Source organism: Artibeus jamaicensis, unplaced genomic scaffold (genome assembly GCF_021234435.1).
Source record: "Artibeus jamaicensis isolate MK-2021 breed Jamaican fruit bat unplaced genomic scaffold, CSHL_Jam_final contig_548, whole genome shotgun sequence".
In the NCBI taxonomy this organism is placed as follows: Eukaryota; Metazoa; Chordata; class Mammalia; order Chiroptera; family Phyllostomidae; genus Artibeus; species Artibeus jamaicensis.
Window position 1 is genome coordinate 16,648,099 of NW_026521883.1, and position 283,147 is coordinate 16,931,245.

Sequence of the window (283,147 nt, forward strand, 5' to 3'; positions counted from 1 at the left end):
CAGTCTGAGATGGCTGCTACTTGTGTGGGCTTGGAGATTCCTCGGTAAAACCAAGCTGTGAATCTAGGCTGGCTGCTGTTATTGCTGGGTCTGGGGCCCCTTAGCCAGAGGTACAAGGGCTAGAAGCTCACTGAGGCCAGTTGTTGCTTATTTGAGAGGATTTAGGAAGAGGTGAAACCTTGGCTGAGACCAACCATTCATATGGAAATGCCCCTGTTAACAGCTTGGATGTGCCTATAAATTGGATGGGATTGAGCCTCAGGAATTCCTCAGGGCAGAGTCAACCAAGTTACCCAGCTTGATGGAGTCTCAGATGTGGCCCCCACCTGCCAGCTCTGTGGCTCTGTGGGTGCGGTAGGCTCAGAAAAGGAACAATGGCCTCTGCCTGCTTTTCTGTATAGGAGAAAGCTGTCTCATAGCCCTTGACCTAATGCCAGACACTTCAGTTCCTCCCTGTATTCTACTTATATCTTTCAAGCTGCCACCCAGGTGCTGAAGGGAGGGAGTGTTAGTGTCAGAGGGAGAGAGTCTTAGTGAGTCTGTGTGCAGCCCCTTCAAGAGGAACTGCTTGGGGTTCTAATAGTTACTTTCATCGACACCAACCCCATTGGGCTTTACAGCCAGAAGTCCTGGGGGCTTATCTTCCTGGCACTGGAAACCTGGGCAGGAGGCCTGGGACTCCATGCTCCTGAGACATCCTTCCTGAATTTTTATCCCCCCAACATGGGTGTGGGACCAGCCTGTTCAGCATCTCTGCATCTCATGTTTCCCACCTGGATGGATGTGGTTTCTTTAGTTTCATAGTTGTTGGACTTCCATTCAACTCAACTTCTGACAATTCTGAGTGTCGACTGTTCTATAGTTTAGTTGTAATTTTTATGTGGTTGTGTGTTGAGGAGAGCAGTGTTTGGCCGCACCACCATCTGGACCAGAAGTCCCATAAATATCCCCAGGATATTATTTACAGATTTTTTTGTCCTTTTCTGTTCCCTGAATTACCTGTTTCCTCTGGAGTCAATTTTTCCTATTTGTTTGCTCTTTCACTGTAATTTCATGTTTCAGTTTAAACCAACTGTCTGGTCATCCTTGGATTTCTGTTCATGTTTAAGAATGAGGGAATGAGAAATTGTGTGAATTTCAGGGGCCTGAGCAGGAAACTAATTGTCCACCAGACAGTCCCTAAATGCTAAAAGCCAGACAACTCTACAACCGCTCAATTTCATTAGGAGAAAAGTTCTACTTTTAAAATTGTCTAAGTATTTTATTTTATTTTTCTGAGGGCATAGATCCTAGCTTCCAAGAGTTTTGTGTATAAGAGATGGAAAGATGCTAGGGAGCAGCTGCTCTGCTCACCTTCCTCCCTGCCTCACTTGGCACATGGGAAGCCCCCGCCTGGGTTCAAGCCCTGGACCCTTCCTGGGAAAGTTTGTATGAGTGACGGGAGCATCACAGGGCCCAGACTTCCACCAAATGCAAGTCCCACTAGGACCTCATCTCCAATCTCTGCAAAGTGAGCTGGTAAACGCAGTTGCCAAGAAGTGTTCTCTGCGCAACCATAAGCCTGTGGAGCAGGGCAAGCTCTATAAATAGCTGTGGTGATTACAGAGTAACACTCCTTTTAAATGCTTGGACTTTATAGCTTTCCATTCAAAACAGTCCTGGCCCAGTGTTTAGTCTCCCTGGGGGGGCAGTTGTAAAAGCCACCTTGTTTCACAGCTAAGGAGAGGTTACAAGGCAATTAAAATATTTTTGTCTCTTCTTTCTTTTGATGGTTATTACCACGCAGTGGCAGCCACCAGAGCTGGTCCTTCCTCCATTATCTACAGGGGAACCCGAGAACACGGTGGCAGCCCCAGCCCCGATGCCGAGCTAGAATTAGAGCTTCAGTCTTAACACTTCCACTGGTTTTCAGAGATTTAAGAGTAACAGTCAGAAATAGTGTTCTGTTTAATAGCTATTGCCAAGCAACTGTCGCTTACCTTAAAGGGGCGCTCTGGCCCTTTAGGAATGGAGTAAATGCTTCCTGTGCCAAAATAATTAGATGTGCTAAACTCTGCGTATTCTCCGTTCTGATAAATGTAGTGATTGTACAAATAAATGTGTGTTCTAACCACATACAGATATTTGGGTAAGGACCAAGTTTCCACATCTACTAGATCTGAATTATAATAAATAATGATAACAATCCTGGTCATAAAAATTATCATCATATGGGAAGAGTACCTATCAGAATTTTGAAATTGATCCTAACACCAACAGCCTCTTCACACTGTTCAAAAATCCTCGACTCGTCAGACTAACCTCACAGGGCAGGCTAAGCAGGTAGCATTCCCCATGCTCCTGCCCTCACTGTTACACAGATGGACACACACAGGCCTACAGAAGCCTGGACACTAGGCAGTAGCCAGTGCTGCATCGGGCTCCTCAGATGTCCATACTCTCTGTGTGGTCCCTCCCCCTGGAGCTGGGTGGCCAGTGGGCAACATCCCACACCCCAGCCCTCACCCCAGCTCCCAGTTCTCTTCCTGAGCACCAGGCAATGGAGGCCAGTGTCTGGGGGGTGCTTGTCCCTGCACTGGCCTGAGGAATGTTTGGCAAGGGGGAGGAGGAAAGAGATGACCTTGAATATTAAGAATTCTCCAACTCAGCAGGAACAGATTCTGCAATTATGAAAAGTAGTTCCAGGAAGGAATATATCAAAATGCAAATTAAATACAGTTGTTACCGTGAACCATTGAAGAAAAATGCCAGCCAGCACTGTTTTTGTAGTCCAAAGTGGGCATCAGGACTATTGGTGGTGATGCCAGTAGAGCTGACATCAGATACTAAAAGGACCACAGAGATAATTGGGTCCAGATCCCTCACTGTAATGATGAGAACACTGAGGCAGGGATGGCCAGTGAATTTTCCCAATGACTGGAGGTGGCAGTGGCACAGTCATGAGCACAGAGTCAGGTACAGAGCAGATGCATACATCAGTTAGGAAAGTGTTCAGCTGCAAGTAAGAGAGAGCTGGCTTTACAGGTGGGTTCTTCTCAAATAGCAAGTCAAGAGGTTGGCAGTCCTGGGCTTGGGGGTTCCTGAGCCTAAACAAGAGAAGTCCTGCTCCTCCACAGCCAATCTGCCCAGATGCCATCGAGTTCTGGGGACACAGTGCACTCAGAAAAGGTAGGCCTTCTGTAGACACTATGAAAGAAACCAAGGACATTTAACATGAAAGGAAGGAGCCAGGTGGAAACGCAATCACTATTATGTAGAAGGCAAAAGAGACAGGCTCTGTGTTGCCCAAGGGATCAATGTTAGGACCAGAAAGTATAGTTATTAAATGATAAATTAATTCAACAACAAGAATAATTTTAATGATAAGTACTTACTGAAAATTGGCCACCTCTGAAAACAGAGAGTTTCCTGGAGATAGTCAAGCTGAATAAAAACTGGAGAGCACGCCCTGGCCAGTGTGGCTTGGTTGGTTGGAGTGTCATCCTGTAAACCAAAAGGACTTGAGTTCAATTCCCGATCAGCGCATATGCCTGAGTTGCAGGTGCAGGTTCTGTCCCAGTCGGGGGGTGTGTGAGAGGCAACCGATTGATGTTTGTCTCTCACATCCACCTTTCTCCCTCTATCTCTCTCCCTCTGTGCTACTCTCTCTCCAAAGTAATTAAGCATGTCCTCTGGAGAGGATTAAAAAAGAGAGAAGAAATTTAGAGTAATTCATGTGTGAGGGGCTGGAGAGGAAGAAGAGTAAGAGGGAGAGAATCCAGGCTACAGCACTGCTTGGGGGGATGAGCTCCAAATTCCCCCGTGGAACAAGCCATTTAACAAGTATCTGTTGAATTGCTACTGAGCTTCACATAAGAACAATATTTCCCAAATAAGATTCTATTCTAACACCTATGAAAAAGCTCATGGAGAGAACAGGGTGCTGGTGAGTGTTATTTGTTGATTGACTTCTCAGGAACCACTGGCCTTCACAACATTTTATTCCACTGCTCCCAGGGGCCCCCTTACCCCAGCCCCACTTCCCAGAACGGGGCCTGTGTCCATTCAGGCTCTCAGTCCCAGTGAACAGACCAAGGTGGTTCATTCAGAGGCAGCATTTTTTCCAGATACACTGGAGCCTGGGCTTCATCTCTGTCCAGGAGTCCGAAACGTGGCTGGGAAGTACTGCACCAGAAAGGTAGTGAGGAGCTCAGTCATTTATCAGCTGTCACTTGAGCCTCTCTGGCTCTCACTTTGCTCACCTGGAAAATGGGAGAGAATAGTGTCTTCCTCATAGAGTTGTTATGGGGATGTCATGTGCTTTGCACACAGCTGAGCCCTTAGTAAGGGTTCAACAAATGTGGTTAATTTTGTCCCTAACTCAGCTCTGCTACTGATTTTATGTCACCGTTCCAGACCTTGGTTTCCTCTCCTTTGAAATGAGGGCGGTTGACTGGAACAAGCCCTGTGGTTTCTTCCAGCTCTGAACCTTCTGGTGCCCAAACAAAATGGATGCCATGTTTTTTCAGCTTTTGCCAGGAGGTCGTCTCTGCCAGGAGGTGGCACCACTAATACATGTTTCCAGCAAACACGAGGGCTGTCCACTTGTTAACCTCCGTTCGGCTTTGAAAAGCAGCCTAAAAACTCAGCTGCTTGACAGCTGCCTCGAAACTGACTTTTTAAATTGTGGTGGTGATACAGCCCCAGTGTGACTGCATTTTCCACTCTGTTGCCTGCTCCCAGCACAGCGAAACCGTCTTCCTTTGCACCGTCCTCAGTCGTTAGGAAAGGGAGAGAGAGAGAGAGAGGTGTGGCAGAGCCAGCTTCACTGTGGTCCGTCCCTTTGCTCAAAAGCAAAACTGCAGATCCCCAGGAGCATGTGCTGTTGAATTGCACCCACAATCAGCCATTTGCATGCTGTTCGTGGGATACAAATGGCCACTTGCACTGGCAATTGCCTAATTACCGAGTAGGGGATCACAGATACCATTTTGTGGTCTCAGCTCTCTGGCAGCAGCTAGGCTGGAGAGGCCTGGGAAATGTGGTTTCCTTGTTTTCTGGGGTGACTGTGAATAGAATCAGGGGAGCGTGAGCAGGACAGGAAAAGGACATAAGGCCAATAGGGCCAATTTCCTAATTTTACCTGAGGACAGTTCTGGACATGTAAAGTGGGTTTAGGGTGAAAATTCTCTAACTGTTCCACCCTCTAACTTTTCTCAAGAGTTAAAGAGAGAGGGAAGGAGGGAGGGAGGGAGGGAGGGAGGGAGGGAGGGAGGGAGGGAGGGAGGGGAATGAATGGGACGGAAGAGACAATGACAAAGGTAGATGGCTTTTCTGAAACAGTCAGGGTTCCAATAGATTATCCTGCCTTTTCCCTCTTAAGAAATAAATAATTTTAAGATTTAGGAAGTGGAAGATATAAACATATTATTTGCTGTTTGGTTCTAGTGCACCCCACCTCCTTTACACACATGAGCACTAAACACACATTTAGTTGGCAGGCTGGAAAACTAACGGGCTAAATGAAATTATCCTGTGGACTGATTCTGGCCTTTTGAACGTTAGAATGTCAAAAACTTTTCTTCTCTGGTACCAGCCTCAGTAGAACATTTAGAATGCATCCATTTTGTACAGGAAAAAATTATTTTTAGACCCTATGTGAGATTTTTTGGTCATCTGAAATAGAGATGATGTCCTTGTTTATGGCGAAGGAAGCAGGGAAGACAGAGCGGTTTTCTCTCTGGTCTCTTCTAGTAGAGCTAAACTGATTATTTTAGATTGCTAGATAAATCACATCACACACCGTCAGGTCCCATTGATGGCGGTGTAGATCTTGTTACGTAAAAGCATTTTTCTTCATTACTAACTAAACAAGTGCTTTGTCTGTGGCTTTGAAATTTATATTTTAAAACCCACCTCTTTTCCACTTTTCGAGACTAGAATGGGACCAGGGGGTTGTCAGAACGATAGTTCCGAGGAGTCGTGCAGACTTCACCAGAGGCTGGTTTTGCCAGTAGGTTGGGAAGACGGGGGAAGCTCCATCCCAGAATGTTTCCTCCTGCTCTTGCCCTGGCCATCTGCAGAATGGGAGCAGGTGGCGTGCGGGTGAGAGCATTATCACAGTTTCATCTGCTGCTGCTCTTGGAAGAGCATCCTGTGGAGGTTTTGGCTTTCTCCTAGTTTAATAAATGAGCCCTACCTGAAGGTCAGCCAGGCAACCTGTGACACCACCAACAGATGAGCGCCATTAGAGGGCTCCGGGTGGCTTTTTAAAAATTCATTCTTACTGGTGCTTGCAAATGGCAGCTTTTTCATCTTGCTTACCTTAAAGTCATACTTCTGGCATGTTCATGCCTTTTGTGACAGCATATGAAAGGTGGAGGTTTTTCTATCTTGAGAAGCAAACCCAGTCAGATTTCTGACTGACTAGAAGATGCTTCAGGTCGTTTCCGTCTTTGAGACCTTCCCACAGTGCGGAGTAAGGATTAGGAAACCAATCCTACAGGCTCTTTTGAGGGTAGGGATTTATTAAAATCTATTTGAGGTGGGAAGAAACCAACATCTATTGGAAATACACTATGAAGAAGGCATTTACCATGTAATGTGAATTATCTTATTTGATCCTCACTAAAGTGTATGAAGGTTTTGTTATCCCATATTTTAAATGAGCAAACAGGTTCAGAGAAAATGAGTAACTTGTTCTGAATCACACTGCTTCTAGGTACCAGAAAGGGAGCTGAAATCTAGGTTTGTCCGACCAACCCTGTACTTTTTTGATATTCCTTGCAGGCTGGTTGCTTTAGGAATGCAAAACGTTACTTGTCCATCCCTTCTACCTTCACTTCTGTCCATCACTTCTGTCCATCACTTCATATCTTCTAGTGCTAAGCACTTGTTTAAGTTAAAAGCCTAAACTGGGGTGCCTGGGGAGAAAGTGACTGCCTGAACCTAGAGGCATGGGCTGGGAAAATGGGTGCTGGGCACTCGCCAAAGGGATAATACCCAAGGTTGATTCAGTGCAGGGCCTGGGGCAGGGAGGGAGCCACCCAGGTCTACACCAGAACACTTTGCAGATGGACTCAGAGCAGCCTGAAGCGGTGGGGGTTGGGAGTATGAGCCCCACCCTCATGCTGCACTACTTAAAACTGTGAAAAGTCCAGGCAAACACCGGCCCAGAGGACTGCGCGACAATGCAGCGTAGGCCAGCTGAGGTGGGTTTTAGATTCAGTTGAACATCTTGACCACATTTCCTCAAAGCAGTGAAGTTCCTGTGAGCCTGACTTTTGCAGGCTTCACACCCCTGATTCCACCGACTTGCTCTGCGACCTTGCGCCTCAGTTTCCTCGTCTTTGATAATAACTGCCTTGTGGGGTTATTGCCAGGATCCAATGGAATCATTTCCCAGCACGGTGCTCAGCACGGTGCCTGTGTGATGTAAGCATTCTTAGGTACCTGCCGCCCCTTGGCATTGCCGTACTCTCCGTCAGTGTCTCTCTCAGCCTGGAACCACACTCTGGTCCCTCTCATCTTAACAGCACAACAAAGACAACCTTCCCTCAGTTACTCTGCACTGCTTCCCTGCTAGTTCTGTTCATGGCACTCCAACCTTCTTGAAAGAGGACTCACAGACTGCTAGTTCCAAAGAGTGGGAACACGTCTGTTTGGCATATTTCTGCGTCCCCAGCATCTGGCTGTGCACTGGCCATATAGTTGGTTGGCACTCAAATATGTGCTGAATAAATGACCGAATGTCTCCATTTCCTCATCATACATTCCCAACTTACATCCTTGCAGTCTAGCTTCTGCTCACAGCCTTCTAAAACTTCTCTTTCCAGAATTACTTCTGACTCGATTACCAAAGATAGGGGTCGTCTCCCCACCCTCATCCTTCCGAGCCCTCTGTCGTCAACAAGTCTTTGAAACAGAACTCCACTTTGCAGTAAGTACAAAAGTACTCCAAGGGCCACCAACAAGGCTAGGCTCTCCGGTTGCTCGGCTATCTACTTAGTTAGCAGTATCCTTTGAAGTCCTTGGAGGTCACCTCTCTTTGATGGGGGTGAGTGGCATAAGACAGTGAACATCCCAGAAGCCATCTTCCCTGATCTCAACAGCTGGGAACAATCTCTCCCTCCTGCGACACGCCGTACGAACCTTTATCTGTGCCTCTCTAATGGAAGGAATCCCTTCTATGTTGAGATATAGCTGCTGGTAATCACAGCTGTGTCTCCCGTTCTGTGTACACCCTCGGAGGACAGGAACCAGGCTTTTCCTCGTCCTCTGGTCCTGCTCAGCCTCTTTCCTGAGGTTCTACAAATGGCCCAATTGAAAGGACTAATGGTGGAAAGAAGAGGAAGGGGTCTTGGGTTAACTATGAGGGCCTGCCCATGGAGCATTTTATAATAAGCTTTTCCACTCGTGCTAGGCTTAGTAAAGCCCTGTCTTGAACTCCACCCTGGCCTGGCTGCAGCAGGAAGAATAAGATGGGCAATAACCCTGAGAGCAGAGACTTCACAATCTAGTTGGGGCAACCAGATATAAATGCAAAAAAAAAAAAAAGTTAAATAGCCCTGGCTTATTGGTTCTGTTGCTTGGAGTATCATCCTATACACCTGACTGAGGTTGTGGGTTCAATCCTCAGTCAGGGCACATACCTAGGTTGCGGGTTCCATCCCTGGTCAGGGTGCACACAGGAGGCGACTGATTGGTTTCTCTGACATGGATGTTTCACTCTCTCTCCCCCTTCCTCTGTCTCTAAAGTCAATAAACATATCCTTGGTTGGGGATTTCAAAAAAAAAGTTAAATAGCAATACAAAAATGCAAGAAAAGATACAATGAACGTGTAAGCGAAGAACACATATTCAAACAATATGTGTAAGTAGCAACTCTGTGCCCACTGTGTATCACAGGAGTGACTGAAAGGAGCTGAGAGGTTTGCCCCTGAAGTTGCAGTGGTGAGGGGTAGTTTCTAGAAGGGGGCAGGAATTACGCTGACCTCTTCTGATTTAATTTTCCACAGTCCAGAGTAGGTTTTTCCCGGCACTGATTCCAGGCTGCAGGCTGTCGGCACCGGGCTCTGCCCTCTTTACAGCCCATGGTTCCAGGGCAGTGGAATGGCTGAGTGAGAGCTCCAGGCCTGCAAGCTTGGGTTTGAGTTCTGACTCGATCCCTGTGGCTTTGGCAGGTCACTTCATCTCCTTCAACCTAAATTCTTCACTAGGAAAGAGAAATGATAATGCTGACCTTTCAGGTATTAGGCAAATATTTATTGAACAAGAAACTGTTCTGGGTGGATATCAGGGATCCAGGCAAAACAGCTGTGTTACTCGCCCTCATTGAACATGAAAAATGAAATATATGCAGACTGCTCGGCATAGTCCTTGGCACACAGCAGTCGCTCCATAAACAACCGTGGCTATTCCAAGCATCAAATGGGGCTGAGTTCCCACGGAGCTCAATTTGATTTCCACTTGCTTCCCGAAGCCTTCCCTGCCCTCTCTGCATCCTGTGCTATAGTCAGGGAACTATTCTCTATACCTGCAACTGGTGCCTGATCACAAGCTGCCTTTGATTTCATTGCCTCTCAGCTTGACTGGGCCTCAGTGAACCCAGGGAAGAGGAGCCTTTATGAAGGGGCTTGGGGAAGGAGAGTCTAGCTCAGCATCACCTAGGAAAGACCTGCCAGGAAAGGGAGACAGATCCCAGCTGACCTCAAGCCCAATGGGGTGCTGGGACTCTCGCCTGCCTAAACCCAGCCCCCAGGTCTCATTTAGCCTGGAACCACACTCAACAGCCACAGTAGCCATTTGACCCCACACCAGGCTTTGGGAGGGAGATGAAGGACACCCAGACATGTCTGTCTGTCGGCCCCTGGGCATGTGGTCTCTCTGATCTGGCAGCTGCTGTCCTGGAGTGAAATGAGAGGTTCAGTCCAGTCTCTAGTATTTTTTAAATGTGTAAGTGTAACGGTGCTGTTTACCACAGAAAACGTTTCCAAAACATTATCAGAACAAATGCTGAGTGTAATGACGTTAAAGCCTCTCCTAGCACAGCTGGGCTCAGGAGGAAGCAAGGCTGCCTCCGGCCTGCCACTTCCAGCTGCACTGAAGCCCTCCGTGCCCGTTGAGGGCGAGCTTGTACTGCTGGCTCTCTCCACTCTCGCCCACCGTCCGTCTGCTCTTCCTCTGCCCCTGCAGCGGAGCTGGGTAATCGGGAGAACAAGCCCGGACTGCTGTACTCGTCTGCAGCCTCATTTGTTTGGGGTCTACTCCAGGCTTGTCTGAGGCAAAGGTCTCACATATTCCAGTAAGGAGGCAACCTGACCTTTCACCCCACCATTTTCAAGTTAAGGGCACTTTATTCTATACACCATCATTTGAACCATTCAGCTCGGATCTCAGCCTGATTTTTCACAATAGACTATGTTTAGTTGTAGGCAAACAAAGCATCCTCAGTTGTATATTTTTTCCATTGATTAAATTTGGCCCATACCTGTCATTCCCATTGATTAAATTTGGCCCATACCTGTCATTCAGGGTGTCCAGGATGTCAGTGCAAACCTGTTGAGAAATGTCTTATATCAAGAATTTCACCACATGTCGTGAGATCTTAAACTTGTTACATCACCTCTCAAGACCTGTGTTTTCTTCTCTGTAAAATGAAGAGTTGGTGTCCTCCCTGTGATTCTAACTACTGTCTGTTTATCCTACGGAGCAGATCTGTGACCAGCCCCTGCCACTCTGTCGTACTGCCCCCACCCAGTCCTCACATCCCTACCTCAGGCCTTCATGCCATTACAGGGCAGACCCTCTTCTCTGGCCCTCAGACCTCAGCCTGCCCCTCCCACCCCCTCACTCTGGAAGCGACATTCAGACTCTTCTGTAAGAATGTAAGCTCCATGGGGGCAGGGAGCCCATCTGTTTAGTTCATTGCTATGGCCCTGGTGTCCAGAGCAAGTCTGGTGCCTCATGGGTGTGTACGTTGGTTGATTTTATGTATCAGCTTAGCTAGGTTATAGTGCCCAGTTGTTTGTTCAAACACCAGTCCAGATGTTGCTGTGAAAGTCTTTTGTTGTTGTTGTTTGTTTAATGAGATTAACATTAAATCAGTAGAATTTTAGTAAATTACCCTCCATATCAGGGGTGGGCCTCATCCAACCAGTTGAAGGCCTTAAGAGAAAAGACTGAGGTCCCCAGAAGAGAAAGAAATTTTGTCTTCAGACAGTCTTCAGACCCAAGACTTTAACAGGATTTTTTTTTCCTGGAATTTCTAGCCTACTGGCCAGTTCTGCAAATTTCACACTTGGCAACCACCAAAATTGTACAAGTTAATTTCTTAAATTGTCTCTCTCTCCCTCCCTCTAAATACACACACACACACACACATACACACACACACACACGTATACTCAAATCCTATTCTGCTTCTCTAGAAAACCCTGATATACTACTCAAAGATTTATTGAATCTTACAAAAATGCTTTTATCCTGTACAATAAAATACCATGTTTTATGCTAAACACAAGCAAACAGAACCTCTCTGAATATATTAGACTCTGAAAATCACGAAGTGAGAAAGACCTTTGTCTTCATCTAACCCAAGAATTCCGTCAGAGTGCTAGACCGCAGACCGCAGGGCCCCTTCAAACCGGGGTGTGCGCCAGGCCAGGGCACTGGGGCTCCTTTGGAAAGCGATGGAGACATGTAGACAGGCAAGGACCTTCACTGTCAGGCTCCCGAAAGCTTTTCTAACTTTTTTTTTAATGTTCTTTTCTTTTTAATATCACCATAATCTCTCTTTTTCTCCCTCTCTCCCTGAAATATCCATATTATAAGACTGGCATTCCTTAAAGGTACATTGCAATTTCCCCATCTGGCTTTGACTGATGCTTTTTCTTCTACCCTGCATGCCCTCCGTCTCCATCTACTCCCACACTTATATCCTGTCTCAGCCTAGTGAACAACTATTTATCTCTCAAGACCTAGCTCAGAGGTCCCTCCGGGAAGCCTTCCTGGAGGGCTCGGCCCCAACCCCTCTCCCAGGGCGAGCTCTCCATCCTGTGCTTGGGCAGCTCTTGGCACATTCCTCTGTCAGCACACTTGTCCAGCTGGTTTGCAGTTTGCTTATACACCTGTCCCCTCTACCAGTCTAAGAGGTCACACAAAGCAGGACTTCGCTTATGCACCATGGCGGCACCTGTGGCTGCCATTTTTTTAAATTATGAATAAGTGAATGGACATTCCTTAGTTTAAAAAATTCCAAAGGCATCCTAAGATTCAAGCCCACATTTAAACTTCTCTGACTTTGAAGACGCTCCATAAAATCATCCCCCAGCCCATCCAGCCCTCTTCCTCACTGCCCCCCACATGCCACGCCCACTCCCACCAGCATCCCAAGAAGAGCGCAGGATCACTCCCAGAGCCATCCACGTATTGGCACAAGTTTCCAAAAGGAAAACATGCTCCTGTCTTTTATTCATATTTTTTCAATCACAGGATTGCCTGGGAGAACCCCACAGAGTAAAGGTGAATGCTTTGCAGATATTATAAAATGCCAGACCCTGTTAGAGAATCCCACTGGGAAAGGGGCCTGTGGATTGGGTCCCCTTTGCAGCAAGACAGTCTGAGCCCGTGGGAGGAGAGCCCTCTGCCAGCCACCACTGCCTAAAGCTGCAGCCAGCCACCACACACCCGCCCTACAGCCCCACGCAACTCTCCCTCAGCACAGCGAGAGATCCCGCAACCGGCTGAACTCCTTCAGGTGCTCTTTTGCATCCGCAAGATCCTTTCTGGAAATTAGAAGCATATGTTAAGCCATTTGCCTTTTACATCTTAATGTTCCTTTTTGTTGCCTTTCTCTCAATATTCATGTATGAGGGGAGGGGATTTCTGAAGTGAGCTACTCAAGCTATTTGACTTTCTGACTTATAACAGCCTATAAAAAGAGGTGGGAACCAGCCTTTTCAAGCGTATGGGTATATTTATTTTTACTAAAAATTTCCTTGCTAGTTTAGCAATGTATCCAATGGAGCCTCTTGTAGCCTTCAAAATCGACCCTTAGGGAGGAGGCCCCCATTGGCTGCTATAGAACGATGACACTATGTAACCAAGGCCTGGGATTGGCAGACAGACTCCCAGAATCCTCATCCCAGCCCTGCCAATTACAGGCTGTTCGATCTCAGACAAGCCACATAAACTAAGTTTCATAATCTGTAAAATGGAGATGATAAGAATTAGGCTTACATCACAGTTGCGAGGTCTAGACAAGTAAATGAAAAGTGCTTATTAGAGTGCCTGGCACATGGTGAATGTTATGTACGTTAACATTTGTTCTCTTTGTTCTGCTTCAGAGCACCAGACACTAGAAAACCCTCTAGGAATGTTGAAAGAGTAAGGAGATGTTTTGGAACCATGGAGGGGATCTCCATGTTTTGGAGAGAGATCCGGATGGGACCCATGTATTCATTTCTCCATCACTTCAGCACTCAGCCAGATACTGCTGTACGCCCACCAGCAGGTCAGTCAGGTAGCCATGATCTGACCTCAAGATCCTCAGGTCTAAGGGAGACAAGTATGCAAACAGATCATCAGTCAGGCTGAGTGTAAGAAGGAATCAAGAGATTAAAGAAGGAAAGAAGAAAGAGAAGGGAGTAACTTCATGCAGGTGCTTCAGAGAGGAGGTTACTGCAAGCTGAGACCTGGGGGGTGAGAACAAGCTGGGGTGCTGAGAACACCGAGGTGTGGAAGAGCTGGGAGGAAGGAGAGGAGACAGGAAAATGAGTGCCAACACCGTACGTGCACACCCCCCGCTTTCCTGAGTGTGGCGCCTGTCTTTCTTGCCCAAAAGATTAAAAGCTGGTTCTTTTTTGCAGACCCATAAGGGGTCCCAAGAAGCCAGAGCTCACTGTCCTGTCTGCCCTGGGGAAACGAGAGGGGGTCACTAAAACTTCTCCATCTTCTCTGGGGACATCCCTTTGCCCACTACCAAGGGGCCCATCTCCCAAGCCAGGAAGCAGAAGCCAGAGTCAGACATACCACTTCCCCAGCTTCCCTCCCTCCTCCCTGCAGAGTCCTCTCCTGGGACTACTGGAGAGGGATGCCCTTCTCCTCACTCCCTCCCCCTCGCCTGCCAGGGGAGCTGGCGCCAGAAGGGAACCCACAGAGCCTGCAGAGGTTTTTCTAGGACAAAAGCCTGGAGACACCAGGGAATGTACCTCTGACCATTAGGGGCCTCTGGCAGGGAGTGCTGTCTGCAACTCATCAACCAGCCTTTTGTTACCTGCTGCTGGGGGATTATTGACCCAATTGGCTGTTCTGAGAAGGTTATCGGTTTAAAATTCCTACCTGGCCCGGGGCTGTGCTTTTCTCAGCTTCAGTCCTTGCACCAGACGTGAGATTTGCATGTGTGGATCCATTAGGGAACAGTGTTTATTCCTTCAATTTATGTGGGGCCTTCCCTTTGAAAAGATAAATCCGGGGCTTGCAAATCATGCCAGTAAGTAACTGTCATTGTCCTGACCACAAAGCCGATTGCTTTTTGCCAAGAAAAGGAAGATGAATTTTGAGAGCAGTCCCGTGGCTTCTGGCAACCAAACTGCTCCCTGCTCACCCCCACCTCTTACAATTATTCCCTGATGGATATACTCACATGTTGGATTTTCACGGACCTGCTAAGTACGCAGTTTCATGACTACTTGTTTCCGCTCTGCACCCCCACCTGCCACTGAGTCACAGCAAAGAAACAAAGAAGATGCTCTGGGGCTCAGAGGTGCTCCTCTCCTGGTGGAGGAGGTGGTCCCAGGCAGACAGGGGGCCACTGCCAGCTGCAGGGTGACAGGAACAGGATTCCCAGCGAGACATTGGCAAGATCCATGTCTGTCCCCAGAAAGAAAGTTGAACTGTTCTCAGGTGATGCTAACGTCGGGGACCACTGTCTCATCCATTTTCTGGTTTGCTCACTATTTTCGAACTGGTTTGTCTTAGCATTGCCTCCACCTGAGAGGGGCAAACCACCCCTCCTCCCCAGGAATCCTGGGGTGACAGTAGTCACACGCGACTGCAGAAGTCAGGGTGCACGGCAGTCCTATGTCAGGGTTGTTTCTAAAGCAGGGGGATGACCAGGAGGGTCCTCCCAGGGCAGGGGTGGGTAGGTGGTGCTGGGAACAAGCTTTGCAGACAGAGAAATCTGTTTATCTTCACACTCCAGAGAGGCAATCACTCTTCCTGTGACAGCAGAGAGTACTGTAGCGAGCACATTCCAGAAGCAGAGCTGTGTGGGCTCCCCGGCCAAGTGGCCTTCTCCTAATCAGCAGAGGGTCTCCATGAGATAAAATGGGGTGAGAGCAGCAGGAAGCCTGTTCCATCTTTTCCCCCAGGTCTTCAGAAGACACTCTGATCAAAGGAAAAGTGGTATTTGTGAAGAGCTGAGAAAACTTGAAAGAAAATCACAGTGGGCATGGATATTTGTTTAGATTTGTCTGGGTTTCTGGGGCATCTGGCCCACCGCCCTTCAGCAGCTCGGCCCTTCCCGCAGCCCTCTGCCCCTCACCCCATCAGTTCCCCCAAATGGGTAGCTTTCTAAAAGTTTTTTTTTAAGTATATGGAATTCTGTAATTTTTCCAAGCAGCTAATCCATTAACGATGTTATAGGCTAAGAAGGACCTGAGATAGTTTATTTGGATTTTATAAATTTTAGTATCTGTAAAAATAGAGGCCAACCGAAAGGAGAAGCTTGAAAGACTAGATGGAGAGAAACCAAATGCGTGTGCGCACGTGTGTTGGGGAGCGTTTTGTTTTTTTTTAGATCAAAGAGTTCATTTGGTGTCCTTCCTTCTCTCTTCTTTCCTCACCCTCCCCCTTCATCCCAGATCTGTTTGAAAAGAACTCAGATCTCTTTTCCCACACACAGACTGACCTGATAGCAGAGGAACGAGCGGGGGAGGGGTCTGTCCTGGTGTGGAGGGCGGCCGACTCTGCCCTCAGTTCCTGATCTAAAGGAGATCCTGGCGAAAGGAGACCGAGACTGCTGCACGGCGTAGAGGTGCAAAAAGTAAAAACACACGTGCCCCGCTTCGATTTTAAAGGCAAGACAGTAGTGGTGTTGCTTTTACTGCTTCACCTAAGACCACCAGTAATTGCTACGCATTGAGTGTTGGTGTTACAGGCACTGTGTTAAGCGCTGTGCGTGGATTAGCTCGTTTAGTCCTACTGACCATGCTCTGATAGATGTGATCCCTGATTTCCAGGCGGAGAAACTGAGGTTAGGGGACGTTAACTGGCCCGGGGCCGCAGAGCCAGTGTTCACATCTAGATCTGACTCACTTCAAAAACCAAGCTCTTTGTCACTGTGCAGTACATGTTCCTGCACGGCAATGAAGATCTAAATCCCGTGTAGACGTGTGTTAGGCAACACACTGTCCACTACGATGCAAACAAAATGAATAACACATGTTAGTAAACACGGAAGTCTTCGTGGCAGCAGCAGGACTGCGGCCCGGCTGACGGATGGAGACGTTATTGTATCCATCACTGACTGCGGCACATCTGGACACGCAGGACAGCCTTGAAATCAGATGTATTCCAGACATGCACAGGTCCCCCTGCCTCCCCCTTGGAAAAACCTTTGCTGGGTCCTGCTGTGCCCTCCAGCTACGATCCTGTTCTCTCTTCCCTTTCCCTGCCAAGCTTTCTGAATGAAAAATGGAGCCACTCATCATCCCATTTCCTCAACCCCACCCCCTGCACGCCAGCTTCCTCCCACTGCTCTCCTGAAACCTTTCAGAGGTCACCCGTGAACCACTCATTCCCGAATCCAGCGGTACTTTCTCCATCTTCCTTCTCTTCACCTTCCCCCAGCATCTGAGGCTGTCTGTCGCTGTCCCTGACTCTGTGATTCCGCGCAGTGTGAATCCACTTGTTCGTTCCGCAGTTTGTCTCTACCATGTCTTCGAAACATGGTCTTTGAGGATCCGGCTGTCCCTCTCTCTTCTTTCTCCACACCGTGCTCTTCTCACTCCCACTGCTTCAGGTGCTTTCTCTGTGAAGAAGACATGGAAGGGGAGTCGGTGGGAAGAGAGCAGGATAGAACCCTGGCCATGCCACTCCTCCCACACCAGCTGAGCGCTCCTGGGCAAGCCGCACACAGACATGCACTGTGAGGACCTTTTGGCCAATGACAGGCCGCGTATGAGAGGGTGGCACACCACAGAGCCTAGGTGTGCAGTGGGCTACACCATCTAGGTCTGCGTAAGTGCATCTATGATGTTCACGTAACACGTCATGTGATAATGCAGTTCTCACAAAGCATCCCCATCAGATGTCTGTACTTACCTATTGAGCCTGCCTTCCTGTTCAGTAAGTTAAGGATGGCCATAGATACTGCACAGGGTAAATCCTCTATAAACTGTAATGCACCGTGGAAGTATTATTGCTGTCATCACTGTCTTTCTTTTCTGATCTTCTCCTCTAAAAATAGCACTCAGTAACTTTTCCCTAGAACTTGGAGAAGGACTTTTCAAATCCCAATATGCTGTTCCCATCCTAGGGTATGTAAATATTATGAGTTATTAAAATATATCAATTGACATCTGATTACAGGGACCTGCCAAGAGAATTTTATTTCTTCCAGTTCAATTGAGCCCTGGCCACTTGCCAATAGCTTTCTTCTACTTCTCTAGCTCAGGGCCCATATTGGCTGCTGTTGCTTTTCTCTCTTGAACCTTCCATTTTCTCTTAACCAACCCTCAGCTCACAGAGCATCTCAGTGTTGAAGTTACACAGACATGGGTTGAAATCCTGATTCTAACCCTGACAAGTTGAAATCCTGATTCTAACCCATGGGCAATTCATTTAGCCTCTCTGAGCCTCAGTCTGCTGATCTATAAAATGGGAACTGTTATTGGTTGAATTATGTCCCCCACCCACCCAAATATGTTGACTCAGAATGTACCTGGTAACTCAGAATGTGACCTTATATGAAAATAGGGTAGTTGAAGGTGCAATTAATTAAGATGACATCTTACTAGAGCCGGGTAGACCCCTAATTCAAATTAATTGCTGTTCTTGTAAGAAAATACCCATGTGGTCCTGACTGATGTGGCTTAGTGGGTTGGGCATCATCCTGCAAACCAAGAGATTGCCAGTTTTATTTCCAGTCTGGGCACATGCCTGGGTTACAGGCCAGGTATCCAGGTTTGGGGGGATGTGTGCAAAAGGCAGCTGATAGATGGTTACATCGATCTTTCTCTCCTTTCCTTTCTCCCTCCCTTCTCCTCTTTCTGTAAATAAATAGTCTTTAAAAAAAAAAGAAAATGCTCATGTGAAAATAAAGGCAGAGAATGAAGTGATGCACCTACAAGCCAGGAACCCCAAAGACTGTGGGCAACAACCAGAAGCTGCAGAGAGAGGTATGGCACAGGTTTCCCCACAGTCCCCAGAAGGAACCAACCCTGCCAACACCTCGATTTCAGACTCCTAGACCTCAGAACTTCGAAGCAATAAATTTCTGTTGTTCAAGTCACCCAGTTTGTAATACCTGGTTATAGCAGCCTTAAGAAACTAATGCAGGAACAATACTCATCTTGAAAGTGATAAGGTAATAGATTAAAGCGTCAGGCTGCTGGTGTGCTATCAGTCCCACATCACCCTCCGGGCTCCATCTCGCCTGCCTCTGCAGCTGAACTCTTTGTCCTCTCTGTTCTCAGAGAGAGACAGATGTCCTCCGCCTGAGCACATAATAACCACCACCCAAGCTCTAGCCCTGATCCTTTCTTTACTCCTTGAAATCCTGCTAACAGCGGATCTGCTTTCACAAGCTGCCAAGACTGCCAGAGCTCTATGCCCAGCCCCCAAGGGTGCTCCCCTGCACCCCAGGCCCCACCCCTTTTTCCTTGACCCCCTCCTCCCATCCTCAATTTCCATCTCACCCTCACATTCTTACCGACATGTAAAGAGAGAAATCCCTGGAATTTACAGCCTCCTTCCACTGTCACCTTATTTTCTCTTTCCATTAACAGTTGATTCTTCAAATATATGGTCCAAATCAGCAGTGGGTTTGAAGTTGACTTCTTTGTTACGTATACTTTGCTCCTTCCTGCCTCCACCTCTCCAGTCTACAAAACACTATAGACTAAGTTACTAGGAGTAACAGTAATATTTTTTATTTTTAAAACAAAAACCTGTTTATATTCTTCAGCTTTTGGGGATTGGATAATAATAGCTCTTCTCTTATCCCACATTTGCCTCCTCTGGAGGTTAATTTATTCTTTCCCCTGCCCAGTTCCCTCTTCTGCCAAACTTTTCACACAGGGACCTCTAACTGTGAGGCACCTGCTTCTTGGGACTCTACACAGCCCTCGAAGACTCCTCCTCCCCAGAGGCCATGTCCGTCCGGTGTGGCCCGGGGACCTCGGTTGTTCTCATCCCCCCTGACTAATCCCCCCTCAGGTCCCTCCCTAGAATGTGAGGTATGAGGGGAGGGACAGGGGCCTGGGCACTGCAGACGCTAAATCACATCCGTAGAGGGGCTCCAGAGAGAAGGTCACCTTCCGCTGCACGAGGACCCACAACTGCCCCGGGTCCTTTCCAAGCCTGAGTCATCTGGTTCTTTCTCATTCCAAAACAGACCCCGCAGAGACCTCTGGTTTCCTGTCCACATGTAAGAAGTCTGAAGGTGGTCCCTCTCGTCCATACAAAAAAAATTGTTGAACAAATGGAAAATCAATAATGTAACTTATTGAGTGGAAATTTGGGAGCAGAAAGCTTCAGGGAAACCACTGCCAGATTCCTTTATCCAGTTCATCATGTCTGGTTTTCAACACAATAGACCCTACACATTCCCTTCCTTGGTTTAATGTAGACATGAGGACATAACGTGTGAGGGTGGCTCATATCACTCAACCCTGATGAACACAGCCCAGACACGCCTATATTCTTTCATATCTTCTTTGGCTACCAAGTGCCCGCTAAATGAAAGGTGGTGTACTTGGTCTCTGTGAGAAATATGAAAATGTGGGATTCTTACTTCCCTGGGGCTCAAAACCTATCGGAAGCAGGTTTACAAAAGTAACCGTAAGTACAAGTTTGCTTGTGATCTTCCACTTCAACAGAGGCACCAGGAAGTGCTGTGGGAAATTAAGTTTGACTATGGATATTTGGGAAAGCTTTATAAAAGTCACGACATTTGAACTGGGTCTAAAAGGTTTTGAACAGACCCAGATGGGGGTTGGATGGTTTTCCTGTACCATCCAAGGGATGGAAATGAGGATACAAAAAGTTGGGACTAGAACAGGAAGGATAAAGAATGGGAAGGGACTGGAGGTCAGAGGCCTTGGAGTTGTGGGACCAGACCTGTGATTTAAATAAAGCGGACAGCTTGGTGTAAGATGAACTGAACTAGAAAGAGGAGAGACTGTTAGGGAGGTCACTAGGAAAGGCAGTACAGTGAATGTGAGGTAGTACAGCCTCTCTGAAGGAATCCTGCAGAAGGTGTGTGATGGAGAGAACAGGGCGGTCCAGCCACGTCCTCTGTGAGAACGGAATGCATGGGCCGCTTCTGTGAAAGGCTGTGAGCCTTAATGCAGCCTTTTTCTTTAGCTCTGCTTTCAGAATGCATCTTTCTCCACCTTCTCAGTGCTGCCCTCCCCACCGTGCCATTATTTGTGCACATTGCATTTTAGTTGTATCCCTGACTATTAAGTTACAGATTTCCTAAGGATCCAGTGCCTTCCCTTTCAGAATGAGGAAGCTGGAGTCTAGAGGAACTGAGAAGCCTGCCCAAGGCTGAGCAACTGTTCTTAAGGTTGGCACCCAACCCAAGCAGGTCATTTGACCTCTCTAGTCCTCAGCGTCTTCATCTATAAATGGAAATAAAAATTGTTCTTATTTCATAGGATTGTAGTTCATATTAATAAGATTGTGAAGGTAAACTGCTTAGAATAGTATCTGGAACATAAGACGAATGTTTACAATTACTATTATTATTATTGATTGCTTAGATATCATTATTGTTTTGTCACCTAGAGCTTTGAATGTATATACAGGGTCTGGCAGAAGAAACACCTTCTTGAGTGTGGCTGGTAGGGTAATAATATGGGTGTAACAATTTATAGTTTTAATTTCAACATTTCACCTAAAATGTCATATGGTGTGGTTGAGTGTGATATTATTATGTTACAGAATTACTTGCTTATGATTTTGTAATGAAAGAATTTGTAATAAAGCGGGCATGTTATTTGTGCCAGACCCTGTATAATTCCCTCATTCAGCCAATAGGTATTTACTGAGAATCTACCTTGTGCCAAGCACAATGCTAGGTGCTGGGTATAGATTCTGGCCCTGACCTCAGATATTTCATAGGTCAGCGGGTGCTGGTGTAATGCAGGCCTGGCCTGGAGAGCTACAGGAAGATAACGCAGCAGGCTCAGGGAAACTTTAAAGAGAAGACATTTGATCTTCCTTAAGGATGAGTTTGGCAGCTGGGGAAGAGAAGAGAAAGAGCCTCCCAGGCATTCAAGCCTCAGCAAAGGCTGGAGAGAGAAGGCTGTGGTCAGGGGTGGTCAAGGAAGGCAGTGGTGAGAAAAGAGGCTGCAGAGGGAGCCTGGGGCCACACAGAGAAAGGTTCTTTACAAGTAAATTGCCAGCTTCCTGTCTGTCCCTTAGGGGTAATTAGCAGAGTGCTTAATTCAAAAAATGACTTGACTGATTTTTTTCCCCCCTTAGACATACATGGAAAAAAATGGACTCTCTCAGCTTTGGGTGGTAGCACCACTGTGTTGATTCCCAAATCTACATTGTTGGTTCTCTCTTCTCTGCGCTGAGCCCAAATGGCCAGATGCCTCTGTAGCTAAAACGTTAAGAGTCCCCCAGCCCAGTAGTTTCTCTTTCCCCTCCACACTGCCCTTCATTAGGCAGCTGGACCACAGGACAGTCAGTGCCTTACTAAGTGGAGGAAAAACTTCTGACAGTCAAAAGTCCAGGCCTTCTAGGGACCCTCAGGATGCTGGGGAAAAAATAAAATAAATAAATAAAATAAATAAAAATATTTTAGCAAAATAAAATCAAATCATTAGCAAGTAGCTTCTGAGGAAAGATGCCTGTGCCCTGCCTGCCTCTTCTAACTTGGCCTGGAGGGTGGCGGTGGGAATGGCAATAGAAACCACAGTTGGGTTTGGGAAGCTGGAGCAGAGAACCCTTATCCCCAGGTCTCTGGTGGACCCCAGAGGCAGCACAGCCGAGGTGCCAGAGTGGGCATGGCCGTGTGAGCGTCAGAGCAGCTGGGCCCACACAGCACCAGAAACAGGATTTGGGGTGAGGAATGAATTCCCTTCAGCCTAAGAAGCACAGAGAAGAATCAAGGAACAAGGGACCCCTCAGCCATGAGCTGTGTAGACCGAGTACAACAAGGCTCTGGATGAGCCTCCAGGACTTATATCTAGTCCTAGGGAAAAGCAGGAGACACTCCCTGACTGACTTACTGTGTTTTTCAGACTATAAGACACACTCCCCCCACCAAAAATTTGGGAGGAATAATGGTTGTTAATGCTGCTGTTGAGTTCTGTTTATATTTACATTGGGTGAAATATTATGTTATTAAATATTTTACCACAATTGTTTTGAAGCAAACAATTTTTTGCTTCAAAAATTGGTTTCCTATTTTCCTCCTCTAAAACCTAGGTGCGTCTTATGGTGTGAAAAACATGGCAAATTTCTGTCACCCTGAGAGAAGGGAATAGGACTTAAAGAAAAGTAAATTTGCTTTTTTATACATCTGAGGTTGAGGGCTATCCCCAACACCCACATTACAAATTCATCTACAGTAAACTTTAAACTCACTATGTGTCACATTTTATTTTAGTGAATGCTTCTTGGGTACCCATTAAATGCAAGGGACCCAGAAGAGTTCAATGGGGTAGACATATACACAGGGTTTGGATACTCAAAGTACATGCAGCGGGTGTTGAGTGCCCAGAGGAAACACTGATTGGTGGGAGAGAAAAGCCTTGAAGCAGGGGCTGGCACTGGCCCAGGCTTAGAGGGATGGGTAGAAAACTGATGGGGAAACAGAAGTGGTTTCCAACGGTCGGAGAAGTTGGTCAAGCTTAGAGCACAAGGCTGGAGGGGAGGGCCCGCCAGGGACTAGAGTGCCCAGATCCCCAGGTGTGGCTTTGGTGCACTGCACTTCATTCTCTAAATGCTCAAGGTCATATTTTGATGGTTTCCTCCTCTCTCTTCTCAAGGCCAAGTACTTTTCAAGTTTTTTTTTTGTACTTGGTGAAATTTCATATAACTTTAAGAGCAATAAACATAAAACATTTAAAAATAATAATAACAACTACCATTTAGGGATTTGGCCTACTATTAAGCTTTTTACCTAAATTATCTTCTTTACTCTTACAATCCTAAATATATATATATTTTTTTCCTAAATATATATAATCCTAAATATAATTATATATAATACATATAATTATATATAACATATATAATTATATATAAAATATATATATAGTCCTAAATATAATTATCCCATATAAGGAGAGTATTAACCCCCCCCTTTTCCCACCTCTACCCTAATCCTAATTATGTCTAAAATACTACAGAGGTTTTTCCAATGTGTTTTATATCATCCAAAGTGGTGTTTGCCATGTACTTATATTATTGTTTTCTTAAAAATAATTTTAAATTAAGCCTCCAAAGTGATCTTGTCTTTAAAGCTTCTTCTGCTCTCCATCCAGCTATTAATTATAATTTTACATTTCTCTTCCTCAATGTGATTTTTTAAGCTTAAATTTAATTGTTCAAAACCTACTCAATAATTCCTACCCATCTGCCTCTCATCATATGTTGCCCTTTCTAGGATTTTCTTCAAGTTGTTTTCCTGTTGTTGTTGTTTTTTTCCTCCCAGGAATATGCATCCCCCCCTCGGCAAAGTCCGAACATGAAATTATACCCATTCTTTAACGCCAGGCTAAAATGCTACCTCATACAGGAAGCCTTCTTGAAGTCTTCCCATCAGAATGACTTCTCTATTCTCATGAGCATTGCTTCCATGTCCACTAGATTGTAAACCCACACCTTATATTTCTTGCATATTATATGTACCCCCATGCTCACAGTAGAGTTTTACTCGTACAAATATTTGCTGAATTATGTTTAAAAAATTTTTTTTAACAGGCCAAAAAGGAGCCACTTATGCTAAGACTCACATCACCAAACTTAATTGCAGTCTTGGGCAGGACAGACCACTGCCATCCCCTAGGAAAGTGACCTTGCCACAACCAATCTGCTTTCTGCTAGTATAACTCCTTGTTCACGCTCCCTTCTGCCTATACAAGTCTTTCATTTTGTGTAACTCTCAGAGGTCCTTTCCGTCGTCTAGATGAGATACTGCCCAGTGCATGAGTCATTGAATAAAGCCAATAGGATCTTTAAAAGTTTTTCAGTTGAGTTTTTAAAAATTTAATCTTTATTATATTTTCCATTACTATTTAGTCCCCTTATACCCCCACCCGAGTTTTGCTTTTTAATAATTGAATCAGAGAGAAACAAATTTATACTTTACAATCAAGTTCTCAGAGTGTTCCCTCCCCAAGTTCTGTTCCTTCAGCATATACTCTAGATTTGGGTGGTGCCACAATCATTAACACAATCGTTTCCTCATTTCCCCTAGTTATTTGTCCCCTGAAACAGAGGCAGAAGGAGCTAGGTGAGCATCTGGCAGCCAGAACTGCCCATATGCCTGCCCCAAGCCCTCAGCAAGCAAACACACCCAGGTGTGTGCGGGTGTGTGCGGGTGTGCGGGTGGGGGCTGCTTTGGAACCTCCAGCCATTGGAGCGGCCTCCTCTGGGTGCCTGCTGATGCTGTGGCCGACTGTGGTTTTAGAGAGCTGGGATCACTGCAGCTGGAAACCTGGAAAATATTCAAAAATCAGACCCAGAATCCAGCAGATTTCCCAAAGAAAGGGAAAGAGGAAGTGTGGAAGTAGAGGGGAATTCAGTGAGGTCTTGATTTCCTTTTCAAACTGATGGAGAGAGGTTAATGAGGAAGATATGTCCCTGAATCATTTAAGACATACATGAACAAAACACTGAATGTCTCTATTTAAAAGATGCCCATTCAAATGTGCCTCAAAACGTTCAGAGAGGGGAAAGACAAAGTCCTTTTATTAAGAAATCATTGTCCAAAGTGTTGTTGCAAAGTAGAGAAGCTTACATAAGTAATAAACAGGTAAGCTGCCAGAGAAACCAAATACAACCATATGCTGAGCATATATCATGGGCAAAGTCTTAGAAGCTTATATTAAAGTTCTTAAGATGGAAGTAAAAGAAAACTGTACTTGAACAATAATTAAATTTTTAAAAATTGAAAAAAGGATAATAGCTAAAATAAAATATATTTAATACTTAAAAAAATAAAGTTCTTAAGATGAAGACAAAGGGTTAGTAGGTACACAAATGACTTACTCCACCTTCTAGAATACAGACAATTATGCATAGAGAATAGTTTGTAAGAACAAAAGTAATCTAGTGTCCTTGTTCCCACAGAGGTAACATAGACAACAGAATAAGATTTGTCTTTAATTTGTTACTAATCAAGGGGGAAAAAAAGCATACACATTTGAACTACCAGACTAAGCAAGACCATATCATGCCATCCAAATTTCTCACTTCGTTGATGAGAAAAATGATTCATAAACTATTTGATGACTTGCTCAAGATCATCAAAGATACCAGTTCAAATTCATATACTCAGAGAAACCAAAGGAAATAAAGCCAAGAACTGGAAGCCATATCATATTTAAACAATTCTTACAGATAGCATGAGGGATGGGAGATTCATGAAACCAGGCTTAATGGCTTTGGCCACTCTCCCAAACAGAAAGGTGTCTGGCCCCAGCATCTGGTTATCTATGTGCCCCTAGACTAGGAGGTCAACCAGCAAGTCAGTTTTAAAATCATGGTGGCTTTTAGAAAACAGACATTCAGGGAGAAACCAGAAAGAAGAGAGGGAGGGAAAGTTGAATCCTTTTAAAAGCTCCCTACAAAAGGCAAAGAGTTCTCCTCAACCAATCCTGACCCATCCTGACCTCATGCCCTTGTTACCTAAGGTCAGCTTAGCACTTTAGAAATGGTCCTGGCTGGCTCTGTAACCTCTGTCATTCACAACTAACAAATATGGCTTTACAGGGGTCACCTCTTGGCCAGAAACTGGCAGATTCTTTTCTTTCAATTCATGTATTACCCAAAAATCTCTCTGGTTTCTGTTAAGAAATTCAAGCTGTCTAGTTTAAAACCCTTTTCACTAACACAGGATGCCGCAATAATTTTCACTAATACCAAATTCTCTAGAGAGTCTAGATTAATACACAGTTTGGAAAACTCACAGAACAAACATAGCATATGCCCTCATAGACTTTCATGCTGCTATTCAAGAAGGAGAGAACCCAGGACGGCTAGAAACTGAAATATTAGGAATCTAAATAAGTCCTGTCTTTAGAAGAGTTGTCGGCAGTCTCTCTGGTGTGTAGAGATGCTTGGAGAGAAAGAATGGGGCCTACACAGGCAAATAATCATCCTCAGTTATTAGTTCTTATCATACTGTCCAAGGTTGACAGATCAAGAACAACTTGTTTAGAGGGAGAAGTCTCCCTGTGCAAATAGACAATTAGAACAACTGCAGACTTCCGGTCAAGATAGAGGCGTAGGTAGACACACTGTGCCTCCTCGCACAACCAAAATAAAGACAACAAAAATTTAGAAATGAAATAACAATCAGAACTGACAGAAAATTGAACTGTATGGAAGTCAGATAGCCAAGGATCTGAAATAGACACATTCATCTAGACAAGTAGGCAGGGCAGAGCTGGGCAGCTGAGCAGGGAGGGGTTGAAGCACAAGAAGCAGTGACACCAGGTACACAAGGCACCCTGGGCGCACAAGATGACAGTGGGCAGACCCTGGGTGCCCAGGCAGCGGTTGGAAGGCTCCGGGCATGGGGTGGCGATGGGCAGACCCAGCAAGGGGGCGAGTGTGAAGCAAGGCATGGTGCGCACGGTGGCTGGCTGACCGGGTGGTCCCACATTCGTATGCATATAACTGGGGAGCGAGACAGACCCCGCAACCCAGGGTCCCAGCATGGAGAAATAAAGCCTGAAAAGACCTGTGGGGGTTGAGGCACACGGAGAGACTCCCAGCCTCGCAGGAGAGTTCACTGGAGAGACCCACAGGGTCCTAGAATGCACACAAGCCCAACCACCCAGGAACCAGCACCAGAAGGGCCTAATTTGCTTGTGGATAGCAGGGGAGGTGACTGAAAACTGACAGAGAGCAAGCACCATTTTTCCCTCTCAGATACCCCCCCCATACAGTGTCACAACCCAGACATTGGATTGCCCCGCCCTGGTGAACACCTAAGGCACTGCCCTTCTGTATGTAACAGGTGCAACTAGACAAAAAAAAAAAAAAAAAAAAGCTGAAGGCTGAAAAGGAAGAACAGATCAAAGCTCCAGAAATAATACAACTAAGCTACAAAGAGATAGCCAACCTATCAGATGCACAATTCAAAGCACTGGTGATAAGGATGCTCACAGAATTGGTTGATTTTGGTCACAAATTAGATGAAAAAATGAAGGCTACACTAAATAAAATGAAGAAAAATGCACAGGAAACCAATAGTGATGGGCAGAAAACTGGGACTCAAATCAATGGAGTGGACCAGAAGAAAGAAAGAAACAACCAAACAGAAAAGAATGAAGAAACAAGAATTTAAAAAAAATGAGGAGAGGCTTAGGAACCTCCAGGACATCTTTAAATGTCCCAACATTGAATTATAGGGATACCAGTAGGGGAAGAGAAAGAGCAACAAGTGGAAAACTTATTTGGACAAATAATAAAGGAGAACTTCCCCAATCTGGCAAAGGAAATGGACTTCCAGGAAGTCCAGGAAGCTCCAAGGAGTCCCAAAGAAGTTGGACCCAAGGAAGCACACACCAAGGCACATCATAACTAAATTACCCAAGATTAAAGAGAAGGAGAGAATCTTAAAAGCAGCAAAAGAAAAGGAGACAGTTATCTATGAAGGAGTTCCCTCCCATAAGACTGTCAGCTGATTTCTCAAAAGAGACCTTACAGGCAAGAAGGGGCTGGAAAGAAGTATTCCAAGTCAAGAAAGGCAAGGACCGACATCCAAGATTGCTCTATCCAGCAAAGCTTTCATTTAGAATGGAAGGGCAGATAAAGTGCTTCCCAGATAAGGTCAAGTTAAAGAAGTTCCTCATCACCAAGCCCTTATTATATGAAATGTTAAAGGGACTTATCTAAGAAAAAGAAGTTAAAAAAACATGAACAGTGAAAGGACAGCAAACTCAGTTATTAACAACCACACCTAAAACAAAAGCAAACTAAGCAAACAAAAAAGGAACAGAAACACAGAAATGGAGATCACATGGAGGGTTAGCAACAGGGGAGTGGGCGGAGGAGACAGGGGAAAAAGGTACAGAGAATAAGTAGCATAGATGGTAGGTAGAAAATAGACAGGGGGAGGGCAAGAATAGTATGGGAAATATAAATGCCAAAGAACTTAAGACACATGAACTAAAGGGGGGAATGTGGGTGGGAGAGGTTGCACAGGGTAGAGGGGAATGAAGTGGGGGAAATGGGACAACTGTAATAGCATAATCAATAAAATACATTTAAAAAAAGAAAAAAAAGAACAACTGCAGGTAATTGGCATGGTTGCCAATTTGCAATTTTATTCAAGGCAGGAGAGCAATCATTATTATTGATTAAGAATTATTATACCCACTATGCAACTTTTAAGTTCCTTACATATACTGTAAAGATATCTTATTACTTAAGGTTTTGCCATCTCAAGATTGTCTCTAGCTAGTCTTCAAATGCCAATACAGCACCATCCAAATTCAGCAAGGCTCCCTTATAAGAGTGGAGTTCGCTTCCAAATTCTGTTCCTCAGACTTTCTTTCCCTAACTAAGTTTATATTCAACCACACTGTGCTGGATGTTAGGGATTCAGAACTAAGTAAAACATAACCCCTAACCACGATGAGCTCAAAATGATGGAAAGGGAAAATCACCTGTAAACCAATGAGCAAAACAAAGGGTAGTGTAAATCAGAATTGGGCAGAGGAAATGCACAGGAGCAGGGTGTGGCAGGGAAGTGGTGAGAAAGTGTTTCATACAAAGGGTGTGGCAGTGTGGTAGTCTGCCTCTAATAGGGCCCTGATTAGCCTCCCCTTCTGCTATTCACACCCTGTATGGTACCATACCCCCCCCACACACACACAGTGTGTCAGAGTTAGACTCTGTGACCTATGGGAGATGATGGGAGTGTTGGTCTGTGACTTGGGAAGCTAGATCATGAAAGACATTGCTTTGCTCTCTCGGATCACTCACTCTGGGGAAAGTCAATAGTTACTACATCTAGAGGACTTTCAAGGAGCAGAAGAGAGCCCCATGTTGGGGAAGAGGGAGTCTTTTCACCAAGAACCAGCATCGACTCGGTGAGTCACCTGGGAAGTGCATCTTCCAAGCCCAGCTGACACCTTGGCTGCAACCTCACGAGAGACCCTGAATTAAGACACCCTCGAAAGTTCTAATCCACTGCCATAGCCAGAATAATAACTCCCTCTCCAAGATGTCTATCTCCTGATCCCAAGAACCTGTGACTATGTTACATTACATAGCAAAGGGGATTCAGGGTAGCTGATGTAATTAAAGTTGTTCATCAGCTCTCCTTAGATTAAGGAGGTTATCCTGGATTATCCATGTGACTACAAGTATCCTTAAATGTGGAAGAGGAAGGCAGGACAGGTCAGATGGAGGGATGTGAGAACTCAACTGCCACTGCTGACTTTGAAGGTGGAGAGAGGGGCACCAGAAAAGGAATGTGGTGGCCTCTAGAAGCTGAAAAACATAAGAAACCAGAATCCCCCTAGAGCCTCCAGAAAGGAAGGCAGCCCTGCTGATTCTCTGAGGTTAACCCAGGGAGACTGTTCAGACTCCTGAGCTACCGAGCTACAAGTAATAAATCTGTGTTGTTTTAAGCCACCGTGATTGTGGTAATTTGTTATAGCAGCCATAGAAAAGTAACACACTGAAAGGATAACAAAATGTTAAGTTATTTTATTGATAGGATACTAAATTGGAGGGGGTGATTTGTTGTGTGTCAATAGACAATCAATTCAGATTTTGATGCCTAAATGTGGGCTGTTGCCAAAGTAAACCTTAGAATATGAGAGAAATTTTGAACCAAACAATGGGAAGAAACTAGAAGGACCTTGGGGAGAGTGTTAGGAAAAGTCTAAAGGGCTTTCACAAGAAGCCATGAAAGCCTGGTGGCCTGGGAGGAAGCTGACAGTGAGGTTTTACAGGAAAGTTGGGAAAGTTTTATTGGAAACTGGAGGAAAGGTGATCCTTGCTATGCAGTGGCAAAAATTTTAGCAACAGTGTTGCCTGTGGTAACCAAAAGTAGTAAATGTATTTAGTGAACTAAGCCATCTACCTAAATAGATTTCCAGACAGTGTGAAGTGCCCTGGCTAGTGTGGCTCAGTGGATTGTTCACTGGCCTAGTGAATCAACAGGTTGCCAGTTCAATTCCCAGTTAGGGCACATGCTTGGGTTGTGGGCCAGGTCCCTGGTAGGGAACATGTGACAGCTATCCAACTGATGTTTCTCTTTCACATGGATATTTCTCTCCTTCCCTTCCTGTCTCTCTGAAAATAAGTAAATAAAATCTTAAAAAAATAAACTATAACATTTTGTTTTAATTTCTGTCTTCTAAAACATTAGTTAATTTCCTCTCACGGATTACTACTTCTTTGTGGTTTTTTGTCTTTATTCTGTTTGGATTTTCAGTTTCCATCTCCAAATTACCTACCTCGTTTTTTTTACATTCTTCACCAGACAGCCTTTTTTCAATAACCTTCAATTTATCTAGAACAAAGAAAATGCTGTAATAATCCCTTAGAGAAAAAAATCACACATCTATTGTTTCTTCAAGAAATAGAAACAAGAAAAAGTCAAATACTTTTTATTCACTGTTTTTGTGGTGTATCTCTTTATAAATTACTCAAAATAGCTGGTAAATATAGTATGAGATCAAGTTTGTGAAAATACTTAGTAAACTATAAAAATTTATATAAATGGAAGGCATTGTTATAAGGTATTTGTTTTAATTTTTTAGAAAAGAACATTGCTTTTGAAATTTCTCTCACATTACGAAATTTTAAGTTGGGATAAGTTAGGTGAACAACTGAAAATGATTATTCAAAATGTAATTTTCTCTTTAACTCTTCTGAAGTCCTGACCACACAACCTTACAAGCCGATAGAAGTCAGTAAAACTGATACTCTCAAGAAATTTACAAAAAAATTACAACTCAGAAATTCTGAGCCCACTGGTTGTTGAAATGATGAATGGAAAATAACCCACACCAAAGCACATGATAAAATTCTAGAATACCTTGGATAAAGAGATAATCCTAAAACCTTCCAAAGAGTAAAAACAAGTCACATTCAAATAATTAAGACTCAGAATGGTTTCTAGAACTCTCCAATGAAAAAGGATGGCTGAAAACAGTGGATGTCTTCAAAATTTTGAAGGATGATGATTTTCAATCAAGAATTCTCTATCTTAACACACTTTATCAATCAAACATGAGAGTGGAGCAAAAGCATTTGAAGATAGTCAAAGACTCAAATGATAACTCCCAAGCACCCTTTCTTGGAGATCTACTACAGGGCATGCTTTAGCAAAATAAAGGAATAAGCAAGAGAGATGAAGACATGGAATTCAGGAGCCGTGGCCCCAGCCCTGGTGGGCCAGGAGAAAAGTCCCAGGACCAGAGCTATGCAGCCGCCCAGAGCTGGGGCGGCCGCCCAGACTGGACGAGGTGCTGGTCAGGAGCGAGGTGGACTGTGCACAGAGCTGCTCACTTCCATCATAACTTTTAACTCTATGTAGAATGATAAATGTTACTTTAATAACATTTAAATTAATATGTTAAATTACATCCTGTGTTGAATCGTCCTCTCCACCACTTAAACGCATTCCTACCCAGCCAGGCCCTCCCAGCTCTGTGTACACACTGCTGCTACAGCACGTATCACAGAACCTTGTCAGCATTTGTTTATATGTCTGTCTCCACAGTTATGTCGGGAGCTTTGTGCAGGCCAGGCCTGTGCCGTTTCATCTTGATTTCCCAGCATCCAGCAGAGTGCCTGAGTGGCCAGCACACGTTTGACTGACTAACCCAAATACTGATTAAGATAGCTGCCTGAAAGAAATTCCTAAGAAGGACTATTTTATATGGACATGTTAGAATTTCAAATCAGAGGAAGAGTCTATTTCAAATAACTAACATTTCAAGAATATTCTCTTGACATTAATGTTTAACTATCAACAGATGAAATGATGATGTCCACAAAATGCCTTAATTCATTCACTGAAGAGCTATTAAATGTCCATTTTATGCCAGGAAGTTTTCAGTTTGCTGTAAACTAGGTAAAGATTTCTAGGGGGAGAGGGAGGAAATAGATAGATTACAAATAAAGACATGAAAGTACGCTGTGCTGGGTAAGGGGACAGAGAATGACAGTGGGGGAGAATGAGGCGCTCTCTAGCCAGGGTGGCCAGGGCAGGCCTCCCTCACCTCCCTGTTCCTCCTCTGCTTCCCTCCACCGGATCAGAAAACTGGGCAGCCTTAGAAAACTCCCAGTGAGATTCTAGTCAGGACTTCCTTGGGCTAAGTATGACTTCTGAAGTTGAGGTGGAAGAAGAGAGAGAAGAGAAGGCAGCTCTACCCTCCTTCCCTGCCTTAGGGTGACAAAGCAGAACCAGCTCTCTGGGACTCAGAAAAGGATTCCTTGCCCTCCCAAAGGCTCTGAAGGGGGCCGCTGTGAGGTCTTTGAAGAAATTAACACTTCTTCACTAGAGCGAGAGCTTTGAACTGAAAGCAAGTACCCAGGGCACCCACCATTCCTCTTTAGCTGCTGCCATTCAGTGATGAATGGGATTTGCCTGAGATAAGTGGGAATATGATTGCTTAGTGGACATCAAACCCAAGGGAAACTTTAGGATCAATCTTTAAAGTAAAAATCTCATTAAATTCTTAAAACAATGTAATTAAGATGGACTAATTTTTGTCATACCTACCCATCCCAAATATGTAGTCATACATCTTTATCATGGAAAATGAAAACATATAAAACTACTCAGTGTTTGTTTACAGTTCTGTTATCACTAAAAACACTACAAAAGAAAGTTGCTCTCCATTATAAAAAAAAGTATTTATTGGTAGACAATTTTTTAAAAGAGAAGTTTCTTTTTAAAAAATATTTAATTTATTTATTTCTAGAGAGGGGAAGAGAGGAATAAAGAAAGGGAGAGAAACATCAATGTGTGGTTGCCCCTCACATGCCCCCCACTGGGGACCTGGCCCACAACCCAGGCATGTGCCCTAGACTGGGAATTGAACCAGTGACCCTTTGGTTCACAGGCTGACACTCAATCCACTGAGCCACGCAGGTCAGGGTAGTAGATAGTATTTTTTAATAATTATTGGACAACTACTAACCTGTTAAGCCATCAGTCTTCATTGTTAATAAAAATATGAACTTCCAAAATATAAATTTTCTGAACAATGCTTGCCAGAGCAAAGTTATTTTAATCTATTTATATGCTTATATAGCTCCCCACATTTGTTTACCTTTTCTTCTCTAACTCTTATAGCCAAGAAATCTAGAAAACACCTAGCAGTGATCAAAAAACCTTTTGTTATGTTACAGAAACTTCAAAAAATTATATTCTATAATTATAATGATTAAAGCTAACCTATTAACCCTAACCACCTTTACATGGTATCTATCCCTTGCCAATGAAAGCCATACAATCTACAAATTAGAGAAATGCGTATGTGTGTTTGTTGCTGGAAGCATGGGTACTTAGTGTCAACAATCTATAGGTGTATGAGCTCTTAGATAGAGATGGAGAACTATGTGGATATAGCCACCCAACAGAGAGTAAACCACAATTACTAAACACCACTAGTGCTATGATTTACTGTAGATAGGAGCAAGAGTAATAGTGAACCAATACATTGTAAAAACTTGAAATTTTCCACTGACATAAAGTGCATTTTCAATGAGACGTGAAGTACTTACCAACTTAGAGAGGTCTTTGAGCAGGTGATCAAGAAAAGTATTGGTTTATAAAACCTAACTCAGCAAGCAATGACTAGCAGTTGCCACTATTTGTGTATGTGTATGCCACCAACATTTTGTGTATGTGTATGCCACCAGCATTTCCCATGGCAGGGAGTGGAGAGCTTGGCATTCCTTGAAACCTGGTGTGCTGGCCAGGAGAGTTGGGAGTGGGGCAGATACCATTCAGAGGCCTCTAATTTTGACCTACATTTCTCACCCTACTCCTACATCAGCCCCACCACACACATACGGACCACGGACTATAAACTGTTAGCACACTTCATCCATCAGGACACAAAATGAAAGGCAGTTTCTTCCTTTGAAAATATGGGGACCTCCTGGTCCACTGTGTGCAAAGCACTTTGCTAGGTGCTATGCAAAGGTGTTGAGGCATGGTGCACTATTTGAGGACATTCATAAAAGATTTATGAATGTACTAAATAAAAGCTTAGCATGGATGTGTCTAAAAATGGAGTGCTGAGGTCCCTTTGGACCCCTGGAGTGCCTCTAATGAAGCATGAAAGTGTTGGGGACAATGTCTTCCTGCACAGCATCCCCCCCCCCAACCAGCTTTCTGTTTTTTCTCATCTACCAAACCCAACATGACTACCTTTTCGGTGGTCGGGAGATCTGCAGAAGGACCCTCTGGGAGATAGAAATTTCTAAATCCCACAGTAATGTTGTAAATTTATTCCAAAAATTCTATGCCTTTGTTCTAAACATTTTTTTCACCTGTTGGTCTCCTTTCCAGATTTTTCCCTACACTTCTCTTCAGTATCCTCAAATTTTTCATTTCCTTACTTTTTCTTAAATTATATCACATAGAGATGAAAATAGAATTCTTACGTGAAAATAATTCCATTGCTGAAGAAGAGAGAATGATTCACTTTCAGATGCCAGAAATTATATTTATGCATCCCATTCCCATGTTTCATGAATGTGTGTATTCTGCTTATTATTTCTTGGGTGCATTGTCATAGGATGCCTGAAAGAAAAGTTCAGTTGATATTAAATCCTGTTTCCTGTAGACTTTTGAACACAATCAAAGACAGATATGAATCAAATGATGAAGCCACTTTTGCTGTGGTTACAGAAACAAATACACACAAAGCGATAAAGCACAGGCCAGACAAGCCCAAATTTGAATCTGCATTATCATTTATTGGTTGTATGACCCTGAGAAAGTTTCTGAGCCTCGGCAAGTCCATGTCATCTTCTACAGAATGGATTAGCTGTTGCTGTTACTGATACTATTTTGCTTTCCAAACATTTCACCCTCTTGGTTATTGTCTGCATGCATTCTACACCTTGACCCTTACCATGTGGAATTCAGAGATGGATATAATATGCTAGACCTCGTATAACCAGAGCAGCAGATAGTGAGACTAAACCTTCCTTGTCTTGGACAGTACCTACAAACACAGCACAGGTTTGCATTAGCAGGACTGCAACCACACAGTGTTGGCTCAGTGTGATCAATATCTATAGGTCCTTTTCTCAAAACCTGCAGTGAATTCAGGTTCCAGCATGCCCAACCCTTAACTCCTGTCCATCAAACACAATTAAATCCATCAAACAACAAACAAACAAAATCCCCCAGGAGCTTATATTTACCTCAGTTTCCATGTCATTTGAAAAGTGAAGGAGCTGTGTCTCATTCATCATGTGGCCCAGCTGTACCAGTTGTCTGTGGTTTGCTGGTTCATGCAAAGCAGGAAAAAAAAGTGGCAACATCAGGTAGCCTGTGATAGGACAATGGAAAGTGTGCCAGCCAGCCCCAGTGAGTAGTGTCATTTCAGAGCATAAGAAATATAGGCACAACTCTTGGCTAGTAAAAATGGTCTTGTAAGAATCTGTCAGTAGTTCTATTTGTTCACCTCCAGCCATCACTCCTCTCTCTAGTCTACTTTTCACAGGACAGTGAGAGTTCTAAGCATAAGAACTCTGCTTTAAGTAGACTTGGGGGAGAATCATGCTTTTGTCACGAATCTGCTATATGAACCAGACTAAGCTTCATAGCCTCTCTGAGCCTCAACTCACTAGTAAAACAAGGATAGAAATACCTAGTTTATCTGGTTGTGAGAACTAAGGTAAATTTGCTAAAATACCTGGCACAGGACACATAGCAGAGAGTACACCACATGCAACCCATCCAAAGGGCAGCCTTTGGGAAATCATGGCCCCCAGGAAGAGTTCAAGCTCCTTAGCCTGGCATGAGGCCTCTTTTGGCATGCCCCCCACCTTGTCCCTCTACCCTTCAATGTAGCCTGTACTAGCAGTAATGACTTGTAGTTTCTTCAGTATGTCTTGATCTTTCATAGTTCAATGCCATAGCCATACTATTTATTCTCCCTGGAAGACTAACCCCAATCCAGTCCAATTACAAAACTTCCACACATCCACACAATTCACCACAGATAACAGCTCCACTGGGAAGCACGTGCTGGGAGATAGTTGTTTCTGGTTCTCTCACATTTCTGTACACCTTGCAAGAGAGGAACGAGCTGCACTTTGGTCTGGACTTCCTCTTCAAGGGTGTTTGCGTAGGGAATAGCCATGGAGTATAGAGATAGTGTCTCCCTCCAGAGCAAAGGGCAGGCCTACTCATGACCATTATAAAAGATTTAGGTTCCTTAAGCTTGGGCTTCCTTTCCTGTAGCACAACCCACTGTATGTGCAAGTGACATCTGGCCCTCACTGTGCTGGCCTGCGGGATGTGAGACATGGGGACAGATAAAAAATTGCTGGTACTCTGGTTACTACATTGCCATGAGTAATAACTGTCCTTCACCTCTGACACAGGAGTTTTGTGTTTTCTACCAGTACTCATAAAATAGCAGTAGGCTAACTTGATAGCATGCAAACAGGGTAAAAGCTGGGACTCTTCATACTTCTTGGGGGTGTGCTCCCTCCCTTCCCCTTTCATGTCACTGTAGGAGTGTAAATTGCTCTGTAAGCTGTATTCTCAATATATCCTGAACATTGCAGATTTTATCACAATATTCAGTGGCTACATAATTTTCTTATAACTCAATCTGCAACAGTGCCTGGAACACACTGAATGCTCAGTACTTTGTTGAATGAGTGAACATGTCTGCCCTTAGCAGGTCCTCTAAGACTCGCCCCACTGCTGGCGTGTATCCAAAGGGATAGCTAGGGCTCTTGCCTTTAGTTCTAAATGTCCTGTGCTCACTTCTGCTATAAACCCTTTAGCGCCTCCCCTTTCCTTCCCCAGAAGGACCCCCTCATTTCTGGTACTTGATGAATTACCACCGGTTCCTGTCCTTGACTCTCTTATTTTCTCCTGGAAATCATGTACTAGTAACAATCTCCACTTGAGGAGTCCCCGGGACCTCTCTTCTTAGTATGTGCCTTCCTAGACAACTACCAGGAGTGGAAGAATTTTACTTTCGTACATTAGTTCTGCATTGTGTTACATGTAAATTCAGATAAATATGTTCCCTGTAATTTCAATTCGAGCCAGTGATAATAAATATAGAATAGATAAAGTCAACTCCAAGTATAGGACTTTTTACTATTCTACCAGAGAACTTTCCCAGTTGCTTTCCATCTATTTAATCAGTATTTCAATATAGTAATTCATTATTTCTTCAGCTAACAAATATCTATTCAGTTCCTCTTCATTGCAAGGCAGTGTGTCATTACTGTAAGGAACACAAAGACGAATGATATATGATTTGTGGCCTCAAAATGCTAATGAAAAATATGCACCACAAAATACTGTAAGACTTCAGACGAAATGACATCTGTGATGTCCCTGAAAATATAGATAATATTTGGAAGGGTCTCACTCACAGTGTGGAGGTGAAAGGTGAGGGAAGTATCCTTTGGGGAAGAGCTCCTGCAAAGACTCAGAGTTAGGACAATTCACGTGCCATTCAGCTACCACCATGGGTTGTTCACTTTGGCCTGAGTGTTGAACACATAGAGAAAAAAAATGACTATACATTTTTAAATATTTTATTTATTTATTTCTAGACAGATGGGAATGGAGGGAGAAATGGAGAGAAACATCAGTGTGTGGTTGTCTCTTGCGTGCCCCCTACTGGGTACATGGCCCACAACCCAGGCATTTGCCCTGACTGGGAATCGAGCTGGCAACTCTTTGGTTTGCAGGCTGGCACTCAATCCACTGAGCCACATCAGCCAGGGCTGACTGACTATAAATTTGTAATGGTAAATTGGGGCCTGATTGGGGAGCCATTAGGATTAAAGAATTTGTTGTTTAATGAATACTTTGACACTTTACAGTCAACTGAAAGGGCAGTGAAAGTTTTTGATCAAAAGAAAAACTTGATCTCAGACAAATTAACCTAGTAGTAACAATAAAAATGAACTGGAGCATTGAAAGCTTGCAAGATTTTAGGAAAGTCTGTTGAGAGCCTATTCTAATGCAATGGAGAGGAACTGAGAACTGGCACATGGACAGCGACAGGAGAAAATGAGTGGAGGACAGATATTAAGAGATTTCAGAGAGAAACTTGGCAACATAGAGCCCTTGAGTAGAAGTGAGAAGATGCTTCAATCAAATGTTATTTTGCATAATCCTTTTAACACCCAATCAATAGCTCATGAAAATCATAAGTTGTGGGTAGTCAAATCTTTTCTTGAAATACAAATGTGTTTTGCTTTTCATTTCCTTGACCTACCCTGATTTATATATTCTTAGCTTCAGTCTTATCTTCACTCCTTTTCCAATGCATTTACAATCCTCTTTTTAAAATTTGTGGTAAAACAACACATAATATAAATTTACTCTTAACAATTTTAAGGGTGCAGTACAGTATTGTTAACTATATCAACATTATTGTACAACAGATTCGTAGAATTTTTTCCATCTTGCATAACTGAAACTCCGTACCCTTGAACCACAACTCCCCATTTTTTCTGCCCTCCAGTCCCTGGGCAACCACCATTCTACTTTCTGTTTCTGAGTTTGACTACTTCAGATGCCTTATATTAGTGGAATTATGCATTATTCTTTTTGTAATTGATTTATTTCACTTGACATAAGGTCTTCAAGCTTCATTCATGTTGTAGCATACAACAGGACTCCATTTCTTTTAGGGTCAAATGATATATGTATATATAATCCCCCAAACAGGATTATCTTCTGGAGGCCAGGCCCTTTGTAGTAGAGGCTTGCCGCACCAGGTGAATGTTCTAGGAACCCATCTGTATCAGTGTATCAGCTGGCATTGTTGTGAGAGGCTGTGTTAGTTAGGCTTCAGTTAATTTTTTTTTAAGACGCTTTCAACCTGTTTGCCCATTTCATGATGGGTGATTTATGAGTGAATCTGCCCACACCATGCTGAGTGTTCAGCAGTGTTTGACCAAAAACTAAGGGCCCCTGTGCCCCACCCTCTCTATTTACCTGATCTTGCCCCAAGCAACTTCTCTTTGTTTCCCAGGATGAAAAAGTTCTCACAGGGAAACATTTTACTGATGTGAAAGAGCTGAAAACAAAACACACATACACAAAAACAGAAGCACAAAAAGGCATCAAAATTGATGGGTTCAAAAATTGTTTTAAGCAGTAGAAAAAAACCTCTTGATAGGTGTATTGCATCAAAGGGAGAGTGCTTTGGAGGTGACTGAAGTTTAAACATGTAAGAATAAATGCACATTTAAAAAAATAAGTTCTGGTTTTTTTGAGATTATATATTTATATATATTCATTCTCATTCATCTGTTGATGAACATTTAGGTTGTTTCCACAATTTGGCTATGGCAAATAATGCTGTTATTAACATGGATTTGCTCATATCTCTTCAAGATTCTATTTTGCAATTCTTTTGAATATATACCCAGAAGTGAGATTTTAGTTCTACTTTTAATTTTTGAGGAAACTCCATACTGTTTTCCATAGCACCTGTATCATTTTACAATTCCATGAAGAATAACCACCCTTTTTAAAAATAATCAATTTTATGCCCTCACCCGTGTGGCTCAGTTGGTTGGACATCATCCAGCAAAGCGAAAGGTTGCACAGGCCTGGGCTGTAACTTTAGTCCCTAGTTAGGGCATGTCCAAGAGGCAACTAATTGATGTTTCTCTCTCACATGATGTTTTACTCCTCTTTCTCCACCCTTCCCCTCTCTCTAAAAATAAATAAATAAAGTAAAAAATAATCAATTTCAGAATGTTTCTGATGGCAACATTCTGAAAGCTCATCAATGAGTGATTCCTGGAATCGTGTGACGATCATAGCATGTGATCCTCATCCAAGCTGGCTTTGTAACCAATACAGTAGGATCTCAATAAATATTCGTTAAATGAAAGATTAAACAACTCCAGACTTTTGCTGCATTTCCTCATTCTCTGTGTATGTGAATAGTCCTATCATTCCATAGAACCAGATAATGTTTAGAAGTCAGAGGGCTTGGAGATCATTTGATACAGCTGTATAATTTGAAGAGTGAAATTATGTGACTTCCTTCCCTCCCCCAAAGTTGGGCCAGGAGATTTGAATTTACTTATCAAACCCAATTCCTCTTTTTAAAAAACCTACCTTCAGCATAGCTCAGTAGATTGAGTGCAAGCCTATAAAGGAAAAGGCTGCTGGTTCGATTCCCAGTCAGGGCACATGCCTGGGTTATAGGCCAGGTCCCCAGTAGGGGGGTATGTGAGAGGCAGCCATACATTTATGTTTCTCTCTCTCTCCATTCCCCTCTGTAAAATGAAACAAATAAAATCTTTTTTAAAAGATCTACCTTTAAGTTTCAGGGTTCTTTTTTTTTAACTATATAGGCTCTACTTTTTTCAGTCTGAAAATAATTGTCCTTGTTTTAGAACATCAAGGCAAAGTAGGGCTTAGTTAGTCATTTATCTCAATGAGATTTATCCTTCAAGGGGGAAAGTTTGGGAGCTTAAACACCTAAGCACTTCTACTTTCAGGACCAGTTTAGGAACTATTCAAAGAAGGCATCAGAGTTTCCATCAACATAATTACCAAACAAATTAATCAGATTTGACTCTTAAACACTTGAATATTTCAAAATTAAGCTAATTCTGAAAGGACCAACATTTGTCACTATTGGGAATATTTACCAACTAAATATGGATAATAATGGCCACTGTTTATAGAGCTATGCACCAAGTACTTTCCATGCATTATTTAGTATCACAGCAGCTATTGGTACTATATCTATTTACATTAAAAAGCTGACTTTTGATTGTGTAACTTACCTATGTCAAATTGAAATTTGAACTCTAGTCTGTGAGCCACCCAAAACCATGCTCTTAGCCACTGCAGTGCTTACCTGACTATATGCTGGAATCTATGGGGCATTTGAGAGCTGGGAAACAAGCCCTGAAGTAGCTTATGCAGCTAGTACATCATAGAAGGCAAGCATTATACATGAAAGAAAATGTAACTGTCCAAGAAGACATGTACTGTGTTATTTAAAGAAGTAGGCCATAAATTCTGAAGTCAGAATTTAGGAAGAGGTATTTAGAAAAAAAGAAAGGAAAGAAAAGAAGACAGAAGTTTACATTAAATTCTTTAAATTTAAAGAACAGAAAGGGTCACAGTAGAAGCAAAAAGCCAATCAGAAGGCATGGATTCTATTTTCCAGTTATCACATACTAATGAGTGATCTTGGGTATACAGCAAATTTTATATAATATGGTATAATCACATCATCAGAATAAGTTTTTTGCTGCTTAATATGGGACAGTAAATATACTAGAAACGTTTGATAGGACTGTTTACTCATTACATTATGTATATCATCATATGTATTATATTATTATGTATATTATCATATGTATTATATTATATTAGGTTTTTTCATATTAGATGCAATGCAATGTTCTTCCCTAGTGTGACTCAAGGCCCAAAGCCGTCTATAAGAACGAAAGTCTCCTGTGATTAACTGAAATATTAAAGAAAAGACAAAGTGGCAGTTAAAAAAAAAGTTCTTCCCTTGCTTTTAGCTTCTCTCTCCCCTCCCCCAGCCTTTATTCTCCTGACTTATTCAAGAAAGAGAGCACAGGAGCTCTGTTATCCAGGAAATATGAGCACTTTGGGTCAATTGAAGGGAACTGGGAGGAGAGGGAGTCAAGAGAGAGAAGAATGTCACAGAATTTTTTTTTAAAGCACCTAGTTTAGTGGCACACAGGAATATCATTTTGTATAAATTTATCAGGTAATTAAAATATTCTTGTAGAAGTTTCATTCTATTACTATCAAACATTTTCCCTTTCCATGAGCCTTTATTCTGATACTTTAGTTCAGAATTCATGTAAATTTTAAGTAAGGTTTTGGAGGTAACGTAGCCAAGGGTTTTACTGTCTTTCACGCATTGAGTAGAAACTGTCAAGTAGACTGATCCTTATTATACAGTAAAGCTTCCGGGGAGGGTTAGTGCTGCCCTCCCAGCAGATGTTCTAAAACTGCTGATCCCCCTCTTTTTTCATAAGGATTTGGGGAACATGCTAAAGAGAATATATTGATGTCTTAGTGACAAAAGCTAGCTTTCTGTCAGCACTTTTCATTAAGGTGGGCTTTTAGCCTGTACCCTCATCACGTGCCATAGATTTAGTTTGGGATTAGCAAATGGTAATCCACATGTAACGCTCTCTACGGTCAACACACATTTGGCCATCTGATTATATTTTTTATATGTACCTTTTAGCTCCTCTTGCTATGGTTAGTTTTAAGAGATGTGAACAAATTCACCAACTTGTGTCTTTCCTTGTTACTTTAATTTCTAACCAGGTAGTCTGTCAAAGCCTAGTCCCCTAGAGCAAGTTTAGAGAATCTAAAAATCTCCAGATCCTCAGTTCTTCGGACAGGGCCTTTTGTGAGCGCAGTTCTCACAACTCATAGAAGTTGACCAACTTGAGAGATAATAAAAACATCTCCTCCAAAAGTACTTGTTCATTTCAGGGCTCTTCAAAGATGTTTCTACGCACTGCTGCATCTGTTGGGGGCAGCGAGGAAGAGAACTGTCGGCAAATGTGGGGCTTATCACCCGGAGATGCCTCCAGTCGGTCTGACAAATCTCTGAAGTGGGGAACAGTCAGTTTCCCTTCGCAGGGCCTCAGCGTGTGAGAGAAGGAGGGGGATGGGCAGGGGCCATCAGGGGAGAAGTCTCCGGCCTTTCCACGTCTCTCAACACTATCCCTCCCCCACCTCGTCTCCTCCTTCCCCGAATTCTAAACAAGTCGGCGGTAAAGGGGCCCCGGGGGCGGGCTGGCGGGGAGGACCGGCCTTTGTGGCTCTGTCCTCGACGGTGGCGAGGAGGCAGAGGGGGCGGGGACGCTGGCCACAGACCCTCAGCCGGGGCTTGACCCCCAGGTGCATTGTCCGGCCTGGCCCGCCCCCTCCCCCCTACTCCCCCACTCCCAGTTCGCGACCCGGCCGCTACCGGACCCCCTCCCAGCGTCTCCCTCCGCCGGTCGCGCCGACCTCGCGGTGCCCAGACCAGGGGCCAGATGTAGAAAGTAGTCCCCAGTCCGGCGGCAGCGGTGCTGTCCACTCCGCCGCCCCCGCCCCCTCCAGCCACCGCCTCACTCCGCCCCCAGGCCGGACTCTCGGGTCCCCCGCCTCCTGCGAGCGGGTGTCCGTGCGCCGGCCTCGCCGGGACCACAGAGAGACCAGGGCTAGCCACGCCGCTCCGCGCCACACCGGTACCCGAGTGGAAAGTGCAAGCTGCGCTTCTAGCCGCGGCGCAGGGAGCTCGGAGGCCGGGACCCGGGGGTGGACAGCGGCTGCGGGGCGGCGGGGGAGCATGCCCGCGCAGCCCCGCTGAATGGCGCCTTCTCTGCTAACCCTTGCCCGGCCGCGGCCGCCAGGGATGCTGCTGCTCCGCGCGCTCCTACTGCTCCTCGGCTCAGTTCCAGGTGGGCGCGCTTTCTTCTGCGCTTCTGCGCCTGTAGGGTGTGAGACGGCACGAGTGGGCTGGGGAGAGAGAGAAAGGGGGTACTTGTTGGGGGGGGTGCGGCGAGAGCCCCCTTGGTGGCGCTGACCACCCGCCCCTGTCTCCTTCCTGCAGTCCGTCGGAGCTGCGGCTGGAGGGCTGCGGGAGCCTCTCCTAGCGCACGCCCCTCGCCGCTGCACTCCCACTGGCCACAAGCTGTGGGGCCTGGGCGCCCGCTGTCCACTCTCGTCCCTTCCTCCTCGCGCCATTGTCCGCGCTTCGGCTATGTCCTGGCCTCAGCAGCCAGCCCGGGCTCCGCGCCGCCCGCCCGCCGTGCCGCCACGGCCGCACGTGGCTTTATTTATATTGTTTTCTCAGTGGCAGACTCGCCACACAGGGGGCGCCGGGGTTCTGCGCGCTTTCCGGGTTTGCAGTGAGGACTCCCCCACGTTTTAGGGCGGGGGAGAGAGAGTAGGTGAACTCAGGGCCCAGGTCAGCACCCCTAGTGCCCCGACTTTCCTGGATCAGAATGGATCGAGGAGAAGACGGGAGAGGTGGAATTGGAAAGAGAATCGGGTTGGAAGTTGCATGGCCGATTTGTGTCTCGAGTGGATAAAATACCCAAAACTGAGAAGGAAGGCATCTAAATAGGAGTCATTTCTCGCAGCCAGGTATTTTGGGGCAGGGCCTGAGGTCTGTACGACTCTGAAGAATCCTCCCAACTCCAGGTTAACCGTGCGCAAAATTGGATGAATTAATTTTTCTTTTGCCTCCGTGTTGGTTTATCCTCAAAGAGATAAACGTATTAAGTGGATGTGGTGGTTGAGGGTGGGCGAGGTGTTCAGGCATGTGGGTTGTTTTATTTACAGGTTACAAACCCCGTATTTTGCTTTTTTTTTCTGGAGGAGTTAGTTTTCTGTTACCATGAGAAAAGGATCAAAGTTAGATTTGACTCGGAAACACAATGGGCGCCTTCCGGAGTGGCCCTCGCAGTGCAGGGCTATTAGGGTCGCTCGTGTCGCCCTGGGCATACATTAGAAGCCCGTCAATACGAGCGTTGGGAGCGTGACTAGTGTCTGAGGTTACCGAGACCAATACCGGGCATATATAATCATGGATTCAAAACAATCAGAAGGGCTATGAAACGTTCCCTCCAAACCCCTAATGCTCTATTCTGCCCCAATCAATATGCAAGACTTTAGCTGGCCTTTGCGCTAAGTGCAAAAAGTGATAGGGTATTATTAGGTGGCCGTCGGATCCTGGAGGGGGCCGGGGGCGATGTGTATACTTAGGATAAAGCCTTTCCTCTGCTCCGATAAAAAGTGTACTGGTTGATTAAGCAATCTCCTATCCCTATTAGACAGTAAGAACCAATTAGTCATGCATTTTTCCCCAACAGTTGGCAGTTCTAAAAAAAAAAAAAAATGAAATAAAAGTTTCCTAATCCGATCACCCACTGAGTACCAGCAGCAAGAGTTACCAGCTTTTCAAAGTCAACTCTTTGTCCTTTAAATATCTACCTGACTCTGCAGAAATTAAGTAAATGGATCTCTTTCGAGGAGAGGAGACAGGATCCTTGCTGTAAAAGGGCAGATGTAAAAATGCAACCTTAAGGGAAGGTATAAAAATGCAAACTTGTAATTTGTCACAAAAGATAAACTCTCTTCTCAAAGGAGTAGGTGCCAGGGTTCCAAAAACACTTCAAGGGACAAGGAAATAAACTTGCTTGTTCACAGAGTTGGGGTTTTGCTAATGATTTCTTGTAAAATTAGACTTTTACGACTTACTCTGTTCAAGATCTTTTTGACAAGCTTGTAAAAGTAGCAAACAGCTTGTGTTCATGAGTTCTCCTGATGATTTTGAAACTCTAGCAAGAAACTTGAGAACAGAATTCTTACAAGGCATAGAAGTTACTGAAATCTTCCCTGTGCTTTCAGTGCAGAAGTAAAAAGTGATATTTCTGATTTGTTGAAAAGGTTTGCTGAAATTCAGATTGGTTTATTAAACTTACGAGTTAACTAACGTGGTTTGTTAAACTTTGTCTCATTACTTCCTGAATATGTATTTTACAATTGTGTGTTACAAAATGATTTTATACCAATAATTCTGGATATACCTTTCCCCATTTTCCTTATAGGAGTGTGGTGCTTTAGCGAACTGTTTTTTATAAAAGAGCCACAGGATGTAACTGTCACAAGAAAGGACCCAGTCTTGTTAGATTGCCAGGCTCATGGAGAAATTCCTATTAAGGTCACATGGTTGAAAAATGGAGCAAAAGTGTCCGAAAATGAACGGATCCAGGTTCTATCTAATGACTCTTTATACATCAGTGAGGTGGAAGGCAAACGAGGAGAGCAGTCTGATGAAGGATTTTATCAGTGCTTGGCAATGAACAAATATGGAGCCATTCTTAGTCAAAAAGCTCATCTTACCTTATCAAGTAAGTGGTTAAATTCTTTTTTTAAAAACATTTTTCATTGTAACATTCTGATAATTTCTTGACTCATTTATATGCTGACCTTAAAATCATACAGACATTGAGAATTTTCCTGGAGATACTGATGGCAACAGAACAGCAGGCAGAAAAAGTCTAAGAAAAAATGTAAAATTGAAATGAGTTGTTGAGAACAAAGTCAAATTAGGTCTAGAACAACAAAACCTGTAGAGGTGGCTTTATATAAATTGAAGTGTTTCACACAATGAGAAGAGTTGAGTGCAAAAATTTGGCCAACACAACAGTTGTTCAAAGAAAAACTACTCTTTTGTACAAGAGTAATTACATTTTAAAATTACAAGCAAATCTTTCTGCTTTGTAAATGGCCCTTGAGTGCTAAATCTTTCTTATAGCTCAACCTTCCATTTCTCTGACTGCTTTAAGATCACCCATGTTGCTTTTAATTGTAAGAGAGGGCATTGGTCAGTAACTCTCAAGCCTTTGAAGTATTCCTAGTCTTTTCCTGCTGAGACAGAAAGAGATTAAGGCCATTTCCATATTATGCCTAATGGACTTAAACCAGATCTGCCCACACTTTTCCAGTTGTCATAAAGTTTGGTGTCTAATGATTTTCTTTGTATTAACAACCCATCACATCAACCGCTTGTCCAGGTGATCCATTGCTGGGAAGTTGAACTGATGACTGTTGAGTATAAAGATAGACCTAGGATAGATAGGTTACTCCCTTGTTCCCACTGGGCTTTTCACAGCTCCAGGTGAGCGCAGTACTCAGCATTATAATAGACAATTTAAATCTTAATGAAAAATCTACATTAGTGTATCTAAAAATAGTTTTATAAGCATCCTAGTTACATGCCTTTGTTAATCTGACAAAAATAGATTCTGCACTACAACTAACTACAAATTGACCATTGAAAAGATGAACAATAGGAAAAAGGAGCTCTTGAGATAAGGCATAATCTTTAGGAAGTAGTTTCTTCAGAGTCTACACAGTTGAAATTTAGGAGGCAGTTGGCAGTGGGTTCTTAGGTGATTTTATTATAATAGTTTATGGCCATGTTTATATCACCCTCATATTAGTAATTTATTTTATTTGTACAATAATCAACTGTAGAAAATAAATTGCATGCAAAGATATTTTTATATCGAAATATATCAGAAAAGTAGAAGTTTCCAATTCTAGCCCCCTCTGCACAAGAATAACCTAAACCCGAGAGAATTTCTGGTAAACTTTCTTTCTTGCTGTAACCATTGGCCAGTAATTAGTGTTGTTGTTGCCGAGTAGTGGTTTTTTCTGTGCAGTACTGTTTTCAAGAGAGTATGTTTTTATGTTATGTTCTGTTCATTTAATTTTTATCTATTATAGAGTATTTAGAGAGTTGTAATTTTTCTACATTTTCAAGTTTGAGAAATCTTGTATTTTCATACCCAGAAGCTGTAACTGGTATTACCTTGTTGGAGAGGAGAAGGGCAGGATGGAAAGGTGGAGAGGGGTGGATGGGCATTAAAAGGTGAAGCATTAGAAATGACCACAGGTTGTTTCCAGGACCTCCTTGGAAGCCCGACAGAATCCAGGGATACCCAGAAATACTTTGAAATCACACAGGCTTTCAGATTTCATAGTCTGAACAGTGGAACATGTGTTAGTAAAACAAAGTGAAACAAATGTTAGTATTGACTTTTTGAGTATCTTTATATTTTGAATCTTTATAAAAATTATTAATAAACATTTAATTAGATGGGAGTCATTTTTAAGGTTCCTATGAAGTAGTTTTCATATTATAAGTATTAACAAGTTTCCAGTGACACTATATAGAACATTGTTTTGCTATTAAATGTCATCTGTAGTCAGTTTTAGGGACCACACTTTTCATATGTATACATTAAAAGAAGAAATGCATAGTGGGTTTAAATTTTTTTTTTAGAAATAGGAGATTTCTTAGAGATTCTGAACTCACAAAAGTTCTGATATCTAAGAAGCAATGTCCAGTGACGTGGCCTCATATGACTTTATCCTGTGTTCAGGGTAAAGATATATATTAAACAGGAGGAGAATAGGCATTAACTGGACATTCTGGTTTGTTTGCTTTTTTAAAAGCTAGTTCTCTCCTAGTTATTGATAGCAGCAGGGTGCAAGTATGTCCTTTTTATATTCTGGTCAAAGATTTTGTCAGCAAGCATATATTTTGGTTCAGAAGTGTAATAATACAGTGTCTGAAAATCTAAAACTTTAATCTGGATAAGTTTTAGATTTTAAACACACAGACAATTAAGTCTTGGTTTCTAAATTTAGGAACTAGAAGCTGAAAGTTGCACTGTAGGCAAGAATTCCATTATTCATGTGTAAATTAGGAATTCACAGGGTTAAAAGGTTAGAAACTGGCCAGGATGAGGTTTACCCTTGTGATAAAGAGCAGATGACCCTCATTCATTGGCCAAAGCTTTCATGTAGCTCTTCTGCAAAGTTAGTTATTGCCACGAATTGTTCTTGAGGAATGCAGAAATTCGAATGTGAACAGGCCTTTCCTTAAGTGTCACTGTGGAGCCTTATCTCCCAAGCACATCAGAGCCTGCTTCGGGGACAAGGTTCCTCCCCACAGGCCTGGAGGCTTTACTTTCCTGTTGTTCATCCAAGCACAAAAGAATTTTTCTAGCTTAGGTTTTCTAAGGCATCCCATTTTTAAAGGAAAGTATAGGGTTAAAGTAACATTTGGTTTTTTTAAACAGGTAATCCTTTTAATTGATAGTCGTTTTAGCTGTTTTACATTTTCATGTAATTGGAATAGAAAGGAGAGTGATGTTGGAAGACTCTTTTCTAAGTTCTATAGTAAGAACAGAAGATTAAACCATTTCCTATAAATTTAAATATTTTAAACTTTTGGCAAATCAGATTTTAACTTTCATGGGTGCTATGTCTTCACTGTGTAAATACTTTAAATGCTTTAAGAGTAAGGAATAAACTAAGGACATCTTGACGTTTCTTGCATTCTTAATGTTGAAATAAGTAAGATAAATTTCATCGGAAAGCATTAGTGAGGTAAAGCAGTCTCGTATTTCAACAAGTTTAAATTAAGATAAGAGACATTTGAGAGAAGTAAAGGAGGAGGTGGGTTGTGTTCTGTGATGTGTAAAAGACTGGCTGTAAGCTAGTGATTGAACAGGAAGCTAGTTGTTTATTTCCTTTCTATAAAAGGTGGAAATTGAAGTCTTAGGGTAGAGGGAAAGAGAATATAAAGCTGACTTATATTTCATAGGTTTTTCACCACTGTTCACTTGGGTGAAAAATAATTTTTAATCGAGACTGTTACCCTACATTTTGAGTTTTGTTAATGATCTTGGACCCAAGATTTTGCTGTACTGTCACTGTTTATTGAGCTTTGTAGATGCTGTAAAGGACAAAGTCTTATCTGCATGCATGTTCATTTCAAATCATGCAGTTAACAGTTACCTGCCCTAATTTCAGAGTGCTAACACAAAAACTAAAGTCATTTGATTTTGAAAAAATAAGACAGAACTGAGGTATTTAGAGAGATCAATCTGATAATACTGTAGGTGAGGTTCAGATGATGCTTTCTGGGATCCAAGAAAAATTATCTTTAAAAGGAAGAGGTATGGTTCAAAAGGACATGTTTAACTTAAAAGTTGACCTTAAAATTCATCTTAAAAATGTGAAAGGGAAGTAAAAGCACCTACTGTTCTACAGTCTTACAATGACACTTGGTTCTTAGAGTCTGTCTACTTAAAAGGTTTATCAGGTACCTGGTAATTGCTGGGTAATGGAACCAGTTTTTCCCACTTCAGTTGATTAGTGAGAATCATTTCTCATCTTCAGAAATGTGTAACACTGTCTCACTGTTTTGCACAGTTGTTGGAAATTTTATTTTTTAATGAAGCAGGATCCACTGAGGAGTAAATTATAATTTACGTCAAGGTGTATATAAATGTGTTTGTTTACTTTGCTTCTGTCCAGCTTCTTAATGGAATTTTGAAGGGCATTTGGTTTGCCTCTCTTTTGTCAACTGTCTCTGGAGAAAGGGTCTTACTCAGAGCAGTTGTTTGCTCACGGATTTGTTGTTGCTGCTCCTCAATTTAACAGCTGGGCCTACTGATGAAATCCAGAGCAATTTAAAAGAATAGCAAAAAAAATAAATCTTTTAACCAGGGTTTTAGGTTGAAGGAGATTTTCAATTAATAAGTAAATGCATTTGAGGTTACTTTTTTTGAAAACCCTAATATTCTTGACTACAGTTTTCAGAGATTATATTTATTTGTTATAGGCATAGCACTCAGTTATGATTGATTACTTTCAGCTTTTAAACTGGCAATTACTATTTATATTAAAAACAGTAATGTTGAGGCATTTTGTTGAGGATCATACTTGAATTTTAGAAGCAGCTGTGATTATTGTTTTAAGAGAAATCCTAAAAATTGTACCCCAAATAAAGTTATCATTGTCAGTCAGCACTATTTTAACACTTCTGAGAGTTTATAGTGTTCAGGCTTTTTACTGAAGCATTTTTTAAACTCATCTAAATCTTGGTAATTAAGAGAGGAAGAAGGCACACTGGGGATCATTGAAGGAGTATTGGCAGTAGCTTTAATGTGGTAATCTGCACAGAACAAGCTCACAGTTGAGCTGACAATGGTGATGTGCAAAGAAGGTGAAAATGTACCAAATTACCTTCAGTGGCTGTAATTCTGAAGCCAAGTGACTGCTATGGGGTTATGTATTGCAGAGGATAAAAGCATCGTCCTCACAAACGTCTCTGACACTAATCTGACAAATACTTTCCTGACTTACATACCTTGTTTCTTTTCTTTTTTTTAAACCTCTGGGTCTCAGAAATTGCTTTTGATGAACTTTAAAAATCAAATTTTTGTAGATTGAGCAGAAGACATGAATTTAAAATGTTCATGTTTTCAGTTTCTGGAGGGTTTGCCCTTTTCCTGTTTTTATATGTCTATATATATTTTATAATTTGCATTTATAATGGCCAGGTTAATCAGGTGAATGTTGGTAAATGCAGTCATTCTGGTTACAGACTTGTATCCTCACTGGCATAGTTCTTTGGACTGATGGAAAACAAATTTTCTTTTAAAAATTTACCTAATGAAAAATGTAATAAAATTTTACTTTATGAAACTACAGTAATCCCTGTTTAGAACAGTGTTTTTTTTTTCATGATGCTGCTTTATATAAGCTACTTTCTCTAAATCAGTTTTATATTGCTTTGGAATAGTCGTCCAAAATGGCCTTTTATTGTTTTGTAGTCTTTCTAGTACTACCGAGAATAAATCTTCTACTCTGCCAATATTTACCACCACCCCAAATAATAAGAAAAGAAAGAAAAAAGAAAAAGATATTTCTTGTTGTAGATTACATATCTCAGGGTTTCTCTTGGTGCAGTTGGCATTTGGGGATAGGTAATTCTTCGTTGTGGAGGCTGTCAAGAGCATTGTAGAATGTTGCAAACTTCCCTGGCCTCTGTGCGCCAGATGCCTCCTCACAGTTGTGACAACCAAAAAAAATGTGTTTTGAAGGCAAAATCATCGCTGGTTGAGAACCACTGATGTTTCTGAAAATGATACAGAACTTCTTTTCAAGTCATACTGGGCCATTATTTTAATGATTTCTGTTTTATGTTTGGTATTTTCCTTTTGTGTGTGTGTGTGTGTGTGTGTGTGTGTGTGTGTGTGTGTGTGTTAACACTGCTGAATATATTGAATAGAGAACTATTTGCTATTTTTAAGTATTGCCAAAGAAGCTGGATTTTTAAAAAATGTGTTTGGGTCATTGTTGGAGTGATACTGTCTGTTCATTTCTTTTTCACACACATAGTACATTGAAAATTATTAAGAGTTCAGTCTTCTGTAGGTCCATTCATTTTGGTTTCAAGATTTTAGATCTTTTTCAGGGGATACCTAGTCAAAGAGTAAATGCAAATTTTATTTAACTCTGTTTATGCGGCACCTTTTATTAAGTTGATGTGTAGACACCAGAGTTGAAAAGATACGAGAAAGTTCTGTGTGTGGTAAATATTAAATTAAAGGACATCTGTTGTGATCCTTTGTGTGGAGAGAAGTAAAACTGTATGTGATTAACAGCCCAGAGAATAACATTCGCTGTGTGGTAGGTAGTTTGTTGGGTGAATGGTTAATGGCAATCTTTTCATCTAATTCAATGATTCCATAGACTTATTTTGGGGAAAGGCAATTTAACTTCTTGCAGATAATAATGTGAAGATGGTAGCATCTTGCGAGGGCATCAAGGGGTGAGTAAAGGAAAAATAATTAGACCCTAACATAAAGGTGCAGGCAAATTTTGAGTGGTTATTATTGAAGTACTGTTTGTAGTTTTCATCTGATATCTTCATCTCAAGATATCACTGTTTATATTTGCTTCTGTTTTGTTTAACTGTTTATGCTACTAAAAGTTATGATTTTTACTACCTGTAGGTGGTTACCTGTGAAGGCCAGCGGCCACCGGTGGCCCAAATGGCAAGTTGAGATGGATGAAAGAGGAAGCAGAATCTTTTAATAAGTGGCTCTAATGCTGAGAAAGGCTGACTGAACATTTGGTGTACCATGTGTTCTATTCTAAAAGTACTTGAAGGAGAGCAAAATAGTTCAAAATAAAAGAGGAAAATGCACATTTTTTCTTATAATTGAGGAAAATACTATTTGTGTCAATAGAATTTTAATGTTCTTGCCATTTCATAACAATATTATGACATTGATAACTTCCAGTATCTGGTGAATATTCTTAGTGCTGCTATATTTTTTATTGAGTTGCTGATAGCTACTGTGGAAAAGCACAAAGAATGACAAAGAGGCGGGAAAGCCAAGCATTTCTTCCCCATTGCTGGTGACTTACAAGACAAATCACTTAATCATTCTGATCCTTACTTGTTGTATGTGTTAAAATGGATAGCTGGGGAAAAAAGAGGGGATGGAGGTTGAGCAAAACAGTGCCCTTATTTTTATAGTTCTATTACTGTAATTCTAAGTAAATGACCAATAAATAATATTTTTATAAGACTAAGTCCAGTCACATTGCAAAAGAACCTTTTAAGTCATTGCGAAAAAAGTTTAAAAGGTTGGCCATTATTTAACTTGGTACTTTTAAGTACTCATACTCTTCCCATGAACCTTAGGGGGATCAGTTTTTGGAGAGGGGGAGATCTTAAACCAGTATGATAATTCAAACTAGTCCTTCCTGTCTGTCTGTCTGTCTGTCTGTCTATCTATCTATCTATCTATCTCTCTATCTCTCTATCTCTCTATCTCTCTATCTCTCTATCTCCCTGTCTACCTACCTACCTATCTAGTTATCTAGTTATCTATTTTTTATCCTTACCTGAGGGCACTTTTTCATTGCTTTTAGAGAGAGAGAGGAAAGGAGAGAGAGAAACATTGATTGGTTGCCTCCCATATGTAACTAGGCTGGGGATTCATATGTGCCCAGACCAGTGATAGAACCCATAACCTAGGTATGTGTCCTGACTGGGAATTGAACCTGTAGCCTTTGGTTCCGGGATGATTCTCCAACCAAGTGGGCCCCATTGGCCAGGGCTGAACTAGTACTACTTTTAGAGCCTAGTAAAATAAGTTACTTTGTCTGAGACTGGGCAGTTCAGGGTGGTTGTGCTACTTTAAAGGTTGTCAGAGTGTTAGAGAGGTATAACTTTACAAATATGTGTCTGGTCCTGCTAATAATTAACAGTGTATTCTGATATTTATAGACTCAGTGCTTAAAAATAAGTGCTCATTTCATTTTAAGAGAGTTTTGATAAACTTTCTTGAGGATGTATTTTAATAGAAGTAGATTATACTTGCTCCCCACCACTGTCACCAGTTCTTATTAAGAATGATAAATTTTAATTTCACCCCCCACCCCTAGCTTTCAAAACTGAATTAACCTGAGTCCCTCTGATTGGATTTATAGTAACTTTGATTAAAATATTGACCTCAGAGTAGACACATAATAGGAAAAAATGCTTTGATGTTGGTATTGCCATTTTGGTATTTCTTTTTAAAAAGGAGATTACAGCTTTTCTTAAATTTGCCAGTAAAATGTGTTTACTGTTTTCTTAATAAAAATGATTTACTTTTTATGTGTTCAAGAAAGTCACATTTTTACACTCTGACTTAGTAATACCTTTAACTTAATTTTAAGTGAAGGACCAACTTCAGTAAAGCATTAATATCAAAATTTTTACCAAAGGGATTTTTGAAGTTATCCCAGTGGTGAAATAATGATTTCTTCAAAGACTACAAGTATCTTTACCTGGATGATTTACATTTTTAAAAAGCTGTGATAATTAATACATGAAAGAAGCTTTGTGAAATTTTAACTTTGTGAAATTTACTTTTCAGTCCACCAGAAGTCAATTAGGAAGCTCTGATATTTAGAGAGAGAATTTTGCTGCTTAGCAAGTGATACAGTGAGAAGTTATAACTGAACCCACAGTTGGTCAGTAGAGAGGTGACCAGTTTCTTAACATACTAAACGTGACTCGACCATTCCTTATCACAAGAGATAGAGGCTGACAATCAGGTTTTACTCTCTTAAACATCTTTCAGAAAGGGGTGACATTCTAAAAATGGAAATAAAAGAGAAACAAAGAAAATACATTGTTACTCTCCAATGATCTTCAAATTTTTTAATACGTGTTAAGATAACTGGTAAGGAACATTTTGAAGAGAGAGGCTTAAGATTCCCTAAAACTTATCCTACTCAGTCAGTAGAGAGTCTTTGTTCCCTAATTTGACTTGCAGTGTCATTCTGCCTTCCTTCTAACATGAGTAGGATCACAACTTGCAGTTTTAGAAATTTTTGTTTTGCAAATAAGGAATGTGAAGCTGGAAGGAGATGCTGCCCTGCTGCAGGGCACAGCTGCTGGATCGGGGACCAGAGCTCAGGTTTGCCATGTCTAGTCATGAATTCGAAATGCTGAAATGAAGATTTTATGCTGCATATTGTGTGGAAATATGTCTTTTTTATTCATATATATCCCATAAAACCCAGAATATAGAAAAGAGAAGGGTAACAAAACTGAAACTGAGATTAAAGACACTTCTTAATATTTATTTAAAAAATATGATATTATTTATATCATTGTACAACTTACTGTACTTGTATGGGTTTCGTTGATGATGATGATATAGTCAATAGGTGATTTTGAAATAAAACTGCTAATGTGTTTCAGTTTTTATTTGTGCTTAACACTTTGTGGAGCTTATTTTCTTGCCTGTAACCTACATGCAGGGAGATTGAGCCTCAGCCCTTTTAGAAATTCAGTGTTGGTTAATACACCTTTCCAAATGGAAGTGGGCTATAATGCAGTCCTTTTCAGTGTCTCTCTGAGTAACCTGCAATGGGACGAGGCTCTTTGGTAACCAAAAGATTGGGTTTTAAATACATGGTTGAGTATGTGCCATTATTCTCTCATGCAAAGAGGGGAAGAGTGACAACCTATGTCTATCATGGAAATTTTTAATAACATTTTTGTTCAGATAGAATTCACATGCCACAAAGTTCATCCTTCTCAAGTGTACAGTTCAGTGGGTTTTACCATTTCATCTGTCACTACATCCATCACTCCAAAAAGAAGCCCCATATGTTGTAATTCTGGCCTCCCCTACTTTTTGGAACCAATAACTTAATTTCTGTGTCTATAGATTTATATAATATTATGGACATTATCATAAAAATGGAATCATATAGTATGTGATCTCTTGTGTATAGCTTCTTTCACTTAGCATAATATTTTCAAGGTTCATCCATGGTGTAGTATATATAAAACTTTGTTCCTTTTTATGACTGAATAAGATTCTATTCTATGATATACCATATTTTAGTTACTTAGTCAAGTCATCTGTTGATGGATACTTGGATTGTTCCCATCTTTTGGGTATTGGGAACCTTTCTGCAGTGAACATCAGCATACCAGTGCTATCTATTTGAGTCACTGTTTTCAGTTCTTTTGAGCATGTATCTAGGAGTGGAATTGATAGGTCATTTGATAATTCTACATTTAACCTTTCTAGGAGCCACCAGCCTGTTTCCCATAGTGGCTGAACTATTTTTATGGTCCCAGCATTAATGCCTGAGGGATTCCACTTTTCCATATTCTCACCAACACTTGTTATTTAACTTAAAAAAAAACAACTCAACCTAGTACCCTGACCAGTATCGCTCAGTTAGTTGGGTGCCCTCCTGCAAAGTGAAAGGTCACAGGTTTGATTCCCAATCTGGGCACATGCCTGGGTTGTGGGTTTGGGTGGGGCACTTAGGAGAGGCAACATACTGGCCATTCTCTCTCACATTGATGTTTCTCTTCCTCTCTTTCTCCCCCCTTCCTCTCTGTCTAAAAAATACAGAAATAAAATCTTGTAAAAAATGCCAACCTAGTAGGTGTGAAGTGCTAGCTTACTATGGTTTTGATTTGTGTTTCTTTAATGACTGATGATGCTGACACCTTTTCATGTGCTTATTGGCCATTTGTGTATTTCCTTTGGAGAAATGTCTATTCAGGAAAAAATTGGGTTCTTGATCTTGTGATTGAGTTATTGTAGGAGTTATATATGTATTCTGGATAGTAAACCCTTATTAATTTTATTATATACAAATATTTTCCCCACTTCTGTATTTGTCATTTTACTTTCTTGATAGTATTCTTTGATGCACAAAAGTTTTTAATTTTGAAGAAGTTCAATTTATTTTTCTTTATCGCTTACACTTTTAGTGTCATATCTAAGAATGCATTACCAAATCAAATGATGGGAATCCAATTTCACACTACTGTATGTGGAAATCCAATTGTCCCAGCACTATTTTTTGAGGAGACTATCCATTCCCCATTGAGTGGACTTGGCACCATTGTTGAAATCAGTTGGCTATAGATATATAGGGGTGTATTTGTGGACTCTCTCTTCTCTCCCACTGGTTTATATGTCTACCTTTATGCCAGTACCACACTGTTTTGATTATTATATCTTTCTAATATTTGGGGGGACTTACATTGTTTAATAAGATTGTATAGCTTTCCAGTGTAGAAAAATATATTTCTCAAAAAAATACTTATTGAAAGCTACTCTGCTAGGTCTTGAGAATGCCACAATTAATTTAAAAAACAGTTCCTGACTCAATGATAGGTTATTGGGAAAAAGAAATTCATAAGTAAGCAGTTACTAAAGCAGTATGCTTATGTAATAGGAGAGTATATACCCTTGGTAGAGTCACACATATGATACTAGTTTTTTTTAACTTTATGCTGAAAATGTTCAGATCTACAGAAAAATGGAAGGATAGTGTAATGAACACATGAATTCCTTTCACCTAGATTCCTGGCTATTAATTAACATTTTTCCACATTTACTTTGTCCTTGTCTTTCTCTCTAAAAATGTAAGTTGTGGTAGACATCATGACATTTTGCCTCCAAATACTTTAGTTCCCCATTCATCTACACATCTGGGGTGGGGAGTAGGGAGCAACTAGGGAGAGATCCTTGTGGGAGTGACCTGTAAGCTGAATTTTAAAGGAAAGCTAGATTTTAGTTGGATGAGTCAAAAAGGTATAGTAGTAAGGAACAACATGATATGTGTGAAATAATAAGCTGTTTGGTGTTGCTAGAAAGTAAGTTTCAAGGAAATGGTGGCTAGAAATGGAGTTGAAGATGTGGGCAAGATCCACTTAAGAAAATAAATATTCATGATATACCACCTGCCCTATTGAGAAACCTGGAATGTAACCCATGAGTGGTGGGGAGCCGCAGGGGATTTGGATTGCTCAGTTTGTTTTATAGATTGATCTGCAGGAGTGTGTGAGAACAGAAGGTGAGTGAACAGGGTGGGAGGCAGATGGAGACTGTGATGCCAGCATGGTCAGAACTTATAAGGGTCTGGACTAGAGCATATGTAAGAGGATGAAAGGAAGATAGATTTTTAGGTCATAATTAGGATAAAAATAGCAGTACTTATTAGGTGTAGGGAGTAAGGGAAAGCAAGAAGTTCAGGATGATGTCAATATTTCTTGTTTGGATGACTTGGTAAATGGTGGTACAATCAACTAACACAGAACACAGGAGAAGGAGCTAATAAAAGGAACAAGGTTATGAGTTTGGCTTGGAAAATGTTTTAAGATTTCTGGGAGATGTGTAGGTGGAGCTGTCTAGCACATGGTTTAAGAGAGCTGGTATGAATCAGGAAAGGCATGGTTTGAAGGTATCAAGTTGAACATCACCAGGACTGACTTATATGGAATTGAAGTCATGGTTTTGAGCAGAATGAGTGTACTGTGCATGAAGCATGGGCAACAAACAGAGACAAAAACAGCTGTCAGGTAGCTGGGTGGAAAACCAGTGATGTACAGAAGTCACGGGAGAAGTTTCAGAGAGTTTATGAGACAACATCAGATACAACAGAGCATTTCATTAAGACTTGAAAAATACCCTTTGTGCCAGGCAATTAGTAGATCATTAAAGTCTCAGAGCAGTTTCAGTAGAGTGAAAACAAGCAATAGGGACACTGAATTTTGTCTAAAATTGAACAATGGGACGATTTCCCATGGTTTTAATATTGTTTGACATTATTATTTTCAAATTAGAAATAATACTATTCTGCTATGATTTAATTTTTTTAATCCTCACCCAAGGATATGTTTATTGATTTTAGAAAGAGGGGAAGTGGGAGAGAGAGAGGGGAAACACTGACGTGGGAGAGAAGCATTAATTGGTTTCCTCTGTGTGCGTCCCAGCGGGGGTCATACCCGCAGCCTTTTGGTGCATGGGGCAGGGCTCCAGCCATCTGAGCCTCCTGGCTAGGGCTCTTCTAGGATTTAGCAAGATAATACCGTTGTACATTTTCCTGAAACTTTCATTAATAAATATCATGATTATCAGAAAATTTAGTTATTTAACTGGTGTAAATGGTTAAATTGCTGTTTATTTTATCTGAAGTAACTGTTAAACACATATAGCTTATCCTTTAGGAATATACTTGTTAAAAATAATAATCAGTGAGCATATAAAACCATTAAAAGGCATTCATCATTTGTTTATTAAAGTTCTTTGTGCTGTCTCTTAAATTGATTTCCCCTCAACTTATATGTTTCTAAAAATTTAGTCTGTTGGGTCTTCAACTTGAAAAGGAAATCATGATTTTTAAGCATACTTCCCTGTTTGTTATTTTATCTTCTAATACAAGTTTTGCAGATAATGATACAGTTTAATAAATGCAACCATTTCTCATTAATCTGTAAATATTTGAAAATTTTTAGTAAAATTAATTAAGGCAAGGAAAACAGTCAATCCCCCAACTCCTATTTTTGGTATTATAGCTTTTCTAAGCAATTCAAGTATTCAATTTTAACAAGCAACCCAAGTTTAAACCCACTAAGATAGTGGGTTTAAAGTGTGTATATTTATAAAACCAGTTATATATGTATGTGAGTATAAAATTATTTATGAATAGTAATTTGAGTCTTAAGAGGCCTAGCTTTATAAAATTTGTGTATTTGTATTTAGAAGGTCAAATGAAAGTATGCATTAAAGATATACATGAATTTTTATAGGGCTTTTTTAAAGAAAAAGTGGGTTTGTGTTAAGATGCTAGACACAGCATCATTTTATGTATGATATCATTTCATATATGATAGTGAAAATTATGATTTTTTAAAATATGAAAGGGAAACAAAACTTTTAATGAAACAGCAACATAAGTGTCATTAATAAGACAGCATTTGGCTCTTCATACATGTTGTGTCCCATTACATAATAGTTTACCAGATTAAATGAAATTATTGATTTCTGCATCCTTACTGACATACATTTATGAGCAGTTTCTTTGGCACCAGAGCACAATGTCAAAGGTCATAACTTTCTTTCTTCAGAAGAATAAAAGCTTTCAGATGGCATATCCCAGAAACCTTCATTGTGGCCTTTTGCTTTTTCTCTCTTGCATAGAATTACTAGAGAGGCATGGTTGAAAGGAATATCTCATAAATCAGCAGGAGAGAGCCATTACCCTCAAAGGCTTCTTCAAATCATTGCCTACTAGATGGAATTCCACTACAGGGTAATATTTTGCTTTACCCAGATTTTGACAGTTTTTAATACAAAATGATTTGTTGGGACATGCCTTTTTGTGTCTACTGTTTTCTGTAAAATATCATTTATATTTTAGTTAAAGCATTCTGTTTGAAATAAGTTAGACTATTTCCCCTGTGTTAAATATATACATTTTTCTGCTTTCCTGTAAAAGGTCAGGTCACTGTAACATCAGGAAGGACCAGTAAAGAGATAGAGATGTGGATATTTCTCCATCACTTAATTGTCTCATGTAACTAAAGCCCTTGCATCAATGGCTATATTTTCCACTTTCATCAAGGTGTTTTTGGTATCATATAGCTTTAAAGCCACAGCTTTTACCATAGCTGGCATACCACTTTGCTCATGAGAATGTTATTAAACATGAATCTCATTTGAAAATGAAAATTCTTAATTTCATAATAACAGCTTGAGATTTAGGAATTATCAAGTTTTATAAATATATATGTATACACACAAATACAAATGTACATATATAACATTTTTGTTACATGTATGTCTATAAAATTACTTTTTCTACATTATAATAAACTCAGCAGTTACAGTCCTAAGAACTCTTCATATCTTTGTATGTCTTAAGTAGATAGAAAAAGAAAATAGAAAAGGCAAAGAAGTGATTTTCTTCCTTTTAGTAGTCTGGTCATCTAGACAAAAATTAAAAACTAGATATACTCTGATTCTTGAAGATGAGATCCTCTCAGCACTTTAAGGTAGTTTCCACATTTACGATGATGTTGCAGCATTCTCTTGAAATCCTCTTGATATTTCAAAACCTCCTCAATGACTCCTTGCCTCCCATGCAATTAGGGACTTTAGTCACATGGATTAAATAGGTAGGGAAAGGTGCTGTAATATGCAGAGGAACAGTCATTTTTCAGCCCATACATTAATTCTGAATAAAAACTTGGTCTTGGTTAACAGCGTACTGAAATATTATGATTGATACAAACTTGTATTTGGACAGTCGATCATCAGTCTAAATTCATTTGTAAGTTGGTGGCAAATAATTATTCTATTTCAAGGAGAGCGATATACTTTGTTTATCTGATGGTTTTTGGACAGTATCTAAAAAACGTGAACAATTGTTGAAATTTTTCTTTTGCTGGTAACATTTTGACAAATTTACTTCCCTTCATCTCTGCATGTGTGTATATTAGTGATCATGATATTTTACAGTGTTTACAGTTCAGGGACTCATTTTCTTTCCTTTTATTTATTTATATTTTAATTTATTGGGGTGACACTGGTTTATAAAATTCCATAGGTTTCAGGTGCACGATTCCACAACAGATCATCTGTACACTGTATTGTGTGTTCACCACCCCGGGTTAAGTCTCCTTTCATCACCACTCATTTCCCTTATACTCTCCCTTATCCCCTTGAGAATTTTTGTAAGTGTTGAGCATTTTATTATAGTAGTCGTGCGCTTATTGAATAATTTACCCATCTTTTCCTTTAACTTGTGCCAGCTGTTCATCTGAATGTTTTATCACAAAGGTTTCCTCTCACTTGGAGTCGGTGTTGAGAGACCAAGCCAACAGTAGTAAATTCCTTTTTGAGTTTCTTTCACTGACATTTTGGCTTAAAGATTACCCCTTTTGATCTTAAAACCAATATTATTTTCTCTGCAGACCTCTAGTTAGGATCTTCAGTACTCAGGATGTTTTGGAGGCTGTAATTCCAGAGTACTCTGGATGTTGTGATCCTAAATCAAAGATATTTATCTCCTTTTAAGGAAAAAAAAAAAAAAGGATTAGGAACTTCCTGCTGCTTTTGCAAACACTAAGAGCATCCTTTAGGGCTTGAAGTTGCCCCGAGGTCACTTTTACAAATGCTTCAAATACTCTCAAGGCCCCAAGTTAGCTCCAAGCTCTTGCTTTTAAGGGTAAGGGCTAGGATTCCTAATAGTCTAATAGCTTTGTGTATAGAATCAGTGAACCAGTCAGATTAAAAACATAGTTGGCATTATGTAAAGAAAGTGTTCTTATCCCTGGAGGTAGGAAATAAATGTGAAAGCTTTGGCACTGAGGTCTTTGGATGATAGTATTTTGTTTCATTATACACCCTGGCATTATAGCCTCAGTTAAATAACAGATATATTAGTTAATAGTTCCTTTTTAAATAACATAAACATATCAGTACATATGATTTTTATTTTATTTTATTTTCTATTTTTAGAGAGAGGGCAAGGGAGGAAGAGAGGGAGAGAAATATTAATGTGTGAGGGAAACACTGACTGGGCACTTGGCCTGCAATCCAGGCATATTCCCTGACCGAGAATCAAACCAGTGACCTTTCAGCTCACAGGCCAGCACCCAGTCCATTGAGCCACACCAGCCAGGGCTGATATTTTCTGAAATGTTGTTAGTATTAGATAATGTGAAAAATACTTTACTATTTGAAGAAACCATTAGATTAAAAGAAGAATTACAGTGGCTGTATTCAGTTATAATTATTAGAGTATCACATCTGTGTATTTTACAGCTCAGTTCCTAAAAAATTAAGGAGCTCGCTAAATGGACTTTCCTCATAAGTCCCTCTTGTGGGGTTGCCATTTGAATTCATTAAACACAAAGATTTTTTAAGGATTGTTTCCAAATTTTAACTTTAAGAAAAACAAAGATGTTTATATATATATCTTTAAGAAACCACTGCTCAATTTCAAAGCATAAATAGAACATTTTAGGTAGAAAATGTATGTCATCTCAAAATCGAGAACAGGGGGACAGTGACCAGAGGGGAGAGGGGAGGGAATTTCAGGGGAAAAAGGGGAGGGATTTAGAGGAACTAGTATAAAGGACACATGGACAACAACTAAGGGGGGTGGAAAGGGCAGGGAGGTGGGGGGCACGGGGGGTGGGCTGGGAAGGGAGTAAAAGAAAGAATACTGTAGTTGAAAAATAATTTTAAAAATTAATTAATAAACAATGTATGTCATCTCTTACAGCTATTTTTAATATGTATAATTTTTAAGTGTGAGTGGTTAAGAGATTTGAATAGTTATAATATGACTAGATCATTATACTTGAAACAATTAATTTAATATTTCAAAGCATATGTGATCCATAAGCAGGGGAAATAATCTTTTTTTAGAAATGTAACTTTCCCTAAAGCTAGGGGGGAAAAAAGGTGACTTATCAAGATGGGGCAGTAGTAATAAGTTCCTGCCTGGACATACTCCCTCTACTCCAAATACATAATATAATTATAGGTAAAATACAAGAATAGAAAACTAAAAAGACATATTCTGGCTTAAAAACAAGAGGAATATCTATGGGAAGCCAAAACAGAAGAGAAATGTGGAGGGTTAAGTGGCCTGAAATTTTAAGCTTGGCTTCACTTCTGGATCAGGAAAGATTTTTAAACAATTTACCAGAAGCCTAAACCATGAAGAAAATTCTAAATTAAAAAAAAATTTTAAACTTCTGAATTTCAGAAAGATAATATAAGCCAGGAGTTAAATGACCAGCCACAAGCCAAATAAGATATATGCAATAAATCTAAATGGTGTTCTATTAGTGGCCGTTGAAATTAAATGATCTTATATGGCTGTAAATGTTTGTTGTTTGCTTGAATTGACAGCTTATTTTTAAGTTTTATCTTAATGATCTTTTTACTGTTTTTCTTCCAAGTCTTGAAAATACTTAATTTGCATAAAGGTTTGATATAAAAAGATACTAATAATCTGAAATAACATCTGCCCTGAAAAATTTATACCAGGTGCTTGCTTCAGCAGCACATATACTAAAATTGGAATGGTACAGAGGAGATTAGCATGGCCCCTGCACAAGCAGGACATGAAATTCATGAAGCATTCCATATTTAAAAAAAATTAACACCGTATCTATGTTTGGCACCAAATAGTCTTAAGTTGATTTAGCAGGGCCTTTGAGTTATCAGTCAGATTGCTTCATGTTTAATTCAGTTTGGGAAAGAGCACAGTTATAATAATCAGATCATACATCATTATTTGGATTGTCCTAATGATCAAATTGGATGAGCAATTAGGAGTTGAATCAGCTGCTTTTCAGTTACTTATTATAATATCCGAAGAAAGCAAATCCACCTGAGATTTGCGGATTTGCTTGAAACATAGCAAAGCTGCATTCTAGAAAATCTTTGCTGCTACAGAAAATGAACCTCTCTGAAAGCTAAAGCTATTATTTGAGACGGGGGTCTTTGTCTGTCTTTGACCATTGGTCAGTGAACTCTGACCAAGCATTTCATTTCACCATTTTGACCATAGTGTGTGTTGCTAGTGATTGATATATTAACCCCTAGAGTTCACTTTAACCCCTAGACTTCACTTTCTTACGTCAAAGACTTACCAGTATAGAAAAGAAAACTGCATGTGAGCTTATTCATTTTATTTAAAAGGCTAAAATGCAGTTGTGTGATTGAAGAGGTTACATTGAGACCTGAGAAGCATTCATTGCTTGCTTGTTTGCTTATTTATCAACAGAGAAAAATATGAGTTTTTAAAATTATATTTCATTGATTATGCTATTACACTTGTTCAGTTTTTCTCCAGTTGTCCCACTCTGCCCAGCACTCCTCATTCCCTCAAGCAATCCACACACACATATTTGTTTATGTTTATTGGTCATGTGTGTATTTCTTTGGCTACACCATTTTCATACCATACTTTACTTTCCCAAGACTGTTCTGTAACTACCTACTTGTACTTCTTAATCCCCTCACCTCCTCATTCATTCCCCCAAACCCCCCTCCCATCTGGCAACCATCAAAACACTCTCATACCCAATATTCTGTCTCTGTTTTTTTGTTTGCTTAATTTGTTTTTTAGGTTCAGTTGTCCATAGGTATGTGCTTATTGCCATTTTATTTTCATAATTTTGATATTCTTCTTTTAAAAAATAAGTCCCTTTATCATTTCATATAATAAAAGTTTGGTGATGATGAACTCCTTTAGTTTTTTCTGGTCTGGGAGGCTTCATTTAGAATCAAAGGGCAGATTATCTTTGCAGAGTAGAGCTATCTTAGCTGTAGGTCCCCACTTTTCATGACTCTGAATATTTCTTTCCAATCCCTTTCAGCCTGCAAAGTTTCTTTTGAGAAATCAGTTGGCCGTCTTATGGTGACTCCTGTGTAGGTAATCGACTGCTCTTCTCTTGCTGCTTTTAAGATTCTCTCTTTATTTTTAACCTTTGGCACTTTAGTTATTATGTGTCTTGGAGTGGACCTCTTTGCATCCATCTTGTTTGGGACTCTCTGTGCTTCCGGGACTTGCATGTCTATTTCTTTCACCAAATTAGGGAAGTTTTCCTTCATTATTTTTTTCAAATAGATTTCCAATTTCTTGCTCTTTCTCTTCTCCTTCAGGTACCCCTAGGGTGCAACTGTTGGACCTCTTGAAGTTGTCCCAGAGGCTGCTTACACTATGCTCATTTTTTGGATTCTTTTTTCTTCTTGTTGTTCTGATTGGTGGTTTTTTGCTTTCTTATGTTCCATATCATTGATTTGATTCTCAGCTTCATCCACTCTACTGTTGTTTACTTGTAAATTAATTAATTAATTAATTAATTTTTAAATATATTTTATTAATTATGCTATTACAGTTCTGTTTCCCCCTTCATTCCCCTCCACCCTGCACACCCCATCCCCCACCATTCCCCCCTTTAGTTTATGACCACATGTCTCAAGTTCTTTAGATTCTATATTTCCCATACTATTCTTGCCCTCCCCCTATTTATTTTCTACCTATCATCTATGCTACTAATTTTCTGTACCTTCTCCCCCCTTCTCCTTCTCTCACTCCCCTGTTGCTAACCCTCCATGTGATCTTCACTTCTTTGGTTCTGCTCCTGATTTAGCTGTCCTCTTAATTTGCTTTTGTTTTAGTTGTGGTTGTTAATAACTGTGAGTTTGCTGTCCTTTCACTGTTCATCTTTTTTATCTTTTTTTTCTTAGATAAGTCCCTTTAACATTTCATATAGTAAGGGCTTGGTGATGATGAACTCCTTGAATTTGATCTTATCTGAGAAGCGCTTTATCTGTCCTTTCATTCCAAATGAAGGCTTTGCTGGATAGAGCAATCTTGGTTGTAGGTCTTTGGATTTCATGACTTGGAATACTTCTTTCCAGCCCCTTCTTGCCTGTAAGGTCTCTTTTGAGAAATCTGCTGACAGTCTGATGGGCACTCCTTTGTAGGTGACTGTCCCCTTATCTCTTGCTGCTTCTAGGATTCTCTGCTTCATTTTAATCTTGGCTAATATAATGATGATGTGCCTTGGTGTGTTCCTTCTTGGGTCCAACTTCTTTGTGACTCTCTGAGCTTCCTGGATTTCCTTCAAGTCTATTGCCTTTGCCAGATTGGGGAAGTTCTCTTTTATTATTTGTTCTAATAAGTGTTCCACTCGTGGGTGTTCCTCTTCCCCTTCTGGTACCCCTATAATTCGGATGTTGGAGCATTTAAAGATGTCCTGGAGGTTCCTAAGACTCTCCTCATTTTTTTGAATTCTTGTTTCTTCATCCTTTTCTGTTTGGTCATTTTTTTCCCTCTTTCTGGTCCACTCCTTTGATTTGAGTCCCAGTTTTTTTTTTTCCATTACTATTGGTTTCCTGTGTATTTCCCTTCATTTCAATTAGTTTAGCCTTCATATGTTCCTCTAATCTGTGACTAAAATCACCCAGTTCTGTGAGCATCCTGATCACCAGTGTTTTGAACTGTGCATCTGAAAGTTTGGCTATTTCTTCATCGCTTACATTTATCGGCTCTCAGGCTCTGAGTTGTTCTTGAGCCATGTTTTGATCTGTTCGGGTTCATTAAGTATGAGGAGTGGAGCCACAGTTGTTCACCAGGGCGGGGCCACCCAGGTTGCTGGTTTGTGATGCTGTATGTGGGGGCGGGGTCAGAGAGGGACAATGGTGGTTCCCTCTGCTGCTTCCTGCTGGTGGGGCTTGCACAGTCCGTCCCACCGCTCGCTCCATCACCGGTTTATCTGCACGTGAATGTGTGATCGCGATCAGCCCTCAGTGGGTCCACCGCCTTGCACCCTCAGTGGGTCCAGTGCCTTGTGCCCTCAGCAGGTCTGCTCGCTTCTCCACACCTGGGATCCGCCCACGGCTGCTGGCACACCTGGGTCGAGTACCCGGGTTGGACCGGTGGATCTTTCCTACCCGACCCGGCTCTGCTGCTGGCTCTGCCCCTCTTACAGGTTTGGCTGAAGGGTTTGTTGTTGTGAGACTTCCGTGTAGTTCAATTTTCTGTGGTTTGGCTGCGTGTAATTTTCTGTGGTTTGACTGTGTTTCGGCTGTGGTTCTGTGGTTTGTTGCTAAAACTTTGTTATTTTTAAACTTGGTTGTGCGAGAAGGCGCAGTGCTTCCACCTACGCCTCCATCTTAGCGCAAGTCCCGGAACAGATGCTACTGTTGTTTACTTCTAAATTGTTCATTATTGCCATTAATGTATCCTTAGTTTCTGTCTGGATTTTTTTTAATGCTATTGAGATTCTCACTAAGTTTCTTGAGCATCCTCATAACCAGTGTTTTGAACTCTGCGTCTGATGGATTGCTCATTTGCATTTCATTTAGTTTTTTTCCTGGAGTTTTGATCTGTTCTTTTCATTTGGGCCATTTTTCTTTGTCTCCTCATTTTGGCATCCTCCTTGTGTTTGTTTCTGTATATTAGGTAGAGATGCTATGATTACATGATTTGGTAGGGTAGCCTAATAATGTATCAGGTGTCCTGTAGGGTCCAGTGGCAAAGCCTCCCTTATCACCCAAACTGGGTACTCAAGGTGTGCCATTTGTGTGGGCCAAGTACACTCTCCTTTAGTGGTTGAGCCTTGATTGCTGTTTGCAGGTCAGTGGAAAGGATTTACCCAGGCCAGTCAGCTGCAGGGATTGGCTATGACCACTTACCACAAACCTCCACCCTCCATGGATGATCAGCTGTTCAGAGGCAGGGTAGTGGTGCTCCAGTGTGGTCTATAGCTGTCCACTGGGTGCCCAGGCTGTGGGGTTTCCCAGGTGGTACAGGCCAGGATCAGCCACCAACCTGTGTTTTACCTGAGGCCACCCCGTGTGAGCTACAGAAGCAAGTAGCAGATTGCTGCCACCTGTGATGGGCTTGGAGGTTTCCAGATGAAGCCATACCGTGACCTCGGCTGGCTAGTGCTGTTGCCAAGCCTGGAGCATCTTAGCCGAGGTACGCGAGCTGAGGGCTCATTGAGGTCAGCCGTTGCTTGTTTGAGAAAATTTAGTAAGTTGTGAATCATGAGCCAAAACCATCCATTCCGATGAAAAAGCCATCTTGGGATCTCCAGGACAGGGCAGATATAGTTAGCTAGGTTGATGGAGTCTCAGAGATGGCACCTGTCTGATGCATCTATGGCTCTGTGAGGGTGGGCTCAGAAAAGGAACAGTGGCTTCTGACCACCTTTCTGTCTGGGAGAAAGCTGTCTTCTAGTTCTTGCTTTGATGATAGACACTTCAGTTCTTTCCTATAAGCCACTGGTATCTTTCAAGCTGCTACCCCAGTGCTGGAGCTCAGAGGGAGTGAGTCTGAGTAGGTGAGTCTGTGTGTAGGTTCTTTAAGAAGAACTGTTTGGAACTCCAGAATTTTATTCCACTGACTCAATCCCTACTGGTTTTTACAGACAAGTTATGGAGGCTTATCTTCCTGCTACTGCAACCCTTGGCTGTGTGGCCTGGTATGGGGTTGGGACTCCTTGCCTCCCACAGTAGCCCCCCACCTAATTTTTATCCACCACACATGGGTACGGGATCAGCCCATTCAGCATCTGTGCATTTCTGCCCCTCCTACCAGTCTGGATGGATGTTTTTTCTTTAGTTCCATAGTTATCAGACTTCTGTTTAATTAGATTTCTGACAGTTCTGAGTGATGGATGTTCTATAATTTAGTTGTAATTTTGATGTAGTTGTGTGAGGAGGTAAGCAGTGTTTACCTATGCCTCCATCTTGACTGGAAGTCTGAAAAATAGGAGTTTTCATTTAGGTTAGAGTGTTTGACAGTGACAGTTTCACTTAAAGATCTCATCTGACTTTGCCATTGAAATGAAGTACATGGATAATTTTTTTTCTTCTAAATTGTCAATGAGAAACTCAGTTTGGGAGCTTTGATACTGAGCTCTCTGCTCATCATTTTCTGTCATTATTTACTCAACAAATATTTATTGAGCATCTACCAGGTACTAGTCATTGTGCTAGGGGCTGGGGTTAGGTGCAGGGAACAAGGTAGATGGAGTCCCTGCCTTCGCAGAGCTTATAGCCAAGTGGGGGAGATACAATGAATAAATATATGTTAGGTGGGGAGATGTGCTAAAAAGAAAAATAAAGCAGGGTAAAGGGGCAACAGAAAGCTGAGGTGGGGATTTGTCACTTTTAAATAAGATGATCAGGAAAGGCCTTTCTGTAAGGTGATATTTAAGTATAGACTTGAAGAGCGAGTACACCAGACATGGGGATTTCTAAGAGAAGATTACTTCTAGGTAGAGAGAAGAACCAGTGCAAAGGATATGAGGCTGGAGTGTGCTTGTGTGTTCAAGGAACAGTGAGGAAGCGGTGTGCTTGGAGCAGCATAAGAGAGAATTGTAGAAGATGAGATCAGAAAAGGAAGTAGTGAGACTGACAGGGTGGGAGACAGGGGGATGCAATCATGTAAATGTTGTAGCCCATTTTAGTGCTCTATTTTATTTTATTGTTTGAAGATTTTATTAATTTTTTTAGAGAGGAATGAAGGGAGAGACGGGAACACCCACATGTGAGAAAAACATCAGTTGGTTGCCTCTCGCACACTCCTAACTGGGGTGCTTGCCCACAACCCAGGTATATGCTGTGACCAAGAATAGAACCAGTGACCTTTCACTTTGTATTATGATGCCCAAACCCCTGAGCCATACCAGTCAGGGCACATTGCTCCATTTTCATTTGACTCAGTTCAACTCTTACACCTAGAATTCTTTCTGCTTTTCTTAGCCATTTCATCTCACTGTGACCTTTTCCTTCTCTGGGCCTCCTTCCATGTAGTGTTCACCTGAAAGTCATCATCTGCTATGCTTATTTAACTTTTTACTGATCACATCTGTGGTCCATGAGCAAATTTTTTTGTGTATACACACATACATAATACATAGATCCACAAGTCTACATATATACGTAGATACATACACCATTACTAAAATTATTTTTTATAACATGTATGCACATGTATACATATAAGTGATTACAGGTGAGAGCTAAAACAATAGCGGCCAGCTGAGAGATGGGTGCATGAGTTGGGGGCAGTAACCATGAGAGCAGAAGAGAAAGTGTATCCGTTAACTATCGCTGCATAACAAACTACTCAAACACGGTGGCTTAAACTGTAAGTACATATTATTTCATACAACTCTATAGAACAGGTGCATGGCTCTGCTGACATAAGCCAGGTTTGCCTCATGTCAGCTGAGCTAACTCATGTGTCTTCAATCATTGGGCAGATCTGCAAGGAGGAGGGGTGCTGGCTGGTATAAGGTGATTTCAACCCCCATGGTTGGCTGCCTGCCTGCCTCTTGGTTGGAGCGATGGTAGAAATTGGACCACATGTCTTTTCATCATCTATCAGGCTATCCTGAGTTTGTTATGTGTCTGTGGCAAGTTCTAAAAGAATGAGAGAAATCACATAAGCCTTCTCAGAGCATGGAAATAACACAGTTACTTCCATCCCATTTTTCTGTCCAAAGCAAGTCTCAAGGGCAGCCTGTATTCAAAAGATGAGGAGAGCTGCAAAGTTACATTGTAAAGAGCATGGACATGGATGCGTGAAGAATTTCAGCTACTCTTGCAGTCAGTGTATTACAGACAAAGGATATAAGAGAAGTGTGGGAATGAATATTTCATGTTCTCTACCCTTAAAGATAACTTGAAGATTTATGACTTGTGTTTTTGGGTGATGATACCGTTAAATCAGATTTGAGAGAAACATGGGAGTAAGTCACAGAAAGAAAGTGTTGGTGGACTAGGAGAGGAAGAGAGGGGAAAGATTTGGAACCAATGTGAGTGAGATGGAAAATGAATTTAGTCCTCTCACCAAATTTTAGGTGACTTTGGGACATCTAGATGGAGGCATGTAGCCATTATGTTGTTGGAAGTGAAGATTTTCCAAGAGAAGAGTTGAAACCTAGAAATACATAGATTTAGTAGTTATTAACTATGTATTGGGTGGCAGAAGTTGATGGGGTTGTCAAAGAAAGAGTATAGTGTACAAAGATAAGAGGGCTGAAGACACACAGTCAGCCTTACATTTAAGAAGTGAGTGAAAGAAGAGTTGTCATCCAAGTGGGTGGAGAGGAAGTACTGAAAGGAAATAAGGAAGTCTCAAGGTGAGGACATTCCACCGTTGTAGATGCTATGGAGTCCAAATCAGTTGAGGATCAAGGAGAAACAATTTGGTCCATCACTGGTGGTCATGATTGGGTTGAGAAGAGAGGAGATACACTGATGGAGGAGTGAAGTGGAAAAAGAAAAGGGTACAGAAACTGGAGGCAGAGGCAAGCTTTAGAGACCATATGTATAGGATAGGGAAGACGTGAGGAAGAGTTGGAGGCAGAGGTTGTATTATAAATGAATTAGGATTACAAAGGAATGGGAAGCCCTGGCTGGCATGGCTCAGTGGATTGAGCGCGGGCCTGTGAACCATGCGATCGCGGTTTGGTTCCCGGTCGGGGCACATGCCTGGGTTGCAGGCCGGTTCCCAGTGGGGGACACATGAGAGGCAGCCATACATTGATGTTTCTCTCCTTCTCTTTCTCCTTCCCTTCCTCTCTCTCTGAAAATAAATTAAAAAAAAAAAAAAGGAATGGGAAGAGATGAACAGAATAAAATCCTCTATATAAAATGCTGCATTTAATCCTCACCACAACTATTTGAAATAATAAATTCAATTAAAACCACAATGAGATACCACTTCACACTGGTCAGAATGGCCATCATAACCAAATCAACAAACAACAAATGCTCGAGAGGTTGTGGAGAAAAGGGAACCCTAATTCACTGTTGGCAAGAATGCAGACTGGTGCAGATACTGTGGCAAACTGTGGAATTTCCTTAGAAAACTAAAATGGAACTGCCTTTTGACACAGCAGTTCCACTGCTGCGATTATACCCTAAGAATCCTGAAACACCTATTCAAAGGGACCTCTGTACCCCAAATTCAGAGCAGCACAATTTACAATATCCAAGCGCTGGAAGTAGTCCAAGTGCCCATCAATAAATGAGTGGATCAAAAAACTATGGAACATGTACATGATGGAATACCATGCAGCAGAAAGAAAGAAGGAGCTCCTACCCTTTGAGACAGCATGGATGGAACTGGAGAGCATTGTGCTAAGTGAAATAAGCCATGCAGTGAAAGACAAATACCATATGATCTTACCTATAAGTGGAACCTAATAAATAAAACAAGCAAGCAAAAATATAACCAGAGACATTGAAATAAGAAAATTTACAGTAGCCAGAGTGGAAGGGGAAGGGGGGTAATTTAAGAAAGAAGGGGAAGGGCTGTCAAGGAAAATGTATGAAGGCCCAATGGACAAAGCCAAAGGCGGGGGTAGGGTTGAGTGTGGAAGGTTGGGGTGGGTGGGGTGGGGAGCTGTGGTGAGGGGAAAATGGGGACAACTGTAGTTGAACAAAATTAAAAGAAAAAAATGTTCCAGTCTTTTATGGATTAAGAAACTAAGACATAGAGACCTTAAGTAATTTACAAAGTCACACAGTTATTAATTGGCGAATCTGAATTCATTGTTTCTTTCTCAGCCCCCACCATAAATTTTGTTTTTTGTTTGTGTGGGTGTTTTTTGTCATATCTGCTATATGCTCTTTTGGAGAGGAAGAGGCAAGTCCTCCGAAGGCAGGTATAAGGTTTCACTTCCTCCTCTGTCTGTATCTCATAAAATTTGGAGATTTAGTATATTTTTTATTGATAAATTTGATATTAGGTAACAGTTAAAATTGATCAGGAGTCAGGTGAATGTACTGAAAGGTAATATTTTAGCTTATAGAAAAGACCTTTAGATTTGTTAAAAATTAAAGAGTGATTTAAAGGCAAAAATATTTAAACATACCTACAGTAAATGCCATAGGACAAAAAGCATTTAATTCCAAGATATTGTAATCATAACCTAAAATTTTAGAATGTGAGCTTTTAAAGACAGCTCTAGATTCACATCCTTCAGTTATGAATATAAGAGAAAGACACAAACTGTATGAGTATTCTAGTGCTTTGGAGTTAGAGAACACTTTCCCAGGAGTGTAAAAAAAGTCCTACGAATAACAGTTAGCTTGCAGGTAGACCTGTTCAACTTATTAGTTAATACATTATACATGTAAAATGAAAAATACAGAATAACATTGCTATAGTAAGTAGATTAACATTAAAACTATTAAGAAGTAGTGTTTAACAACCAGAGATGAGGAAACTGGTGGGAATGTTTATGATTTTGGATATGGCTTTCTGGAACTTCTAAAGGCTTTTGAGGACTCTGACTTCTATTTTTATTTTTGAAGTTACAGAAGTAGTACATGCATTCTGTGAATATTAAAATAATAGAGAAAAAACTAAGTGTAGTACTCAGTTCCTCTTCAAGGTAGTCACTATTAATAGTTATATAGATTTTCCAAGACTTTTTTCTATGTGTTTATAAACATACAGGGTGGAGCAAATGTAGGTTTACAGTTTATATGGAAAATAATACAATAATTAATAATATAAGAATAATTTCTGTGTTTCATATACTCACAACTATAAACCTTTTGCTCCCCCCTGTATACTTGTGTGTATCTACACACTCAGGGTTTTTTCTGCCTCCCGTTTTAAAAACTTTATGGAGATATAATTGATGCACAGTAAGCTGTACATGTTGAAATACACAGTTTGGTGAATTTGGCATATTTGTGTGCTGGTGAACCTATCAACACAATGAGGATAATGAACTACTTACAACTCCTGGACGTTTTCTTGTGCATTTTGTAATCCATTCCTCCTTCCCATCTGTAGGCAACCACCAATGTGCTTTCTGTTACTGTCTATCAATTAGTTTGACTTTTCCAGAATGTTATGTAAATGGAATCATATAATATGTACGTACTCCTTTGTTTAAATTCTTTGACTTCAGCATAAATATTTTGAAATTCATCCATGTGATGTGTGTAGCAATAGTTCATTTTTTTTGTTGTTGTTCAGTAGTATTCCATTGTGTGGTTATACCACTGTTTGTCCACTCATTAGTTAATATTTGGGCTGTTTTCTAACAGTTTGGAGTTGTTACAAATAAAGTTGCTATGAATATTCATTTACAAATCCATGTGTGAGCCATAAGCTCATTTCTTCTGGCTAGATACCTAGGAGTGAAATGGCTGGATCGCATAGTAGATATACATTTAACTTTTTAAGAAACTGTCAAGCTGTTTTCCAAGGTAGTTGTAATCCTGTTAAATTGATTGCATTCTACATTGTTCTTTAACTTGTTTGTTTTGTCACTAGCCTCCTTGATATTGTTGGGTCATTATCATATCCTGACATCCATAGTTACAGCCATCAAGAAATTTAAATTATTTGTAAAGTTTCATAGAGGTTTAAAAAAATTTATAATCGTACTAAATACTCATTTTCCCAGATAAATCAGAACTTTTAAAAAATTTATTCCACAGCCCAGGAGAGGTCACTTTGAAATACTCTTGTCTAGGTGTATTTACTAGTATAGTCAGCTTCAGTGCTTTGTCACCAAATTTAAATATACTAGAATCTATTGCAATAGTTTCATGATTGCTTAGCACTGATTAGTGGAGCAGTGATTTATTTATTCCTTCATTTTTTAATTTTGCCTCCCTTTATTTGCACCATTCATTCCTGATCTATTCCTTTTCTTTGCCGTTTTACTTGTTTCTTGTCATGTAATAGTTTCCCTTTTATTTTTTGCATTTTGTTCTTTCTCTTTCCTTTCTTTCTCACCAATTCTTTTGCCTCAATTTCTGTATACACTGACCCCTTCCATCAGCCAATATTAATTTGTGGAAAGTGAGATTTACCAGCCATCTAAAGGGGTGCTCAATACAGAATAGAAGGGGTTGCAAAACACCGCCTTAGTGGCCTCCAAGCATTGAGGCCACTCAATTGGCCTGAGACGTATTTCCAGAAGTCTTTCAGATTACCTGATGCCACTGGTAATCATTTCCTTAAAAGAGACTCAGGGTTGCTGTTGAGCTGTATGGAAAGTTCACACTAGGCTATAAATAGTACTCTGCACAAAGTTGGGAAATCCAGATTTACAGTTGGTCCTGAGTATAGTTTTATTCATATCATAATCCCTTTAGAATATCAATCTTGGGTCAGATGGGTCTGAGGACTAAATACGAGTAGCAGTATCATAATTTCTGAGTCACTATAAAAGATGCATTACATTTTCAGATACACATAACTACATTTTTGCTGTTATTGAAAATCATTTTTATTGTCTTTTTTCAGCAGGGTCATACTCCTTTTAGTACAGAACCTTTGCTGACATTCATTGTAAGCCATCAAAGAAAAAGTCAGGCTGTTTGGCTATTTCCACTGCCAATAACAAGCATTAAAAAAAAGTAGATTTTATCAGTCAACTTTCCTTTGCTTGAATGAACGTGACACTCGACAGATGAAATATGAGCTGCAAGTTTCTTTTGCCCCGTTCCTATAAACTATGCATTGTTTTGATTTGGCTTATTGAACACATTATAGGGGATTTCTACATGGCTTTGGTCCAAAATTCTGTGCTTTTATTATTCTGAGCTAAAGATTGCATGTAATTTAGTAAAAGTTTCTAAAACAATTTATGCTATCCTCAGTTAAAAATGTGAGTGGCAAATAGAGCCTACATCTCCCTTACCCAAATAGTTCAAAGGCCTTTCATAGGCTAAGTAAGAGTAAGCTGTTTATACAACAGCTTTGAATTGATGAAACAGTTTAGAAAGCATGATTGTATAAAATTGATTTAGGTCACTAGTTGGATATGGTTTGACACACTTTTACCCTAAAGAAGATGCATTCTTAGTGTTTGAGATAACCTTAAATGCTAGTCTTATTATGAGGAGCCTCTAGATAGGTATGGAAGCACTTTTAAAAAATTTCACCTTTATTGAGGTATAATTGACAATAGATTTTCAATGTATATGTCATGGTGATTTGATATATGTATACATTACAAGATATATGTATACATTACATTCCCCTCATCTAGATAATTAACACATTTCATCACCTCATGTATTTACCTTGTGTGTCAGTGTGTGTGTGTGCTACTCTTAATAAATTTTAATTTTACAATTCATTATTATCAAATATAGCCATCATGTTTTGCATTAGCTGCACAGACGTTACTCATAGCTAAAAATTTGTACCCTTTTCTTCCCTGTTTCTTCCACTCTACCCCCCACCCCCACAGCTCCTAGCAACCATAGAAACAGAAAATTAGAAAAGTGTGAACTTTTATAAAACAATCATTCTCAAACAGAAAAACTCAATAGCAAGTAAACCATGAAAAAACACACTTGCATTTGTACCTACTCATAATTAGTCTTCCATACTGTTTTCAAATCTGATCATGTTTATATTTTGCTTAAAATATTTCAGTAGCTTCTTGTTGCCTTCAGAATGTAACCCAAATGCTTAGAGCTTTTCTTCTCAAATTTTAAACTGCATATAAATCACCTGGGCATCCTAACAAAGGGCTGATTGGCATTGGGATGGAGCCTGATACTCTGTTCTAAGAGTAGTTCTAAGGCTGATCCAAGGACCACACTTAGAGCATAAAAAGGCAAGGCTTTTCATCATCTGTCCCTGCCTGCCCAGTGACTGCATCCTTTACTGCCCTGTCTGTCCATGTCTCCATCCCCCCAGCCCGATTCTTCTATACACCCCAAATTCCCACCACATGGAATTTCAGTTCTCTGAATATACTTTGCTCTCTCATTGCTCTGTACCTTTGCCCCCCATCCATGCTCTACCCTCTGCCTGAACCACTCTTCATAATCCTTTGCTGTTTACTAGTCCATGAGCCCTTGACCGTACATGTCACCTCTCTTCCAGACTCAGTCTTTGCTTGATGGCCGGGGTGTTATTATAGCATCCTGTGGCTTTTTCTTGTATGTAGGACCTTACCAGTGTAATGGTCTTGGATTCTGAGTGGTTTTTAAGGAATGGTAAGTGGATTTACTTAAGCTAGACAAAAAAATTCATATTAGAGAATAATGAGGAATGTTCGATGAATAATTGCACAATTAAATTAATGTTGGTAACAAATAGGGAGGGAGAGATTGACAGATCCTAAAGCCCTGCTGTTGACTTTGGGAGCGATACAATGTTCAGTCAAGCGGAAGATAGGGGAAATTTGCTTTTGTTGCTGCTTTTAGGAACATTTAAAGGAGGGGAAATTAGAGGAAAAGAAACTCCCTATTCTTTATGCATGAATGTATGTTTCTACTGGGAGAATAGACTCGCAGGCTGGATCAGTGTTTCCTTGCTAAAAGTGCCATGGTGCACTCCTTGTATGAACCTCTTATGTCTCTAGGGCAGCCAATGGGTGTAATTTTTCTTAAAGCATCATTTTGATCACTGACTCCACCATTTACTAATTACATGATCCCAAACAAGTGGTTTAAAGTTTTTTTATTCTTTTCATTTATTGATTTTAGAGAGGAAGGAGCAGGGGAGTGGGGAGAGAGAGAGAGAAGCATCAATTTTTGTTTTTTCATTGTTCCATTTATTTATGATTGCGAATCAAACTTGAAACCTTGGCATATGGGGACAGTGCTCTAACCAACTGAACTACCCAGCCAGGGCCTGTTTTAACTTCTTAGAACATGTTTTCTTACTTATAAGTGAAAGTAATATTATTTACCTGTTAGTTTTCAGGAGTATTAAATGAGTTAACGTGTGTAAGATATGTAGTTAAGGGCTGTGGTTAAACCTAATAAACAAAGTAAGCTACAGCATTATTAAAAGGATTTCATTGTGTTGTGGACAGGTAGCCTAGAACTCACAGTCCACATGATGAATGCACCTTAACAAGAACATCTGATGTGTGTGTGCTAGTGACAATGTGTATACTTTTTTCCTGTTATCAGTGAAATAGTCTTGGTCTTTAGTTTAACATCTATTAGAAGATGAAAGAGATACTCAGATATTTCATAGTGATTGATTTCCAGTTTATGACTTGAATGTCATATATAGAACATTTAGTTGTAATAAATTGTGATGATGTAAACCTTAATGAATTCTACTGCATAATAGGCATTTACTAAATAGTCACTGATTACTAGGTAAGTATGTGAAAAAGAAAGAAAAACCATGCCTTTTTATAATCTGAGAAAGCAATATATAAAAGAACAATGGAGAATAATATTGTAAAGTTTACCACAAATAATTAAATATACTGCAGCTCTTGAATTGTTTTTAAATGTCTTTGAAATAATCATTTGGAAAAGCAGGAGTAATCCTAGTAGAAATATTTCTGCTGTAATTTAATGGACTTTATATTTTTCTCATTATAAATTTATACACGGATGAAGTTGCTAAGTGACATGAATTTTGTTACAAAACCTCACTCTTCTTAATGCTTTCTTGATCCTTCTGTTTCTCGGACTGATGCAAAGTGTAAAATTGCATGGAATGTTCTTCCTGCACAGTTGAGCTATTAAGCAGAACTAATTCTTTATGGAATGACAACAAGGCATAAGAAAGGCATCTCTTGGATTAGGCAATATAAGGCAATCACTTGGCAAACGGTTGAAGGGGAAATGGTCTTGGTAAAGACAAAGCAATGGCCCTTTTTCTCTTCCCCTTGAATTCATAGGAGCCACACAAGTTGAACAGCTTTGAAGCTGGTTAATGTGGCTTACTAAGGCATGTTTTTTTGTGTGTGTGCTGTTTCCTGCTTGTTTTTGCCAGCAGAGGGGCCAAGAATAATCACTTGATAAACGCATTAGCATGTCTCATACACTTCTGTGACCACACACTGTTGCTGGAGAGACACATAATTTGAGAAGAGGAAAATCCCAGTTGGGGATGTCTTTCATAGTGAGATCAGATTTTACTCCCAACTAATAGGATTCTGTCTAGATTATGAAAGTACCATATGGAGACTAATTATTTAAAAAGATTTTTTTAACTCAAGTTAGTAGCAGTTGGGAAAGATGAAAGGTAGAATAAATAGTGGTTTTATGTTCATTTTATCAGCTCTAGAAAGGAAGACAAGGAATGTTGGTAGTAATTTTATGATGGGTTTAACAATTATAGAACATTGTTTTTACTTCCTTTGATTTTTCTTATTGACAGCCTGCTCTTTTTTGTTTTGCTTAGGTGTGTGATTTTCCTTGTTCCTAATCTCTTCCTTAAATTCCCACCATGACAGGCGCTTTCTCTTAAAGCATTACATTTCCATATCTACTTCTGTTATTCTTTATGGTCTGCTCCTGTGATGCTACCCTGGTTGCTTGTTACTCTCTGGTTACGACTGCCCTCTTCAGGGTGGACATCCTCAATATGGCAAAACATAGGCCAAGGAGTAGCTAAGAAAGACTATACTTCAGCTTCAGATGAGGATGTCAGGAGAAGTGGTTATGACTTCAGCATTGCAAGTCTTCATTCAAAATAGCTCTTTCTGTTCTGCTTTAGGAGAATGGAAGTAAGAATGTCACACAAATATGTGTGCAAAAACAGTGAACCTTTATTTCAGCATTTAGTGGTGCAGTTTAATCCTGAAGAAGCATTTAGATGTTCATTAGTCTTGGTCAAACAGGAATTCTAAAACCCTGTAGCTATTCTAAAAAGTCTGATAATCATGTGAGGTTCCTTGGATCAAACCCATTGGTTCCTGGACCAAATTCTGCATAATTTCAAGTTTGGCCTGATGTATGTGTCAGGTTGAATGTTATGAGACTTCCCAAAATGAGCTTAGAATGCCAGGGAAGCCCCCAAACTGACAGATGTCTAGCAGAATATGCTGGGCAGCAGCCTGGGAAGAGTCTATGTTGGAATTACAGTCCTGCAGTGTGCTGCTAAGCTGGGCTACTTAGGAAAGGCTGGTTTTTTAGGTGTATATAGGTATGTACACCTATGTTTTCACATATGTGCATGTAATGCCTTATTGGCCCCTTATTTTTCTAGTGACTCAGCAGAAGTATGAAAGCTGTCCCACCATTTCCATAGGTAGAGGAATAGGAGGACTCTAGGTTTCTTACTCCTCCTGTTCCTCAGGAACATATGTTCATTTCTGGTTATCAGAGTAAGTGTTATTTGTGTACACTTTTCATGTCTAAGTTTGGTCAGGAACATAAGTCTTTTTTTTTAGTTGATTTTTTTGTTTTATATACAGTAAAACTTTTTGGGGTCCACATGCTGTGAGTTTTGACATATTCATAGTCATGTAGCCATCACCACAGTCAGAATGTAGAATAGTTTCATCATCCTCAAACATTCTCTGATGCCCATGTAGTCATACCCTCCACATCCCCTAAGTTCTAGCAGTAATTATATCTTGCATTTTCCAGAATGTCATATAAATGAAATTATACATTCTATAGCCTTTTCAGTCTTGTGTCTTTTACTTAGCATAATGTATGCGAGATTTAGCTATGTTCTTAAGTGTACCCATAGCTTGTCCCTTTTTATTTCTGAGTAGTATTCCACTGTATAGATCTACTGCAGTTTACCCATTCACCAGTTGAAGCACATTTGGGTGTTTTGCAATTTGGTGCTGTTATGAATAAAGTTTATATAGACTTTCTTGTGCATGTTTTTGTGTGAACATAGGTTTTCATTTCTATTGGGCAAATATTTAAAGATGAGAATGCAGTATGTTTAACTTTATTAAGAAACTGCCAAATTATTTTCCAAAGTTGACTGTATAATTCATCATGGAGAATTGCAAATTAAAGCTACAATGAAATATCATAATGAGATACCACAATGAGATACCACTTTTTTCCATATGTTTTATATCCAACTCCCTTAATATCTGTGGATTATTTAATATATTCATGCTACTTTCTAGATTACAGAGTTTCCTGCTCCAGACTTGTCCAAAGCCCTTTAGACTAAAGAGAACATAACTGTCCTTATCCTTTTTTACAGGCATGGTATCTTCTGGCTAATGTTAGTCTTTTAAGTCCCAGCACATTCTTGTGCTTTATGATACATATGTTTATGCACAGATATAAGTATGTTGTTGCCTCCTTGTATACTGGAACTCAAACAAAAATTATAATGCTTAAAATATTAAATGTAAGAAAATTTGGAATGACTTTTAAGTCATATTGATGCACACTTTTGATGTGCACAATCATATTGATGATGAACACTTGTATTAATGTCCAGATGGAGTCCATATGTGAATGGTTTTGGGCATTCTGGGCTCATCCCCTTAGACACCATTACCTTGGTCTTTGTCATGTTGCTTCTTGACATAACTGAATGACTGACAGTGACTCCATACTGGATTGTCAAAAGATGTCCAGAAAGTTCCGTCTCTCTTACTGTATATACTGCCTTAGTCTAATTCTGTTTCTCAATTTGCTCTGCTTCCTACACTGTAGCTAAGGTCCACTTGTGCCCTAACTCTAGAACCCTGGTGTGGGGCTTACAAAACATTCATACCTTTAATCTTATTCCCTCCTTAAAAGAGCCTCTGGAGTGATGGCACTACCTTATGGGATATTATGGCTTACCCAAGATTATGTGTTGAAGGCAATGGCTGGGTTAGCCAAGACTAAAACTTAGATCTCCTGACTCCAAAATCTCTCTTGTTACCACTGCTACCTCTGTCAGTGATGTAGCTACTGAGAGCACATGTATGCCCCTGGAATTAGAGTGTCATGGAAGGGACCTTTGAGATCATGAGAGTCATTCAACCTTCTATCTAATTTAAATCTTTTACCATAATATTTTAGGTGAACAACAAGCAGAATTTTTACATTGATTTTTATTACTAACAAATGCTTACTACACATTTATGGTAGCTCCTTACACATTCGTTCATTTATTCAATCAATCAACAAACAATATTTCCTACCACAGTCTTGCTACTTCCCTAAAGCAATTATCTTTTTCTGTAACTATAAATGTTTTTTGAATTCTCATTGAACTGCTCTTAAGTTTTCCAAAATAGGGCAAATTTCTTTGTTTAAATATTTTCTTTCTTCATAGTCATATGGACTCACATCTTATTATCACTCTCTGCACATCGGCATTGCCAGTCTATTAAGATTGTCCTTGTTGTCTAGTGCTAGCTCTTAGTGCATGCAAAAGTTTTGGTTAGACTGTTCAGATTTTATTAAGAATGAAAGAAGTTGTAAGAGTGGAATTCTGTAGTTGAGCTGTCGTAAGAAGGTTGTTAGTACAATTTTGCATTTTTTCACATTTAGTGTATCACTATTTTTTCCTGTGTAGTAACAGTCATTTTAAGAACTATGTTAGTTCCAGTAATTGAAGGTATAACAGCAAATCAAAACAAAAAGAAAAAAAGGATCCAAAAATAAAGATAGTATAAGGAGTCTCTGAAACAACTTCAGGTGTACCAACATTCACATCATGGGGTTGCCAGAAGGAGAAGAGAAATGAGAAATTGAAAACCTATTTGAAAAGATAATGACAGAAAACTTCCCTAACCTGGAAAAGGAAATAGTCATACAAATCTAGGAAGCATAGAGCATCCTAAACATGATGAAGCCAAGAGATCCACACCAGGACATATCATAATTAAAATACCAAAGGTTAAATACAAAGAGAGAATCTTAAAAGCAGCAAGAGAAAAACAGTTACAAGGGAGTACCCGTAAGACTATCAGCTGATTTCTCAACAGAAACTTTGCAGGCCAGAAGGGATTGCAAGAAATATTCAAGGTAATGAAAAGCAAGGGCCTACAACCAAGATTACCCCACCTAGCAACACTGTTATTTAGAATCAAATGATTTATCAAGAGCTTCTCAAAAAAAAAAAAAAAAGAGCTTCTCAGAGAAGGAAAAGGTAAAAGAGATCATCACCACCAGTCAATATTACATGAAATGTTAAAGGGCCTCCTTTAGGAAGAAGAAGGGGGAGGAAAAGGTAAAAAATATGAACAATAAGTTGGCAATAAATACATGTCTGTCACTGTCAGCTGATTTCTCAAAAGAGACCTTACAAAAAAGAAGGGGCTGGAAGGAAGTATTCCAAGTCATGAAAGGCAAAGACCTATATCCAAGATTGCTCTATCCAGCAAAACTATCATTTAGAATGGAAGGGCAGTTAAAGTGCTTCTCACATAAGATCAAGTTAAAGGAGTTCATTATCACCAAACCCTTATTATATGAAATGTTAAAGGGACTTATCTAAGAAAAAGAAGATAAAAATATGTACAGTAAAATGACAGCAAACTCACAATTATTAACAACCACACATAAAACAAAAACAAAAACAAACTAAGGAAACAACTAGAACAAGAACAGAACCACAGAAATGGAGATCACGTGGAGTTATTCATAGGGGAGTGGGAGGAGGAGAGGGGGAAAAGATACAGAGAATGAATAGCATAGATAGTAGGTAGAAAATAGACAGGGGAGGGTAAGAATAGTATGGGAAATGTAGAAGCCAGAGAACTTATATGTATGACACACGGACATGAACTGAAAGAGGGGAATGTGGGTGGGAGGGAGTGTGCAGGGTGGAGGTTAAGTGAAGGGGGGGGGAATGGGACACCTGTAGTAGAATAATCAATAAAATATATTTAAAAAATACATGTCTATCAAGAAATGAATCTAAAAAAACAAATGAAGAATAGAAACAGACTCATAGATACAGAAAACATTTTTTTAAATATTTTATTTATTTATCTTTAGAGGGGAAGGGAAGGAGAGAGGGAGAGAAACATCAATGTATGGTTGCCTTTTGTGTGTCCCCTGCTGGGAACTGGCCTGCAGGGAACTGGTCTGCAACCCAGGCATGTGCCCTGACTGGGAATCAAACCGCGATTGTCTGGTTCACAGGCCTGTGCTCAATCCACTGAGCTACACCAGCCAGGGCTGATACAGAAAACATTTTGATGGTTGCCAGATGCAAGGGGGTTTGGGGAGATGGCCAAAAAGGTGAAGAGATTAAGAAGTACAAATTGGTTGTATAGAGACTTTAAGTTCAGAATAGAAAATATAATCAATAAAATTCTAATTACTGTGGTGTCAGATGGGTACAAAATTTATCAGGATGATGATTTAGTAAGTTATATAATGTCTAATCACTAGGATGTACACTCGAAACTAATATAACATTGTATATCGACTATAACTGAAAAAAATTTTAAAACGCTTTAAATTTAGAAAATAAAGACATTGTTGAACAGCAGTGAGTGGCCCAGCTGACAGGAGGGGACTTGAAGAGCTTTGTGTTTCTTGTCCCAGGCATAGGAACTGAGTTTGCAGAGTACCAAGTCTGGCATTTGTCAAAACAGGGTTGATGTAATATCAAAGAAGCAAAGAATTCTCAGGTATTATTAAAGGTGTCTTTTAATATGTTTACAGAAGTAATATAATAATGGAAAATAATCTAGTCTGTAGAAACTTTGCATGTAGGATCTATTTCTGAAAGTCCTTGATACCCATTTAGTTAGAAAGTTGCTAGCCTTTCGTTTTATTTACATTTACTTGGACACATGTTTTGATCTAAGTATTACCTTTGAAAAACAAATGCATGCCCCTTAACACCTAGTTGCCAAAATAGCCACAGATTCAAGCAGAACTCTAAATTCCCTAGAAGCTAGGTAGGAAGCCACTTACAGAATAGCTATTGTATACTAAGTACAACTGAAAAAAAGAGTTTGACACTGAAGTCACAGTGACCATATCTGTCTTGTGTTACATTGTTTTTATTAGATGAAATTTTTTGTACAACAATTTTTTAAAAAGTACCAATTTCTTGTCTAGCTTTAGGGATATAATAAGTTTTCAGCTTCTCTTTGAAACTTGTATGTTGGTTGGTTTTTACCTCAAGTAGGTAAAGCATCAGTTGCCTTGATGCTTTGATCAGATGGGTCAGGTCTCTTGGTTTACTTCCTGTTTGGTTGCAGGTCAGTCTTCGACTTCGAAGACTGAAAGCAAATTGGATCCAATGAGGTAAGAAGTTACTACTGTAACTTTGATTAGGAAAGCCTACAGTAGACATATGCATGATTTAAAGACCAGTGTCATAGAAATAAGCTTTAAGCTAATACACACATACACTCCATGAGGAACTTATGGAAAATTGGGAATATTCAGGAGCCTGGGATAAAAATTTCTCTGTTTCCTTGATGAGCCACTTATAAATTTCCCCAGCACTACTGGTGACTTAGAATTGTAGAAACAGCACAGCGTTGCTAGAATGTGATGACTACTGGCCATGTTCCCTTGCCATTTAGGACTTCCGAAGGAGGAAGTGTGGCAGTAGTAACTGATGCAATCCTTGACCAGCTGAGGCCTCCAGAACCCCTGGCTGAATCACCTCTGTAAACCCTGCATCAAGATTCTGATTGAAATATTTTCTGTTTAGTGAAAGAATATTTTAAATGCAATTTACAAAAGAAAGTGATTTTTTTTCTTATGTAGAGAATAGTATGAACTACTTGAAAATTACTGAATGGCTTTTCATTTCAGACTGTATTGATAATTTTTAGTTGCTTTTAGATTCAACATGTAGTAAGTATTTCATTCATTGCAGACTTTTAGAAGCATGGATGGCACATTAGCTTAATATTGTAGTTATACGTATCCAGTGTAGAAACATATATGTGTTGTTTTTTGATCAAATAAAAGTTTGGAGAACATTTTCCTCTTAGCGTCTTTGATCCCTTTTTCCCCCTCTGACTATAAATCATAGAAGCAAATATTAAGTAGACAGGTAAAGAAAAGGAAGTCACAAATAAAATAGGCACTTACATTTATTGTGTTTGCAAGGTTGTTTTTGAGAACACCGCATGTTTCTTAAGACCTTATTTCTTGCCTATTTTATAGAACTCTGGCCTCTTAACAGCACAGCTTTAATAGCTTTTTGTGGGGCTCTTGGTTTATGTTAGCACTGACTGGCGGGAAGAAAGAGGTCAGGTTTCACAAGAAGGCTGTAGACTTGTAAAAATCTTACCTAACTGGCAGAAACAAAGTCCACATCAAGGAGAAAGCTGAGATTTGCATAAGGACATGAGATATTTTGCCATTTAAGTAAGTGCAAAATGTTTTGATAAGGCTGAAAATAGTTTGTGAACTAAAGTTTTAGGAGGTTCTAACATTACAATTGTAAAGGATCTATTCATTTAGTCAGCTTAATGCCCCACTTAAAAAAAATGTAGAGAAACAAATACTTTGAAGGAAACAATGTTTAAGACTATTACAATATATTCATATTTACATGCTTTTCTAAACTTTCTAAGTTTAGATGTAAAATTTTTTGTAACTTATTTTTAATTTTAAAATGTTTTATTCACGTATTCTTTTCCTTGTAATTTTCAGATTGAGGGCACTGGTTGGGGAGAGAATCAAGCGCCTGTGAATCACAGGTGATATCTGTCCAAAGTATGACAAGTTCAAAAGACTAAAAAGGAGGCAGATTAAAATTAAGGATGAGGGATTTTATCAGGTAGTAGGGTGACAGTAGAAAATTTATGAAGACATGTGCATACAGGCATATAAAATTTGTTTTTAAATGTCATTAGTTTTTCTCAATTATGTGTATTATAGAAAAAATAAGTACAAAAAAATCACAATATGTAATCCTACCACTAGAGATTTGAACTTAATTACCTATCTTCCTGTAATATATCCTCTACTATTTCATCATTCAGGTAGGGGATTTTATCCTCCAAATAATTTATCTATGCATGTTAAAAATGGGAAAATTGTTTCTCTTTCTCTGCATTCTATGTACCTTTATGTAAAAGCTACATAGTCTGGCTTAGTAGAAGAGAAAAATTTTTAATCTTAAACTACTCTGCCTATGTTAGAGCTTTAAAGTTTATTTTTATTGCATAGTGGTCACTGACATCCTTTGTTTGCCTTTCTTTAAGTCACCATTTCTAAATTAAAAGTAGTTCATTCATAGCAAGACACATTCTACTACTATTATACCTCCAGCACCATGACTAGTTCCCTAGGTGTCTAGCAGTGCCTTGACTACATGTTCATGTTACCCTATCTGTGTGTGTACACATATGAATGTAATTATTATAAGGTTCATGTAATATATTAATATCTTCATTTTACAGAGTTTTGAGGTTGAATAACTTCTCAAGGGCACACAGCTCATGCATGCAAAGCTGTGATTCTTACCCAGATCTATACATTTTAAAATCTGTACCCTTAACCACAAGGCTGTATTGCTGTACTGTCTCCCTGTATCCACCTAAATGATTCTCCCTGTTTACTGGATTTTATTCCTGATATTCTTTAAACCAGTTAAGGCTAAAATTTTGCCTCATCTTAGTATCCTTTACCTCAATTTTCTAATGCCTTAACTTCTATCATCAAGAAATAAGAATAAATTAATATTGGAAAAAGAAATACTGTTTCTCCTAAGTTCATTTCAACAGAGCCTCAAAAATTATATAAATTTTCTTTGTGTTAATTGCTGCTTTTTTTAGGCAGGTAAAACTCAAGAATGTCTTTAATTAAGTCTTAACAACAGCCTAACATCTGAACTATTAGTTAAATCAGGATGAATAGATATTTGAAAGTGTTTATATTATTAATCCCTGACCTGGTTTTATAGTTTCTCTGTCTTCCATAATATGTCCCATTTCTTCTCATTCTTATGAAGTGAGAATCTTGTGATGGTGAATCACCAGTCCACCTGATTTCTTACATGTTCTCTGGTCCCCACCAGACTGTCTGCCAACCCTCCATATACTGTAGTACCTTGGTACTCATCATTAATTCAGTTCAAGAAGTGGTGAGTAAGCGACAGCTGATGAAGCATTTTCTCTTGGAGAGTAGGTAGCATCATGATTCATACAAGTACTGGCAAGTGCAGTGAGTGGTGAGCCAGCGCTGAGTGCTGAAGTACATTTTCTCAACAAAATGCGATGAGTATCAGGTTTGATGAGTTCTGAAGCTGATGAATACCAAGGTACCACTGTATAGGTATCAACCAGAAACCTCAGAACCATTTGGGTCCTTTTTGCCATTTCCCTTGAATTTCTTATGGCCAAATCATATTGTTCAGTGTACAGCGTCTCTTATTTGTGCCTTTCCTTCCATTCCTGCAGTGTCTTCTGTTATGCAAATCACAATCTGCTGTTCTAGTAGCCTCTTAAATGGTTTCCCTACCTCTCAACTCTTTCTAAGTATTTGGTCTTTTGTTGATCAAAAGTATATATAGTCTTAGAACTAGGATGGTAACAATAAAGAAATAAGTTTGTATTCCCAATTGGGTGCTTGGTTTATTGTGGGACAATCAAAGAAGAAATTACTCAGATAGACTGGAAGAATTGCTTTATGATGTAAAGCTGAGCTCTAGTAGATATTTTAGTCTAAGAGAGGGAAAGGCTGGAGAAGAATAAGGTAAAATTACCACATTGATGGCCAGAACTAAAAGTCACCACCTTACATATGGACAAAGTATTATGGAACCAAGAAGAGAGATTAGTACTTCATAAAGCTGGCATTACATTTATAGAATCTTAGGTCCTTATTACCCCAAAATACGAATGTTTGACATAGTTTAGTTAATTATAGGAAAATGAGCTTAGATTATTACAGAGGAACCAGGCTATTATGAATGTTCACCTGATATTTTAAAGAAAAAGTATAACTACACTTGATATTTTGGAGATAAATATAACCATGTGTTCTCTAATTCTTCAGTAGGAAGGGCATTGGTTTGGTGCAGAATAAAAATGTTTGTTTTTTTTTTAATTTTATTTATTTATTTATTTATTTATTTTTAGAGAGGAAGGGAAGGAGAGAAGGAGAGAAATATCAATGTATGGTTGCCTCTCGTGAGTCCCCTGCTGGGAACTGGCCTGCAACCCAGGCATGTGCCCTGACTGGGAATCAAACCACAATCGGGTGGTTCGCAGGCCCGCACTCAATCCACTGAGCTACACCAGCCAGGGCCTAAAAATGTTTTAAAATAGATTGACATCCTAGAAAATTATTATAGCAAAAATTAAAAATAAAAATTGTAACGACTTTTAGAATTTGATGTTCTTGAATAGGGGTTCTCAGACATTTTAGTCTCACTCTTTATACTCTTAAAACTCATAGAGGCCCCAAAGAGCTTTTATTTGTGTAGGTTATACCTATTGATACTTAATATTAAATTTTTAATTAAATATTAATTTACAAATAGAAACTGATTTATTACATTTAAAATTTTTTATTTTTAATTATATTTTGTGATTATGTTATTACAGTTGTCCTGATTTTTGCTCCTTTGCCCCCCTCCACCCCTCACCTCCCACTTTCTCAGGCAGGCTTTACACCTTGTTCATGTTCATGGGTCATGTGTGTAAGTTCTTCAGCTACTCCATTTTCTATACTGTACTTTACATACCCATGGCTATTCTGTAACCACCTGTTGTTTGTACTTCTTAGTCCCCTCACCTCTTTACCCATTCCCCCTCAACCCCTCCTATGTGGCAAGCATCAAAACATTCTCTATATCCATGATTCTGTCTCTGTTCTTGTTTGCTTACTTTTATAGATTCAATTTTTGATATTTATTGTTCATAGTTTTGATCTTTTTCTTAAATAAGTCTCTTTAACATTTCATATAATAATGGTTTGATAATGATGAACTCCTTTAGTATTTTTTGTATGAGAAACTCTTTATCTGCCTTTTGATTCTAAATGGTATCTTTGCTTGGTATAGCAATCTTGGCTTTAGGTTCCTGCTTTTCATGACTGAGTATTCCTGCCAGTCCCTTCTAGCCTGCGAGGTTTCTTTTGAGAAAGCAGCTAACAGTCTTATGGAAACTCCCCTGTAGATAAATAACTTCTTTTCTCTCGAAGCTTTTAGATTCTCTCTTTATATTTCAATTTTAGCATTTTAATTATGATGTGTCTTGGAGTGGATCTGTTTGCATCTATATTGTTTGGGGCTCTCTATGCTTCCTGGGCGTGCATGTCTATTTCCTTCACCAAATAAGGGCAGTTTTCTTTCCTTATTTTTTCAAATAAATTTTCAGTTTCTTCCTGTTTCTCTTCTCCTTCTGGTATCCCTGTGATGCCACTGTTGGACCTCTTGAAGTTGTCCCAGATGCTGCTTATACTATCCTGGTTTTTTTTTTTATTTTTTCTTCTTGTTCTGATTAGTTGTTTTTTGCCTCCTTATGTTCCAAGTCATTGATTTGATTCCCAGCTTCATCCACTACTGTACTGTTGTTTCCCTGTAAATTGATCTTTATTTCAATTAGCGTATCCTTCATTTCTGACTGGATCTTTTTTATGCTATTGAGATCCTCACTAAGGTTCGTTAGCATCCTTATGACCAGTGTTCTGAATTCTGCATCTGATAGATTATCTCCATTTTGTTTAGCTCTTTTTCTGGAGAAAGAACAGAAAGATCTGTTCTTTCATTTGGGCTGTGTTTCTTTGCCTCCCTGTGTTTGTTTCTACGTATTAGGTAGAGCTGTTTTGACTCTCTGTTTTCATAGTGTGGCCCAAAAGTAGTAGGTGTCCTGTAGCGTCCAGTGGCTCCCCTGTCATCTGGGCTGGGTAGTTGAGGTACACCCTTTGTGTGGGCTGCGTATACCATCCTCTTGAAGTTGAACCTTGGTTGCTATTGGCAAATCAATGAGAGTGATTTACCCAAACCAGTCAGCTACAGGGACTGGCTGTGACCACTGACCGCCATCTCTGTCCTCCATGAAGGATCAGCTGTGCAGGGGCAGGATGGTGGTACTATGAAGTGATCTGTAGTTGTCCACTGGGTGCACTGACCCTGGAGATTTCTGGCTGGTGTAGGCCACGGTCAGCCCCAACCTGTGTTTTGCCTGGAGACACACTGCCTGAGCTATAAAGCAGTCTGAGAAGGCTGATACTTGTGCCAGGCTTGGAGATGCCCAGGCGAAGCTTGGCTGGCTTCTGCTAGTCCCAAATGTGGACTTCATTGAGGCCAGGTGTTGCTTATTTGAGAGGATTTAGGAAGCTGTGAAGCCTTAGCCAAGACCAGCCATTCATATAGAAAAGCAGCTTGGGTGGGCCCTAAATTGCATGGGGTGGAGTCTCTAAGGATCTCCAAGGTTGGTCAAATAGTGTTAGCCAGGTTGATGGAGTCTCAGATGTGGTAATAGCTCGCCAGATCTGTGGGGAGAGGGCTTAGAAAAGGGACAATGGCCTCTGCTGGCCTTGATGCCAGACACTTCAGTTTCTCCCTGTATGTTCCTGGTGCCTCTCAAGCTGCTACTCCAGTGCTGGAACTCAGAGAGAGTACGTCTTTGTAGGTGAGTCCATGTGTGAGTCTTTAAGAGGGACTGCTTGAGGCTCCAGCAGTTTCTTCCATTGACTCAACCTCCACTGGTTTTTGCAGCCAGAAGTTGTGGGGACTTACCTTCCTGGCACTGGAACCCTGGTCTGCTGGGAATCTTTGCTCCTGATGTAGCCCTCCTGAATTTTTATCCACCACAGGTGGCTGTGTGACCAGCCCATTCCTTGTATATCTGCCCCTCCTACCAGTTTGGATGGTTGTGGTTTCTTTAATTCCGTAGTTGTCAGACTTCCATTCAACCTGATTTGTGATGGTTCTGAGTGATGGTTGTTTTATATTTTAGTTGTAATTTTTATGGTGTTTGTGGGAAGAGGTGAGCCATGTCTTCTTGCACTGCCATCTTGACCTGAAGCCCTTATTACTTAATAACATAATACATTTAATCAACACAACTATTTTCCAAAGCAAAAGAAAATTTAGTCAGAGTGGCACTGTTTGAGCTTTAATAGAAGATGGCTGGATTCATACATGTATCTTCTTCTGCATTGAGTCTGTTGCGATGTCACCTACTGTATCATTTCTGGAAAACACTGTACACACAAGAGAAATGAAAATGAAAAGGCGCATACTGGTGATCATGAGAATGGTTTTTACCTTGTGGATCCACTGACAACAGCCATTTGAGAACCACTCTTGAGGAAGCAGAAAATTTTTGTTACACACAAAAAGTCACTTTATTTTTACTCCACCCTTTCTGGAAGAATATTTTCTAAGAACATTTTCACCATTATTCACTGGCTGTTTCCTATTTCTCTAAAGGCCTGTCACCCACTTACAAACTAATGAAGTCAAGTCCAAGGCAGAGTTTTTTAGTCTTTTACCCTTCCCAGTCTAATGAGGCATAAGTCGTCTAGACCAGAGTCCCTCTACTTTTGCCCATAACTTTTCACTTTATTGATAAACCATGAAGGCATATATACTTTTTGAACTGGAATCTGAGGAGGGTCAGTAAGACCACCATTGAGGCCCTTCCTTTGTGTCCTGGGAGACTTAGTAGAAGAAAGGAAAACCACACTATTACCTGGAGCCTGGATTCTGTCAAAATGTAAAACCATGGACCCTGACAACAAGTTCCTGGAGGCCAGCCTAGAGTAGTAAAGAATTATCTCTAGAAAATACCAACACTTGAAGATTTAGCTTTATTTTGGAAATAACATAAGTCTAAAAATAGTCTCGAGTCTCTCTACTTTTTTTTCATCAGCATGCCATTTATCTTAGCTGTCTTTTTTATTCTGCAATATTAATACCAACCTCATTTGACTCCAAACACAGAGTCCTTGTTTTCATTAAGGTATCTGTAGAATCTTGCCCTTCTCACTGCCACCACCCAGTTCTGTCATTCCTGTTTAAACAGCCCATTGGTCTTGGTTCTAGGCTCTTCTTTTCTTAGTCTATCACGTAACAGTGCCTGATTAATTCTTTCCAAATGCTACTATCATGATACTTTTTCACTAAAAAATCTTCATTGATGTCTTAATTTGTACTATGCTAGAAATCTGCTTATCTCTACTCTCCTTCCACTTTTGTCATTGTCTTCATGTCAATCCTATTTTCCCCCTTTCATTTAAACTCAATATATTATTCAAAACTCAATTTAAAACCAATCTCTGTAAATAGTTTTTACCTGTCCAATCAGAATTCATTGATTTCCCTCTCCTGTGAAATAGAGTGGTATTTGAAGTTTGTATTTCATAGTTTGGTATGTAATTAAGTACCATTATTAATTTTGTTTGTTTCAGTTATCTTAATTTTTTTTCCAAACAAGTTGTAAGTTTTTTAAGAACTTGGTTAGAATTTCATCCTGGGAAAGATCGGACTCCATGGTTTGGGCAGCTGCTCAGTGGTTTTTCCACAATTATTCCCTAAATTATCTTTGTGGTAATTATGTCGTGATGGTCTTAACATCTGAGTAAGAATTCAAGTCTGATAAATGACACTTAGTAGAATGCTATTTCCAAGTATGGTATAAGTTCATGTACTTATTCTGAATTTGTCAAACTTTATCCTGTAGCTATTTCTGCATTTGAAGTTCAGCCAATTTCTACTGAGGTCCAAGAAGGTGGAATTGCTAGATTTGCATGCAAGATTTCATCAAATCCTCCTGCAGTTATAACATGGGAATTAAATCGAACAACTCTACCTATAACTACAGACAGGTAAAGGCAGCTTTGTCTTTGGAGAGATGCAGGAGTAATGAACCCTTTATTATGAACTCATTTTTATTTATAATGTCAATAATCAACTTCTTAAGACACTTCAAAATTAGACAAAGAATTAGATCATCAGTCTCTGGAATATGGGGCATAATTCCTGTTTTGGGGGATCAGATCATAATTCAGAGAGCCTGCGTTACTGCTTTGTTCCTTTCCTCGAATAGCTCCTCCAGTCATAGGACCACCTGAGTAAATGGATTGCAGCCTAAGGATTTGGGAGACCAGATTACGCTTTTGCTGCTGGCATTAGCAGTGCTAATGAAAAGGATCTCCCATGTATATGCCTTGGTAGATGCCCAGTTCTGTCTCCACTTTCCACTTCCCAGTCCCCTCTCCTCTACACATGCTCACATACACACATGCACACATGCACCTCCCAAGGTTCTGAAGGTGGTTGAAGTTTAAAAAATCAAGAACTTTGTAGCAATTTCAAAAAGTTTGATTCCTGTCCTAAGGAGTAGCACTGTTCCTGTGTAGGCAGAAATCATTTACTAAAGTGGTAGGGCACGTAGATGGAAGGACTTATTCAAAGAAGTACTTTTTTAAAAAACTTACATTCAGGTATGTCTTAGAGGATACATCGATAGTAATAGGCAGAAAAGTCAGGAATCTGAAAAACTTAAATGAAGCTCTAGGCCACCAGTTAGCTATATCTAAGCTATCATGTCGAGTGAGACTGTGTAAAATTAAACTGATAGATACCAAAAACCACACACTGCATAGTTATTTGTTTTAGAGAACTATAATGACCTGAATGAAAACAGTTCAGTCAAACTAATATTTTAAAGGTCTTTAATGTATTTCATTCGGTGGTTTTAAAAAGGTTGAGTATACAGGGTCTGGCACAAATAATGCCCTGTTTTATTATAAAATCTTTCATTACAAAATCATAAGCATGTAATTCTGTAACATAACAATATCACTCTCAAGCACATCATATGACATCTTAGGGGAAATGTTCAAATTGAAACTATAAATTATTACACCCATATTATTACCCTACCAACCACACTCAAGCAAGCATTACTGCTTCCAGCCCCTGTATTAAGTCTTACAAACTAAAAATCTACTACAAAGTGTTTAATCATCTGTCTTCTCCTAACAGGATAACTGCCCTACCAACAGGAGTATTGCAGATCTATGATGTTGGCCCAGGGGATGCTGGAAATTACCGTTGTGTTGCTGCTACTGCAACTCACAGGCGTAAAAGTGTGGAGGCCTCCCTAACAGTGACTCCAGGTACTTCACAGAAGTTTGTTTTTTTGTTTTTGTGTATGTTTTTAATTTTTAATGGCACAGCTATTAATTTTTATTATCTGGCTATAAAGTAGTATAAATACACCAGAAAGTAGTACTTTAATTTTATTGAAAATATTGTAGTCTATTAGGAAAATGGTCATTTTTTATGTATAAGCAACTTGCTTCTTTTGGAGGCTCACTTGTTTTATGTTAGTGTCAACATCTTTAAGAAAGATTGAATATTTTAAACATTTTAGTTTTTTAAAAACATGTAAAACACAGAAAAGAGAATAACAGTCATTCATTTCTACCAGAATTGTCCATTGTCATTATAGAGATATTTGTTTCCAGTTTGGTACTTTTTGTTGTTTAAGAAAAATTATAATTTGCATTTATGACAATAATGCCTGCTTATTATGAAATGTTTATAAAAGTAAAAAGTACAATCATAGAAGTTTTAAATAGCCGCAATTCTAATACTCAGAAATTATTATTGTTAACATTAGGTGAATATAATTTTTTATATTTTACCATACATGATATAATTAGAAGGGAAATAGCTAGGGAGATGAATGTGAAGAGAGAAATACATAAATGATTAAAATGGAATTATATTTATCGATGCTGGTTTCTATTTTAAAATAATTAATTTAAATTTACTTGAATATAGTAGAAGAAAACTTAAAGTCACTGTTAAACTTCATATGAGTGTTTTCACAAGGTACTACTTTCCAAAAGATCTGTTAAGTTTAAAACTTTTTGAAAAACATCAAGAGACATTAAATAAATGTTTGAACCTCAATTAAAAATGAATGAGTAAAAAAAAAGGAATGAGTAGAAACAATCCGAATGTCCCAACAGCTTATGAATTAATAAAATGCATTTTATTAATATAATTATATATTCTATTGTTACTCAATAAAAAGATAATGAAGTACTGGTACATGTTCCATTTTGAAAATATTACGCTGTTAAAAGAAGCCAGCCACAAAGGACCATGTAGTGTGTGGTTCCTTTTCTATGAAATGTCTAGAATGGGTAAATCTAGAGAGACAGAGAGACAGGGTATGGAGAAAAAAGATTGAGGAGTGACTACTCATGGGTATGGGGTCTCGTTTTGGGGGGATGAAAGTGTTTTAAAATTGATTGTGGTGATGGCTACACAACTCCGAAAATATTAAAAACCATTGAATTGTGCTTCAGATGGGTAAATTGTTGTGAGTCATATCTCAATTGTTTTAACAAAAGAAAAAATAAGTAACATATTAATAGATATTTTCATTCATTTCACTTATATTCTACTTACAACTTGTTTTTATATTCTGCCTCTTCCTCTCCAAAGCTAAGGAATCTAAATCCTTCCACACACCAACCATTATAGCAGGTCCACAGAACATAACAACATCTCTTCATCAGACTGTTGTTTTGGAATGCATGGCCACAGGAAATCCCAAACCAATCATTTCTTGGAGCCGTCTTGGTATGTCTGTCCAAGGAGGTGGTAGGGAGTCTTACTTGAACTTTGTTCATTATAGTGAAACTGATAAATGTTTATTTCATAGATAAAACACATGTTTGGCAATTAGGTGGCTTTTAACTTTTTATCATTTTAGTGTGTAGAAAAATGGTTTTAGTATAGGGAATTTCATACTTTTATGACAGGATTGTTTGGAGAGCGATCTTTTGAACTAACTTTAGATCACAATTTACATTGTTGTAACTGAAATATTCCCTTTGAAATAGATCACAAGTCCATTGATGTGTTTAATACTCGGGTACTTGGAAATGGTAATCTCATGATATCTGATGTCAAGCTGCAACATGCTGGAGTATATGTTTGTCGGGCCACTATCCCAGGCACACGAAACTTTACAGTTGCCATGGCAACTTTAACTGTGTTAGGTATGTTTCTTTTGTTCTGCATTCAGGAGAATCTTAGATGTTCACATTTGCTGTTTTATCTTATTCATAGCTTACTTTTCCACCTTTCTTGACTTTTGTATCATTGATAAGGTCAATAAGAATTTTCTTAATCTAATAATCAATTTTCAGAGAAAATTTAAGTCCTATGTTAAAATATAACTATTATTCTGAAGTCACCATTCCCTTTACCTCCATACCATTATATTCTTTCTTTCGTAAGCTTCCCCCTTGTTTCCTCCTCACCCACCCATATATTTATATACCCATTCACCAGTCTAAAATTTTAACCTGTTCATTGTCTATAAGCATTCCTAAGGGGCTATGCATTGGGTTTAGTAAAGTAGGATTATTGTACATATTTCTAGAGCATTTATATAGGTGGTCTCAATAGAAAGAGTCTGGGAGAAGTAGACATCTAACCGAAGAATGCATAGAAAAGGGGTCCGGATATAGATTTATGCAGAGTGTAGAATGGAGGCTCAAAATTGTTAAACATTTTCAGAGGTGGGACTTGGTGATTTGCTATACTCTTCCTTGACACTATCATTCCTGCTGGGTCCACAGAAAGAATTTTTCTTTTTTCTTTAAATATAGCTCCTCCTTTGTTTGTCGAATGGCCAGAAAGTTTAACAAGACCTCGAGCTGGCACTGCTCGATTTGTATGTCAGGCTGAAGGAATCCCCTCACCCAAGATGTCATGGTTGAAAAATGGAAGAAAAATACATTCAAATGGTAGAATTAAAATGTACAACAGGTAGGCTATGCCATTTTGCTGCTATCTTAGACATGATATAATAGCCTTAGTAAGATTTTTAAGATTTTTATTTATTTATCTTTAGAGGGGAAGGGAAGAAGAGAAGGAGAGAAATATCAATGTATGGTTGCCTCTGTGCGTCCCCTGCTGGGAACTGGCCTGCAACCCAGGCATGTGCCCTGACTGGGAATTGAACTGCGGTTCCTTGGTTCACAGGCCTGCGCTCAATCTACTGAGCTACACCAGCCAGGGTTGGCCTTAGTGAAATGACTATACTTATAATATCAAGTACTTTGGTTATCTTGGTACTTAAAACTAAACTAAAATAAGGTTATATCAGCATATCATAGATAGTTCTATATGTGGATCATGGAAGTGGTTAACTACACTGAACGTTGGGCAGTTCCCCAGACCTGGCTTGTAGTTCTGATGAGCAAATAGCTAAGTAATTAGTAAGCATATTAACCCTTAAGGGTTTCAGTTCTTTCTTCCATAAATGAGGAAATTAGAAAAAAATAATTGATTCTCTAAGAATTTCTCCACAAGTCAAAGTTAATGTTTTAAGAATTTACTTTTATTTATATAAATATGAATCTTCTCGTAACATTCTCATTTAGGTTGCACAAAACTTTAAAAATTTTGGTTGACCTTAATTTTATGTAACATTGCAACATTATATAAATTAGATGCTATTACAGAGTAATATACTTTCTCAATGAAAGCCAATTTTTTAAAAAGATATTGAGCTGTCATCTAAAGCAACAGGATTCAGATGTCACAAGTACCTATGTAGACTCAGGAAATAAGAGTGATTTAACTTTATTTTACATCTTCTTAGAATTTTTCATAGAAATAATTTTTTTCTTTCTTCAGTAAATTGGTAATTAACCAGATTATTCCTGAAGATGATGCTATTTATCAGTGCATGGCTGAGAACAGCCAAGGATCAATTTTATCTAGAGCCAGACTCACCGTAGTAATGTCAGAAGACCGACCCAGTGCTCCCTATAATGTACATGCTGAAACCATGTCAAGTTCAGCCATCCTTTTAGCTTGGGAGAGGCCACTTTATAATTCAGACAAAGTTATTGCTTATTCCGTGCACTACATGAAAGCAGAAGGTAAGTAATTTGAGGAGTGTTTATTTAAATTTTTTAAATTTATTGATTTTAAAGAGAGGAAGGGTGAAAGAAACATCGATTTGTTGTTCCACTTATTGATGTGTTCACTAGTTGCTCCTTGTATGTGCCCTAATTGGGTGGGTAACCAACCTGCAACCTTGATGTATAAGGATGATGCACTCTTTAACCAGCTAAGCTATTGGCCAGGGCTGATGAGTGTTTGAGTCCCACTTTTTATCATGAATTTGTTTTCAGTGTGAATGATATTTTACATAATCCATATAATGTTTTTGAAGTTCTTTGCCTTTCTGTATCTCTTTTAATAAAATGATCTATCATAGTATGTATCTGTTTCTCTCTAAATTTTTTATGGTACACTTTGTGAATATAAGTATAGTTAAAAATTTTTTTTATTCAATCTCTGCCAGGTAAAATATATAGAGTGGTGTATTTATGGATTTTATTTCAGCAAAGATATAAATTTGTTAACTAAGACTTAATATGCCAATTTAAGTAAGCAGTTACATAGAACCAATGGTGTAACTGCTTAATAAAACAATGCAGTACAGTCACTGTAGCATGTTATTTTTAAAGGGGGGAAGTAAACATTATCAAATTCCCATATATTTGATTTTATGTATTTTGAATGTTTTCTAAAATCACTTAGAACTCTATATAAACAAGATAGAAAATTGAACAAGATATTACTAATGTATCATTCAGTATATAAAAATAGAAATCAGATCTGTCTTTAGTTTTTTATTCAGAATTATTATTACATTTCTGGAATCTTTTGTACCTTAATTGTTTCTTTTGGTAAATAATTTAGAGGAAAAGGAAAAACTGCTTATAAATCCTAGAGATTTCTCTATTGATTTTTGCATAGAAACCATAGTAGAGGTTTAAGATTTTACTTCTGTACACAAACAGCCTAACTTTAATGCAATAGACATTAAAAACAAATCCAAACACCCAAGGAATGGGGATATACTATAATTGTTTATAGAAACAGGTAGTTGTTTATTGTTTTTTGTCCTTTGAAGTAGTATTTTGAAAAGGAATAGTTTGAATTTAAATTATGGGTCATGGTAGCAAGAAGAATGAAGGTCTGATCACTGAGCATGTTGGAGTATGTTAATTCCCTTTTTAGTGATTTAGGAAGGTAAAAGGAATGCTGGTTTTGGTGGAGACCACTCTTGTTCACTATTATGGTTCTTTCATTAGAGTCTCCACATGCAACTCAGTGGTCTATTCAGGGTTGGAACAAGGCTTTTTAATTCGAACTCAAGGACCTTGTTTAGTAGGTCAGAAATCGTACTATGGAGTTCCTAATTAACGAGACATTAGCCAGTCTGTTGTGAAATGCCTGTAATCTTGTCTAATTAAAATGCTATCAAGTTCATTGAGAAATGTGGGAAAACTTAATAGTGGAATTTGCCTTCTGTTTTGTTTATAAATCCAGTGTGGGGAGAAGGGGCCCTGTTCTTAGCAAGTTTTGATTAAGTCTACGTCCATTTACTGTGAATTGTTCGCAAAGCACAGTAGTGACCAGTGCTCTTGTTCCACATTACAGGTTTGCTCCGTAGGAGTTAAATCCCACAAAGACAAATCCTCTTCTATACCTTGCCATGCATATTTTATTGAGAATTGCTGAGAATTTTTTTCCTCTTTAAAAAAAAAAAAAAGCTCATTGTGAAACAGCGTCCTGAAGCACATTCTGTGCTTCCCAGATCTTTTGCTTTCAATATAAATAAAAGAACAACTTGTGTCAGTCAAATTTAATAGAATCTCTAGGGGCAAAATGAGAACTTCTGCAGGACAACTTTTGATTTGGTTTATTTTTATAAAGAGTAGAGTCATTACATTCCCCACTGTCTCTCCATTAATGTTTAAAAGAAAAAAGAAGCCATGAGTTTAAGCAAGTAAAATGTACACTTAATGAGTTACAGTATTCTATAGTGTTAAGCTCTCTGTGTTACTGCTGCATATTGTCTCTGCTGTGGGTTTTGACTACATGTTAATGGAGTTTAGAGAAGGTTAATTATTTTTGGTTTGATTTCCTTAAGAAAAATTCAAACTAGTAAGTTGTAGCAAGACAAATGGTTACTGTTAGAAAATAAAAACCTTCTATTCACATTTTTTAAAGGGTAACAAAAGATAACTGATAGACATTAGACTCAAGGACCAGTGTTTTACAGTGAGGGAAATGGTCTTGTTAATTTTGTTTTGGATATTCTTAATTTTTAAACACTGATTCATTGATGTAGGTTTAAATAATGAAGAATATCAAGTAGTCATCGGAAATGACACAACTCATTATATTATCGATGACCTAGAACCTGCCAGCAATTATACTTTCTACATTGTGGCATATATGCCAATGGGAGCCAGCCAGATGTCTGACCATGTGACACAGAATACTTTAGAGGATGGTAAGAAAACATGATTCTTGGTCATTTAAGTATGAATATTCATATGTTTAATCAACTTCATTAAATAAATGTTTTAAAATAGAGAAAATATTTTCCTTCTGATTAGAAAAATGGTGTGGTAACCAGCAGGCTAATTTGCTATATCAAATTTGACTTTCACTTTTTTATAGTAACATGGTAATAAGAAAAATAACTTTTATTTATAATTCATAATATAACTTTTAATCATAAAATTCTAGTATTATCAGTGCATTTAAGTTTCTTAGTTTAAATTGTAAATATGTAGCAGCTTTTATTTTTTTAGTTTTTATTTATTTAGTTTTTACTTAAGTATATTCTTTAGGCATGAATAAATATAAGGACAGTTACCTATTGAGCATATATGATGACTGGAAGTCAAATATATTAGACTTCTTAAACTGAGAGTTTATGAAATTTAATCCCTGCCAGTTAAAAATATTTTATAAAATCATTTTATTTTTAGATACAATATGTTTATTCTACTTAAGAAAGAAAATAATACGTGTTCACTTTTTTACCTGACCCTGGGTTGGAAATTGAGTTGTGACAGCCCTTATATATTTTTTTACAACTGAGAGAAATTCCTTCTATTGAGGTAGTACTGGAGAGTGGAGTCTCTTCCTCTGACTCTTTCTGCACAGGCTCTAGAAGGCCCATATTTATGCCCTGTGGTATGAAAAGGAAATTACTCAAAATTTGCTTAATTATACTATTCTCCCTTTACAAATGTGTCTCATCCTCAAGAAATGACCCACCCTTAGTTTTCAGAACATTTTTATAGAAATGATTCCCAAGTCTTTTTTGTCTTCCTTCATTTGGCCCCAGATCTCTTACTTAATCTTTATAATGCCACTTATTTAGATGTTTATAAATTCAAACACTGACTAAATGAAAAAATTATCACTGATCTGGATACTGAATTCCAAATTTCTGTTTTCATTTAAGAATTTGTTTCATTTTGGAGTGAGCCACAATATATATGACCTCTGTAGTTACTTCATTACATTTAACAACTTCTAACTTGCATGTCTAAGGATTTTTTTATTTGGTTGGTTTTGCATTTTAAGGTTTTTTGGTTGCATATGAGGTGTACCACTGCACATCCTTGAAGAAAATGAGTCTAAACATAGTAAGCTTGCCAACTCCAGTTACGTTCTCAAAGTTTTTCTCCTTTAAACCTTTCCTTATTCTGCAGCTTTTTAATCTGTTCGAACTTGTATTGTGGACAACATTCAGACCTCTGACACTGCTTTTCAGATTTCCGCACAAGCCTCTCTCTATCTTCTAAGTTCATACTTCTCAAACAGATGCGTGTGTCTCCTAAAGTGCACAGCAGTGTACAGCCAGTACAGCTAACCCTTGTGGAGTACCTATCCCTGCCTATCCCTAACCTTTCCTCTGTTGTCTCATTTAGTCCCTGTGTAAGTCTGTGATAGAACTGTTGTTATGAGAGATCGTAGAGCATAGTGGGTAAGGATATGGGCTCTATCTGGTCCGCCTGGATCTGTTCCTTTACTTACAAGCTGTGTGACCATGGGCAAGTGATTTGACCTCTTTGTACTTGAGCTTCCTCAGCTATAAAGTAGAAATGGTTATGTTACAATACTTCTTTATTGAGTTTTTGTGCGAATTTATGAGTTCATACACATAAAGGACTCAGAAATTGATTTTCTCTTCTCTGCCTGTTAGTTCATCACTCATTTTATACATGTTTATTGAGTACCTGCTATGTGTTATTCAATATTTAGTAGTGAATAAGAAGCAAAAAAAAAAAAACCCAAACAAACCTGTCTCTGCACTCAAGAAGCTTACTTTCTAGTGGGAGAAGGGGTAGAGGAACAACAGATATGGTAAATAGTCATGTTAGATAGTGATAAGTGTTGTGAAGAAGGAAAAAAGCAGGGAAGGGGAGTATAAAATGTTGGGAGGGTTTGAGACTTTAGACAGAGTCACCAAAGGGCTCACTGAATAGTGGACATTTGAACAAAGACCTGAAGGAAATGAAAATAAGGGAGTTGGTTAGGCAGATGACTGGGAAGTGCATTCTAGGCAGAATAAATGGAAGTTGCTGAGAGCCTCAGCTCAAGTGTGGCTTGAGGGGAGGGAATAAATAGGAAGCAGTGGGAGATGAGGCAGAGAATTAATGGGAGCTGACCAGGTAAGCAGATGGAGCTCAAACAGCACTTTGGCTTTTACTTTGACTGAAATGGGAGCTATTTTGAGCAGAAGAGTGACAGTATCTAAGTTACATTTTAACAGTTAATGTGTTGAGAATAGATAGTAGAGACAAAGGAGAAGCTAGGAAGTCTGTTAGGAGGCTATTGCAACAATACGGGCTAAAGGTGATGGTGACAGGGACCAAGGAGGTGGCAGTGGAAATCACAGAGTCACAAGACTGAATGTGGAGTGTGTTTCGAGGAGACAAGGATGACACCAAAGATTTTGGCTTGAGCTAGACAAGTAGTTGCCATTGACTGAGACAGGAATGAGCTATTATTATCATCCTCATTTTATATCTGAAGAAAAAGAGACACAGGGAAGTTACTTTGGCCAAAATCACACAGAGTAGTAAATGGTAGAACAAGGATTCAAACACACAGGCTAACTCTAGAACCTCTCTTAACACCATACCTGACTGACTGCCTTCCACTATACTTGACTCATTTTCTTGGAGTGCCAGTTGTATTCAAGTTATTTACAGGAAAAACGTTTTTTTCATCTTTATATATAAATTGGGAATACAAAATTTACACATTTTTAAGATACCACCCTTACACTTTAAAATATTATTTGCTAAACTATAACCCTGCTGTCCTAAGCTTCCCAGCTCTTGTACAATTCTCTCTTTGATGTTCTTAAGGCATTTTGGTGGAATTGAGCACTATTCTCATATTTTATCTGAGTATTAAGTAATCTCATATTCATCCCAAACAACATTGATGCCAGTCTTGCTTTTTCTGGTTCTCTGTGATTGGTCCTTTCACTGCCTGCCCATGATTTGTACTCTGAAAACCTTTTCTAGGGTTGAAGGCATCTCTTCTTTATTATGTTATGTGTTGCTATTAAGAAAATTCTGTCAGTATTGGTTTGTTGATTGACAACTTTGATTCTAAATATTTATAAGCAACCTGTTTTCTTATATGACCAGTTCCTCTGAGACCTCCTGAAATTAGTTTGACAAGTCGCAGTCCCACTGATATCCTCATCTCCTGGCTGCCAATCCCAGCCAAGTATCGGAGGGGCCAAGTGGTGCTGTATCGTCTGTCCTTCCGCCTGAGCACCGAGAACTCTATCCAAGTTCTGGAGCTCCCAGGGAACACGCATGAGTATCTTTTGAAAGGCCTGAAACCCGATAGTGTCTACCTGGTGCGGATTACTGCTGCCACAAGAGTAGGGCTGGGAGAGTCGTCAGTGTGGACTTCACATAGGACACCCAAAGCTACAAGTGTACAAGGTAAATTTCTAAAGATGACTGAGGAAGAATAACACTGTATTTCTACTTTAGATACTTTTTCTTATCTAAGTTACATTTATATTTTTAAATTTTGTTTTATGAATAAAAGTATCCAATAGATCATGGACTTAATAGGAAAAAATTTAAACTTTTTATTGAATAGTACTTTTTGCATCAAATCATTAATGTGTAAAACTCCTGGTTGCAATATTTGTTTGCCTGGGAAATCTTCCATGGAAAGATCCATTCAAATCAAGCTGAATTTTACACACACACACACACACACACACACACACACACGAGAGGCCTAATTAGTATTATTGCTACATATATTTTTAAAACATCCATTTACTAGAAAGACTAAGACTAAGAAGTTTTGACCTTCCTCTTTTACTAGTGTGGAATGTAACCTGACTGGTTTTGTTGTTGTTAGTTGATTTAATAATAATGCCTGTTCTGTCTTTCACAGAGGAATATTGAATGCTTAAAATTAGAAAGTACATACTATCTCTTAAAAATACACAAATATAGACAGTATTTTGTTCTTATATGCCTTAGTCTTTTATGTAGTATTTTATATATTCTGTTTCAAACTTTAATATCATTGTGAAATTGAAAGTTAAAGTATAATTGTTTGATTTGATTTTTTTTGCAATGGTCAACTTGAGATCTGAGATCTCTGCTTTCCTGTGCTTTCATGTGACTTACGGGTTTTTTATACATATATTTCCCATGAATTTTTCTAGCCCCTAAGTCTCCAGAGTTACATTTGGAGCCTCTGAACTGTACCACCATTTCTGTGAGATGGCAGCAGGATGCTGAGGACACAGCAGACATCCAGGGCTATAAGCTATACTACAAAGAAGAAGGGCAGCAGGAGAATGGACCCATCCTCTTAGACACCAGTGACCTTCTCCACACGCTCAGTGGTTTAGGTGAGTGAGTCGGTGCTGTGCTGTTTCTTTTTTCCTTCCTCTCTAACCAACTGGGAGAAAAGTTACTGGATGTAAACCAGTGGAACTGATAAATGGTAAAAAGAAAAAAGTTTGACTTTACTACATCACTGTGTGTATCCTGCTGCTTAAGTCAGTGAGTGGTCTTTGACTCACCATTAGTGTGAGTGAACTGGCAAAATGTTAGAAAACTGTGGTATCTTCCTATCTTTCCCACACCTCTGGGCACCTACCTGCCTTTCTTTCCAAAGTTTACTTCTGTGAAATAGGCCAGGTGTTGAAAGACAAATACCATATGATCTCACCTTTAACAGGAAGCAGAACAACAAAACAAACAAGCAAGCAGAATAAAAACAAAGACAGTGAAATAGAGAACAAGGGGACAGTGACTAGAGTGGAGAGGGAAGGGAATTTAAGGGGCAAAAGGGGAGGGATTTGGAGGAACAAGTATGAAGGACACAGGGATGAGGACTAGGGGGGGAGGAAATGAGAGGGAGGTGGGGGATATGGGACGGGGGGGCTGGGATGGGAGAAATAGACAAAAAACTGTACTTGAAAAATAACTAAATAAAATTTTTAAAAAAAGAATTCAGAAACTTACCATAATAAATACGTATAGAACCCTACAGCTAACAAAGTTCACTTCTGGTAGAGTGAGATCATGATCAGTTATTGTGGGTATGTGGTGGATGTGGAATATGAATGTAAAAGAAGAACATTACCAAAGGATCAGAGAATACATAATAATTAATTTTAACTTAGAAATTGCCCAAGTGTGCTATGTATGTATTATTTTACATGTACAAAAGTACACGTAAATTATGCACAAAATCATACTCTTACATATGACCTATGTGACTACAAATGTTCATTTTATGTAGCTCTAGCCCAGAACCACTAGAGAAGAAGCACTAACTTTGTGATTGCACTCAGCAGAGTATTGAAAGACACTTTTATTCCATGTTTATCTTATCTTTGCTGGGTAAAATAATTTCATGATGTATAGCATGTTTAGTAGAAAAAAAAATGTACATTCTATAATAAATACATGGGTTATATTTTCTTATTTCTTTTTCTTTTTTTCTTTTCTTATTTCTATTTTCTTAAATATGCATGAGTTATAAACATGCATATTTAAGATATAAAATGTACACTTAGCTGTTTGTTGCAGCTCTAATTGTGATTAACAAATTCCCACTAAATTGTGACAACACTTTCTCCACATATTTGACCTCACAGTGCAGGCTAGCTTTCCCTGTCATGTACTGCCCCTTTGTGTGCAGGAAGGAAGAGGCACATTGGTCCCAAAATGTGCTGTTCATTTCCTTCCCTGTAGCATAGGCCTCATGGTACCTCATGGTAGCACAGGCTGTGAGAGCAGCATTAGATGTGATTCCCCGCTCAGTAAGAAGCAGTGGGGGGAATCTTTTCACATGCAGGTAATTGGAACCTCATCCTCAGGCTCTTTACAACAGTTTTCCAGATGGCACTTTGATTTTAATCCTATTGTGTCCTATTTTAATTTAATCTGCTTTTGGTTAAATAAGTTTCCCTACTGATGTCTGTCACACAGCTTTATAAATGACTAGAAATTACATATGCTCCAGGGTGACCATTGATACTGAAATGGTGTTACCTAACCTACTGTCACCAAAGTTAGCTACATGTATTTCTAGCCCTGGCTTCTTGATGTGTTCTCCATTTACATATGCATATAATTTAGTCAAGAAAACTGTTTTCAGTATCAAGTAAGAAACAGGATTTGGGACCATTGTTCATGAAAAATCATACGTCAAACTCACTGTTAAGGAAATGTAAAATGTTGAAGATACAAAAATCAGCTGTATAGAATACTCTTCTTGAATATACAGGTAGTTTATTCTAAACAAACAAATAATTTATTAGAAAAAATGATGCTCTGCCTGTGGCAAGATTAAAAAGCAGTTAAAACTTTGGCGATGAGAAACAGTTCTTTAAAATTTAAAACTTCTCTATAGATGCATACACATAAAGAAGATGACCCATTGATCTCCCGCACCCACTTCCTGAACTTTAAAGAAAAAGCAATGATAGTAAATCTCTATAACATAGTTAATTTCTGGGATTCTTCCCTTGAAAGTGTGACATTTGATTTTGAAACACCTACTGTAACCCAAAGCAGTCCTGCCCCCTCCCCCACTAGGAAAGCCAATACTCCAGAGGCAGGTGCTGATGTAAAGGAAAGTGTTTCATTTGCAGATGCCAGCCATCTGGAAGAGGAAGGACTCATGTCTCAAAACCCATCTCCTGGAAGATGGGGGACTCATGTCACAAAGCCCATCTCCACCTCTTGTTGGAGACAGAAGTGTTTTATGGGGGGGGGGGGGGACAGAGCAGAGAGATCAAGGGAGTTGCAAAGTTCTCTACATGCAGGCGAGTACAGTCCATTCCAGTAATGCAGGTGATGACCCAGTGTGCACCATTCTAGTTTAGTCATCCTAGCTTCATGTCATCTCAGCTTCATGTCATCCTGGCTCCATGGTTGAAAGTCCACGAATCTCCTGGAGCTGAGATGCTTGAAGTTTGGGGTTTGCATCTTTTTAACTAGTTTCAAAAAATTCTTATACAAACATGCTTTTCATCTATAAACCACATAGTCAGACTTAGCACTGACAGAAACAGTGTCAAAAGAATGGTGGGAGTGGGTTACAGTTCCCACTGTTACAATTTTCCACTGTTAAAATACCAGGGCGTACATGGTTCCCAGTTGTACTAAGTAGGTGAGAAGATGAAATCCTAAAATGTTTATCTTCCAACTTACTCCAGACTGTGGTCTGTCTTTGAATCGGTAACAATTGCCTGAACAGCTACTGTGACTTCATTAAATTTTGTTTGTGGCTCTCTGAGATTTTCTGTATGCAACAATCACAGAATTTGAGCAGCTTCATTAAGAACTGCATCTCCTGTGTCAAAACCAAGAATACACTTGTCTAAAGCAACAGGCAATCCCTTGGTTTTTTTTTTAATATTTTTTATTTGCTTTAGCAACTGCATTCTGTGTCAGATCCTTCTGGACCAAAATGTGAATTACCTTAAGCATTACCAGGTAATCATCATGACGCTAAATCTGAAGGTTAGCCAAAGCCATTGTACCACCCTTCAAATCTGGATTATTTACATCCAAATTGAACACTGGCTCTGCATTTTTAGCTGCACTGACAGCATTTTTTGTATTATCAGGTACTGAGTCCTTGTATTTTTTAGCATTGTTTCCATATTAAAGTCTAACAGTTAAATCAAGAAGCCAGCCAATAGCTTCTTGCTGGATCTTGAATTTTGAAAGGACAGCTAACATCTGAGAGACACTTTGCAGCTGAAGCCACCAGGGCTGTGGTAGTCAAAGTCCGTCACGTTGCATCAGAATATGGTCCTTACATCTTGCTCTGGTCCCCTAGGGTATGACTGGGAGAGGAGAGGTAAGGATGATCTTTGTTGAAATTTTTAAGAAATCTGTAAATAGTAGCTTCAAATTCCTTGTATGTTTTAAAATTAAATCACATATATACTACCTATGTTGTAATATCTTTTGTGTTGTAAAATTCTTTATGTATGCCATTTGGGGTGATTCACCTTAAAATCTTTTTATAATGTATAGACTAGGAAATGATTTTATTAGTCAGTGCTAATGATTTTATTAGTCAGTATATCCTGTGTATTAAAATAGCTTCGTACTCCCTGACTTCGGAATTAGACTGAGTGGTTGGATTCACTGCAGTGCAGGGTAACAGAGGACTCTGTCCCAGCTGTGGGGCTTTCTTGCTGGACACTAGGTTCCACAGCCCAGGAGTTGCAGAAGTCACGACCACAATGGCTGACCAGGGGGATGCAGTCGTGTGGATTCAAGCACCAGACAGCTGTTCACTAGACCTCCTTCAGAATGCCTTTTAATCTTGTGAGCCCTAGGGCCTACTCTTGTTTCTCTAGAAAGTCACTGTTGTGGCTTAGCCAAGCTTAGAGCAAGCGAGTGGGTTTAATTCATTAAGCAGGCATGTGTTAACAGCTCTCACTCCTTTCCTTCTTACTTTTGGCTATTGGGAGGGCAGTGTGTTCTGTTAACTGGACAACTGACCATCTGTGACCAGTGTTAGTGAGAGCATCTGGCAGGAGCTGCCTGTTTAACAGAGAGTGATGTGTCTAGAGGGCAGTAGGTTAAGGGAACCCTATCTGTGTCTTGCATGGAGAATACTTGCTTTTACTGAGTTTTTGCACATTAAAGATACTCTTAACTGGAACTAGATTTATTAAGTGGGCTTGGAAATGAAATTTCAATGCTTCTGTTTGCTGATTCAATGTCAATTTGAGTAGCAAACTGATGTCTCAAAATTTCATTTTCATACTAATCCCTTTTCTGATGCCCTAATACACATTCTTTTGTTTCCACTTTTGGTCATTAAATTTTCAGTAAAACTGTATGTTATGGGAACACATTCTTATTGTTGATATATATAGTTCTTTGTTTCTGAAAGAAAGAGATGAATAAATTTATATTTTTCACTTTATGTAACAAGGATTTTTTTATTTTTCCAAGTAAGGCACTGTAGTACCATATAGCAGATATGACTTCTGTTTAAAACAAGAAGGATTAAACCAAAATAAATTAAGTAGACTGACTTGTTCACTTTTCTCCAAAATTTCTGATTAACAAAATTTAATTATACTTATAAGGAGAGTTATTTTAGAACATTTTACTTTAAACCTTCAAAGCTTTATTCTCTGAGATGTAGAATGTTTTTGTTTTTAAAGGTTCTCATATCTTTATTAGTATAATATAAATATTGGCAGAGCAATGGAAGTATTTTGATATTGCTAGTTTAATGATTTAAAAATATACAATTTGATTTTAATTAGAAGTGGTTGACTTTTGGGAAATTGGGAAAAAGCATTAAGCTTGTGATTTAGTGTTTCTGTGATTTGTTTTAAATGGTGGTTTGAAGTTTTCTTTAAGATTTTGCATCTTTGTAGTGATTTTTTTGCTTTGTTTTTTTTTCTTGGCACTTTCAATGTTTAGCCCAGTTTTAAGTACAGTTTTTACAATGGTTGTTTTTATCTCAATAAACAGAAAACAAAATTAATAACACACTTGTGGTCCCTTGAAATAGACTGATTGAAAGAATTGTTCCTCCTTTATTTCAGAAATTGGCTTTAAATTCTGAAGCTAGAGTTCTAATTTCAAAGGGATTATTTTCATAAGGTGACTGTCAGAAACTTCTTAATTATTCAGTATTTAAATAATAGAGCAAAAAGGGAGGGATTATTTAGATGGTACTATTGTTAGTTTAGCCTTTAGAACACTGATATTAGATAATCTTTGGCTTCTTTTTTTGCCAAAGAACATGTGCTATTAAAGTTCACAGGAAGCATAATTAGTGAGCATGAGACTTAAGAACAATTATAAAGACCCAAAATATTTAAAATCATTAGTAATATTTGTAACTAACTCGTATACCTTCAAAATTCACAGATTTCTTTTCTTTTTTTTTTTAAGAAATTCAAAATTGGAACTTACACTTTGTGCTGGGAGAAGTAAAAAAACAAAAACAAAAAACTGTCCCTGATTAATAATGTAACTTTAGAGTCTCTCTGCCAGTTTGGAAGCATGATAAAATTAAGTCAGATTTATGGGTGTTACCTTTTACCATAATAGAATAGGATTTGGTCATGTGGTCACATATCTCAAGAAAGAAAATCAAGAACTATATATAGATGAACCAAATTGATATGGGTGGGGGGAGTTGTAATCTCTTCTTTAGTCAAGACAGAACATATTTTGTGACACAGAAGAGACTAGTTTTATTGGAGAGGGTTTGTTGTGGGCCTCACTAAAATAGTGAGTTCGTTTTGAGGAGAATTAGAATCACTCATTATATGAAATATGGAAGTCATGTATTAAGGTAAGCCACACACAGTCTTTTCAGAGACTGCATTCCCTTATTTCTCTCACATGAGGAAGCCTTCAGTAACATTCAGATCTGTAGGTGGAAATTCTTATATTGTGGGGTGTTTTTGCAACTTCCTGACTATGTCCCTTAAGGTAGAGTCAAAATACACTATGTTTTATAACAAAGTCTTCCTATTCATGAATACTTTCAAGTATACCTTTCCATACTTGACTTTCAGCTTATAAATTCACTTCAGATAAACTGGTGCCTTAATATCAACTGTCATCTCAAATATCATTATAGATGCCAGTGTTATTCTATTCTGTTCTGTTCTGTCTCTACTATTCTAAAGTAACATATAATCTACATCATGAATGTCATTATGTTTTCTGTCCAGATTAGCTTTGATGTTATGAAGCAGCATTGGTTTCTGTGAGATCATTTTCATTTATTTGCTAACAAGTCACTTTTGGGATTGGTGTAAAAATTCCATTAAGAGTATTGGTGTTATTTACCACAGGCTAGATCTTTGGGAACATATTGCACATTTTTGCCTGTCTTCGATTCTTCCTGTGCTTTACCACAGTTAATTTCTAATTTTAGTAGAAATAGTTCTTTGAACAGTACCTGATTGCACTCTGTTACTCTTTTCCTTTCAGAGATTTACAAAGTAAATTCATTTAACTGAAGTTAACATAGTACTTAGAGGAATAATTTTAGAAACAACTATGTAGGGCATAACACTGACAAAGTGTGAGTACAAATTATAACAAAGGGAACATTTCTAAATGTATTGTATTTCACTTCTCTATGAAATATCTTTTAAGTTACCCTTTCTCATGTTGTGTTTAATCTGTTATTAAGCCAAAACATGTTGAAACTTAACACAGTCTTGAGTGAATACTCAACTATTTTTTCTTAATTTATCAAGAGAACAAAAAATTTTTTAAATATTTCATTCTGTGTAGTACCTGAAAATACTAAATATGGTTGATATTCAACTCAAACTTTAGAACCTCAGTACTTGAAAAATTGAAAAATCTGTTATTTAATAAATGCTGTTATATTAAGATCATAAAAAAGATTATCATTTGCCAGTTTACAGACACCTCTATTTAAAGACAAAATGTTTGCAGATTGATAACACTGTAAGAACTGTCCAAAAGTTAAAAATGTATCATTTGGTTAGTTTTCCTCACATTCTTTTTCTTGATAAATAATGTGAATTAGAATGTTAGGAGGATTAAATGAAATCATGAATATAAAAGTTAGCACAGTGCCTGGCAAATTGTACCGTAAGGAAGTCCTCAATAAAGGTTAGCTGTTGTAGCTGTTTTTTAAAATTGTCTTCCTCTCAGGGTGGAGCCTAGAAATCTGTATTTTTTTAAAATTTTTTTCATGTTATTTATCATGATCATTAAATTGGAAACCAATACTTCTTGAGCTGTAATATGTGTATGAACTACTGAGGGATCTTGTTAAAATGCAGATTTTAATTCAGTAGGTCAGGGTGGGTCCTGAAATTTTTGCATTCTGCCCACTTTTGAGAATTATGAGTCTATACCAAGGGTTAGGCAAACTTTCCTATAGTGGGCCAGATAGTAAATATTTTCGGCTTGTGGGTGATATGAAGTGAATGGTTATGAGCCCACTAAATTTATGTTTAATAAAAGGTTATATACTGTAACTTTTAATGTGACTGTACATAGAAAGCTCTTTGTCCACACAGAGAGAAGGAGGCTGTGTACAAGCCAGGAAGATAGCTCTCAACAGAAATTAAACCCTCTCAGACCTTGATCTTTGACTTCCCAGCTCTAGAGCCTGTGAGAAATTAATTTCTGTTGTTGAAGACACCCACTCAGTAGTATTTTGTTACGGCAGCCCAAGTACACTGATAGGGTGGGCCATGTGGTTTCTGCCACAGGTATTCAGCTCTGCTTCTCGGCATAGAAGCAGCCATAGGAAATATATAAATGCATGGGTATTGAAAAAGTTCCAGTAAAACTTCATATATGGACATGGGAATTTGAGTTTCAAATTATAATTCAAATTCAAATTCACATTCAAATTATAATTTTGATGGGTCACAAAATATTATTTCAAAATTTTTTCCAGTTTAAAAATACAAAAGCTATCCATTTGATCTCTCTTTCTGAGTCTATTTTTGTTTTGTTTTCTTTGTTGGTTTTGTTTTGTTATATTCGACATATAAGTGTAACCATATAGTATTTGTCATTCGGTCTGACTTATTTCACTTAGGTCCATCCTGTAGGTACATCGATATTGTCACAAATTGCAAGATTTCATTCTTTTTTCATTGCTGAGTACTATTTCATTATATATATATATATGCATATATATATGTACATATATGCATATATATACACACATACATATGTACATACACATACAGGGTGGGGCAAAAATAGGTATATAGTTATGAGTACACAAAACAGTTTATTCTTGTATTTATTATTGTATTATTTTTCATATGAACAACTATGTATGTGTATGCATGCATGTATGTGTACATATACTGTTTTTAGCTGGTAGGTTTACCCAAAGCCAGTGGGCCATATTACTTATGTTTTCCCATTCTAGATGTAGATTTTACCATGCTTGCTCTTTGGAATGTGGCCTCAGGATCAGCAGCATAATCTGGAAGTTTATTGAAATGCTGATTTTCAGGCTTCCCTGTCTCCTCCCCAAAACTCCTGAATCACAATGTCTATTTTGCTAGGTTTCCTGATAATTAATATGTACATTAAAGTTTTGGAAACAGTGGTCTGTATTTCTTAATAATATTTTCCCTACATATCCAACATTATTCTTTATAAGTTAATTACTTTCAGCTTTAGTTTGTTATTCATGTTGGAAGTCTTCCAGAAAATTGTTTTTGGTGTCTTTTAGGTTCTTATATTGCTGACTTTTTTATCAGGCTAGCTATAGTTCTTAATTATTGTTACCACCGAGGCTCTCTTTAGTTCTACTTTTAATGCATATTTTATTGTTTATCTTGTTTCTAGTCATATTTTTTATACTTCTCAGTGTTTATATGTGGGGGGAAGGCCTTTCCTGGGTATCGTCACTCAGTCAGTGTATTTCTTCCCCAAACATCCAGGAAGTAAATGAATCACAGGCTCTCAGGTATCAGCTTCCATTTTGGATCCTTTGTCTTTGCCTTTGAATATGTTGTTTGGCACTTAGTGCTCATTTACAAATTAACTTTTTTATTCTCAGATGTTTGTCAAGCTTACTATGTTGTAGTTCCTAAAATAAGACAGCCATATTCAGTGCCATATTCAGTGTAGGTGTGGTCATTGCATTTGGAGAAGTTGTAACAGGAAGACCAGTAATTAATTAAGCAGTTAAAATAAGGTCTGATGAACTCTTGGCTGGTAGACATCAGATAACTGTTACTGCTCTTGGCAAGAGTATCTGACCGATTCCAGGGCTGGAATTGGGATGCCTTCCAGGAAGAAGTAACATTTATGTTGAGATCTAAAGAAGAATAGGATTAGCCAGCACAAGGGCAGGAGCAGATACAGGTTATATGGGGCCTAATCAAGTAAAATACTATACAAAAAGTCCACTTGTTGTTAATCTAACAAGAACAATTTGCACATAATCATTGTAACCTGGCAGCCAAGGAGAGTGAACTGAAATACACATGTGTGAACAATGATAACTTCACTGTACTAGTCATTGAGGACAGTATATGCTGTTGAGTGAGCATATGTACTCAATGTCACATTCAGAATGACTGAGCAAGGAGAGTGACAAATCTGCATCAAATTTGTGTTAAGTTTGAATATTCCTCCCTGGAAATTATTTGGATGATTTAGAAAGCTTTTGGGGACGATGCAATGAGTGCAGTGCAAATAAAAGTGTGGTGCAAATGCTTCAAAGATGGTCGAGACTTTGTTCAAAATGATCCATACTCTGGAAGTCCAGCAATAAGCAAAACACCTAAGAATGTTGAACCTGTACAGCTGCACTCAACAAAGATTGGCAACTGACAGCGAGAACTAGAAGCTGATCTGGGGATTCCAAAAACTACTGTGTCTAAGATTTTGATGCAGGATCTTGGAATGAAACATGTCATGGCAAAATTTGTTTGGCAGCTTCTGCTACCAGAGCAGAAAGAACATTGTGCTGCAGTTGCTAAAGACTTGATTCAAACTGTTACCAGTGAACCAGTTTCCTCAAGAATTGTGGGTCCACAGCTAGGATCCCGAAATGAAGGCCCAGTCAATCCAATGGACGTCATCTGGTTCTCCACACCTGAAGAGAAGGTGCAGCAAAGTCTCAGCAAGATCAAGAATATGTCAGCTCTGTTTTTTTGTTTGGAAAGGTGTTGTCCATCATGAATATGTCCCTCCAGGCCAAACAGTTGATAAGGAGTACTACCTCAGTGTTTTTCATTGATTGAGAGATGCTACAATCCCTTGCACCTATGGGCAACTGGTGATTGGCAGTTTCATCATGACAATGTGCTGACTCATTCATCATATCTTGTGCAGAGTTTTTTGTTGAAACGTCAAATCACGCAGGTGACTCAACCCCTCTACAGCCCAGATTTTGGGCTCTGTGATTTTTGGCTTTTCCCAAAACTAAAATCACCTTTGAAAGGAAAGAGATTTCAGACCATGGATGAGATTCAGGAAAATACAATGAGGCAGCTGATGGAGATTCCAACAAAGGATTTTACAGAGTGTTTTGAACAGTGGGAGAGACACCAGGAAAACTGTGTGAGGTTCCATGAAGTAGGTACCTACTTTGAAGGGGACTGAGGTGTCATTGTCCTCTGTACAGCGTTTCTTGTATCTTGAATCTTATTCAGTAAATGCCCATATTTTTCTTATTGTGCGGCTGGATACTTTCTGGAAAGACCTCAAAACAGTAGGTGTGAGGTCTTGAAATTTAAGCTTCATAGCCTCAGAGTAAATTTATCTCTACAAAGAGGGAATAGTGAAATTCACATGGGATGGCCAAGAGGTGAGGGGGGCCATGATCTGGAGGTTAGTATGTATTATTGTGACCAGAGAGTGAAGCCAGAGAGGCCACAGAAGGCCAGATTATTTGCACCTGGTAAGTCTAGTCAAAGAATTTGGTCCTTATACTAAGGGCAGTGTGAAGCCATTAAATAATTTTAAGCAAGTAAGTGACCAGCTTAAATGTTTGTTTCAGCATGTGGAACATAATGTGGAGAAGTAAGATGTGAAACAGCACTGAACTGTTTCATCTCTGAAAGAGGAGTTTTTTGTAAACTTTCTTTTTCACTTTATAGTTCAGAGCTGTTATAAAAGTTTATACTCCAAATTTGCCACAGTTCTGTACCTGACAGTTTCCATGTATACAAATGATAAATAGAGATTCCTTCAGAAAAGAGCTTATTCTGCCCTGGCCAGGTAGCTCAGTTGGTCAGAGCAACGTCCCAATATGCCAGTGCTGTGGGTTGGATCCACGGTCAAGGCACATACACAAAGCAACCAATGAATGCATAAATAAGTAGAACAACAAGTGGGTTTCTCTCTTTCTTCCCCCATCTCTAAAAATCAATAAATAAAAATAAAAAAATTGTCCGTGTCCATGAGCCCTTTTCCATTTTTGCTCAATCCCTCCATCTTTAAACCTCCCCCCATTGCTGTCATCCTGCTCCCCATCTATGAGTCTGTCTCTGTTTTGCTTGTTAGTTCAGTTTGTTCATTAGATTCCACATACAAGTAAAATTACATGGTATTTGTCTTTCTTTGACTAACATATTTCACTTAGCATAATATTCTCCAAGTCTACCCACACTGTTGCAAAGGGTAAAATTTCCTTCCTTTTTATGGCTGAGTAGTAGTCCATTGTGAAAATGTCCCATAGTTATATCCACTCATCTACTAATGGACACTTGGGCTGCTTAATTTAAAAAATATGGTGTATCGCCCTGGCTGGTGTGGCTCAGTGGATTGAGCACCAGCCTACAAACCAAAGGGTTGTGGGTTAGGTTCCCAGTTAGGGCATATGCCCGGGTTGCAGGCCAATGTTTCTCTCCCTTTCTTTCTCCCTCACTTCCCTTCTCTCTAAAAATAAATAAATAAAATGTTTTTAAAAATTAAAAAATATATATTGTGTATTGATTGAATGCACATACTCTGTACCAGGCCCTGTGTTGGGCACAGGGAATATGAACAAAAGATGGCATGCCCACCTCTAAAATATTTAACTTATGTTTAGTACAGAGGACCTATCAAGCATTCATAGACAAAGTTGAGGTGTAATCAGTGTATTTTGGGAGCACAAAAAAGAAATAATTAATTTCATTGAATGATCAACAATAGTTTGCCTGTTTAGAGAAGGGAGGAAAATCATTCTAATCATAGAAGCTTAAAAGGTACAGAAGCAAAAAAATTAAAGGGAGAATTATTGGTGTGCTGTGGCTTGCATGGGTAAGAGATGTAGAGACTAAAACCACAGAGTTAAATAAGCCCCATGTGTACCATAATGAATTATTTGGTCTTTATCCTATAATATAAGCAATGGGGGGCCATCAAAAGTTTTTTTATATTAACATTACAACTAGTTTTATTTAATTTTTTTACTATATATGTCCTCTGGTTATCAAAATTGGAAAAGAGGCTTTTCCAATCATTCAAAATGTGTATACAGTAGACAATTAAAGTACCATAATCTATTTCCCTAATCACAGAAAATCATTAAAACCTTGTAATACACTTGTTTTATATATATACACATACACACACACACATATACACATATAAACAAATGGACAAAAGTAGATTTACAGTTGTGAGTTTATTCTTGGATTATTATTTATTAGTAATAATCATAACCTGCATGTCTTTTTCCATACAAACAAATGTTAACCTACTTTTTTCCACTCCTGTATACATATATTTCCTCTCCATTCCTTTTCTTTATGTAGTCAAAATAAGACTGTATATGATTTTAACAGGTTTTAAATATATATATTTTATTGATTATGCCATTACAGTTGTCCCCTTCCCCCCTTCATTCCCCTCCACCCTGCACACCCATCCCCCACCATCCCCCCTTTAATTCATGTCCATGTGTCACAAGTTCTTTAGATTCTGTATTTCTCATACTATTCTTGCCCTCCCCCCTGTTTATTTTCTATCTACCATCTATGCTACTTATTCTCTGTACCTTCTCCCCCCTCTTTCTCCCATTCCCCTGTTGCTAACCCTCCATGTGATCTCCATTTCTATGGTTCTGCTCCTGATCTAGCTGTCCTCTTAGTTTGCTTTTGTTTTAGGTGTGGTTGTTAATAACTGTGAGTTTGCTGTCCTTTCACTGTTCATATTTTTTATCTTTTTTTTCTTAGATAAGTCCCTTTAACATTTCATATAATAAGGGCTTGGTGATGATGAACTCCTTGAATTTGATCTTATCTGAGAAGCACTTTATCTGCCCTTCCATTCTAAATGAAAGCTTTGCTGGATAGAGCAATCTTGGTTGTAGGTCTTTGGATTTCATGACTTGGAATACTTCTTTCCAGCCCCTTCTTGCCTGTAAGGTCTCTTTTGAGAAATCTGCTGACAGTCTGATGGGAACTCTTTTGTAGGTGACTGTTCCCTTATCTCTTGCTGCTTCTAGGATTCTCCCCTTCATTTTAATCTTGGCTAATGTAATGATGTGCCTTGGCATGTTCCTTCTTGGGTCCAACTTCTTTGGGACTCTCTGAGCTTCCTGGATTTCCTGGAAGTCTATTGCCTTTGCCAGATTGGGGAAGTTCTCTTTTATTATTTGTTCAAATAAGATTTCCACTTCCTCTTTCTCTTCCCCTTCTGGTACCCCTATAATTTGGATGTTGGAATGTTTAAAGATGTCCTGGAGGTTCCTAAGCCTCTCCTCATTTTTTTAAATGCTTGTTTCTTCATTCTTTTCTGGTTGATCATTTTTTCCTTCCTTCTGGTTCACTCCCTTGATTTGAGTCCCAGTTTCCTTTCCATCACTATTGGTTTCCTGTGCATTTCCCTTCATTTCAATTAGTTTAGCCTTCATATGTTCCTCTAATTTGTGGCTAAAATCAACCAGTTCTGCGAGCATCCTGATCACCGGTGTTTTGAACTGTGTATCTGGTAGGTTGGCTATCTCTTCACCATTTAGAAGTATTGGCTCTGGGGCTTTGAGCTGTTCTGTTTGAGCCATAATGTTTTGGTCTGTTCGCACCTGTTACAAAAGAGGGGCGGAGCCTTAGGTGTTCACCAGGGTGGGGTGACCCAGTGGTTGTGATGCTGTATGTGGGGACATATGTGGGGTCAGAGAGGGGCAATGGTGCTTGTTCCACACTCTCTCTCAGATTTCAGTCCCTTCTGCCTCTTCCCACAAGCAAATTGGGCCTTTCTGGTGCTGGTTCCTGGATGTGTGCACTTGTGCACCCTCCAGGACCCTGTGGGTCTCTCCAATGAACTCTGTGAGCCTGGGAGCTTCTCCCGGCACCTCGACCCCGAAAGTTTTTCCAATTGGTGCTTTTAGGCTTTAATTCTAGGTGCTGGGGCCCTGGTTTACCCGGTCTGTCTCACTGCTGGTTTTTTTTGCCTGGTTTATCTGTGTGGGAATGTGTGACTGCAGTCAGCCAGTTGCCTTGCACCCTCATTGGGTCTGCCTGTTATTACCCCACACCTGGGATCTGCCAACCACCGCTGCGCGCCTGAGTCGGTCAGGCCGCTTTTTCCTGGGTGACACCACTCACCAGCCACTGATTCCACCCCTCTTACCGATCTGGCTGAATGGTTCATTGTTGTCAGACTTTCATACAGTTCAATTTTCTGTGTGTTTTAGTTACTAAAACTTTGTTGTCTTTAAACTTGGTTGTGTGAGGAGGCACAGTGTTTCCACCTATGCCTCCATCTTGGCTGGAAGTTCCTCAAAAGTTTTTAAGCAAGAAACTGACATGGCTTACTTTAGAAAAGTTACTGTCAGTGGTATCATAGTGGATAGGCTTACAGAGTGCAGTGACTATGGACCAAATAGGGGGCTGCTGAAGATAAGAAATCAGTAAGATGGTTGTAATCTAAGATGATGAGAGTATAAGCTAAGATAGTAGTTTATTGGAGATAAGGCAGATGTGAAGTTGTTTTAAACTTAGAATAAGTAGGACTTGTCTGATTATATATGGGCCTGATAGGAGGCCTTCAGATACAGCAATTATACCTAAGGCGATGTATGAAACAATGTTCAACATCATTAGCCATTAGAGAAATGCAAATTTGAAAATACAACAAGGTACTACTGCATACATATTAGAATGACTAAAAATGTTTAAATGCCAAAAACAAGTGGTGACATGGATGTAGAGCACTTGGAACTCTCCTTTTTTAAGAAAATATTTTATTCATTTTTAGAAAGAAGGGAAGAGAGGGAGAAGGAGAAGGAGAGAAACATCAATATGCTGGTTGTCTCTCATACATCTCCAGCTGGGGATCTGGCCCACAACCCCCGCATGTGCCCTGACCAGAAATCAAACCAGCAACCTTTTGATTTGCAGGCTGGCACACCAGCCAGGGTGAGCACCTGGAACTCTTATACAGGATTACAGGCATGTAAAGTGGTACAGCCACCCATACAAAGTTAAACATACCTGTACCATGTGATCTAGCAATCCCATTCTACACGTTTATTCTAGAAAAATGAAGTTATATTCACACAAAAACCTGTATACAATATATAACTCTATTCATAATCCCCCAAACTTGAAATAACATATGTCCTTCAGTGGGTGAATGGATAAACAGACTGCAGTATATTCATACAATTGCAATACTTCTCACCAGTAAAAAGCAATGAACTAACTATATTGCTGCTTGCAACAAGTTTTGATGGATAGCAGTGGCATTATTATGAGTAAAAGAGACCAGCTCAAAAGGGTACATTTGTATGATTTCATTTATGTGACATACTCAAAAAGTCAAAACTGTGGGGCTGGAGAACAAATCAGTGATTGCCATGGGTCGGGGTGGGGGACAGGCTTTTAAATACAAAGGAGCAGCACGGGCAGTTTCTGGATGTGATAGAATTAATTGTTCTGTATCCTGGTAGTGGTTACACAAATCTGTACATCTGTTAAATAGAATTATGTACCAAAAAATTATATAAGTTTAGTGTATGTAAATTTAAAACTTAATATAGAAGACTGATAGTTTTGAGATCAGATGGCCAAATCTTAGCTCTCTACCCAACACGATGAACATCTGTTTGTTGTACATCTAAGATACTGAGGATTAAATATGCTAGTGCATGTGGAATGCTTAGCACAATGCATTGGTACATAGTAAGTGCTCGATAACTATTAGTTGTTTGTAAATATAATTAGGCAATGGAAGAAGTTGGAATGAATGTCAGGAGGTCTGGGTGGGTGGTACTTCAATTGGAGTAGGGCTTTCAGAAGTAAGAGGAGGTTGGGAGAACTGGGGAGATATACTGGATTCATCCTTGATCATGTTGGGTTGGAAAGGTTGGTGTCCTGGTAGGGATATCTATAGCAGCTTAATATATGGGCTTAGATTTCATAAGATCTGAGACGGTCATTGAAGGCAGACAGAGAAGCTGAGAGTTAAGACTGCACTCTGATGCCATCCTGTTCTAAGGGACCCTGGCATTCTCCTGGTTTAGCTACCTCAAAAGAAACTGAACTGACAAAGGCTTGAGTAGGAGAAGCCACTGTCAGCATAATTGTAAAACAAAGGATATTGGGTCACTTTTTCAGGAAAGTAAGCACATCCAACAAATCTCACTGAAATTTCTCTATATAAAACTTGGAAAATCATCATTTAAATATTTTTTTAATTTTAATTGTAGTTCAAGTACAGTTTTCTGTCTTTTACTCCCATCCCAGGCCACCCCCCCAGTGCTCCCCACCTCCCTCCCATTTCCACCCCCTTAGTTTTTGTCTGTGTGTCCTTTATTCTTGTTCCTGTAAACCCTTCTTCCCCTTTTCCCCTGAAATTCCCTCCCCTTTCCCCCCTGGTCCCTGTTAGCCTGTTGTCTATTTCAGTGTCATTGGTTATATTTTGCTTATCTGTTTGTTTTGTTATTTAGGTTCCTGTTAAAGGTGAGATCATATGGTATTTGTCTTTCACCACCTGGCTTATTTCACTCAGCATAATGCTTTCCAGTTCCATCCATCCATCCATCACTAAGAGTAGGAGTGCCTTCTTTCTTTCTGCTGTATAGAATTCCATTATGTAAATGTAACATAGTTTTTGGGTCCAATCATTTACTGATGGGCATCTAGGTTGCTTCTAGCACCTGTCTATTGCAAATTGTGCTGCTGTGAACATTGGGGTGCATAAGTTCTTTTGGATTGGTGATTCAGGGTTCTTAGGGTATAATCCTAGCAGTGGAATTGCTGGGTCAAACGGCAGATCCATTTTTAGTTTTCTGAGAAAATTCCATACTGTTTTCCATAGTGGTTGTACCAGTCTGCAATCCCACCAGCAGTGCACTAGGGTCTCCTTTTCTCCACAACCTCTCCAACACTTGTTTGTTGCTTTGTTTATGATGGCCATTCTGACTGGTGTGAAATAGTGTCTCACTGTGGTTTTGATTTGCATCTCCCTGATAGCTAGCAATATTGAGCATTTTTTCACGTGTCTCTGGATCCTCTGTATGTCCTCCTTGGAGAAATGTCTGTTCCAGTCCTTTGCCCATTTTTTAATTGGGTTGCTTGGCTTCTTAGAGTGGAGTCATGTAAGTTCTTTATATATTTTGGAGATTAAACCCTTGTCTGAGGTACCATTGGCAAATATGTTTTCCCATACAGTTGGTTCTCTTTTTATTTTAATACTGTTTTCTTTAGCCATGCAGAAGCTTTTTATTTTGATGAGATCCCATTTGTTTTATTTTTTCCTTTATATTCTTGCTCTGGGGGACGTATCAGTAAAAATGTTGCTGCGTGAAATATCTGAGATTCTCCTGCCTCTGTTCTTCTCTAGGACTTTAATGGTGTTACAGCTTATTTTGTCTTTTTACCACCTTGAATTTATTTTGGTGTATGGTGTAAGTTGGTGCTCGAGCTTCATTTTTTTTTGCATGTAGCTGTCCAGTTGTCCCAACACCATTTGTTGAAGAGGCTATTTTTACTCCATTTTATGTTGCTGCCCTCTGTGTTGAATATTAATTGACCATAAAAACTTGGGCTTATTTCTGGGCTCTCTGTTCTGTTCCACTGGTCCATTTGTCTGTTTTTATGCCAGTACCAGATTGTTTTGATTACAGTGGCCTTGTAATACAGTTTGGTATCAGGTATTGTGATCCCTTCTACTTTGCTCTTTCTCAAAATTGCAGCCGGTATTTGGGGTCATTTATGGTTTCATATAATTTTGAAGTGTTTATTCTATGTCTGTGAAATATGCCATTGGTACTTTAATAGGTATTGCATTGAATTTGTAAATTGTTTTGGGTAGTATGAGCATTTTGATGATGTTAATTCTTCCAATCCATGAACACGGTATATGTTTCCATTTGTTTGTGTCTTCCTTGATTTCTTTCTTCAGTGTTGTGTAGTTTTCTGCATACAGTTTTTTATCTCTTTGGTTAGGTTTATTCCCTGGTATTTTATTTTTCTTTTTGCTATATCGAATGGGATATTTTTCTTGATTTCTGATTCTGCTGTTTCATTGTTGGTGTACAAAAATTACCTTTGATTTCTGGATATTGACTTTGTATCCCGCTGTTTTGCCGAATTCATTTATTAGGTTGAGCAGTTTTTTGGTGGAGTCTATGGGATTTTCTATGTACACTATCATGTCATCTGCAAACAATGACAGTTTGCAGATGACAATGCTCCTTTCTGATTTGGATGCCTTTTATTTCCTTTTCTTGTCTGATTGCTGTAGCTAAAACTTCCAATACTGTATTGAATAGAAGTGGTGAAAGTGGACAACCTTGTCTTGTTCCTGATCTTAGTGGAAAAGTTTTTAGTTTTTGCCCATTGAGTATGATGTTGTCTGTAGGTCTCTCATATATGGCCTTTATTATGTTGAGGGATGCTCCCTCTATTCTCACTTTGCTGACTGTTTTTACCATGAATGGGTATTGTACCTTATCAAATGCTTTTTCTGCATCTATTGATGTGATCATGTGTTTTTTAGTCTTTGCTTTTGTTTATGTGGTGTATTACATTTACTGATTTGCGAATGTTGAACATCCTTGCATCCCTGGGATGAATTCCACTTGGTCATGGTGTAATATCTTTTTAACGTATTGTTGGATGTGGTTTGCCAATGTTTTGTTGAGGATTTTAGCGTCTATGTTCATCAGTGATATTAGCCTGAAGTTTTCTTTTTTTCTTGTGTCTTTATCTGGTTTTGAGATTAGGATGATGTTGGTTTCATAAAAAGAGTTTTGGAGTCTTCCATCATTTTGAATTTTTTCCAATAGTCTGTGAAGGATAGGGGTTAGCTCTTCCTTAAATGTTTTGTAGAATTCTCCTGTGAAACCCGTCCAGTATAGGGCTTTTGTGTTTTGGGAGTTTTTTTTATTATTGCTTCAATTTCTTCTGCTGTTATTGGTCTGTTCAGGCTTTCTGCTTGTTCTTCATTGAGTTTTAGAAGATTATATTTTTCTAGAAATTTGTTCATTTCACCTAGCTTTTCAAATTTCTTGGCGTACAGTTCTTCATAGTAATTCCTTACAATCCTTTGTATTTCTGTGGTGTCAGTTGTAGTCTCTCCTCTCTCATTTCTGATTGTGTTTATTTGGGTCCTCTCTCTTTTTTACTTGATGAGCCTGCTTAAAGGCTTGTCGATTTTGTTTATCTTTTCAAAGAACCAGCTCCTGGAGTCATTGATCCTTAGAATTGTGCTTTTCGTCTCTATGTCATTTAATTCTGCTTTGATCTTGGTTATTTCCTTCCTTCTACTAGCTCTGGGCTGTCTTTGTTGTTGTTCCTCAAGTTCTTGTAGGCATAGGGTTAGGTTGTTTCTTTGAAATGTTTCTATCTTTTTTAGGTAGGCCTGTGTCGCTATGAAATTCTCTCTCAGGGCTGCCTTCGCTGTGTCCCATAAGTTTTGGGTTGTCATGAGTTCATTTTCATTTGTTTCCAGAAACTTTTGACTTCTTTCCTAATTTCATTCTTGACCGATTCATTGTTTAATAGCATGCTATTCAATCTCCATGATTTTGAGTGTTTGGGGTTTTTTCCCTTGGGGTTGGTTTCTAGTGTCAGTTCCTTGTGGTTGGAGAAAATGCTTCATATGATTTCAGTTTTCTTGAATTTGTTGAGGATTGTTTTGTGTCCTAGCATGTGGTCTATCTTTGAAAATATTCCATGTGCATTTGAAAAGAATGTGTATTTAGCTTCTTTGGGATGAAGGGCTCTATATATATCAGTTAAGTCTATTTCATCTAGGGCGTTGTTCAATGCCACAATATCTTTGTTGATATTTATTTGGAAGATCTGTCCATTTTTGACAGTGGGGTGTTAAATTCCCCTACTATAATTGTGTTGCTATCAATATCTTTCTTGAAGTCCTCTAAGATTTTCTTTATGTATTTGGGTGCTCCTACATTGGGTGTATATATATTTACAATGTTTATGTCTTCTTGATGGATTCTTCCCTTGAGTATTATGAAGTGACCTTCTGGGTCTCTCTTTATGGCCCTTTTTTTGAAGTCTATTTTGTCTGGTATGAGTATTGCTTTTTTTTCTAGTCTGTTTGCTTGGAAAATTTGTTTCTAGCCCTTTACTTCAGTCTGTGTAGGTCTTTTGTCCTGAGGTGGGTCTCGTGTAAGCAGCATATGTATGGGTCATGCTTTCTTATCCATTCAGCTATTCTATGTCTTTTGATTGGAACATTTAATCTATTTACATTTAAGGTTATTATTGATAGGTACTTATCGTTGTCATTTTTGTACCTGTGTTCCTTTCTCTCTCTTTTCCTTCCTTTCCTTAAAGCAGTCCCTTTAGCATGTCTTGCAGAGCTGGTTTGGTGGAGGTGTATTCTTATAGACTTCTTTTGTCTGGAAAGCTCCTTATTTGGCCTTCTGGAAAATCATCATTTTATGAGTTGTAATTTTTCATGCAGTCTTTTATAAAGATCATCTTTGTGGACTTCAGGAAACAAAAATTCTTTTCATATAGATAAGGCCATGTTTATTCCCCCCCCCTCCCTTACTGATTTTAGAGAGAGAGAAAGAGAAACATCGATTTGCTGTTCCACTTATTTATGAATTCATTGGTTGATTCTTGTATGTGCCCTGACTAGATTGAACCGTGACTTTGGTGTATTGTGCTGATGCTCTGACCAACTGAACTACCTGGCCAGGGCCTCATATTTATTTATATTTTTTATTTGGTGCCATTCTAAACATTTAGCAGTTTCTTTTACTTGCTGCAAAAGATAGAGGAATTTTAAATAAGAAAGAAAGAAGCAAAAGGAATCAAACAAATCATTGCTGCTATATTATGGGAGAAATAAAGTTGGCCAATTCCGTCTGGAATCTTGTAGCAAATACCTAAAGATGTTTTACACTCTTTAATGTTTAAAGGTTTTTTTGTAACTTTTTTTGTAATCCAGTTAAATGTGATAGCAGTACTATTGTAATTTGCATTTCTGTGTCTTCAATTCATGGGATTGCAAAAAACATTAAAATTACAGCATCCCCTCAGAGAATAAATGCTTTTTACTCTTATGCTATATATTTTACAGTATCAAAACTGTATTAATGGTATTCTATAGGATGTTACACCTAACAATTTTATTTCCCATTTTAAAAAGATCACTGGGAGACAAAGAAAGAAAAAATGTTCTTAAACATTTTTCACTATCTTTTAAAAACATAAAAAGATTCAATTTTCAATATAAAACTCCCAAAAAATAATTGGGAAAAGAATTTTGATGGTTTCCTGGACTTTTATATTCTTAGTCTTGAATACTCATTACCTTTTGAAAAGCTCTAAAACACGGAAAGCTCTGTGAAAAACATCTGTCTTATTAGTAAATGAGCTATAATTTGTGAACAAAAATGATACTCAGTGACTTCTTTTTTTTTTTTTTAGACAAAGCAGAGTTGTTTTTTTCCAGGAACGAAATTGATGCATTTGTCTATATGGCCATCACTTTTGTAGGTTTGAAGTTGTTTTACTACTTTAACAGCTGTGTGGCAAGTTTCCTAGCAGACAGTCGTGGTGAAGAGGGGGCTCTGTTGCATCCGGTTTCTCTTTGTAGAATGCCTGAGGAGTTATTCATTGGTTTACTTGAGAAAGCATTTCATGTGTAGAACAGGGACTTTTTTAGTACCTAAATTAGCTTGTTGTGTTTCATATGCATACATTTTATTTTCTTGCTGAAAAAGCAAAAAGAAGAAAGAGAGAGAGAAAGAAAGAAAGAGTAAAGAAAACCCTAAAACCACATAGCACAGATAACCCTTTGACCTCTGGCTCTGGGTGAAGATTTACAGTACTTGTGGAGCCTCACTTCACATGCCTGACTGAAAAGAAGCCTAAATAAAGTAAGGCCCCTGTGGAGACGGAGAAAATAAGCAGGATAAGGAAGTTCCATTATTTCAAGCGGCTCTGTTATTTTACTAGTCTGTAGAGTGAAATACCAATTGTAATGTGTTTCTAGTTTTGAGTTTTGTTTCACTTAAGTTTGGGGTCTGATGTTAGAGTAGTCAGTCAGGGAGGCCCTGGTCAAAGCATTTTTCTCTGTCTCCCTCTCTCAGCAAATACCCCTTCCTGCCAGCTCTCTCAAATTAAATTTCCATGTGAAATCTCTTTTCCTTAGCGAAATATCTTCTCTTTAGGGAAAGCAAAACAGCAGGAGACATTTTTTTCTAAAAACAGGTACTATCACAATATTAGAATAAAAGTCACCAATTGTTCATTTCTTTATATGTTAAGTCAAGTTTTTCTTCAGATATAAAATCTAAAGAGTTCATGAGAAAAAAATTAAACTCCCTATTTGTCTTCAGAATTTTAAACTCGGTCCCAGATGACAATTCAAATTAAGACATTTGAATAAGCTTTAATAGTTTACTATCTAATGATATTCAGATGTATGTAATATTTAACTAATAGCTTTATATTGAATCTTTATGTAAATCTCCCTAAAATATCTCACTATTCTCTGCAGCACTTTGTATTAAAATTTTGAAGTTTATTTATTAAATTGATTTCACTGTTTCATTTTCTGCTTCCCTTGTAGATGAGTTGATAAAACCTCACTAAAATGATAACAAATAAAAGTAGTGTTTCCTTGGTATCAGGAAGATGCTCATAGTTATTGATCAGCTCTTGATTGTTGAATAGACCAGAACTTTCAATGGTATATTTATGAATGAAGAAAAATTTTCAGTAAGCTTTTAATTTTTCTATTTTTAAAAATCTGTAGGGATGATAAAATGCTTGCCATAATTTATAAATAACTGTTTTCCTTACAAAGAGAAAACTCTTTTTGTAGGAAATTAAACCAATACTGTCCATTAATCATAGTGCATGTCAACCCTCAGACCACTCTGGAAGTTTCTGGTGAATGTAAAGAATCTTTAGATGTGTGTGAGGTCCTTAAAGATCTAAGTAGGTTAAAGAAGAGGAATTTTTTTAATGCCACATTAGCACATGAAAGAAACTTCAAGGAGGATAAAAAATTGTGCTATATTACACTTATTATACTTATGTTTTCTGTTTTAAGCTTGTTCTTTAAGTTTTGTACTAATTGCTCCAGGGGTTGTGAAGCAGCTCCAAGACAAGCCATTGCCTGAGGAAAATATTTTTTATCTTAGCTTTAAAAAATACTTTTGTCTTTTATAATTTACATAATAGGACAGTCACACAGGTAAGTAAATATAGGTATATGTGGTATGAGTATGCAAGCTAGAAAAAAACTTTATTAATAGAGAGTGAAATAAAATTACATAGAAACCACTATTTTAAAATAGACAATCAGCTATTTCTAAGTAACTACTGCAGCTATGGAGCTTTATAATCTAGAAAAGGAAATGGACATTAATTGAATAATCCCATAAATTATAATTACAATCTGTAGTAGTGCTGTGATGGAAAATGACAGAGAGTTAGTTATAAGGCCATATTGTAGAGGACACTGTCATTTGAGGGTGGGAGGTGTGGGAGGTCAACGTAGGATTCTCCAAGAAACTGATGTTGAATTAAGATCTGAAGGGTAAGAGAAGTTGATTAAGTGAAAGACCTTGATGGACTAAAGTGGCATCAGCTTTCTCAGCCTCCCAGAATGTTACCAATAACTTATGCAACCTCTGAAGACAGTAGGCAGCACGTTTTGCATAATTGTCACAGTTTATACATGTTTTATGGTAGATTGTCTAAATACATTTAGCTAGAGTCATTATTTCAGATATATACATGTCCTGCTTCCTTCTAAGAAAGATTTGGAGTCAGTACAGAAACACAAATTTTGACAAAATAATAAACATCAATTTTGACAAAATAAACACAGGTGATTAAGACCCTGTGTTGGTAAGGGTCTGAGATTTAAGAACAGTCATACCAATAGAACATAAATTGATACACAACCTTTCTAGGGAGTAATTAAGTAACACCAAAAAGAGGAGCTGGCAGGGAAGTTGTAATATGCATGCTTTTTCCTAGACATTCCAGTCATAGGCACCTATCATGAGAAAATAATAATGGATGGAGAAATAGATGGAGACGCTGTGCTTTCTCACACAACTAAGTTTAGAGACAATAAAATATTAGCAATAGAAAACACAGCCAGAACACAGAAAATTGAACTTTTTGGAATTCTTATAACAACGAATTCTTCAGCCTGACCTACTAGGAGTGGGCAGTGAGACAGGACCGAGCAGGCCCCAGCAGGGGGGGCAGCAGAGGAGGCCGCCATTTCCCTGCTCTGACCTTGCCCCCACATACAGTGTCACAACCTAGCGACTTGGGCAGCCCCGCCCTGGTGAACATCTAAGGCTCTGCTCTTCATACTTAACAGACCTGAACAGACCAAAAATGGCTCAGGAAGATCTCAAAGCCCCAGAGCCCATAACTCTAAGCTACGAAGAAATAGCAAAACTTTCAGATGCACAGTTCAAAACACTGGCCATCAGGATGCTCACAGAACTGGTTGATTTTAGCCACAAATTAGAGGAACATATGAAGGCTAAACTAATTGAAATGAAGGGAAATGCATAGGAAACCAATAGTGATGAAAAGGAAACTGGGACTCAAATCAAGGGAGTGAACCAGAAGGAAGGAAAAAATGACCAAACAGGAAAATATGAAGAAACAAGCATTTAAAAAAATGAGGAGAGGCTTAGGAACCTCCAGGACATCTTTCAACATTCCAACATCCAAATTATAGGGGTACCAAAAGGGGAAAAGGAATAGCCACCAGTGGAAAACTTATTGGAACTAATAATAAAGGAGAACTTCCCCAATCTGGCAAAGGTAATAGACTTCCAGGAAATTCAGGAAGCTCAGAGAGTCCCAAAGAAGTTGGACCCAAGAAAGGAACACACCAAGGCACATCATAATTACGTTAGCCAAGATTAAAATGAAGGAGAGAATCCTAGAAGCAGCAAAAGATAAGGGGACAGTCACCTACAAAGGAGTTCCCATCAGACTGTCAGCTGATTTCTCAAAAGAGACCTTACAGGCAAGAAGGGGCTGGAAAGAAGTATTCCAAGTCATGAAATCCAAAGACCTACAACCAAGATTGCTCTATCCAGCAAAGCTTTCATTTAGAATGGAAGGGCAGATAAAGTGCTTCTCAGATAAGATCAAATTCAAGGAGTTCATCATCACCAAGCTCTTATTATATGAAATGTTAAAGGGACTTATCTAAGAAAAAGAAGATGAACAGTGAAAGGACAGCAAACTCACAGTTATTAACAACCACACCTAAAACAAAAGCAAACTAAGAGGACAGCTAGATCAGGAGCAGAACCATAGAAATGAAGATCTCATGGAGGGTTAGCAACAGGGGAGTGGGAGAAGGAGAAGGGGGGAGAAGGTACAGAAAATAAGTAGCATAGATGGTAGGTAGAAAATAGATAGGGGGAGGGCAAGAATAGTATGGGAAATGTAGAATCTAAAGAACTTGAGACACATGGTCATAAACTAAAGGGAGGGAAAATGGTGGGGGAGGGGGTGTGCAGGGGGGAGGGAAATGAAAGGAGAATAGAACAACTGTAATGGCATAATCAATAAAATAAAAATTAAAAAGAAAATAATAATGAACATGCATAAACATTTAACCACAAGGATGTTCACTGTAGTCTTCAAGGTCATTTATAATTATGAAAAGCTGGAGAAAATCTAAAAATTCAGCTACAGAGATTTAATAAAATAAACTTTAATCATACAATTTAAACAAACATGGACATGAAAGGAATGTTTTAGAAGCATACTAAGTAACATGAACTGTTGTTCACCATATGTTAAGTGAAAAAATAGATTATAAAATGCAAAAAATAATGAGTATGTGTACATTTGGATAGGGAAGGTAATGAAAAAACATACAACTTAACGTTCACAGAAATTATCTCTGGGTGTTGATATGAAGGTATTTTCCTTGTAGAAGTTTTACAAATTTTTTATAATAAACATGTATTCAACCATACTGAGAAAAGATAGTATTTTTTAATTGGATGTGCCTAAATGAAGAAATTGAAGCAAAGATAAAGATTGGGAAGTTGATAAAACTAGGATTATGGCTTCTTTATTGCATAAGGTCCTGAACAGTTGCTAGAAATGCCTATAAATATAGCTATGCAGTTTTTTGCAGCCCAAGCAAACCACAAACACTCTTAGCTGTGGGGCACAGGACAGTTTAATTATTAGAAGATTAAAATGTAATAATTAAATTTGCCAAACTCAGTACCTCCAGAAAAATTCTGTATGTTCAGATTGTTGGAGATTCTCTGTGAATCTAATCATACTAACTTATGCTCGACAGTGACTTGAGACAATAAGAAGGGAAGTTTCCTGTGGTTTCTAGGATCATTTAACAATTTACAGGGTTTTGGATGACCTAGAAATATTAGTGGAGGAAACAATTAAAATAATTTTTTTGAACTTTCACCTTTCTCCATCTGGATGGCCAAGTATGATGATTTTTAGTGTGTTTCCCTTTCTTGAATACACTTCTACTCTTTTTATAAAATGACCTTTTGTTTCTGAAGCAAAATTATGGTAGATGGGCCATAATTCTGCTCATACAAAACTACTATTAAAACCTCTGAAAACTTCAAGAAGGAGACCTTCTTTTAAAGGCCCATTTTTCTATGCAATTTCCAAACTAAGAAATTACAGTTACTGTTTTAATCATATTAATTCTTTATCCTTTGGTCCAATTGCATACTTTATGGTCCTGATTCTTGGTATGCTCTATTCCCACACTGTGTACATGTTATAAGCCCACATTCTAGTGTGTGCATTGAGAATTTAAAAAATACATCCACATTTGTAATTTTTTATACTAAACACCCCAGGTATTTCTAGAAATCTTACTAAAAGCCTGAAGACATGTTGGAGCTTTTTTCTTTATCGTCCTCGTTGTCTCACAGCAGTTCAGTACAAACATTCAAAGGGATAATACAGGGTGGGCAACTGGTTGTATGGAAAATAGTGTAATAATTAATAATAATACAAGAATAAACTATGATAAATAGGTACACAGAGATAGAGCTAAAACAGGACACTAAGAAAATTAGGCTATTTTGGGGTTGGAAAAGCTTTTAAAACTATAATTTTCTTCTTCAAGAATCAATCTAACAAAATCACACTTAGAAAATGCATAGATTTTGTTTTCTTTCCTTTAATAAAAATCCTGTATTAAACTCATAATCTAACCTGTGCAGTACTCTTGCCAAAATTACATAATCTGAGTATAATCAAGGAACAGTCACATAAATTGAGATGGTGAGATAGTCCACAAAACATCCAGACTGGATTCTGTAAAGATGTAATTGTCAGTGAAAATAGGAAAAGGACAGGGAACAATTGTAGACGAAGGAGACATATACAGGGTATGACCCTGCGCTGGACTGGGGTGATGGTGGTGAGGAATAGCTATACAGGACATCGGGACAATTTGGGAAATGTAAAAATGGACTATGTATTAGGTAAAATTGTGTCATTGTTAAACTTATTGGCTATAATAATGGGTATTGTGGTTATCTAGGAGAGAACATCTTGTTCTGAGGGGAAACATGTCCAATTATTTACTTACATGGGAAGTGTCGTGATGACTCAACAATGGAGTATGTATGTATATGCACACACACTAATAAAAGAACAAGGAATACAGCAAATACACCAAAATGTTTAAAATGTACTTTAAAAGATTAAAAGTGCCCTGTACTGTGTTGTAAATCTTTAATCAGTACCTCCAAATTTGGAATGGTCTTACAGTGATTCTGCACATGGTTGAAACAGCAGCACTTCTGAAATGACAGAGTGTGAGAAACCTTAGAGCTTCTATTGAATGTTTTATCAGAAAATTGTTTGAAGTTCTCTTGTATATGTGTTGAAAACCATTTTAAGATATTTTTAATACTTTTCCAATACCCAAAGATCTTCAGTGTTTTTCAATACCTGAAAGATTTAATGTTTATGTAGAATTTGAATGGATTGTTTGTAGCCAATTAACATGGTAGTGATCTGCACCTGTTTGTATCAAAGAACTCCCAGAATTCTGTTGTGTGCTAACATTAAAATCTATTTCAGGGTGATATATTTAGCAAAGTTTCAATAAATTGTTGTAACATAGTGCTTCTTGTGAGTTCTAAAAGAGACATAAATAAATAACACAATCATGTTTCATCACTGTGATTGATGAAGCTGATAGTTCACTAGCTTGCATTTCCCACTCGGGAAAAATTTAAGATTAGTATCAAGCTGTCTACCAGCATCTTTCTCATCTTGTAAGCATGACTTTAACTGCTGAGGTCTGAGAATTGGAGGAATGGTTATCAAACCACAGATGTTTTTGCAATGAAACTGTACCTCTGACCAAGTCACTGTGGTTCAGGAGATGATAGATGGTATTTTCATGTTGCTTCACAAAAGGGTCAAAATGGCATGGTGAGTCCATGACAGTGAAATGGAGAAATGTTAGTTCTGAGAGGAAATTTATTTCATGGCTTCAGGGGAAGTTGGGTTGTCATGAATAGGCTCTCTCTGTCAGTCTATAAAAATATTGTTTGTAAGGCAGTGATGTATGTCAGACATTGTATGATGTATGTCAGACATTGTATGGGTGTCGGCAGATGGAGCAGCTACTTAAACAAACGCCAAGCCAAGTACAGTAGCCTAAGTCAAGTACTTTGGATGTTTTAAGTGTAAGGATTGTTCTTGATAGAAATACAACATAAAGGAATTTATTTCATTTTCTTAACTTCATTTGTAACTTTTATAGTCTCTTTTGTCCTGGGAGACTGTACTACCCATCTCCATTCTAATACTTTTTATATTGTAAATTTTTTAAGTCAGCAGTTGCCTCATTTTATTAACTTTTAAATCATTCAGGAACATACATGTTGACTAAACTCAGTACTGTTCACACAAAACTGTCATAAATTTTGGGACAGTTAAGTCTGCTGCTCTTTTGGAGTCTTCCTTTCTTTCCCCCACCCCCAAGGAGATATCAGCCCTTGGCATAATTCCATTAGCTGATGCTGTTGAGAGAGACTCAGAGGCAGTATTTGCTCATCTTACACAGGGACCGGTGAGGGGCCTCTCCTCCCCAGGGATTCACAAAGGGAAAGGAGTGTCATAAGAAGGGGGCATTAAAGATAAAAAATGTTAGTGGGAGCCTCCAGCGTCACTTTCAGATTTTTTCAGAGTTTGAAATTAAACCACATTCATTCATGGCAGTGTTCAAGTAAAAGTCTTTTACCCCAAATATTTTTGTATCCAGATAGCCTCAAGTAATGCATTTGTCAGAAATTAAAACTGGCTCTTAAAAGATACCTTGAGCTGGTGTGGCTCAGTGGATTGATTGCTGTCCTGCAAACCAAAAGGCCACCAGTTCTTTTCCCACTCAGCGTGGGTTGCAGGCCTGGTTGGAGGTGTGTGAGGCAACCTACCACACTTTGGTGTTTCCCTCTCTTTCTTTCTCCCTTACCCTCTCTGTAAAAATAAATAAGATACTTCAAAAATAAAAGTAAAAAAGAAGCCTTGAAAACCTGATAGATGTATGAAAATGAAACCACCTGATTACAATATTAATGAACATGATATAATGGGGTAAAGAGTTGGATTTTACAAAACAGTCCTTTTGGAGGAGGGAGTGGGTGTTTATAAAATGGAGATTATCAATAGGACATACTTATTTTAATAGGCAATTGGCTCAAATGCCACATAAAAAGAACTTTCTTCTAAATTATCCTAAAATTAGTGGGAGAGGGGATGTTTGTATTGGGAGTAAGAGGTGTTACTTGTCTTAAAACCCTTGGGGGGGCAGAACAAAAGGGACTGAGTTATTTCAGGTTTAGACAAATAACTCTACCATCAGCTTTCAGAAAGAGCTGTTTCACACAACACAGGGAAAATTGGGAGAGTGAGGGATTGCTCACCCCATCTGCCACTCTTGTCTGTTTTATACTCAAATATTCTATATTATCACAGAGCAAATTTATATTTTGGCATGGTGATCATTTTAAAAACTTCCTTAAAAGTTATAATACGAACAGTAAAAGATATTTATGATTCACAAGCCCTTACAGAAATTCAGTTTCTATACAAAAGGAGAATGAATTTTTAATCTAGGTTTAAGCAAAATTTACATTCTTTTAGCTAAAAACCTCTGCTTTTAAATCAGCATAGTGGTCCATTCATGTAAGGCATTATTTTAACCATCATGAATTAACTTTTTTACTCTAACATAAATCTGAGGCTATAAGACAAAGAATTCCCTTTTAGAAAAGACCTGCTCCCCTAATCTCCGTGCTGTCTAGAAGGGAGAAACACTACAGGTCTTACAACATTTGGATAACTTGAGGGTAAATCACGTTGCTGAAGTGTGATTTGTGTTTTCATTACTGTGCTCAAACACAGCCTTTTATAGCAGCGTGTTTTGCTCTGCTCGCCTTTCCCACCCATCCCCCATAGCATTTCTCCTGCTCCTCTGCTGTTGGACCAGACTGGGGCTGGCCCCAGATTCTGTGTCAGAGGCCGTGACCCAGGTGTCACAGCAGTCCTCACTGCTGGCCTCTTTTCTGAATAATTATATGGGGGGTATTGTGTTGGAGGGACAGGCTTGGGGGCAGTGCAGTCACCCTGGCTAGCCCAGACCAAGGAGCTCTTCAGTTGGACTGCAGGGGAACAATAAGCCTGAAAAGGCTCACACAAAACCTTGTAGCACAAAAGGTTATATTAAAAATGGACATTTGGCCAGACACAGGTCACATCCTTCACAATTTCACCTTTCTTACTTATTCTGAGCATTTTTTACTTTAACATTTTCAAACTTCACATATGCTGACCTTATATCAGCAAATTTTTAGATTGCTACTTACTTCTGCATGTACATTCTAACTTTTTGACTATTTTTAATACTTCGAAACTGTCTTAATTGTGACACTATTGCTGATATAAGCAAAACTTTTTATAGCAGTATTTTAAGTAAATAATTCAAACTGGTACATGGTGATTTTTAAAGTAACACTTTGTATTTTCCTAAGACATTTTATAAAGCCACTCCAGCATGTTCCATGTGTGTAAATTGACCAAGTGGCAGGGATTATCTGTCTTCTTTTGGTGCAGTGATTGCTTTATCTTCCTTTGGTCCTGGGAGGATTGTTTTTCCCACCACCTGAGAAGTTCCGTACGAGGATGGAAAATAGAACTTATGATGTCTTGACTAGATTTGAATTTTAGAAATGATGTCAAAGATGGACTGGCTCATGTGTGTAAAGTTTTCTCATGGTCCTGACCTCAGGTTGTGTCTGAATTTTACCTGCCCCTGACTTACCTAGTACGGCCTGGCTCTTTTCAGGGCCTCCAGAGCCTCTCCAACAAGCAGCAGCTGGAAGAGACAAAGGCCTGGTTTTAATGGCTCCAATATCTGTTATTGTTGCTCAACAGCAAAACACTTTGTAAAAAATTGTTTTCTACTATGTGTTTTCCAGGAAACCAAACTTCTAGATGTGTTAATGTTATAAGAAGGAACTTATAAAACTTGAATTGATGTCCGTCAGTTTTATTGTCTGAGTTCATTTCCAGTCAGAGAACACTTGGTCTTCATAGTGTTTGGGTGAAGGTATGGAGTGGGGCTGTGGGAACGTCCTACTAGGATAGCATATTGGTTTTACCTTGGAAGCTTGAAGTGTCAGTGCAGAACAGTGATCAAAATCCGATAGGATTGGAACTCTTAAAGGTTTCCTTCTTAAAGTAAAATTCATTTATTCAGGGGGGTGGGCTGGGAAGGGAGTAAATGACAGAAAATTGTACTTGAACAATAATTAAATAAAAATATTTTTTAATTAATTTATTCACTAATGTTTACATCTTTGATTATTCTGACTTTGCTCTACTGTGTATTTGACCACCTTCAGAGTACATTAACATTACCCACATATTCAGGGCCTGCAACCCAGCCTCTTTCAGGTATAACCTCAAATCTGGTAGTGGGCAAAAAAAGAGGTTTAAATCACAGAGCCATTCTGTAGGAGAGGTTACCATTCTTTAGAATATAGTCTGTTGATTTACACATGTTCTTACATGTCTTACTATTTGGCTTTTCAGACATTAGTGATTATATGGACCTGGCTTTATAAAACATGCCCAGAAGCATAGAATTGGAGCTAAAGAATAAGAAAAATAAGTTGTTTAAAAAATAGCTACTCTGTTGTGGAAGATACAATAACTGATGCTCATAAGGATGGTTTTGAAGCATCAGAAGAGTTTCAATTATTTCTAGCATTATAAAGAATCAAGGAAGTTTAAAATATATTCTTGGATATTTTATAGGGTGGGCAAAAGTAGGTTTACAGTTGTTTGTATGGAAAATAATATAATAATAAATATAAGAATAAACTTTTTCATGTATTCACAACTGTAAACCTACTTTTGCTCCACCTGTATATAGAAAAATGATTAATTCTTAAAGCTAGTTTATTTAAACTTAAACCTAGTACAAGTATCTTTGTATGTAAAATAAAAGTAATTCTTTTATAGGGTTGTAGTAAGGATTATTTAAGATAATGCATATAAAGTACATACTAGTTGTTGGCATATAAAAGATAATACGTTTTTCCCAACTACTGTATTAACAAAGCAATTGGCATTTATTGTAGAACACAGAGATATGGGAAACAAAAGTAACTGAAATTTCTACCCAATAGAGATAAATACCACTGTTAACATTTAGGTACATATCAGAAGATAATGAATTTTTATTCCCCTTTATAGCTCTGTCTTCCACGACCCAGAACCTTCTTACTCCATCGTGTTTCCTGCTACCCTCACCCCTTCTAATGAATTTACACAGCTAAAGGGCCTAGATAACCAGGCCTCATTCTTTTTATTTTTATTGTATTATGTATTGTATTTATTTTATCTATTTTTTTTGCCTGTCACTAACCTGGTGACTGGCCACGCCATAGCGGGGCCAGAGTCAGTGAGTAAGGTCAGCAGTTGTTCTTCGAGGACTCTATCATACTAAGGCAATAGCTGATACCCAAGTGTGACTCTAGCCCTGATTTTTTTTTTAATTTTTGTTTTAACTGTTGTTAAAGTGCACTTTTCTGACTTTCCCTCCACCCCAATCCACCCCCCTCTGAGCACTTGCCACCTCCCTCCTGTTTCCACACTCCCCCCCAGTTGTTGTCCATGTGTCCTTTTTACTTGTTCCACATGTCATTCTTACCCTTGGTGACTTCTCTGCTGTATTGGACATTGTCAACCAATCTTCTTGGCTTCCATGGCATTTTACCTTCCTGGTCGTCCTCATGACTCCTTAAGACTACTTCCCCTCTCACCCCCAGATTTCTCATCCCTGTTGTCTTTTCTCTCCCTTGTCACCCATCCTCTGTATAGATGACTGCTAAATGTGTTTCTTCATCCTGCCTGTGGTTATGTGCAACATCTTTGAATCACCCACTGTCAGCTCCACTTGGATATTCCCCCAGCACTGCTGATGCAGCATGTCATTGACTCCACCAAGCATATCCTTTCATAGTTCTGTTGGTCTACTCAGACTGGTAACTTGGAGCTTTCTTACTCCCTTCTCATTAATCCCTTCTCTCAGCAATTCCATTCAGATAGTTTTCTTTTCTGTATATGGGATAAAATCCACAATGCCTAGCCTGGCTCTCAAAGCTCTCTGAGACCTGTCTCCAGCCTAACTTTTCTGCATGACCCTCACTCATGTACACCTTGCTGAACTTGTGCCTGTTACTCATCCCTGATCCACGTGTTCATGACCCAGGGCCTTTGCTTACACTCTTCCCTTGACCTCTGTCTCTTCTTTTCCATGCTTACCGTACGGTCAAATTCTGCTCAAATGCACTTCTTTGAAGCCCTGCCCACACTCCCAAACTAGGAATAACCATTCCCTCTTTTTAATTCCCTTGGAGTTTTAACAAATTTCTTTCCATCTTGTATGGTACTTACTTGTATTTTTGTCTTCATTCCCCTAATATAATGTTACCTGAACAAATTCGAGAACAACTGATACATTGCAACGTCCTAATCTTGAAGATGAGGGAACTGAGATCCAGGAGGCTGCCCAGTTTGTTGCTGCACAGCTACTAAATCCGGGATTAAAACCCAAATCCTCTAATCCTCAAACCAGCTCACTCCTCTACATTTATTTATTTAGCACTAAAAAGTACCTACTAATTGGAAGACATTTTTTAAGCACATTTACTAATATAAACTCATTTAGCTCCCATTTTATAGATGAGGAAACTTAATTTAAACCCAAGTAGTCTGGTTCCAGAATCTGTGCTTTAATCACTGTACCAGCCTATCCTTCTCTGTGAGAGGGAGCTAAAAGTAATTGTTTTACATCATTACTGTTGATATTTATATCATATTATTGATGTTACTATTATACATGGGCACTCTTTTAACTGGTTTATGTGAATTAATTTATCTCTTCTTCCCCATCATCATACTTATTTTATAAGTAATTTTAACCAAGGTACAGAGAGAGAAAATAACTTCCCCAAGTTACACAGTAATGACCAAGCTAGAATTGGACAAGAAGTCTGACATCTCAGCCCATAACCACTGTACTAGACTGTCTCTTTGCTTCTTAGTAGCACTGACTCATTAGGAAGTCAGAATTCTTACCTGTTTATCTCAGCAGCATCCTCTGTAGACAGGTGACAAAACAATACCTATTTTACGGGTTTTTAAAAGTTAATTTGCCAAACACTGATCCAAGCAAGCCCTTCTTCCTTTTCATTGCTTTGCCTTTTATGAAGTCTCTCATTTGGTGAAACTTAAGTCTCTCATTTTGATGAATAATTAATACTATTTTGTATTTCATGCCTTCCTGTTTTGAATTGTTCATTCATCAGTTGCAGCTGGTATAGGAATAACTCACACCTTAACAACTAAATGAGTGGGGTTATCATGCCTTTTAAAGGCACACAGATGCCATCTAGTGATAGAGAAGAGAAACACAAGTTATTCAAGTAAAACAGGAAGGAGTGGGGTGTGTGTTGTTTTTCTGTGCATTTCATTGTAACATGTTCTTTTAGGACCATGTTTCATTGAAAAACAGGACGTTAATGCCAAAATTTTTAGTAGGCTACTCAGTATGTTGAAAATGCAGCTAATGTACTATTATTGTTAAATCATATGCTTTCAGAATGAAATTAGGTTCTTGATCAGTGTGTCTTTAAAAATTTTTTGGCACTACAGGGAGTCTCATTTTATTGATCTTTGTTTTTCTTATTCTGAGTTATAGTTACTGAAGGTAATAAAAACCTAGTTGTTAAAATTGGATATGATTAATAGAATGAACTAATCTGTTGTGTCCATCTGCTTGCTGTTTCTAATGCTAGTCTTCAAACTTCCATATTTGCCATTTATGAAACAATCTACTGTTCTTTCATTGGGGAAGAATCTATTAAGTTATTTTCCAAAGCATTTATTGTCAGGTTGTTTCTTTGTTAGCAGATGAGAGATTATTAGATTAATATGAAAGATGTGGATGAAGGTGGATTTGACACTGAGAGGATTACATACCATGTGACATGGTCACCAAAACAGCAAGCATTCTTAGTGGCCATAAACACAAAATACAGCACATTGTCATATGTGCAAGTCAGACACATGCTTGAGAACTTTGGCTGCTCTATGCAGTGGAGAATATTAATGAAGAAAGAGAATGGTTAGAACTCTACTTTAGTATTTGTTCACTGTTAATTTGCTGATACTCTGGATTCTAGACCCTGCTTGTATGAATCAGTGTCTTTGATAATTTGTTTCACTTCACAGAGATGATTCCCAGATTTAAGTGCACCATATTTTTGGTAGTAGTTTTGGTAGCATGTTCTCCCAGGCAATTTTACTCACATATTAATAATAATGTTGTATGTGTACTAGTTATAGGAACTGTACAAAGTACTTAATAGACATGATTTCATTTAATACTTTGAAAATCCCTCTGAGGGGTTATATCTCTATTTTCCTAAGGCAAATAAATGAGGTTAAGAAAACTTAAGAAACTTGCTCAAGGTTATAAAATTAGTAAGTAGTGCAAAGTATTCATTTACCAGTCTGTCTCCTTTGGTAGATGAAATCAAAAGCACAAGTTAATGTCTTTCTAATCCTTGAGTCTTTCATAGTGAAAGTGCCTGATTTGTAGGAGGCTCCTGATAATTTTTTGATACCTTTATACTCTTTCTTGACCAGCCAGACTTCTGGTTCTGATTCCTCCTTACATGAAACCAACAAGTAGAAGAGCTAGTTGTGAGAGTGAATCTGAAAGGAAGGAAGTGAGCCAAGTCCTAGAGACAGTAGAAAATATAAAGGATGTAGCTATCACAGGGTTTCAAGAAGTTCTTCATTTTTTGGCCAAAGGTTGATTCCCTAAATAAAGAAAAACATAATAATTTGGCTGAGACCACAATTTTGTTAACCTGAGACACTATAGTTATAAATGAAAACATTTACAGTCAGATTTGTGTTAATTTGAACTTTAGAGAAAGAACAAAGTAGGAGGGATCACAATACCTGATATCAAACAATATTACAAAGTCACTGTAATCAAAACAGTCTGGTATGGGCATAAGAACAGACACATAGATCAATGAAACAGAATAGAGAGCCCAGAAATAAACCCATGTCTCTATGGTCAATCAATATTAGACAAAGAGGGAAGAAGCATAAAATGGAGCAAAAATAGCCTCTTCAACAAATGGTCTTGGGACAGCTAGACAGCTACATGCAAAAAGTTGACACTCGACCACCAACTTACACCATACACAAAAATAAACTCAAGATAGATAAAAGAGTTAAATGTAAGTCACGACACCATATAAGTCCTAGAAGAGAACATAGGGAGGAAAATCTCAGATATTTCACACAGCAGTATTTTCACAGAGCAAGGGATACAAAGGAAAGAATAAACGAATGGGACTTCATCAAATGAAGAACTTCTGTGCAGCTAAAGGAAACATCAAAATGGAAAGGGAACCAACTGTATGGGAAAATATTTGCAAATGATACCTCAGACAAGGGTTTGATCACCAAAATATGTAAAGAACTTACATGACTCCACACCAGGAAGACAAACAATTCTATTAAAAAATGAACAAAGGACCTGAACAGACACTTCTCCAAGGAGGACAAACAGAGGGCTCAGAGACATATAAAAGGATGCTCAGCATTACTAGCCATCAGAGAAATGCAAATTAAAACAACAGTGAGATACCACTTCATACCAGTCAGAATGGCCATCATAACCAAATCAACAAACAAGAGCTGGTGACGTTGTGGAGCAAAGGGAACCCTAGTGTACTATTAGTGAGGACGCAGAATGGTGCAGCCACTATGGGAAAATTTTTGGAATGTCCTCAGAAAACTAAAAATGGGACTGCCTTTTGACCCAGCAATTCCACTGCAGGGATTATACCCTAAGAACCCTAAAACACCAATCCAGAAGAACCTATGTACCCTAATGTTCATAGCAGCACAATTTACAATAGCCAAGTGCTGGAAGCAACCTAAGTGCACTTTGCTAAATGAACTGATCAAAAAACTATGGTACATTTACACAGTGAAATACTATAGAGAAGAAAAAGGGAGCTCCGACCCTTTGTGATAGCAAGGATGGAACTGGAGATTATTATGCTAAGTGAAATAAGCCAGATGGTGAAAGACAAATTATCAAATGATCTCATATATAAGTGGAACCTAAACAATAAAACAAACCAGCAAGCAAAATATAACCAAAGGCATTGAAATAGAGAATAAGCTGACAGTAACCAGAGGGGAGGTAGGAAGGGATAATGGGGGAATAAGGAGGAAGGGTCACCAAGGAACATGTATAAAGGACACATGGTCAAAACCAAAGGGGATATGTTCGAGGGTAGGAGGTTAGGGGAGGGGTGGTGGGGCGGGGCAGCATGGTGGGAGGAAAATGGAGACAATTGTACTTGAACAACAATACAAAAAGAAAAAAATTAATTTGAACTTTCTTTCCTAACTTCTCATCTTTATATATTAGTATATCTTTAAGCAACTCTAATGGAAAATTTAAGTACTACCTATGTGAGCCATCAGCTATGGGGCCATTAAGAGTTAGCCCTATTGAAGAGTGATTTTTATCACCTTTGTGTTGCTTCTGGTCAAGATGCAGGCATAGGTAGACATGCTTTTCCCCCTCACACAACCACTAAAGGAATTACAGCTAAATCTAAAAACATCCAGAACTGTCAGAAAATTGAACTGTATAAAAGACTGACAACCAAGGAATCAAAAAGCTACAACCATCCAGATGGTTAGGAGAGGGAGAGGCATGGAGATGTAGTGGAGAGGTGAGGAGATGCTGTGTGGTATGGAGAGGTGGTGGCAACGGATTGAGCACAGGTGGTCCCACATTCACGTGGGGTGGATAAAAATTAGGAGGGACACCTTGGGAGCATCTAGTCCCAGCCCCAGGCCAGATGGCACAGATCAGGGTTCCAGCACCAGGGAGGTAAGTCCCCATAACTTCTGACTCTGAAAACCAGTGGGGGTTGGGGCAGCAAAAGACTGTGGGATTGTCAGGAAACTTCGCTCAAAGGGCCCGCACAGTCTTAAAATGTACACAAACCCACCCATTCTGATATTCACCACCAGAGCAACAGCTGGAAGGATGCCAGGTGCATATGAGAAGTGGGTGAAGTGACTGGAAATGGGGTAAATGCCTGGCAAACCACCAGAAGCCAGTGTGCCTCACAGTCTCCTCTCTGAACCCTCCCCCAGCACGAAGCCACAAGATGGTGAAGCAGGTTGCCCCACCCTGGCAATTACCTAAAGCTCTACCCCACACAATTTACGGGTGACTCTTACATGAAGTCAAAGTAGCTCTGCCCTAATACACAGAAACAAACACAGGGAGGCTGCCAAATTGAGGAGATGAAGAAATATGGCTCAAATGAACAGAACAAAACCCCAGAAAAAGAACTAAGCTAAATGGAGATAGTCAACCTATCAGATGCATAGTTCAAAACACTAGTGATCAGGATGCTTTCAGAGAATTCATTGACTATGGCAACAACATAAAGGAAGAAGGTTACAGTAAGTAAAATAAAGAAAAACCTACAGGGAAACAACAGTGAAGGGAAAGAAGCTAGGGTAGCCAAGGAAGGGATTCAAATCAATGATTTGGAACATAAGGAAGAAGTAAATATTCAACCAGAATAGACGAAACAAGAATTTTTTTAAAGGGATAGTCTAAGAAGACAATAGGATAACTCCAAACATGCCAACAATCCCAATCGTAGGGGTGCCAGAAGAAGAAGAAAAGCAAGAAATTGAAAACTTATTTGAAAAAATAATGAAAGAAAACTTTCCTAATTTGTCAAAGGAAATAGACATACAAGTCTTGGAAGCACAGAGTCCCAAACAAGATGGATGCAAAGAGACCCACTCCAAGACACATCATAATTGAAATAACTAAGGTTGAAGATAAAGAGAGAATCTTAAAAGCAGCAAGAGAAAAGCAGAGTTACCTACAAAAGAGTACCCGTAAGATTACCAGCTGATTTCTCAAAAGAAACTTTGCAGGCAAGAAGTATTCAAAGTGATGAAAAGCAAGGTCCTGCAATAAGAATTACTCTATCCAGAAAAATTATTTAGAATGGAAGGGCAGATAAAGTGCTTCCTAGACAAGGTAAAGCTAAAGGAGTTCATCACCACCAAGCCATTATTAAATGGAATGCTGAAGGGACTTTTTTTAAGAAAAAGATCAAAACTATAGCCTTTGTGTTGAGTTTTGAAGAAACTGAGACCAACTTTCTCCCCAGTGTTTCTCCTCCTCCCATTGCTTAGTTTTGAGAAGGCCTGTGTTACTCTTTGTGGCTGCTCATCCTGACTCTGCTATTTTCCCCTAACCACATAGACCAAGTCTGCTGAGTCTCTGTAACCAAGCACCACATATGTATGGTGATACTTAACTCAAGAAGAGCTGTAACAGACAGTGGAAACTGGTTCCCTGTGGCACTTTAGTGTTGATCCTGGGTCTCTGACTTGTCCTTGATGCATTAGAGCGTCTTCGCAAAACTGCAATTTTAGGATTTGTGCTACATAAGCTGCATTTTGCGCATTTAACTACATTTTGTATATTGGTCCTAAACTTTTTTTTTACTCTGTATCTTTAATTTTGTTAATTGTGTAGCTGTTCTGTTTTCTTTCATAATGACTCTTATTGCCTGATAATGCTCATTGTAACATTATTTGAGGGCTCTTGTTCCTGGGACCACTCTTAAATTTACAAACAGTGTATGAAATCAAATTTCTAGCAAACTGGTGAACAAGAATAAGCCAGCTTATTCCAGGGTCTCTAGATTAACAAACCAAAATAAAGTAGTGACTAGGTTTTGAGATTGGAGTTACATGTTATCAAACCTAAAAGAAGCACAGAGGCAGTGCATGTGCCCTACCATCCTGGCACTTCCTATTTTAAAAACAAGATTCTTTGTAGAGCATAAAGAAGAGATCACATGTGAAAAAACGTGAATGGGTTTGTCCTCTCCTTTAAATTATTTTTCCCAGCACTTTTTATTTTTAAAACAAGATTCTTTTTTTTTTTTTTTTTGGATATTAACCCCTTGTCTGAATTGTTGTGTTCAAATAAAACTTGCCATCCAGTCAGCTGCCTTTTTGTTTTGTGAGTGATTTCTTTTGTTGTGCAGTTTAAAACAAGATGCTTTGTAGAGCATAAAGAAGAGATCATGTGTGAAAAAATGTGAATGAATTTTTCCTCTTTAAATTGTTTTTTTCACATCGTATGATGTGCTATTTTTTTTCTACTAAAATCATTTCCAGAATTATCCTGGTTCTTGTCTTACCTTTTTTGTGTGGCTGGAAAGGAGTCTCGGGCCCCCCTCCCTGTGTTTGATTTGCCTGCTCGTTGGTTTACCTTTTCCTGACCTCATGTATACTAGCAGGGGAAGCAGCGTAGCACTGGAGAGGGTTGTGCTGGCTCCTTGGATGAGTTCCAGATGGGCATCAGGAGGCATTGCCCCTCCTCACAGTGGGCTTACTGGAGTCTGTACTGAGTGGGGTAATAGCCAGGTGCTGAGGATCTTACAGGAGCAACTCTGCTCTCTCATCTCAGAACACATAACCTGCTTTTGTCTGATCGACAATACCCCCACTCAAAAAAAAGTTTAATTCTGAGTTTAAAGTTTAGTGTAAGCCGTTCATTTTTTTAAAGAGGAAAAAGGGAAAACTTGAAGAATCAATTTTAGGGTGGGAAAAAAAAGCATTCCACTCTCCGTCATGTGAGGGTACAGCAAGAAGGTAGCTATCTGCAAGCCAAGAAGGCCCTTGTCAGACACTGAATCTGCGGGCACCTCGATCTTAGACTTCTCAGCCTTCAGAGATGTGAGAAATAAATGTCTATCGTGAAAATTAAAAAAGAAATAAAGCATTCCAGAGATGTATTCATGAAGTCTTGATCGATGTTTGCACAGTAGAATAAGGATTAATCTCTCTACCTGCCCTCCTGACCCTCATAAAAAATCACCTTTCTGTGAGAGATGGCTGCATCTGTGTCTGGCTCCCTGAGACTGGGAGCTACTTTGGACAAATTCTGTCTCATACTTCTTCTGTGTCTTCTGCATTCCTGACATAATACCTCACATTCAGGAAGCTTTCCTGAAGAAACTTTTCTAACTGAGCACAGACAGAATGAAGAAATATTTTTGAAGTTGATACTGTAAATTTATAAGGAACTAGATTGAGAGCCTGATGAGTTCTATTTGTACCCATTCAGGAGTATTTGTAATATTGAACTGAGGATTCAGTTGACTAGTGTGATCAGTAGCATGGTAAGAGGAAAGAAAGAATAAAACATTCAAATTAAGTAGCCTTTAATCTGAACCGAAACCTTTTGAATCTTAGAATTTCAGTGCTGAATGTTGGAAATCATTTGAGTGATGAAATCCAAGTATGTTTCTATGTTTGGTAATTATTTTATTTTTTAATTTTATTTATTTTTAGAGAGGAAGGGAGGGAGAGACAGAGGAAGGGAGGGAGAAAGAGAGGGAGCAAAACATCAATGTGTGGTTGCCCCTCATGCGTTTTCTACTGGAGACCTGGCCTGCAACCCAGGCGTGTGCCCTCACTGGGAATCGAACCAGCAACCCTTTGGTTCACATGCCAGCACTCAATCCACTGAACCACATCAGCCAGGGTTCTTGTAATTATTTTATAAAATATTTGAATATATTTCTATTTTAAAACTCATTATAAGGATACAAACTTGCTGTGACAAAGGCATATGTGTTTGTGTCAACTTAAAGGCCCTGTGCTATCATACCTCAAGTTCCTGGTTCAGCTTTGTACAACATTAGACATGCTACTTAATACCTTTTACCACAGTTTTAAAAAAATAAGAAAAACATATAGAGTTTTGTGATACTCAAGATAGTAAACCTGAAAAACATTTTCTATAACATAGTCAGAAGTTACTAGTCTTCCTACCTTTTTATCTAGAAACTATAGAAATTTTCTAAGTTGTGTAAATTTTTCTTGTTTTAAATTTTATCAAAGCAAATATAAATAAAATTTTAATATTTTAGGAAATGTTTAAATGGATTTTAATATTAAATATTAGAATACATTAATCAGTTGCTAAAATATTTATATAAACTTAAATTACTTTGGAGAGTTTAATAAACTTTATATTTGATTATATCTAGTAAAGATTATTGTTCTTCTAGATCTGGGTATATACCAAAAGGCATGAAACCAGTATCTTGAAGTGACATATATGCCCATGTTCATTGCAGCGTTATTCACAATAGATGAGATAGGGGAACAACCTAAATATGTCGACTGGTGAATAGATAAAGAAAATGTGGCAAACACACACACACACACACACACACACACACAGAGGAATATTACTGAATATTATTGAACCTTTAAAATAGTGAAATACTGCCTTTTGCATAGCATTAATGAATCTAGAGGACATTATGCTAAATAAAATAATCCAAACACAGAAAGATAATTACTGTATGATCTCACTTACATATGGGATATAATATAGTTGAACTTACAGAAAAAGAGTAGAAAAATGGTTGCCAGGGGTTGGAAGGTGGGGGAAATGGGAAGAGATGGCCAAAGGGTACAAAGTTTCAGCTATGCAGTAATAAGTTTTAGAGATCTAATGTATAGTATAGGGGCTATAATTATAAATATTGTATCATATACTTGAAATATGCTGAGAGTGTAGGTCTTTAGCATTTCTACCACACATATTCACAAAAAAATGGCAACTATATTATATAGATGATGGCTATATTAACACCAAGCCCTTATTATATGAAATGTTAAAGGGACTTAACCTAAGGAAAAGAAGATAAAAAAGATGAACAGTGAAAGGACAGCAAACTCACAGTTATTAACAACCAAACTTAAAACAAAAGCAAACTAAGAAGACAGCTAGATCAGGAGTAGAATCATAGAAATGGAGATCACATGGAGGGTTAGCAACAGGGGAGTGGGAGAAGGAGAAGGGGGGAGAAGGTACAGAAAATAAGTAGCATAGACGGTAGGTAGAAAATAGATAGGGAGGAGGGCAAGAATAGTAGAGGAAATATAGAATCTAAAGAACTTGAGACATGTAGACATAAACTAAAGAGGGGGGAATGGTGGGGGAGGGGTGTGCAGGGTGGAGGGGAATGAAGGGGGAAATAGAACAACTGTAATGGCATAATTAATAAAATATATTTTAAAAAACTACCTTGATTGTAGTGATTGTTTTACATTTTTACAATGTATATGTATATCAGACATCAAGTTGTATACCTTAAAAATCAGCTCTTATATACCAACTATATGTCAGTAAAGCTGGGGAAAAAGAAATACATTATTTCTGAATAGTATTTCTTTTTTTACCATAAGCAAGCGCTCTATAGTTATTATAAATTGTTACACTTAAATTTACTGGTATCATTAAACTTCCTGTATGTTTACTAAATTATATCATTTATATTTTATAATTATTTTCTCAAAGGCCAGAAATTATTTTTTGTTTTGTTTTATAAACGTGAGATGGACTTTACTTTTCAGATTGTGCTAGTTAATAAATACCGGTAGAGGGAGCTCCAGCTTATCTTTCTTGCAGAATTTAGCTCTCACCTTGAAAGTACAGGTTTAGGGAAAGGGCATACTTAGAAATAAATAACAAACATTTCTAAGGATTTTCAGATATACAGTACTAAAAGATGACCATTGTAATTCTCCTTAACTTTTAGGGGGAAAACATCTGACTTGGATTTTCATACTTTCAATAAACTACTCTCTAGTAACTAAACAAAAACTACATAGTGTAAATTCTTATAAATGACTCATCACATAAACCCAAGTCTTTTAAAAGCAAGAATCTATCTCTGCTCAGTTGCGGAGGAGGAAGAAGAGCAGTTATAGTAATGTTATTGTTTGAAGTGAGGTTAAATGTAAGATTTTAAATAATTGGTATATAGTCACAATAGCAGTGTCGTGTCATACTAAGGTGTGAATTGCTGAGTCATTGTGTAGGACAAGGAGAGAGAAAGTTTTATTTTACTTAGATGTGGTATTTATTCAGAAGATTTAAAACCCCAAATCTAGAAAGGCTCTAGAACCTTTGTTTGTATATAGATGGCTGGGTCTAGTTATATTACCTGTTGGTTTCTTTTTTAGACCCCAGAAGAAAATACCATGTGAGGCTCCTGGCTTACAATAACGTAGAAGATGGTTACCAGGCAGATCAGACAGTCAGCACCCCAGGATGTGTGTGTAAGTAGAGTTATGGTAGCTCCTTTCACTATGGATGGCTCACACTCCTGTTTCTCCTCTTCTAAGTCTCATTACTGCTTGGAACCCTTATTGGTTTGATTGCTTTATATTCTCCAGGGCACCTAAGATAGTATCTCGAATAAGTATGTGCTCAGTAAATATTTAAGTGATATATTTAATTATAAGAATCTATTTTTCTTTTGCCTGCAAAAGAGCGTAAGAAATTTAACTTGGAAAATAACCCTGAATACCTACATATACTGAGTTTTCTTTCATCTGCTCTAAGCTTAAGGCTAATTATTTTCTTCCAGTTGCTGTTCAGTTTTATTGCTACTAAGAGCTGTATGATTTTATTGCTACTAAAGTGGGTTGTCAAGTCTAGTTTTAATCCCACTGCTGGCTTTCTGAAAGCCTTTGGCTCATAGCTTGACTTCTTTCTGCTTCTACCTTACAATCTGTGTATCGATAATATTTTATTTTCTATATTCTAACTCATGGAAGAATTGCTCAGGTTTGAATAATGTATCTCTAGACTACTATAAGTCTCTCAAGGAAGAAAGACCTAAAGTCAGCTTACTGGGTGGGGTGTTAATGATTTTACCACTTACCACTTTTTACAATAAATGCTATGCTGTGCGGTAAATTGACCTTGTCTTTTCCAATAGCTGTTCGTGATCGCATGGTTCCTCCTCCACCACCGCCCCACCATCTCTATGCGAAGGCTAATACCTCATCTTCCATCTTCCTGCACTGGAGGAGGCCTGCGTTCACGACTGCGCAAATAATTAACTACACCATTCGCTGTAACCCTGTTGGCCTGCAGAATGCTTCTTTGGTTCTATATATTCAAACGTATGTAGCTTCTATTAATGGTTGTTTTCTTTGCTCCCCTCTCCATTCATACTTCTTACCATCTTAGGCTAGCTTGAACTTCAGCTGTAAGCATTTGTCTTAGGACTTACCTTGCTTATAAAATGTCTGGGTTTTTGTTTCATCTTTACCATTTTCAGCTCTGAAAGTGCAGTTTTTGACATTTAATTTTTGTAAATGATTTTTTTTTATTTCCCCAGCCTCATGCAACAAAATTGGGCAAGAAGCTAATTTGACTTTCATGTGGCTGAAGAAAAGCATGTTTAAGAAAGAAAAGATAATTTTCATTCTGGCATCAAAAAAATAAAGCTGGTTATTCTGTTTTCTAGGTTACGGATAAAAAGATGCCTGTCGCTATGATTTAAAAGTATAATTTGACTTCCAACATTTCAGAGGACATTTGTAGGCATATTTTTATAAAATATATAGATGTTGTATATAGTCAAATTAGGTTGCTCTTTTAGTGGAAAATAATTTTAATGTGCCTTCTCTACCTGTATTTATTGGACATATTGACAGTCTTTGAGAAACAGTGTGCTCACAACATTAAAGCTTCATTGCTCATCATTGCAGATCAGAAACCCACATGTTGGTTCAAGGTCTAGAACCAAACACCAAATATGAATTTGCTGTTCGATTACATGTGGATCAACTTTCAAGTCCTTGGAGCCCCGTCGTCTACCATTCTACACTTCCAGAAGGTAAAGCAGGCAGCTGACTTTTGGGTTTTATCTAAATGTGTAAAAAATGTATACGTCATTTTGAGGAGGATACTACCTTGGTTGCCAGTACCAGTTAATGTGATGTTGTTGTGTTTGTTTTGTTGATTTGTTTTTTAACATTTGAGATTTCTTTTCCTTTATTAAATTTATTTTTCCCCTCTCAGTGTACATATTACACAAGCAAAGGGGTAAAATCATGTGTGCTATTCAAGGCTGCACTGAAATCATTTTAAATGTAAATAAGTGAATAATGGGTGTGTTAGGAGCCCACATTAGAACCTCTGTCTATATGTTTGGTAGTTTGATGCTGTGTACCATGCATAGTTACAATACCTAATTGAACACCAGTTGTATAGCTTACCTGTGACTCTAGCTAAGATATTTTGCCTCCAAAACTTGCTTTTCCTTTTCTGTAGAATGAGGGTGAAGGATTAGATGATATATGAGGACTTCCATTTTAATTATGCTGAAAGAAAGCAAAGGACATTTGTTTCAGTGAGCAAGAGCTTTTTTTTTTTTTTTAAAGATTTTATTTATTTATCCCTAGAGGGGAAAGAAAGGAGAGAGGGAGAGAACTGGCCTGCAACCCAGGCATGTGCCCTGACTGGGAATCGAACCATGGTTGCTTGGTTCCCAGGCCCGCGCTCAATCCACTGAGCTACAGCAGCCAGGGCGAGCAAGAGCTTTTTTGCTGTAGTTTTAACAATATTCCATGTGCTATATGATGCCCCAAACCAGCTCTTCACACTTTTAGCTCACATTAAAAATGAGATTAAAATCCTAAGACTTCCATACTTTTCACAGATGTAAAGTATTAGTGTAAAGCCTGCCCTTTAAACTCACTGATCCACAACTTTTTTGGAGAATAACTAAATGTTTCTGGTCTCAGAAGTATTTCTTCAGTGGCTTTCTAGATCAGGTTGAATCTATATTCTATACATTTTAGTAAGAAATGTAGTTTAGATTCAATACTCAGTGGGAAAGACTCGATATCTAATGAGCAGGTGCTACTGGTGGGATTATAGACCTATTTAGAGATCAGTTTGATAAAACCATATCAAGAGTCCTAAAAATGCTTTCAACCTCTGACTTAGTAATTCCACATCTAGGAATCTGCTAGCTCCTTTATATATTTTTTAAATATTTTGAACATTATAAAAATGAAATTAGCTTTCAAAAAAAGAAGAAAAGTATTTTACTGTTATCACTATTAATTGGTAAAAGCTGTGATTTTTCAGATGCGATTATAGTGGTTCCTAGTTTTTCAAACTCTTTTGTATGCCTGTCACTCTATTACCCTGGTATTTGCATGTATAGGGCCATTTATCCTGTTAATACCTTCTGCTTCTACATGTGTGCACAGCACCAGCAGGCCCACCAGTTGGAGTAAAAGTCACACTGATAGAAGATGACACTGCTCTGGTCTCTTGGAAACCCCCTGATGGCCCAGAGACCGTTGTGACACGCTATACTATCTTATATGCATCGAGGAAGGCCTGGATTGCAGGAGAGTGGCAGGTCCTACACCGAGAAGGTAAATATGATTGTAAATTACCAAAGAAAATGAAAAGTAAGATTATTAGTGATAAAGAAACAAAGGGAAAGAGGAATCTAGACTTTGTTTTGAATTTATGTTTATGAAGTTACAAGTTATTAAGGATTTTGGTTTTATTCAGAGAGCAGTGGAAAGCCAGTGACATACCTGAAGAAGGAGCATATGATTCGCATTTCAGAGCAATCATTTCTGACTATTGTGAATAGAAGTTTGATTGAGGAGGAGTGGACGGCAAGAGTCATGCCAAGAGACTGGGAAGCAATTGTGATGGTCCAGGAAAGAGATAATAAACCTGGATTAGGGTGGCGAGGCTTGAAATGGAAAGGAGAGGATGGTTGAAAGACTTGATAGCATAAGGAGGGAGGGAGAAGGAGGGGAAGGAAGATCGTTATAGGTGATTACAAGATTCTGGTGGTGGTATGCTTGTGCTAGAAAAGCAAACACTGGAAGAGGACCTGGCTTAGGGAGAAGACCTTTGTACAGCTACTAAAATGGTTCACTTGCAAATTAATTGACCTCTAAGTATAGGGAAAGGCTTATTAGGGTTTACAAACATTAAATTTAATTTTTAACACATTTTTTTAGCTGAGCAAAACTGATTTCTAAAATTCTTAACATTCTTACTGCATGCTCTTATCAGTATATCCTCTTCAAATTTTTTAATCTTTCATATGTATAAGTACTACATGCTAGTTTTTAGATGGGTCATCACATAAATTGTAAAACTTCATTATTTTAGCACTTTCTTCATTCAGATGTGCATGCTGAGAAAAGAATAGTTTGCCAAGCAATTAAAAGCTTAAGAAGTATTTCAAGAAGAAAATCTGTTGGCCATCTACATATTCTAAACACTTTATAGTACTAAGCATTCCACATACATTTAACCTTTTAAGGGGACTATTTATCCAATTAAGAGAATAAACTTAAAGGCACTCTGTGGGTGTAATAAACTGTGCAATTGTAAAATCAATAAATGGTAACTTTAGCTGGAGTTTTCATAGTCATATATTTATAATGTTTTTCATTAAGCAGAAGTCCCACTAAGTAGTGATTTCTTAGTCACTGAAGGGACAGGAAAGTAACAAGTACTTGCCAGCAATACAGTTTTATAGTTGTATCAGTTATCTGTTGCTACCTAACAAACCAAGCTGAAAAACCACTCTACCTTCTCACAGTTCAGTGAGTCAGCAGTTTGGACTGGGATCAGCTGGGCAGGTCTGTTGCTCTCTCCTCCGGTCACTCATGAGGCTGTAAATTATCTCACAATTTCAAAAGAGTGTGGGGAGCTTAAAAACAGGAAGAGAGAGTTCTAACATCAGGACAAGAGGGAGGAATCCCCATGTACAAAGCTTTTGCAAGCCTCTGCTCGGTCACATTTGCTAGTGTCCACTGGGCAAAGCAAATCATGTAGTCAAGTCCACAGTTAGTGTGGCAGAGGACTGTCCACAGGTGGAGATAGTGGATACAGAATTTATTTGGGGTATTAATTTTACAACCTACCATAATATTCTTATTTCCAGAACGGTTTATCAATAATACATTTGACCAAAGTGACTAACCTGACTTAATGTGGTATTTTGTAAATATTAATGAAGAATTTCAATCAGTCCTGGCTGATGAGGCTCAGTGGGTTAAGAGCCTAAAAGTCACTAGTTTGGTTCCTAGTCAGGGCACACGCCTGGGTTGTGGGCCAGGTCCCCAGTTGGGGGTGTGCAAAAGGGAGCCAATAGATTTTTCTCCTGCACATTGATGTTTTGCTCCCTCTCTTTTGCTCTCCCTTCCCCTCAATCTAAAAAATAGTAATAATAATTTTTTTTAATCTTTGGTAAATAAAAAAAAAGAATTTTAATCACATGACCACATACTTCCTTTAGCTCTTCATTTGTATCTGCCTAAAAAGACAATATTTTGTTTTGGTAAAGGTATAGGAAAAGATGGAGGGGAAAAAGAAGAATACTAATACTTCTTCCCTATATATCTATTAGTCTTCTTTACATATTGTGTTTATATATAATAAATTCATATATGTATTGCCAAGTGAAATAAGGTTTTTTTGTTAGTTAAAACACGTTTCAAATGTTCCTGGTGACCATATGATGTTCATGGCTAAAATTGTACATGCTAAAATGATTGAGCAGAAATGTGATGTGAAAGTATGCTTGGGTATAATTTAAAGGATCAGAAATTAGAGCCTTTACGCTTGCTGATAATACAATAAATCAGCCTAAACTACTCAATTATTTTAAAATCTAAAACGCACTATAGGAAATTATGCTCTACTACAGCAGTTCCTGAACCCTGTTCTTCACAGCATGAGTTTCCCAAGATGGTAAAGATACACATCCCTCTTTAAAAAAAGTTCCATAACTAAGTAAATTTGAGAAATGATGTTGCTATCCCTCCTGTTAGAGTCACATTGGAAATTAAAGTCTTTTACTGAGGGAATCCATTTAACTCATCGTTTGCCAAATAAATTAAACTACTAAAAGAGGAACATGGTTGATTGATCCAATGAATTCTTACTGAATGATCAGTATGTGATAGGCTCTTCTCTAGTCATTGGCAATACCACAGTGAACAGTATTCCTACCCCATTGGAGCTTACATCTCAGGAAACACAGAAACGAATATCAGAAAACTCAGGTAGTGTCATAGTGCTGTAAAGAAAACTACAGTAAGGGGAAAAGACAAAGTGATGGAGATAGTAAGGTGAGTTTTTTTTGGAAGAAATGACATTGGAGCAGAGCCATGAGGATATGTGGGAGAAGTGCAAAGGCCCTGAAACAGAAGTGTGTTTGGCATGTTAAAGGAGCAACAAGAAGGTGAGGACAGCTAGAGTGGAGGGAAGAGCAGGCAGTGGGAAATGAAGGGGTTGGACAAGGGTGACAATTGTAACCAAGGGCAGGTCTTACAGGGCAGAATCTGAGGACCACTGATTTTATTCAAAGAGTGAAGGAAGACATTGGAGACTGTTGATCAGATTTACAATATAAAAGGATTACTCTTTGCAACCCCTTGAAAAATGTATTATAAGAAGGTAAGAGTAGAAGTTAGAAACTATTTAATACTACTTAGTATCTATGTGAGAATTAGTGGGGGTTTGGACGGGGGTGATAATGGGGAATGTAATGGGAAATGACTAAAACATAATTTGAAAGAACAGCTGACTAGATTTGCTGCAGAAGATGTGTTAAAAAAAGCAGAATTGATGGAGAAAATCAAAAGTTTGGTTTTGAACATGTTAAATTTGAGATGCCTTTTAGATGTCTAAATAAAGAGGTTGAATAAGTGAAAGGGATTAAGTTAATGGGACTAGTGGTATAACATAGAAGTCATCACTGTAGATGAATTTAAGATTGTGGAATGGTGCTGTACTCCTGAAAGTAATACAAATATTATTCAATGCAAACTGTAATTGAAAACAAAATTTTTAAATAGAAAAAAGACTGTGGAACTGAAAAAATCACTTAGAGAACATGGATGAAAGATAGAAAGGTCTGAGACTTCATTCTAGAGTGAATGCTTCTTACTCTTTGCTTTTACATTTTAAGTGAACACTACTTTGGTAACAAATAGCTTATATTTTAATATAAGTTCAGTTAGCATTTACTGAGAACTGTCTTGCACAAGGCATTATGCTAGCTGTTCATGCACGTTACACTGTTCAAACATGAAAGAAATGTTCTGTCTTCTAGAAAGGGGAGAGAAGGGAAGGTCAGAGGTAAGGCAGACTTCCATTGAGTATATACACTTCTGTCAGGCACTTGGCAGTGGTAGCTTGTTTAGTCCTTATAATAATGACCTGAGGTGGAAATTACTGCCCCCATGAGGAAAGTAAAGTTCAGTAATGTGCCCCAAGTCACAAATTACTTAGTTGGTAGTGTGCCAGCATTTAGTCAACATTGATACAACACTGAGCCTATTACACTGTCTGGTTTGTGAAGCTCCTAGTCTAGCTAAAGATTCAGACACACATAAAAGGCAGTAGACTGAAATAATCATACCAAGATTGAGACATTCTGCTGAGCAAATATAGAGACAGTCAGTTCACTTTAATATTTGGGAACTTCTTTGAGTGTGCTCATAGGGGAACCAGAATCTTACAGTGTCCTTTCTTTGTCTAATAAAGGGGAGCATGTGTGTACACAAACACACTCAGCCCATCCACTTATAAAATTTAAATTAAATGAAAAGACTTATAATTTCAGATAGTGATTAGTTTGCCTAGCACTTTTAAAAATTAAATGTAAAGTATTCTAAGATAAAAATGGAAGCTCAATTTATTTGCTGAAATGTTGTTCCTCCTAGTTAATGGTACCATGTCACAATACATCTGTTTTTTAATTCACCTGCCTAAGAACACAGTAAAAATGGGAAGGCTTTTCCTGATTCTAAATAGGGGTCAGTTTGTTTATTTAACAGCTGTGTGCTCAAGTAGCTCACACTCTCCTCAGGCCAAGTTGAAACCATAGAATATGAAAACAAGCTGTTTTTGGCTCCTCACATTGCCACTTGGTTCAGCTGCCTCACACCATGCGATCTGCAGAGGTGGCCTCTGAATCATGTCCTCAGCTCTAAGATCACGCTGCATTTCACTTGCATAATGAAATATACTCTTGCAAGTGCATCAGAATAGACAGCTCTGACCTAGAAGTGACTGCTACAAGTTATTGTAAACTCTTTGAAGCTATTGTAAGGATGCTCTGCGTCAGGAAAAAAATGAAATCACCATAGGAAAGCTAAGTTGCCTGTGAATACCCATGCACGAATTCAGTCATAGAACAACTTGCTGGTTGAATTTCTATTACACCTGCTTTCGTAACATAAGAATTAATTCTTAAAGTGAGAGACCCTTTTGTAAGAAAAATTCTTCAGTACAGTGACAGAGCAAGAGCATAAAGACTCCTCAAGAAATAGCAGTGCCCAAATAGAAATCCTTCTTAGCAGTCAGGTCAACAGAGAAAATATCTTTTGATATTAAGTGTCATATATAAATTCAAATGAAGATTATCTTTGGAGAGAATTAGATGCTAGGCAGATTGGTGGTGGTAATTTTCAGAGTTAATCTTAGATCTAAGTCTTCAGTACTCTGAGGTTTCTACATAACTTTGGCCTTTTCTTTTGTTTACAGTCAAGACATCTTAGATAATGATTAGGAAGGGTGAAAAATACTTTCCTACTTTCAAAACAAATTTTATGTCCTGGCTGATGTGGTTCAGTGGATTGAGCAGTGGCCTGCAAACCGAAAGGTTCAGTTCCCAGTCAGGGCACATGCCTGGGTTGTAGGCCAGGTGCCCAGTGGGGGCCATGTGAGAGGAAACCACACACTGGTGTTTCTCTGCCTCTTTCTCCCTCCCTTTCCTTCTCTCTAAAAATAAATAAATGAAATCTTTAAAAAAAAAGAGAGACTTGGTTTTTTAAAAAAATAAAAATAAATTTTAAAAAACCTAATTGTGTTGTTTCACATTTAAAAAGGTCAAGATTATCTATTTCAGCTATTACCATAAGTAGTTAAAATACTTCCAAAAGAAGAAAAAGACTCTTACATTGGATTTTTAAAATCTAATTATGATTGTTGAATCTGGATTCATTATACCATTCTCTCTCTACCTCTGTTTGAACTGTTTCAGAATAAAATGTTTTTAATGCTGTTTGTATCCACACCTATGTAAAGAGTAAAACATTACATACATATGAATATATAAAACATTTTATAAATACATATTTTATTTGTATATGTGTTAAAGATACACACACACACACACACACACACACACACACACGAGGTCTGTCTGGGAAAAGTCCAGCCATTGATAATATAATGAGAAAGGTTTGTACAACATTGCTGCAACCTGGCATCCAAAGAAAGTGGACTGGAATGCACATATGTGAACAAGGACGACTTCACTGTACCAGTCAGTGGTGAGGTAGAAACCATTTAGTGAGCATGTGTACAGTGTAGCCATCACATTCAAAATGACTGAGTAGAGCAGCAAATCTGCATCAGATTTTGCGTTAAACTTGAACATTCCTCTGTGGGAACTATTTGGATGATTCAGAAGCCTGCAGCTATGGGTGCCTGGTGATTGGCAGCTTCATTATGACAGTGTGCCCATTCATGCATCACGTCTTGTGCTTAGTATTTTGGTAAAACCTCTGATCACCCAGGTAACTCAGCCCCGCTATAGCCCAGGTTTGGTGTCCTGTGACTTCTGGCTTTTCCAAAAACTAAAATCGCCTTTGAAAGAAAAGAGATATCAGAATCAATAAGATTCAGGAAAATATGATGGAGCAGCTAATGGATACCGGGAAGAACTATGTGAGGTCCCAAGGTGCCTACTTCAAAGGCAACTGAGGCATCAGTGTCCTATGTGTACTATCTTGTATCTTATATCATCCTCAATAAATGGGTCTCTCTTTCATATTACATGGCTGGATACTTTATGAACAGACCTTGTATATAACAAAACAAAAAGACATGCTGTTCTTAAAAACTACTCCTAAGACAAAATTACAGGGAATTATGTAGGGAAACCCAAAACTCTAGGATAGAAACATGCATGTAGTAAATATGTACTCACATGTGTGTGATGCAGACACACATACAGATACACCAAATATTAACAATGGGAAATTGTCATTGTATTTATGTTTAGCTTTACTTTTTCAGAATGTTTTAAATGAATGTTACTTTTATAATCAGAAAAATATTTTTTTAAATAAAGCACTATGATTGTGTGATTGAATGAGTAAAAAACAATATTTACTTAATGTGTCGTTGATACATTTTTTTTGTCATTGATATTTTTTTAATAGGGGCAATCACTATGGCTTTGTTGGAAAACCTGGTGGCAGGAAATGTCTACATTGTCAAGATATCTGCATCCAATGAAGTGGGGGAAGGACCCTTTTCGAATTCTGTAGAGCTGGCCGTGCTTCCTAAGGAAAGTTCTGAATCAAATCAGAGGCCCAAGCGTTTAGATTCTGCAGATAGCAAAGGTCTGTATACTGTCACAATCACTGATTTTTCTTACGTAAAGATATATTTTTCAGCTGCCTGCACTTTATGTCCACTCCTACAATGGCCATATCCTGAAACCTGCACTCAGTTCTTTGACTTGTTGTCAGTGAACTGCCTGGATCTTCTCTGCACTCCTAGAAGAAGACAAACCTACCTCATAATTAACTGCAGTTTTTAACTGTGCCCCAGTTATTTTTCTTCCCAGCTGTTCAACCACCAAGACAGATGAGCCGCACCACCTGGAACTATGGGAGTAGGCGTCCTGGGAGGTTTCATGGAAATAAACAGCAGTGGTGGCTGTGGTGTTCAAGCTCAGAAGAGCTTGTTTTCATTAAGAGTTTTTACCACAGAAAAACAGCCTTTCCAAAGAGAATGCTCTTTCTCTCAAGAAAAGCAATTGGGGAAAATATGTTTAAAGAGCCACCTTCACTCCACTCAGGGCAGCTGTCCTGAGGGAAACTGGGCCCTCTGTGGTGCAGGGTTAGACACCTCCCTTTCCTCCCTTCTAGGGGAGTAGGTGTGTGTGTGTGTGTGTGTGTGTGTGTGTGTGTGTGTGTGTGTGTGTGTGTGTGTGTCTGAGTGGGAGGCAACTTGAAATGGAGAAAATGCCAGCTGAACTGAGGACAGAATTAAAGGCTCATAGCTCCTCAAAGGATAGTTATTCAGTGATGTGTGTGTGTGAGTGAGAGAGAGAGAGGGAGAGAACATGAATGATAAAGAAACACACACCCAGGGAAGGAGAGAGAGAAAGAACAGGGCAGTCAGATTTAAACACAGGAAGCGAGCAGCCATAGTAGCTTCCCAGTGGAAAGAGAGAGCAAGGCTCATATCACACCTAAAAGACCTTGCTACTCAAAGTGTACAGGGACCAGCAGTGTGAGTGTCAGCCAAGAGCTTATAAAACGCACAGACTCCTGGCCACCACTCCAGAACTAGTGAATCAGAATCTGCATTTTAACATATCCTCTAGTAAAGCACACATACATTAGAGTTTAGAAGCACTGCTAAGTAAATGCCGATATGTTCAGTGGAAAACTAATCTAATACAGCTCTGCTCTAAGGTAACATGACATGAAAGCTATCCTTTGGTCTATCAGGTAACAACTGTGCCTTGTGCCTTTTAGCATTATAAGTTGTAAACTGATGTTCATCTTTGATATAATAGTACAGTATCTAGTACTCATATTTAGAATCTTTACTATGGAAAGATAAACTGATTTTTCTGAGATCACTGATTATAATGTGTCTTTTCTGCTTAGACACAGTGTCAAAAGTTTTCCTATGAGAGGAAGGAAAAGTATAGAAAAGCAGTTATCTGTCAGAAGATTATAAATGGAATCATGCATTTTTTATTCATTCTGAGTAAATGTGTTTCCCCTTCTAGTTTATTCAGGATATTACCATCTGGACCAAAAATCAATGACTGGCATCGCTGTAGGTGTTGGCATAGCCTTGACCTGCATCCTCATCTGTGTTCTCATCTTGATATATCGAAGTAAAGCCAGGTGTGTTTCCATTGCTATACATGTTGAATGGTTAAAAACCACTTAACTTACATTAACCAGATGCAAATTAAAACCAAGTGCCATTTAGAGTAATTGGGATTTTCCATTTTCAAATAAATGTATTATTAGTTGAGTTCTTACAGATATAGAGATACTCACTTTGGAAGATTACTTTCTTGCCGTTTGAAAAATTTACTGTGCCAATAAAATATTCTTAAATAAAACACCTAGTTTCTTCATTTTCTTAGTATCTTAGGAAACACAAAGTAATCTGCAGTTTAGAAAACTAACACACTTTATATCTGATACAACTGCTGACTGAGAGGATTCCTGTCTGGAATATTTTCACATTTAAATAGCCTGAAATGCCTGAGTCACTGAGAACCCCTCCCCCACCCCCACCACTGTCCCGAAACATCACCACAGAACATATGGTTGGATATCTCCAGACATGGATTAAAACAAAGTAATAACTGGGGGTTGATTCTCTATGAACTCTGTCAGGCAGTTGTATCTGTAGTTTGACTTCAGCTAAATTCTCAGCATTCAGTGAACTTGTCTATTTCTAACCTTCTCCATATTTTGGCTTTTGTTTTATTTTCTTCAGGTTCTTTTGTAAATTAAAAAGAAAAGCAAAGTTAAAAACATATTTTTAGGAAATGTGTGTCATTTGACTCCCTCCATTTGCCTAGGTTGTTAAGAATTTATATATTTGTTTGGTACTTGACTAAGAAAAGATAATATGTTAATGAAGAAGAGTTAGTGCTAACATCTTTTTGTATATTGAACTGGCTTAATTTTACTGTCAAGTTTCTCACTTTAAGAACTCTTCTACAAAATCTTTATGCACAGTGTTTTAGTGATGCCGAAGTCTTGCAGAAGTGCTACTGTAAATTTGCCATCATTAATCGGCAAGTGTAAATGTGACATTAGTGGTGACAGTTTGCAGACCTGAAGGAGAACATGTAAATTAAAGATGATAATTTATGCATAAAATATAAATAATCAACAATAATAAAAATAATAGTTTGTCAGTATTAGGTTTTTAATAAGAGTTTGTAAAAAGTATATGTAAGCAGATATCAGAACAAAGAAATAAAGAAGCTTCCTTAAATCATACACATTTTCAGCAGTGAATTGGAGTTAAAATCTAATACTTAGTTATAAACATAAGTGAGAAGCGAACATTAAATAACTTTATTGTATGCAAAGTTCTGATTGTAGGCCAAATTTGGTACATTTGCCTATATCTACAATGAAACTAGATTTTCTTTTCTTTAAATATTTTAGGAAATCATCTTCCAAGACAGCACAGAATGGAACCCAACCATTATCTCGTACCAATGCCTCTGTAGCCAATGGACACGAGGTAGGAAAGAACCTGGAAGAGGCTGTAGAAAGTGAAGACTCTTTAATGCCAATGATGATGCCCAACAGCTTCATTGATGCAAAGGTACTCCAAGCCATGCATAATCCTTCCCTCCATTCATCTTCCATATATGTGTAAAATCTGCTTCCAAAAGAACATGTCAAATGTATTATATCCATATTCTACTTAATGAAATGTGAAACAGTTTTACTCAAACCCTTTGTTATATAAAATAATTTGGGGAGAAGAAGATAGGGACATATAAAATAATAAAATATGGAAAAGATAGCCCTGGCTGGTGTGGCTAAGTGGATTGACCACCAGCCTACAAACCAGAAGGTTGCTGGTTCAATTCCCAGTCAGGGTACATGCCTGGGTCGCAGGCCAGGTTCCCAGTTGAGGGTGTGCAAGAGTCAACTGGTCGATGTATCTTTCTCTCCCTCCCCTTTTCCCTCCCTTCCCATCTCTCTAAAAATAATTAAATAAAAGTAATTTTAAAAAGATGAAAGAGATATAAAAAAAGCAGCATAAACTCAATTAGATGGGATTATATGGAGCTATGCTGTTTTAAATGAGGACACCAGGGTTATTAGTATGCGTTTGGAATAAAGTGAATTGCTCTGTATTTGTTGGGTGGGCAGTTTTTTTCTTGTTCATTGTGTACTTAGTTTGGTTGATTTTTTTTTTAACTGAATTGACCATCAGAAAATTCTAGGTATGGATGACATTTTTAAAACTGGAGGACCTTGCTAGACGTCTCAAGATCCTTCCCGTTATTGCTAGAGAAAGTTGGATATAGTTAGAAAAGAATGTCATTGGGGGATGTTACTTCATGTTCCTTTCACTATTTGTAATAGTACAGTGATAAGCATTATGAACACCAACTGAAAATTATTTTTAGCCACATTGCAACATTGGATAGTACACAGTATTATAATAGCTCTCATAACCAATGTTCTGTCAGCCAGGTATCAGCAAGCTACCACCAAGCCTAGACCAGCCAGTGACAGGTTTCTCTATGGCCATCACCTGAGCTAAAAATGTTTTTGACATTTTTAAAAGATAGTTTGAAAAAAAAGATGGAGAAAATGGACAGAGGCCATACATAGCCTGCAAAACCCACAATATTTATTACGTGACCCTTTACAGAAAACGAGTTTGCCAGATTGTGCTGTAAGTTATTTTTCCCCAACTCCTCTTTAAAATTTAGAATAATAAAAATAAGGGGGGGGAGGAAATGGGAGGGAGGTGGGGAGCAAGGGGCAGGGGAGGCTGGGATGGGAAAAATAGACAAAAAACTGTACTTGAAAAATAACTAAATAAAATTAAAAAAAAGAATAATAAAAATATATGAAAATATCAGGGGATTTTTATGTTGAATTTTTAAAAATATTTAATTAGTTTTTTAGAGAGAGGGGATGGGAAGGAGAAAGAGGGAAACATCAGTGCATAGTTGCCTCTCATGTGCTCCCCCACTGGGGACCAGGAATTGAACCAGCAACCCTTTGGTTACCCCACTAGGGACCAGGAATCGAACCAGCAACCCTTTGACTCAGTGGATTGAGCAGGCCAGCACTCAATCCACTGAGCCACACCACTGAGCCACACCAGCAAGGGCTAATATTGAATTTTATACAATTATATTTAACAGATGCAATCTACCTGTATCTAGCACAATGCTATATATCGGGGTGTCAAACTCATTTTCACTGCGGGCCACATTAGCCTCGTGGTTGCCTTCAGAGGGCTGAATGTAATTTCAACTCCTTAACAGTTAAAGAGTAGTTACATTTATACAGTCCTAAAATTATTTCAGCGCTATAATAATAGAGCTGCACAAATAATTGTCAATATCTTTCATATTTCTATATATTTTTTGTTTGTTGTATCATTTACAAACAAGTTTTAGAATCATTGTATTTCACCCCAAATACTTTATTTAGGATATATATCTCTCTTACAGATAAACTTACTACATCTTCTTGATTACTAAAAACTACCCTGAATTTGTTGTATGCTGCTTGTATAAAAGAGGAAATAGTAATAATGTGATCATTTTCTTTTATCTTAACATTTAAACATTTTGTGCACTACTTGTGATAAACTAAAATATGTGATATTTACATTTCCCCCTCTCTTTCTCCAGGGAGGAACCGACCTGATAATTAATAGCTATGGTCCTGTGATTAAAAACAACTCCAAAAAAAAATGGCTTTTTTTCCAAGATTCTAAGAAGATGAAAGTTGAGCAGGTAATTCACCTACATGAGAAAAACCTTTGGCAACCCATGGTGTATGAGATAGTAATTAGAGGAAAATGTAAATGGATACTTTAGTTTTCATGTTCTTTCCATGTATTATTTTATTAATTTGGGGCGGGACTTCATGGGAAGCCATGGGGAGAAATCACTGAAGTGACAATTGGAATAGTAATTAGAACTGGGGTTTTCATTGGGGAGTGGTTGGCAATGGAGAAAGGGATGGGACAATTTCACTGCTAGGATTATATCTTAAGAACCCTGAAAGACCAATCCAAAAGAACCTATGTACCCCAATGTTTATAGCAGCACAATTTACAATAGCCAAGAGTTGGAAGCAACCTAGGTGCCCATCAGTAAATGAATGGATCAAAAAACTATGGTACATTTACACAATGGAATTCTATGCAGCAGAAAGAAAGAAGGAACTCCAACCCTTTGCAACAGCGTGGATGGAACTGGAAAGCATTATGCTGAGTGAAATAGGCCAGGTGCTGAAGGACAAATACCATATGATCTCACCTTTAACAGGAACCTAAACAACAAAACAAACAAGCAAGCAAAATATAACCAAATGACACTGAAATAGAGAACAAGCTGACAGGGACCAGAGGGGAGAGGGGAGGGAATTTCAGGGGAAAAAGGGAAGGATTCACAGGAACAATTATAAAGGACACATGGACAAAAACTAAGGGGGGTGGAAATGGGAGGGAGGTGGAGAGCACTGGGGGGGGGGGGCTGGGATGGGAGTAAAAGACAGAAAACTATACTTGAACAATAATTAAAGAAAAAATATTTTATAAATAAATAAATAAATAAGAAAAAAAGAAAGAGAGAAAGAAAGAAAGAGAGAAAGAGAGAGAGAAAGGGATGGGGCAGGAGCATGCATCCAAACCACTAAAGATGCCTTTGATACCTCACTTACCCCTGTAATTCTGATGTGCTCCCAGTCCTTGGAGGGGAACCGCTGACCTAGGCAGTCCCTTCATGATGATCACCTTTCTTCCCCCAGGTACTTGGACAGTTTGCTATCTCAGAATATGTAAAGCCAGACTGATTATTTTTCAGGAGCATTCTCTCATCACTCATGATGTTTTATGTATTTTTTGCCTAGCCTCAAAGAAGATTTACTCAATCGGTCTGCTTTTACCAGCCAGGCACAACTGTGCTAATTAGTGAAGACTCCCCCAGCTCCCCAGGTCAGACAGCCAGCTTCCCAAGACCCTTTGGTGTTGCAGCTGATACTGAGCATTCAGCCAATAGTGAAGGCAGCCACGAGACCGGGGATTCTGGAAGGTTCTCTCATGAGTCCAATGATGAGATACACCTGTCTTCGGTTATAAGTACCACACCCCTTACCTCCAGTTCCTTCCCTGGCAGTGATTCGGATGGAGATCCCTTGAAGAGGAAGTGTCAAGACCCTGCAGTGCCGTCAGATGCTGAGCAAACTTCCTCTTCCATTCTGCAGCCACCATCTGCCATGCTAAGCTTTGATAAAAATGATTTCTCAATCTAGACAGTCATGTTCAGGTATTCTTACCTTTGATTCTGTTCGAAGGACAATGAACAGGGAGCCAATGCCTTTTGTGAAAATCTTGACGTCTTATTGGGTATTTCAGCTTTTTTGAATGTGTTTTTCTTTATTTTTAAACTCACATATTTTGAATGTTTCATTGTCAGCAATGTGAAAAGACAGTCAAGATATTTGACTGGATTATAAAAAATATATCACTGGAGCAAAGGGAAGACTTTTGAAAGCCCCTTTGCTAACTATCTACCTCAGTTTGCCAGATGGCAGACTTAGAAGACAACTTTGTTACCTCGTTTGTTGTGATAGTTCTCAGCTACATAACCAATGATACTTCCTAGTAGTATTTTGTTTTTATTGCTCTATGTGTAATGTGTGTGATCAAAGGAGTCATATAGGTAGATGAGTAAGAGTGTTTATCTGAAGCTCTGATTTTTAAAAAATATATGATTCTACATGATTCGTATATCTACCACCTCTCACTGTGAGGACTGTCAAACCACTAAGAGGAGGAAAAGTGGGACTGTTGATTTTAGTGAATGACCAAGACAAAAAAAAAGTTTCTCTTGAGAAAAGAACTATTTGGTAGCATACAGAGAATACTATTGCTTCAAGGGCCTTTATGTTTTGGGCATTAGAGTCTGAATGCCTTGTCTGCTGTATCCCAAACATAGCCTGCCTAGGGCTGTGCCTTTTCTGTCTTCCTCTTTGTCTGACAGCTGGCCAAAGGCTGCACTGTCTAGTTTGCAAAGCATCCTCAATTTCCAGAGTTAGTAGCAAAACTCCATGCATAAAACAGATTTTTGAAGAGAATGGGTTAGGGTTTTTGTTTTTTAAAAAAAATCCCTGCTTGGCTTAAAAGGGTAAAGGAATTTCATGAAATAAATAGACAACGATAGACAGTAAAATGAACCTGAGGTTAGCATGGTAACAGTGCCTTCCATTATATATTATGAAATTTTTTGCCTTACATCTTTTTAATATTCATGAAGTTGTTCAGGACAGGAATACAGAAAGTTGCCTTAAGACTGTCTTGGGTTTTATCAGTAACTATTTTATCAGTAACTTATTGTACATAATATATGTGCAATATCTTATCAGAGGGTTTTGGTTTCTTATCCTGCAGGTTTTGTTTAGGGATTACTATTCGGAGCTTAACCACTTTACTTGCATTTTCGTGACTTCTTATGAGAATTTGGTACTTTTATTTAATCTTCCTTCAGTGTCAATGCTGTGAATGAGGAATGCTAACTCCAGGAGTGAGTTAATCCTCTTGCTGGTTTGAAATCAGCAAACTGTTTACTAAGGTTTACTAAGCCACATAAAACAGGCCTTCTCTCAGTCATGAGACAATTACCTACTAGGTGCCTAGCAGTGGGAGAGGATACAGAATCACAATACATGGTGTGGAAGGGGGAGGCCTATATCCTTTAAAGCATATTTCTTCAAATTATCTGGAAATGACTTCTGAACCTCACTTTAGAAGGAATTTTAAGGTTTCCCTGTGAAACCTTTGGTTTATAGAGGATGGATTATGTTGAATGGTGTTCTTAAAATCAAACAAATATTATTGGATAATAGTCCTACCTCTAGCATCTTCTATCCCAGTGTTTGATGATAAATTTTTTAATTGTTGTTTTTAAATCTGTAGTCTTGTGCCAAACTGGATGTGTTCAGAAGCAGACCAACATTAAGTGCCAGCAGCCACATCTGAACTAAATTCAAAGTCCCCATTTAGCTACTATCTAAGTATGGGCTTCATGACAAAAAAACTTTAAAAAAGCAGAGCTTTAGGTGAACAATCTGAGGCAAGGAAAAATGCTGCTTCTGCCTTTATAGCTCCTGTTTTATACTACCTCCTTTTAAAGTTATTCTAGTGTTATTTTTTTTCCTGTACTCAGGGAACATTTTATTACTTTTAAGCTGCCTCATGGAAGCATGGGCAAATTGACAGGGTATGGTGCTTTTTGGTTCGTAAATAGAAGTATGTGGGGCCTACTTATCTCAGTATCTAAAATTAAGGAGTACAAGGGTTCATTTTATTTCTTAAACTTTCATTAAAAGGTAAAAAAATACCTACAGCTGAAACATCATCCATCACGGTCATGGAAGATGTGTAGGACTGTATGAATTGAAATCATTTTGAAAGCCTAGAGAGATGATCTGAAGTCCTTGAGAAAAGTGTTTTGTTTGTTTGGTTTTGATGAATAGGCCCATAGTTATTGTAGATGTTTAGGCAATACTATTTGCTAATTATTTACCAGTGCATTTCTTACTTTTTCACCTTTTGTCTTGTTTCTATACAGATTTTTTCATAATAATCATGTTACCAAAGAATTTTCAGTAGAAAGTAAAAATTTGACTATAATTTCCCCCAATTGAATTAACTAGAAACATCTATAGGTAATGAAGCTTACACAAGTAGTTACTAACTCACAGTAATAGGACCCAAAATAGGGTTTATATTGATTGCTGTAGTTAAATAGACTAGTAATTTTAACTACCTTATTGTTACCAAAGCATTTAAAATAAGTTCTTTACCAGTAGAAAGTTCCAAAGACTTTCAAGTGTAATTTTTTTCTTCAACAAGTAAATCTTCAACTAAACAGTATTAAAGTATTTTTAAATTGTTGAAACTACTTGTTGGAGAGAAAAAAAATTCTTTTCACCAAAGATAAATATTTTGGTCTCATTGAATAAGGTATTTAGTATACTGCAAAGACTTCTTTTCACTTGGCCAAAGTTAGCTTCTCTGAAGCCTTAAGTATAAAATTGTAACTAAAATGTGAAGGTTCTCACTTTTCTCTCATAGTGGTGTTACTTCATGGTGTTTCACTCCAAAGGGGCTAATATGCAAATGGTAACTATTTTCTTCTCCAAAGACTTATTTGCTTTAAGTACTGATGCATGCATGTCATTTTATGCCAAATATTACAAGATACTGCTCATCAGTATTTTCATACCAAAGACCATTAAAATATATAGATTAGCCTGTAAGTAAGTGAAGATGAGCAGATTTGAAATAAATTTATTTAGAGGCTGATAGGGTTAGCTTTAGTAGCAAAATATATCAAAGGGCTAAGTTTACATAATTAAAAGCAATACAATTATATTGGTATTTATCAGTGTTTTTATTCAAGTACTTTTTATCAGCAAATTTAAAAAACCAAAGATATTTAAGGTTACCTCTGCATATAATCAAACTTAGTTGTACATTAAATTGTTGTTTCTTGTTTTTATGTGAAACAAACATGTCTCTCCAGAACCCAGACTTTATAGAAATGGCATACATAGGGACTTTCCATTAAATCTGCTGATTCAGCCACAGGATGTTTTTGCCAAATAATGTGATCTTTTCCTAAGCACCTTAAGTATGAGATATCAACAGAAATATCAGCAGGCTTTTCCATTGCAGACATTATGGTGGCAGTCCCTGAACTAGCCTGCACAGTCTTCCTCCAGCTTAAAGCATTGCCTACTTATAAGGTTCAGAAGGCTTAAGGCATTCCCTCGAACAACAAACAGTAGGGATGTTCTCATCTCTGGAGAGCACTGGGACATAACAGGCAAGCAAATCATATCACTATCTGAGTAGAATATACTTTGATAAGATGTGCTCTTTAAAGTTGTCCATAAATTGAAATATTTTAATTACATCAAGAGAGCCTGGTATTTGAAATTTTAGTGGAACCTTAGGTGAAACAAAATTTTTTTATGAAATCTGGAGTTTTATATTTTAATTAGCCTAAATACAAGGATACAATTTTATCTACTAAGTGGCTTTAAAAAATCAGCTTTGGCACACTAGGGAAATTAGATCTTCAGTGAAATGTCTTTTATTTGCCTTCGCTTCAAACAAGAGCAATGTCAACATTGGGCACAATGACAGTGATTTGCATTCCTGTGTCTTGGCTTTGTTAAGGACTTCTGCCAGAAACTTGCTCATGTTGATGACTCAGGATCATTGTTCAAGTTCGTGTGAAGACACCTTTAGAAACAATTTAGAGTGTCGCAAAAAAAAGTAGAATTAAAAGCTTTTTTTTAATGCAAGAATATCCAGATGTGGCTCCACTTCAGCAGTGTGTGTAGTGATTTACATATATGTTTGTATTTCATTGAATGTAAGTTTCGAATACTGAATGTAAAATCAGAGTTCCAGCTATATTGAAAGAGTCATGATCTTTCTGAGTCTAAACATGTATTTGTAGACTGTTTCTGACAGTTTGCTATGGGTCTCTGGTCAAGTTTCTTTGGTTTTATTCATAGTCAAAATAATTTTTATTGGCTGTGAGCACAGAGTAGAGGGTTCTGGAGAGCACCATACACAACCGGTTGTCTGTGAATTTTATTGATGTTCAAGACATATACATAGAATTCTGTATGTAATTGGTTTATGCTCAGGATATAAAATCACAGGTTAATGCAATTTGTATGTTTGCAGGCTTTACTCTTCTCAGGCCTTTGAAGGTGTTTAACATGACAGTCTAGCATTTTTACCTGACAGATGCTCGATTATCTTATTATTGCTGCTGTAATAAATTACTACAAACTTAGTAGCCTTAAAATAACACACATTTATTATCTTCCAGTTCTCTATTTTTTTAAATTGCTTTTAGAGCAAGAGGTGGGCAGGGTGATGGGGGGAGAGAGAGAGACATGGAGACATCAGTTTGTTCTACTTATTTATGCATTCAGTGGCTGCTCCTTATTTGTGAGCTGACTTGGCATCAAACCCTCAACCCTGGCATTTCTGGATGACATTCTAACCAACTGAGTTACACAGCAGGGCTGTTTTCCAGTTCTCTAAGTCTGCAGTCTGACACAGGTCTCACTGGGACAAAATCAAGGACTCCTCCCTCCATCCTCAATTCCACCAATGTGGCATCTCTCCGATCCTGCTTCTGTTAACATACCTCTTTTCTGACGCCAGCCATGAAAGGTTCTTCAATTTTAAGGACTCACGTAATTAGATTGAATCCATCTGGATAATCCAGGGTGATCTCCCCATCTCAAAATCCTTAATTTCATCACATCCTTTTGTGGATGTGATCTTCAAAGTCTCTTTTGCCGTGTATGGTAACATATTCAGAGTCCAAGGATTTGAACATGGACTTCTATAGGTAGCCATCATTTTCCCTACCACAGATACATTATTTCTATAGAATTCTGATCCCCATAAAATGTCTATGGCATTACAGAGATTAGAAGTCTAAAGTCATGTGTCCCTTGGGCATCTTCAGAATTTCAGAACTTTGAAAACTTTGCCTTATGACCTATCAAATATGTATGTTAATCTTTCTCTCTAAATTACTTGCAAAAACACTTCAGCTTACACTTTTAAAATATATGCTTCATAAAGTAACACCTCAGTTCTGTATGTTTAACAGAAAGTTTCCATAATATTTGGCTTTATCTTTATGAAATTTCATGAGAAATTTTTGAAAACTGTTCTTATAGTTGAACTTTCTCCTTTTCTCTGTATATAGGGGCTTTCAGAGGGATTCAGAGTACTTGAACAGGACCATGCTCAAGTTCATTCTTCATTTTTTTTAAAAGCATATTTGCAACAGGCAACCTTTCTCCCTTTTAAATTGAGTTTATTTCTTCAGTTTCAGCAGCTACTGGCTATTTGGTTTTCATTTTGGTAACCCCTCAGTTTTCCATCAGTTTCAGCCAGTGCCTTCACTTATTAACATGAATAACTCCTAAGAAATTATAGCTTTCTTGTCATTCTTCTTTGATTCCAATTGTGCCTTTTCCTAGAAAGTTTTAGGTGCCACAACTCTAATTTATTCTAATTCCTGGATCATTTCAAGTTCAAGTCTTTTCATTTTGAAGGATAGTTTCTAATTCTACCTAATTTTCAGCATTCCTTCAACAAAAGAGATAAAGCTATCTCCATAATGGAGTAATGACCATGATAATATTCTGAGGAAGGATAAAAATGCTAGTCATTTTTCAGCTGCTTCTAACTCCAGTTTCTAGAAAGGGATAATGCCATTCCTTTTGTATGTACAACATGCCAAGCATGTATTCCATCCCTCTAAACTGCTGTTGATACATTCTGCAAAGTAAATATTATCCCATTATGGAAATCAGGAAAATGAGGCTTTCAAATGGCTACCTTGCCAAAGATCACAGCTTGTAAATGGCTTAACTAACATACAAACCCAAGTTGGTCCAATGCCCAAGTTTATTGGGTTTCTACTATGATGCATTTTCTCATCTAAGAAATACTATTTAATTACCTACGCTCATAGGGTGTTCCACTGTATCAGAACAACCTGTCCACATGGTAATATCCAGCCAGCTGACAGAAGTCTGTCTTAGTTACATCTGTTTATTCACAAAAAGAACTTAAGAGGCTGAGATGTCACTCACCCTTGTCATCTCCTAACCTCCCTCCTTCCTTTAAAACCCTCAATTTTTCTTAGCCAAAATGGTGTCTGAGAACTGATGCTGTGCCTAGAGTTGCATGAGAAATAAGATTGGGATGGTTTCTGCCATCCTTACCTATTCAGGCATTTCCTTATTTGACTACAGGTTCAGAATCTTCTGTAATTTTCCTGTAATTCCCATATCCAAACAGGAATTTATTAATTAGAAAAGACCAGGTGGATAACGAGTCATCCTTTTATGCTAGATTTGAAGAGCCAATAGTTTATATATGAATGCAACATAATTGATTATTTACACTAATTTAGGAGTGTAGCAAAGTTGAGGGACAACCTATAGTAGAACAAGTATATGGAGGGTCATTGGAGCACCTAAATTCTAGTCCTTGACAATTTTGAGACTTGTTTGGTAGGAAAGTTCTTAACCTTTTTCGTTCCTTCCCTAGTCATGGAATGAGGATAATTTGTTGTGCAAATGAACCAATAGTACCTTTGAAAACTTAAAAAGAAAACTTAAGTATAAATAATTATAATGTAAAAGTCATTTCTGTGAGGTTGTGAAACATAACTGACTTTTTTCTCTACAAGTCAGCCTTTCCAATTGTGTTTTGCCTGTGCTAAAATTAAAAATGTTTGCATTTCCTATATACGCACCCAAAAAAAGTAGTAGAAGAAAGTGGTTAAGCTCTGGTCAGGTAGCTCAGTTAGATCATTGTCCTGATACACCAAGGTTGCATATTTCATCTCTGGTCAGGGCACATACAAGAAGCAACCAATGAATGCCTAAATAAGTGGAACAACAAATCAGTGTTTCTCTTTCTCTCCTTTTCTGTATCTCCCTGTCTTTCTATTTCTCTTTCTCCCTCTCTTACTCCTCCCCTGCCTCCAATAAGTAAAGTGGCTGGTAGAAGACACAGAATGGGATTTAAACATTCTTCTGTAGTTTAGGTAAATCTATAAGGGGAAATGGGAATTTACAGTACTTTTGAGAGTACTGAACATGACACCAAGTTAAATATTTCATCTTTTAAATGTCTTGGCTTTTAAAGATTTAAGGAGAGAGATACTCCCAAAGGGGTAAATGGGGGAGGAGAAAGTGAATTAGGATTCTTTTCTCACAGATCTACTTTTTCAAGATTATGAAGTATTTTAACATTTCTTTAAACTATTTGGAGTGATTTTTATATAGGGTAATTACTTCCTGGCACCTATCCTCAGTGATTCAAGTTTACCTTTAAGGCAATTGAGAGGAATGATATGATGAACTTTTTTTTTTAAAGAAAGAAAATATTTTTCCTTTTTCTTGCATCATCCAATATCACTATTTTCCCCCAACATCGCTCTTAATTCATGAGATTTAGAACATCTTTGCAAGATTTACTCATTTATATCTTGTAATGGTATTAGACACAGTCCTAACTTAGAAACTTTATCTTTAAAAATATGTTATAGAAGTCTATTTTTCTATGGAACTGTCTTTAAAAAACAATAAAAATATTTAAGATTTTTACCGAAAACATTCTTCTTCCTATTACAACATTCCGTATTTCTGTTTCATTTGGAAATGAAAATGATGACTGACAATTAGCAACTTGAGCCTGTTACAGTAAATTTGTAAAGCCTGAATACACACACATTGCCTTAGCCTATCAGTAGAGTAGAGGACATATATTAAGTTTGTCTGTTTGTTGCTGTTATTGGACAAAATTTCATGTCTATGTGTGTGTGATTTTTTTCTGTTTTCAGAGATGTGAATTACATGAAAGTGGGAGTCAGTTATATTATTTCATATTCTGGGTGTTCTGGATCCTTTCACTCTATATACAATATTCTTGTAAAGGCAGCATTGGCAGACTTGCTAATGGACTCTAGGGCTGAGCTATTTTAACTTTATGCTTGACTCAGGGGATCAGCTCTGTGAATTCCATTGCAGGAAGAAAGCTCATGTTTGCCTTGATTTTGAATGTACCTTTTTAATGTCTTCTTAAAACATATTTTGTTTAATAATGTGGGTTTGCTTTCTTTTTCTAGCATCGTAGTAAATATTGCCTAGTATTTCCCCCTCCCAAGGGTAGTTTATATACTATCCCACAGGTCATGCCAAAAATGAATAAAAATTTAAATGCCAAAATGTTTATGAAACTGCTGTCTAAATACTGATTGATTGCACAGTTTAAATAAAATTTTCCTTAGTTAAAAAAGAAAAATCCATGTTTTTTTTAGTTTTTTTTTGGGGGGGCTGGGAATAGGAATGAAAACTTTCAATGATCAGAATGATTGCTTTTAATATCCTGGGATGGGATGATTTATTTGTAGGGTCAACTCCAAGCAGTAGGAATAGAGCCTATTTAAGTGCAAGAATTGTTTTCATCTGGTGTTTACTGAACAGCAGCAAGCAAATAACAATTTTCCTATTCCAGATAATTTCTTACTTCAGGAAATACAGAGTAAAGAGTGTAAAAGCTATGGACTTATTCATAGACACAGCTCGAATTCAGGTAAGAATTTTTGTTTTAATATTATTATTAAAAATGATAAACAGAATACTAAAAACCTTTCCACTAAACATAAATACATAAATAAGTAAACAACAGATAAAATATGACCCAAGCAAGGTTTTTAAATTAGTCGAATTCTTATTTTTTTTTAAAAATTCCCAATTTGGGGAAAGTGAAACTGAAAAATAGAACAGAAACTTCTTAAAATGACATTGGGCTGACTATGGGGAACATAAAAGAAAGAATTGAAACGTAAGAAAATAAGAAACTATATATTTTGAAGAACAAGTATGTTAGAAAAAGAAATAAACATGCCCTGGCTGGCATAGCTCAGTGGATTGAGCGCAGGCCTGTGAACCAAAGGATCGCGGTTCGATTTCCCAGTCAGGTCAGGGCACATGCCTGGGTTGCAGGCCAGTTCCCAGCTGGGGACGCACGAGAGGCAACCATACATTGATATTTCTCTCCCTCTCTCCTTCCTTTCCCCTCTAAAGATAAATAAATAAAGTATTTAAAAGAAAAAGAAAATACAGCCCTGGCCAGAATGACTCAGTTGGTTGAGTATCGGACCATGAACCGAAAGGCCACCAGTTTGATTCCCACTCAGGGCATGTGCCTGGGTGGGTGGTTCAGTTCTCCATAGACTACAGGGGAGAGGCAATCCATCAGTGTTTCTCTATCACATCAATGTTTCTCTCCTTTTTTCCCTCCCTTCCTTTGTCTTTAAAAAATAAATTTTAAAAATAGTCATTGGATTTCTGAAAATCTGTTAAATCACATATCAAATACACTTAAAGAAAATTCTAGAACTGGAATATAGGTATGATGAAATTATCCTGGGTAATTTAGCACAGAGAGAGAAAAAGATAAAAGAAACAAATAAAACAGTTAATATTCAAAGTACACTTGACAGCCATTCTAAAATGAAAGACTAAAGGATAGATAAGCAACATGCAAAGAGAAGATGACTAAGTAACTATGAAATCCTCAGATACAGGAAACATGAACCTCAAACTATAAATATACAAATAAAATCACACCGAGACATTTCAGTGAAACTGCAGAACATCAAAGACAAAGAAAAACTTAAAGGCAGTTAGTGGAAAAAAAGATTATATAGACTGCACTAAGAAGACTTCTCAGTGACAAAAGAAGAAGATGGTGGATAACATCTTCAAAACATCACAAAGGAAAATAACTGCAGTGTGGAGCTGTATGCCCAGATAATCATTAAATATTAGGGTTAAATATACATAATTATACATAAAGATTGAGAGAATTTACCACTCACATACTTTATTAATGAACAATAAAGGATGTACTTTAGGAAATATCCACAAGGAAGATAGAAGCAAGAAGCAGTGATGAACAAAAAATGTAAGTCTCAAAGACAATGAAATACCACTCTATATCTATAGTATGGCTATAATTAAAAAGTAACAAATGCTGGCAAGGATGTGGGGAAATTAGAACACTGACACATTACTGTTGCAGATACAAAATGGTGCAGCCACTGTGTAAAATTTTTCAGCAGTTCCTCAAAAAGTTAACAGAATTACTTTACTCAGCATCTCACATGTAGGTATATCCAAAAGAAATGAAAACAACATGTTTACAACAAAAATACATCCAGACATACCCATGGCAGCATATTCATAACAGCCAAAAAGTGGAAACAACTCAAATGCCCACTGAATAGATAAATGAAATGTGGGATATTGACTCAATGGAATATTACTCAGCGATAAAAAGGAATGAAGTACTGATAAATACTACAATAAGGATGAATTTTGAAAACATGCTGAAGGAAAGTACCCAGTCACAAAAATAAAATCCCACATATTGTTTGATTTCATTTAATGAAATGTTTAGAATAAGCAAATCAATAGAGCCAGGAGATTAGTGGTTGCACAGAGCTGGAAGATTGCAAGGAATGGGAAATGACTGCTACTGGGTTTGGAGGGGTTTTCTGGGTTGGGGACTTGATTGTGATGGTAATTGCACAATTCTGTGAATATACAAAAAAATCATTGAATCATACACTTAAAATGGATATATTGTATGGTACATGATTATATCTCAATAAAGCTTTTTTTAAAGCTGTGATGAGCAAAACAGGTAAATCTAAATAAGCATTGACATATAAAACAAATATACTATTAACTAATTTAAATGAAAACAAGGTAGAAATAAAACCTAGACAACAATAAGCCATAAGACTGGAAGAAAAATGAGCTGAGTCAAATTCTACCATTCTTTTATTAAATAACTTTATGTTTAAATTAAAGAGTGAGTGCTAAATAATAGAAATAGAATATAAATTTCTAAATTTCCTAATTAAAGTGGAAAAGGAAATAAAACACATATGATCAATTTAATAGAAGGCAGGGGAGACAGAATAAGATTCAAAAATAATCCTGAAACAAAAAGAACAGTAGTGTGGTAGGAATAATATATATCTTAGTTTTTTAAAAAGTTAACTGCCACTTTAAAGACTATATAGAAAGAGAAAGTCATTATATATTGTTGCCACTTAAAACATGATGGCCCCACAATTCAGTAAACTTGTGTCATATAAGAACTCAGTTGCATTTCTGTACACTTGCAATGAATGATTTAAAAAGGAAATTAAGAAAGCAATCCCATTTACAATAGCATCTGAAAATACCTAAGCATAAATTTAACCAAAGTTAAATACCGGTGAGTACAAAACACTGTAAAAGAAATTGTACATCTAAGTAAATGGAAACGTATCCCATATTCATAGGTGTTGAGATATCAATACCATCCAAAGTGATAGCAAAAGAAGTTAGGCTTCTACCTCACACCATATACAAAAATGAACTCAAAATGAATCAATAACCTAAGTATAAAGCTAAAACCATAACTTTTAGAAGAAAACATGGCTCTGCCTGGTGTGACTCAGTGAGCATTGTCCTGCAGAGCAAGGGGTCACCTATTTGATCACCATCAGGACAAATGCTTGGTTTGTGGGTTCAGTTCCCAGGGTGGGCACATACAAAAAGGCAACCAATTGATGTTTCTCTCACACATCGATGTTTCTCTCCCTCTCTTTCCTCCTCCCTTCCCATCTCTCTAAAAATAAATACACAGAATCTTTAGGGGGGGAAATAACAGACTGCCCTGAGTTGAAAGCAATTACCTTAAAAAATTTTTTTTAAAGAAAACATGGGTGTAAATCTTCATGACCAAGCAACAAAAGGAAAAAATGAACTTCAACAAAATTAAAAACTTATGTTCATCAAAGGACATTATTAAGAAATTGAAAAGACAACTTACAGAATGGGACAGATATTTTCAAATATCTGAAGATTGTTTAACAGCCAGAACATATTAAGAAGTTTCTAAAACTCAACAAAAACACTAACAACCCAATTTAAAGATGAGCAAAGAAGTTGAACTGACATCTCTCCAGTAAAATATACAAATGGCCAACAAGCACATGAAAAGATACTCAATGTCTTTAGACATTGGGGAAATGCAAAACAAAACCACAGTGAGGCCCTGGCTGGTGTAGCTCAGTGGATTGAGCATGGGCCTGAGAAGCAAAGGGTCGACGGTTTGACTCCCAGTCAGGGCACATGCCTGGTTGCAGATCAGGTCCCCAGTAGGGGACACATGAGAGGCAACCACACATTGATGTTTCTCTCCCACTCTTTCTCCTTCCCTTCCCCTCTCTCTAAAAGTAAATTTAAAAAATATTTTTAACCCACAGTGAAAAGCAACTTCACACCTACTAGGATGGCTATTATAAAAATAAAAAAATTAAGGAAAATAAATACTGTTACAGATACATAGAAATTGGAACTTTCATGTGTTGCTAGTGGGAACATAAAATGGTCTGGCCACTGTGGAAAACAGTTTGAGTTCCTCAAAAAGCTAAACATAATTACCATATGGGCTAGCCATTCCAATGCTAGGTATATAACCAAAAGAATAAAAAGGATTAAAACAGATACATGTACACCATTGTTCATTTACAGCATTATTCACAATAACCAAAAGCTGAAAACAAGCCAAGTGTCTATCAACAAATGGATAAACAAAATGTGGTATATCCCTATGATGTATATATTATTCAGCTATAAAAGGGAATAAAATACTGTTACATATATAACATGGATGAACCTTGAAAACATTATGCAAAGTGAAAGAAGCCAGTCCTAAAAGACCATATATTGCATGATTCCACTTATGTGAAATGAAATGTTCAGAGTAGGCAAATCTATAGAGACAAAGTAAATTAGTAGTGGTCAAGGCCTGGAGAGATTGGGGTGGCATTTGGGGAAACAATAGGAAATAACCAGTACAGGATTCCTTTTGTAGGTGACAAAAATGTCCAGAAATTAGATAATGGTGATCATCATATAACTCTGTGAAACACTAAAAAAATGAATATACTATACACTGAATTTTACACATTAATATTGTGAATTTTAGGATACGCACATTGTATCTCCATAAACAGATGTGACTGTACACAAACTGGGGAAGCTCAAAGGAAGGTTACTGTGCAAAGTTGTCATTATCTTGCTTCCCCTTTCCTACTTCAGTCTTCCAAACATGCATACAAATGAAAGTTTTAAATTTGGCACATATTCTTTTAAAATAAATTTCACAAAATGCCAATTGTTCCATATTTACAATTTGTTGTTTTAACACCAAGATTTGTCATGTTTCTTAGGTAGTCCCGCCTTGCTGTGCTTCATTCACAAATATACACATATCTTGCTCATTCCCACATGCTCTCAAAAATTTCTCAGACACCCACAGTGTTGCAGTCTGCCTATGTTGGCAGTATTTATATCCTGAAAAAAAAAGTGCCTCTTTTCCCATTGCTATAAGAAACAGAACAAAACAAGGCAAAAATCCCACATTACTGTGCCATATTGGTTTTATCATCTGTCACATAAGAAGTATGTGACTCACGATGTCTTCAGAATCAAAGGTCAAAGAGATGTTAGAGGCACCTCACTTAACCATGAATATTTTTTACCAGCTGCCCCAGGAAAGACACCATGGACTTTTACAGTTATATTAAACTCAAGTCTTTGGCTATTGGTTGCAAAGGGTATTCAAGTTAGTATGACAGTGATGAGGCTGGATAGAGCTATGGAGACATTTGTCCCTTTTCTTCACTTGCAAGCCTCCTTAATAATTTAAAGAATAACAAATTGTACCCTGACTGGTGTGGCTTGGTGGACTGAGTGCCCTCGTGTGAACCAAAAGATCACTGACTTGATTCCGGTCAGGGCACATACCTGTATTGTGAGCCAGGTCCCTGACTGGGGACATGCAAGAGAATGTATTGATGTTTCTCTTGGATATTTATGTTTTTCCCCCTTCCTCCCCGTCTCTGTAAAAATAAATAAAATATTTAAAAGCAAAAGAATAACAAATGTTCTATTAATCATTTTCTTTGTTATTTTTCAATAAGTCATCCACTAGAAGTATTTATAAAATAAGTCTTAAATCTGAAATATATATTTCAGAATGTATTAATGTAAACTTTGTATGAGTCCACACTTTGGCTATAGGAATCTATTGTTTAGCAGACTATCTTGAACATTAGTGATTAATATATCTAAAATAATGGGTAAACAAAGTTACAGAATGTCAAGGCTTTGCCATTGATTTCTTTGCAATTATTCATTCACTCAAAAAATGTTTTTTGAGCACCTTAAATGTAAATGTGTCAGACAGTAATAAGCAAAAGTCAGCACAATCCTTACTCTCATGAATGTGAAAGTCTGGAGATAAGACAAAATTTAATCAGATATTCACAGAAGTTAATAAGTAATTTTGAACAGAGACATGATAAAAAATATAAGAAAAAAACAGAATCCAAGGTAGATTAGAGGGAGAATGAGGAGATACATACTTGAGTCAAGAATGAAAGTTAGAGTTTGAATTGATTGGGCTAGGCGTAGAGAGAAGGAAAAGGAAAAGGAAAAAGCATTTGCAAAGTCCTCTGGCAGGAGAGTATTGGAAGAAATTTTTAAAAAGCCAGTGAGCATAAATAGCAAGAGGAATGGTGTAGGGTGAGTTTGGGGAAATCAGTGGAAATCATATCAGCTTATAGTCTATGTTTTAAAAACTCTAGCCTTAATTACAGTGGCAGTGGAAAGCCACTGAGGAGTTTTATGTAAAGTGATGACAGGATGAGCTGTGTGTTTTAAAAAGAGCACACTGCACTCTGGAAAATAGTTTGGCAGTTTGTTTCAAACTAAAAATGGATTTAACATATGACCCAGCAATTGCATTCTTGGGCATTTATCCCAGAAAAATAACTTATTTTCACACAGGAACTTTAACATGAATGTTCATAATAGCTTTATTCACAATAGCAAAAAAGTAGAAAACTGCCCAGCAGTCTTTCAGTGGGTGAATGGTTTGACATGCTGTGGTACAGCCATACCATGAAATACTACTAAGTAGTAAAAATGAGCAAAATATTGGCACACACAGTAACTCACAAAATTCAAGGAAGTTTTTGCGTGGCAAAGTGTCTCAGAAGGATGCATACTGCATGATTCCATTTTGTAGCCTTCATCAAATCATGTAATTATAAAAATGCAGAATAAGTTAGTGGTTGCTACTGATGAGCTAGTGATCAGGAAAGTGGATGGGTGTGGCTGTGAAGTAATAACACAAGGGGGTCCTGTTATCAGGAAATCTTGTGATTGTACAGTTCAGCATCTTCCTATCTTGAGTATGGTGGTGGTTACACAAGGTTACAAATCATAGTAAAATTGCATAGACCTACACATACATTCCATATATAACAATAAAGACCTGAACAAGCTCTGTGGATTGCACCAATGTCAATTTCTTGGTTTTGATAGTGCACTAGAGTTGCACACCATGCTTACATTAAGGGAGGCTGGGAGAAGAATACACAGGACTTGCCTATCCGTTTGTTTGCAAAGTCTTGAATCTATACATTTTTTTAAACAGCACTGTGGCTACAGAGTAGGAAATGGATTGAATAGAGGTTAAGATGGGTATAGGGGAAACTATTGGGTGACTAATGTATTAGTTCAGAAAAGATAAATGATAATGGCTAGACTTGGGTGGCGGCTGATGTGATAGAGAAGCATGGACACATCTGAGAAATATACAGGAAGTAAGAGTTTATGGACTCTGGTGATGGATGGGATAGAAAAGATTAGATAGAATGAGTTCAAAGGCTATTTTGATGTAAAACTGTGTCCCATATCATAGCCTACAAAATAAATACACATTTAGGATAATACAGTAAAAAAAAAATCAGTACAATTTTATGACACAGCATATTCCAGAACTAAAGTTTCTGTTGCTATGAGGTCACATAGGAAGTTTTGCTAGGCTAAAGTACACACTGTCATTGTGTCAGTACTCAATTTATTGTCTTGCAACCCCAATGTATCCTTTATTGCCTCCTCTGCAAAACTGGTGCTGTACCCTTTAAATATTTTTCCTTTGCCTGCCAGCATGATGTTCTACATTGTTAATAGAGGGTGCAAAAGAGACATTGCAGGAAGAAGAGCTTTTCTTCCTGTTCCAAGGTGCTCCTATTTGCAAGCTCCTAAGCACCCATGATTTCTTCAGGGTCCAGCTCTTCCAGTGCAGGCATCTTATCCAGTACCAGGAATCTACCATGCAGGCAGTAGCCAGCAGCCAGGTTACAGCAGCTTCCTCTAGCACTCTGCTCAGAGTGCACAGCTGTCAGGATCACAGCCTGGAGAGAGAGGGGGGGCCTCTTCTTTTGGTGCTCTATCTTAGTTTTAAAGGTAGTGGATCCTCCACATATTTGCTTTTCTCATTATCTTTAGCATTCTCTTTATTTCTCACCATCCAATCCCTCTCTACTCCTATTTTGTACTGGGGTTAATAATTCTTTATACAAGGACTTCCGGTCAAGATGGTGATGGAGGCAGACATGGCTACATCTTCTAAAAATCACATCAAAATTACAACTAAAATATAGACCAACCATCACCCAGAACCTTCAGAAATTTAGTTGAATGGAAGTATGAGAACTGTAGAATTAAAGAAACCATATCCATCCACACTGGTAGGACAGGCGCAGACACTGAACGGCTGGTCCCTAACCCACATGTGGTAGATAAAAATTTGGGAGGGGTATCTTGGGAGTGAGGAGTCCCAGCCTCAGACCAGGCCCTGCAGCTCAGGGTTCCAGTGCCAGGAAGATTAGTCCCCACAACCTCTGGCTGCAAAAAACAGCAGGGATTGAGTGGATAGAAGAAACTTCTGGAGCCCCAAGCAGTTCCTCTTAAAGAACCCACTCAAGGACTCACCCACTCAGACTCACTCCCTCTTAGATCAAGAACCAGGGTAGCAGCTTAAAAGGCTGCTGGAAGAAACTGATGTATCTGGCATCAAGGCAAACAGAGGCCATTGCCCTTTTCTAAACCCTCCTCCCACAGAGCCAGCAAGCTGGTGCCATATCTGAGACTCCATCAACCCTGCTAATACTGTTTGACTCACATTGAAGATCCCCAGAGACTCCATTCAACTTATAGGCCCACCCAAGCTGCTTTTCCATAAGAATGGCTGGGCTTGGCTCATGCTTCACACCTTCCTAAATGCTCTCCAACAAGCAACAGCTGGCCTCAGTGAGCCCTAGGCTCAGCACTAGCAGGGGCAGCCTAGATTCATTGTTTGGCTTTGCCTGGGAATCTCCAAGCCCAGCACAAGTAGCAGCCGTCTCAGGTTGCTTTATAGCTCAGCAGGGTGGCCCCAGGCGAAAAAGGTAGGACTGCACCACCAAGGAAACCCCAGGGCCAGAACATTCAGTGGACAGCTACAGACTGCATCAGAGCACCCCCACCCTGCTCCTGTATAGCTGATCCTCCATGGAGGGCAGAGGTTGGTAGTAAGTGGTCACAGCCAATCTTTGCAACTGACTGGCCTGGGTAAATACTCCCCAGTGATCTGCCAACAGCAAGAAAGTTTCAACTACAAGAGGAGGGTGTGCTCAGCCCACACAAAGGGCATACCTTGAGTACCCAGCTTGGATGATAGGGGAGGCTGTGCTACAGAACCCTACAGGACACCTACTACATTAAGCCACACTACCAAGACATGGAGTCATAGCAGCTCTACCTAATATACAGAAACAAACACAGGGAGGCTGCCAAAATGAAGAGACAAAGACACGTGGCCCAAATGAAAGAACATCAAAATTCCAGAAAAAGAGCTAAACAAAATGGAGATAAGCGATCTATCAGATGTGGAGTTCAAAACACCAGTCATAAGGATGCTCAAGGAACTTAGGACCTCAACAGCACAAAAAAGATCTAGTCAGAAATGAAGGAGGGACTTCTGCCAAGATGGAGGCGTAGGTGGAAACACTTTACCTTCTCGCACAACCAAATCTAAAAACAACAGTTTTAGCAACAATAACGCAGCCAAGCCACAGAAAATTGAACAATACAGAGTCCGACAACAACGAACCACTCAGGTAGACCAGTAAGAGGGGCAGAGCCAGCAGCGGAGTGGGTCAGGCAAAAAAGATCCCCCGACCCAGGCAGCCAAGGGCAAATCTCAGGTGTGGGGTAGCACAGGCGGACCCAGTGAAGGTGCAAGGTGGCTGGCTGACCACGGTCACACATTTGCGTGCAGATAAACCAGCAAAGGAGTGAGCAGTGAGACAGACCAGGCAGGCCCCAGTGGCAGGAAGGAGCAGAGAGGACCGCTATTGCTCCCTCTCTGACCCTGCCCCCACATAAAGCATCACAAACCAGAGACTTGGGTGGCCCTGCCCTGGTGAACAACTAAGGCTCCTCTCCTCATACATAACAGGTGCGAACAGATCAAAACATGGCTCAAGAACAACTCAGAGCCCCAGAGCCCATAAATTTAAGCGAACAAGAAATTGCCAACCTATCAGAGGCACAGTTTAAAACACTGGTGATCAGGATGCTCATGGAACTGGGTGATTTTAGTCACAAATTAGAGGAACATATGAAGGCTAAACTAATTGAAACGAAGGGAAATGCACAGGAAACCAATAGTGATGGAAAGGAGACTGGAGCTCAAATCAAGGGAGTGGATCAGAAGGAAGAAAAAAATGACCAAATAGGAAAATATGAGGAAACAAGAATTCAAAAAAATGAGGAGAGGCTAAGGAACCTCCAGGACACCTTTAAACGCTCCAACATCTGAATTATAGGGGGTACCAGAAGGGGAAGAGGAAGAGCAATAAGTGGAAAACTTATTGGAACAAATAATAAAGGAGAACTTCCCCAATCTGGCAAAGGAAGTAGACTTCCAGGAAATCCAGGAAGCTCAGAGAGTACCAAAGAAGTTGGACCCAAGAAGGAACACACCAAGGCACATCATTACATTAGCCAAGATTAAAATGAAGGAAAGAATTCTAGAAGCAGCAAGAGATAAGGGGACAGTCACCTACAAAGGAGTTCCCATCAGACCGTCAGCTGATTTCTCAAAAGAGACCTTGCAGGCAAGAAGGGGCTGGAAAGAAGTATTCCAAGTCATGAAAACCAAAGACCTACAACCAAGATTGCTCTATCCAGCAAAGCTTTCATTTAGAATGGAAGGGCAGATAAAGTGCTTCTCAGATGAGATCAAATTCAAGGAGTTCATCATCACCAAGCCCTTATTATATAAAATGTTAAAGGGACTTACCTAAGAAAAAGAAGATAAAAAAGATGAACAGTGAAAGCACAGCAAACTCACAATTATTAACAACCACACCTAAAACAAAAGCAAACTAAGAGGACAGCTAGATCAGGAGCGAACCATAGAAATGAAGATCACATGAAGGGTTAGCAACAGGGAGTGGGAGAAGGAGAAGGGAGGAGAAGGTACAGAGAATAAGTAGCATAGACAGTAGATAGAAAATAGGGGAGAGGGTAAGAATAGTAGGGGAAATATAGAATCTAAAGAACTTGAGACACGTGGTCATAAACTAAAGGGGGGAAAATGGTAGGGGAGGGGTGCGAAGGGTAGAGGGGAATGAAGGGGGGAATAGAACAACTGTAATGGCATAATCAATAAAATAAAATTTTAAAAAGGAATGAAGGATACACTCATTGAAATAAAGAACAATTTATAAGGAAACAACAGTAGAGCTGATGAAGGTGAGAATCAAATCAATGATATGGAACCTAAGGAAGCAAAAAACAACTATGCAGAACACAAGAAGAGCAAAGAATCCCAAAAAATGAGGATAGTATAAGCAGCCTCTGGGACAACTTCAAGAGGTACAACATTTGCATGATAAAGGTACCTGAAGAAGAACAGAAAGTGCAGAAAATTGGAAATTTATTTGAAAACATAATGAAAGAAAACTTCCCTAATTTGATGAAGGAAGTAGACATGCAGTCCAGGAAGCGCAGAGTTCCCAAAAGATGGATGCAAAGAGGCCTCCTCCAAGACACATCATAATTAAAATGACACATCATAATTAAAACCTTTAAAATAAAATAACCTTTATTTGAAAGGTTAAAATAAAGAGGCAATCTTGAAAGCAGCAACAGAAAGGCAGAGAATTACCTGTAAAGGAGAACCCATAAGACTGTCAGCCAATTTCTCCAAAAAAAAAACTTCGCAGGCTAGAAGGGGTTGGCAAGAAGTATTTTAAGTCATAAAAAGCAAGGACTTACAACCTAGATTACTCTATCCAGCAAAGTTATCATTTAGAATTGAAGGGCAGATAAAGTGCTTCCCAGACAAGGTAAAACTAAAGGAATTCATAATCACCAAGCAATTATTATATGAAATACTAAAGAGAATTATATGAGAAAAGGATAATCAAAACTATGAACATCAAAATGGCAAAAAACTCACAGCTATCAACAATTGAATCTAAAAAACAAACCAAGCAAACAAGAACAGAAACAGATTCATAGATATGGGGATCATCTGGAGGGTTATTAGTTGGGAGAGAGAAAGGGAGAATGGGGGGAAAGGGATCAAGAATTGGTAGGTACAGAATAGAAAGGGAGATATTAAGAACAGTATGGGAGGCCCTGGCTGGTGTAACTCAGTGGATTGAGCGCAGGCCTGCGAACCAGACAATCGTGGTTCGATTCCCAGTCAGGGCACATACTGGGGTTGCAGGCTGGTTCCCTGCAGGCCAGTTCCCAGCAGGGGATGCATGAAAGGCAACCATACATTGATGTTTCTCTCCCTCTCTCCTTCCCTTCCCCCCTAAAGATAAATAAATAAAATATTAAAAAAAGAACAGTATGGGAAATGGAGTAGCCTAAGAACTTAATACATGACCCAGGGACATGAACAATGGTGGGGGGATTGCCCAAGGAAATGGGGGTACTGGATAGAGGGGTGCAAAGGGGGACAAATCAGGAGAACTGTAATAGCATTATCAATAAAATATAATTTAAAAAATAAGTAAATAAGATAATGATTCTTTGTATTAAATATACCCTGTCAAATTGTGTGATTTTTGTGCCTGGATTGAATCCTGGCCTATACAAACATCTTCCAAAGTTTGCTGTTGTGACTCCCTATGTTTGTCAACAAGGGAATGCTGGATGTGGCTGACCAGCATATAGAGGTTGCTGAGATGAGCACAGTTTCAGTTATATCACAAAAGAATTCAAACCAATATTGCAAAACTTCCAAACACCTAGAATTGAGTTTCATTTTTATTTCTATTCAATTTAAAACAAATCTATGATTTTCAATGTTCGAAAATAAAACTTAGAGCAATATTTTCTTTTTTTCTGAAAAAAATGTTTTCATGTTAATCTAAACCAACTTATATTAGAGGCTTTATGTTTAAATGCTCCACTATGCTACTTCCCACAATATAAACACATAAAACTTGAGATGTGAAATACTAATGGCAAATGCTATAAAATACTTTAAAATACAAGAAAACAAGGAGGTTAAGTAGGTTCCAGGCCAAGAATGTCCAAAGATAGAAATGAGTACTTCTTTCTGCAGCATGTGACAACGTTGATCATTTCTCTCCTTCCTTGATTGCCTTAACATTCCTATTTTTTTATTTTCATGCCTTCTCTGTTTCCTTTACAGACTCCTGTATCTCTGTCCACACTTTAAAATGTCAGTATTTCCCTGGATTCTGTGATTGGCTCTCATTTCTCATTGTTTTTGGGTGAGTTTATCCATTCTTAGGTTAATGTCTCCTTCATTTGTATCTGCAGCCTAGCTCTGTCCCCTGAGCTCCAACGTCCTTTGCGTGATTCAAGTTCTAGTTTAAGGGTCAGCAGAATACAGACTGTGGGCCAAATTGAGTACACTGCCAGCTTTTATATATAAAGTTTTACTGGAACGAACCAAACCCATTTATCTTTATATATTATCTATGGTTGCTTTCCTAATATAGTGGCATAGTTGAGTAGCTGTGACAGAGAACATATGGCCTTCGAAACCTACAGTATTACCTGTACTCCATAGAATAAGTTTATTGAGCCTTGGTCTAGTCTAAGTTGTGCCTACTATTGAGTTTTAGGTACGACTGAACATGTATTTTTATTTTTAAAAACTTTAAAAAATACATTTTATTTATATATATTTTAGAGAGAAGGGAAGGGAGGAAGAAAGGGAGGGGGAGAAACATTATTGATGGGTTGCCTCTGGTACATACCCCAAGCAGGGACCAAACCTGCAACATAGGCATTTGCCCTGCCCAGGAATTGAACCCACAAACTTTCACTTTCCAGGATGACTCCCAACCAACTGAACCACACCAGTCAGAGCTGAGCATGTATTTTGAATAGTAGGGTAGGCCTGACGACAATAGGTTTACCTGCATCTCTCTGTATGAAAGAGGGATTAAAGATTTTGATTACTTCTAAAATTTATAAACAAGTTCCATACATAAAGGCTACAACAAGCAAGATGAAGGTATATTTTGTTAGGAATTTTGTCACACTGGGGACATAAGGAGTCTAAGACACAATGATCATTGCTGTAGAATCACCTAGAAAGTATAAAGACAGATTTCAGACATCATTCCCAGAGATTCTGATTCAGTAAACCTGGGGACGAGCTTGGATCTGAAATTTTAGAACACTCTCCTGGTAGTTCTGATATGTAGCAAGTGAGTCATCAGAATCTGGAAGACAAATTGATCTAAAAATCCATGGCCAAGTAAGATGGTCTTTTTATTCTTGACGAATCACTAAAAAGAGGCAAATCCATTTCCCTGGATTTACATATTATATCCTAGTCTCTAGTTTTAGGGAATTAAAATAAAGAATTCAAACTCTCTTAGCAATGATTTTTCTCAACCACTCCCCTTGCACTAGGATTATATAATAAAAACTCTGTTTCCATATTGCTTGATATTTTCAAAGTGCTTTCACATCTCTCAACAATCCTGTGAGATAAATTATAAAAGCCAATTTGCTTTATCATTCTTAACATTTGCTAGAGCTTTATCACACTTACCAGCCCAGGGCCACTTACAGCCTGTTTATTCATGCATCTATTCAACAAAAAAAATTCTTTGAACACTTGCCAGTCATTATTAGGAAACAAAGGATATAGTAGTGAACTGGATAAAATGCCTATATTGAGCTTATATTCTAGTTGCGGGAGCCTTCTGCTAGATGTGCCTTGTATGAAAACTTTCCCTAGCTTATTCTAGTCTGAATCTTCTAATCAGAAATTTTCTCCCAAAACTTATTAGAAAAAGTGTGACATTTGTACGCTGGCCATGCCATATCCTGTCTTGTAAAGCCAATTCTGCTACTGTGGTGGTGCTTGTCTGTTATATATCTGTTAAGACTATATACATTTAAAATTTACATCTGTATGTGCAGTTGATTGAGTTATATGGGTCTTGTCTCCAGAAGGATGCAACTCTTGTCATTAGTTCTAAGTCCTCATATGAATAATGAGTGTTTTTTAGTGATCCTTACATCAAAATAAACCCAGAGTCTCTCCCGATTGAAGGTCTGAATCTGCACCTACAGATTCTCTTTACTAGGATAACTGAAAAATCTAACGACAAATAGGGAGAACAGTTTCCTCAGAGTAAGATGAAGAATGTCAGAGCTAGAAGAGACCTCAGAGATGTAATTCCACTGCCTTTCAAAGATGAGAAATCTCAGACTCAGAGAGGTTATGTACGTTGCCTTAGGTCACACAGCTCAACTGATAGCTATGTTATCAGTGATCAAAATCCAATCTACAAGCACACTGGTGGTCCTTCTCTTAAATTTAACGTCTAAAGCAAGTCAAGCCTTCTCAACAGCTTCTACCCAGTCTCCTTTCTTGTATTAATTCCGCATCGCTCTTTCTTCCAGTCAAGTCGTTAAAAGTTGAAGTTGGGGCATTGCACAAACAGGTGTCCAGACCCGGACACGGAGTCAGGCAATGTGGGTGTCCACATGCCCGCCGAGAAGTCTACAGCTCCCACTTGGAAAGTTTTCTCGGATCGTGCGTTCCTCTTTCAGATCCCTCGCTGCGAGGCCGTGATGCCAGCCGGGGGTCTCCTACGAAGTTCGGAGATGCCACTGCCTCCAAGAAGCCGCGGGGGCGGGGCGGGACGGCCCCTCGGCGCGCGCAGCTCGCCCCGGCTGGGAGGGCCGCGGGCCCGCGAGCCCTGGCGCGGAGCGAGAGGCGCGCGCGGGCCGTGGGGGCTGGGCCGAGGCGGAGCGCGAGGCGCTGGCGGCGGCGGCGGCGGGAGGCGCGGTGGGACCCGGCAGCGGCCCCCGCCCGCCGAAGTCCGTCCCCGCGCGGCGCTAGGGAGCCCAGGGAGGGGAAGACGCGGGGCCGCGCCACGTCCGTCGCCCGCCCCAGAGCGGGTTTTGCAGGCGGCTCCACACTGGGGGCTTTTGTGTCTGCGACTCGGGAGCGGCTGGAGCGCAGACCTCCTCCTCAGAGGGCGCTGTGAGTGTGCCGCCTGGGCCCGGCCGCCCGCGCCTGCCTCCCCTGTCAGCGGCTCCTCCGGCGGCGGCCGCGGCGACGACGAAGAAGGAGTGGGAGGAGACGGCGGCGCACCAGTCGTCCGCACGTGCCAGCCCCGGGCGGGGGGCCACCCCCAGGCCGCGCTCCCCGCCGCCGCCGCCGAGCCCGGCCAGCCCCCGCACGCCGCCCGGCCGCCCCGAGGCCTCGTCCGCCTCCCAAACTTTGCAAAGTCGGCCCGCGTCCACGCCGCCCTCGGCCGCGCCTCGGCTCCGAAGCTTGCCTCGCAGCCGCAGCGGCCCCGCGAGGAGGAGGAGGAGCCGCCGCCGCCGCATCAAAGAGACCGAATTCCCGCGGCCTGGGGGGGAGTCATGCTTTGCGGTCTGTAATGTCAGCGGAACAGGAGAAGGATCCCATTTCGCTGAAGAGAGTTCGAGGTAACCGAGACGGGCGCCGGATCGAGGGGGTCGGGAGAGCGGGGTGCGCGGGGGCCGCGCGCCCGGCCGCTGGGAGGCCACCGGCCTCTGTCCGGGCCTAACTCCGTGCAGCCCGCGTCCCGCCTGAGACCCGGGGCCGAGGCTGCGGTCGGAGGCGCGTGGCTCGGGCGCCCGCTCGCCCCCTAGACACCCGCGCGGAGCCCTCGCCTCCCCGACTTCGTGGTAGGAGGCAGTTGAAGCCGCGCTCAGCATCCCTTCATCCCCGCTCCTCTTCCACTTTATCTCATTCGCAAGACACAGCACAATAGGTACATCAGAGGGTGAGAAAGAAACACCCCCTAGCAGAGACCACGAACGATGCCCACCCCCCAAAAAAGTAAGTTGGACCGCACGAGAGTTGACGTTCTCGGAGGAGGTGTACCTTCGCGTCTCTTCCAGCAACCCCCCAGCCCGCCCCCAGAAGACAAACATACAGCTTATTTCCCTCAGGCTTGAGAGGAGAAACTATGAAAATTCAAAAGGCATTTTCTTTATTGGCCTATGGAGAAGAATCCAACCACCCAAAATCAGTTTTATACATGATTGGTTTGTTTCTTCCTTGCCCACGTTAGGCCTTTTCCTGCTGTCTTACTATCTAAGAAAAATAAGAGGAACGAGGTACCAGACAAAAGATAATGCATGTAAGTTGACAGACCCCAAGTGCAAGCTGGATATTTGGGGGATATCCTCCAGCTCTCATTTCTACCTCTTAATAGGGTTAAGGATGAAAACCCCCAAATTGATTTAATACCATTTGTTCATTAAGCAAATATTTATTGAACATCTACTGAGTGCTGGGCGCTGGTCTTCGCCCTGGGATATAACACTGAACAAAGCAAAAACACAATCGTCACCCAGCAGGAGTTCACACTGTTGTGGGGTAAACAACTGATAAACAAATAGAAGGTGTAGAATGTCAGTGGTAAGTGCTATGGAGAAAAATAAACCAGGTAACATAGTTAGGAAATATGTATGGAGGTGGGGAGGTGGCAATTTGTGTAAGAGAGCTCACCTGGAACTCGATGCTTGAGCAAAGACCCAAAGGAAGTGATAGAGCAGAACCAGTGAATACGTTTGGGAAGAGCAGTCTGGGTAAAAGGAACAGCAAATACAAAGGCGGTAGGTCCGGAATTGGCCTAGTGTACTCAAGAAACGGCAAAGAAGCTATTGTAGCTGGCACGGAGTGAGCAAAGGTAGAGTAGTACGACCTGAGCGTAAGGACAAGGTGACTGTGTACAGGGGGCCTGTGTAGGCCCTTTAAAAGACATTGCCTTTTACTCTAAGATAAGGACTGGAGGTTTTGAGCAGACTGATGACTGATCTGACATATTAACAGGGTTTCTCTGGCTGCTGTGTGGAAAATAGACTGTAGAGAACAAGGATGGAAGTAGGGAGGCTAGTTCAGAGGCTATTGCAATAATCCTTTTTATCCAAACAGGATAAAGTGCTTTATAAATCAGTAAGTAGTAAAGTAAATTTCCATTTGACTTAAGTGATGTAGAGGTCAAGGACCACAGTCATTCATCTGTTTTTGCTTCATGTGACTAGAGATTAAATATATGGAACTGGCTCTTGACACAGTGAGAATGTGGTACCTGAAAAACATCCACCCAGTTATTTAGGTAGAGATTAATTTTCTTAGTCACTTAAGCCAATACATAATTTAGAGCAGAATATTGTTTTTAAAGCAGAATTTTAGAGCAGAATATTGTGCTTAATATCAGCACAATCTTTAATTTGGTGATGGTTTTCTATTTCAACTTTGTGTTTGTGGTTGCAAGTTGCCAAACCTTTAAGGAATAGACTTTCCTAAGATGAAATTATTCCTCTGATCTTTTTGCCATATTATTTTACCTATAATTATAAATTACTTTAGTGTTAAAGGAAAAGGAAGAGAGCTATCAAGTTTATATATGTGAACTCAATTATCAGTCTTAATCAAATGTAAGTTTAAGTAAAATGGATATATATTTTTTATTGTGGGTCAGGAGCACAAATCTATCTTCATTTTGTTCCAGCTGCTGCTTTTAAGTTTGATGCCTTAACTGTTGGGAGGTGGTTTAGGTGTCTGCTCAAGAACATTCTGAGAATTAAGTACCAGAATAAGAGACAAAGCATTTTTTAAGTCAATATAAGGAGGGATTTTTATAATAAGTCATTATAATCCATAAAAGGTACCAGGGTATGTACATGAACTGTTCTGAAGCACTATTCTGTTGAACTTCACTGCCCTGGAACTTTGTTATAATTTGTGTCATCAGACTGCATGCAGGGTGTGGTGTGTACAGAGCATAAACTCTTGAGCAGTGTTTCTCAAACTGTTTCCCATCCACTGATGTAGACAGATAAACCTTTCAAAAGATTTTATTTGTTGTGTGTGTGGGGGGGTTGTTTGTTTTTGTTTTGAGAGAAGGGAAGAGAGGGAGAAAAAGAGGGAGAGAAACATTAAGATGTGAGAGAAACATCAATTCCTTGCCTCTTACACACCCCTAGCTGGGGACCTGGCCTGCAACCCAGGCATGTACCCTGACTGGGAACTGAACTGGCTACCTTTGCTTTGCAAGCCAGAGCTCAGTTCACTGAGGCATACCAGCCAGGGCAACTTTTTAATAGTTATGTGTTTATATCATGTGTGCTATAACAATACAAGCCAACAAACTTTGAGTAGGATAAGGCTAAGATATAGGTATAACTCAGATATGGCAAAATTATGACATGAAGGACTAAGGACTTTACAGTAGCATACTCTGCAGACCAAATGCATCATAATCCTGTGGGATGCTTATTAAAGATGCACATTCCTGGACCCACAGAATCAGGATTCCTGGGAGACTTTTTTCCATCTTTAAAAAGATCCCCTACCCCTGGCTGGTGTAGCTCAGTGGACTGAGCGCAGGCCTGTGAACCAAACAACAGCAGTTTGATTCCCAGTCAGGGCACATGCCTGGGTTGCAGGCCAGTTCTCAGCGGGGGATGCATGAGAGGCAACCATACATTGATATTTCTCTCCCTCTCCTTCTCTTCCCCTCTAAAGATAAATAAAAAAGATCCCCAGGTATTCCTTATGTATGCTAAAGTTTGAGAACTGGTGCTGGTAGACCTAGATAGCAAAGGTGAGCAGATTAGAGGAAGCTGATTTGTGGTCATCTAAACTTGTCCTGATATTTTAATATAGATTCAGAATTGCTCTTTAATAAGGCAAAGTATCTTATTCCTTCCTATTTTCTATCAGTTCTAACCACTCCTGGATTCTCAGCCCTTGATTGTAAGATGCATCCATGAGGCCCTGACCAGTGTGGCTTAGTTGGGTGGGCATTGTTCTGCAAAGTGAAAGGCTGCTGGCTTGATTCCTGGTTGCAGATTCAGCCCTTGGTCAGGTGGTGTAGGAGAAGCAGCTGATTGATGTTTCTCTCTCACATCGATATTTCTCTCCCTCCGTTTCTAACTTCCTCTCTCTCTCAAAATAAATAAATAAATAAAAATCTTTTTTTAAAAAAGACACGTCCATGAGGCTGGGTACAATATCTCAAGTATCTTTCTATTTCTCCCCTAATTGCCTTGCTCACAGTAAATACCAAGTGCATGAATGAGTAAATATGTGAAGTAACTCATTCATATATTTATGCTGGTTTCTGATTGTCCATAGCCCCTCGTACTACTTTTATATGTCCTTTTCTCTTAGAATGTTATCTGTCATACTTATTTTAACCAACACTCACATTCTACAATGTTCTTAGAATTCCTGGGTGTTGATTTGATGACAATATTCATTTCATTATTCAACAAATATTTATTGAGCACTCATAGTGTCAGACAGTGTGGATATATTGATAAAGAGGACATAATGCTTGTCTTGAAGACATTTTTAGTCTAGTCCAGGATACTGACAAATAAGCACACATTTGTAAACAGCATGGCAAGTGAGGTGACCACCTACAGGAAATAAAGGTACATAAAACCTGTTTTTAAGGAAACCATGGAAGATCTCCTGGAGAAGAGTTCTAAGAAGCAGTGGGAGTTCCTTTGCGTAAAACAATATAGGATCGACAAAGAGCATGAGGGATGAAAAAGGTTCTAGGAAATCACTGGTCATTTTGAGAAGGCACTTTTGGGAGAAAACCACATTTCTAAGTAGTGAAGTTAGTGGTACAAATGCAACTTGAAAGAACTTTGGGTGGTAGGCAGAAAGACATAGCCAACAGCTTGGAAAGATAGGGTCAAGAAAAAGTTTTTATGGATATCTTTTTATTTATTTTTTCTTCTTTGAAAAGAAGACTTAAGCATATTTTACACTTGCAGAAGAATTCGATGTAGAAGGAGAGGGGAGAAACTAAAAAGTCAAGAGAAAGAAAATAATTTCTTCATAAAATATTCAGTGCATGTTTTTAAGTATCTACCATGTGCTAGGCTCTCACTGTTCCAGAAGCTGGGGATGAAACAGATAAGACTCCTATTCTCGTAAATCAGGTCTCTGCAGATGAGAGAAGGGGAATAGCATCAAGGATGCAAATGAAGAGTTAGTTTTGGAGGAAAAAAAAAGAATGGAGGAAGGAAGACAAATTTAAAGAAGAAGGAAGCTGAAACATTCATTTCAGATGAAATGTTTTTAACCTAGTTAGAAATGTAATTGGAAAGGTAAGAATGTATTTTAGAATGGGATAATAACACAGAAATGTTATGAAAGTGCTAAAGATAGACTTTATTTAAAAATATAGACTGCCTTGATTGGATAGGTATATGGAGGATTTGGATTAAAATTGGAGAGGAAGTATGATTTATATAGTCAGAGTCAAGGGGAAGAGAAGGTGAGAGAATGTTTAAAGGAAAGGGTTTTTTGTTTTTGTTAGTGTTTTGTTGTGTAATTGGTACATGTAAGAAGTAGGCAGATTATTAGGAAAGTGAGCTTGGTTTCGACACATTAAATGAATATTCTCCTGGGGTGTTTCCAGGATACACAACAGGTATAATGGTTTGGTACTGAGGCAAGTGATTGGAGTCAGAGATAGAGATCTGGAAGTTATCAGTAAACAGATGAATACTAACTAATTAATGCCTTGGGAGTGGATGAGCTCACCCAAGAGAGTGAAAAGTCAGAAGAGAAAAGCAAGTTTGGAAACACAGTATTTAGGATACAGAAGGGCAAAGAGGACCCTGAGGAGCAGAATGTGAAGTAACCAGAGAGTTAGAGGAGAAAATAAAAGAATGGCCTCACAGATATATAAAAGGAGGAATGGATTTATAAGGGGGAAGTTAATAAATTTTATTTTGAATGTAATGAATGAAAGGTATCAATCTGCGAGATGTCCAATATACTCCTTCTCTCATAATCCCTATCTTGGTGAACATCATTTATCCAGTGACCCAAACCCATCCTCTACTCCCATCCAACAGTATTTCAAAGTTCTAGAATACCTGTGCCCTAATATGTTTTTGTTTGTTTTGTTTATTTAGATTTGTTTATTTAGTTTTTATGGAGGAAGGGAAAGGAGGGAGAAAGGCAGAGAAATGTGGATGTGCAAGAGAAACATTGATCGGTTGCCTCTAACTCACTCCCAACCAGGGACCTGGCCAGCAACCCAGGTATGTGCCCTGACCAGGAATTGGAAAGGTAACCTCTCGGTTTGCAGGACAACACCCAACCCACTGAGCTACATTAGTCAGGGCTACCTGCCAGGGTCCGGCCTCTGCAGGGTTCAGGGTCCTTGAAGGATGGATGGCACAGGCAATGAATGACGAGTCAGACAACCGATTGGATGCTAGAGCTCAGCCAGCCTCTGTGGGTCTGACCGAACTCTCAGAGTTTGATTTAGGCTTTATTTGTATAGAGATTGTTACATAACATTAAAAGAACATGTGCATGGCGTGATCAGTTAAGCAGAAAAAAGCAATACAGAGGTAACCAGGAAAAGTACAAGAATTTCCATAGTTTCAGTTATGTTGAACAAAGGTTGTTTTGACCAGAAGAGCCATTAATCAGACAGTTAGAAATAGCTGTATGCACAGAGTTTAAATGTCTTATTGTTTATTAAAGTTCTTAGAATGGGACAAAAGGATATGCTAGATTGAGCAGAGGTTATAGGAAATTTATTATAAGGTCTTTGTGATGTCTAACTTAGCTATCTTTTTGTCTAAAATGTTTCTTTATGTAATATGGACTGACTCCTTGGTAATTGTTTCTACGTGCTTAGTTTGTAATAGCTAACCAGCTTCTCCTGTTTCTTTGTCTAATTCTAATTAGTATATATTCCTGTCCAAGGTAGAGGAGGGGCTGTTACTCCATCAATTTCTAGATATTGAGGGGCTACTTAATTAGGGGGGACTTTGCTCTATGTCCAAGAAATCATTTTGTACAACTTCATTGGAATTATGCGGATCATTGGGCCTGAAATGTGGGGGTCTAAAAATCTCACCACTATTAATCGCAAAGACAAACATGCAAGGGAGAGATAGATAGGAAGTCCAGCCACAGTTGCCTCTGCTGTGCAGATGCATCTCATCCATCCCAACTGTGTCAGGGACGGCTGCTGGTTGGCTCCCGACAGCTACCCTTAATATATTTTGAACCCATCATCACCTGGACTTTTCCTAGCCACTGTACTTCAAATTTTATTTCTGATTATCATGATAGCCTTCACTGGTTTCTTTGCCTCCCGTTTTGTCCCCCTAAATCCATTTTTCACATTGCTCCTGGTGGTGATAAATGACTGCCACCCACTGAATACTTACCAGTTTGCTAAGTGGTTTAAATAGATTGTCTTATTTTATCCTCTCAATAATCCTGTGAGGTAGATGTTATTATCATTCTAGGCTTACAGTTGAGGCATTGATGCTCAGAGAGGTTAAGTAATGTGTGCTTAAGTAACATATTCAAGCTTGCCCAGCTAATAAGTGGCAAAGCTAGAACTTAAATTCTGCGGCCCAACGTTTTAGTCACTATGTTCCATTGCCATAGTTCTCCCCAAGCACAATTCAGTCATGTTGATCTTTTTGTTAAAAATTTCAGTTATCCATTGCCTTTAGGATAAAAATTCAACTGGCCCAGGCCTACTGCTTAGTTCTCCATCCTTCATATTCCATGAAATGTTCTCACTTGTATTATGCTCCAGTTCTGAAATATTCATATTTACTCTCTAGACATTTTTATGGTCTCTCTTGCCTATAAATCTTTCTTTGCACATTCTGTTACTTCTCCTGGGCATGCCCTCTTTTTATTCCCTCTTTGGTGAGATACTTATATTCAAAGTATCAGCTCAGTTGAAACCTCCCAGTCAAGATTACAAGGGAGTACCTGACACTCCTCCCACTGTCAAGATTACATAGGAGTACTTTATGTTCACTCAACATCTTGTGCTCAACTTTATCATAGTATTTATCATGCTAAATTTAAGAGTTTTAATAAAAAAGAAGAAGAAATTATTTACTCTAGATTATGGGATGTTACAAGAAGGAATTATTACTTTTATTTCTTTATTTACAGAAGCTCAACAGATGTTTTTGCAATCTAATTTGATAAATGTAACAAAGAAGTTTTGATGAAAAAATATAAAGATTATATATTTAAAAATTAATTATTTTTAAAAAACAAAGAGTTTTCAGTAACTTTAGGTAATTGAGCCTTAGTAGTTTGCTTTCACCTTCAGAGGTATGGAGGAATTGCCTTTTGGGAAGATTATACAGTTCTTTCTAATACTATTATTCCAGGCAACTCAAGATGTCCAAGTCATCTTTATTATCAGGGTGAGCTGTAAGGTATGGTAAAGAGTGATTTTAGGTTTTCTGTCCTGTTCCCAGTCTCTATAAATATGCTAATAGTAATACTGAGAAACAGTATAGTATTTTGACTTGGAGCCTAACTGCCAAGGTTCTTATCCCACTCTGCTACTTACTAGCTGTGTGGACTTTAACAGGTTACTTACATTCTTTATTCATCAATTTCCTCAGCTGCCAAATGAGAATCTCATGGTGTTGTTTGAACAATTAAATGGGTTAATATATATAAATCACTGACAATAGTGTCTGGTACATTATAAATTATCTGTAAGTGTTTACTTTTCAAATCAGAAAAATAAAGTCTAAATGTACATTCTACTTGCGGTCAAGATGCTGACATAGGCATTTTGCAAAGCATCATAGCTCCCCTCTTTGCAAAACCACATCAAATTACAACTAAAATATAGAACAGCTATCATTCAGAACCATCGGAAATCAAGTTGAATGGAAGTCTGACAACTATGGAACTAAAGAAACTACCTCCATTCAGATGGTAGGAAAGACCCAGATGTGGAATGAGCTGGTTTCTCACCTATGTGTGGGGGATAAAAATTTGGGAGGGATTTAGGGAGTGAGGAATCCCAGACCCATACCAGGCTCCCAGCTCAGGGTTCCAGTGCCAGGAAAATAAGTCTCCACCTCTGACTACAAAAAAAACCAGTGGGGATTGAGTCAGTGGAAGAAACTTCTGGAACCCCAAGCAGTGCCTCTTAAAGAACCCACTCAGGGACTCATCTACTCAGACTCACTTCCTCTTAGCTCAAACTTCAGGGTAGCAGTTTGAAAGACACCAGTGGCACACAGGGAGAAACTGAAGTGTCTGGCATCAAGGCCAGCAGAGGCCATTTTCTAAACCCTCTCTTCACAGAGCTGGCAAGCTGGAGCCATATAGGTTGAGACTCCATCAACCTATCTAACACCGTTTTACCCACTTGTAGATCCCCAGAGACTCCACCCACCAAAGCTGCTTTTCCATATGAATGGCAGATCTTGGCTCATGCTGCACAACTTCCTAAATCCTCTCAAACAAGCAACTGCTGGCCTTAGTGAGTCCAAGGCCCAGCACTAGCAGCAGCCAGCCTAGATTCACAACTTGACTTCTCCTGGGAATCTCCAAGCCCAGCTAGCAGCTATCTCAGATTGCTTTACAGCTCAGGCAGGTGGCCCTGGACAAAACATGAGTGATACAGACCTTGGCCTGCACTACCCAGGAAACTGTAGGGCCAGTACACCCCATGGATAGCTACAGACCATGTTGGAGCACCACCACCTGTGCCTGCATAGCTATCCTCCATGGAGGGCAAAGATTGGTGGTAAGTGGTCACAGACAGTCCTTGCAGCTGACTAGCCCGAGTAAATCCCTCCAATTGGTCTGCCAACAGCAACTATAAGAGGAGGGTGTACTCAGCCCGCACAAAGGGTGCACCGTGAGTACCCAGTTTGGGTGATAGGGGAGGCTGTGCCACAGGACCCTACAGGATACCTACTACATTAGGCCACACTACCAAGACAAAGAGTCAAAACAGCTCTACCTAATACATACAAAAAAACACAGGGAGGCTGCCAAAACAAGGAGACCAAAAAAAAACCCATGACCCAAATGAAAGAACAGGTCAAAACTCCAGAAAAAGCTGAACAAAATGGATTATTTCCATTTCGTTCAGCTTTTTCTGGAGTTACTGGTTATAAGGATGCTCAAGGAACTTAGTGAGGACCTAAGCAGCATTAATTGGCTCTGTCAGAAATGAAGGATACACTAATTGAAATAAGGACAGCTTACAGGGAAACAAGAGTAGAGTTGATGAAGCTGAGAATCAAATCAATCATTTGATATATAAGGAAGAAAAAAAAACCCCAAAACCATGTAGAACAACAAGAAGAAAAAAGAATCCAAAAAGGAGGATAGTATAAGCAGCCTCTGGGACAACTTCAAGATGTCCAACATTTGTATCATAGGGGTTCCAGAAGGAGAAGAGAAAGAGCAATAAAATGGATTCTATTTGAAAAAATAATGAAGAAAAACTTCTCTAATTTGGTGAAGGAAATAGACCTGGAAGTTCAGGAAGCACAAAGAGTCCCAATTATGATGAATACAAAGAGGCCCAGGCCAAGATACATCATAATTAAATGTCAAAGGTTAAAGAGAAAGAGAAAATCTTGAAAGCATCAAGAGAAAAGAACTTAGGTACCTATAGGGGAGTTCCCATAAGACTATCAGATGATTTCTCAGGCTAGAAGGGATTGGCAAGAAATATTAAAAGTCATGAAAAGCAGGCAAGATTGCTCTACCTAGCAAAGCTATCAATTAGAATCAAAGGGCAGATAAAGAGCTTTCTAGACAAGAAAAAAACTAAAGGAGTTCATCATCACCAAACCATTATTATATGAAATGTCAAAGGATTTATTTGATTTCATAAAAATCATTACGTGATTTTTACTTTATTTTCCATGATTTCTGAAGTTTTTGTATAAAAATTTGGCTGACATTGGTAATAAAATAAATTTATTATTAGGGGTATTATTGTATAGAGACAGTTTCACACATTGATGCTATCCATTCACTCTTCCAAAGCTTTACTTTTGTATGCTTAAATCTCAAACCTCATGCATGTCAGTAATACAAAGATCACTAGTTTTGGGGAGACATCTGGCATAAGAATCACATGTATTTGAAACCTTAAATACCACATGTTGGCTGCTTTCTGAATTTAATGTTTATTACATATACATATTGATCTAGTACTGAGCATCACATAGTGGACACTTTCTTCCTTGCATTCTAAAAGGAAATGATGACACTTTTAGTTATCAAGCATTGTCAAATACTTGATGGAATTTGTATAATATTATTTTCACAAGTTAATTCACAATATTTTCATCCCATGGTAGAGAGCAACATTATAGAAATATGTGTTTCATGTGAAGACAAAACTGTTAGCTAAGATGTTCACATCATAGTAAATGATAGAATAATCTGATATTATAACCCAACCTTCTGTGCTATTATGAAAAACTAATATTTGAATGTCCATTGAGTGTGTTGACACTGCTGAATATGAGATATTTTAATAGGATCTTAAATACTATAAAAACTGGAGTGAAGTGAGCTTATGGTATAGTTTTGTCTAAAGGAAAGCAAACTAAGAACTAGTATGTGAGTGCCCACTCTGTGCCAAGCAGTGTGTTAGGCACTGAGTTCTTCAGGCTATTATAACAGAATGCCATAGACTGAGTGGCTTGTAAACAACAGAAATTGTACTTATCACAATTTTGCAGTCTAGGAAGTCCAAGATCAAGGCCCCATTAGATTTGGTGTCTGGTGAAGACCTGTTTCCTGGTTCTCAGGTGCTAGATGGTGCTTTCTCACTGTGTCCTTAAGTGGGTAAAGGCTGAGACAGCTTTTCTAGGTTTGTTGTATAAGGGCACTAATCCATTTATGAGGGTTCTGCCATCATGACTAATCACTTCCCAAAAGCCCTACATCTTATTACCGTTACCTTAAGGGTTAGAATTTCAACATATAAATTTGGGGTGAGGACGCAAACCTGGCTTGTGTAATTTAATCACAATAGGATGTATACTTAAACCAATCCATACATATATTAGAACATGTACTTACTCACCTGAGGGCTTCTGGCCAAGATGGAGGCATAGGTAGATACACATTGCCTCCTTGAACAATGAAAAAAAGGATAACAACCAATTTAAAAACAAAAAACAACCATAACTGCCAGAAAATTGAACTGTATAGAAGTCCAACAACCAAGCAGTTAAAGAAGAAACATTCATCCAGACTGGTAGGAGTGGCAGAGATGGGCAGCTGGAATGGAGAGGATGTGGCAAGGCAGTGGCTGGAAGACTGGGCAGGTGAGGCTGCAGCTGGCAGTCCCACATTTGTATGCAGATAAACCAGGAGGAACAGCTGGAGGGCAAGACAGACTGTGAAACTCATGGTTCTAATGCCAGGCAAATAAAGCCTCAGAACTTCTGGCTGTAAAAACTTGTGGGGGTTGCGGTAGCAGGAGAAACTGCCAGTGTCACAGGAGAGTCTGTTGGAAGGGCCCACGGGGTCCTAGAACATACCAGATACCTGGGAATCATCACTAGAAGGGTGCAATTCACTTGTGGGTAGCGGGGGAAGTGAATGAAAGTGGGACAAGAGCTGAGGAAGTGGCACTGTTTTCTCTCTGACCCCTCTCCCACATACAAGGCCACAACCCAGTGAAGTGGGTTGCCCCACCCTGTTGAATATCTAAGGCTCTGCCCCTTGTAGTGTTACAGATGTGCTGAGGCAAAGAAATATGGCCCAGATGAAAGAACAGATCAAAAGTTCAGAAAAAGAACAAAGTGACAAGGAGATAGCCAACCTATCAAATGCAGAGTTCAAAACACTGGTGATCAGGATGCTCATAGAAATCATTGAGTATGGCTGCAAAATAAAGAAGTGAAGGGTATACAAAGTGAACTAAAAACATATATAGAGAACCAACAATGAAGGGAGGAAACCGGGACTCAAATCAATGATTTGTAACAAAACGAAATAAACATCCGGAACAGAATGAAGAAAAAAGAATTTAAAAAAAATGAAGAGAGGCTTACAAACTTCTGGAACAATTTTAAATGTTCCAACACCTGAATCATAGTGGTACCAGAAGAAGAGGAAGAGCAAGAAATGGAAAACTTATTTGAGAAAATAATGAAAGGAAACTTCCCCAGTCTGGCAAAGGAAATAGACATACAAGTATAGGAAGTTCATAGAGTCCCAAACAAATTAGACCCAGAGAAGAGCACACAAAGATATATCATAATAAATCACCCAAGATTAAAGATAAGGAGAGAATCTTAAAAGCAGCAAGAGTAAAAGAGTTACCTATAAAGGAGTCCCCATACAACTTTCAGCTGATTTCTCAGAAACCTTGCAGGCAAAAAAGGTCTGGAAAGAAGTATTTAAAATCAAGAAAAGCAAGGACCCTCATCCAAGACTACTCTACCCAGCAAAACTATCATTTAGAATGGAAGGGCAGATAAAGTGCTTCTCAGATAAGGTCAAGTTCAAGGAGTTCATCATCACCAGGCCTTTGTTATATGAAATGTTAAAGGGACTTATCTAAGAAAAAGAAGATAAAAAATACAAACATTTTAATGTGGTGAATAAAATGACAACAGACTCACAACTATTGACAACTGAACCTACAAAACAAAAACAGAAACAAACTAAGCAAACAACTAAAACAGGAATATAATCACAGAAGTAGAGAGCACATGGAGAGTTACTGGTGGGAAAGAGGAGGGAGGAGAATGGGGGAAGAGGTACAGGGAATAAGAAGCATAATTGGTAGGTACAAAATATACAGGAGGTGGCTAAGAGTAGTATAGCAAATGTAGAAGCCATAGAACTTATATGTATGACCCATGGGCATGAACTAAGAAGGGGAATGCTGGAGGGAATGGGGGTGCAGGAAAGAGGGGGATAAAGGGAGGAAAAATGGGAAACTGTAATAGCATAATCAATAAAATATACTTTAAAATGTTAGAAAATATGTACTTATGTGGAATAACGAAGCAAGTTAAAGGAACATATTAATTGTAAAATAGTTTAAAATAATGTGTTCATAGTACTTATGAGACATGTCAAAACCAAACCATTGTAAATAAAGTAATATGAAAAAATGAGTATTTAAAATATAAAAAGGCATGCTGCGGTGTGGTGTACAAAACAATGCCCTCACTCCCTTGTAAGGAGTGGAGACCAATATGGATTGATTCTTTGAAAGGAGGAATAAAAAAGTTATAATTACACCTAAGGAAATAATAAAAGGCCTAAAGTAAAAAATCCGCGCTATATAACAAAGTACAAGTAAAAATAATAATTTTATACTTACAAATGGATTTTGTATAAAATATCTTTAATTTGTAGAATCTTTAGATGGGAAATAATTACTTCATTTAAGAGATTACAATCATATAACACACTTGAAGGAAAAATATAATTTCAGCTTCCAGCTTTAGATAAATGTTAAAGGGCAAAAAGAGAGGTAAGAGTATTATTTTGCTTCATTGGGATTTGTTGGCATAATGCAAGATGATAATATGTAGACAGGTAAAATTTGTTTATTAAGATGAAAGAAGCTTCTTATTCTATTCTAACATCATTTCCCACTAGGCAGGTGGGAGTGAGAAGATGAAGTAAAGAAATTCCAGTATTAACAAATAGAAAGATCAGAGTGGCCAGTGTAACAATAAGCTTTGGCAGTTCCCCTTTTCTCACTTCTGTGCCCCATAACACTCTATTTCTGGTTGAATTGTCATTCTTCACCTTGCAAAGTTAGCAGCAGCAGGTATGTAGAGCAGACAGAAAGAAGCTTTGGTATCAAAAGTCACTAGGGGAACCCGAATAATTAATTCTATAACTACCTTCCCTCCCCTGAATTTTGACCTTTCACTTCATCTTTTGAAAAATATTTTATAGTTATTCTGTTACAGCTGTCCCCATTTTTCCCCTTTTGCCCTCCACCACCCAGCCGCCTCCCACTCCCACCATTAATCCCCACCCTGTTGTCCATATCCATGAATCATTCATACATGTTCCTTGACTAGGCCCTTCCCCATCTTTCCACCCTTATTTCCCTCCCTTCTCCCCTCTGTTACTTGTTTCCATGCCTCTGGTTCTGTTTTGCCCATTTGTTTGTTTTGTTCATTAGGTTCCTCTTATAGGGGAGATTATATGTTATTTGTATTTCACCGCCTGGCATATTTCACTTAGCATAATGTTGTCCAGTTCCATCAATGCTGTTGTGAAAGGTAGGAGTTCCTTCTTCTTTCTGTTCTGTGGTAGTCCGCTTCATTTTTAAAGAGTGAGAACTATAGAAATTGTTAGTAGCTTATGTTCCCATTAGCACCGATGAACATGAATCTTTTCTAACATTACTGATTATGTTATGGAGTGGAAGCACCAGTATTACAGATAGCAGCAGGAAGGGCATAGGAAAGGCCAGGAGTCAGAGCCATTGGAAGTGTTAGCCAGTTCCTAATTTAACAGTGGTTTGACTTTCAGTTTTTCAACTTTACAATGGTGTGAAAGTAGCATGCATTCAGTTGAAACCATACTTTCAATTTTGAACTTTGATCTTTTCTTGGGCTATTGATATGCATAAGATAATGTTTCATGATGCTTGGCAGCTACAGAGAGCCACAGCTCCCAGTCAGCCAGGTGATTATAAAGGTAAACAATTGATGCTCTACACTGTACCATGTTTCCAGTGTGTTTTGGATATCAATTCTGAGCCTGTTTAAGGTAGGCTAGCCTAAACTATGATGATTGGTAGGTTAGGTGCATTTTGACCTTTGATGTTTTCAACTTATAATGGATTTATTAGGATGTAACCCATCATAAACTGAGGAGCATCTGTGTAGTTAATTATTTGGATGAACAGTTAAGTGCGAGAAGAGAGACTAGAGGGCACTTGAACATTTGTTTTATTGGAGGGAAATGTTAGACTCTTAACAAAAAAATTAACGTCACAAATCTCAATTTTTAAAAAAGAATTTTAGGTGGTTTTGTTCACAGATCTCCTGAAAATGAGTTTATTTCAATGATTCAAAATGGCCCTGACTGGTGTGGCTCACTTGGTTGGGCATTGTCCTGCAAAGCAAAAGGTCCCTGCTTCAATTCCCAGTCAGGGCACATGCCTGGGTTGTGGGTACAATCCCCAGACAGTGCACATATGAGAAGTAATGGATTGATATTTCTCTCCTGCATCAATGTTTCTGTCCCTCTCTCTCTCTTTCCCTTCCCCTCTCTCTAAAATCAATGGGCATGTCCTTAAGAGAGGATTAAAAAAAAATGGTAGAACAGAATCTCTTTTTTAATTCCAAGTGAAAAGAACCAAAACAGTTTTTTTTTAAATAGCAAAATGGCCCTGTTTGTGTGGCTTATTGGATTGAGTGCCAGCCTGTGAACCGAAAGATTGCTGGTTCAATTCCCAGTCAGGACATGGGGTACCTGGGTTGCCAGCTGAGTCCTCAGTTGAGGGTGTGCGAGAGGCAACTAACTGGTGGGTGTTATCTCTCTCACATTGATGTTGCTGTCATATCTTTCTCTCTTCCTTCCCCTCTCTAAAAATAAATCTTTAAAAAGTAAAAAATAGATGACTTCCGCCAAGATGGAGACGTAGGTGGAGGAACCACCTTGCCTCTGTGCACAACCAAATCTAAGAACAACTATTTTTAACAACAATCACAACCAAGCCACACGGAAAATCGACAATACGGAGTCCAAAGACAACTAAATGCTCAGCTAAACCGGTAAGAGAAGCGAAACCAGCAGCGGAGCAGGTTAACAAAAAATTCCCGGGTGGTGCGCGGTGTGCAAGCAGCCGAAGGTGCTGATCCCGAGCCAGCTACGGGAGCGCACAGGGAAGAGGCGCGGCGGGCTGTCTCCGGTTGGTCGCGCATCTGCGTGCGGAGAAACCAGTGAGAAGGGAAGCCTGCGCGGGGCAGCAGGCTCGCACAATTCCGATCAGATAAACAAGCCTGGGGCCAGTGGTGTGACTGGACGGGTTGGGCTAGCGGAGAGGACCTCCATTGCTCCCTCTCCGACCACGCTTCCACACACAGCGTCACAAACCAGCGACCTGGGTCGCCCCGTCCTGGTAAACAACTAAGGCTTGGCTCCGCTTACTTAAAGGCGCGAATAGACCAAAAATGGCTCTAGGACAACTCAGAGCCCCAGAACTGATAGATCTAAGCGATGAAGAAATAGCCAGTCTTTCAGATGCACAGTTCAAAACACTGGTTATCAGGATCCTTACAGAACTGGTTGATTTTAGTCACAAATTAGAGAAACATATGGAAGCTAAACTAGTTGAAATGAATGGTAATACAAAGGAAACCAATAGTAATGGAAAGAAAATTGGGACTCAGATCAAGGGAGTGGACCAGAAGGAAGGAAAAAATGACCAAACAGAAAAGAATGAAGAAATAAGAATTCAGAAAAATGAGAAGCTTAGGAACCTCCAGGACATCTTTAAACGTTCCAACATCCGAATTATAGGGGTACCAGAAGGGGAAAGGCACAGCCACCAGTGGAAAACTTATTTGAACAAATAATAAAGGAGAATTTCCCCAATCTGGCAAAGGAAATAGACTTCCAGGAAATCCAGGAAGCTCAGAGAGTACCAAAGAAGTTGGACCCAAGAAGGAACACACCAAGGCACATCATCATTACATTAGCCAAGATTAAAATGAAGGAGAGAATCCTAGAAGCAGCAAGAGCTAAGGGGACAGTCACCTACAAAGGAGTTCCCATCGGACTGTCAGCTGATTTCTCAAAAGAGACCTTACAGGCAAGAAGGGGCTGGAAAGAAGTATTCCAAGTCATGAAATCCAAAGACCTACAACCAAGATTGCTCTACCCAGCAAAGTTTAGAATGGAAGGACAGATAAAGTGCTTCTCAGATAAGACCAAATTCAAGGAGTTCATCATCACCAAGCCCTTATTATATGAAATGTTAAAGGGACTTACCTAAGAAAAAGAAGATAAAAAAGATGAACAGTGAAAGGACAGCAAACTCACAGTTAGTAACAACCACATCTAAAACAAAAGCAAACTAAGAGGACAGCTAGATCAGGAGCAGAACCATAGAAATGAAGATCTCATGGAGGGTTAGCAACAGGGAGTGGGAGGAGGAGAAGGGGGGAGAAGGTACAGAAAATAAGTAGCATAGACAGTAGATAGAAAATAGATAGGGGGAGGGTAAGAATAGTAGGGGAAATACAGAATCTAAAGAATTTGAGACACGTGTTCATGAACTAAAGGGGGAAAGGGTGGGGGAGGGCTATGCAGGGTGGAGGGGAATGGAGGGGGGGAATAGAGCAAATGTAATGGCATAATCAATAAAAAAAAAAAAGAAAAGATAAATGAAAGCTAAAAAAAAATAAAAATAAAAACAGCAAAAATGTTCAGCAATAGCAACCACCAAGGGAAATAGCACAGCCCAGTACAAAAAATGTGGAAAAGGGTGAATGCACTTTCTTAGGTTTCTATGACAACACCTGCCCCTTGGAACCTGGTGGTGATTCATAGAATTTTTGAAAATTATCACTAATAACCCCAAGTCTATAGAGAAGCAAATTAAATCAGCATTCTTACCTTCTCACTCCTCTGAGTAAGAAAAATGAGTGAAATAGAGAAAATTAAAACAAAATAAAACAAAACAAGGACTCTCTGACATAAGTCTCTGGGGATACACACTGAATCAGTGATCAGGGGACAAAAGGGATTTTCTCCATGTGAAAGGGTTACTGCACCTCCCAACTAAGTAGATGTGCATTTAACAAGGCCTCAAAATTAAGAGTCTAGATAGTCCAAAGAAGCATGAAAATTTTGATCATACTAATATAGGCAAGCATTCCTAAAGAGACTATTAGCAGATGCAGTCATATAAACATGATAATATTTATATAAAAATGAATAAATTGGGTTTATTTCAGAAGTGTCGTGGCTTTGTAAAACATTAAAATAATTTAAAGGAAAAATAATCATACAATTATCTCAGTAGGTGCAGCATACCACCTAAGCCAAGCAACCAATCTTAGATGTGAATAAATGGGACTCAGAAGACGCCCATGTTAAGTCAGAGCAAATAAAAGATCTGGGCAAAGTTGGAAGACTTTTTTAAGAGTGCTAGCATGGTTACTCAGTTGGTTAGAGCGTGGTCCCATACACCAAAAGGTTGTGGGTTCAATCCTGGTCAGGGCTAGTATGGGAGGCATCCAGTTGTTGTTTCTCTCTCACATAGATGTTTCTTTTCTCTCTCTCTCTCTTTCTCTCCCTAAAACAAATCAATAAATATATCCTCAAGTGAGGATTTAAAAAAAAAGAGGACTATGTGAACATACAATAGCAAATCATTAAACTAACAAAAACCAAGAAAACAAAAAGAAATAGCACCCAGATGATGAAGAATCCATAACCTACATACAAAAGGATGTATCTCACATGTACTTCAAATGATAACATAGCTTCAGAATGAATAAATTAGGAATAAGAAATAAGGAACAGAATAGAGATGGTAAACAAATTTCATAAGTTTCAAATCAGATTGAATACAGATGAAAATGACAAAAAGTCAGAAGAGCTAACTAATAAATATGGAGCTAAAAATTTCTCTAGCATAGTAATGTGTGCCCCTGAAATAGAGCACTCAACAAATATAGCAGGAAAGTATTCAACAATATGATAAAAGCAAATTTACCTGAAATGAAGAATTGACTCTAGAGATAGAAAATGTCCTGCTAAAATAAGATGGGATTCTGTACTATCCTCAACTTTCAAAGCAAGAAGTCAGTTGATGCTATCTAAAATTGAAAAAAAAAAAAACCCATAATTTCTTCCACAGTGCTTTTCTTTTTTTTAATTAGTGTTGTTCAGTTACAGTTCTCGCACCTTTTTTTCCCTTGTTTTCTCCTGCCTCCCCACTCCTACAGTCAATCCTCACCCCATTGTCCATGCCCGTGAGTCCTCTATTCATGTTCCTTGATTTGCCCCTTCCCCTTCTTTCACCTCTTATCCCTCGTCCCTCTGATCACTGTCAGTTTGTCCTTTATTTCCATGTCTCTGGTTCTGTTTTGCTCATTTGTTTTGTTGATCAGGTTCCACTTATAGGTGAGATCATATGATATTTGTCTTTTGCTGCCTGGTTTATTTCACTTAGCATAATACGCTCCAGTTCCATCCATGCTTTCTTGAAGGGTAGGAGTTCCTTATTTCTGCTGCATAGTATTCTGTTGTGTAAATGTACCACAGTTTTTTGATCCACTAACTTACTGATGGGCACTTAAGCCGTTTCCAGCACTTGGCTATTATAAATAAGGCTGCTGTGAACATTGGGGTGCATAGGTTCTTTTGAATTGGTGTTTAAGGATTCTTAGGATCTAATCCCAGCAGTGGAATCTCTGCATCAAATGCAGTTCCATCTTTAGTTTTCTGAGGAAATTCTGTATTGTTTTCCACAGTGGCTGCACCAGTCTGCATTCCCAGTAACAGTGTATCAGGGTTTCTCTTTCTCCCCAACTTCTCCAACACTTGTTGTTTGTTGATTTATTGATGATAGATAACCATTCTGATAGGGATGACATGGTATCTCATCGTGGTTTTAATTTGCATCTCTCTAGTGGCTAGTGATGTTGATCATTTTTTCATGTGTCTATGGGCTCTTTGTATGTCTTCCTTGAATAACTGTCTGTTCAGGTCCTTTGCCCATTTTTTAAATTGGATTGTTCATCATCCTGAACAATGTGAGCTCTTTTTATATTTTGGAGATAAAACCTTTGTCTGAGGTATCATTGGCAAATATGTTTTCCTATACAGTTGGTTCCCTTTTCATTTTGTTAATGTTTTCTTTAGTTGTGCGGAAGCTTTTTAGTTTGATGCAGTCCCATTTGTTTATTTTTCCTTCATATCCTTTGCCCTAGGGAATGTATCAGTGGAAATATTGCTGCGTGGGATATCTGAAATTTTCCTGCCTCCAAAAGTTTTCTAGGACTTTTATGGTGTCATGTCTTATATTTAATTCTCTTTTCCATCTTGAGTTTATTTAGGTATATGGTGTACATTGGTGGTCTAGTTTCTTTTTTTTTTTTTGCATATACTTGTCCAGATCTCCCAATATCATTGGAGAGGCTATTTTTACTCCATTTTATGCTCCTGCCCCCTTTGTCAAATATTAATTGACCATAGTGATATGGGTCTATTTCTGGGCTCTCTATTATGTTCCATTCATCTATGTGTCTGTTCTTTTGCTAGTGCTTTTCTTAATGTCTTTTCTTAGCCTTAGGGAATTCTTTTCCTAAATTTCTCTTTTGGTGAAGAGATATTTAGCATATTTTCAGTTTAACTTCTCTCTTTTTTCTTTTATTAAATCTCAGTAAAAATTTAATTTAATGCTTCCATTTTTTAAAAAAAGTACCCTGCTCTGGCTGGCATAGCTCAGTGGATTGAGCACGGGCTGCAAACCAAAGGGTTGCTGGTTCAATTCCCAATCAGGACACATGCCTAGGTTGTAAGCCAGCGTTGGGGCCATGTGGGAGGCAACCACACATTGATATTTCTCTCTCTCTCTCTTTCTCCCTCCCTTCCCCTATCTAAAAATAAATAAATAAATAAATAAATAAATAATCTTTAATAAATAAATAAATAATTTTAAAAGTACCTTATTCTTTTTTTTTTTTGTCCTTTCACTGTCCATGTTTTTTTAACTTCTTTTTCTTAGATAAGTCCCTTTAGCATTTCATATAATAAGGGCTTGGTGATGATGAACTCCTTGAATTTGATCTTATCTGAGAAGCACTTTATCTGTCCTTCCATTCTAAATGAAAGTTTTTCTGGATAGAGCAATCATGGTTGTAGGTCTTTGGATTTCATGACTTGGAATACTTCTTTCCAGCCCCTCCTTGACTGTAAGGTCTCTTTTGAGAAATCAGCTGACAGTCTGATGGGAACTCCTTTGTAGGTGACTGTCCCCTTAGCTCTTGCTGCTTCTAGGATTCTCTCTTTCATTTTAATCTTGGCTAATGTAATGATGATGTGCCTTGGTGTGTTTCTTCTTGGGTCCAACTTCTTTGGGACTCTCTGAGCTTCCTGGGTTTCCTGGAAGTCTATTTCCTTTGCCAGATTGGGGAAATTCTCCTTTATTATTTGTTCAAATAAGTTTTCCACTGGTGGGTGTTCCTTTCCCCCTTCTGGTACCCCTATAATTCGGGTGTTGAAATGTTTAAAGATGTCCTGGAGGTTCCTAAGACTCTCCTCATTTTTCTGAATTCTTGCTTCTTGACTCTTTTCTGTTTGGCCATTATTTGCTTTCTTCTGGTCCACTGCATTGATTTGAGACCCAGTTTCCTTTTCATCGCTATTGATTTCCTGTGTAATTCCATTCATTTCAATTAGTTTCGCCTTCCTATGTTTGTCTAATTTGTGGCTATAATCAACCAGTTCTGTGAGGATCCTGATCACCAGTGTTTTAAACTGCGCATCTGACAGTTTTGCTATTTCTTCATCACTTAGGTTTATAGGCTCTGGGGCTTTGAGTTCTTCTTGAGCCATTTGTGTTCTGTTCATGCCTGTTAAGTATGAGGAGGGGAGTTTTGGACTCCCAGGTCGCTGGGTTGTGACGCTGTATGTGGGGGCATGGTCAGAGCGGGAAATGGCGGCCCCCTCTGCTGTTTCTCGCACCGCTGGGTGAGGAGCAGAGCCTCAGGTGGTTCACCAGGGCAGGGCCACTTAGGTCCCTGGGTTATGACGCTGTATGTGGAGGCGGGGTCACAGCGAGGAAATGGTGGCACCCTCTGCTGCAGCTCGCCACTGGGGCCTGCTGGGTCTGGTCCAATCGCCCACTCCCTCGCTTGTCTATCCACACACGGATGCGAGACCACAGTCAACCCGCAGCCCTGCTCCCTTGCTGTTTCCCCGCGGTCGCTCGCTGAGTTGCCCACCAGGTCCAACCCTGCGCCTGGGTTCCTCGCACCCGAGTCCGTCTGACGGAGTTTTCCTGTGCAACCCCACTCCTCCAGCTGCTGGTTTCACCCCTCTTACTGGTCAGGCTGAAGAATTTGTTGTTATCAGACTTGCGAAAAGTTCAATTTTCTGTGTTCTGGCTGTGTTTTCTGTTGCTAATATTTAGTTGTCTCTAAACTTGGTTGTGTGAGGAAGCACGGTACCTCCACCTATGCCTCCATCTTGGTGGAAGTCCCTTAAAAGTACCATATTCTTGAAAAGGTATTGCTTTTACCCTATATATGCAAAAGGAAAAGTTGGTAGGTAGATAGTAAGCTAAGTGTCTGGAATTAGGTTAACTTAGTAGTAATGTTAGTTTCTGGCTGATGGGAATTGAGATATGTACCAGAGTCTAGTCAGGAGACAGAAACCAGTTGTTTTTAACAGAAAATATTTAATATGAAGTATTGTTAAGTGTTATTAAACTGAAGTGGTAAACTAGACTGCAAAAGTTTTCTCAGGTGTCAATTGTGGAAAGCAACTACCATTCCTAAGACTGTGGGACAAAGGAGAGTTTGGAATTACTAAAATATATAAATACACAGGAGTTTAAATGCAAATCTCTGAGAAGGGAGTGCTGCTTAAGCTGGTATTAATGCCTCTGAGCATGGAGAATGGGTCCTTTGGGCCTGGGACTCAGACACCTGGTGCTAGTGTCTCTGAGATCATCACAACAAAGCTATTTGGGATAATAAGTGAGGTAGAACAAAATATTATTTTATTCTAGATGGTTAGCCAGAACAGGTAATACCTTTCCACTTAGTATTAGAATTCTTCCTCAGTATCTCTCAATGGGCTTTTAAAAGTTTTTATTCATACAGATCTTAGGCATTTCTTAAGTTTATTGCTAGCTATTTTAGTTCAGTTTAGTTTTGTTCCTGTAAATGGAAACTTTTCCTCTATTTTATCTTTTAGCTGGTTGTAATTTGTATATAAGAAAGCTCTTAATGTTTAATTATTAATTTAATATGCAGAAACCTTCCTAAGTTTTGTTATCGTCTGTCATAGGTTTTCATCTGTGTTAATTAAGATTCTCTAAGTGGCTCTTATAGAAATATTCTTTGTGTTTTGTTATGTGGGAAACTATCTCCAACACAGTGGCTTCTCTTTATGACAAGTACCATTTCTTTTCCTGTACTACTATTGTAAAGATATCATTACTGGTCTCCCTGCTTCTACCCCATCCCATCACCAATTTATTCTCAACACAACTGCTAATGGAATCTTTTTAAAAACATAAATCATATCACTTTCCTGCTCAAAATCCTTAAATGATCATCCATTGTTCTTCAAATAGAATCCAACTGTCTTATTATAAACTAGGTCTTAGTCTGCTTGGGCTGCCATAACAAAAACCATAGACCGATGGCTTAAACAACAGAAATATATTTTCTTACAGTCTGGGTGCTGGGAAATCTAAGGCTAAGTGCCAGTCATTCCAGTTCCTGGTGAGAGCTCTCTTCTTGGCTTCAGGATGCCCACATTCTTGCTGTGTCATCACATGGTCTTTTCTTGGTGTTTGCACCTAGGAAAAGAGAGAGATTGCTCTCTCTTCCTCTTCTTACAGGGCTACCAATCCCATCATAAGAACCCCACCCTCATGACTTAATGTAACCCTAAGTACCTCCCAAAGGACCCACCTCTAAAAACCACCAAATGAGTTAAGGGTTCAGTGTATGGATTGTGGCGGGGAGACATTCAGTCCATAACAATCTAAAATGATCTGGTCTACGACTATCTCTTCAATTTCTTCTAGAGATACCCTCCATAGTTTCTTAAAAAACACTGACCTCTTTGAAGTTTCTCAAACACATCAAGCTCCTTTGTACTTAAGAATTTTTACATACACTGTTTTGTCTACTTCAACTTGAAGAGTCTTCCTTCAACTCGTCACATGAAAGATTTATTTAAATCAGGTCTCAGTTTAAATATTTCTTTCCCAGAGACTTCCAGTCCAGATAGTATTATAGACAGAAATGGCTCACCTCTTTGCACAACAATATCAAAATAACAATTAAAATATAGAACAATTATCACTCAGAACCATCATAAGTCTAGTTGAGTGGAAGTGTGACCACTACGGAATTAAAAAAGCCACATTCATTCAGACTGGAATCTCCAGGGCCAGTGCACCCAGTGATCAGCTACAGACCATGTCAGAGCACCACCACCCTGCCCCTGTACAGCTAGCTGATCTTCCATGGAGAGCAGAGGTTGGTGGTAAGTGGTCACAGACAGTCCTTGCAGCTGACTAGCCAGGGTAAATGCCTCCGACTGATCTGCTAACAGCAACCAAGGCTCAACTACAACAGGAGGGTGTATTCAGCCCACACAAAGGGCATACCTCGAATACCCAGCTTAGATGATGGGGAGGCTGTGCCACAGAACCCTATAGGACACCTACTACATTAGGCCAGGCTACCACATATGGAATCACAACAGCTCTACCTAAAACAAACACAGGGAGGCTCCCAAAATAAGGAGACAAGAAACATGGCCCAAATGAAAGAACAGATTAAAACTCCAGAAAAAGAGCTAAACAAAATGGAGATAAGCAATCTATCAGATGTGGAGTTCAAAACACTGGTCATAAGGATGCTCAAGGAACTTAGGACCTCAACAGCACAAAAAAGATTCAGTCAGAAATGGATACACTGATTGAAATAAGGAACAATTTAAATGGAAACAACAGTAGAGTGTATGAAGCCAAGAATAAAATCAGTGATATGGAACATAAGGAATTAAAAATCAAACAATCAGATTGACAAGAAGAGCAAAGAATCCAAAAAAAATGAGGATAGTATAAGCAGCCTCTGTGACTATTTCAAGAGGTCCAACATTGGCACCATAGGGGGCCAGAAGGATAAGAGCAAGAGCAAGAAATGGGAACTCTATTTGAAAACATAATGAAAAAAACTTCCCTAATTTGGTGAAGGAAACAGACATGCAAGGCCAGAAAGCACAGAGAGTCCTAAACAAGATGGATGGAAAGAGGACCACTCCAGGACACATCATACTGTATTTTACTGTGTGTAATATGCACTTGTTTGCCCAAATTTTTGAGGGAAAATAAGGATGCACTTTATACATGGGTAGTGCTAATTCTGATTCTATATAAACATTCTTCTTTTATTTATGTGTATATGTTAAAAGTGTAACTCTACAAAGCAGTAGACATCCATATGCAAAATAATACCTGAAAATATAATAATCAGTTTCATTTCTAAATACAAATAAATAAACAGATTAAGAGATTAAAAATTTTTTTCCTGAAAATTTGGTCCAAAAACGTGCAAAATTAATAGATGGTGGCCAAAATGGAAAAAAAGTCATTGGTGCACACATCACACTTTGTACATGGCAAAATATGGTAATTAAAATGCCAAAGGTTAAAGATTAAGAGAGAATCTTAAAAGCTACAAGAGAAAAGAAGTTAGTTACCTACAGGGTAGTTCCCGTAAGACTGTCAGTTGATTTGTCAAAAGAAATTTGCAGGCTAGAAGGTATTGGCAGTCATGAAAAGCAGGACCTACAGCCAAGATTGCCCTACCCAGCAAAGCTATTATTTAGAATTGAAGGACAGGTAAAGAGCTCCCAGACAAGAAAAAACTAAAGGAGTTCGTCATCAGCAAGCCATTATTATATGAAATGATAAAGGGACTTACTTAAGAAAAAGAAGATCAAAACTAGGAATAATGATACGGCAGAAATACATACCTATCAACAATTGGATCTAAAAAACAAACTAAACAAACAAGAAGAACAGAGGCAGAGTCATAGATACAGAGAGCATTTTGATGGTTTCCAGATGGGAGGGGAATGTGGGAGAATGGGTGAAGAGGTGAGATGATTAAGAAGTACAAATGAGTAGTTACAGAATAGCCATGGGGATGTAGCGGATAGTCTAGGAAATAGAGTAGCCAAAGAATTTACATGCATGGCCCATGGACATGAACAATGGTGTGGGGATTGCCTGAGGGAATGGGGGTTGCTGGGTGGAGGGGAGCAAAAGAGAAAACATCAGGACAATTGCATAATCAATAAAATATAATTAGCCCTGGCTGGTGTAGCTCATTAGATTGAGCTGGGACTGCAAACCAGAGGGTCCCTAGTTAAATTCCTAGTCAGGGCACATGCCTAGGTTGCAGGTCAGGTCCTTGTGGGGGCCATGAGGGAGGCAAGCATACATTGATATTTCTCTCTCTCTTTTTCCCTCCTTTCCCCTCTCTAAAAATAAATAAATAAAATCTTTTTTTTTTTAAGATTTTATTTATTTATCTTTAGAGGGGAAGGGGAGAAGGAGAGAGGGAGAGAAACATCAATGTATGGTTGCCTTTCATGCATCCCCTGCAGGGAACCAGCCTGCAACCCTGGTATGTGCCCTGACTGGGAATGGAACCGCAATTGTCTGGTTCGCAGGCCCGCGCTCAATCCACTGAGCTACACCAGCCAGGGCTAAATAAAATCTTTAAAAATAAATAAATAAATAAAATATTCCTTTCCCAGAGCCCATGTATATGAATGAGCAGGTCTCTATTCTGTCAGTTCATTGAATTCATTTATTAATCCATTACAAGTGTGTTTCTGTATATGCATGTACATACTTTTATTCTATTTCCTTTTGTATATGTTCAGAATTTTCTATAATATTTTTAATGGAAAAAGTTCCATTGATAAATTTTGTTAATCTCTTAGATTCACAGTCAAGGTTTTGCCTTTGCTTGATCATACACTTTGAGTAAATAATCCCCTTTAAGAATTAAAATGCACAGTTCTAGAAATTACTTGCATATAAAGGTATGTATACATGGATTTTCATTCCAGAACAGCAAAGATTTGAAAACAATGTAGGTATCAATGGGGGAGGAGAAGTTTAATGAATTATCGTATAATCATACTATGAAATACTACTCAGTTATTAGAGAATGGAGCAGTTATGTAATATAGTATGTAATGACATGGAATGGTTTCTAAGCATGGTACAGACCATTGTGTATCGCATACGTACCAGCATTTGTGTCCATTTGTAACCAAAAGGTTATGTATTATAATGGAATTTATCTGGATTATCTTTGGAAAGTAGACCAGAATCTAACAGCAATGACTGCCTCAGGGACAGGGAACCATGTGACTGAAGGTTTAAAGGCAGGAGGGAGACTTTCTTTTTCACTGAAAAAGCTCCAAACCCCCAAACTTTGGATATGGGGAAGATTTTTTGAAGAACAAAGATAATAAAAATTTAGTATTGCTTTTATCTAACAAAAGTAGAAAATGTATAAATAGGCAATTATAATAGATATTGCTATGAGATATATAAAGTGATTTCACTTAGAATACTATCTGGATTTTATTTATTTTCAGGTGGTGATAGTGGACTGGATGGGTTAGGAGGACCAGGTGTACAACTGGGAAGCCCAGATAAGAAAAAAAGAAAGACAAATACACAGGTAAATTGACATTTTTCTTGTAATAACAGTTTTTCTTTGCTGATATGATCAGGTTGATGAGGTAAACTTAAATGTGGTCATGTGTATTGTTTCCTGTTCTCATTCAGAAGCAAAGAGTGAATTAACTCTGCAATGATTGTATTTTTTTTTTACTCTGCAGCTAGTGGCTGGTGCTGGACTGTAAACCTAGATTGGATATTCCAAGAGGGAAGTGTAGGCAGACAAATTAAAATGCTTATTCTTAAGTATAATTTAAAAGACATCAATACCTGTATTCTTTTAAAAGGCTGAAAATATATTTGGACATAAGTTTAACTTGAAGTAATAATGTTCAGCTATTATAATAATGCAGTAGCAAGTGTGTATCATGAAGCAGTCATGGTGGAGGTATCTTTTGTCTATAACCTGTGGTTTTAATAAGCAGTTATAAATACAGGCTTTCATGGCTTTATTCTCTATAAGTTCTTTTTTATGATAAAGACTGCACCAATAAGTGTGATGTGTGCACCAATGACTTTTTTTCCATTTTGGCCACCATCTATTAATTTTGCATTGTGTGACTAAAACTGGCCATTTATTTTTCCATTCTGAGGCCTCGAGCTTAGTGCTTTGGGAATAAGTTAATAACTATTCCCTGAAGTTAAGCTAGAAAAAAATTTTAGATCCTGTTTATTATTAATTTTATGGTTATTTAGGAGTATAAAAGGTATTTTTAGTTAGAATTTTAAGTGAAATATTCTAGAGTTATAGGCAAACATATTAAATGAAAATTATAATGAATTTTCTTTTGAAGGTTAAATACTTTCAGAATTTGAAGTGACAATGGATTTTGCACTCAGAAAAGCTTATCTTAGTTCCTTTTTTAAGTGAAAGAAACCTACATATTTATATCATTAAGTGTAATTTTATATAAGAATTGGGTTGGCCAAGAAAGTCTGTCTAGTTTTTTCTATAAAATAAAAGACATATTTTTCATTTTCACCAATAACTTTATTGATTTGGATATTTTGGAAATGTCAGCTATCTTCTGTGTGCTATAATCTTGATTGTTTTCAATTAATATCTCGATTTGATCACTATCAACTTTAACTAATGTACCTGACCATGGAGCATCATCCAGAGAGAAATCTCCAGCAAGAAACTTTACAAACCACTTTTGACACATTCAGTCAGTCAGAACACCTTCTTCACACGCTGCACAAATCTTTTTGCATATCAGTTACAGTTTTACCTTTCTTGAAAACAGCATAATATCCTGAAAATGTTGGCTATTTTCTTCCATCTTTAATATAAAAATGGCCACACAAAAATTCACCAATTTTATGTGTTTTTTAACTGCATGCTGATATGACAGCTGTTGCAATACAATCTAACAAAATTGTTTAGAGTGAAGTTAAAGACAACTAAGCCCTACTAGAGCCATCTAGGGGGGAAAAAACCCAAACTATTTGGCCAACCCAATATTGGCCAACCCAGAAGTTAAGTGAAGAATTAAATTCTATTTCACTACAAGAGAAATTTGACTGAAACTAGGTTCATAAGTGTTAAGATTTTATAACAAGACAATTTTAGTGACTTTTTTTAATCAAAAACATGTATTTTACTTTATATTCTCATTTCAGGGGCCTTCTTTTCCTCCACTGTCTGAGTATGCTCCACCACCGAATCCAAACTCTGACCATCTAGTGGCTGCTAATCCATTTGATGACAACTATAATACTATCTCCTATAAACCACTACCTTCATCAAATCCATATCTTGGCCCTGGTTATCCTGGTTTTGGAGGCTATAGCACATTCAGAATGCCACCTCATGTTCCTCCAAGAATGTCTGCCCCATACTGTGGTCCTTACTCACTCAGGAATCAACCACACCCATTTCCTCAGAATCCTCTGGGCATGGGTTTTAATCGGCCTCATGCTTTTAACTTTGGGCCACATGATAATTCAAGTTTTGGAAATCCATCTTACAATAATGCACTAAGTCAGAATGTTAATATACCTAGTCAACATTTCAGACAAAATCCTGCTGAAAACTTCAATCAGATTCCTCCACAGAATGCTGGCCAGGTATCTAATCCTGACTTGGCATCTAACTTTGTCCCTGGAAATAATTCAAATTTTACTTCTCCGTTAGAATCTAATCATTCTTTTATTCCTCCCCCAAACACTTTTGGTCAAGCAAAAGCACCACCCCCAAAACCAGACTTTAATCAAGGAGCAACCAAAAACACTAATCAAAATTCCTCTGCTCATCCACCTCACTTAAATATGGATGACACAGTGAATCAGAGTAATATTGAATTAAAAAACGTTAATAGAAACAATGCAGTAAATCAAGAGAATAGCCGTTCAAGTAGCACTGAAGCTACAAACAACAGCCATGCAAATGGGACACAGAATAAGCCACGTCAACCTAGAGGTGCAACAGACACGTGCACCACTGAAAAAAGCAATAAATCCTCTCTCCACCCAAGCCGTCATGGCCATTCTTCCTCCGACCCAGTGTATCCTTGTGGAATTTGTACAAACGAAGTGAATGATGATCAGGATGCCATCTTATGTGAAGCGTCTTGCCAGAAATGGTTTCATCGGATCTGCACTGGAATGACTGAAACAGCTTATGGCCTGCTAACAGCAGAAGCATCAGCAGTATGGGGCTGTGATACTTGTATGGCTGAGAAAGATGTCCAGTTAATGCGCACTAGAGAAACTTTTGGTCCACCTGCAGTGGGCAGTGATGCTTAATCACAGGCATTAACTGAAGTGGGTTGTTCTCCCCCTGCGTATTACAAAGGTTCAGTGACACAGGCTTTTAAATGTTTTACAGTATTTTTTTAAATGCACATGCAAAGAGATTATTTACTTTTTAGTTTTTACTACTATTCCACTTCATTACTAGTGCAAATTTTGTATTGTCTTCATTTGCTATCTTAAATGAAAGTAATGTATATGAGGGTGCTTTAGAAAGTACTATACAAGTAAATGCTAGTTGTTCTTAATCATGAAAGCCTCTTGAAGTTTCAAAATAATATATAGCAAATGTAGGCAAGTTTTGACTTTTAAAAGTTAGAACCATTGAAAAGTGTGTATTTCAGTGCTGAACTTTGGCAATAACATACTGAACGTTTATTTCGAAAACTTTTTCGAGGATTCATTTAACATGTTTTCAGAAAAAATATCTGTAGCTCTCACGTGGAAGAAAGTGTACATTTTAATAGATGTTTTTAAAAATAACAAATTATGACATCATATTGCTCCCTGACTAGGGTCCTTGAAATTAGTGACTTTCATGTTTCAAGTCAGTCTTTTCAGGATATCTGTTTGTACAGATATGAGACTAGTGTTAGCCTATAGTAGATGTTCAGTATGTATTTGTTGATTAACTTGTGGATTGTACCACATGAAATGGGTAATATTAGATCAGTCGAAAATTAACTTCAGTTACTAGAGTTGATATAAAGTATGTTTTTAGTTGTGCTATATAGAATTGTAACAGTATTAGGCTTTTCTTCATTTTCTTTGATTATTGGTTGTTTTGTTACTGTTTTCCAGAGAAATAAATAATATAGTATCCTTAGGAGAATTGTGAATACTTTTAAAAACATGATTCCAATCTGGAACATATTGCAAATGAGATAGGTAGAAACATAAATTTGTCTTTGGAGCACTCTGCTGGCAAAAGAACAACTCACTGACAGTTTGAAAAATCTTCTTCTGGGGAGGTGAATTAAAAAATGAGCCTTAAGGGAGATCAAAATTCATTTTAAGCAAAGGTCAATTAATAGCTAAGGTGTAAGCTAACTTACGAACAACAATTTAAGGCCTTACAGCAGTTTTTGCTTTGACTGGGGAAAGTATAAAAATGGACCTGAGAGTATCCTCTTGAGAGATGATAAAGAATGGAGACAGCTGGAGGTGAACTAATTAAGATTCAAAACATCAGAAATCCAGTTGTGGGAGTGGATCATAACCCATGACCAAAAAACCCCCAGGATACTATATGACAGTTGATAGCAATGTATACGATGGTTGGATGTTGGTGAGGCTCCCAAACTTGCACCATCTTCATTGGGACCAAAAAAGTTCTGAAGACCATGTGGTCATCTGTGAAAGGGATAATTAATCACTACTGTTTAAACCCTGATGAAACAATAACAGCAGCATATTGACAAGCTAAAATCAGGCCTAAAAAATCTGACTTAAAAAATATCTTTTGGTTAATAAACATGAACCCACATTTTCACATGACAGTACTTGATCTCACATGTCACAGGCCACTAAAATGAAATTAATTGAATTGGGCTATTTTGTCATGTCCATGTTAGTCAACAGGCCTTTATCCAATGAACTACCAACTTTTTCATTATTTGGAGATTTTTGAGATTTTTCTAACAAATAACATTCTCCAACTGAGAAGAAGTAATTGAGGATTTCATCAATTTAAACTATCTAACAAATGATGAACTTTTATAAAAATGAAGTATTTAATATCCTATTAGAAGAAAATTATTGTTGCTCATGGTACATATTTTAATTGAATAAAACTTTTTAAAAAGATTTTATTTATCTTTAGAGGGGAAGAGAAGGAGAGAGGGAGAAAAATATCAGTGTATGGTTGCTTCTCATGTGTCCCCTGCTGGGAACTGGCCTGGAACCCAGGCATGTGCCCTGACTGGAAATCGAGCTGTAGTTGTTTGGTTTGCAGGCCTGTGTTTAATCCACTGAGCTATACCAGCCAGGGCAGAATAAAACTTTTATATACAGTGTTTTTGACCTACAAAAACAGCAATTTCACAAGGTAATATAAATTTTTCTGCATTTACCTGTGACTAGTTAGAGGTGAGTACAAAGTATTTTCAATAGTTGTAAAATAGTATGTCTTTACAATTCTAGGAAATAAAATAAACTCTAACAATAGGTACTCATTTAAAACTTTTACCAGCTGAAGCAGATTGAAATGCAATATTTTTGATGTGTTGACTGACATTTGATGTATTCAGTAGTGTACTTGAAGATCCTAGCGTGCTTACACTGTAGCTTTTGTTAGAGACACAACATTTTCTAAATATTTAAGGACCTAGTCATATTCTTGAAATCCTAGAGAGTGCTGATTTTTAAGACAGGATGCACTGCATGCTATTTGCCCAGTCTTGGCATCAGATCATGATTTTTTTTAATGACTGAATGCAGTTAAGATAGAGATTGAATAGAACCTTCCAATGTCTGCAAGGATTAACACTTTACATGGCAGTTCTTGAGTTGTGCTCATTGTTAATGGATTGTGCGGTCTTAAGCATTCAGTTGCTTACAGTTTCAATAGTTGTTTTGTAAAAATGACCACCTTTCCCAAGCTAGTCAAAAGATACTTGATTTGTAATGCAGTTCTTTCATTTTCTATTTTCAAATAATTTCTTTTAACTTACAAACAAGTGATTTTTTTTCTTCAGGTATTTAGGTCTTCAAAGTATCCTATTTAAATAAGAATGTATAAGTATTCAAAGAACAACCTGTGGTTGATTTTGACAATGAATCATAGGCAAACTATAAGCATAGCTGATGAATGTTTTCATGTATTTGAATTAATTTTCTTACAGTTCTACCTTTGTCTCTATATAGCACTGAGTCAAAAATTATCTAGATCCTTTTTTGGTAGGGAAAGTGATGAACTATAAGAATGGCCAGATACTAATTTGCCCAGTTTGACCCAAAGAAGGCTGTTATACAAATTAGTGTGGCTTTCTTAAGTGATGAGCTGCCCTAAACATTTAAAAATAGTCAGTGATGGAAAGTACACACAGGTGGAATAATCTTCCAGTAGTAGCATTGCATCTTTTTGGTGTAATTCTTTTCCTTCACTGACAGGCCTCATCTCACACACACACACTCAGAGGCAGGAAATCTTGGAGTTTCTCCTACATTCTTGTTTTGCCAAAGTTCACTCTGGCTAACTATCAGTAGTTAGGCTCTCTCCCCAAAGCTAGGTTACTAATAGAAAGTTCTAAAGCATCAGTTCCTTTCTCAGAACTTGCCTTGTTAATATCACTAGACTTCCTGGTGCACTTGCTTCTAGATGCTCCTGAACTAATACTGAAACAGTTTAGCGTATAAAGAAAAACAATTCTTCAGGTAGAGTGCTTAGAATTTAGATTTGTGATCAGTGTTTTCCTTTTGTGTGAAATACTGTCACGATTCTTGTTATCCATATTAGAAGATTATGTACATAAAACTGAAGATTTTCTTGTACTAGTTTATTCTTCATAGATTAATACATTATAAAGAAATCTAATTTTTTGGTGTTTTTTTTTAAGACTCCCAACCCTGGCAAGTAATAGGAAAAAAACTCAGTAGTGTGGATCACCATGAAGTCTGCCAACTTTAATCATACAACTATGTATCAGGAGTCTTCAATATTTTTTTCAAACTTGCTCATCTTGAACAAATTACGAATGCTAGTACTTGTTGTCCAACATACTATAGTGATTGTGTTTAATCATTATATAAGCAATGAAAAGGGAGCTCTAAATGGTTTTGGATTTTTTGCAGTGTATAGGTTTCATATGCATGAACATTTATGCTATTTTAGATTTTTTTAATTGAAAATGTAAAAGTATTGAGACTCCCAAAGTTTATTTGTAAATAGGGGTTTAGAACTCTATATAAGATGATTAGATTCTTAGGGAAGCTCATAAAGGCTTATTTAAAGCATGATGTAGTTAACCTGTAGTATCATGCTGTGTGATCAGCTTCTTTAGGGAACCAATCAGTGTAGGTGGGAGAAAGAAGCAGAGGTCTTTCCTTTTTCCTGATGTGATTCAGGAAGTTCAAGTTTTTTGGTGTGTTTCCCAGTGTGTTCTTACCTCTCTGGTGGGAGGCTATATAAGCCAACTTGCCTTTTCCCTTCCTGGATGCCCTGTGCTTCAGAATTTCCTCTCTTTTCTCCAATCAGAATTCCCCTTTATGTGGCTGTGGTTGACTAAACTCTAAGGGAAAGGTGTTTTCTATCAAGATGTGAAAATGAAGAAAGTAGCATTAAACTTTTTTTAAGAGTGTTTATTAAGAATGAATCTTTAATACCTAAGATTTCAGACAAAATGACCACATTTCAGGCACCGTAGGAAGCAGTATTTTGAATTGGCTGCTACTTTCTTGAAAATACTTCACAATTTTCTTTAGATTGTTGGGATTTTAAGTTTCTTCTATCTCTCTGAACTCAGAGGTTTTCTTCTCATTTACAAATGTTAGCAACTTCTCCTTTTTTTGTATTTCATTTAGCCAACAGAACAGTATGGAAGTCACATCTGCATTTTTCCAACTCTTGGTACAATGATGGAAGTTTAGAGCCACCCTTGGAGTAAGGCGGATGGGTATGACATTAACATCTCCCAAGACAAGTGGTCTAGGGGAAATGAAGGGAAGTAAGTAGCTATATGTAAGCCAGACATTAATACATCAAAGGTTGCCTGTATTTCATTGAAGACTTTTCATGAAAACCAGTGGATAAGCTTCATCTTTGTTATAGTTTGTCGAATTACTTGCAGTTATACTAAAATGTATTCTAAATACCTGTACTTTCGTGTTCTGTAGGTGATGTAGATGATGTTGCTTGTTAGTTAAAATATCTTATAAAAGAAAGTCCTGCTTCTTATCATGATGTATGTGACTTAAATGACTGTTTCATATTAAAACTATTTCTTCCTTATGTACTGTTTACATATACCTCTTTTTGGGATATTAGTTCAGTACTTTTATACAAACTGAGTGTGTTCCACATTGGTGACATGTATTTTTGCAGTAATTTTTTGTTTTGTTCATAGAGCATGTCTAAAGTAACACATGCACTAGTGCTGTGGTCTGTGGCAAAATTACTGTAATTCAAATTGGAAAATAAAATGTTTCCAGACTTTGTCCAACATTTATTCCTGTGGCAAAGGAAATTACTATGTAATACTAATTATTTCTTATGCTGGTATGTTTAAGCTACTCTATGAAGTAAGTGAAACATCAATATTTATGGATTAGTAGATGGCCTGATATCTTTGAAATAGGAGAGAGGGGTACATTTTGATGTTAGCAATTCATAACACTCATAATACAATAAATACTTCTTAAAATTTTGATCTTCCTCTTACAGTTATAACTTACTGAAGAGTTATCTTGACAGTTCGTATTGGGATATTTTTAGCCCATACCATTAAAATTAAATACTAGATTTTGAACTTAATCTAATGTCTTTCAACCAAAAGAGTTATTATTCACTCTACCATAACCAAAATAATTAAACTTCATTTATTAAGAAACTACAGGCATACCTCAGAGATACTGCAGATTTTGTTCCAGATCATGCAATAAAGCAAATATCGCACTAAAGTGAGTCACAAATTTTTTATTATGTTTACACTACCATTTCTGTAGTTTATTATAAAGTGTGCAATAATGTTATGTCTAAAAAACAATGTACATACCTCAATTAAAAATACTTTATTGCTAAAAAATGCTATCATCTGAGCATATTGGGAAAATGGTGCCAATAGACTTGTTCAACACTGAGTTGCCACAAACCTTGAATTTGTAAAAAATGCAAGATCTATAAAGCACAATAAAACAAATCGCAATAAAATGAGGTATGCCTGTATCACAATACCATGAAACTCTTCTAATTTACCTAGAATATTAGCATCCATTGACACATGACTTGATTGGTGTTTACTTTGTACTATCTGATGAAAAGATTTGTTAGTAAAGGTCAAGATTTTAAAGAAAAACATATAATCTTGGAAAATTTTTAAGATCTTTAGAGGCATTTATTTAAGAATACTAGTTTAAAAGTATTTTGTCATTAAAACAAGTACCCAAAATAATTATAGTAGTAATTCTTGGCCAATGCAAATATGTATGTTTGAAATTATGTGCTTGAAAGAAAAAGAGTGCTTGTGAGTGCTTAACCTGCATATCTTTTTAAAATATTCAAATTTTTAGACTTTTACAAATTCGAACTATCCTGGATTAATAACCTTTTATTATGTCAATGATATGTATTACAAGATAAATATCTAACCTATGCTATGTTAATGATATCTCTATACATCATTTTTTGGCATGGTTGTTGTGGTGCATTTTGTACATTTGATTGTTGACTGTTGCTAGGATTGACATAGCAATAAATCTAATTCAGTTCTTAATATTTTTAAAAATGCCAAATACCATACTGTGTCATCCCATTATATTTTACTTGAGTACCCAATGTTTTCATTGGTCTGTTTTTTGTGTGTTAAAAATTTAGTCTTAGGATTTTTTTTCTGGTGTTTTCACATACAGTCTTTTAGAACTGGGTCTGTTTATTTAAATCAGAGGTTTAAAGAAGTATTAGTATTAAGTGATTCATGAATTGCTTTGTGGAAAAATTTAAATAAACTATGAAGTGACTAGGTTACCCCCATATTGTTTATTTTCTTTATATGGTTACTGTACAGAATACATTTTCAGAGAAATAAAATTGGCTTGGTAACTGACAGAATATATTAGATAATGAATAGTTTGAATATCTAAGGGCTTCCAAGTAGTAAACCAAATAATTCTCAAATCTGAGTTACTTTTAATAATTACTATAAATAGTGGTAAGCCAATTCTCCTTTTTCTTTTAAAGATATTTAACTCTTACCATTCTCTCCTTCTGATTCTTTTCACCTCTTTTTTAAACACCATGCTAGAATTTAAAATTGGGAGTTTTAACTCATCTTCCACATGGTAGTTTTTTATTCTACAGTAAGATAAGTAGAGGTTCTATCAAAACAGCCCATGTGATTGTTGGTCATTCTTTTCAGGGATCATGTTAAATGTCATTTGTGCATTGTATAAAGAATGTTATTTATCAGTGTATAAACCTATTAGAAATTATGTATGGCAGGCTTTCTTGAATAATATGTACTGTAAGTTTGTTTCCTGTAGTGTTATGCTTCAGATTCTTTTAAATAAAGCCAGTTTTTAGAGAAAAAATAACTGTATTTTAAGTGCTTAACTTTCATCAGACAAGTAGGTGTAACAATTTTGGCTCTGGGTAGATGTCCCAGGAAACATTAAGCAAGACAACAGACTATGATTTACTGGGAGGTTTGATTTTATACTGAGGAGCAAACAATATTTTTGGATGGACCTTTCTATATACATCCTTTTTTTCCCATGTGAAGTTTATGTATAACACTGAGTCTTGCTATTCTTTAAAAAATATGAACATAACATACCTCTTTTATTTTAACAAATTAGAACTTCAGTTTTGTTAATAGAAAACGAATTGGAGAGGAGTTTTACAATCTCAGCTGCTTAACTATCCCTGAAGCAGAATGGTATTGTTTTACCATGGTGACAATATTAAGAATATACTTGCATGAGGAGAAAATAAGGACATCTGCAATAGTGTCAATAATAAATTTTTTAAAAAATGAACGAACGTGCTTGAACAACAAGATTAGGTTGTCAAGACTTTCAACGTTTGTTTGAAGCAACCCTCAGGTGCCTTTAGTCTCACATGAAAAGAAGCTGCATGCAGAGGCACATGGCAGGTCCATAAAACTTGTACACTCTGACTTCCGGTCAAGATGGAGGTGTAGGCGGATATATTGTGTCTCCTTGCACAATCAAAAGGACAACAACAAATTTAAAAACAAGAAAACAATGAAAGCTGACAGAAAAACTAAACTATATGGAAGCCCAACAACCAAGGAGTTAAAGAAGAAACATTCATCCAGACTGGTAGGAGGGGCAAAGACGGGCAGCCAAGAGGAGAGGACTTCCAGCAAGGCGGCATCTGGAGGACCAGGCAAGGTGGTAGCTGGCAGACCTTGTGCTTCCACATTTCCGAGTGGATTAACCAGGATGAAGAACTGGGGAGTGACATAAGAGCATGCAACCCAGGATTTCAGCACAGGGAAATAAAGCCTCAAAGCCTCTGACCAAAAAAACCTGTGAGGGTTGAGGTACTGGGAGAGACTCCCAGCCTCACTGGACAGTTTGTTGGAGAGACTCACAGGGTGCTAGAATGTATACAAACACACCCACCTGGGAATCAGTACCAGAAGGGCTCAATTTGCTTGTGGGTCCCAGGGGAAGTGATTGAAAGCTGGCAGAGAGCTGAGCAAGCCGCAGTGTTCCCTCTCAGACCCCCTCCCCTACATACAGCACCATAGTGCAGCAATGTGGGTTGCCCCACCCTGGTGAATATCTAAGGCTCTGCCCCTTACTATGTAACAGGCACGCCAAGACAAAAAAATATGGTCTAAATGAAAGAACAGATCAAAGCTCCAGAAAAAATACAACTGAGCAATGAAGAGATAGCTGACCCATCAGATGCAGAGTTCAAAACCCTGGTAATCAGGATGCTCACAAAATTGGCTGAGTATGGTCACAAACTAGAGGGAAAGGTGAAGGCTATGAAAAGTGAAATAAAGGGAACCAACAGCGAAGGGAAGGAAACAGAGACTGAAATCAATGGTTTGGAGCTGAAGTAAGAAATAAACATTCAACCAGAACAGAATAAAGAAATAAGAATTTTGAAAAAAATGACAGGCTTAGGAACATCCAGGACAACATTAAACATTCCAACATCTGAATCATAGGGATGTCAGAAGGAGAAGAGGAAGCAAGAAATTGAAAACTTATTTGAAAAAAATAATGGAGACTTCTCCAATTTACTCAAGCCTGAGTAAATCCCTCCCATTGATCTGCCAACAGCAACTATAAGAAGAGGATGTACTCAGCCCACACAAAGGGCATACCTTGAGTACCCAGCTTGGGTGATAGGGTAAGCTGTGCCACAGAACCCTACAGGACAACTACTACATTAGGTCACACTACCAAGACAGTCATAGCAGTTCTACCTACTACACAGAAACAATCACAGAGAGGCTGCCAAAACGAGGAGACAAAGAATCACGGCCCAAATGAAAGAACAGATCAAAACTCCAGAAAAAGAGCTAAATGAAATAGAGATAAGCAATCTATTAGATGCAGAATTCAAAAGTTAGTTACAAGGATGCTCAAGAACTTTGCAAGGTCCCCAATAGCATAAAAAAAGACCCAGCCAGAAATGAAGGATACACTAATTGAAATAAAGAACAGTGTACAGGGAAACAACAGAGTGGATGTAGCTGAGAATCAAATCAATGGTTTGGAATATAAAGAAGCAAAAAAACAACCATGCAGAAGGACAAAAAGAAAAAAGAATATAAAAAGAGGGATGGTATAAGCAGCATCTGGGACAACTTCAAGAAGTTCAACAGTTGCATCACAGGGTACAAGAGGAGAAGAGAAACAGCAAGAAGTTGAAAATCTTTTTATTTATTTTAAATATATTTTATTGATCATGCCATTACAGTTGTCCCATTTTCCCCCCTTCACCCTGCACACCCTCTCCCACCCACATTCCCCACCTTTAGTTAATGTTCATGTGTCATCCTTATAAGTTCTTTAGTTTCTACATTTCCCATACTATTTTTACTCTCCCCTTGTCTATTTTCTACCTACCATTTATTCTCTGTACCTTTTCCCTTTCTCTTCCCACTTCCCCGTCACCTTCCATGTGATCTCCATTTCTGTGGTTCTGTTCCTGTTCTGGTTGTTTGCTTACTGTTTTTGTTTTTAGGTTCATTTGTTGTGAGTTTGTTGTCATTTTACTGTTAATATTTTTAATCATCTTATTTTTCTTAGATAAGTCCCTTTAACATTTCATATAATAAAGGCTTGGTGATGAGGAACTCCTTTAACTTTACCTTATCTGGGAAGCATTTTACCTGCTCTTACATTCTAAATGATAGCTTTGCTGGATAAAGTAGTCTTGGATACAGGTCCTTGTCTTTCATGACTAGGAATACTTCTTTCCAGCCCCTTCTTGCCTACAAAGTTTATTTTCAAAAAATCAGCTGATGGTCTTATGGGAACTTCTTTGTAGATAACTGTCTCCTTTTTCTCTTGCTGCTTTTAAGATTCTCTTTAATCTTGGGTGATTTAGTTGTGATGTGCCTTGGTGTGTGCTTCCTTGGGTCCAACTTCTTTGGGACTCCTTGGAGCTTCCTGGACTTCCTGGAAGTCTATTTCCTTGGCCATATTGGAGAAATTCTCCATTATTTTTTCAAAGAAGTTTTCAATTTCTTTGTCTTCCTCTTCTTCTTCTAGCACTCCTATGATTTGGATGTTGGAATGTTTAGTTTTCCCAGAGGTTCCTAAGCTTCTCTCTTTTTTTTTTTTTTTCGAATTCTTGTTTCTTCATTCTGTTCTGATTGAATGTTTATTTCTTCCTTCTGCTCCAAACTGTTGATTTGAATCCTGGTTTCCTTCCCTTCACTGTTGGTTTCCTGTATATTTTTCTTTATTTCACTTTGCATAGCTTTTATTTCTTCCTCTATTTTGTGACCATACTCAACCATTTCTGTGAGCATTCTGATTATCAGTGTTTTGAACTCTGCATCTGATAGGTTAACTATGTCTTCATCGATTACTTCTGTTTTTTAGCTTTAATTTGTTCTTTCATTTGGGATATATATATAATTTTTTTTTGTCTCAGCATGCCTGTTACATTGTAAGGGGCAGAGCCTTAGGTATTCACCAAGGTGGGGCAACCCATGTGGCTGTGTTGTGGCTCTGTGTGTGGGTGAGGTTTCTGAGAGGAAACAATACCTCTTGCTTGGCTCTTGCCCTACTTTAAGTCACTTCCCCTGGGACTCACAAGCAAATTGGGCCTTTCTGGTGCTGATTCCCAGGTGAGTAGGTTTTTGTATATTCTAGGATCCTATAGGTCTCTCCAACGAACTCTCCTGTGAGACTGGGAGTTTCTCCCACCACCACAACCCCCACAAGTTTTTACTGCCAGAGGTTTTGAGGCTTTATTTCCCTGCATTAGAACCCTGGGTCACATGGTGTGTGTTGCTCCCTATTTCTTCCTCTCAGTTTATCTGCACGCAAATTTGGGACCACCCGGTCCACCAGCTGCCACCTTGCCCACCTGGTCTTCCAGCCACCACCTTGCTGTGCATCCTCTCTGCCCTGGCTGCCCATCTCTGCCCCTCCTGCCAGTTTTAAATGAATGTTTCTTCTTTAGTTCCTTGGTTGTCAGACTCCCACACAGTTCGATTTCTGTCAGTTCTGGATCTTTTTTTTTGTTTCTTTTTCTCCTTCTTTTGGTTGTACAAGGAGGTACATTTAGTTGTACCTATGCCTCCATCTTGTCCCCAGTCCAATAAAGAGAGAATCTTAAATGCAGCAAGGGAAAGGTAGAGAGTACCTACAAAGGAGTTCCCATAAGACTATCAGCTGATTTCTCAAAAGAAACTTTGCAGGCAAGAAGGGACTGGCAAGAACTATACAAAGTGATGAAAAAGCAGGGACCTACAACCAAAATTATTCTATCCATCAAAGCTATCATTTAATATTGAAGGACAGATAAAGTGTTTCCCAGACCAGGTAAAGCTAAAGGAGTTCCTCATCACCAAGCCCTTACATGAAATGTTAAAGGGACTTATTTAGGAAAAAAGAAGATCAAAACTATGAACATTAAAATGACAACAAACTCACAACTGTCAGCAACTGAGTCTAAAAAATAAGAGCAAATTAAGCAAATAACAGCAATAGAATTATAGACATGGAGATCATTTGGAGGTTTATCAGCCGGCAGGAGGAAGAGGAGAATGCAGGAAAAGGTATAGGGATTTAGAGGCATAATTGGGTAGGTACAGAATAGACAGGTGGATGTTAAGAATATTAGAGGAAATGGAGAAGCCAAAGAACTTACATGCACAACCCATGGATGTGAACTAAGGATGCAGTGATTGTACAAGGGAAGGGGGGAACCCGGTGGATGGGAGCAATGGGGGAAAAACTGGGACAACTGTAACAGGAAAATCAATAGAATGCACTGAAAAGATAAAGAGGAAATGTTAAAATCAGCAAGAGAAAAGCAGTTTGTTGCCTACAGGGGAGTTTCCATAAGTCTGTCAGCTGATTTCTCAAAAGAAACCTTGCAGGCTAGGAGGGACTGGCAAGAAATATTCAAAGCCGTAAAAAGCAGATCCTATAGCCAAGATTACTATTATTTAGAATTGTAGGGAAGATAAAGAGCTTCCCAGACAAGAAAAAACTAAATGAGTTCAACAAACCATTATTATATGAAATGTTAAAGGGACTTATTTAAGAAAAAGATCAAAACCATGAGCAAGAAAATGGCAAAAATATACATCTATCAACAATTGAATCTAAAAAACAAACTAAGCAAGTAAGAAGAACAGAGACAGGATCATGGATACGGAGAGGATTTTGATGGTTGCCAGATGGGAGAGGGGTGAGGAGGAATGGATGAAGAGGTGAGCAGATTATAAGTACAAATAGGTAGTTACAAAATAGCTACAAGTATATAAAGTACAGTGTAAGAAATGGAGTAGCCAAGGAACTTGTACACAGGACCCATGGACATGAACAGTGATGGGGGGATTGCCTGAGGGAGTGGGGGGTGCTGGGTGAAGAGGGGCAAGGGGTAAAAATCAGGACAACTGTAATAGCACAATCAATAACATATAATTTAAAAAAGACTTTACAATTGAATTAATTTCAAAGCTTGTGAAACACTTCTTTACTACATAAGTCATGAAACAATGTATCAAATTAATGTTTAAATTAACAGTTGATGTAATGATTCAGTAATAAACTGATCAAGTTTTTTTCCTTTTTTAAAAATTGCTTTTACAGTTTTCTGCCTTTTCGACCCACCCCTCCCCAAAGTTTTTTTTTTAATTAATTCATTCAGAGTGTAAAAAGCTTAATAACACTATGATAGTCAGAAGAACAATTTCACTTTGAAGGTATGTATGTGCTTAACAAAGTGATTGGTAATGTATTTTCCTGAAACTCCCAACTGGCATACAGTATTCTTTTTATTATCTTTCATATACATTATATTACTTGTGTTTTTATATAGTGGGAGAACATAGACTTGAAATTTTTATGTAAAAGAAATACATAAACCCTGTCTTTTGAAGGTAACAGACAGTTTGAAATAAAATGGTAAAAGTAGGACTTGAACTAAGGGTGGGAGGGAGGGAATGCCAAAGCAAATAACCAAACAACCATGAAAAAAAGAACCCATGGATTGATCCATTCAGAGATTTCTGCACTTAGGCAGACAAGGGAAAAGAAGCCTAAGGTAGCCACAGTGTTGAAAGTTACAGAACCTTGAGATAATAAACCACTGACAAATTTGGGTAAGGTAGGGAGGGGAGTGGCCTGCTTGGAGGAAAAGATGATGTTTGTTTTTTCTCCTCTCCAGTCTGTTGCTTCACAACTTCTCTGAAGCCATTTCTCAGTACCTTTGAAATTTGTGTTAATGGCCCCCAAAAGTGAAAAAGTTTAAAATCCAAAGCCCTAGATGGCTATTTTTCTTAATTAATTTTTAGTTGATTTTCCTTAATTAGGCAGCAAATGCCCAATATTCGTCTAAATTCAGTTTTTAACATCACATTCCAGGAATTTATAAATCGGATTTCGAGAAGGTAGCCCGGGGAATAATCACTGGAGTGAGAGAGATCAGGATCTTCATCGAGGTTCTGCCACTAATCTATGTGGCAATGGATTTTATGATTCCTTAAATATGTCGAATGACTATATGACACTTAAGTTTCCTGCCTGCGCTGAAAGTTCTAAGTTTCCCTCCTTAAGCAATAATAAAACGTACCCATGTGAATTCTACTTATCCTACAGGTGAGTTGTGGCAAGCAATTGTCAGGTGAGTCATAGGATCTTTTCTCCCCACCTCTCAAACAATGGAGTGAACCCTACTTACAAGCTTTTTTGGTGGCCGTTAAATTATAGGATTTGAAGAACTACAATAGTACAGATAAAATCCCGGGCCAGGATGTGTCCAAAGCAGGGACACCAAAGGGTGCTAACTCTTACAGCCTTCATCGGAACAAACTAAAGGACTGAGCTGCAACGGCGCACGAGCGTCTCGCCTGCTTCTTGCGGGTACCGCTTTACTACCCAGTAAGCCCATACTCTTTTTTGCATTATCAGGCGGGAAGATCTCTACTTGCCTAAACGAATGTGGGCCTAGTTTTCGGAGATCTGCTCAGACTTTGGGGAAGTAATAATGCCCCAGGAAGTGGTCTAAAGGCTCCTCCAGGATTCCCAAGCTGAGAGGAAGGGAGTCCGCCGGGGGTCGCAGGGGCGAGCTCGACCCACTCCGGATTCCTGGGCCCCGCCTGACCCGGAAGGGCTGGAACGTGGTAACCCCAGCTTCCCTAGCAACCGAGCAGGAGCTGTGCTATCCCGCCCAGCTGCTAGGTCTGCCTCGCAGGATGCCCCTGCAGGTGAGGGATTACAGTTGGCAGCAGACGAAGACTGCGGTCTTTATCTCTGTGCCCCTCCGAGGTGTCTGCATTAGAGATGCTGACGTGTTCTGCACGGAAAACTATCTGAAGGTAGGAACGCGAGTCGGCCTGCGGGCCCCCCCAGGGTGTGGTCCGAAGCGTCTGCGAGAGAGAGCCCAGGTGTGCGTGAACTGGCGCGTCCTTCCACAGAAACCTCCTAAAGTTTTAGTGCTGTTGAAAGCAACAACAAACGAATCCCATAAAGGTGATACCGCATCTGTAAGCAGCTGTTATCAAATCAGAGATTATTTTTTATCCAGGGCTCCCTACATGTATCTTGCTAATCTTTAGCGACCTGGCATAAATTTATAGTGGGCATTTAAGAAAATGATTTTAACGTTTATCACTACTTTATTAACGTCTGTGTTTTTAATTAGTGTAACTAAATTAACTTTCGTTCCCCCCCGCTTCTGAATAGGTCAACTTTGCTCCATTTTTATTTGAGGTGTTTCTCTATGCTCCCATAGACGACGAGAGTAGCAAAGCCAAGATTGGAAATGACACTATTGTTTTCACCTTACATAAAAAAGAAGAGGTCATGTGGGAGACCCTTTCTGTGTCAGGTGGTAAGTATTTTAAAAAATATTTTATTTATTTATTTTTAGTGAGGGGAAGGGAGGGAGAGAAATATCCATGTGTGATTTCCTCTCCTGCAGCCTCTTCTGGGGACTTGGCCCACAACCCAGGCATGTGCCCTGACTGGGAATCCAACCAGGGGTTCTTTGGTTTGCAGGTGGCACTCAATCCTCAGAGCCACACTTGCCGAAATCAAATTTATTTTTTAAATATTTGTGTTTTCATATGATTCATTTTCTTTATAATTATCTGAATTTTACTTCATGCATTTGAAAACATTTCGAAGGGGTATATACAGCTTTATTCTGCCAAGGGGTCAGATGCACCAAAAAGTTTAAGAACCCCTGCCTAGGACCTGAGTCATCCCTGACCCTTTTTCAACAGAGAGGAGGATATATGTTTTGTCTTTCCCCTCATCTTGTCTCCTCCCTCTGTTTTCTTCTCTTTCTCTCTCTCCCATCCCCCATTTTCCCTTTTGTTTCCCCCCTCTTATTCTCTAGTAATTAATTACTATACAGTCACTTGCTTACATTTTAATGTTAGCTTCTTGGCCAGTTTAATACTGAGAAATGTTTTCACTTCTCCATGTGAAGGTAGGGCCAAAAATATCTCATCCTCGTTCATAATATTAAGCAATTTTCTCCTAAATAAAACAAGTTTATCATAATCCTAATTTAGTGATATTCTTACGTTTTAGTTGACAAAGAGATGATGCAAAAGATAAGGGAGAAATCTGTTTTACAAGCACAAGAAAAAGCAAAAGAAGCTATAGAAGCAAAAGCTGCAGCAAGGCGGGAAGATCAAAAATATGCACTAAATGTCATGATGAAGGTAAATTGCACATTGATAGGAAAGTCTTCTAATAAAAGAGATGATAATAAATTATCTAAGGATAATTAGTTCCAACCTCACCTTTTTGTTCATACTTTGGTTATAGGACTTACTAAGTTACAGAGGCTATCTACTAATTACATGTGTTCCTGAAAAAAATTTTTAATTTTATGTATTTATTTTCTAGAGAGAGGGGAAGGGGGGAGAAAGAGAGGGAGAGAAACATCAGTGTGTGGTTGCCTCTCGTGCACCCCTCTACTGGGGACCTGGCCCGCAACCCAGGCATATGCCCTGACTGGGAATTGAGCCGGCAACCCTTTGGTTCACAGACTGCGCTCAATCCACTGAGTTATACCAGCCAAAGCAGAAAATCTTTTTTTCCGAAGATTTTATTTATTTATTTTTAGAGAGAAGGTAAGGGAAGGAGGAAGAGAGGGAGAGAAACATCAATCAGTTGTTTCTTGAATGCACCTTTACTGGAGACCCAAACCTGCAACCCAGGCCTGTGGCCTGACTGGGAATTGAACTGGCAGCCTTTCATTTCGTGGAATGAAATGAGCCATACCAGTCAGGTCCTGGAAATCTTTATGAAAGTTGAAGGTATAAATGTTGGATAATTATAGATTTACTTGTTTCAGTGAGAATTTTCTATTTCCAGGGGAGTCAGAAATGATGTTTTATGGTATATTTTACCTCCTTCTTAATCTTGGAATAATGGACACAATTATTTAAAACATGAAAAACACTGAATATTGACAAATAAATATATTTTTAACAGTTGAGGATTTCAAATTAAAGCTTTAATCAATGTTTTTTGAGATATAATTCATATACCATACAGTTCACACATTTAAAGCTTACAGTTCACTCATAGTTGTACAAGCATCACCAAAATCAATTTTAGAACATTTTAATCACCCACCAAAACCGCCATGCCCATCAGCAGTCACTCTCCATTCCTCCCATCCCCCAGCCATAGGCAACCACTAATCTATTTCCTGTCTCTAAAGATTTACCTCTGCTAACTTGTTTTTGCAAGTAATGTCTTATTGTACATTCTTATTTTGACATTGTGAAGTGATTAAGGAATTCATAACAAGCATTATCTCGTCAAGAGCTCGGTGAACCCATGACTCTTCTTTTGCATTTCAATCACTAGTATTGTTTTTATAATCAGAAGTTCATAATTCCAAAGATTTCACCACTTCTTTTATCAGCTCTACTTGACTTTTAAATATAGCCTATCATTGTATACTTTGTTTTTTACTTAACCATGTGGTCAGCTGACCAAAGATTTCTGCTTACAGTATGCTTAATGAGTTCCAGTTTTTCTTGGTTGTATTATCATTCTGTCAGCCTTTTGATTTTTATTGTTTTCCTGAATTTTATTTTTTTAAAAGGCTTTATTTACATTTTTAGAGAGAGGGGAAGGGAGGGAGGAAGAGAGGGAGAGAAACCTCACTGCGCAAAAGATACGTTGATTGGTTGCCTCTAGCACACTCCCAATTGGGGACCTGGCCTGTGACGGAGGCACATGCTCTGACTGGGAATTGAACTGGTGACCTTTCGATTCACAGGCATGTGCTCAATCTACTGAGCCATACCAGCCAGGGCAATTTTCCTGAATTTTAAAAAATAAGAGCAAAATATTAAATTTAAGACCACAGATATTTACCGAACTAACTAATAAAACAGGGTACTGCTGGCCTTGTAAAATGAGTTTGCAGGTATTCCCTGCTTTTCAATTTTTTGGAAGAGTTTAAAAACTGTGAGTATTCATGTTTTTAATCTTATTTTATTAATTTTATTTATTGTTGTTCAAGTACAGTTTTCTGCCTTTTCCCCCCACCCCAGTCCAACACTCCAGCTCTCCCCACCTCCCTCCCGTTTCCATACTGCTCCCCCTCTTGTTATTGTCCACATGTCCTTTATAATTGTTCCTGCAAACCCTTCACCCTTTTCCCCTGAAATTCCCTCACCTCAGCCTGTTCTCAATTTCAGTGTCTTTGGTTATATTTTACTTGCTTATTTGTTTTGTTGATTAGGTTCCTGTTAAAGGTGAGATCATATGGTATTTGTCATTCACCGCCTGGCTTATTTTGTTTAGCATAATGCTTTCTAGTTTCATCCATACTGTTGCAAAGAGTAGGAGCTCCTTCTTTCTGCTGCATAGAATTCCATTGTGTAAATGTACCATAGTTTTTTGATCCATTCATTTACTGATGGGCACTTAGGTTGCTTCCAGCACTTGGCTATTGTAAACTGTGCTGCTATGAACATTGGGGTGCATAGGTTCTTTTGAATTGGTGTTTCAGGGTTCTTAGGCTATAATCCTAGCAGTGGAATTGCTGGGTCAAAAGGCAGTTCCATTTTTATTTTTTTTGAGGAAATTCCATACTGAAAAACTGTTAGTATTCTTATTTAAATGTTTGGTAGAATTTACCAGTGAAGCCTGGTCCTGGTCTTTTATTTCTTAGAAGGTTTTTGATAACTAATTTAAGCTCCTTACTTGTCATTGGTCTGCTTAGATCTTCTATTTCTCCATGATTCGATCTTGGAAGTTTGTATGTTTCTAGAAATTTATCCATTTCTTTGAGGTTGTTTGATTTGTTAGTGTACAATTTGGTCATGGTAGTTTCTTATGATCTTTAACATTCCCGTGTTATCAGTTGTAATGTCCCCTCTCATTTCTGATTTTTATTTTATTCTTCTCTGTTTTTTCCTTAGTCTAGCTAGAGTTGATGGACATTTGGGTTACTTCCACCTTTTGGCTATTATTTTGAATAATGCTGCTATGGACATGGATATACAAATATCTTTTCCAGATCTTGCTTTCAATTCTTTTGAGTATGTCTTTACCCAGGAGTAGAATTGCTGGATTATATGGTAATAGTGATTTTTTTAAACCTCACCTGAGGATATGTTTGTATTGATTTTTAGAGAAATGGGGGGGGAGAGAGAGAGAGGAAGAGAGAAGGGAAGCATCAATGTGAAAGAGGAGCATCCATTGGTTGCCTCTCATATGCGCCATGACCGAACCCGCCATCTTTTTGGTGTTCGGGATGATGCTCCAACCGGCTAAGCCACCCAACCAGGACAATAACTCTATTTTAATTAAATTGTTTTTCTTTATTGATTCTTTTTAGAGACACACAGACAGACATTGATTTGTTGTTCCACTTATTTATGTATTCATTGGTCGATTCTTGTATGTGCCCTGACCAGGGATCGTTGGATCCCTTGCAAAGCTTGGCATATCAGGACAATGCCCTAAACAACTGACCTACCCACCCAGGGCCTCCTTTTAATCTTTTGAGGACCTGCCACACGGTTCTTCATAGCATCTTCACCTTTTTATGTTCCAGCTAGCAGTGAACAAGTTTCAGTTTCTCCGTATCCTTACCAAAACTTCTTATTTTCTCTCTCTCTCTTTTTTTTTAAAGATTTTATTTATTGTTTCTGGAGAGATGGGAAGGAAGGGAAAAAGAGAGGGAGAGAAGCATCTATGTGTGAGACATGCAGTGATTGGTTGCTTCTTACATGCCCCCAACTGAGAGCCTGGCCCACAACCCACGCATGTGCCCTGATGGGGAATCGAACCAGTGACCCTTTGGTTTGCAATCTGTTCAGTCCCCTGAGCCACACCAGCCAGGGCTGGGATCATTTTCTTAATTTCTATTTCTGTCAGTTTGTTATTGGTGTATAAAAATGCAACTAATTTATGGATATTAATATGGAAACTGGACGATGGCTTTGGAGCATGGCCTGATACGAACCTGGTGTTTGCCTCTCTCTTCAGCATTGTTGACACACTTGAGAGCATCAGCCTGAACAGTCATGTGCACCATTATGGCAGCACGGAAAGATGGTGGGAAGAGTCATCTTCATAGTCAAAGAATGGTTTTGTGGTTTATAGTTTTTATCTGTCAGGGCTTTGAACGTGTCATCTCATTATCTTCTGTCCTCCACTGTTTCTAATGAGAAAACAGCCTTTAATTATATTGTTGTTTCCCTGTACATGATGGGTCTTTTTTCTCTTGCTGCTTTTAAGATTTTCTGCTGTTCTTAGCTTTTTTACTAATTTTGTAGTTTATGTTGGATCTTTGTATTTATTTTACTTTGGATTTATCGAACTCATTATAGCTACAGATTAATATTTTCATCAAATTTGAGAAGTTTTAACTATTATTATTTTTAATATTTTTGGTTGAAAACTAGACATTTTAATTAATTCTGGCCTCCTCTTTTTTTTAATTTGTTTTTTGTTTATTCAGGATTATTTATTTTATAGCAGCTTCCCTTGATTTTAACTATGAAATCAGTTTAGTCTCCTTTGGATATATAGTTGCTGATGTCTCTGCTACATTTCTTTTTTTTTTAATTTGAATATATATTTTATTTAGAATGCAACACTAATAGCATGATGATAAACTTTTACAAATTTGTACCGAGAAGCATACAATCTTTAAAATGTGCTTTGTTTCGCAAGTGATTTAAGTATAGCATTATCTGATACTAGAATCAAAGACGACATTTAGATTCTTTAGCTTTGGGGTATTTAATAACTTCACAATGATTACCTAGTCATGCAGAGGAAAGAAATTCTAAAGCAGTTGATTTTCTTCTGTTAGTTCCTTTGCAGTGATATCCATCTTCTCACATGAGAAATCGTTAATAGGGAGACCTTCAACAGTCTTCCATGTCTTATTCTTGATTGTAACAAGGAATGAGTAGAGTAGGTCATCGGAACACCATAGGAGTTGCCATCAGAGATACCCATGGACACAAACTCTCCCTCTGGGGTCCCAAACCAGATGTCTCTGATGTGGTCACAGATGGCTTTCACAGCAGACATTGCACTGGACAGTTTTCGAGCCTTGATGACAGCCGCACCATACTGCTGCACCATTGTGATGAATTCTCCCTTGAACCAGCCGTCATCTTTCAGAGCTTCATAAATACCAATTTCTTTTCCTTGCAGTTTCACCTTGGCATGGTTGACATCTGGATACTGAGTTGAGGAATGGTTTCTTCAGATAATGACATTCTTTACATCATCAGAAGTCACACCAAGTTTAATAGCAATCTGAGCTTTAGCTCGGTTATGATCCAAACGCATCAAGCAACTGAAGTTCTCCTTGGGGATGGATGGTGCCGACTTAGAGGCAGTCAGACAGTTGGTGTTGGCTGGGTTTCCCACCACGATCACCTTAACTGACTTCTTGGCATATTTCTCCAAGGCTGCACCCTGGGTTTTGAAGATATTCACATTTACTTTGAGTAAATTCTTCCTCTCCATGCCATCTCTTCTTGGCATGGAGCCCACAAGAACAGCTACATCCAGGTCTTTGAAGGCAACTTCTTCTTTATCTGTTGCGATGACATCTTTTAGGAGGGGAAGGGCGCAGTCTTGCAGTTCCATTAGGACACCATCCAGGACACCCATCATGGGAGTGATATCCAACAGCACAAGAATGATAGGCTGGTCTTTACCAAAGACAGATCCATTTCCAATACTGTACAACAGTGAATATGCAATTTGACCAGCTGCTCCAGTCACAAGAACTCTGATTGGCTCAGGCATGATTTGGAATTGTGCGGACAATTTTGACCTCTGCCTCTGCTAAATTTCTTAATTTGTATTTTCTTAGACTGGCTTCCTTAGGGGTCTTTCCTTTGCCTGTACAGCTTAACGGTTAGTATGCTTTGGGCAGAGGTAGTAGAGGCCTCCCATCATTTGCTTGTCGATCGTGTGTGTGTTGGTTTGAGAATACCTTCAAAGTTGGAGCCAGTTCTCCTGTCTCCCTTGGCTTCATTTTAGGCCAGCCTTCCTGGGTCTCCCCCACAAAGACATAGCTTTCTGTTTAGCCACGATTGTATGGTGAGCTTACCACAGACTTTCTATTGCTCTCATTTATATGATCTTTATGTTAATTTTCTGACTAGTCTCAGTCACTTACCCTAACCAGGACCTCAACCGCAGACCTCAACTGCAAATTTTCCCTTTATTCCCAACCCATTCGCCCACTTTTATCCCTCAAACCCACAGGATTTTCCTGCCCCACCCTGAAATGAGTCCTCCCTTTCTGCCAGCAAAGCTTCAGGGTTTTTGTTGTTGTCGTTGTGAGCTGCTGTTGTTAAAATTGCCAGTCTTGTTATTCTTGCTGGAGGTGGGTGGTTGAGAGCAACGTCAGGCTGGAGAGCACAGCCTACCACTGTTCTTACCTGTAACTTTGGCAGTTTTTCTAAAACAAACACTTCTCAATTTGCAGGCTGTCTTTGGTTAATTTTCGGTGCCTTGAAATTGTTGTTTTTGATAGATTTGTCCAGTTTCATACTTGGTATCTGTGGATGGGAATTGCCAACTTCTTCATAAAAAGAAGAAACAAATCTCTCCATAAAACTTGCATATTTTCTTTTGTGGATGAATTTCACATCTGTTTATCAAGCTCTCTAAGAAGTTCTCTTGGTATTTTGATTATATTTACATTGACTTTAGAAATTCATTTATAGAACATCAACATATTTATAATATTTTAATCTCCCTCCAACACCATGGCATTTATCTCCATTTCTTCAGACTTACTTTATATATCTCCAGCAAAATTATCTGACATATGTAGGACTTGCTCATATTTTGTTAAGTTTATTCTTAGCCTTTTAAAGTTTTTTCTGGCATTTACTAACGAATACTTTTTTCCACTGTATTTTTCAAATCATTTATTTCTAGTTTGTACGCAAGTTAGTTTGTTTTTATGATTTTGTATTAAGTTGATCTTATAAATGAGTGCCTTGTTGAAGTTACTTTTGGGTTGTAATAGTTTGTCAGTTTGTTATTTTGGTTCTTTTAGGTAGTCTGTAATATTGTTTACGAATAACGACAGCTCTGTCTCCTTGTAAACCTTATTTATATTTCATATTTTAAACATTCAATTATATAGGTTACCTCTAGGAAAATAGTAAAATAGTAGGCATATTGGCCTTAGTGATTTTGCTAGAAGTATTTCTAATGCTTTGCCATGAAATTGGACATGTATGGGTCCTTCTATCAAGCTAAAATTTTTTGTTATTCCTAGTATCAAATGATGTTTTGTCATGTGTTGAGGTCATGTTGTTTTTCTCTTTTAATTTCCTAATACCATGAGTAAGAAACACCCTATTTGACCAAGATGTATTATAATTTGAATATTTTCTTCATTTCATTGTGCTAATATTTTATTATGATTTCTGCATGTAATTCATAAGTAAAATTATTTTAGAAAGAACAATGCCTTGATAAACCATTCATTCCAAATTCAAAGGAATATAGACTTCCCCTTCTTCAGGAATTGGGTTTAGGAGCTGCTCATTACTCTCCTATTAGTTAAATTTGCTGTCTGCAGTAAAGCAATATCCCATACTTCATAGCATCCTTTTTTGAGCAGTACAAAGCACTTAAAATTCAGTTTCTTCATGTGTGATGATTGCTTTTCTAGCCTTCTGAATTTTTCTGTTACTAAGTATTCCTTCTTTATGCGGTAAGTGCCCCATATTACTTTTTGTTTTAAAGAGAACTTCAGCCCTGGCTACTGTGGTCAGTGTGTTGAGTGTTGTTGGCCTGCAAACCAAAGGGTTGCTGGTATGATTCCCAGTCAGGGCACACACCTGGGTTGTGGGCTTGGTCCCCAGTAGGGGGCGCTTGAGAGGCAACCACACATTGATGTTTCTTTCCCTCTCTTTTCCTCTAAAATAAATAAATAAAATCTTTAATTAAAAAATAAAAGAACTTCAAGAATTGTTTAATATTTGTCTATCTTTGTTTCTCTTTGATGTATATAGTTTCTCTTCTCCTTTTATCATAAACTTTGTGGTATTAACCTTCTTCAAAGTTTTCTCTTCTTCCTAGCTCCTTCTGTCACATGTTCTGTGAGGCCTTTCTTGGTCCCTTCTTTTCCACATTACTCCCTAAAGAGTTAGACTATTTTTTTGTCTCAAAGATAGCTTATTACAAATTAAATTACACATATAATTATATATATAATATACATAATATACATATATTTCCCTTAACTAAATCTTGGTTATGATAATAGAACTTCCCTATTACTTTTGATTATAAGAGTAGTGCCATTTTTGGTAATTAAGACGGTCTTAACAGTTTTAAAAACTTTTCAAAATGTATTCCACTTGCAGGGCTAATGAGGGGTAAGGGTGTTCTGACTTTTGACATACTTTTCCCTTCTTTCATGTGTTGGGGAAAAGAGGGAGGAAAGAAAAAATGGCAAACATATTATTAAACTGGGTGAAGTTGTCTTCTCTTTTTAGGCTGTGGCCGCCTCTGGCTAGCACTGACTGTTCGTCATTCCCTGTTGTCAGGCATTAAAAGCTGGCTCATTGCCACATGTAGAGTCCTCCTGTCCTAGCCTCCTGGCAGCTGTCTGAACTTAGGACTCACAGTAATTAGCGTCTTTCAGGCTTACTTTAGGCCTTAGGTACAGTTCTGGGACTACAGGAAACTCCTGTTCAGTAATCTGTGAAATTTATTTTAAAGTCAGTATTACACAGTTCGATAGAAAGATAACCAGTCTTCCAGAAGAGGCTATTAAATCATGCAGATGTTACAGGGTACTTCTTCGGTATAGTTTTCATATGGATAATGTTAATTCTGTATCCTAAAATAATTCAGCCTCTAGGAAACTTGGTCCTGGCATGTCATTCTATTACTGTGCCAGATATATTATTTAAATGTATATTAATTTACATTTAAATTAATGAACCAAAATTAAAAATCAGCATCTCAGTCACTCTAGCTACATTTCTTTTTTTTTTAATATTTATTTATTTATTTATCTTTAGAGGAGAAGGAGAGAGGGAGAGAAACATCAATGTATGGTTGCCTCTAGTGCATCCCCTGCTGGGAACTGGCTTGCTGGGAATTAGCCTGCAACCCAGGCATGTGCCCTGACTGGGAATTGAACCGTGATCCTCTGGTTTGCAGGCCTGTGCTCAATCCACTGAGCTACACCAGCCAGGGCTTTACATTTCTTAAAAATCTGAAATAATTGAACAGATATTAGACTTCTGAAAAAACCTCGATATAGCCCTGTGGTTAAGAAAGAGCCACATTTTAGGTGCTTAATTATCCACATGTGGTAGTAGCTACTGGATTGGATAGCACAGAACATTAGCATCATAAAAAAAGGGTCTATTAGACACTGCTTCTCTATAGGTGTGAGAATTTTTGTTTTCTAGAGGAGAGAGGTGAGAATATTTGTGTTACCATAGGAAACTCAGATACATGGAGTCAGTCATATATACCAACCAGTTATTTTATTTCACAGAGTTTTATCTTTCTTGACCATATGAGGGAAGTGTATGAAAGGGAGAAAGTTAACACATTCTTGTGCAATATACTGCTTTTAACTTATTTGACATTTAGCTTTTCACATGGAAGTTCCAAATAACAACTATGGCAAGCTAGCTAGCTGGCAATGGAATTCAAAGTTCAAACACATTCACCCACCAGAGACAAACTCCTTAGTTCATCCTTTCTATTTTTATTCTAAATATTCCCTCATTCCTCAGGCAAAGGTTGGCACAACTGCAATCCTAACACAAGGTAAGACTGGTAAAAGTAAAAAGGCAAATGTTCGTGTGTGTATGTTTAGGTTTGGGGAAAAGCGACTTGACTTTTATAATAGAAAAATAGATTTTTTAAAAATATTTTATTTATTTATTTTCAGAGAGAGGGGAAGGAAAGGAGAAAGAGAGAGAGAGAAACATCAGTGTGTGGTTGCCTCTCATGTGTCCCCCACTGGGAACTGGCCTGCAACCCAGGCATGTGCCCTGACTGGGAATCGAACCGCGATCGCATGGTTCGCAGGCCCGTGCTCAATCCGCTGAGCTACACCAGCCAGGGTGAAAAATTGATTTTTTTTTTTACCATCTAATTTGATATTATCTAATTGAATGCCTACCCACATATTACTTCTGAGTAAACTAAGCCTAGAGAAAGTAATTGCCTAAGATTATATCAATAGTTAATGGTAAATCTGAACTAAAACCTGTGTTTCATGACAACCAAATCATTGGGCATTTTGCTAAATTATTTACCATTCCCATTTTAATTCTTTGTTCATTGCTAATTACTGCTGCAGATACAATTACAAGACTTGTGAGGTAAGAATAATTTATTGTAATTTATTATTTTTAAAATGTTGCTTTTTATATGTTTTAAAAGTTTTAGTAATTGTAACTGTTCACAGATTGAAGAAGAGGAGAGGAAAAAAATAGAACGTATGAAAGAAAATGAACGGATAAAAGCAACTAAAGAATTGGAAGCATGGAAAACACATCAAAGAAAAGCTGAAGAACATAAAAGAATTCAGAGAGAAGAGAAGTTACATCAACAAGAAAAGCAAATTGAAGAACAGAGGAAAAAATTAAAACATAAAAGTCTCACTGGAAATTCAACAGCCAGAAATACTCCCACAAAAGGTACAATGATTAATGTTTTCTGGGAAAGTGAGTCCTGCTGATAAAGTATACAGGTTGCTTTTGTGGTTGTTGTTTTTACATATTTCTGATGTTTGGTCCTTGTTATGGCTTTCGGTCCTTGTTATTGAGAATAAACATTGCAACACAAAGACTAAAGTAAAAGACTAGGAAGTAGCGAAGTTTAATGATAAAATGAGCAAAGATTCAGTGTTGTTTTTGCTTGTGTGCTTCCTTTTGAAATTTATGCAGGTGTTGTTAAATATGTGTTTTAACTAATGTCTAAAAAGACTTGAGATGGACTATAAGTGTGAGGGACATTCTTTCATTTCTTTAGAGATGAGAAACTAGGAATTTTATTAGAGGACATTTTCTTCACCTGACTCGGTAAAGTGAGTACTATTAAGCAAACAAGAGTTCTTCTGGCCTTTGATCCTGGTATGTTAAAAATAGTTAAAACAACATGCTTCTTTTTTTTTAAAGATTTTAGTTCTTTATTTTTAGAGGGGGAGAAGGAGAAAGACAGGGAGAGAAACACCAGTGTGCAAGAGAGACATTGATCTGTTGTCTCCCGAACACCCCCGACGGAGGACCTGGCGAGCCCAGGCACGTGCCCTGAGAATCGAACAAGCAACCTTTCAGTTTGCAGGCTCAGTCCACTGAGGTCCACACCAGCCAGGGCAAAAAGAACATATTTATTGAAAGCTAAGAGTTTGATTTTATCTCATCTTAGAATGTGAAGCTTTGTTTTCTGTAAATGTAGCAAATGAAACATTTTGTAGTAAAATCAGTTTTATAATAGTAATAGTTAACATTTATTGGTGATCACTTTATGTCGGGTGACTTTACCGGTTGTTTCACTCAGTTTTCACAGTAGCACTTTGTGATAAATGCTGTTATTCTTATTTTAGAGGCAATAGATGTTCATAAAGGATAAACAAATTCCCAATAAGTAAGCCTGTGGTGTTTGAACCCAAATCTGTCTGCATCTGAAATCTATGCTCTTTCCACTTGGCTATATGTCATTACTACTTTAACAATTAGGTCTAGCATATGGAAAAATCATTTAGAGTGACTATTAAGCAGTGACCACTATTAAATGTATATATTATTGTGGTTTAATATTGACACACAAGTTAATTACCACAGTACCTCATTCTTGAATAATGCTATTCAACAAAATATTGCTATCAGTTAGAGTATATGAAAACATTTCCTTCCATATTTCAAATACTGCTAAACAAATTTTATTTTCAAATACTATTGGATCCAAAACACACTTTTATGAGTAAGAAGTATCTTCAAGATCTTGATGATGCTGATTTTTACACAGCTTAATTCACTTTACCAATATTTTGTTAATAATTTTATGTTTATCTTCATATTGAGATTCACTTACATTTTTAAAAATGTTTATATTGACTTTAGAGAGAGAAACATCAATTTATCATTCCCCTTATTTATGCATTCATTGGTTGATCCTTGTATGTGCCGTTATCAGAGTCGGAACCCACAACCTTGGTGTATTTGGACTATGCTTTAACCCACTGAGCTCCCTGGCCAGGGCCTGCCATACTTTCAATGATGGATTTTGTATTCCTTCTTGTAGAAAAGTATCTTGGTTTATTGGTATAGAATTGTAGAAGTAGCTTTGGTGTATAACTTATTTAAAAGTCACTCTAAGTACAAAATGAGAAATAAATAACTTATTAATATTGTTTTTGAAGGGAGAAACTCAGAAAATATATTTTCTGAGAAGTTAAAGGAAGACAGTATTCCTGCTCCTCGCTCTGTGGGCAGTATTAAAATCAACTTTACCCCTCGAGCATTCCCAACCGCTCTCCGGGAATCACAAGTAGCAGAAGAAGAGGAGGTAGGTGTACTTGCTGTTAGTTACAATGACCATAATGAAAATACTTTATTTTTTATTTTTTCCTTATGAGAAAAATATATTTTGCAGGATTGTTTTATTTGGCTCCAGAATACTGATGACAGAATACTGATTTACTGTGCAGTAGTCTTGCCTTTTCCAAGAGATGAACTGTGGCATGTGTTATTTATTTTGTGAAATGAATCATTTTCTATAATAGATTTGTAAAGTTTGGATCAGTATGTGTTGTGGTTAGGACAGATTTGGAAATTTATTATTAACATATTATTACAATGAGTTATTAATATCAGATATTCTCATGTTTGATGCTTTGGAATTAATATCTTCCATTCATTTATAAATTCCTGAGCTTTAGTATTTTAAATATTGTATCTTATATAAGCACTAACAATTGCATTTCTTTACTGTAAGGTGTGAACTGATACCTTTTTCAATTGAAAAGTTATGGATATAATTGAAGATACTTAAGACATAATGACAGTTTATAAATATTAACATTTTTCTTTTTATTAAACAATATATTACTTTTATATTTCATTATTCTATATTATTACAAAATATTATAATGATAAATTTTAATATAGAAAAATAAAAGATAAACTAGAAAAGTAAAATAATACTCATATGAACTCCCAAATTTGAATGAGATTTGCACTAGAAGTTTTTACTCTTAAACAGTTATTAAAATAAAAAAAATTTTTAAACATGTAAAAACTGGAAGTTTAAAATCACCTTCTTTAAGTACTATTTTAGTCTGCTTGGGCTACTATAACAAAATACCATAGACCTGATGGCTTAAACAACAGACATTTATTGAATATTTCATAGTTCTGTAGTCTGGGAAGTCCAAGATCAGGGTGCTGGGGTAGGGGTGGGTGGAGGGAAGAACAAGCACACTGGTCTCTTCCTTTTTTATAAGGACACTGGTTCTGTCATACGGGCCCTACCCTCATTACGTCATCTGAACCTCATTAACTCCCAGTGGCCCCACCTCTGGATATCATCACATTGGTTATGTGATAATATGACTTTAACATGAATTTTGGGGGATGCAAACATTCACTACATAAAAAATAGTATTTCTGTCTTATGTAGGAAGATGGGAAATCTAAAAGTAAGTGTTAATAACAAAAAGACCTTTGTGTCATTTATTAGACTTCATTCTCATTTCAGTGGCTGCACAAACAAGCAGAGGCCCGAAGAGCAATGAATACTGATATTCCTGAACTTAGGGATTTAAAAGAAGAAGAAAAGAACCCAGAATGGTTGAAGGATAAAGGAAAGTAAGTTGTTTGAATTCTGGCCGTGAGATTTATAATTAGTTTTTATTACATTTTCCAGATATCTCACATTTTCCAGAATATCTTAACATGTTTGTGTGTGTGTGTAGTTGTTGGAGAGAGATAATGCAAATAAACAGATTAGGTAGGCAGAGCCTCTATATTAAAAAGTCAGATCGTATAACAAGGCTGTTATTTTTATTTGTTTTTATATTTAAATGTCATAGAAATGAAAAAAATCACATCTTTTGGATGGCTTATTAAAAACCCTTTTTTGGTCCTGGCCTAGTAGCTCAGTTGGTTAGAGAGTCATCCTGTACACCAGAAGGTCGCAAGTTCCATCCTCAGTCAGGACACATACCTAGGTTGCCTGTGTGATCCTTGGTTGGGGCGCATATGGAAAACTACCAATTGATATTTCTCTGTCTCACATCGATGTTTCGATGTTTCTCTCTCTCTCTCTCTCTCTGTCTCTCTATCCCTCCTCCCCCTCCCTCTCTAAAATCAGTAAACATGTCCTTGGATGAGGATTTGTTAAAAATCCCTTTTTAAATCACATTTTATGGAATCCCTACCTAATACCTCCCATAAAAATGTTTCTTAAAAACTAGAGCTTTGATTATTCATATCCATATGTTAAAAGATTTCCAAATTATCTCATAAATTGTCATTTTATATCCAGGGAGTCCTTTTTCCATTTATTATATATATGTGGTTCTTCTACACGTCAGTATATACACTTATCAAAAACAGTGAGTTCTGGCACATTCTGAGTGGCAACTCAATTCAAATTCATATTTTGAGGCAATTATAGATATTATTTATTTTAAATCATATATACTTTGTATTTTCTATTGCCGCCATAACAAACTACCTCAAATTTAGTGGCTGAAAACAATACAAATTGATTATATTAACAGTTTGGAAAATCAGAAGTTCAAGTTGGATTTCACTAGGCTAAAATCAAGGTATCAGTTGTGATATTTGAAGAGGCTCAAGGGGAGAATCTGCTCCCTTGCATTTTCCAGCTTGGGGGTTGCCCACACTCCTTGGTTTATGGCCCCCAGCCAGCAATTTTATCACCCTGAGCTCTGCTTCCGTAGTCATATCTCCTTCTCTGACTCTGATCCCCCTGCCTCCCTCTTTCTTTCTCAAGGACTCTTGTAGTTATATTAGTCCCATTTGCACAGTTTAGGATGATCTCCTGTCTCAAGATTCTTAGTTACATCTGCAAAGTCCTTTCTACCCTTGTTAGTGAACATACTCACAGGTTCTGGTGGTTAGGATGTAGACATCTTTGGTGGGGGAAAGGGCACTAGCTGTCTGTATACCATATGTGTTCTTTCTTGGTCTTTCCTCCTGTCTGTTATAAATATCAGAGACTGATTTGTGGCATTGAGCTGGAGCTGGCAATTTTTCTAAGTGTTAGAAGCCTGGGGCTGGTAAGTTTATTCCTTTTACTCTCATCAGTAAAACCCATCACGAACCCTCCTCCTATTTTTCCCTTTCCCTCTTTGCCTCCTTGCCTCCCTCCCTCCTTTCTTATGTATTGAACCATTAAATAAACATCTATTGATGGCTTGCTGTTTGCCAGACTGTGAGCTAGACTCTGAGCTGCAGAGATCAGTGGAGGAGAGAGATATATACAAATACTTACAACGCTGTATGGGAAGTACAATTTCTAGAAAAGAACAAAGTAATATGAGAGTACAGAGGAGGGACAAGGGACACCTAACCTTAATGGAAGGAAGGTAGGATCAGGAAAACTTCCTAGAGAACTTAGTACCTGAGCTCCGTTTAATGAAAAGTGAGTTTGAAGAGGAAGGGAGAGAAAGGCATTCATTTCAGGCAGAGGAGACAATATGAGCAAAATCTCAAAGACAACAAATGGTATGATATGTACGTCAGCAACTATGGGTCACTTATTTTTTGCTAAAACAAAATTTGAGGCTAGGAGTAATAAATGTACCTGGATAAATAAGCAAGGGCATCATGTAGTTGATTAAGATTCATGTATTTTATTTTGTAAGATGGGGGAAAATGTGTTGCAGAAACTAAGCAAAGGCCTTCAACTGTGGCATTATTGTAGGTGTGAAAAGGGCAATTTGAGAAATATTTAGGATGTAAAAATAGGTGGAATTTCTTGAATGATTTTTGGAGAGGGAGAAAGGGGCACCTATAGGTGACTTCCATGTTTCCAGTTTGAATGATTGATGGCTGGATGCCACCAAATGAATTAGAGAATACCAAAAGAGGAGGCAGACGGGGGGATGCAGGTAAGTTCAGTTTTGAGTATGTTGAATTTGAACTGTCTCTAGGTCATTCTGGTTGTCAGTGTCCAGCAAGTTTGAAACTCGACAGAGGCCAGCCCTGTAGATACAGATTTGGAGGTTATTGGCATTTATACAGTAGTTGAATTTTTTCTGTTTACTTTGAGAATACATTTATGAAAGCTGGGGACAGTGAAACAAGGAAGGGCTTGATATGGAAGAAGCAACAGGTGAGAGCTTAGGCAGGGCTGTGTTGGCTCTCTAGAAATGTTACAGGAGAGAAATGAGCCTATGTGGGGCTGCTGTTAGCTCACTGAAAAGTCAGAGAAAGGGGTGCCTTGGAGACAGGTTCATGAGGGTTGCCCAGGACGAGCTGCCACTGCACATTGGTCCTCTAGTTTCAGGTCACATGGGAACCCTTAGAGTTTAGGATATGCAGGCCTGAGAGGGAAGAAAGATGTGGGTGTACTCCATGGAGGAAGAGCACACTATAGTAGTTGAGTTTAGAAGAGGAGGGGAGATACCCAAGAAAAGTATATAGACCAGGAGAGTAATGGCTTGAGGATAAAACTCTGACCTACTAGCATTTGAAGGTCTGGCAAAATAAAAGGGTACACAAAAATACTCCCAGAGGAAATAGAATAGAAACTTTAAGGATAGGCTTTGGTCTTTCTTGTTCTTTAAGAATAGAAAAGGCTTAAATAGATTTGCAAATGCCACAGAAGAGATGATTAAAATGTCTCCTAAAAAAATGGAGGTAATTGGTTCAAAGCCAAGGGTGGATGTATTATCTTCATTTGGTATTTATCCTCTTGTTAACAGTGACATGCATTTAAAATTTTTATAAAAATATATCTTCTGAAAAAATGCACACAGTACATATGAAATACAAGTTCCCCTTGCATTTCACCCAGTCTACCGGCCTCCTTCCTATCCTGCTCCTCAGCTGTACACACTCTAAATGATTCTCTTTTTTTAATTATACTTTATTGGTTACAGTTATTCCAATTTTCCCCTTTTGCCCCTCTTCTTTTCTCAAGACCCAGTCACTCCACTCTCTCAGAGAATCCGCACACCATTGTCCATGTCCATGGGTCATGCATATATATTCTTTGGCTACTCTATTCCTTATGCTGTATTTTATATCTGTATGGCTATTCTGTAACTACCTGCTTGTACATCTTAAATCTTTCACCATTTTTGCCCATTCCTAATCCACCTCTTATCTGGCAACTATCAAAATGTTGTCTGTATCTGTGATTCTGTTTCTCTTCTGACTATTTATTTTGCTTTTTAGATTCAATTGTTGATAGGTATGTATTTACTGACATTTTATTGTTCATAGTTTTGATCATCATCTTCTTGCAGAAGACCCTTAACATTTCATACAATACTCATTATGGGTAATGAACTCCATTAGCTTTTTCTTATCTGGGAAACTCTTTATCTGTCCTTCGATTCTAAATGATTAGAGTAAACTTGGAGGCAGGCTCTCGGTTTTCATCACTGTGAATATTTCTCACCAATCCCATCTAGCCTGCCAACTTCCTTTTGAGAAATCAGCTGACAGTCTTCTTTGTTGTTGTTGTTGTTTATTTCTAGACAGAGAGAAAAGGAGGGAGAAGGCTAGGGAGAGAAATATCCATGTGTGGTTGCCTCTTGCATGCCCCTAACTGGGGACCTGACCTCCAACCCAGGCATGTGCCATGAATGGGAATCAAACAGATGACCCTTTGGTTCACAGGCCAGCACTCGGTCTACTGAGCCACACCAGCCAGGGCCAGCTGACAGTCTTATGAGAGCTTCCTTGTAGGTAACTAACTGCTTTTCTTTTGCTGCTTTTAAGATTCTCTATATCTAACCTTTGACATTTTAATTATATTGTGTCTTGATGTGGGCCTCTTTGGGTTCATCTTGTTTGGGACTCTATGTGCTTCCTGGACTTGTAGGTCTGTTTTCTTCACCAAATTAGGGAAGTTTTCTGTCATTATTTTTTCAAAGAGATTTATAGTTTCTTCTCTCTCTTCTCCTTCTGGCACCCCTGTGATGCCAATGTTGGTATACTTGAAGTTGTTCCAGAGACTGTTTATACTATTCTCCTTTTTTGGGATTCTTTTTCTTCTTGTCCTGATTGTTTTTTGCTTCCTTATGTTCCAAATCATTGATTTGATTCTTAGCTTCATCCATTCTACTGTTGTTTCCCTATAAACTGTTCCTTATTTCAATTAATGTATTTTCAATTCCTATCAGGGTCATTTTATACTGCTAAGGTCCTAAGTTCCGTGAGCATCCTTATAACAATTGTTTTGAACTCTGCATCTGATAGATTGGTTCTCTAGATTTTGTTTAGCTCTTTTTCTGGAGTTTTGATCTGTTCTTTCATTTGGGCCATGTTTCTTTGTCTTCTTGTTTTGGCAGCCTCCCTGTGTTTGTTTCTGTGTATTAGGTAGAGCTGCTTTGACTCTGTGTTTTGGTAGTATGGCCTAATGTAGTAGGTGTACTGTAGGGTCCCATGGCACAGCCTCCTTTATCACCCCAGCTGGGCACTCAAGGGTCACCTTCTGTGTAAGCTGAGTACACCCTCATCCTGTAGCTGCTGAGCTTTGATTGCTGTTAGCAGGTAAAATGGAGGTATTTACCCAGGCCAGTCAGCTGCAAGGACTGGCTGTAACCACTTACCAGCAATATCTATCCTCCATTGAGGATCAGCTATGCAGGAGCAGGGCGGTGTTGCTCCAGCGTGGTCTGTAGCTGTCCACTGGGTGCGCAGGCTTTGGGGTTTCCCAGGTGGTGCAGGCCAAGGTCTGCCTCCACCTGTGTTTTGCCCAGAGCCACCCTGCCTGAGCCATAAAGTAATCTGAGATGGCTGTGAGATGCCTGCTGCTTGTGCTGGGCTTGGAGATTCCCAGGTGAAGCCAGGCTGTGCATCTAGAATGGTTGTTGCTGGTGCTGGGCCTGTGGCTACTTAGCAAGAGGTGCAGGGGTAGGGGGCTCACCAAGCTGGCTGTTGCTCTTTTGAGAGAATTAAGTAAGTTACGAAGCATGAGCCAGTCATTAAATGGAAAAACAGCTTGTGTGGGCCAGTAAGTTGGGTGGGACAGAGTCTCTGGGGTCTCCAGGGTGGGCAAATAGTGTTAGCCAGTTTGATGGAGTCTCATATATGGTACCAGCCTTCCTGTCTTCCACGTGTCTCAATCTCCGCTGGTTATTTTTTTTTAAGACTTTTTAAACATTATTTTCAGAGAAAGGGGAAGGGAGGGAGAAAGAGAAGGAGAGAAATATCAGTGTGTGAGAGAAACACAGATTGGCTGCCTCTCACATACCCCCAACCAGGGACCTGGCCTATAACCCAGGCATGTGACTTGACCAGGAGTCAAACTGGCAACCTTTTGGTTTGTGGGATGATGCCCAACACACTGAACACCAGTCGGGGTGGATAGTATTTTTTATCCTCATTTTTCCAATACAGAAACCAGGGCTACAATGGTTAATAAACTAAGCTAAGGTGGTGGTTAATAAGATGAACCAGGATTCAATCCCAGGTCAGTATGATTATGAAGCTTCTGTTCCAGCCACTGTTGCATACCTCTCAGAGATGAATGCAATCTTCTTCCCACCCTTTTATTTCAATTGATTGACCGCAGCCCAAGTGGTGTGCTGTGAATCCTTTCAGCCTGAGAGTGCTGGAGTGTGCATAGCAGAGCAAGCTGTCCTCTTAGATTAGTTACTTTGCTGTAGAAAATGTTGACAAATTACTTTGAAGTAGGCAGAGATACCTTTTTCTGAGATTAGAGGGAAGAAAGTGAAGACAAGGTAAGTTTCTAACAAGAAAAATTGCTTATTGGGTACTGTCGAGGGCTGTGCTCGGTAAGAAACGTGAATTCAGAGAGACGTCAGTCAGTACCACTGTGTGATTTACCTCCTATAGTGTTTAGTCTTTTGGGTTTAAGAGTAGATCATTGAGTGGGAGTTGAACTTTTGACTGACAAGAATATCAAAAGACTAGTAGTGCAAGGAACCAGATTACTCATGGGAGAAATAACTCCGATGTTTAGCCATGAAGCCCTGGCTGGGTTAGACAGGAAGAGATGTCATGAGGGGCTCAGTGGCCTGAGAAAAGGAAGCAATTACAAAAGCAGAGGGCTCTGTAAGGTTGAAGAAGTAGTGTAAAGGGAAAGTTGGCGGAATAAAAAGTTCACATCAGTGTCTGGGATTCCAGACTTTGAGGGTCCTGAGGTAGTGTAGTTCAGTTGATGACAGAATCCAAGGTGTGGCCCTGGCGGTAGCAAAATAGAGTTGAAAGGAAGGTAATTTGAATTAAGGAGTTCTAGGTATTTCAAGGCTAAATTGATTAAGGGGTCATAGATAAGCCTTAGAATTTTCTGGAATTATAGCAGAAGTTGGGGTGGAGACAGATACTGGGAGCCAAGTTTCAAAGCCCTCAGTGAATAAAAAAGAGTGGTTTAAAAAAACAATAAATGCCAGCAACCCGAAGACTACAGGCTAAAGAAGTCAGAGGTCCCGAAGGGTGATGACTTTTATGTAAAGGGGAGAGCTACTGCCGAGTGAGTCTGGGCAGTGCCAGTGCCTGCGGCCCCAGTTCCTTACGTGGGGAAGCGAGTGTCTGGTGAGGCTCAGCGTAGGGGGGGTGGAGGTGGCACTGCCCTCCAGGCAGAGCCAGGTTTATTTTAGAAAGCACTGTGTGGAAGATTCGCGGGTCTAGGGAACGGTTGGATGGGAGGTGGAGTCAGTAAGGCAGAAACAGGAGTAAGAAAGCGCAAAGGAGGAGGTGGGGTTGAGAGTGGGAAAGGCTAGTGAATAAGGACTTTAACTGGAGGACAAGGGAGAAGCACGCTGCTTGATCAGTGCCCAAAGATAACAGTGTTGGTGGACATGGTTAGACAGTCCTTTGGCACAAGGTGTTTTAGTGCTGGGACTGCCTAAAGGTCCTCGGCAGTGTTGGTCTGATCTTACTTCTTTAAAAAAATTTTTTATTGTGTTTTTTTCTCTCCATTTCCACTTACTCCCCTTATACCTGCTTCCCCCCCCCCACAGTCATCAGACTGTTGACCATGTCCATGAGTCCTTTTTGATCTTATTTCTAATATATACTAATGATGTGTTTTGGATTTAAGAGTGGAAAGGGCAGATAGGATTGTTGAGCCAGGGCTGAAATTTTGACTGATAAGTACAGCAAAAGACGTGTGTATGTGCAAATAAATAAATAAATATAAAGTTGACTGCTGATGAAAGCAATCAATAGGCAACAACCTACTGCAGAAGCATACTTTGTGGTGGCCAGCTATGACTGGTAGCCTGTAATTACTCGAGTCCCTTTTGTTTTTGTACCATGTTGCCTGACAGTCTTCAATTAGGTAGAAAAAGAAGGAGGAGCAAAATACGAGGAGAAGAGAATTAAAAATGAGGAGATGGAAGAAAACTTAGTAACTAACGGCAACCAGAGAAACAGAGCGAAGCACAGTTAACCATAATGCCAAGTACAAACAGATAAAAGGAAGGAATTGTTAGAGAGAAAGGTATCCTCTCTAGCAATGTAATTCGGGACAAAAGATAAAAACAGACATAACAGAACTGATTCAGAAGCAAGGTGTTGAAGTTAAGGCAAAGGATGAAACACTTTCATCTCCAGAGGTTTTGTTTTACGGTAGCCCTCTCTGTTTACACAGGCAAAACGCCGTCCTTATTGTGTTGCCCTTTCAGGAGTGGATGTGTCTTTCAAAAGAGCAATAGTTCGAGGAAACCGTTTAGGGGATTATGTGTTCTCAGAATGAAGCTTGTAGAAAAAGCCACAGAATGTTTTTATTTTCTTTACCCAGCTTTCTACTGCTGTGTCTTAGTTTTAAATGTCAAATCTACCTTTTAGGAAAATACCTAATCTTATGTAATTTTATTTGCTCATGAAAGCATTTTAGCTTTTCCATTAACATTATGTGCCAGGTAGCTTTTTACTGAGAACATCTCACATGAAACAGAGTCTAGGTGCTCTTACTTAGATATGGCAGGGTGTGATGTTATTTAATAGCCTGTGTGACTCAGAATCTGAAAATAACTTAATTGCTATCCTTCAAGACATTTGTAATCATGTAAAGTAGAGAGACCATCATTCTGTCCCACTGACATTAATCTGTGTGTGATGTTTAGCATTGTTTTTTGAACTAACCCTGTCTTGACCCGAGACTTTAAGTCCCTTCTTCCCCAACACTAAGTCCCCTGGAATCCCACCTGCATACCTCACCCTCCACAGTAAATTCTGATGTTAGATAGAAGGGAATTAAGGATCTATATAATTGTACTACTTAGCACCCAGCATCATAGTACTTACTGTTGCTACATAAGATCACCTGCCCTAATTCTAGTGTATGAATTTTCTTTTTATTCTCTTAGCCAAGTACAGATTTTATAGCCTGACTGATACTCTAGTCCCTCTAAGAATGAGGCTCTGGGGGTGGGTGGGTGGAGGTGGAAGAGGTACAGGGGGGTGATAAATGGTGATGGAAAAAAATGAGTATATTAAAAAAAAAGAGTGAGGCTCTGGCCCTGGCGGGGCGGCTCTGTTGGTTGGAGCGTCGTCCCGGACACCAGAGGGTGCAGATTCAGCTCCCTGTCAGGGCGCAGGCCTGGGCTGTGGGCTTGATCCCTGGTTGGGGCGCGCGCAGGAGGCAACCAGTCAGTGTTTTCTCTCACATTGATGTTTCTCTCTCTCTCACTCTCTCTCCTGCTCTTTCTGTCTCTCAAGCCAATGAACATATCCTTGGGTGATGATTAAAAAAAAACAGTAAGGCTATGCTTTGCTTTTGCTTTTCCTCTTGCCACCCGAGTTAATTCTGCTTCTGAACCCCAACTTTGTACTGTAGCAGCCTGCTATTTGCTGACAGACTAACCTGGTACCAGTTGGTCTGAATTTCTGCATGCTTGCTGTTTCTGAATTTTTGTAGATGGATTCTGTCTTGCTGTCTGGATGTCCTTTTACTTCATGTTGAATTTTTTAAAAATTAAATCTATAGGGTAACACTGGTTAATAACATTATAAAATTTTCAGGTGTACAACATGGCAATTTGACATCTGTACACTCTTGTGTGCTCACCACCAAAAGTCTAGTTTCTCTCATGTTGGACTTTTTTTTTTTTTAGTTTTTTTGGGGGAGCAGGGGCTGATATATTTTTTTGAGATTTGAATTATTTATTTTTAGAGACAAAGGAAGGGAGAAAGAGAGGGAGAGAAACAACAGTGTGTGGTTGCCTCTCACATGCCTTCTATAGGGGACCTGGCCTGCAACGCAGGCATGTGCCCTGACTGGGAATCAAACTGGTGACCCTTTGGTTTGCCAGTCAGCACTCAGTCCACTGAGCCATGCCAGCCAGGGCTCATGTTAGACTTTCAGATGCTGATTGTCAACCAGCTGTTACTGTATTCTCCCAACATGGCATACAGTTCTACTTGCCAAATTGATTTTCTTTGAATACTTTGGTCTGGGTCCGTTCCCTGGCAAGAACTATAATGGATTAGCTACCACAGTTTAATGGATGCTGGGAGAAGCCAGAAGACTAATGGATCAGAGACAAGGACTTTATTATTTAAGACACAGCAAGCGGCATGAGCTTTCTGCATGTTGGTTGTTTTTGCCCTTCAAGTCTCACAGGGCCATTGCACAGGTGGGCCCAGGTGGATGCTATACACACAGTAGGTTTGCACCATAGCTGAGAAGGCTGAGCTTAAGGAACATGATTTTTTACAACATTATAAGCAAATTTGTTCAAACTACTTCATGGGGAGATACTGTCTTTATTATAAAGAGCAGCAAACAAATCTGCACTTTTTGTCTTTCAAGGTTGTGTGCTATACAAACATCTTTGAAAAGATAGTCCTAAACAAAATCTGTCAGTAGGTCTGACATAAGAAACGCACCAGACCCTTGGAGAACTATCTCCCAATAGCCCCTTGTACCTGCCTACTTTTAATACATATCTGTCGAATCTGCCTTGCTTGGCTGCATTTTAAAAATTCTTTTTATGGAGAAAAGATAGGTTTCTTATGCTGCTACCTGACTTAAGGAACTTTAGATTCCGTATTCTAAGATGACTTCTTTGAAGTAATTAGACTTTTGTTCAGTTGCTTGTTTGTTTGTATTTTACAGCCCCTTATATTCTGTTGCAGTGCACCTATTATGGCCTGACTTAGTTTGCAGTATCCTTTTCCTCCTTCCATCCTGTGTGCTAAATTTGTAATGGTTGATGCACTAAGGCAAACTGTTACCAACTTTGGAAGCTCTTGGGATACCCAAGAATACTTTATACCCAGACAAGATGCTGAAAGAGACAAGGACTTTCAAAGTCCTTTATGGGGCAGTGGGTGCTACAGTTCCCTTTCCAGTGCACAAAACAGCTGTTCTGTCTTCTGTTAGAATGCGTTGCCTCCATCCCAGTTTCCAAGCCCAACTGCTTTGGATTTTTCTTTCTTTCTACTCACTTCTTTCTTATCACTCCTGCCTCTTGTTGCTTTTCCTACACTCAACTCTTGTTCAAAATGTTTGACCCCTTTGGCCTTGCCAGTTAGAATGTTTTTTTTCTTTACAAAGGCAAACCGATCAGTCATCCTAAAAATGAGAGGAATTTGCAATTGTTCTTGTCTCTTGAGTACAATAAGCTCTCAATATATGTTTAATGAATGAGGACTTTCGCATAACTCTTCACTACCATTGCCTTATTTGGGGCTTCTGGGTAGACTTAATGGTTATTAGCTTCTCTGTTTAAATTTGATGTTCAATGCTTACTGCTTTTTAGACAGAAATTTAATTTTTTTCCTTTTTCTTTTGAAATTTGGCTGTTTCTGAGTTAGACTATTCTTGGTTGTAGTGGTATTGAATTTTACTGAATGTAATGTTCATATGGATTTATATTTTAATATATGTATAAACATTAAAAATTATAAAACTTCATAATTCTTGCTATTCATTCTACACTGATTTTTTTTAAGATTTTATTTATTTATCTTTAGAGGGGAAAGGAAGGAGAGAGGGAGAGAACTGGCCTGCAACCCAGGCATGTGCCCTGACTGGGAATCGAACCGTGGTTGCTTGGTTCCCAGGCCCGCGCTCAATCCACTGAGCTACACCAGCCAGGGCTTACAGTGATTTTTTTAAAATGCTGTTCATTGTAGCTCTTCTTCCATTAGAACCTGGGAGAGTTTTTCTGAAAAAACTATTGCATTATAAAATTGTAAACTTATATTAAAGATGAAAATGGAACTGTTCTCCAAATGTAGATATTACTATAAGGTTTGTACAGACATATAGATCAATGGAATAAATAGTCCAGAAATAACCCTCATATACCATATGGTCAAATGATTTTCAAAAAGGGTGCTAACACTATTCAGTGGAGAGAGGACAGCCTTTTCAACAATTGGTGATGGGAAAACTGGATATCCACATGCAAAAGAATGAAGTTTGACCCTTACCTAACATTATATACAAAAATTAATTCAAAATAGATAAAAAACTAAACATAAGAGCTAAAACTACAAACTTCTTAGAAGAAAACACAGGGTGCTTCATGATACTGGATTTGGTGATATTTCTTAGATGTGGTATCAAAAGCATAGGAGATTTTTTAAAAATAGCTAAGTTGTAGTGCATCAAAATTAAGAACTTTTGCCCTGGTTGGTGTGGCTCAGTGGATTGAGTGCTGGTCTGCAAACCAAAGGGTTGCCGGTTTGATTTCCAGTCAGGGCACATGCCTGGGTTGCAGGCCAGGTACCCAGTAGGGGGTGCACGAGAGGAAACCACACACTGATGTTTCTTGCCCTTTCTCCCTCCCTTCCCCTCTCTAAAAATAAATAAATAAAATCTTCAAAAAATTTTAGAACTTTTGTACATCAAGAACACTATTGCCCTGACTGGCGTTGCTCAGTTGGTTGGGTGTTGTCCCACAAAGTAAAGGTTGCCAGTTCAGTTCCTTGTTCAGGGCACATGCCTGGGTTTGGGTTCAGTCCCCCAATGGGGCATGTGTGAGAGGCAACTGATTGATGTTTCTTTCTTACATCAATGTTTCTCTCCTTCTAGCTCTCCCTCTCTTCCCCTATATCTATAAATAAGTAAATAAATAAATAAATAAATAAATAAATAAATAAAACCTTTTTAAAAAAGGAACACTATCAACAGAGTGAAAAGGCAACCCATAGAATAGAGAAAATATTTGCAAATCATATATCTGGCAAATCATATATCCAGAATATGCATATATATATAAAGAACTACTACAACTCAATAGCAAAAGATAGTGTATCCCTGTATTTATTAACATGGAAAGATGGTCGTATAGTTGAATTTTTTTAAATGTTCTAAAACAGCAATATATATAGTATTGAGGAGGAAAAGTGAAGTAATATAGAAAGGGGAGAGAGCAATTCAGGGAAAGAGAGACTGGTGGCTTTTTAAGAGGAAATCTTTTTTTAAGGGTAGGTACTTTTGGTCAGTAAGATGGGAAAGGAGGTGAATCAGGGGATTTCTGGGAAAGAATTTCTTGCTCATAAGGATTATGTATCAGAATATACTGTCTTATTTTCTTCTAATGACTACTGTGCCTGAATGTGGCACTTTGTACTATGCAGCCATTTTGCACCTGTGAGGGAAACTAGCCCTAGTTTAAAGCCCTAGCCCTAGCCAGGCCTAGCCCTACTGCAGCTCGGTACAGTGGAATGGAGAAATGGATGGAACCCGGGCCCTTGATAACATCTTCAATGTGCTGGTTATGTTGGGCACGGTCTTTCCCTCTGGACTTTTTAAATCAGGGGTGTCAAATTCATTTTCACTGGGGGCCACATCAGCCTCTCTGTTGCCTTAAAAGGGCTGAATGTAATTTTAGGACTGCATAAATATAACTACTCCTTAACTAGGGGCAAGGAGCTCCGTGCTGCTGCTGGGTAGAAACAAAGTGGGGGGCTGGATAAAACAAGGTGGAGGCCGGATTCAGCCTGCGGGCCTTGTGTTTGCCACCTGTGTTTTAAATGTAAGATAATTTCTTTCCTTACTGACTTAAGCCAATTTGAAGTGGGATTCTGTTACTTGTGGTCAGTAACATCCTAGGCTGATATGAAGCATTTCAGATATGGAAACCGTTCTCACAGAATTAGCTTTTTTAGTCTGTGGAGGTTAATTTAAACTTGAGTTAGACTTAGGTTACATGTCACAGTGGTGTCATTTTACCTTTTACTCAGGATTTACTGGCTGCTTTTGCTGGTCTGCTTTTGATATCATCATGTGTAATATTCTAGAACTGTAAAGTATGTGCAATTGACTGGCAATGAATACAAAGAGTTATTTTAATGGCACTTTTATACTTGGCAAAATATTTTTCTATTTTTCTTATGTTTATACATTTTTCAAAATTCTGGGAATTGTACATGAAAAATGACAAAAACAACATTTTAAATAAATTCTTCAATTATGTACATCTGTTTGTTGTAAGAGAATTTTGGAAGACTTGAACTGAAATAGTATATCTATTAGGATGCTTTTGTTTGCCAGTAACCAAGAAAGGCCAATTTAAACTGGACTTATGTTAAAAGAAATTTATTGGCTTATATAACTAAAAAGCCAAAGCTGTATTGTATTTTAGGTAAAGCTTGTTCCCGCAAAGCTTGTATCACCAAGGACTGTTTCCTTCTGCCTTCTTATTCTTTTCATAATTCCATGGTATCAGCTTTACTCCAGCATTTGCTCCTCCCATGCAATTAAACAGTTTAGGCTGTGTGCTTTCTTCACTTATATCTAGCAGGGGGAGTTTTCCAGTTTTTCATTCTCTAACTTTGGAAGTAAAGTCACAGGTTGCATTCTGAATGTAATTTTGGTTGTAAGCCTATCCCTGAGTCAATCATCCTAGCAAAGGACACATCCCAGTCACACCTGACTGGTGTGACTCAGTGAGTTGAGCACCGGCCTGGGAAATGAAAGGTCACTGGTTCAGTTCCTAGACAGAGCACATGCCTGAGTTATCGGGCCAGGTCCCCAGTTGCAGGTCTGCAAGAGGCAACTGATGGATGTTTCTCTCCCTCCTTTTCTCCCTCCCTCCCTCCTCTCTAAAACATAAATGAAATCCTTTAAAAAAATGTAGCAAGGAGAATGGAATTATGTCTACTGGCTTAAACTACTGATGTCTCCCTTGGAGGTAGGGGTAAGGTCATGCTGATTACATGCTGATGTATGTGGAGTCAGTATAGTCTACAACCCCAGTTGTACAGGGAACAGAAAATATCCTTAGATATTATTTCTGTGTTTCTGCTTCAGTGTTATATATTTTTTTCTGTGTTTGTCTCATTAGCAAGTTGTTTGCAACAGAAAACTATTTGGCAGCTATCAATGCATACAACTTAGCCATAAGACTGAATAATAAGATTCCACTGTTGTATCTGAATCGAGCTGCTTGCCATCTAAAATTAAAAAACTTACACAAGGCCATTGAAGATTCTTCTAAGGTATATATATCTATTTATTTATATGTGGTACTTTCAAATTGTTATCTTCCTATTTATTGGTTTAAATGACGCCCTTACCTTTTATATGTTAATAAATAATTGAAGATTATTTAAATAATAAAAGGTTTTAATAATCATCTTGCTTATTATATCTCTTTTTCTGAAATGAAAGATTTTTTTTTTCATGGACAAGGAACTGGTGTTTCTTGAGATTGGAAGTTTTCTATCTATTGCTACTATATTGCCTTGGTATATCAGTTGAAATTCACATAGTATGAGTAAGTTGTTGTCAGTTTGTGCTCCCCTTTTCCTTATTAAAATTTTGCACACATAATACAAGGTAGAAGGAAGAACACTTGATATCACTACCACCCACACAGGAAAAGGCTATCTCAATAATTTTTTTCCATTCTCAGAGTAATAATTTAGTATATCCTAATTTTCATTACTAATATCATGTCATTATTTTAAACTGCTAGTTTATTCTTTTTTTTATATCAAAGTAATTTGTTTTAAGGGGAAATCACATGCTAAATCTTTTATGTGGCTCCTTGAGATAAAGGATGTACAGGAAACAACCAAGTCCTCATACTTTGATCTTATTTAGCTACTAAGCAAGTGATAATTTTTTATATAGTTTTCCTTTTGCTAGTATGGTTTTGTGCATAAACAGATATTTATTGAATAAATGAATAAACTGAATCATCTAATTTGAATATAAAAACACAAATGCTATTTAATCATTCTTGCTAGTAAGGGTAAATCTTTAGAGGTTTCAAATGATAAATCATAACTTTGGGGGAGAGGGTATGAACAACTGAATAATTCCTTACTTTTTTAAATATAAATGTATGTATTTAAATTCCTGTGCTAGCTAAGCCAAATTTGCGGTGGGTGAGGGTTTGATGCTTATTTTTTTTTCTTAACTTTAGTTCTTATTTATTTTTTCCATCACCATTTAAGTCTTGTTTTAAAGTTAAAGCTTTTACCATGTTTTTGCTCAAGTTTAAATTAGAATGTTACATCTTTCCCTTATTGTTTTTTTGTAAGGCACTAGAATTATTGACACCACCTGTTGCAGACAATGCTAGTGCAAGAATAAAGGCACACGTACGACGTGGAACCGCATTCTGTCAACTAGAATTGTATATAGAAGGTAAGTAAATGATAGAAATGTTTTGAGTTCCAAATTATACTCTGAAAAAAATATCATTGGGATTATTTAAGATCATACTTTTTAGGACTCCATTTTAAAAATATTTTTAGCACTTAATCTATTCTTTGTAACTTACCTGACAAAAAATCATTTTGAAATAGTTAAAAAATTAGTTATTGTAGAAGGGAGTTAGAACAAGATGTAATCTTGGAAAATGCTGTGGTATTAACTTTTCCATGAAAAGATGTGTGATAAAGAATATAAATTACTCTCTAAATGTAATAGAAATTTTAAAGTGAGATTCTTTGGACACACACACACATAAACATGCTCAGAAATCTACCACAATGTGTGATCATTGCTTATATTTGTAACACTGTACCAAGGTTTATAACCAAGCCCTGTGTGTATAGAAACCATAGCATTTATTTAACTGTTATTGTTTTATACTTCTAATGTATTCAGGCATTATTTGTGGTTAGCTACTCATGTTTGCCCCAAAGGCAAAATATTGTAGTAACCAGAGTTTTATCTTCAATTCTCCCTCTTGTGGGGGGGCTCCGCCCCCAGCTGCCACAAATGAGAATAAGTCTACCAAGACATGATCTGCTTGGGGAAGAAAGGTGGCCCATTTCTCAGAGGAGAAGGGCCCAGAGCCTTTTCCTCAATGGGCTTTTATTGGGTTCCTTTTGCACAGGAATACAGGTAAAGCTCATTAATCATTATCAGGCAGTGAGGATCAAACAATAGATAACATACAAAGAACTCAGAGGGCCTATTTTAAGTCAGGGTGAGATAGCTAAAAGGCCATAAAACTTCTGGGAACAAATTCACTTGCTCCTTGGACCCTTATCATTTAATTGAGAGCATTCTAAACAAAGCAGGTTTCACAGGATTTTACATATTCTTTCTTAGGTCTGATCGCTCTAAGGAACTCGCCCTTTCCAGCACAGGGTGGCACCCACTTCCAGCATTGTTTCAGGCTTAAGGCATTGTTTCAGGCTTAAATCAGGCAGGGGAAGTAAGGCAGCCAAGAGCTTTTTCACAGACAGAATGAGGACTCAGGCTATGTCAAAGTCGAGGGATGAGGGTCCATCACCCCCTTTTGCTGTAGGCCCCCAAGTCCTTCCCTAGGGCTCCCCATGACCGAAGGGGAATCTTACCTGTCATTGGTTAATGGATCAAGCATTTGGGGCCAAGCAGGTTGAAGTAAAAGGAGCAGAGGTGGAACCCCTGCCAGGGAAATAAGCTTTGTCTTTTTGGTGGCTTCTGGTTTGAGGTCACTCACTCAGCCTTATCCATGTGGGGGTTACAGCTTCTGAAACCAGGCAGGGCGGTTCCCAACACCCTCTCCCATACCTCTCTCCCAGATGCCTGCTTAGCTTCCCTGTATTCAATGCCTGATGGGCTCTAGCCTTTAAAAGTTTTATTATTTCTTCATTTTAAACTTGTTTCTGCCATTTTTAGGAGATTTTCCTAACCAAAACATCAAAATTAGGTATATATGTCCCATTTTTTTAGTGCCTTTATCTAGCTTCATGAAATAAAAAATACCAAGATAGGAAGGAAACATTATAATATTATCTTTACAAATTATAATAGCATCAGAATTTTTTTAGCTAAAGATGAGAAAATGAGGTGTTGGAGAAGATAAGTGATTTCTCCAAAGTGGCATAGCAAATCAATAGCACTTAAGAACTTGTTTCCAGCCCTGGCTGGTGTGGGTCAGTGAATTGAGTGCCAGCTTGCAAACCACAGAGTGGCTTGTTCGATTCCCAATCAGGGCACGTGCCTGGATTGTGGGCCAGGTCCCCAATAGGGGGCATGTGAGAGGCTACCACACACTGATGTTTCTCTCTCTCTTTTTTTCCTTCCCTTCCCCTCTCTCACACACCCCTTCTCTCCAAAAATAAAATAACTAAATACAAATCTTTAAAAAATAAAAGAGCTTGTTTCCCTCCTCCCAAAGAAATTCTTCCCATTGCCTTATAGGTAAAGATTTAGATTCAGTCTATACACACACACTCACACACACATACATACATAAATCTACATATATGTTTTAATATTTTAAATATTTTATTTATTCATTTTTAGAGATAAAGGAAAGGAGGAAGAAAGAGAGGGAGAGAATCATAGATCGGTTACCTTTCCCACCACCCAAGTTTGGGGTAGCGGGCGGGGTCCTGACCAGAAATCATCAGGGACTTTTTGCTTTGCCTGGATGATGCTGCCCCAGCTGAGCCACATCGGTCATGGCCTCAGTTATGTATTTTTACCAAGCTTTCCACAACTCTTTCCTTCACCAATTATCCTAAAGGAATTCCGTAGCTATGATAACTACAGAAAAACCCCACAAACTACAGGTTATGGATTACATCATTATATGAGTTTTATTGATTCTGTTCATGCTTTAATGAGTTAAAGCTCTTAGCTTATTTGTTCTTGAATTTAAAATAACTACTTCTTACTGAATTCTGAATGAACTCATTATACTTATTTCTGAAATCACTGAACAATGTCTATGGTCTGTTAGAGATACTACCATGTGTGTGAAGATGGGACTCTGATTTAAAACCTGGTACAAGTCCTACCCCTGGCTGGTGTGCTCAGTGGATTGAGTGTGGGCCTGTGATCCAAAGGATCGCAGTTCGATTCCCAGTCAGGGCACATGCTGGGGTTGCAGGCCAGTTCCCAGGAGGGGACGCACGAGAGGCAACCATACATTGATATTTCTTTCCCTCTCTCCTTCCCTTCCCCTCTAAAGATAAATAAATAAAATAAAGTAAAACCCGGTACAGGTTCTGAACCATGTTCTTAGTTGTCATTTTTATTTTTAAAAAATATTGTATAGATAATATAAGTATTTATGAAATATTTTTATTGATCATTATTGCTATATAAATATAGGCCTACAGGATTATGAAGCTGCACTTAAGATTGATCCATCCAACAAAGTTGTACAAAATGATGCTGAGAAGATTCGGAATATAATTCAAGGAACAGAACTAAAATCTTAATGACTACTAGAAGCAGCTAGGTATTGTAGTGAGTATTTACGTTTTAAGCTTTTCAAAAACAACTGGAAGTATTGGGAATCTTTGTACATATTATGGCTGATTGTGCAGAATCACTTTATGTTAGTGCACTAGTTCTGTAGAGGGAAAATATAAATCTATAGAAAATTATATGCTTGAGTCGAATGGCTTCTGAATAAGTAAATCAAAATAAGAATAAACTTATTTAATTCTTTGCCTCTTTGTATTAATATATAATTTAATTACATACTTCTGTTATAAAATTTGGCTTGCTCTTATAACTAACAAAATACTTGTTGGTGTGGTGATTTCCTGCCACGGTCCAGCCACAGCAGGGTCCAGGGATTCCCGAAGGTGGGTAAGGCGTCGGTGATGGGTAACAGACGACATCACGCCTCAAAGGACAGTGAAGCTCTGTTCCCTTTATTGCAAGTACAAGCAGGTTTTTATACTTTCATTTTAGGTAGTGATTAACATTTGCAGGTGTATAGCATGATCAGTTAAGCAGAAAAAAATCAATACGAAGGTAACCAGGAAAAGTACAAGAATTTCTATAGTTTCAGTTATATTAAACAGAAATTGTTTTGACCAGGAGAACTATTAATCAGACAATTTGAAATAGCTCTATGTACAGAGTTTGAATGTCTTATTGTTTATTAAAGGTCTAGAATTTGGCATGGGGCAAAAGATACGCTAGACCGAGCAGAGGTTAGGAAATTTGTTATAAGGCCTTTGTGATGTCTAACTTAGCTATCTGTCTTTCTGTCTAAAATATTTTTCTATGTACTGTGGACTCTAATTCCTTGGTAATTGTTTCACGTGTTTAGTTTGTGGTATCTAACAAGCTTTTCCTGTTTCTTTGCCTGCTCAATTTTAATTAATATATATTCTTGTTCAAGGTAAAGGAGGGGCTGTTACTCCAACAACTTTTGGATATTCAGGGGCTATTTTATTAGAGGGGATTAACTTGGGGGAACGCCCTGGGTAATTCTGGCTCCCTGCCACCTAATATTAACTTATCCTGCATCTGTTTAATTGGGTTAGGGAAGGAAATATTCTTCCCCTTGGACTCACTGGACATTGTGGGCCTTTCCTCCTCTGGGCCCCCAGAGAGGGTATTATTTTGGGGAAAGGCCAAGGTGGCATTGTTCTCAGTCTGACCTAGTTGTTGATCAGCTCTGAGAATGGCCATCATTTCTAGGAGATTCCAAATTATCAGAAAGGTAAATGTCAGAATACCAAGAGTCAGCACAAACAGAATCAAAACCATATATCCACTTATGCCACGTCCACCTGGCCGGAACATGCTTCTGTGAAGTCACAGTCCCCATGCTGTGACTTTGTTAGACGACGTAGTTAGCGTTGGACGTGGCAATTACCAGAACACTTCCTGATTCATATTTAACAGGGTAGAATTTTAAAATAAAAAGATTATATTTATATATAAAGTATTTTTGTTTGTATCAAATATGCTATATAATTGTCTGAATGGTTCACCCTGATATAATTAATACTGATGTGTTCACATAGTTTCCAAGTGCACAGAACTGTTTTTTTCTTTAATGTCTTTATCATATGTTGTTTGAGGTTAAATCAGTTCAATCTAGTAAAACAATTGTTTCGAAAACCTGATTTTCAATTTCAAACACTACCTGGTGAAGATCAGTTTTCTAGTACCTTCAAGTACACCAGGGGGAAAAAGGAGCAAAAGGTGAAATGTTAACTTAGAAAGTTATGTTGACATTGGATTGCACCATTTGTGTTGTGTCAATGTGATGATTCAAGCTTTAAGCAAAGACAGTACAGCTTCCCTTTTACATATGGTAGTTGTCACAATTCTCTGATCACGGTGTTACCGCAAAGGGGACCTGGCCCTAAGTGGTTCTGTCAAGGCTGGCCGGTAGTGTGTGGGCTTAACTTCATGCAGGAAAGATTTCCCAACATGAGTTCAAGTGATTTTAGAGGATGTTTATCAAAGCCGGGGACAGAGAAACAAGGAAGGGCCCAGGATAGGAGGGCCAACAGAAGAGGGACTAGGTAGGGAAATAAGCCCAGGTTGGGCTGCTTTGGTTCACTGAGAAGTCAGAGACAAGGGGTCTTGGGGACATGATAAGGCGGTTTGCCTGGAATGAGCAGTGGCTGCCCATTGCTTCCCTGGTTGCAAGCCTTGGGGGGTGGGGGGGGGGCTCCTTTAGAGTTTAGGAGATGCACGCCTCTGGGGGAAAGTAGAGGGGTAAGGAAAGGCACACTGTGTTCCTGGGAGGGAGAGTGTGCCTCTGGGACCTTCCTTTGGAGAGTTTTAAAGGTTGAAGGTTTATGGGAGGTCTTGGGGAGGATCTCAGTAGAATATTCATCAGCTTTAGACTGATGTACCAAGTGAGATTTATTCCCTTAACTTCCTCTGTCCTTGGGTGTGAGTGGCATAATAGCACTAATTGGATTTTTGCTATCTATTACCCAGAGTAGGGTGATTTAACCTATTTACCCTCTGGTTGGGGAGAAGCGTAAACCATTTACTCTTATGTGTCCTTGGTTACCAAAGATAGGATTTAGCGATTTACTAGATTGCTTTAAATTACTTGGCTGTTATCTGTCTAAAGTTTCCCTCTTCCACTTGTCCTGGCTTACTAGCCTGTTGTACAATATTTAGATGACTTTTTGGGGAAAAAACTTGGAAAAGTTTTTACAGTATTTGATCATCTGATGTCATTCAAGTAGATTATAAAACAGCCTTGTTCTTTTTTTTTAAGGCAATATTTTTGTGAATATATGAGATCCTAGATCAGCAACCTTGAAATTTTAATTCCTTGAAGCAACTTTCTGTACAGTTAGTCCTGGACAAATAGTAGTCCTATAACAGGGTGCAGCCAGGAGGGGAGCCCCCCCGAAAATTCTGAAATGGGGTCCAGAACTCAGGGTGTCCAGGAAATATTAAGATGTCCTCACCGCCCCCCCCCCCCAGGTGTCAGTTGGGGGAAGGAACAAATAGATCCAGGGCCATTGAGAGTTGTTTTGCATAGCAACAGATTCGCAACTAACCTCTGGAATGGTCATTTAACATATCTATAACCTTTAACTGGTTTCATAGATATGTTAAATAGCTGTGGCCATGCTTTGAGCCAGGGAGAAGGGAGTGGCTTCCACCCAAGATATAACTGGGGGGCAGGTTCCCCCCCTCCCCCCCAGTTATAGCGCCTACGTGAGAGCTTGGAGTTGATTGGCTCCATGCCCTGGGGCCACACCTGCCCAGACTCACTATGGCAGCCCAGTAAAGCTGGGAGGGTATGGGAGTCCTGGCAAGTGTAACTGATTGTAGGAGGAGTCGGAAATGGGGCTGCAAGGAGGACTGGCATGGGGATATTGAGGCAGCTATTGGGGAGAGCCTTGTGGTTTGGGGCAGAGTGAGGACCTTCTCTTAGGGAGGTGGAAGAGGGAGTCACGTGGTTTTGGCAGAGTGCAGATCCCCTCTTTCCCAGGTGAAAGGGAAAACCACTCAGCTTTGCCAGAATGGAGATCCCTGCAGGCCGGTGAAGAAGAAAGCCACAAGCTTTTGGCCAGAGTGCTGACCCCTGTAGCTTTGGTAGAAGAGGCCCATGCGGCTTTGGGGTGCTCCCTTTGGCCTAGTGGCCTGGGAAGCAGGAGAGACTTTGCCTGGCAAAACGGGTACAAAGAACTCTTGCCAGTGGAAGGTGCCACATGACTTTGGATTAACTGGAGATCCTGCCTGAATGTCGACACAGCTGATAGTGCCAGCGACCTGAAACACAAACATGTGCTTCTTTTCCTGAGATACGGTACACCGAATTAGGGCGGGCGGGTGGGGGGGGGGAGAAGGAGGCGCTGTGGGCATCTGTGGTTATCCTAAAGTACTTTGATATTTTTATGGGGACATCAGGTCACTACTTTAAGTCTATACAGCTTTAAATAAATCTTTCCTTTCCTTTTCACAAATCTCTGGCATTGAGAGATGTCTTTCCTCTGGTGGCGGACAGACGAACCCAGTAGGTACTAGTACACTGTCCTTGGGAGGGGCCCCTGTTTTCTGTAACAGTTTTTGGCATCCCTCGGTGGGTCAAATATTGCCCCCGCCTTGGACCTCTGCTCTGTAACAGTCCTGTCCAGTTATCAGATTTTCTGATGTGGCAGGACTGCTTTTTCTTATAATCAATCCTGGTTTGTTTGTTTGCTTGTTTTTACTTTTAAAAATAAATGAAGCAAAATAAAGGTAGGTCTTCCTGTGTGTCAGACACCATTTTGACATTCAAAATATGTTGGCCACCTTAGGTTTCCTCTGGCTCTTGTTATTACCATCCAAATCAGAAAACAAGACTCCTATTAGCTGGAGGAGGTAGGAGGGGAAGGCTTCAAGTTATTTATGAATATTTTTGACCCTATCCTCTAAATAAAGTCTTGGTTAAAATGCAACAGGTACACATTTGTATTCATGAAATACCTAACCTCTTATTGAGCAATTTCTTATGGTTTTCAAGGGACTTTTGGTTTCCATGGACATGGTAGGTGATAGAGCTAAAATATTGATAAAGACACTTTCATTCCCTTTATGATTAAAGGGATTAAAACTATGCCTCCCAGATAATAGTGCTATTGTTAAAGACCATGAATAAAGTAAAAGAAAACATTGTTATAGTAGTTCTTTTTTTATATGCCAGTTGTTTGATTGAAATTTATTTCAAAATACCCAGTAGATAAAAAATTAAATGTAGCCTTTACATAAATGTAAACTGGAGAGATCTTTAACCCCCACTACTGTGTGATGACCAATATAAATGATGAGGGACTCAAATGTTGGAAAAATGTTAGTTTCAGATAGTAGCTAATAAGCTTAGTAATCAGTGTATGTAAAAAGCTATTGTTTCAGGAACTGAAGGTATGACCCACCTTGGCACAGATGGAAGAATGCTGCAGCTTTTATCTGGTTAACTTTTCCCTGAATTCCAAACCCCTTATCTGTACTTTTCTTCTCCTTATAAAAAGGGTTGGTTTAAAATGGGATTTAAGATTGTTTGTTAGGGTATAAACCCTACGTCTTCTCAGATCTCCAGCCTTCTGAATAAAGTGCCCATTAAGATTCAATCCCTGTCTCTGCTTATTGGGTCTGGTAGGTGACATCAGCACAAACTCCAGCTTCTCTGGTTTCACACTGTTAACACGATTATTAAAGAAAATTTGGCCCTGGCTGGTGTAGTGCAGTGGATTGAGCATGGGCCTTCGGACCAAAGGATAGCGGTTCGATTCCCAGTCAGGGCACATGCCTGGTCCTCAGGTGCTCAGGTCCTCAGTTGCAGGCGTGCCAGAGGTAACTGATGTAAGTGCTGAAGACTGCCCTAACCTATGATGGTGCTGGGGTTAAAAGCTAGGCACCCCAAGATGGGCCTCTCTGTAGGATGTGAATTCTGAGCTAAAGGCAACTTTAGCTGAAGGCTCAGGGGAAACTTATGCCCCTCTCTTTACTTAGAAGAACTTGAACTAGGGGCCTTACCTTAGTGGAATATTATCAGCAAAAGCTTCTTTGACCTACGTAGAAGGCAGGACAAACTTCTGTTTACTAAACATCTATTCTTATCATCCTGCAGTGATCCTCTGACGCCCCCAAGGCACCTCACCTCATCCCTGTCTTAGAATGTCTTCTGTGCCTCAGTGCCCCTTTTTATTTCTGAGCCCCTCATACTTACGGGGTCTCTGACTATCTCATGTATGTGGGGTTCCCATATATATGTATGTATTCGATTTGGTTATTTTTCTTATGTCTGTATGATTATTAGATGAGCTGAAAGAACCTTGAGGCTGGAGGAAAGTTTCTTCTCCCCCACAAGGATCTAGTACTTGAAATTCCCAAAGCTGCCAAAGCTTTAGACAAGTACCAAGCCCATCTTTGTGACCTTGTATCCAATTGTGATAAGCCTCTGTATAGCAGGTAGGTGGAGGCCTTATGTGCTGAACACCAAGTCAACTGAATTAAGGTTGATGACAATAAGAAATTAGGAGAATGGAGAAAAAGAGGAATTAGGGGAATGGATAGGTCTGTGAAAATGACAGAGAGGGGAAGCCCGCAGAGTGGCTGGGCCTCAATCATGTGGTGACTAAGGACCATGGCAGAGGGAAAAGAACCTCAGGCCAGGGATGTCACCGAGGAGAACTTCAGATGCAAGAAATGAACAAATAAAAAACTTGGCTCTTAAAAAAAAAAAGGTATTCCTTGCTCTGGCCAGGTAGCTCAGTTGGTTGGAGTGTCGTCCTGATAGGACAGGATTCCTGGTTTTATCCCTGGTCAGAGAATATACAAGAATCAACAAATGAGCCCTGGCTGATGTAGCTCAGTGGACTGAGTGCAGGACTGCGAACCAGAGGATCGAGGTTCGATTCCCAGTCAGGGCACATGCCTGGGTTGCAGACCACTTCCCTGCAGGCCAGTTCCCAGCAGGGGATGCACTAGAGGCAGCCATACATTGATGTTTCTCTCCTTCTCTCCTTCCCCTCTAAAGATAAATAAATAAAGTCTTAAAAAAAAATTCAAATGAATGCATAAATAAGTGGAACAACAAATTGATGTTTCTCTCTCCTCCTGTCAGTAAAATCAATCAATAACACAATTTTTAAAAACAGACATTTTTTTTAAAAACTACTTTTAACATTACTTATACTTTATTTTTGCAATTTTTTTTTTAATAAAGATTTTATTTATTTATCTTTAGAGGGGAAGGGGAGAAGGAGAGAGGGAGAGAAACATCAATGTATGGTTGCCTTTCATGCATCCCCTGCTGGGAACTGGCCTGCAGGGAACCATCCTGCAACCCTGGTATGTGCCCTGACTGGGAATCGAACCGCAATTGTCTGGTTCGCAGGCCCACGCTCAATCCACTGAGCTACACCAGCCAGGGCTATTTTTGCAATTTTAATGGCCTACAGAAATGTGTGGGTTTTTTGAAAAATTTTTTATTGGTTGTTTTACTTATTTTTATATTTTTTCAAGGTTTAATTTATTTATTTTTAGAGAGAGGTGAAATCGGTTGCGTCTCACACACTCCCAGCTGGGAACCTGGCCAGAAACCCAGGCATGTGCCCTGACTATGAATTGAACTAGCTGCCTTTTAGTTTACAGTCTGGTGTTCAATCCACTGAGCCACACCAGGCAGGGCTGTTTGTGTTAGAGACAGGGAGAAAAGAGGGGCAGAAACATTCATCAGTTGCACACATCCCCAACTGGGGACCACCCTGCAACCCAGTCACGTTCCCTGACCAGGAATCAAACCTGTAACCCTTTGCTTTGTGGGACTATGCTCAACCAACTGAGCCACGCAAGTCAGGGTAAAACATGCTTTGTTGTTTAGTGAACAAACTGCTTAGTACCACACCTAGTATATAGTAAACTCATAAAAATTTTGAATTATTATAGATAGTAAAAATCAGCCAACTGTAATTGGTCAGAATATATTGTTTAGATTTTTTTAGATTATTTTTATCTTTTTATTTTTTTTTAAAATGTTTTCATTTATTGATTGATTTTAGAATGTGGGAGGGGAAGGAAAAAACAGAAACTGAAACTGTGAAAGACACTGGAGTTCGGGCTGCATGTTACTGCCAAACCCAATAAGCATTGACAGGGATTGAATCTTTATGGGCACTTTATTCAGATAAATAAAGCGCTGGGGATCTGAGAAGATGGTGGGTTTATACCCTAACAGACCATCTTCCCTTTTCTTTCCAGGACAAGGTTTTGGGGTTTTTTTGTTGTTGTTGTTTTTAAAGGTTTTATTTATTTATCTTTAGAGGGGAAGGGAAGGAGAGAGGGAGAGAAATATCAATGTATGTTTGCCTCTCGTGAGTCCCCTACTGGGGACTGGCCTCCAACCCAGGTAATGTGCCCTGACTGGGAATTGAACCACAATCTTTTGGTTTGAAGGTCCGTGCTCAATCCACTGAGCTACACCAGCCGTGGCTCAGGCCAAGGTTTTTGTGGTAGGGAATAAACAAGATGTGGTGAGGGGTTTTGAAATTCAGGGAAGGTCAGGTAGAAAAACCTGCAACATTCCTGTCCTGGGCCTTTAGTTGTTCCCAGGGGCAGGTGGTCCTTGCTCCTCCCTTGAAACACAATGGCCCGGATGCCTCCACGTGTCCTCAGGGGGTAAACTTGAGCAGTGCCCCAGGAGGTCTGCTCTTTTCCCAGGAGCCAGGATGGGCCTTATTTGTAGTTTCTGAAACAAAAGCTTTAACATACACATTACTTGCTAGGTTTATAACTATTTACCTTAAACTAAAATTTTCCAACTCTTAAGTACCCTATCAAAACATTGATTTGTTGTTCTACTTCCTTATGCATTCATTGGTTCTTTTAAAAATATTTTATTTATTTTTAGAGAGTGGGGGGAGAAAGAGGAGAGAATCATCAGTGTGTGGTTGCCTCTCATGTACCTTGCTCTGGGAACCTGGCCTGCAACCCAGGTATGTGCCTGACTGGGAATGGAACTGCAGCCCTTTGGTTCGCAGGCCGGCGCTGTATCCACTGAAGCACCCCAGCCAGGGCCATTGGTTGATTCTTTTTTTTTTTTTAAATATTAAATTTTATTTAGTTACTTTTCAAGTACATTTTTTTTTTTAATCTATTTCTCCCATCCCACCCGCCCCCCACCCGGTCTCCCCCCTCCCTCCCATTCCCCCCCCCCCAGTCCTCATCTCTGTGTCTTTCATACTTGTTCCTCAAAATCCCTCCCCCTTTTTCCCCTTAAGTTCCCTTCCCTCTCCCCTCTGGTTCTTATATGTGCCCTGACAAGGGATCAAACTTGCAACCTTTGTGTAATGGGACAATACGTTTACCAACTGAGGTACTCAGCCAGGGCAGATTAGATTCTTGAGGTAAAAGTATATTTGAGATAGTCTTTTAGTTTTTAGTTAACAGAGGAAAAGGACTGAAACAAACTGGTAAAATACTCCTTTGGGAAGATAAGTTCAAGTTTGAAGCTGGGAGATGAATTCAAATGAATCTGGAAATGGAAGTGTAACTTCCAACATTCTGATTGTGTAAAGGTGGGAAAATTTGTGTAAGGAATGTGAGGTTTTTTTTTTACCTAATGCGTGTTAAATATTTTCTATAAGAAATGATTTTTCAAACTGTTATCTGAAATGGAGGCTTTCATTGATAAAAATGACAAAGCACTTTTTAAATTTTCTGTTGTTTTACAATTTAATTTAGGGTTGCATAGTACAAAATGTACTGAATTATTTAGTATATCTCACAGGTAATGAATTTAATAATTTACAGTCCACGCTCTAATGCCTTTTTTATATATTCCATGTCCTTATATATTCCATGTTAATGTAGGAAATGTCCAAAGCTGTGAGAATTTTCATGAGCTTATTTGAGCCAAACTGACGACAACTGTCAGGAAGCAAAACCTCAATGGATTGAGACAATGCTCTGGAAAATGGCAATTTTTAATCCTATTTTATGTATCACAATCAAAAGAAGAGGTGTAAGGAGGTTACAGGAAATCTATTGGTGACAGATTAGGGAGGTGGGAGAAAGCAAAGCAGGGAAACCTCTGGAATTAAACACATACCTCTCTTACCCAGGTGAGTACAGGATAGTTAACAGTCAACAATTAACACAATAATAGTAACAATAAGGGGTAGTCACACCTCTAGCCACAAGGGTTCCGGAAAAAAGTTCCCTTGACATTCTAAAAGTAAACTATCTTAGATGCAAAGAGACTATAGGCTCAATTAACTGAAAGATTTTTTTGTCGGGGATGATTCTAGCCTAGGACAACTGCCCGCCATTATCTGCGTTTAGGAAAGTTTTCAATTTGAGACGGTCCTATGTGGTTACTCTGGTCTCTGAGTTTGCAAGGCAGCCAGGCAGACTTCCCCTGAGCTTGTCAGGTTTACTGTGTGGTCCCTTTTCTTCCACATCCAGATGGTGAATAATTCTGTTTATTTAGCTTATCCATACCTTTAATTTTATACGTGTGAGTTCTTTAAAGTACATATTAAAGAAATACTACTCTGTGGTCGTCTTCAGCTACTTCTTCTCTATAGAACTGTTTATCGTAGGCCAGCAATTCTTTAAATGTGGTCCTGTCAGCATACACGTGTTATATTACAATCCTATCTTAAAAGTAACCTTTGATGCCACATCTGCTTTCAGCTATTGCCCCATTCCTCTGTTCTGGGTAGAGCAAAACTACTCTAAAGTAGTTTCTACTTCTTCCATTCCTTTTTGAAAGATTTTTATTTATTTATTTTTTAGAGAAAAGGTACGGGAGGGGGACAGTGGGAGAGAAACATCAATGTG

At 38.7% G+C, this 283,147-nt stretch overlaps 3 protein-coding genes, 1 long non-coding RNA gene, 2 other non-coding genes and 2 pseudogenes across 7 annotated transcripts; 4 read left to right on the forward strand and 4 right to left on the reverse strand.

Annotated features, from left to right (window-relative positions):
* Positions 1–24,536: 24,536 nt before the first annotated feature.
* On the reverse strand, positions 24,537–38,099 carry LOC119053498 (uncharacterized). The gene is made up of 4 exons (XR_005083307.2): positions 38,011–38,099; positions 35,809–35,891; positions 35,041–35,179; positions 24,537–24,883 (listed from the first exon to the last, which is right to left on the reverse strand). It is a non-coding gene; the product is annotated as an uncharacterized LOC119053498 (long non-coding RNA).
* Positions 38,100–43,832: 5,733 nt separating this feature from the next.
* PRTG (protogenin) lies at positions 43,833–170,910 on the forward strand. Its single transcript, XM_037151127.2, has 20 exons — positions 43,833–44,064; positions 46,219–46,521; positions 94,131–94,275; positions 95,438–95,571; positions 96,914–97,051; positions 97,315–97,473; positions 98,089–98,248; positions 99,122–99,369; positions 101,637–101,801; positions 104,971–105,276; positions 106,023–106,211; positions 151,476–151,571; positions 152,237–152,423; positions 153,015–153,142; positions 154,527–154,697; positions 161,535–161,717; positions 163,124–163,244; positions 164,535–164,697; positions 166,760–166,864; positions 167,985–170,910. The coding sequence occupies exons 1-20, from the start codon at positions 43,974–43,976 to the stop codon at positions 168,384–168,386; spliced, it is 3,594 nt and encodes a 1,197-aa protein (XP_037007022.2). The 5' UTR covers positions 43,833–43,973; the 3' UTR covers positions 168,387–170,910.
* On the forward strand, positions 64,366–64,471 carry LOC119053506 (U6 spliceosomal RNA). The gene has a single exon (XR_005083309.2). It is a non-coding gene; the product is annotated as a U6 spliceosomal RNA (small nuclear RNA).
* Positions 109,014–147,799, reverse strand: LOC119053499 (RNA transcription, translation and transport factor protein-like; annotated as a pseudogene).
* Positions 139,686–139,817, reverse strand: LOC119053512 (small nucleolar RNA SNORA3/SNORA45 family). Its single transcript, XR_005083315.2, has one exon. It is a non-coding gene; the product is annotated as a small nucleolar RNA SNORA3/SNORA45 family (small nucleolar RNA).
* Positions 170,911–192,952: 22,042 nt separating the features above from the next.
* On the forward strand, positions 192,953–225,731 carry PYGO1 (pygopus family PHD finger 1). Its single transcript, XM_037151117.2, has 3 exons — positions 192,953–193,619; positions 221,341–221,426; positions 223,049–225,731. Exons 1-3 carry the CDS (start codon positions 193,571–193,573, stop codon positions 224,171–224,173), a joined length of 1,260 nt encoding a protein of 419 aa, XP_037007012.1. The 5' UTR covers positions 192,953–193,570; the 3' UTR covers positions 224,174–225,731.
* A 13,006-nt stretch (positions 225,732–238,737) lies between these two features.
* DNAAF4 (dynein axonemal assembly factor 4) lies at positions 238,738–272,996 on the forward strand. Of its 2 annotated transcripts, XM_037151129.2 has the most exons (9): positions 238,738–238,881; positions 239,249–239,396; positions 240,104–240,237; positions 250,482–250,713; positions 252,438–252,583; positions 253,775–253,884; positions 268,491–268,644; positions 269,695–269,800; positions 272,711–272,996. In XM_037151129.2, exons 1-9 carry the CDS (start codon positions 238,759–238,761, stop codon positions 272,818–272,820), a joined length of 1,263 nt encoding a protein of 420 aa, XP_037007024.1. In that variant the 5' UTR covers positions 238,738–238,758; the 3' UTR covers positions 272,821–272,996. The 2 variants fall into 2 exon arrangements, with proteins under 2 accessions (XP_037007024.1, XP_037007025.1); XM_037151130.2 differs by lacking the exon at positions 269,695–269,800 and having other exon boundaries at positions 272,711–272,794.
* Positions 244,822–245,833, reverse strand: LOC119053502 (malate dehydrogenase, cytoplasmic-like; annotated as a pseudogene).
* Positions 272,997–283,147: the final 10,151 nt, after the last annotated feature.

What these genes read in the sequence shown, in the direction of transcription:
- PRTG (XM_037151127.2), top strand. Translation starts at nt 43,974, where the DNA reads ATGGCGCCTTCTCTGCTAACCCTTGCCCGGCCGCGGCCGCCAGGGATG. An exon ending in CCACACGCTCAGTGGTTTAG is followed by an intron (nt 106,212 to 151,475) that starts GTGAGTGAGTCG and finishes TTTCTTTTTTAG; the next exon opens with ACCCCAGAAGAAAATACCAT. An exon ending in ATATATCGAAGTAAAGCCAG is followed by an intron (nt 163,245 to 164,534) that starts GTGTGTTTCCAT and finishes TAAATATTTTAG; the next exon opens with GAAATCATCTTCCAAGACAG.
- DNAAF4 (XM_037151129.2), top strand. Translation starts at nt 238,759, where the DNA reads ATGCCCCTGCAGGTGAGGGATTACAGTTGGCAGCAGACGAAGACTGCG. An exon ending in CACTAAATGTCATGATGAAG is followed by an intron (nt 240,238 to 250,481) that starts GTAAATTGCACA and finishes AACTGTTCACAG; the next exon opens with ATTGAAGAAGAGGAGAGGAA. An exon ending in ACTAGAATTGTATATAGAAG is followed by an intron (nt 269,801 to 272,710) that starts GTAAGTAAATGA and finishes ATATAAATATAG; the next exon opens with GCCTACAGGATTATGAAGCT.
- PYGO1 (XM_037151117.2), top strand. Translation starts at nt 193,571, where the DNA reads ATGTCAGCGGAACAGGAGAAGGATCCCATTTCGCTGAAGAGAGTTCGA. An exon ending in TTCGCTGAAGAGAGTTCGAG is followed by an intron (nt 193,620 to 221,340) that starts GTAACCGAGACG and finishes ATTTATTTTCAG; the next exon opens with GTGGTGATAGTGGACTGGAT. An exon ending in AAAGAAAGACAAATACACAG is followed by an intron (nt 221,427 to 223,048) that starts GTAAATTGACAT and finishes TTCTCATTTCAG; the next exon opens with GGGCCTTCTTTTCCTCCACT.